Raw genomic sequence first — 288,358 nt, 5'->3', positions numbered from 1 at the left:
TGATATTTTCTTGGGGTTCATGTTCTTTGGAAGAATATCTCAGAAGAAAGGTATGTTTCTCATCTCATCATATCAGGGCACTCATGATGTCAACATGGTGATGTTAACCTTGATCGCTTGGTTAGCAATCTGCTTGGTTAGCATCTGCCAGGTTTCTCCTCCTATTAAAGTTACTCAGGTTCATTTTCCATATTCTGTTTGTTAGATGCAAGTCACTAAGTTCAGCCTACATTCAACAGCCACTTGAGCACCTCTTTATTTTCTAGCCCTAAATGATACTCCAGACTCATATTAAATTTTACCTGCCCCAGCCTTAAAATCAGCCATTTCTCTAAGGATTTCTTCTACATTTTATTGGAAAATGGTGTTTAGAAAACTAGATCTGGGTGCTAGGTGTGTTGCATCTTTTGAAAAGTTTAAATGTCAAAGAACACAACATGGGACTTCTCTGGTGGTGCAGGGGTTAAGAATCCACCTGCCAGTACAGGGGACACGGGTTCGTGCCCTGGACACAGAAGATCCCACAGGCCACAAGCAACAGAGTCCGTGTGCCGCAACTACTGAGCCTGCACTCTAGAGCCCATGAGCCACAACTTCTGAGCCCGCATGCAACAACCACTGAAGCCCACACACCTAGAGCCTGTGCTCTGCAGCAAGAGAAGCCACTGCAATGAGAAGCCCACGCACTGCAACAAAGAGTAGCCCCCACTTGCCACAACTAGAGAAAGCCTGGGCGCAGCAACAAAGGCCAACACAGCCAAAAATAAATTAATTAATTAATTTTTTTTAAAAAAAGACACATTCACAGAGAGAGAGACAAGATGAAAAGGCAGAGGGCTATGTACCAAATGAAGGAACAAGATAAAACCCTAGAAAAACAACCAAATGAAGTGGAGATAGGCAAAGTTCCAGAAAAAGAATGCAGAATAATGATAGTGAAGATGATCCACGACCTCGGAAAAACAATGGAGGCAAACATCAAGAAGATGCAAGAAATGTTTAACAAACACCTAGAAGAATTAAAGAACAAACAAACAGAGATGAACAATACAGTAACTGAAATGAAAACTACTAGAAGGAATCAATAGCAGAATAACTGAGGCAGAAGATCGGATAAGTGACCTGGAAGACAGAATGGTGGAATTCACTGCTGCAGAACAGAATAAAAAAAAAAGAATGAAAAGAAAAGAAGACAGCCTAAGAGACCTCTGGGACAACATTAAAGGCAACAACATTCACATTATAGGGGTCCCAGAAGGAGAAGAGAGAGAGAAAGAACTCGAGAAAATATTTGAAGAGATTATAGTTGAAAACTTCCCTAACATGGGAAAGGAAATAGCCACGCAAGTCCAGGAAGTGCAGCGAGTCCCATACAGGATAAACCCAAGGAGAAACATGCCGAGACACAGAGTAATCAAATTGGCAAAAATTAAAGACAAAGAAAAATGATTGAAAGCAGCAAGGGAAAAATGACAAATAACATACAAGGGAACTCCCATAAGGTTAACAGCTGATTTCTCAGCAGAAACTCTACAAGCCAGAAGGGAGTGTCATGATATACTGAAAGTGAGGAAAGGGAAGAACCTACAACCAAGATTACTCTACCTGGCAAGGATCTCATTCAGATTCGATGGAGAAATCAAAAGCTTTATAGACAAGCAAAAGCTAAGAGAATTCAGCACCACCAAACCAGCTCTACAACAAATGCTAAAGGAACTTCTCTAAGTGGGAAACACAAGAGAAGAAAAGGACCTATGAAAACAAACCCAAAACAATTAAGAAAATGGTCATAGGAACATACATATCGATAATTACCTTAAATGTGAATGGATTAAATGCTGCAACCAAAAGACACAACCTTGCTGAATGGATACAAAAACAAGACCCATATATATGTTGTCTACAGGAGACCCACTTCAGACCTAGGGACACATACAGACTGAAAATGAGGGGATGGAAAAAGATATTCCATGCAAATGGAAATCAAAAGAAAGCTGGAGTAGCAATTCTCATATCAGATAAAATAGACTTTAAAATAAGAATGTTAGGGGCTTCCCTGGTGGGGCAGTGGTTGAGAGTCCGCCTGCTGATGCAGAGGATGGGGGTTTGTGCCCTGGTCCGGGAAGATCCCACATGCTGTGGAGCAGCTGGGCCCGTGAGCCATGGCTGCTGAGCCTGAGCATCCAGACCCTGTGCTCTGCAGTGGGAGAGGCCACAACAGTGAGAGGCCCACGTACCGCAAAAAAAAAAAATAAGAATGTTACAAGAGACAAGGAAGGACACTACATAATGATCAGGGAATCAATCCAAGAAGAAGATATAACAATTATAAATATATATGCACCCAACATAGGAGCACCTCAATACATAAGGCAACTGCTAAAAGCTATAAAAGAGGAAATCGACAGTAACACAATAATAGTGGGGGACTTTAACACTGCACTTACACCAATAGATAGATCATCCAAAATGAAAATAAATAAGGAAGCAGAAGCTTTAAATAACACAATCAACCAGATAGATTTAATTGATATTTATAGGACATTCCATTCCAAAATAGCAGATTACACTTTCTTCTCAAGGGAGCATGGAACATTTTCCAGGATAGATCACATCTTGGGCCACAAATCAAGCCTCAGTAAATTTAAGAAAATTGAAATCATATGAAGCATCTTTTCTGACCACAACGCTATGAGATTAGAAATGAATTACAGGGGAAAAAACACAAGCACATGGAGGCTAAACAATATGTTACTAAATAACCAAGCGATCACTGAGAAAATCAAAAAATACCTAGAGACAAATAACAATGAAAACACGACGATCCAAAACCTATGGGATGCAGCAAAAGCAGTTCTAAGAGGGAAGTTTATAGCTATACAAGCCTACCTCAAGAAACAAGAAAAATCTCAAGTAAACAATCTAACCTTACACATAAAGGAACTAGAGAAAGAAGAATAAAAAAAACCCAAAGTTAGCAGAAAGAAAGAAAAGAATCATAAAGATCAAAGCAGAAATAAATGAAATAGAAACAAAGAAAATAGCAAAGATCAATAAAACTAAAAGCTGGTTCTTTGAGAAAATAAACAAAATTGATAAACCATTAGCCACACTCATCAAGAAAAAGAGGGAGAGGACTTAAATCAATAAAATTAGAAATGAAAAAGGAGAAGTTACAACAGACACCGCAGAAATACAAAGCATCCTCAGAGACTACTACAAGCAACTCTATGCCAATAAAATGGACAACCTGGAAGAAATGGACAAATACTTAGAAAGGTATAACCTTCCAAGACTGAACCAGGAAGAAATAGAAAATATGAACAGACCAATCACAAGGAATGAAATTGAAACTGTGATCAAAGATCTTCCAAGAAGGTGGGAGGGAGGGAGACACAAGAAAGAAGAGATATGGGAACATATGTATATGTATAACTGATGCACTGTTTTATAAAGCAGAAACTAACACACCATTGTAAAGAAATTATACTCCAATAAAGATGTAAAAAACAAAATCTTCCAAGAAACAAAAGTCCAGGAACAGATGGCTTCACAGGTGAATTCTATCAAACACTTAGAGAAGAGCTAACACCCATCCTTCTCAAACTCTTCCAAAAAACTGCAGAGGAAGGAACACTCCCAAACTCATTCTATGATTCCATCATCACTCTGATACCAAAACCAGACAAAGATACTACAAAAAAAATTACAGACCAATATCACTGATGAATATAGATGCAAAAATCCTCAACAAAATACTAGCAAACAGAATCCAACAACACATTAAAAGGATCATACACCATGATGAAGTGGGATTTTTCCCAGGGATGCAAGGATTCTTCAATATATGCAAATCAATCAATGTGATACACCATATTAACCAACTGAAAAATAAAAACCATATGATCATCTCAATAGATGCAGAAAAAGCTTTTGACAAACTTCAACACCCATTTATGATAAAAACTCTCCAGAAAGTCGGCATAGAGGGAACCTACCTCAACATAATAAAGGCCATATATGACAAATCCACAGCAAACATCATTCTCAATGGTGAAAAACTGAAAGCATTTCCTCTAAGATCAGGAGGAAGACAAGGATGTCCACTCTTGCCACTATTATTCAACATAGTTTTGGAAGTCCTAGCCACGGCAATCAGAGAAGAAAAAGAAATAAAAGGATTACAAATTGGAAAAGAAGAAGTAAAACTGTCACTGTTTGCAGATGACATGATACTATACATAGAGAATCCTAAAAATGCCACCAGAAAACTACTAGAGCTAATCAATGAATTTGGTTAAGTTGCAGGATACAAAATTAATGCACAGAAATCTCTTGCATTCTTCTACACTAATGATGAAATATCTGAAAGAGAAATTAAGGAAACACTCCCATTTACCATTGCAACAAAAAGAATAAAACACCTAGGAATAAACCTACCTAGGGAGACAAAAGACCTGTATGCAGAAAACTATAAGACACTGATGAAAGAAATTAAAGATGATACCAACAGATGGAGAGATATACCATGTTCTTGGATTGGAAGAATCAATATTGTGAAAATGACTGTACTACCCAAAGCAATCTACAGATTCAATGCAATCCCTATCAAATTACCAATGACATTTTTTACAGAACTAGAACAAATAATCTTAAAATTTGTATGGAGACACAAAAGACCCCGAATAGCCAAAGCAGTCTTGAGGGAAAAAAAATGGAGCTGGAGGAATCATACTCCCTGACTTCAGGCTATACTGCAAAGCTACAGTAATCAAGACAATATGGTACTGGCACAAAAACAGAAACATAGATCCATGGAACAAGATAGAAAGCCCAGAGATAAGCCCACGCACCTATGGTCAACTAATCTATGACAAAGGAGGCAAGGATATACAATGGAGAAAAGACAGTCTCTTCAATAAGTGGTGCTGGGAAAACTGGACAGCTACATGTAAAAGAATGCAATTAGAACACTCGCTAACACCATATACAAAAACTGAGAATGGATTTGAGACCTAAATGTAAGACTGGACACTATAAAGCTCTTAGAGGAAAACATAGGAAGACACTCTTTGACATAAATCACAGCAAGATCTTTTTTTGATCCACCTCCTAGAGTAATGGAAATAAAAACAAAAATAAACAAATGGAACCTAATGAAACTTAAGAGCTTTTGCACAGCAAAGGACACTACAAACAAGACAAAAAGACAACCCTCAGAATGGGAGAAAATATTTGCAAACAAATCAATGGACAAAGGATTAATCTCCAAAATATATAAACAGCTCATGCAGCTCAATATTAAAGAAACAAACAACCCAATGCAAAAATGGGCAGAAGACCTAAATAGACATTTCTCCAAAGAAGACATACAGATGGCCAAGAAGCACATGAAAAGATGCTCAACATCACTAATTATTAGAGAAATGCAAATCAAAACTACAGTGAGGTATCACCTCAAACCAGTTAGAATGGGCATCATCAGAAAATCTACAAACAACAAATGCTGGAGAGGGTGTGCAGAAAAGGGAACCCTCTTGCACTGTTGATGGGAATGTAAATTGATACAGCCACTATGGAGAACAGTATGGAGGTTCCTTAAAAAACTAAAACTAGAATTACCATCTGACCCAGGCATCCCACTACTGGACATATACCCAGAGAAAACCATAATTCAAAAAGACACATGCACCCCAATGTTCATTGCAGCACTATTTACAATAGCCAGGTCATGGAAGCAACCTAAATGCCCATTGACAGATGAATGGATAAAGAAGATGTGGTACATATATACAATGGAATATTACTCAGCCATAAAAAGGAACGAAATTGAGTCATTTGTTGAGACGTGAATGGATCTAGAGGCTGTCATACAGAGTGAAGTAAGTCAGAAAGAGAAAAACAAATATCGTATATTAATGCATGTATGTGGAACCTAGAAAAATGGTACAGATGAACTGGTTTGCAGGGCAGAAGTTGAGTCACAGATGTAGAGAACAAACATATGGACACCAAGGGGGGAAATCCATGGGGCGGGGGATGGTGGTGTGCTGAATTTGGCGATTGGGATTGACATGTGTACACTGATGTGTATAAAATTGATGACTAATAAGAACCTGCTGTATAAAAAACTAAATAAAATTTAAAAAAAACACAACATCACTTTGTGATTGATTTCCTCATCTATTTACTCCTGATCTTTCCCCTGAACAATATCCTACCCCAAATCTCCCCGACACACCTTCATTTACTCACTCACTCTTTAATTCAACAGCATTTATTGAGCTCCTACCTTTTGTCAAGTACCCTTTTACTTAACACTGGGAATTTGATTGTCATTTAGATAGCCTAGGTGCACATTGTCTGAAGTGATAGCCCTGCTGACATTTAGAAGATGGATAGGAATTAGCCATAAAAGAGTGAAGAATTGAGAAGGTAAAAGAAAGGAAAATAAAGACATGTGCTGTAGCAGAGCACGTGCCCAGAGGGACATTCTCTTATTTAATTAGATAATATCATTTTATACTTGAGAGTAGCCCCAATCCCTGATCAGTTGTACTCACCCTGGAAGAGAAGGTAGGGAATTTATAAAATCTCCAACTACTCCATAATGCTACATGAAAGAAACAAATGGCCAAACAAATAAAACACCAAACCAATGAGAAAAACAATTCAACTATATGTCCTGGAGTAATTGTGTATAATTTAAGTCAGTAAATACAGAGAGAGAATACCCACCAGTAGTGTTTACCATGTTATGTTCTGGGGATAGAGAAGCAAACAAGAAAGACATGAAAGTGTGTGTCATCAAAGTGTGATGAGCATTACAGAAGGGAAGTGCATATAGCTAGTTCTATGCCGTATAGCAGGGGTTTTCACTACCTTGGGAGTAGCAAAGCTTCCTAGAGAATGTGGCACTAATACTGATGCTTAAAAGAAGAACAGAACTAGTAAAGGGAAGAAATCAAGGTCTGGGTGCTAGATGTGCTACATCTGTGATCAACAAGAACTCATCTATTATCATAGTTTTGTGATTAATTCCCTAATCCCCTTCCTACTCCTAATCTTTCCCCTGAACAGGATCCTATCCTGACTCTCTCCAATATCCCTTATTCAATCATTCATTCATTCACTCATTCACTCACTCATTCATTCAGCAGTTAATGAACAGCATTCCAAATTTGAGAACAGCCTGTGGAAAGGCAAGATATGAAAAAAGCCATGGTAGGTGTGCTCAAGGAACTGAAAGAAAAGCATTGTATCAAGAGAGAAGGGAGTAGGAGAAAGAGAGGCAAGAATGAGGCTGGAGACTTGGGGAAACACCAGGTCCCATAGCTTCTTAGACAGTTGAGGGTTTTAGACATTATTCCAAGGGCATGGGAGAGTCATGAAAGGCTGCTAAGCCAATGAGTGACCAGACCAGGTCACCTGGCTGCAGTGGGGAGGATGAGTCAGAAGGGTGTAAGGAATCAATTTCTGTAAGTCTTAGTGAGATTAATTTCCTTCGTGCCTTATAGGACTGGGGTAAGGATTACACAAGGAAACACATACAAATTTCCTGGAATGATATTTGGTGCATGGTGGTCAATCAGGAAATATTGGTGCCTTGTTCAGTCCAATAATTCTGATTCTTTTTCACCTAATCTCATTTTCTCCTTATTCTTCTGACCATATTTTGGAGAAAAAAATTACCATTTAAACTTTCTACTACAATTAAAATTGACTACTGTGCTTGGCACAGTAAACAAATGTGAATAAGACCTGCGCCTTTCCTTAATACATGTACCGTGAGCTGCAACCTGATATGAACTATAGTGATGACATGAGCCAACGGTCAGAGGGCAAGGACAGCATCCTTTACCTCTCTGTCCTTAGCATCAAGCAAAATAAGTGGCACAGTGGACATCAACACAGACGTCCTAACCAAATGAATGCATGCTCTGGGAGTTCAGAGGACAGAGTAGGAAGACGGTATGAACTGAAAGTTTAATCTCTGAGGATTTCATACAAGCTCATTGAGGTTGTGGCTTTCTTTATATTTTGTTGATTAATATTTAGGATTATTACTAATGAGATTTGTTTTTATTTTTCATGATAATTTCTTCAGAGTGATTGTTTAGTCAAGTTTTCAAATTAGAAATTTTCTATCGTGAAACACGGTACAATAACATGAAAATGTCAAATCTATACTGAGAGACATGGTTTGACAATATTAAGTGCCTAATTATCTATGGTATTTCCATCTGACCCACAGAAAATATGATGCTACTTTCATTCCCTATGCTGACTTTTCGCACCACCTACCTTCAACCTGGCCACCTAACACTTAATGGGAATATGACAAGGTTTAAAAAAACAAAACCAAACATGTGGGATGGGAAATATTATCTCAGCCAATACTGGAAAATACAGTCTGCCACAGTCAAAAGACACCTTCTTCAACTATAGATAGATAGTTCATAATAAAATGGTATTGCTGACTTTTAAAACAAGGATATGTTTTGTGGGTTTTCCTTTGATCATATTCTTAAAAATATTTTACTATAATCAGCAGTTTGTATCCTTTCTGGAGATGTAATACTCAATCTACTCCCCATTATGGCTAGAAACTGTGGCAATTGCATGATCACCAATGTTTGTTTGTTTATTTATTTATTTATGTATTTATTTATTTATTTATGGCTGTGTTGGGTCTTCGTTGCTGTGCGCGGGCTTTCTCTAGTTGCCGTGAGCGGGGTCTACTCTTCATTGTGGTGCCTGGGCTTCTCATTGCTGTGGCTTCTCTTGTTGCATGGGCTGTAGGCGCACAGGCTCAGTAGTTCTGGCGCACAGGCTTAGTTGCTCTGAGGCATGTGCGATCTTCTGGGACCAGGGATCGAACCCGTGTGCCCTGCATTGGCAGGCAGATTCCCAACCACTGCGCCACCAGGGAAGTCCTGAAAAATGTTTTGATGTCACTTGCCTCATCAGATTTTTTTTCCTGGCTTTCTTTTTTGGGGGGTGGAATACCTACTAGGTAATGTCTGTTCTTTAGTAGAAGCCAAGATTCTGATACATTCTTTTGCAATTGTCGTATTAGGTTATTGTAATGTCCTTTGAGCTGAATGCGATGAAGTTCCATTTTCATGTTTTCATTCGAATTAAAAAACAGATGGGAATTCCCTGGTGGTGCAGGTGTTAGGACTCTGCGCTCTCACTGCCAAGGGCCTGGGTTCAGGGAACTAAGGTCCCACAAGCCATGGGGTGTGGCCAAAAAAAAAAAAAACAAGAGGGGGAATAAGACTCCTAGAGTATATGCTTATGAGGTACTTGGTATTTTAATATTTGTATTTCCTTTAAATATCAACATGAATTGCCACTGAACAAGACCAGTAGTATTTGGTTGATCTTTTCTTTTTAGTGCAGAAATTACTGCCTCCTAAATCAGCTTTCTTTCTTTCAATGTTTGGTACAACTTTGAAAACTGGATGGATACTACAATGACTTACTGAAAGGATGATTTCTCCAAAGACTGATTTGTTACTATTTGGCATTTTTCAGAACCTCCTAGAAATATCTAGAAAGCTTTTAGCTCATGTCTTCCCCAAACCAATAGTGCGCTAAGCAGGTTTCCCAAAAATCCTATGAATGAGAATTTTCATATTTGCCTTCTTATATTCTTTAAACTTAATAGAAATTCATTCATTGGGACTTCCCTGAAGGTCCAGTGGTTAAGACTCTGCGCTTCCAATGCAAGGGGTGTGAGTTTGTTCCCTGGTTGGGGAACTAAGATCCCACACTCTGTGAAGCGCACCGGGGGAAAAAAATTATTAATTCAAAAGGTTTCTGAGCATATACTATGCTCTAAGCACTAGATACAAGGGTGAACAGGGGGCTTCCCTGGTGGCACAGTGGTTAAGAATCCGCCTGCCAATGCAGGAGACACGGGTTCGAGCCCTAGTCTGGGAAGATCCCAGACATGCCGCAGAGCAACTAAGCCTGGGCACCACAACTACTGAGCCTGCACTCTAGAGCCTGTGAGCCACAACTACTGAGTCCACATGCCACAACTACTGAAGCCCTCACTCCTAGAGCCCATGTTCCGCAAAAAGAGAAGCCACCGCAATGAGAAGCCCATGCACTGCAATGAAGAGTAGCCCCCACTTGCCGCAACTAGAGAAAGCCTGCATGCAGCAACGAGGACCCAATGCAGCCAAAAATTAATTAATTATTTTTAAAAAAGGGTGAACAAGTCAGATATCATTCTGGTTTTAATGGGGCTTACAGTCTGATGTGAAACAGATAATTATATGATAAGGGTTGTAATTATATCAAGCAGAAGTAGGAATACGCTTTCTCAACAACATCCCACTTATTCTACCTCATCACCTGTAGGAACTGGTTCTCTATCTTGCTAGAGAGAGAACAAAACGGTTTTCTTAGTAGTATTTTGGCCAGGGAAAATTCCTGCGCTCCTGAGACAAAGGGAAGAGGTACAAGTCATCACAGGTTGACCACAAGGCAAAGTAAGAAAAGGAGAAACCAACCCTTCTCTAACCCATGTTCTCTCTTCAGCCTTTGGGCTCCTCAGGGAACTTATTCTTCACATTCTCATTTTAACTGGAAGTTTGCTGTGATGGTACTTATTGGTGCTAAAGAGAAGTTAGGCATTGATTGCTTAAGCCTGTTTGACTACTGGTGAAGGTGTGCTAAGGACAACTGGCCCAGGGCTGAGGAGCTTTCAAAGGACCTTTAAGATCCTCTGGGTTTTTTATGCCAAAGGGTGACTTTGATCTGGACATTTGAAAGCTGACTGATCTCACATCAGCTCCAAGAGCCAATTACATATTTGCCAAAAACGAAACACAGTTTCTGCTGATGTCCTCAGAATCCTGTTATCCAGGGACACACTCCTCCCAAGATTGCAGCCTGGATGGCCAAGCCCTTCCCACATCACAGACTTTGTCTTGTCTTCACTATGACTGTGTCCCTTGAAAGAAACTAAAAAACACCCGCTCATCAGGTATCCCTTGACTGCAGACTTCCCTTAAACCAGACAAAGCTGAGAAGAAGAAACCCATAGGCTCTGGATAACTGAAATAGGCGTCACAGCAATTCATTACCGCCATCCTGACCATTACTAAGTTCTCACTCAGTGAATGTAGGCTCTTCATTCACACACAGCTCTCACTTATTTGGCTGTTTTCTGTTTTTCCCCTGAGCACAAGTTCGTTAAAGCTGTTGTTTAAAAAGATCATGAAATTCCTGATCATTACTCATAAATACTCACTTGGTATCTATTTACTCTGTGCTTACCCATAAATTGGACAAGGATTGTTTCTGTTCACTAGTACAGATTAATGCAGTAAATGTCCAAAAAGAGGCTTTTTATAGTTCTTGATAAATATATAAGAAATATATAACAATAAATTTATAAAATATACATTATATAAAATAAATATATATAATTAATTTACAAATACATATTTATATTTACACTCAATAAATATTTTGCACTCATTGTCTGTAGATAGGCTTGTTGGTCCCTTACCATTCTACAAAACCATTAAGCATGGTTTTTGTTGTTTTGTTTTTGTTTTGTTGTTTATTTCACTGCACACCAAATGAAAATGGGAGTGCGTAGACTGTTGCAAAAGACAGTTACAGTGACACCAGCAAGAAGTGATAGTTGACAACCTGATGACAAGAAATGAAATAAAATAACTATAATATTATATTAATTTTAAACCTCAAAAAGGAAGATAATGTGAGATCAACTAGTTCAAGGCTATTGGCCCTACATGTCTTATAGCCCCTGAGAGTGGATAGTATAAGTGTCCAGCACCTTAAGCAATGTTCTTATCATGGTGTTGATGAAATCAAGAAAGGATTAAAATTATATTTGTTATATCCTTTTAAGAATGAAGAGGAATATACAGTGCATTTTATCTAATTTCCCATAGAAGTTGATATAATTTGGAACTTGATGGGGTAGGGGTAAGCTTTTGTTTTAATGACAGTAATAGCCACCACTCTTGAGTGCCTGCTGCATGCCAGACAATATGCCAGGTGTTTAATATAAATTGTCATTAACCTGCTGGGCAGTGATGCTGCAACATGGGAGATGCTGCCTGGGAGAAGAGAGACATTGTGTATCTGGTAAGTCTCAGCTAAGGCAGAATTTTAATCATCTAAGAGGAACCCATCCAGAGTAACTCCTTAACATGACCAGTTGAGTCTTTCCACCTCTCTGAGTGACCAGCCTGGCCCTCCTCAACCACACACAGTTCTTTCCCTGGAAGTTGAAGTCACTCTAAAAATAATATTGTGACCTTGGAAGGAACCTCTCATAGTGTCTACAGAAAGAAGGAGCCTGCGGCTTTGGAAGGAGGGAGCCTGCGGGGTTGGCAAAGCAGCCCCCAGGGCAAATCACCTCCATGCTACAGGAAAATAAGCTAGGCCCTCTAATTTTCCAAGAATAAGAGACCAGGAAAACCCCACAGACACAATATCCCATTCCTTCTTTCTGATGAACCACCTCAGAGAAGACTTTCCTGACCACCATATACAAAAGTACATTCTTCTCAAATTACTCTCTGTCACCTGATTATTCAGCTTAATTTTTTATTCATAGAACTTACCACTATCTAAAATATTATATATTTATTATTTTTTCTTTTATTTTCTATGTCCTTCCACCAGCATGTAACTCTATGAGGGAAGTTACATGTATCCTTGGCTGTATCCCTGGAACACAGAAAATTCCATAGAACATGATAGGCGCTCAATAAACATTTGTTGAGTTAATAAGTAAATTATGAAACTATGTAATGCTCAGATTTCGTTCTCTGAGTTCATCTGTAACCACTGACATGTTTACAAGATGTAAAGATTGCATATTTAAAATAGTCTATAGTTTTTGTTTTGATTTTCACTTTAACTCAAAAGTTATATAGAAGAGTATTTTAAAATTTAGAATAGCTTTTAAGGCTATGCTTCACTTATTCAGTTCCAGGTTTTGCACTGAGGTTTGAGAAAGTAGTATCTACTAATTTTTGAGTTGGGAAATTGATATTTTTCTATGAGGTTTATTATATGATCCTTTCGCATATACGATTAAGAGATGAAAAAGATTAAAAGTAGCCTTCCAGGACTTCCCTGGTGGTGCAGTGGTTGAGAGTCCGCCTGCCGATGCAGGGGACGTGGGTTCGTGCCCCGGTCCGGGAAGATCCCACATGCTGTGGAGCGGCTAGGCCCGTGAGGCATGGCCGCTGAGCCTGCACGTCTGGAGCCTGTGCTCCACAACGGGAGAGGCCACAACAGTTAGAGGCCCGCGTACCGCAAAAAACAAAACAAAAAACAAAACAAAACAAAACAAAAAAGTAGCTTTCCAGAGCAAGTCACCTCTATGCTACAGGAAAATAAGCTAGGACCTCTCATTTTCCAAGAATGAGAGGCCAGGAAAACCCCATGGACACGATATCCCATTCCTTCCTTCTGCCATAAATGCCTTTCTCATTCCTTGCCTAACCTAAAAATCCACTGATGTTGTATTCTTGGTTCTAGGCTCTAATGGCAGTTGGCATTCCCATCGAGGGATCAGGGAATCATACATCAAATCTCCAGGAGCCTGACGCCTAAATAATGATCACATGTCTCTTGGGAGCACGGGCACATTAGAAAGTTTCTCCAAGTTCGAGCAGTGAAGTCCCGGGGCTCACGTGCATCTTCCATGTGCTAACAATTCCCTATTGCCTGCCCAACCTGCATGCATCATTAAATACTGGATACAGGTTATAAAAATAAAGTGAGTTTTTTTCAGGTGGGCTTTAATACAATCCTCACTTAATTAAAAGCCTTGTTGTTTGGTTATTGTCAAAGGGATCTAGTAGAAGTATCTAAGGGATGGGGCTCAAAGTTCAAGCACCAACTTCAGGATTTAACTGCATCCTAACCAATAACCTGTCAAGGCCTGGAGTTATGTGATGCAAAGCAGTCCGTTTCCCACCTCTACTGGAGTTTCACCAAATGTGACAACAGTTCGCTCAATAGCCCCCCTTGCTCTGTAGCACATATGAACAGGAATATTGAAGAATGCAAACTGGAAGTTGCTAGAGGAGGAACATCTGATACTTGAGATTTCAATGCAGCCAGCCATACAGGTTGTAGATTCAGGGAGGCACGATTCTCAAGAAGAGGGACAGAGGATGGCACATGATATAAAGAGTGGTCTCCTCACCCCCTGCCCCACACCCCACTAGATGCACTCTCTTTTCAGGCACTCTGTTACCTCCCCTCTATTTAGCCACTTTCGGGCTCTGGCCCACCTGCTCTGGGCGACTTCCTCAGTGCTCCAGCCCACGGCTGCCTCTTTCTCCAAGCCCCAGCATTCACTGTCCTTGCCAGTCAGCCCAACATTTACTTATTATGGTAGGTACAATAAGGACCTCTGCCCCCAGACATCCACATCCTAATCCTTGGAAATGCAAATTTGCTACTTTACACAGCAAAAGAGACTTTAAAGATGCGATTAAATTGAGGATTTTCAGATGGGAGACTATCCTGGATTATCCAGGTGAGCCCAGTAAAATCAAAAGGCTCCTTCCAAGTAGAAGAGGGAAGCAGAGGTTGGAGTGAGGTAATGTGAGAAGGACTCAAGTCGCCATTACTGGTTCCGAAAAAGGAGGAAGGGGCCACGAGGCGAGGAACACGGGTGGCCACTAGAAACAGGAAATGGATTCTCCTCTAGAACCTCCAGAATGCCTGCCAAGATTTTTGCACAGTGAGACCTGTGATGGACGTCGGACTTCTAGTCACAGAAGTGTAAGTTTATAAACTTGTGTTATGTCACTAAAGTACTGATAATTTGCTACAGCAGCAATAGGGAACAAGTACTAACTCCCTCTCTTTTATTGTTCTTTAATTATTTCATTTGTTGAATCTCACCTCCCTAAGAGACCATAATCATTCTTACGAGACTGGTCTTATTCCTCTTTCTTTTTCAGGCTCAATTTTATATGTGCTTTAGGCTCTAGGTGAACTCACTAAGCAGTCATATTACAAAGCTTCTGCTGACAACTTGCAGAAAGCGTGGCATCCAGGCAAGGACTAGGAGTCAGTTGTAGATCCATTTTTATGACAAAGGAATTTGGTGCTGCCATCCAGGTGGCCAGTTCTCTTTCCCGTCTCAGAGAGCACTATTACCTATTTTAGTGTCAGGGATACAAGGGCAAGGTATCTGTCCCCCTCTTCCTCCTATCTATTTTGAAAATTCTCTGTTCCTCATGTTTAGCAACTTTCTCCAGGCATATATATACCTCATTATATAGATATAGATATAGGATATATATAACTGTATGTTATTGAATACACCATTGCTATTATTATTTTGAACAAATCGTTATCTGTTAGATCAAGTAAGTATAAGAAAAGTAAATTGATCGGATACCTGATGCCTATTCATACTGTTTTGTCGCCTTTTAATACACATTTAGTACACCAGGTCAAGGGAAACGCTAGAAATAGGCCTTTAGTAATGTGGTGGTGAGGTCTGGGGACAGGGAAAGATTTCCATAGCCTTATAATTAGGTCTCAGTCTTTTAGTGAGAGTATTCTACCGGACTGTGAATAGGTGTTTCTCAGTTTTTCACAGGTGTTTCTCAGGTTTTTTTACTCCCCACTTAGGTGACAGAGGGGACTAGTGGGTCCTAGAGTTGGGTGTTTCCCTACTCCCACCTGAAAGCCTAGGAAGGAAGTTAATTGGGAATTTCCCTTCCCCCAGGTCACTTAGTCTCTGATAATATAGCAGTAAAGCTAGGCTCTGGTTAACAAGAGTTAATAAGGGCAGGCCTTATTAAGAAATACAGATTGCCGTGGTGTATTTCAGAATGATTCCTTTTCTCCTTACCCAGCTGAAAGCACAAGGGGGTTTTTCTCCCCTGTTTACTGTGAGAACCTGGTTGAGCTACTGGAGGTAAATCTCAGACACGTGCAGGGCAGGAAGGTGGGTTTTTAAGTTTCAGAAGTTGTCCACACTGATGCTCTAGCAATTCGTCGGTTATAGTTCAGGATTTCTAACTCTGTCCGCTGCTGGTTCCAGGTGAGTTTGCCCTTGTGAGTGCCTGCTCTGGGAAGCCATTACTCTCTGTATTCACCTTTCTGTCTCCCCAGTCTTAGGGGCAGAAATTTGCCCATTCAGTCATCTCTCATAGGGCTCCTAGAAGAGTTGTTGATTTTTTCGGTATGTTCAGCTTTTCATTATTGTGATTTCTAAATTCCTTGTAAGTGGAACCCTGTACAGTCAATTTTCAGTTAAAATTCTCCAGTTAATTTAGCAGCTCCAAATTTCACCCAGACTGAAGAGAATGAATTTGTGTTGTTGTTGCTACTGCTGCTGAGGTTGTTACTGTTGTGGTTTTGTTGTTGTTGTTGACTCTGTATCACACACAAATTATATAGAATTAAAGGAGTAACCTAGAGGAGAACTTTGGCAAAACATTCTTTGGCATAAATCGTAGCAATATTTTCTTAGATCAGTCTCCCAAGGCAAAAGAAATAAAAGCAAGAATAAAGAATTGGGACCTAATCAAACTTAAAAGCTTTTGCACAGCAAAGGAGACCATCAACAAAACGAAAAGGCAGCCTATGGAAGTGGGGAAAATATTTACAACAATGCCACTGACAAGGTCTTAATATCCAAGATATACAAACAGCACATACAGCTCAACATCAAGAAAACAAACGACCCAATCAAAAAATGGGCAGAAGATCTAAATAGACATTTTTCCAAAGAAGACATACAGATGGCTAACAGGCACATGAAAAGATGCTCCGCATCACTAATTATTAGAGAAAAGCAAATCAAAACCACAATGAGGAATCACCTCACACTGGTCAGAATGGCTTATTCAAAAAGTCTACAAATAATCATTGCTGGAAAGAGTGTGGAGAAAAGGGAGCCCTCCTACACTGTTGATGAGAATATAAATTGGTGGGGCCACCATGGAGAACAGTATGGAGGTTCCTTAAAAAACTAAAATAGAGTTACCATATGATCCAATGATCATACTCCTCGATATATATCTGGAGAAAACTATAATTCAAAACGTTACATGCACCCTAGTGTTCATAGCAGCACAATTTACAATAGCCAACATGGAAGAAACCTAAATGTCCCTCAACAGATGAATGGATAAAGAAGATGTGGTACATATATAACATGGAATATTATTCAGCCATTGAAAAGAATGAAATAATGCCATTTGAAGCAACACAATTGGCCCTAGAGATTATCACACTAATAAAGTAAGTCAGAAAGAGAAAGACAAATACCATGTGATATCACTTATATGTGCAATCTAAAATATGACACAAATGAACTTATCTATGAAACAGAAAGAGACTCACAGACATAGAGAACAGATCTGTGGTTGCTAAAGGGGAGGTGGGGTGGGGGAGGGATAGATTGGGAGTTTGGGATTAGTAGATACAAACTATTATATATAGAATGGATAAACAACCAGGTCCTACTGTATAGCACATGGAACTATATTCAATATCCTGTGTAAACCAATAATGGAAAAGAATACGACAAAGAATGTATATATATATATATGTATAACTGAATAACTGTGCTGTACAGTAGAAATTAACACAACATTGTAAATCAACGATACTTAAAATTAAAATAATTTTTTTAAAAAGATGTATATATAGTGGGAAATTACTCACCTATTAAAAAGAATGAAATAATGCCATTTGCAGCAATATGGATGGTCCTATAGATTATTCAATATCCTGAGATAAACCATATTGGAAAATAAAATTTTAAAGAATATATATATGTATAAAACTGAATACTGCTCCACAGAAGGAATGAACACAACATTGTAAATCAACTATACCTCAATTGAAAAAAGTTTTGAAACAAAGCACAGGAATCTAAGCTAAAAGTATGGAAATAAACACTGCAGTTAGAGTTTATCAGAATGTTGTAAAAAATGTTTTCTCCAAACTAGATTGTTTTCCCCTTTTAAACCTTTTAAACTTTTAAACCTGGTTTTCAGGTTTAAAAGTTATGAAATAAGACTGTACAATCAAGTGCCAAATAATCAGGTAACTATTTTTAAATCAGTATTTTCCTTGACTTTCTCAAGATCGAGTTCCATTTAGTGCTTCAGTTAAAAGAAGTCTCAGGTAGGGCTGGATGCAACATAAGCAATGTGCACATGGTAAGGTCTAAACTTTGAGTTCACTTGGTAAATCAGGGATAGGCTCAGAGGAGAATAGTTTTGTGTTTCATACTAGGAGACTCTAGACTTCCGAAAGAACCCTAGGGTTAACCTTCCTTTCCCTGTCTTGTTGCTGGAAACTTCCATGGGGAAACCAACTCTGCACGTCAAATGAAATGAGAGGAGTGTCTCAAATGTTTGCGCTCACAATTTTGAAATCCAATTGAAAAGCTGCACTACCTAGCTAGGTCCGGATTCTCTGCTGGTTGGGATTAGATTAGAGTCCTATAAGAGCGGTGAGACTGGCTGGTAAATCTTCCACAGTAAATTAATTTCCTTTATTTAATAAACATTGGGTGAGTGCCACCTGGTATGCAACACATGCTGCTAAGTGCTAAAGTTTTTTTTTTTTTTCTTGCGGTACGCGGGCCTCTCACTGTTGTGGCCTCTCCCGTTGCGGAGCACAGGCTCCGGACACACAGGTTCAGCGGCCATGGCTCACGGGCCCAGCCGCTCCGTGGCATGTGGGATCTTCCAGACCGGGGCACGACCCGTGTCCCCTGCATCGGCAGGCGGACTCTCAACCTCTGCGCCACCAGGGAAGCCCCAAAGATTTTTTTTTAAAACCTTGCCCCCAGCTCAGCACCAGGACTCATTAGAAATTCAGAGTACTTGATGGATGAGTTCATGACAGTCCTTCCCTATCTTGAGAAACTGACTTTTCAGGAAAAGCTGAAATTGCAGGAGGCTACGTTAGCACCCTCTGGGTACAGACCCTGTGTCCTGCTTCACACTGCTAGCCCTTCGTAGCCACCAAAGATTTCAGAAGGGGAATGAATGTAGGCTTTGAAGGTTGATGGCACACGTGACAGCCAGGGGTGGAGTTCTGAGCTCACAAAGAGACATGGTTACAAATTCGGCTTCTAAAATAGTCGTTTCTTAACCATTTTGTCATCACCATTCCACTGGTGAAAGCCATGGTTCTCTCAATAGGAAGAGGCAGGACTTCCCCAGGAAAAGGCGGGACTTCCCTGGTGATCCAGTGCTTGACTCCGAGCTACCAATGCAGGGGACAGGGGTTCGATCCCTGGTAAGGGAAATAGAGCCCACATACCTCCTGCAGGCCACAACTAAAGATTCCGCAGACCGCAGTGACGGTGCGCTCGCGGCAACGAAGATCTCCCCTGCCGCAGCTAAGACCCGGCGCCGCCAAATGAATAAGTTTTTTTTTTTTTTTAAAAGGAAAAGGCAATCCATGTACACACGTACTTACAAATGATTTCAGAAGATTGATACGTCAGAAACCTCAGGTCTTGGAAGTCCTGTCGGCAGAAGTGTCTTGCACCTGAGTTTTAATGCCTCGCCTACAACAGTCTTAAGTGGCAGAGCCCAATTTACATGCCGCACAGTATCTGCTTTGCCGCGTTCGCCAATTTAGTCTTGCTGCTGAGTTCCCTAACACCGGTCTGGATCTCAGCCCCCGATTTCTGCCTCGAGACTCCAGGATGCACTGAACCCGCGATCCGCCATCCTGAATCCTTCCCTTGCACATCTTGCCTTTCCCGGCTCCGCGCCCAAGCGCACTTGCGCACTTCCAACCGGTTATTCCATTCCCCGGATCCCCCACCGCCCTGCCTGAGGACAGCCAGTTTCAGATATCCAGTTCCCCTGCCCCAAGGTTTTATTCGCTTGCATCAGTGCCACCGCTGAGGTTAAGCAGAAAATTGGAATAAGGGCATCTTGGAAGTTAGGTGTCCTGAGCCCGGAGACCACCAACCTGCAAGGGGAAGAGATGTGCCGCGAGGCAGCTGCCGTGTCGAACAAAACACTGAAGCTTCTTGACACTGAGGTCTGGGGCGTGGACCAGTGGCTCGGGTCACCACGTGGCTCGTTTCGGCTAGTTTCGGTTCCGCCTGAGAAAACCAGCTACCTAGGATCCGTGTTTTATTCCACCGCCCCGCGATGCCGCCGCAGTGCTTGCCGCGCTGGAGGGTCTATACAGGCTGCTTGGATCTTGCGCTATGTGCTCAGACCCAGCGATACTGCGGACAGTGAGAAGCTTCGTTTTCTGCATTCTATCTGCTGAGGACGGCAAGTCAGCACCTCAGACCTTCCTGGAAGGCTTAGAGCAGGAGCTCTGACAGAGAGATCCAGAAACGTGCTGGGCAGGGTGTAGGAGAGTCGAGGTTGCTGGGTAATTGGGCTTTACAGAGCACACTTACTGAGAGTCGGTGCAGGTTTCGAGGATGCAGGTCCTAATCATGCCGCTCTGCGCATACTTAGGGCGGGACTGAGCGCATCACCTGGATGCCGCTGAGCGCCAGTGTCATTTTGTGAGTGCCTGTGGTTTGGGACTGGGCACATGTTTGGAGGAAATACTGAGTTTGTGTGTGTGCAGTGTATGACTGAAGTGAGAGCGAGGATTGCACTCCGCTGGACTCTTCAGCACCATCAAGCTTGGCGGGCTTTCTAGCAGAGGACTGAACTGCGGTAGACATGGGTGCAGGGCTGGAATCACAGGTCACTAGAACATCTTGGCAAACAGCAGCCAGAAGAAAGGGGCAGCTGGGCAAATGGTTCGAGAAGGAGGCTGAACTTTAGGTGATGAATGGTGGGGGAGGAGGTGTGGGGCTAGAGGTCCGCTTGGAAGCTTTTAGCCTTGCACTTGCGTGCTCAGGCCCAGCAGGGCATTCAGCCCCTCCTTAACCCTCATGATGGACCAACCAGCATGACTCCAGGCAGCTGCACAGGGTGCTGATTGGGAAGATGGATTGCGATCCCACAGAATCCCCTATGAACTTCCCTGGTAAGCACTTCTAGATCCCTACCTGGGCAGATAACAGGTACATACTTAGTAATGATAACATTCCTTCAAGATGAGAATATGATCCCCATTTCATAGATAAGTATACTGACGCACTAGAAGTTACTAGCCCACGATGTTTCCACCTGGAAAAGGCACAACTGCAGCAGAGTTCCAGTGTGACAAAGTTCTTGATCCTCTGTGTCTGATACCCACAAGCCCTGCCCTCCTGTGCGTGATCCCAGCTGCCTGAATCAGACCCCCTGCTTGGGCACAGAATCATCAACTCTACTATGCATTAACCCTCGAAGCTGCACTTGCACGGAGGTCTGCGGTCAGACCTAGGGGAGACAGCGTTCCTTGTAATGCTGGACTCTGCCCGACAAGATCGCACAGCTGGGGATGGAGTGGGACACGTGCGTGTTCAAAACCCGCGAAACCGAACAGGTGAAGTTAACCATGACGTTAAACTGTCCTCAAATTCCTACTCACTTTTCCTGTGTTTTTCGTTGGTCCTCACCAACCCCCCAACGTCCCTCTCCCGCCCCCGCCATCAATGACCTCAATGCAAATGCAAGTGGGGTGGTCCTTCTGGATGCTCCAGCTTCTGGACGCCAAGTGATGACACAATCCTTCTGGGGCTCAGATCCTTCCCCTCATTGGTTGCCCAGAGCTCCTGGACCACCCCAGACCCAGAGCAGCGGGAATAAGAGCAGCTGCTGGTGTTGGGAGGCATCAGACGCACTGCCCAGCTCGAGTGTCACTGCCACTTCTGCCACCGTGCCATCGCCTGAAGCCAAAGCTACTGCCACTGCTCCCTCCTCTGCTCCAAGCCACCTGGCTCCTGCTGCCAGGTAAGCCTGGAGATTCCTGCTTAGCTGGGATTCTGTTTTTCTCTCTCTCCCCTCTCTTCCTTCTCTCTCTCCATTACTTTTTCTTAGCTGATCTCTTCCAGTCTCAAAGGCTCTGTCCACTTCTGTCTAGGTCATTTCACACAACCTGCATTACTCTGCAATGCATCTCAGGCGTCTTCCACAGGTAACACTGGATAGTCTCAGTTCACGCACTCCCTGCTTCACTCTCCCCGCGCTGAGGCGGGCTCCAGTTTCCTTTCCCGAAGCACACGTGCTTAGGTCAGTTTGGGATGCTGGAGCTCCCCTGGCACTGCAAGCAGATCTGGACGCAGGAATAGTTTTGTGCAGATGGTGCTCTCACGGATCACGTCTTGTGCCTAGCGGACCGCGGGAAATGCTTCAGAACCTGGGCCAGCGCAAGCGGGAGCCAAATAGGTGCAGTGACTGAGGGGCAGGCAGCCTTTAAACGCAAGCCCCCGTTGTGGGTTCTGGGAACTTTTTTCCCAGTTTAAGTCCTTGGTTCCAATTTGAGACCCTTCCAGCTTGATTCTTACAGGGCACTCTCTACCAAAGTGTGGAGCAGCTGAGCAGTGGAATGTGGTTCTTCAGTTTCTCAGGGATTCCAACGGCAGAAATTTGTCCTCGGTAATCCCCTCCCCCCTCCATGTATGTGCAAAAGCCCGGCACCAGGAGGACAGCTCTGGGTTGCACAGTGGGAAAAGCTGTGGTGACAGGTACTCGGACTCTGTCCTCCAGGAGACCTGGCCAACAGGTTGTATGTGAGAGTGAGTGGAGTGATGGGGCGGGCGCTATAGACTAAGACCTCCTCACCCAGTTGTCCCACTAGGTTTCTTTGCTAAACCAAGCATGCCGCAGCCTTACTGGATTTTCCAGCAGTCCATTTTGCTGAGCAGGAAATGATGGTGAATTGGAGTGACATGACTAGCATGAAACCAGAAGGCAAGGGAGTTAGGGGCAGAGGCAGGAGCAGAGCCTGGGTCTGTGGGCTCATGGAAATTGTTATTCTCCAGGTGCTGATGTTATTCTTCCCTTGCAGAGAGTCGTCATGGTCTTCTGGAAGTTCCCCCCCTTCCTGGTCCTCAGCATCCTGGTCTTGTACCAGGCAGGTGTGCTGCACTCAGCGCCATTCAGGTGAGACAGCCCTGCCAGGAGCACTCCCAACTCCCAGTCTTATAATTCTGTGTTCTAAGTTGTGCTGTGCTGAATCTGGCTCTTATGGGGGGGCGGGTAATGTATGAATGTAAACATGTATATAAGTTTATCATAAATTTTTTGTGATACAAAGATGTGTATCACACAGTTTACAAACACACATAAGATACAGGATACTCCTTGTAAATTTCATATACTGTAACTCATTGAACCTCACAGCATGCTTTTGTTGATTGTTACCAAACATTTCTATCTTTAGCAAACCTATTTACTACTTTTACCATAATTTGATCAATGAATTGCATCCTAATCTGCTAATTACTTTCCCAATAAGTTTGTTATTATATCTATGTGATGTTTTCATCTAATTTCTCACCTTTATTCAGATTACATTAAACTGAAATCATTTTCAGATTCAAATCATTATCATTTAATTTTTAATAATGGCTGTATTTACACTAAGCTCATAAAATTCTTGAAAATCTAACCATCACCTTTCACAAGTCTATATAATCCACTTGGAGCAAACTACTTCTTTTAGGTCACACCAGAACCTAAATCCTGGTGAAGTGGCATTTTTGGATGGATACATGCCTCATGCCCTGTCCATTGAGAACTGGGCTGGGTTGATAGAGATGAAAAGGGGAAGGGTTCTAGGCCAGAGTTTTCCTGTTTAGAAGACACTTTGAGATTAAAGCCTTTGTGTGCAGTTTATTCATTGCTACTATGTGTATAGATAGTGGACAAACTGAAATCCTTATTTGAATCATCTAGTCTTTCTAGATGTGTAAAAGTGCACAACATATGTTGAAAGTAGAGAGTTAAAGTAACACATTTTACATATTTTTTTCTGTTAATTCATAGGAATGGTTATATTTGGGGAGTGGAATTGTTAAACTTGAGTCTTGGAGAGTAGGCTGACTGTTCATTGGGTAGTCGGGGAGGGAAGAGGGGACAGGGAAGGAAGTGCAGAGAAGGGATCTGTGCCCATGAGTCTTTAGACAAGTTCAGATTGTCTAACCCTTGTTCTATTTGTGTGTTTTAGTTAATATTGCTGTGTATTAAAGAATAAGAAAGTCCTAATGCCCAAAGTATATTAAAAATAGAGTAGTAAAATAATCCCTTAATAAATGCCCTTTTGTTGGTTTTTAGGAAGGGCTGTATCTTCTGGGAGTGTCTATGTTAATCCACATCTTGGAGCTAGATGTAGTCTTGTACTTAGTCATTGAAATGCTGGAGAAGGGGTAAGAGGAAGGGTGAAGGGAAAGGGCTCTTGGCTAATATCTCCGTATAGAAAACAATTTTAGGTTATAACCATAGGTCTATATGTGCATTTTTGTGAAGTACCAATGTTTATTATAGACAAGGTTCATTCATTATTTTGCAACATCTAGGCTTTTTTAGATGTCCTGAAGTGACAATATATGGTAAAAAGTAGAGCTAGTGAATTAACCAACTTGTAAATATGTTTGTTATAATTCATGAAAATGCAGCATCTTGGACATGGAATTGTTAAACCGTCTCTGAGAAATGTATGTCAGGACGTGTTCATTAGGTTGGCAGCAGAGGGGCAGAAGGAAGTATAAAGGGAGGGATGTATGTGGACATGTTCACATTTATATTTTGATGATAACCATTGATGTGTGTGCATCTCTTGGCTGTACTATAGGAATATATTGTTAAGTAATTCAATGGAAACATACCTCCTTGCTAACACTTTAATAGTTTAGATTGGATAATGAATCCTCTTAAAAGCATTATACTTTGTGTACTCTGTTGCTTTATGTCTCATTTTTAATTGAACATTAAGGGAATGTAGTATTTTAATCATAACTTTGCCAATATCTTTGTCTAGAGGCCTGTTGCCATTTTTGTCTTTTCTGAAATTTTTGTCACCAAGAAAGGCAGGATTACATTTTTCTCCTTCCAGATTGAGTTGGTGTAGTGTATTCTTGGTTATCAAAATACTCATAGCTTTGGGACTTTGAAATGATGTGTGAACAAGCATGATACATAACTGTATGATCTTAATTACATAAAAATGGATGCTTAATTGTGTAAATACACAAATGAGATCTAGAAGGACACATCAGTATACTGCTTGTGATGATGGATGACTTTGTTTTTTGTTTCTTGTGTTTTTTGGTTTCTTATTATGCACATTTTAACTTTTTCTCACTGTTGTGGCCTCTCCCGTTGCCGAGCACAGGCTCCGGATGCGCAGGCTCAGCGGCCATGGCTCACGGGCCTAGCCGCTCCGCGGCATGTGGGATCTTCCCGGACCAGGGCACGAACCCGTGTCCCCTGCATCGGCAGGCGGACTCTCAACCTCTGCGCCACCAGGGAAGCCCTGCACATGTTAACCTTTAAGAAATAAATGTTATTTTTAAAACCTTAAAAAAAGAAATTAAAAAGAGAGAGAGAATTGGATTGGCCACATCCTCAGTGGAAGCCCCAGAAACCAAGAAAGCTGGCTGCTTATCCTGCGGTGTGCGGGTAGGCAGGGGCTCAGAGCATGAGTTGGGCTTCCTTCCCTTCCCTAGGTCGGCCTTGGAAAGTGGCTTTGTACCTGCTACACTCACTGAGGAGGAATCGCGCCTCCTACTGGCTGCAATGGTGAAGTATTATGTGCAGATGAAGGCCAGTGAGCTGGAGCATGAGGAAGAGAGCTTCAGGTAAATCTCTGCACCCCTCCCAGAACATGGCTTACCCTTCCCCCAGCTTACCAGGAAGGGGTATACTTAAGAATGAGATTGGGTACAGTGCCATAAATCTCTCTCTCATCTCATAAGCCTTGGTTGGTGTTTAATTTACACATGAAAGATTGGCTGTTACAGTTCTGTGTTCCAAGAACATTAACCCGGAGACATCTTTGGTCTTCTGACACCCCTGAAAATGTCTACAGGGAGTGATTGTGGCATTTTCCCTAAAACCCTTTGATTTTCTGCTGTGATGATTGTATTTAGCAGAAACATTTAAGGTTCACTGGTGCCTCTCAGAGTAGTAATTTTCCACTGATGATCCCATAGGGCAGCATCTGCCCTCAACCTCTCACTGACAGGCCTTCTCATTTTCTCCATCCTACAAATCAGCATCACTGCCCAGAAGAGTTCGTGCAACACTGCCACTTGCGTGACCCATAAGATGGCGGGCTGGCTGAGCAGATCTGGGAGCATGATTAAGAGGAACTACATGCCCACCAACGTGGGCTCCAAAGCCTTTGGCCACCACCACAGGGACCTGCAGCCCTGAAGAGTGAAATGACTCCAGGAAGGTGACCGCCCTAGTACTTTGAATGGCATGGCTGGTGGCTGGGTATTATTGCAGGGGTGCGGGTCACACTCTAACCCTCCCTGGGCATGTATCATAAAAAAATCTGTAGTGGCTGGATATAGAACAGAGAGTCTCAATAACTGAAATCCCTCTAACTTGGGTTTATTTTTATTTTTCCAGTGTCTCCTGGTGACACTAAGATCATCTGCCAGGAAATATAGAACCTCTTCACTTAAAACGCTGTTCCCTGAAGTTATAATTGTGATCTTCTAGTTTTTGAGTTTGAAAGGCAAGACTCTACCCTTTGGAAGTATTCCTTACAATGTTATGTACATCTGGATTCAGAGCATAGAGTTGGGTTCAAATATTGTGTTTGTCCTCTGCTAACTATGTCACCATGGGCCAGACCCTCTCTGAGCCTCAGTTTCCCCATATAACTTGAAGGCAACTATAGTAGATACATGTTAGCAGCTGAACTCTACTTCTCTAATTTGCAGTGAAAGCAACTTGCAGAAAAAATAGCATGGAAGACACATATATACACATGCTTCTTGATATTGAAAACACTCTTTTCCTTGAAATAAACTAAAGCTCAATGCAGAATAAAATCATTGTAGTTATCTAGTGTGCATCTTTTTAATATTTGATTCCGTGTTCAATAAATGTAACTCATGTCTCATTGGCTTATCTGGTAGCAAATCAGGACCCTGTCAGCCAACCTTGCCAAGGGGTATTACATCCATCATGGATTCAAACTAACTTAGTTTTCACAGACATGTTTTGTCCTTATAAGTTTTTTGATTGTGAGATCTTTTAGTGATAACATATCTGACAATGCTTTTTAAATAAGCTTTTGTTTATTTATTTATTTTTGTTTATTTATTTATTTATTTATTTTGGCCGCACCTCACGGCATGTGGGATCTTTGTTCCCCAACCAGGGATCGAACCCGTGCCCCCTGCAGTGGAAGCACAGAGTCTTAACCATTGGACCACCAGAGAAGCCCTGACAATGTTTACTAAATGGCAACCAAACTCTTGATTTAAAAAAAAAAAACAAAACTTAGCCAAATCTTCCAAAAATACACCACACATTTCCCCTGCACACTTAAGTTAGAATCTTCTTAAAATAACTTTAATGTTCTTTAATGAGCATGTTCAATTTAACCTGCTGTTTACTTTGCTTCTTCAAAGTTACCCTTTTTAGAAGCACAGTATAAGAATGTTTATCAAAATCGTTTGCAGAGCAAGAGTAAAAAGGCTTCAAATTAGGACTGAAGTGGCTCTCTGAGCGATATTCACAACTTAAAGAATGGATTTGTCACATCCACTTTCCCTTCTCTTCCTACTTGGTGCTCAAAGTCCCATAGAAGTCCAGTTGCTTGAGAAGAACAGTAAACCTTGCAGTCAACATGACTGTGGAGAAGACAAGTCCCTGGGTATAAGCTAGTTCTGTGCTCCAGGCAGCAATTTCTGACCTCCAACACTGATCCCATCTCCTGTGTTATACAGGCTTATAAAACTGTTTCTTTACATCAGAAAACTTAACTATTTTTTTTAATTGAGAGAAAAAACTGTCAACTGTGAATTGCATATCTGGAGATAATATCCTTCAGAAATGAAAGGGGAAATAAAAACATTCTCAAATGAAGGAAAACTAAGAAATCTGTGCCAGTAAATCTACTCTTAAAAATGGCTCAAGGTATATGTATACGTATAGCTGCTTCACTTGGTTGTACAGCAGAAACCAACACAACATTGTAAGGCAACTATACTCCAATAAGAAATAATTTTTTAAAAATGGCTTAAGGACGTTCTCTAATCAGAGAAGGAAACAAAAGAAGAAAGTCTGGAACTTCAGGAAAAAAAACATCAGAATGGGCAAAATTGATGGTTGAAGCAAAAATTATTACACCATCTGACATGGTATGCAACGCATATAGGGGAAACACCAAAAACTATATTTAGGGTTGGCCAAAAAGTTCGTTCAGGCATTTCACATTACAGAAAAACCCGAATGAACTTTTTGGCCAATCCAATATTTAAAGAGAGAGAAGGGCAAAGATGCCCAAATGTAGCATGGTTTCTACATTTCCATCAAAATGGTATAACACTGATACCGGTAGAAAACTTAACTATTTGTAATGATATATCTATTTGTGATTATTTATGTACACATCCCCCAGTAGACTGTAAATCCCAGGAAAGTGGGGACCATGACTGGTTTTGCTCACCATTACATCTCCAGCATCTAGTCTAGTAGGTGTTCAGTAATTCTGTGATGAATGACTGAAGAAACATGTGGCAAGTCCAGAGCCCAGACTTCTGGTTCCACTGGTGCTGCCTTGTGTGACCCTGGACAGAGAATTACATTTCCACTGAGTCTCAGATACCACGTTTGGAAGAGGGTCTTCAACAAGATGGTGACTAAGTGTTCATCCACTTTAGACTTCTAATCTCTTTAAATACAAGAAAAGAAACAAAAGATGTCAAGATTAGGCGATGGACCAGTAGGGTGCTGGAGGAGAGGCAGTGGCAGAGGGTGGTTGGCTGAGCATCCCCAGGAAACGGCAGGAATGACTCCTGGGAGAAGTGTGATCTGTCTGCAGCCTTTGGAAAATTGTGAAGGGAAAGAAGTTTCTCATTGAAAACCTCTATTTTCTTTCTGTACCCCTTTCTTAAGTCCCCACACCTAACACCTTCAACATGACCATGCCAACAACTCCAGCAAATCAGTGTCATCACGCCTCCCATTCTGTCCTGCCTCTAAGAAAATGCTGGAATAAACACATTCACGTGTAAGTGCAGTTTTAGGAACTTTCTATCACTTTGCTGCCATCAGGGTTTACATTTTCCAACTTAGCCTCTTTGGGGGAATGTTTAACTCATATAAATTAAATGATAAAGATTGAACTTCAGGCAAGGTGGGGACTTTTTTGTAGTGGTCAAAGGGAGACTTTCATAAGGCTCCTCAAATCCCATGCAGAGGTGCCACGCTCCACCAGCTTCACCTCAGTACCTGGCTCCTAGGAGCGTCAGGAAAATCCAAGTGCACAAACCCAGTTCCTACATACCACTTTGTCATCAAAATCATCAGTTATGTACCCTACATCTCAAAGCTGGGGCTCCGGTGAGGCATGTGAGGCATTCACCTTGGGAGCAAAATAAGGGGACACCAAAATGCTTAGTAATCAAGATAATATTCTAATGTAACACTTTAAATTCAAAATTAATGCGAAAAAATCCATGATGAACAAGATATCAAATTTTTAATGAGCCAACATCAGTATTGTTGATTTTTTTCTTTTGCCTCGGGCTTCAATATGGCTCGGCTAGGCACTTCCTTGACTCTCATTCCCTTCCATTCTGATGAAATGCAACTGTGAGTGACATAATGAAATGTGCCACGGAGGCACCTTGTGCTGATTGCTGATTGCATCGCTGTGTGCTGGGGTGGGGGGTTGGGAGAGCACCCAGGGCTCAGGCCAGGGGAGCAGCCATCCAGGAACGGCATGCAGCCCTCAGAATGCGTCCTGGAGGGAGGCTCCCAAAGCTCAAGAAAGAGGCTCTCACTGGAGCATAGACTTTCTGTTGAAACCATTACCTGTCTGCACACAGAAATATCAGAGCCATGTACAGGGTTTTCACATTTCTCCAGGCACCCATTCAGCCCTGCATACTGAAGATGGGCTCTCTACCATGAAACAGCAAAATACTTCATTTCCTATTCTACCAAACATCCCTGTCCTGATAAAGTCCACAGACAAACATAATATTGGTTGTTTTCTATCACTCTAGGAGCAAATGCAGGGAGGGGGAACAAAGAGAGCTACTTCTCTTTGCTGAGCGCTGAGAGAACATAAATGATGAAAATGATGACAGGGAAGGATCTGTGTTCTGAGAGACTTTTAGTGAGTCGTGAAGACCTCCTACACACACTGTCCCCAAGGGGCAGTGGAGGTGGAGATGAGGCATCTCATCGGTGCCGTTAGTGAGTCAGGCTGCTGTCAAGGCTACAGCCCTCCTCCGCTAACGTAGGCAGGGGGAGAATGCCAAAGGAGAAATGCTCCTTACCTTAAGTGAATGGGAGGATATTTTTGAAATGGAAATTAATCGTTTTTGAAAATAAATAATGGAAAGGGGCCACTCTTGAACCGAGTACCATACTGCGTAACAGCTGTGGCCAGCCAGACAATGCAAGCTGAATGATGTTGGGGAAGGCAGGCAGGGGTGACCTCAGACACCCAGTAGGTGCTATCACTCCACTCCTAGTGCCTCGGCATCACTGTGCTCCAGCTGCAACGCCAATATCCATCCTAGGCCATCTCCACTGACCTTTGGTTAGACATTGAGGACTAAGTTTAGCAATGATCATCTATAATATTATTTTTCCATTTTACTAGAAGATTCTTGATTAATAAGAGTTTAAAGGAATCCCTAAAGGTAATATATTAGGCATTTGTGATAGGCAGTAGGTAGATATTCCGTGGCTGGAGATCCTGTGAAACGTACAGGACACTGGAGATGTCCATATACCAGATAGTGAGCTCAAAACAGTTAAACAGCAAATCTTAAGGTTAACTCACTGCCTGGCTTCCGATCCAGTGTATTTGCATCAGAGATATAGAAAGTGAGAGACTGGAAACACTCCCAGAGGACAAGGCTTGCTTAGTACATGGAGGCCTTTACTCTCGCTATTCCCTCTTTGGAATATTTTCCCCCATATCTCCCCATGGTCGCCCCTGCCCCCACCTCTCACCTCCAATATGTTCACATCCTAATTCCCAGAAACAGAGTATGTTAGGTTTCACAGCATGGAGCAATAAAATGGAACTAAGGTTGCTAAACAGCTGACTTTGAGGTGGGGAGATAATCCTGGATTATCCAGGTAGGCCCAATGTAATCACAAGTGTCCTTCTAAGTAGAAGGGGCAGGCAGAAGGCAGGCAGAGAGCGGGACAGAAGAGTCAGTGAGATCCAATGTGAAATGTTGCTACTTTTGAAGATGAAGATAAGGGAATATGAGTTAAGGAACGTGGGTAGCCCCTAAAATTCGGAAAAGTCCAGGAAACTGATTCTCCTCTAGAGCCTCTAGAAGGAATGCAGCTATACCAACACCTAGCTTTTAACCCAGTAAGTCCCACTTTGGACTTCTGAGCACAAAATCTATAAGATAACAAATTTGTGGTTTTAAGGCACTGTAGTAATTTGTTACAGCAGCAGTAGAAAACTAATATAACTCCTTATCATTTGATCTAAGCTCAAATGTCATCTTCTTAAAGAGACTTTTCTTGACATCTCTCACCCGCTAAAGGATTTCCCCATGCCCAAGCATTCTCTATAACACACTTTTATTTTCGTCTGCTAATGACTGTCTAAAATTATTTTATGTGTTTATTCCTCCTCCCTCACAAGAATGTAAGTTCTAGGAGGGTAGGGACTTTGTTGCTCTTTTCACATATTATCTCCATTGCTTTGGATAGCACTACATGGTGGACATTTAAAAAACACCTGCAGTGACAAAGTGAGAGAGTGGCATGGACATATATACACTACCAAACGTAAAATAGATAGCTAGTGGGAAGCAGCCGCATAGCACAGGGAGATCAGCTCGGTACACTGTGATCACCTAGAGGGGTGGGATAGGGAGGGTGGGAGGGAGGGAGACGCAAGAGATATGGGAACATATGTATAACTGCTTCACTTTGTTATAAAGTAGAAACTAACACACCATTGTAAAGCAATTATACTCCAATAAAGATGTAAAAAAAAAAAAAAAACACCTGCAGTGTGAATAAGCCTTAAGCTAATGAGGACCATAACACTCTTGCCACTGCTCAATCACAAAAAGCAGCTGTTAAAAAGAGTCCCATGCCCAGTAGGTCCTGTGTTGCAAGGAACTACCCAATACAAAACAGGAATAGAAACAGAAACAGCAAATAGAAATTTCCAAGTAGGCAATCACTATCCCTGGGCAACTGTAGACCAGAGAGTCTTCTGTGAGTGCCAAGAAGTAACCAGTTGGGAACGACCAGAAAGCTGTGAAAAGATATGTAATTAACTCAGGTTGCCTAAATATTGTGCAGTTACAATTCATAAGGGATCACATGTAAAAATACCTCATAACATAGGACAAAAGAATAGATGAGTAAAAAAAGGATAGTGAGATTATTTTCTTTTTATATTGATGGGTCAATTCTTTAACGGAGATTCTTAAGATTACCAGGTTTTGCTAAATACTGCAGTACTGATAATCTCCCCAGTTTTCCAGTCTGAAATAAGCAGACCTGGCTCCTAAAAAGATACCCACAGAAAAGGCTTGGCTGCCTGGGATGCAGGATCCGCCTGACCCAGTGAGGTAGGCGGTGCTGTCACGTCTTCCAGGCCCAAGTGTCAACACCCTGGAAGAGGCCTCCAGGCTTTGTGCCCAACCAGCCGGGGCTTGCCTAGAGCCGCGCCCAGATCCATAGGGCCACCCGCCCTCCGCAGGGCGGACTCTGACCAGAACAAAGGCAAGAGTAACTGGCCCGAGGGCCCTACGCTCAGCCAGCCAATGGCCATGGAAATGGGGCGGGACCACGGGGTACCGGGCCAATACGATGCGGCGGGGTTGGAGCGCTCGCCGGGTCCCGGGGCGGTGGGGTTTTGCAGCCCCAGCCCGGGCCATGTGGGAGCCTCACGGTGCTGAGGCGTTCGCGGCTGCCCTCGGAGGCGCCCTCTTCCTGCTGCTCTTCGCGCTGGGGGTCCGCCAGCTGCTGAAGCAGAGACGGCCGTCGGGCTTCCCCCCGGGACCGTCGGGGCTGCCATTTATCGGCAACATCTACTCGCTGGGCGCCTCGGCCGAGCTCCCCCACGTCTACATGAAAAAGCAGAGCCAGGTGTACGGCGAGGTACAGCCGACGGGCCTCGGGCAGGGAAAGCTCGGGCCTTCCTCCCGGGGTGAGGGGATGACCCACGCTCGTGGGTGCGAGCTGTCTGACCCCTCTCTGTGTGTCGGCAGCGTGGAGGGGAAGCTGGCTTCCCAGGCCCGGGGTCGAGGTACTCAAGCGGCGCCGCTGGGGGAGGGAGAGCCCGGCCAAGCCGCGAGCCCCTCCCACCTGACGCCCGGGGGGTACTGGCCGGATTCTCCCGCCCCCGAGGGCGACGAGGTGCCGCTCCCGCGCCTGCGCAGTGGGGCCTGGGTCCCGCGCCGGAAGCCCGGTCGGGAGTGACGGGCGTTACCCTCAGCGCGACCAGCTTCTAGCGCCCACGGAGCTGCACGAAGTGCGTAGGTTAGATTCCACCCACGGCTTCTCGAGAAAACCAGGCGTCCGAAATCTAGGACCGAGTTAATGGTTAATAGGAGGTCGCTGGATGTTTGCGTTTGAGAACGGCTGGTCTAGGCGTCTGCCGAGAGGCTGAGAGAGCGCAGGTGAAGGCCTCTGGGAAATGACCGTGAAAGAGAGAATGAACTGAGTGAAAATTAGTGCGGAGTCGCAGTGCCGTCCTGTCTGCCCGGAGCCAGGAGCGTCCCCGCAGCAAACACGGAGACTGCGCCGGCTGTGGGCCAGCCTCCCTTGCAGAGCGGGCGCCCGGGGGCAAGTCCTTTGGTCCTCCCCGTTTTACAGAGGAGGAAACTGCGGCATAGACCAGCTGAGTGACTTGCAGGCAGCCACGCCGCTGCGAACTAGCAGGGGAAAGGCCGAAACGCTAGCTTGTGTTTGGAAGGGTGTCCTGACCTCGAGGAGGCAGAAGTTTCCAGAACACTGGCACTAACATGGCTCACTTGTTTCCTTTTGAATCCATTCTTTTATAGGAAACGACCAGCCAGGCTCTGCCAGGTGCTGGGGATAGAGAGATGAAGAAGGCAGTCACAGCCCAATTTTAGGTAGTTACAGTCTAGCCAGAGAAAAAAATTAATCTAACGATCAACCACAAATTGTGTTTTGAAGGAAAAGTACCGCAGGGCTGTCTGGCAATTGCGGTGTTAAAGGTTTGGGCTTACATCCGTATTTAAACCAGCTTTTACAATAATTATTCTAGGTTTCTGCAGTTCCCTGATGGTATATGTCGCTAAAAGGAGGCTGGGCTTAGATAAAGCAAATTGTGTAATTCTTAGATACTGTTTTCCACCCTCCAGTTCTCAGGAATTGAGTGTATTTCCGTGATTTCCATTGAATATATTTGATCTCTGGTGTACAAAGCATCATTAATATTTAGAGAAATCGTAAGATGTGAAAGCGCAAGACGAGAGGTTGAGTCCTGTTTCGTCAGGTAAAACTTGACCTTTACTTGTCTGAATCTTAAGGTTTCGCGATATGCGTAATGGTAATAATAATAACTGAACACAGTTAAGTGCTACTCAAATGTTCTTTGAGTAAATGTTAGTTATTAATTACAGAACAACTTATTAGGCCTACAAAGTAGAAAGTGATTTTAGACCAGTTATGTGAAAAGGTGTCATGCAGAATAGGGAACTGTTTTTCATACGTAGATATTTGAACTGAAAGGAACTCTGTATTTACTATGAACATTCTTTGGGAGAGGGGTAATTTAGTCTTATAATAGACTGCAAATTATAAATGTGCTGGAAGACTGTCATCTTGGCATAGGTAGATCTGGTACATTGGATAAGAATTTGGCATGAGTAACCAGTTTTATTGCTGGTACAACTATATATTTGAGGCAACCTTGGTTCTTTACAAAGAGGTCTTTTTACTGAAGGTGGTAAAATTAAGTAGGGCTAACCTGTGCTGTTAGGTATAAGAGGAGCAGAGGAAAAAGAAAAAGGAGCAGAAATGGAAAGGATGTATGCATTGAAGAGTAGACATGGTTTGAGTAACTCTGTTTTAGACTTAAGTTGAAAACCACCTGATGTATTAACCCTTTAAGCTACTTGCTCTTTGTCTTAGTTGTGAAACACCCCTACAGTTCTCCCATTGTCTCAGAGGTATTTTCCAATTCTGACAAAGTCTCAAAGTTGGTATTGTTGCAGGAAGGGAGACCCCTTCCAGGGCCCCAGAGTGGGCTCTTGTCTAACACTAAGAAATGAATTGTCTGAGGAGACATACGTTCTGACAAAGAGACTTTTGGAAAGGGGTGCCTGGGTGGAGAGCAGGAGGGTGAGGGAACCAGGAGAACTGCTCTGCCATGTGGCTCGCAGTCTCGGGTTTTATGGTGATGGGATTAGTTTCCGGGTTGTCTCTGGCCAATCATTCTGACTCAGGTTCCTTTCTGGTGGGCGCGCAACTGCTCAGCCAAGATGGATTCCAGCGAGGAGGATTCTGGGAGGTTGGTAGGACATGTCGACTGGCATCTCCTCTCTCTGTTTGACCTTTTCTGTATTCTTCCGGTTGGTGGCTTGTTAGTTCTATATTCCTTACCAGGATCTCCTGTCATAAAATAACTCATGCAAATTGTTACTGTCTTTGCCTGGCCAGGGCGGGCAGTTTCAGTCAGTTTTTCCGCTAACAGTATGAGTTGTTAAAATACTATGCCTTTTTTGGAAGTGGAAGGAAATTATTATCTCCTGTACTTCTAGAAGGTTGTGGAAAGTTGTTTATATGTCGTACTTATAAATATAGAATCTTATTTTTCCACTGTCTTACTTGATGATCTGGAGATGTGTGCTCAGAGAAAGCAAGCCCTGGACTTTAAAATTGCTTATAAGAAATGACAGTCCCTTCAAGTGACACCTACTTTTATGAAGTCTGTGAATTCAATTCTCCTTCATAATTCTTGAAAGGAAGACAACCGGTGCTCAAGACTTATACAGTCATTTTAAAGACAATCTTTTACAGAAATGTATCACACTGAGACTTAGCATTTCCTTGGAGATTCACTCTGAATGCGTAAGCTTCTGCAGTGACTAATCTTAACCCAGATTTCGAGAAGCATTCCCTAGCTAGCAAAGCTAGCACAAGGAGTTTTTACAGATTATTTTCAGGTAATGCATGTAAGGATAATAAAATAATTATTTTGAGGCATGTGGAGTTGACAACCTATAATTTATTTATACAGTAAGCGTTTATTGAGATTTAAGCAAGGCATTGAATGAGATTCCGTGGAGCGTTCAAAGATGAAAGAGATGAAATCACTGAATCTAAAGAGTTTATAATTTAGCAGGCAAGCAGAAGACAGGAATATGAATACTTCTGGTTTTAGGTAGTATTAAATAAGTGCCATGGGAGCTTCTAAGCATGTGCTGTGGTGGTTCAAGGGAGAAAGAGAAAGAGAGTGCACCGAGAAAGGCTTCATGGAGGTGGGTCCTTAAAGACTTGGTGGGGTTTGGACGGTATGGCAGTCAAGGTAGGCATTCCAAATGAGAAAACAGCCCAAGCAAATGTTGAAAAGTGTGTGGCAGTTATTTATCAGTTTTCATCAACAGCACTTTTTACATTCCTCTGTTATTAGCACTTAGCCCATAGTGTTGTAATAATATGCTTAAATGTGTGTCTCCCCCACTAGTCTTTAATTCAGCATATATTTATCAGTTGTTATCATACGCTATGTATTAATACTATGCTAGATGTGAAGATTTAGCAATGAACAAAACAGGTGAAAATCCCTGCCCTCGTGTAGCTTACACTCTACCAGTGGAGGGGAGGTGGGGAGCAGGATAGGGACAATATAAACACAATAAGTATATAATATGTTAGAGTACAGAGTAAGAAGTAAACTAAATTAGGGTAAGGAAAATGGAGAATGCTAGGGGGTGAAATTTAAATGGGTTAGAGCAGGCCTCACTGTAAAAAAGGCATCTGAGCAAATATTTGAATGAAGTGAAGGAGCAAGGTATGGGAGTATCTAGGTATGGGAACAAGCACAAAGGCCATGAAGCAGGAGTATGCCATGCTGAGAATCACTTATAAAGAGACAAGAGGCTGTTGAGATAACATAGGGGAGAAATGAAGGATTAGAGTGTTAGTGACGGAAGTGATAAGAAATTGTCATATTCTGTCTGTATTGTTAAAGTTCAGACATCGTGACTGCTAAGCAGTGATGTGGGGCTTGGGTGAAAAATGGAGTCAACATGGGCAGCTCAGGACTTCCCTGGCAGTCTGGTGGTTAAGAATCCGAGCTTCCACTGCAGGGGGTGCAGGTTCAATCCCTGATCAGGGAACTAAAATCCCGCGTGCTGCAGTGTGGCCAAAAAACCCCCCAGAAAACAAAAACCATGGGCAGTTTGGGACCAGAATATAGCTTGAAGGATGGCTGGAATGGTCATTAACTGAGATAGTGAAAAATCGTGGGTAGAGCTAGTTTGGGAATAGGGCAAAAGACTTGAAGATCATAGACTGACTTCTAGAAGCTGTTTCATGTGTACCTGTTTCCATCTTTGCCAGCATCATAACTACCCCATAATAATAATAAAAATTATTGAATAAATTTAAAAATATATAAAACTAATCTTGGACACTTCCATAGATTAAAGCAGCATAAGGATGAATTTTCACAATTTGATTTACAAACTTCTACCAAAAGTCCTTGAAAAGAGCAAGTACCTGAATAGATGCTAGTTCAAGTAACAGTTTCCCCAGTTTTCACCGTGAAATAGAGGACCATCTCATTTTTGAGTAAAGGTGGATTGTATAACAGTTTTCTCAAGTTATGGCTCCTAGTTGGTTTTTGCAATCTCTAGTGTCCACAACCTGACAGCATTACCCTGAAATTAACTCCCCTGTCTGTTCTGCCTTCCTATTAACAGAATTTGTAATCCCATCGTTGTGAAATCGATCACAAAGTTGATTTAATCACAAAGTTGGGGATTTTTTTCCTGCGTCAGGACCACTGCCTATTCACTAATACCCTTCATTATTGTCTCTGCTTGTGATACTGTGATTTTTAATAAATGTGTATTTGGTCTTTGTACCTTTCCTGGCACAAGCTCCCCAAACCCTTGGAACTTCCTAAGTGTTGAGAGTGGTAGATGCATCTTTTGTTATTCATAATAAGCCCCTTTCACCCACCTCAGAGTTTATGTGAATGTTAATGGAAAGCCCTTAAGGATGGGAGCTTGTTGCCTGGAGAAGCAACCAGGATTAGAGGGTTGGAATTTTCAGTTCTACTCATCTTACCTCTGGGGAAGGGAGGGGGGCTGGAGGTTGAGTCAGTCACCAGTGACCAATGATTTGATCAATCATGCCTAGGTAATAAAGCCTCCATAAAAATCCCTGAATTATAGGGCTCTGAGAGCTTCCATGGTGATTTGGTGAACACGTGGAGGTGAGCAGAGGCTAGCATGCCTGGGGAGAGCATGGAAGCTCTACACCCCTTTCCTCATACCTTGCTGTTGGGCTGCACCCCACAGGCCAGCAAGGCCTGTACTTGCCCAGCTCCAAGACTGAAGAAAGAGCCTGGAGTCAGCAACAGAGACATCAATGGATAGGGATCTTACATAACTGAAGCAAGGTCCTGGAGTGATACCCCATCGTGTATGGCAGGTGGAAGGCAGGACCTGGCAGCAGGGGAAGGGGGCGGGGGATTACCAGTTACAGGGGAGTTGATTCAGGTTGCTTCATTGGTTATCAGGTACACTAGCAGAGGGGCACGCCCCTCGCTGCCCCTTTGATAAGAACAGTCAGTAGCTGGAGCCTGGGGCAAGTATGTAGGAAGGTTAGTCATGTGAGTAGGGTATAGGTGAAGCAGGCATTGGTTGAGCAGGGAATATACAGAGAGCAAGAGAACAGCCATCTTGAGTGGCCTGACCATACACTTGCCCTATGCATCTCTTCCATATGGCTGCTCCTGAGTTACATCCTTTTTTAAGAAACCGGTAATCTAGTAAGTAAAATATTTTATTGAGTTCTGTGAGCCACTCTATCAAATTAATCAAACCTGAGGAGGAGGTCATGGGAACCTCTGATTTATAGCCCTTTGATCAGAAGCACAGGTAACAACCTCGACTTGTGATTGGAGTCTGAAGCGGAGGAGCACTCTTGTGTTATTGAGCCCTTAACCTGCGGAATCTGACACTTTCTCCTGGTAGATAATGTCAGAATTGAGTTAAATTGTAGGACACCCAGCTGGTGTCCCAGAATTGCACACATCTGGTGTTATAGGTGTTGTAGTGGAGTACTGAGAGTAGAGGAGACACACAGGACGAGGAATTTTTCCTTTATATCTGCTTAAAATTACGCTTCTGTGAAAAGATTTTAAGACCATCCCATTACTGCTTTGGGAACTGAAAGAGCCCCATCTTTGCTCAGCTGGTAACCACTTCCTTTGTGCTGAAACTCTTACACTGCCACTTTTGACTAATACCTTTACTTGTGGCAGGTAGTCCATGCTGCTTCCCAAAGTTCTGGATGTACCTACTGCTCAGTTGGCAGGGCCCATCCTTGTGCCAAAGACCCTTCTCAGCTGATTGATTCTTTACTACTTGGAGGTCTTCATCACTTTTGCTACTGTAACTATTTCTGCTGAACTTCAATTCTCTGCTAAGTCTCCTGGTACCTCCCACCCCACCCCCCAAAGTAGTGTGAATCATAGCTAAATCTGTTCTACCTGTTTGCCCAGAGATGAGGCTTGACTCAGTGTTTTGGCTCTCAAAAGCTCTCAGCCACCCACTGAGAGGATGGGGATAAGCAATCTTTGCATCCTACTAATACGGCAGCATTGTTCCCTAGGCCTCTATATAGGGCTAGCTAGAATAGACTGCAGGAGGTGTGACGTTATAAGTGAACCTGTGGTGAAGCACATGAGAAGCTTCAGCAAGGAATAGGATGGGTGTTCCATCTTTTAGCTGAGGGGCAGCCACCTGTGCCAATGTGTGGATGCCAGTCCTTCAGGGTCAAATTCCCTTAGGGCCCTCTTTGTTAACTTCGTGGAATTCAGGGGCCGAAATAAATAAGCCTGTGAGTTTCAGTATGTTTTGTTGAGGAGAGGGAAATTTTCCCCTCTGCCCCTCTTGAGTACTTTTGGCTGGACTAATAATAAAATTGACACAAGACAGATTAACAGGAGAAAAAGAAACACATTTGACTCCATGCACATGGAGGTTTCACAGACATGGGATGGAGGAAGTGGCCAAAGCAGGCAGATTTTCTACTTCTTAGACAAAGAACCAATAAATTTGCAAAGAATTGACAGGACAAAGAAACTTTGGTTTTGGGTGCCCAATTGGTGAAGAATCTAAAGAGAGTTTGTGCTTGGGCAGTACATTAAAGAAGTAACAAGATTTGTTTAAAAAAGGATTCTCACCCCCAAATTCCCTATCTTTGGCAATAAGGGTGTCCTACCTCCAGATGCATGGAGTATACCTTTCACATGAGAGATTTACTTCCTGCTTTCAGGGAGACAAAAAAGAGAAAGTGTCCCTCTTTTTTTAAAATTTTGGCTGTGCGGAGCAGCTTGCATGGTCTCAGTTCCCTACTAGGGATCGAACCCGGGGCACAGCGGTGACAGCACCAAATCCTAACCACTAGACCACCAGGGAACTCCCTAGAGCATCCCTCTTGCGTTGGCCATTTCTTCAGTAACTTTAATTCAAAATAATTAATATGCCATTGAGGCATATTTTGGGGTTGCATATCCTGGGCCCCAACATTTTATACCTCAAAAGTTGTCTCTCAGGCCTTTGACAATCCCCTCCCCCACCTAAACCTGGAATAATAAATGATGTGTAAATGGAGCCACTTCCTCATTCATCTTGGAAGTAAACAGATTCTGAGATATCATTGAATGTTTTGAGTTGGAATGAATTTTAAAAGAGCATAAATATCAAGTATTTCTTGATTTTCTGTGGCAACCCTGAAGCCCAAAAAGTTTAAGGGTTCTGCCAGGTGTTCTGTATCTGTTTAATGGCAAAGCTTAAACTAGAACCCAGGCCTCCTGAGTCTGGTACTCTTTTCATTACACCATTTATAAGATTATGTCTTGAGCCACTGAATGAGTAATGAAATTATGGTCTTTGACATGCCTTGTAGAGAGAAGGCACTCTAAACATTGTCAGCTGAGTAATAAATGCCAGCATTTTCAGGGAGTAACAAATACTGGGAGAGCTGGACTTAGTATATGTGGATTTCTATGGTTATATTTCTCCATATATTTTGCCATTTAAATGTTTTTCTTTTCTTCTCAAAGATCTTCAGTTTGGATCTTGGAGGTATATTAGCAGTGGTTCTAAATGGCTATGATGTAGTAAAGGAATGCCTTGTTCATCAAAGTGAAATTTTTGCAGACAGACCATGCCTTCCTTTATTCATGAAGATGACAAAAATGGGAGGTATGTTTATTTTCACCTACCTAATGATTTACTAAACTATTTTAAGTCACATTTCCTTTTTAAAAAAAATTTATTTGTTTATTTTTGGCTGCATTTGGTCTCCATTGCCGTGCACGGGCTTTTTCTAGTTGCGGTGAGTGGGGGTTACTCTTCGTTGTGGTGCGCGGGCTTCTCATTGCAGTGGCTTCTCTTGTTGCAGATCATGGGCTCTAGGCACACGGGCTTCAGCAGTTGTGGCACATGGACTCAGTAGTTGTGGCTCACAGAGTGCAGGCTCAGTAGTTGTGGCACATGGGCTGAGTTGCTCCGCGGCATGTGGGATCTTCTTTGACCAGGGCTTGAACCCATGTCCCCTGCATTTGCAGGCGGATTCTTAACCACTGTGCCACCAGGGAAGTCCCCACATTTCTTATTTTATGTAAATTTAGTACATAGAGATTGGATTCTGTTGTACTGATTAACAAGAAAGTATTAATTAGTTAATTTAGGTTACAGACCCTAATATTTGAGAACCTTTCAGGCTGCATTACATTCATATTTTAGGCCAGTACATACTAATTCTACTGTTGTAATCCAGTTCTAATAAATATTGTAAATAATGTTTTAAAGAATTAACACTTAATAATATGTGCAGGTTTTGTGAAACAGGTTAAGAATACATGCACACATACTTGAATCAAAAGTATCTTTGAAGCTAGTCTTGAGCGCTTGGTGACATTTTACTATTATTTTACTTATAAGCTTATAGACCCTGAAACAGCCTTTCTTTACTAATTAATATGATATGTAAATGAAGAATTGTGGGTTTGTGTAAAGGACTAGTATTCTCTATGGTTTAGTGTTGATCAGTGTCGGATGACTGCATATTCAACAAGGGAGAAAGGCTGAAAGTTAACAGAACGGATGAGACGAAAGCAGCAACAGAAAGCCTAAAATAGAATGTTGACGTCAGATACATCCGTTTTCATACTTAATAGTATAAGAGTTTTTATCTCCAAAATTTTCCAGTTCAATGAGAGCTTCACTCTTCATTTGAAAGAAAAATTCAACAGTATCTTGGTTACATAGACTAAAGAAGACATTGATTGAAAAGGAAAAAAATAAAAATTAACCATATATTAAATTACAAAGCAAATCAATTAATGCAAAGAAAACACCAGTTTTAAAGGCCAAATTCTTAGGCCAGGGCATGATGACACTTGAAAGCGATAATATAAATAAAAAGCAAATCTCCAGCTTCTTAAATACTCTTCCAAGTAATAATTAGGCCAAAGAAGAAATTATACCACAATTATAATAGAAGACCTTTAAAGAAATTATGAAAATGTATGATGTGATCAGAGTAATATTTAGGATAAACTGTATGTTTTTTGAAGCTATAAACTTATAGTTTAGACTGTTTTTATCATAAAGAAAGAAAAAACATGCATTCAACTTAAGACTTTTAAAGAAATAGTAAGATTAAAAATAAGTAGAAAATTAGATGGGTTGGGCTTCCCTGATGGTGCAGTGGTTAAGAATCTGCCTGCCAGTGCAGGGGACACGGGTTTGAGCCCTGGTCCGAGAAGATCCCACATGCCGTGGAGCAACTAAGCCTGTGCACCACAACTACTGAGCGTGCCCTCTGTGAGCCACAACTACTGAGCCCATGAGCCACAACTACTGAAGCCCGCATGCCACAACTACTGAAGCCTGTGCTCCTGGAGCCTGTGCTCCGCAACAAGAGAAGCCACCACAATGAGAAACCTGTGCACCACAACGAAGAGTAGACCCTGCTTGACGCAGCTAGAGAAAGCCCGCGTGCAGCAACAAAGACCCAACGCAGCCATAAATAAATAAATAAATAAATTTATTTTTTTTAAAAAACAGAAAGAAAATTAGATGTGGTTTCTTTCTTTTTTTTTTTGGCTGCACTGCCCAGTTTGCGGGATATTAGTTCCCAACCAGGGACTGACCCTGGGCCCTCAGCAGTGAAAGCGTGGAGTCCTAACCATTGGACCACCAGGGAATTCCCTAGATGTGTTATTTTAAGATGCATATGCACTGAACTTGGAAGTGGGAAATCAGAGCCACCATAAACCCACTGTTTGAATAGGAGAAAGTGGCCCTTTAGGCGGGTTCAGCCCATGCCTGGGCACACAGACTGGCCAGTATAGGGTTATAATCAGGCTCCTGTGTACCTTCTTGTGTGTAACTGTATGCATATATTATGCACATGTATCCCATATGCATACATTTCTCTTGGGCTTGCTTTTATCTCAGTGCCTTTGCACTGGTTCTCTCTACCTGCAGTGATCTTTCCCTGAATATCTGCTTGACTCACTCCCATCTCCTGTGTCTTTACTTATGTCACCTTCTCACTGAGGCTTTTCCTGACCACCCTATGTCTCCTTCCTTGCTCTATAATTTGTTTGTCTCTCCTCACTAGTATGTAAGGTCCATGAGAAATAGCCATCTTTGCCTCTTTTGTTCACTGATATATCTAAGACACTTTAGCTCCAGAAATACATTATGTTGAATGAATAGTCATCTGGGAGTATAGAAAAGAGAATGGAATATGGCATATAAAATTGCTGCACATGGGCTTCCCTGGTGGCGCAGTGGTTGAGAGTCCACCTGCCGATGCAGGGGACACGGGTTCGTGCCCCGGTCCGGGAAGATTCCATATGCCGCGGAGCGGCTGGGCCCGTGAGCCATGGCCGCTGGGCCTGCGCGTCCGGAGCCTGTGCTCCGCAACGGGAGAGGCCACAGCAGTGAGAGGCCCGCGTACCGCAAAAAAAAAAAAAAAAAAAAAAAAAAAAAAAAAAAATTGCTGCACAGCGTTAAAGGCCCCCTTATGTATGGTTAATTTCATCATAAGTTCCAAATTCAAAAACTGTTGCACAAAAGTTGTTGAAATGTAAATTACATAGGTACTTCACGTAGACAAGAGAACATGACATTTTTCATCATAGGTATACCTATGTACCAATTATGAATGAAATTCCAAGTAAACTACACGTTACAGAAATATATATGCTGAAGAAGTTTTTTTCTTGATAATCGATTTAAAGGGAAAATATTCCATAGTAGACATATCAGAACAGCAGAGTATACTGTGGAGACTGAGATTTCAAGGCAAGCAATATCAATATTAGAAGTTTGAGTTTCATGTTTGTCCCCTTAGTTTGGGCTGCTATAACAAAAATATATAGACTAAGTGGCTTCAACAACAGACAATTATTCTATCAGATCTGGAGGCTAGGAAATTCAAAATCAAGGTACTAGCAGAACAGTGTCTGGAAAGAGCCTGCTTCTTGGCTTGCAGACTGCCGTCTTCTCCTTGTATCCTCACATAACCAAGAGCAGTCATCTCTTCCTACATCCCTTCTTATAATGGCACTAAAGCTCATTCATAAGGGCTCATTACATAATTATTTCCCAAATACTTAATTTCCTAATACCATCACATTGGGGATTAGGCTTCAACATTTGAATGTTGTGGTGGCACAAACATTCAGTCCCTAGCACCTGCTTTTGGCTTGAGTATTTCCACTACGTTGACACCTCATTCAGGCCATCCTTGCCACTTCCAGTTATAGTATTAGGTAACATATGCCTTTAATGGGAGGAAATTTGTATTCTAAAATCTAGTCTCTTAAGGCAGGAAATTTCTAATTCGAGAAGGATGATTTCTCAGGTATGTGTTTAGTCCAGGATAAAATTTTGCCCATAGAACACACAGTCATTCGTCTTTTGTAAATTAGGCTTATAATAGAAGTTGGATAATAAGGTCACCCAAGGCCTTGCTCACCCAGGTTGAATTACAGAAGACAGTTCAGTTTCTTGTGGTGGGAGATTATAGGTCTTTTCTGCCTGTGCCCAGATGAGAAGTATGGATAAGCTTTATCTGTTTATAATATTCCATGGCTAATGAGGAGTAAAGAATAGGGCTTAACTACTGGGTCTAGTTTTAGTTTTATAGGAAATTTGGAGAAGAATGAATAACCATCTTTTTTTTTTTTTCTTCCCTGCATAGTATTTTTAGCTGTTAGATACAGGGATGTAGGAATGATAAAATTTTTTAATAGTATCATAGAAAGATAATTTGGAGAAGAATGACTAACCATCCCTTTTTCTTTTTAGGCTTACTCAATTCCAGATATGGCCGAGGATGGGTTGATCACAGAAAATTAGCTGTAAACAGCTTTCGCTGTTTTGGATATGGTCAAAAGTCTTTTGAATCTAAAATCTTAGAAGAAACCAAATTTTTCATTGATGCTATTGAAACATACAATGGTAGCCCTTTTGACTTTAAACAATTAATAACAAATGCCGTTTCAAACATAACCAATCTGATAATTTTTGGAGAACGATTCACTTATGAAGACACTGATTTTCAGCACATGATTGAGTTATTTAGTGAAAATGTGGAACTAGCCACCAACGCCTCAGTCTTCCTCTATAATGCCTTTCCATGGATTGGCATCTTACCTTTTGGAAAACATCAGCAACTGTTTAGAAATGCAGCTGTGGTCTATGACTTTCTCTCCAGGCTTATTGAAAAAGTTTCCATCAACAGAAAGCCTCAGTTACCTCAGCATTTTGTTGATGCTTATTTAGATGAGATGGATCAAGGTAAAAATGACCCATCATCTACTTTCTCCAAAGAAAACCTGATTTTCTCTGTGGGTGAACTCATCATTGCTGGAACTGAAACTACAACCAATGTGCTACGGTGGGCAATTCTTTTCATGGCCCTTTATCCTAACATTCAAGGTAAGGATTCCAGTGATCTCAAGGTCTGTTCTTACATTTAAGGCTCACACATGTTTTAGAGTCTTTGGCCTTGTACAAGGCATTCTATTTCGGAACTCCTGCTGTGCTATCCAAAAAGAGAAGCATTGAATAGCTATAAGGTTTTCAAAACTGTTATCTAAATTTGTATAAAAACCTCAGAGATGTCTTATAATACCTATTTCATAAATGAGGGAAAAGGCTGAGTGACTGATTTGCTCACTCCCTTCTAGTGCTGAGCTGGGACCTGAACCCTGGTGGTGGTGGTGGTTGTTGTTTTTCGGCTGCACCACGCTGCATGCAGGATCTTAGTTCCCCAACCAGGAATCGAACCCGTGCTTGCTGCAGTGGAAGCATGGAGTCTTAACCACTGGCCTGCCGGGGAAGTCCCAACCCTAGTTTTTTTTAATTTAAGTTTTTATGCTTCACTCTTTTCCTTGCTGAGAGTGTTGTTATTCTAATTCTAGATTTGTTTAATTTTTATTTTTATTACTTATAATGTGTTTTTCACAACAAAATTACTTAGAGCGTTGGGTACTGGTTGTATAAGATATGTGGCACATATTTAAATAGAACTCCCAGATAATGAAAAATCTGAATCTGGGTGTACCCATACCTTGTTGGCTTACTACAGGTTATCTTTTGTTTTATCCTAAAGGGAAATTACTTTAGATATAATTCTAAGAAGTGCATAATAACTTGAACACTTTTTCTCTTACAGGACAAGTTCAGAAAGAGATTGATTTAATTATAGGACCCAGTGGGACACCTTCTTGGGATGACAAATGCAAAATGCCTTATACCGAGGCAGTTTTACATGAAGTTTTAAGATTCTGTAATATAGTGCCATTAGGGATTTTCCATGCAACCTCTGAGGATGCAGTTGTACGTGGTTATTCCATTCCTAAAGGCACAACAGTAATTACAAATCTTTATTCTGTACACTTCGATGAAAAGTATTGGAGAGACCCAGAAATATTCTATCCAGACCGATTTCTGGACAGCAATGGATATTTTGCCAAGAAGGAAGCTTTGGTTCCCTTTTCCCTAGGTAAGAGAACTTTCAAAGGGGCATAACGTTAGGAAAAAGTATAATGCTGATTTATCATGTATAATACCTTAATCTGAAGCATTCTCTTGTAGAGTTAATATCCCAACTCTGAAAACAGTATTGAATTTTACAGGAGAGAATGGTTTAATTAGAGCTCATTAACACCTCTTTCTACTCAAAATAAGCCATAATTTAGCAGCTAGAAAGAAATTGATGAGAAGCTCTGGCTTTTTCTGAAACTTTCTTGCTTGTGGATTTTGGCTTGTAATCAAAACTTGTAGAGCTAGAAATCAGTAACAGGCAGCTTGAGAGACTGAGACCCAGGGACAGGAATGGCATCATAACTTGAAGTGAAACTAGAATCTAGCTCTCTTGGCTCTCAATTCTTATACCTCATCTCCAAAAATATTGCGTCTCCTGTGAACAAGTACACAGATCACGAGACCCATGGAAGATCGACTGGAAAAATCCTTTCACTGGGGAAGGGTACACATGCAGTCATTTGAAATGAAATGAACTTCTCCTGGGTCAAGAGAACAAAGTGTCACACCTCACATCTTTCATGGCATATCTCAGGCTCTGTTGCCACATGCAAAGGAAGTGGAGAACAGAACTAAAGAGCTTACAACAGTACATGACCTTACAAAAGAAGATGAAGAAATGGCCTCTGGGAACCAAAGTGCCAATTTCTATTCTTTGCGGCTTAAGAAAATCCTTTAATAAACATAACTTCCAGGCTTCCCTGGTGGCGCAGTGGTTAAGAATCCACCTGCCAGAAGACCTAAATAGACATTTCTCCAAAGAAGATATACAGATTGCCAACAAACACATGAAAGAATGTTCAACATCATTAATTATTAGAGAAATACAAATCAAAACTACAATGAGATATAATCTCACACCAGTCAGAATGGCCATCATATAAAAAGCTAGAAACAGAGGGAAGATGGTGGAACAGTAAGACGCGGAGATCACCTTCCTCCCCACAGACACACCAGAAATGCATCTACACGTGGAACAGCTCCTACAGAACACCTTACTGAACGCTGGCAGAAGACCTCAGACTTCCCAAAAGGCAAGAAAGTCCCTACGTACCTGGGTAGGGCAAAAGAAAAAAGAATAAACAGAGACAAAAGGATAGGGATGGGACCTACACCAGTGGGAGGGAGCTGTGAAGGAGGAAAGCTTTCCAAACACTAGGAAGCCCCTTCACAGGCAGAGACTGCGGGTGGCGGAGGGGGAAAGCTTCGGAGCTGCGGAGGAGAGCACAGCTACAGGGGTGCGGAGGGCAAAGCGGAGAGATTCCTGCACAGATGATTGGTGCCGACCGGCACTCACGAGCCAGAGAGGCTTGTCTGCTCACCCACTGGGGCGGGCGGGGCTGGGAGCTGAGGCTCGGGCTTCAGTCGGAGCGCAGGGAGAGGACTGGGGTTGGTGGCGTGAACACAACCTGCAGGGGGTTAGTGCACCATGGCTAGCCGGGAGGGAGTCCGGGGAAAAGTCTGTACCTGCCGAAGAGGCAAGAGACTTTTTCTTCCCTCTTTGTTTCCTGGTGCGTGAGGAGAGGGGATTAAGAGCGCTGCTTAAAGGAGCTCCAGAGACGGGCGTGAGCCACGACTAAAAGCGCGGACCCCAGAGACGGGCATGAGATGCTAAGGCTGCTGCTGCTGCCACCAAGAAGCCTGTGTGCGAGCACAGGTCACTATCCACACCCCCCTTCCGGGGAGCCTGTGCAGCCTGCCACTGCCAGGGTCCCGGGATCCAGGGGCAGTTTCCCCAGGAGAACGCAGAATGGCGCACCTCAGGCTGGTGCAACGTCATGCCAGCTTCTGCCGCCGCAGGCTCGCCCCACACTCTGTACCCCTCCCTCCGCCCGGCCTGAGTGAGCCAGAGTCCCCGAAGCAGCTGCTCCTTTAACCCCATCCTGTCTGAGTGAAGAACAGATGCCCTCCAGCGACCTACACGCAGAAGCGGGGCCAAATCCAAAGCTGAGCCCCGGGAGCTGTGAGAACAAAGAAGAGAAAGGGAAATCTCTCCCAGAAGCTCAGAAGGAGCAGATTAAAGCTCCACAATCAACTTGATGTACCCTGCATCTGTGGAATAACTGAATAGACAACGAATCATCCCAAATTGAGGAGGTGGACTTTGAGAGCAAGAATTATTTTTTTTCCCCTTTTCCTCTTTTTGTGAGTCTGTATGTGTATGCTTCTGTGTGAGATTTTGTCTTTATAGCTTTGCTTCCACCATTTGTCCTAGGGTTCTATCCGTCCATTTTGTTTGTTTGTTTTTTTCTTAATAATTAATTTTGTTTTAATAACTTTATTTTATCTTACTTTATTTTATCTTCTTTCTTTCTTTCCTTTCTGCCCTCCTTCCTCCCTCCCTCCATCACTCACTCCTTCCTTCCTTCCTTCCTTCCTTTCTTTGTTTGTTTCTCTCTCTCTCTCTCTCTTTCTCTCTTTCTCTCTCTCTTCTTTTTCTCCCTTTTATTCTGAGCCATGTGGATGAAAGGCTCTTCGTTCTGCACCCAGGGGACAGTGCTGTGCCTCTGAGGTAGGAGAGCCAACTTCAGGACACTTGTCCACAAGAGACCTCGCAGCTCCACATAATATCAAACGGCGAAAATCTCCCAGAGATCCCCATCTCAACACCAGCACCCAGCTTCACTCAACGACCAGCAAGCTACAGTGCTGGACACCCTATGCCAAACAACTAGCAAGACAGGAACACAGCCCCACCCATTAGCAGAGAGGCTGCCTAAAATCATAGTAAGTCCACAGACACCCCAAAACACACCACCAGACGTGGACCTGCCCACCAGAAAGACAAGATCCAGCCTCATCCACCAGAACACAGGCACTAGTCCCCTCCACCAGGAAGCCTACACAACCCACTGAACCAATTTTAGCCACTGGGGACAGACACCGAAAACAACGGGAACTACGAACCTGCAGCCTGCAAAAAGGAGACCCCAAACACAGTAAGATAAGCAAAATGAGAAGACAGAAAAACACACAGCAGGTGAAGGAGCAAGATAAAAACCCACCAGAACTAACAAATGAAGAGGAAATAGGCAGTCTACCTTAAAAAGAATTCAGAATAATGATAGTAAAGATGATCCAAATTCTTGGAAATAGAATAGACAAAATACAAGAAACATTAAACAAGGACCTAGAAGAACTAAACATGAAACAAGCAACAATGAACAACACAATAAATGAAATTAAAAATACTCTAGATGGGATCAATAGCAGAATAACTGAGGCAGAAGAACGGATAAGTGACCTGGAAGATAAAATAGTGAAATAACTACTGCAGAGCAGAAAAAAGAAAAAAGAATGAAAAGAACTGAGGACAGTCTCAGAGACCTCTGGGACAACATTAAACGCACCAACATTCGAATTATAGGGGTTCCAGAAGAAGAAGAGAAAAAGAAAGGGACTGAGAAATATTTGAAGAGATTATAGTTGAAAACTTCCCTAATATGGGAAAGGAAATAGTTAATCAAGTCCAGGAAGCACAGAGAGTTCCATACAGGATAAATCCAAGGAGAAATATGCCAAGACACGTATTAATCAAACTGTCAAAAATTAAATACAAGGAAAACATATTAAAAGCAGCAAGGGAAAAACAACAAATAACACACAAGGGAATCCCCATAAGGTTAATAGCTGATCTTTCAGCAGAAACTCTGCAAGCCAGAAGGGACTGGCAGGACATATTTAAAGTGATGAAGGAGAAAAACCTGCAACCAGGATTACTCTACCCAGCAAGGATCTCATTCAGATTTGATGGAGAAATTAAAACCTTTACAGACTAGCAAAAACTGAGAGAGTTCAGCACCACCAAACCATCTTTTACAACAACTGCTAAAGGAACTTCTCTAGGCAAGAAACACAAGACAAGGAAAAGACCTACAATAACGAACCCAAAACAATTAAGAAAATGGGAATAGGAACATACATATCGATAATTACCTGAAATGTAAATGGAATAATGCTCCCATCAAATGACACAGATTGGCTAAATGGATACATAAACAAGACCCATATATAAGCTGTCTACAAGAGACCCACATCAGACCTAGAGACACATACAGACTGAAAGTAAGGGAATGGAAAAAGATATTCCATGCAAATGGAAACCAAAAGAAAGGTGGAGTAGCAGTTCTCATATCAAACAAAATAGACCTTAAAATAAAGACTATTAGAAGAGACAAAGAAGGACACTACATAATGATCAAGGGATCGATCCAAGAAAAAGATATAATAATGGTAAATATTTATGCACCCAACATAGGAGCACCTCAATACATAAGGCAAATACTAACGGCCATAAAAGGGGAAATCGACAGTAACACATTCATAGTAGGGGACTTTAACACCCCACTTTCACCAATGGACAGATCATTCAAAATGAAAATAAATAAGGAAACACAAGCTTTAAATGATACATTAAACAAGATGGACTTAATTGATATTTATAGCACATTCCATCCAAAAACAACAGAATACACATTTTTCTCAAGTGCTTATGGAACATTCTCCAGGATAGATCATATCTTGGGTCACAAATCAAGCCTTGGTAGATTTAAGAAAATTGAAAATGTATCAAGTATCTTTTCCGACCACAACACTAAGAGACTAGATATCAATTACAGGAAAAGATCTGTAAAAAATACAAACACATGGAGGCTAAACAATACACTACTTAATAACGAAGTGATCACTGAAGACATCAAAGAGGAAATCAAAAAATACCTAGAAAGAAATGACAATGGAGACACGACGACCCAAAACCTATGGGATGCAGCAAAAGCAGTTGTAAGAAGGAAGTTTATAGCAATACAATCCTACCTTACGAAATAGGAAACATCTCGAATAAACAACCTAACCTTGCTTAGAGAAAGAAGAAGAAAAATAAACCCCAAAGTTAGCAAAAGGAAAGACATCATAAAAATCAGATCAGAAATAAATGAAAAAGAAATGAAGGAAATGATAGCAAAGATCAATAAAACTAAAAGCTGGTTCTCTGAGAAGATAAACAAAATTGATAAACCAGACTCATCAAGAAAAAAAGGGAGAAGAGTCAAATCAATAGAGTTAGAAATGAAAAAGGAGAAGTAACAACTGACACTGCAGAAGTACAAAACGTCACGAGACATTACTGCAAGCAACTCTATGCCAATAAAATGGACAACCTGGAAGAAATGGACAAATTCTTAGAAATGCACAACCTGCCAAGACTGAATCAGGAAGCAATAGAAAGTATGAACAGACCAGTCACAAGCACTGAAATCAAAACTGTGATTAAAAATCTTCCAACAAACAAAAGCCCACTACCAGATGGCTTCACAGGTGAATTCTCTCAAACATTTAGAGAAGAGCTAACACCTATCCTTCTCAAACTCTTCCAAAATATAGCAGAGGGAGTAACACTCCCAAACTCATTCTATGAGGCCACCATCACCCTGATACCAAAACCAGACAAGGATGTCACAAAGAAAGAAAACTCAGGCCAATATCACTGATGAACATAGATGCAAAAATCCTCAACAAAATACTAGCAAACAAAATCCAGCAGCACATTAAAAGGATCATACACCATGATCAAGTAGGGTTTATTCCAGGAACGCAAGGATTCTTCAATATATGCAAATCAATCAACGTGATACACCATTTTAACAAATAGAAGGAGAAAAACCATATGGTCACCTCAAGAGATGCAGAGAAATCTTTCAACAAAATTCAACACCGATTTATGATAAAAACCGTGCAGAAAGTAGGCATAGAGGGAACTTTCCTCAACATAGTAAAGGCCATATATGACAAACCCACAGCCAACATTGTCCTCAGTGGTGAAAAACTGAAAGCATTTCCACTAAGATCAGGAACAAGACAAGGTTGCCCACTCTCACCACTCTTATTCAACATAGTTTTGGAAGTTTTAGCCACAGCAATCAGAGAAGAAAAGGAAATAAAAGGAATCCAAATCAGAAAAGAAGAAGTAAAGCTGTCACTGTTTGCAGATGACATACTATACATAGAGAATCCTAAAGATGCCACCAGAAAACTACTAGAGCTAATCAATGAATTTGGTAAAGTAGCAGGATACAAAATTAATGCACAGAAATCTCTGGCATTCCTATACACTAATGATGAAAAATCTGAAAGTGAAATCAAGAAAACACTCCCATTTACCATTGCAACAAAAAGAATAAAATATCTAGGAATAAACCTACCTAAGGAGACAAAGGACCTGTATGCAGAAAATTATAAGACACTGATGAAAGAAATTAAAGATGATACAAATAGATGGAGAGATATGCCATGTTCTTGGATTGGAAAAATCAATATTGTGAAAATGACTCTACTACCCAAAGCAATCTACAGATTCAATGCAATCCCTATCAAACTACCACTGGCATTTTTCACAGAACTAGAACAAAAAATGTCACAATTTGTATGGAAACACAAAAGACCCTGAATAGCCACAGCAAGCTTGAGAACAAAAAACGGAGCTGGAGGAATCAGGCTCCCTGACTTCAGACTATACTACAAAGCTACAGTAATCTAGATAATATGGTACTGGCACAAAAACAAATATAGATCAATGGAACAGGATAGAAAGCCCAGAGATAAACCCATGCACAAAGGAGGCAGGACTGTACAGTGGAGAAAGGACAGCCTCTTCAATAAGTGGTGCTGGGAAAACTGGACAGGTACATGTAAAAGTATGATATTAGAACACTTCCTAACACCATACACAAAGATAAGCTCAAAATGGATTAAAGACCTAAATGTAAGGCCAGAAACTATCAAACTCTTAGAGGAAAACATAGGGAGAACACTCTATGACATAAATCACAGCAAGATCCTTTTTGACTCACCTCCTAGAGAAAGGGAAATAAAAACAAAAATAAACAAATGGGACCTAATGAAACTTCAAAGCTTTTGCACAGCAAAGGAAACCATAAACAAGGCCAGAAGACAACCCTCAGAATGGGAGAAAATATTTGCAAATGAGGCAACTGAAAATGGATTAATCTCCAAAATTTATAAGCAGCTCATGCAGCTCAATGACAAAAAACAACCCAATCCAAAAATGGGCAGAAGACCTAAATAGACATTTCTCCAAAGAAGATATACAGATTGCCAACAGACACATGGAAGAATGCTCAACATCATTAATCATTAGAGAAATGCAAATCAAAACTACAATGAGATATCATCTCACACCAGTCAGAATGGCCATCATCAAAAAATCTAGAAGCAATAAATGCTGGAGAGGATGCGGAGAAAAGGGAACACTTGCACTCCTGGTGGGAATGTGAATTGGTACAGCCACTATGGAGAACAGTATGAAGGTTCCTTAAGAAACTACAAATAGAACCACCATATGACCCAGCAATCCCACTACTGGGCATATACCCTGAGTAAACCATAATTCAAAGAGTCATATACCAAAATGTTCATTGCAGCTCTATTTACAATAGCCGGGAGATGGAAACAACCTAAGTGTCCATCATTGGATGAATGGATAAAGAAGGTGTGGCACATATATACAATGAATATTACTCAGCCATAAAAAGAAACGAAATTGAGCTATTTGTAATGAGGTGGATGGACCTAGAGTCTGTCATACAGAGTGAAATATGTCAGAAAGTGAAAGACAAATACCGTATGCTAACATATATATATGGAATTTAAGAAAAAAAATGTCATGAAGAACCTAGTGGTAAGACAGGAATAGACACAGACCTACTATAGAATGGACTTGAAGATATGGGGAGTGGGAAGGGTAAGCTGTGAAAAAGCGAGAGAGTGGCATGGACATATATACAGTACCAAATGTAAAATAGATAGCTAGTGGGAAGCAGCCGCATAGCACAGGGAGATCAGCTCGGTGCTTTTGACCGTCTGGAGGGGTGGGATAGGGAGGGTGGGAGGGAGGGAGACGCAAGAGGGAAGAGATATGGGAACATATGTATATGTATAACTGATTCACTTTGATATAAAGCAGAAACTAACACACCATTGTAAAGCAATTGTACTCCAATAAAGATGTAAAAAAATTTTTTTTAAAAAAAGCTAGAAACAATGAATGCTGGAGAGGTTGTGGAGAAAAGGGAACCTTCTTGCACTGTTGGTGGGAATGTAAATTGATACACCTGCTGTGGAGAATAGTATGGAGGTTCCTTAAAAATCTAAAAATATAACTACCATACAACCCAGCAATCCCACTACTGGGCATATACCCTGAGAAAACCACAATTCAAAAAGAGTCATGTTGGGCTTCCCTGGTGGCGCAGTGCTTGAGAGTCTGCCTGCCGATGCAGGGGACACGGGTTCGTGCCCCGGTCTGGGAAGATCCCACATGCTGCGGAGCAGCTGGGCCCGTGAGCCATGGCGGCTGAGCCTGCGCATCTGGAGCCTGTGCTCCGCAACAGGAGAGGCCACAACAGTGAGAGGCCCGCATATCACAAAAAAAAAAAAAAAAAAAGAGTCATGTACCAAAATGTTCATTGCAGCTCTATTTACAATAGCCAGAACATGGAAGTAACCTAAATTTCCATCAACAGTTGAATGGATAAAGAAGATGTGGCACATATATACAATGGAATATTACTGAGCCATAAAAAGAAACGAAATTGAGTTATTTGTACTGAGGACCTAGAGTCTGTCATACAGAGTGAAGTAAGTCAGAAAGAGAAAAGCAAATACCATATGCTAACACATATATATGGAATCTAAGAAAAGGAAAAAAAAAAAGGTTGTGAATAACCTAGGGGCAAGACGGGAATAAAGACGCAGACCTACTAGAGAATGGACTTGAGGATATGTGGAGGGGAAGTGTAAACTGTGACAAAGTGAGAGAGTGGCATGGACATATATACACTACCAAACGTAAAATCGATAGGTAATGGGAAGCAGCTGCATAGCACAGGGAGATCAACTTGGTGGTTTGTGACCACCTAGAGGGGTGGGATAGGAGGGTGAGAGGTAGGGAGACGCAAGAGGGAAGAGAGATGAGAACATATGCATATGTATAACTGCTTCACTTTGTTATAAAGCAGAAACTAACACACCATTGTAAAGCAATTATACTCCAATAAAGATGTTATAAAAAAGAAAAAAAGAATCCGCCTGCCAATGCAGGGGACATGGGTTTAAGCCCTGGTCTGGGAAGATCCCACATGCCGTGGAACAACTAAGCCCATCTGCCACAACTACTGAGCCTGTGCTCTAGAGCCCATGAGCCACAACTACTGAGTCCACGAGTCACAACTACTGAAGCCTATGGGCTTAGCGCCCATGCTCCGCAACAAGAGAAGCCACTGCAATGAGAAGCTTGCGCATTGCAATGAAGAGGAACCCCCGCTCGCTGTAACTAAAGAAAGCCCATGAGCAGCAATGAAGACCTGACGCAGCCAAAAATAAATAAATAAATAAATTTATTAAAAAGAAATGAATAAAATAAACATAACTTCCTCTAAGTTTCTTTAAATTCCAGGTTTCCTGAATGGTACGTATTAGACATAAATTTTGGTAAATATTGTGGATTCAGAAAAATTATTATGCCTGTTTTTTATGTTGAGGGAGAAGACATTGTCTTGGAGAACAGCTGGCTCGGATGGAAATGTTCCTGTTTTTTACAACATTGCTTCAGCGATTTCACTTGCATTTTCCACATGAACTGGTTCCAAATCTGAAGCCCAGGTTAGGCATGACGTTGCAACCCCAGCCCTACCTCATCTGTACAGAAAGACGCTGAAAGTGCCTGGCTGTTTTGTGGAACAAGGTGTTTGCCTCACCCCTGAACCTTGTTTATACAGTGTGTGTGTTTGTATAAGGATCACAGCATCATAAAAACCAAATGAACACAGATGTGTCTTTAAAGACTGTAATAATAAGCATTAGCTATTACTTTTTCCAACTTTTTATGACTTATAAGGTGGAATTATCTGAGGAAAACAGAGGTACAAATGACAGTTGTTGCTTAAGATACTAAGAAGGGCCATCGATGACCTGACTTTTCAGCCTGTTGTTGAACACCAGGTACCCCTCATCCCTTCTTGACTGCAATTTGCTCCTTTCTGGGCTCTTTGCTTCCAAATGTCAATGCCAGCTCCTTTCTGATCAGGTATTGCCATTAATAGATTGTGTGGTACTAGTCCAGTTTAATAGTGGACTAAAGAAGAAATTAAAACCCAAATAAATGAGTTTGGACTACAGAGGTATTTTAGTCATGGTGGCAGATGATAGACTAGATAGCTATACAGTATATTTAATGTAAAACCTGCCAGTGCTTTAAAATCTTGCTTCCTACTATAGCTTCATAAGAGTTGCGGCGTCATTCTTCCTACAAACGAGGGTCCCTGTGACCCTCATAGCAGCAGTTAAGTAGATAGGAAATTACAATAAGGTATTTTAAAATGACACATATGGGGCTTCCCTGGTGGCACAATGGGTGAGAGTCTGCCTGCCGATGCAGGGGACACGAGTTCCTACCCCAGTCCGGGAAGACCCCACATGCCCCGGAGTGGCTGGGCCCGTGAGCCATGGCCACTAAGCCTGTGCGTCCGGAGCCTGTGCTCCACAACGGGAGAGGCCACAACAGTGAGAGGCCCACATACCGCAAAAAAAAAAAAAAAAAACAAGGCAGAAGATTGAGTGGTCTTCCGTCTCTCTCAGTGAGTAAATAAATATTACCAATACTGTTCAGTTGTTTATTCAGAGTCAATGCGAAGTTTGAAGATTTAGCCTTTGTGAATAGTCTGCCTGTGACAAGTACGGAAGAGGTTATTTTCAAAGACAATGAGAAAACACTGATTCAGCACAACCTAAGATGGAATCTGCTAAGATGTGTTACAATTGATAGTAAAAATATATGTGGAGCATTAAAAGGCATAGTTGTACAAATTGTATTATCAGCAGGTACTTTGCAGAAAGTGCTTGAATCTATCATGTGTTATAAAACCAGTAGTGTCAATAGTGAACTTCATTTATTCTTATGAACTTAACCATCATCAGTTTTGTGAATTTTTGTCAGAAATAGGAGCTGAATATCCTGACCTGCTCTACCACACTTCAATGATTTAGCAGTGATAACACTTTATTGCAAATTTTTTGAGCTCAGGGCCAAGATTGAAATATTTCTGAATGAGGAGAACCACCTTTAACTACTGTTATCAAGTACTGAATGACTCTGGACATTGGCCTTTAGAGCAGGTAAAGTCATTTCAACAACAACCTAACACTTTCTATACTTCTTGTGGTGTCAACAGTTAAAACAAGAAGTTAGGCCTCCATCCCCATGCAGCCTTTCAGCAGATAAATTTTGTGAGCTCAAACTAAAGTTCCAGAAACTCTTTTTTGGACCTCGATGCAAATGCAAAAAAAAATCCTTATTTCAAAATTTATTTAACTGTGTAGTTGAGGAGCTTCCACCTAACCTTCAATTGCAAGTGTTTAGTCTGCAAAGTAATGACATGCTAAAAGGCAAATATCAGAGAATTTAATAGAATTCTATAAATGCCTTCCCAGTGATTAATATACTTAATTAAAATCAGATGCTCATGGATTGATATCAGAATTTGGCAGTACCCATCTGTGTAAAAAGGCACTTTCAAATATGAAACATGTAAATCTCATTACAGATCAGCATTAACAGATGAACATTTGTAATGTTTTGAATGACAGGAAACACACACTTTGAACCCCAATTAAGCAAAATTTTATCTCCTAAAAAAGAATTCCCTTTTTCTCATTAGTGGATCAATATTACTTTTTTAAAAAAAGTACTTAATATAGTATTACTATATTATATTATGAATGTCATCAATAAAAATCTTGTAGAAAATTGTTTCTCTTTTATATAAGTACCTACATAATGTGCTTGGTCTGCAAAGCCTAAAATATTTACTATCAGCCCCTGTACAAAAAAGTTTGCTGATTTTGGAGTTAGAAAAACTAGTAGCTAGGGGCGACAGCATAAATACTCAAAATACAAAATAACAAAAGAGAATAATCCAGAAATAGAATTTTAATAATCATAAGAAATTGATTTATCAATTAAATGCAAAGAAGTTTGAAGACCTGAAATGGATAATCTCTATGAAAATATAATTTACCAAAGATGACCCTAGGAAGACAAAGTCTTAACAGACCAGATTTCATTAAAAAAAAAGTTGCCAAAGATGTGACCCTCAGAAAACTATTTGAGCTGTTCTAGAGCATAGAAACAAAAGGAAAATTTTGAATGCTATTTTAGAATCAAAACAACAGCAAACATGGATATCAATTTAAAAGTTCTAAATAAATTATTAAGAAAAGATCCAGGGCTTCCCTAGTGGCGCAGTGGTTGAGAGTCTGCCTGCTGATGCAGGGAACATGGGTTCGTGCCCTGGTCTGGGAAGATCCCACATGCCGCGGAGCAGCTGGGCCCGTGAGCCATGGCCACTGAGCCTGCGTGTCCGGAGCCTGTGCCCTGCAGCGGGAGAGGCCACAACAGTGTGAGGCCCGCGTACTGCAAAAAAAAAAAAAAAAAAAAAAATCCAACACTACATTTAAAAATTAATACATTATGATCAAGTAGAGTTTATTCCAGGAATATGTGAATGGTTCAGTATTAGAAAACATTAATCATTTACAGAGAAAACTCATATGGACAAGCTCATAGATGTTAAAAAGGCATTTGACAAAATTCAACATTTAATAAAATACAAATTGATAGAATGAATACATGTAATATACATATATACACCTCTAAAACATACAATGTGTACATATGTAAATATGTGTATATATAATGTGTATTATATATACACATTCCAAAACTGATGTGAAAATATTGGAGGTATTCCCTTAAAGTTAAGAACAAGAAAATGAGTCCACTTTCACCATACTGTTTTCTTGTATTAAAGGTATTAGCTAGCACAATGACAACATTAGATTGCAAGACTTGAAAAGAGTAAAACTTTTTATTTGCAGAAAATATGACTATATTCCCGTACAGCCCATGAGAATAAATAGATAATTTAATAAAGTAAAAGGATATAAAATTAAAATACAAAAAATCAATAGTTATTATATGTACAGCAACCATTAGATACATGGAAGAGAAAGTACCTTTTTACAAAATCAATAGAAATAGATGAGTGGGGAAAACATTAAAACATTCTTGAAGGAGCTGTAGAGGAGGAAGAAATTTTCCTCTTCATTTCAGAGTTCCTCTGGCTGATCTAAGAATTTAATTGACAGAGAGTAACAGAAAATCAAACAAAAATTAAATAACATGTAAAGTCTGCCTTTTCTCAGAAAATAACCAGCCTAAAGCAATATGCTGTAGAGACATATTTTAGGGTGGCAAATTCTGCTCCCCTACAGAGCCAAAAGGAGACTTTGACAAATGGATAGATATGTTCTTGGATAAGAAGACAACACAAAGATGTTGGTTCTCCCTTGGCTAAGGTATGAATTTAATGAGATCAGGTATTTTTCCCCATAAGACCAGACAAGCTGTTTCTAAAATTTACATGAAAAGTAAAAGAATAGCCACAAACAAATAGCTGTATGGGGGTTTTAGCCCCATCAGGTATTGAAATATAGTATAGAATTTGAATAATTAAAATATTGTAATAATGGCATGAACAGACCGACAAATAGAATTGAAAAGAAAGTCAGAAATAAATTCAAATACATAGAACATCAAGTCTGTGGAACAAAGATGGAACTTTTAATAAATGGTATTGGGAATTCTTTTCAGTTATTTGAAACCAGTTAAAAATTTGAACCCATATCTCATAGCATATGCCTTGATATACTACTGTCGACTGAAAAAAAATGCACAACTAAAAGTTGAGGATTATGCTTTATTTAGGGACATTATGAGGATTTAAGCCTGGGATACATCCTAAGGGAGGAGTCAGGATATATAGGAGTTTTTGCAAAAAAAAGTTCGAACATCAAAATATCAATATTACTGCTAATTAAGGAAAAACCAGACATCCCAAGTTAATGAATTTAGCACTTTTCTGTGTATGAGAAGATGCAAGAGTCTGGGCTTATTTAAATTCTTCCTTTGACATGTACGTTAACTATCTATGGCCAGTATCCTGTTTTCTCTCCATCCTGAACCCCCTCAGGGTGCGCTGTGCGGGTGAGGGCAAACTGCTGCAGTGGCTGAAGGTTGAATGGCTGCAACGTCCTTTGTTTACATTCTTTTTTTTTTTTAATTTTTGAATTTTATTTTATTTTTTTTATACAGCAGTTGTTATTAGTTATCCATGTTATACATGTTAGTGTATATATGTCAATCCCAATCTCCCAATTCATCCCACCCCCCCCCCCCACCCTCCCCGCCACTTTCCCTCCTTGGTGTCCATACACTTGATCTCTACATCTGTGTCTGTTTCTGCCCTGCAAACCGGTTCATCTGTACCATTTTTCTAGGTTCCACATATATGTGTTAATATACAATATTTGTTTTTCTCTTTCTGACTTACTTCATTCTGTATGACTGTCTCTAGATCCATCCACGTCTCAACAAATGACCCAATTTCGTTCCTTTTTATGGCTGAGTAATACTCCATTGTATATATGTACCACATCTTCTTTATTCATCTGTCGATGGGCATTTAGGTTGCTTCCATGACCTGGCTATTGTAAATAGTGCTGCAATGAACATTGGGGTGCATGTGTCTTTTTGAATTATGGTTTTCTCTGGGTATATGCCCAGTAGTGGGATGGCTGGGTCATGTGGTAATTCTATTTTTAGTTTTTTGAGGAACCTCCATACTGTTCTCCATAGTGGCTGTATCAATTTACATTCCCACCAACAGTGCAAGAGGGTTCCCTTTTCTCCACACCCTCTCCAGCATTTGTTGCTTGTTGATTTTCTGATGATGCCCATTCTAACTGCTGTGAGGTGATACCTCATAGTTTTGATTTGCATTTCTCTAATAATCAGTGATGTTGAGCAGCTTTTCATGTGCATCTTGGCCATCTGTGTGTCTTCTTTGGAGAAATGTCTATTTAGACATTTCTAAATGTCTGTTTAGAAATGTCTGCCCATTTTTGGATTGGGTTGTTTGTTTTTTTAATATTGAGCTGCATGAGCTGTTTATATATTTTGGTGATTAATCCTTTGTCCATTGATTCGTTTGCAAATATTTTCTCCCATTCTGAGGGTTGTCTTTTCGTCTTGTTTGTAGTTTCCTTTGCTGTGCAAAAGCTTTGAAGTTTCATTAGGTCCCATTTGTTTATTGTTTTTATTTCCATTACTGTAGGAGGTGGATCAAAAAAAGATCTTGCTGTGATTTATGTCAAAGAGTGTTCTTCCTATGTTTTCCTCTAAGAGTTTTATGGTGTCCAGTCTTACATTTAGGTCTCAAATCCATTTTGAGTTTATTTTTGTGTATGGTGTTAGAGAGTATTCTAATTTCATTCTTTTACATGTAGCTGTCCAGTTTTCCCAGCACCACTTATTGAAGAGACTGTCTTTTCTTCATTGTATATCCTTGCCTCCTTTATTATAGATTAGTTGACCTTAGGTTCATGGGTTTATCTCTGGGCTTTCTATACTGTTCCATTGATCTATATTTCTGTTTTTGTGCCAATACCATATTGTCTTGATTACTGTAGCTTTGTAGTATAGTCTGAAGTCAGGGAGTCTGATTCCTCCAGCTCCATTTTTTTACCCTAAAAACTGCTTTGGCTATTCGGGGTCTTTTGTGTCTCCATACAAATTTTAAGATTCTTTGTTTACATTCTGTAAACTCTTTTTTTGTTTTGTTTAATATGATTTATCCTGGAGATCTCTCTGTATTGCTACATAGAAAACTTCCTTATTCTTTATATAGCTGTACAATATTCTATTGCAGGATATACTATAGAAACATAAAACACAACATAAAAACAACATAAATCCTCTACAAGGCAAACAACACTATAAGTGGAAACAACCTGGGAAGAAATATGCAAATCTTATTGCAAACAAATGGCTAATCTCCTTAATACAAGAACACAGGAGAAAAAGTCTTAATAATGCATTAGAAAACATTGGTCAAAAGTCCAGTTATGACAGTTCACATAACATACACCACATTGTAAACATCTAAAAAGATAACTAAACCTTAATCAAAAAAAGAAATGCACATGTAAACTTTACTAAGATAACATATCTTATCTATTGTATTGGCAAAAATCCTAGAACTTGACTGTAATCACTATTGAGAAGGTTGTGCTGAAACATGCACTTTCATACATGGGTGATGAAAGTACAAATTTACACACATTTCCTACGGAAGGGAATTTGGCATTATCTATCAAATAATAGGTGTATTCACCTTTTGACTGAACAGTTCTAATTCTTAGGAATTTCTCCTGCAGATACACTTGAACACTTATGAAGAGACATAAGTACCAGGTTATTATTCTCTGATGTGTTATTTCTAATAGCAAAACGAAGTAAAAAAGTCAATGTAACAATACATATCTATCAATAGAGGAATAGTATATTCTGCCATAGAATATTTTACAGCTTTCTAAAGAGTCAGGAATTTTCTAGGTAGTGATATGGAGAGATCTCCAGGATAAATCACGCTAAACAAAACAAAACAAAAACAAGGAAAAGCAACGTACAGCCTGTGATAGCCAGCCTCCAAAAATACCCTTAATTATCCTCACCTGGTACACACAAACTTGTTAATCATAGCTAGTTTGTATAATGAATAGCATGCGATGAAAGTGGTGGTGCGTGAATTCTAAGGCTTGTCTAAAAGCGTTGCAGCTTTTCACCTTGGTCTCCCTGACTGGGGAAACCTGTCACCATGTCATGATGACACTCAAGCAGTCCTGTGGAGAGGCCCACATGGAGAGAAAGTGAGACCTCCCACCAATTGCCCGGATCAACTTGCCAACCACGTGAGTGAGCCACCTTGGAAGTAGATTCTTCTCAAACCTTAAGATGACTGCAGACCCAGCTAGCATCGGATTGTGACCTCATGAGAGAGATCCTGAGCTAGAACTGCTCAGACAAGCCATTTCTAAATTCCTGACTCATAAAAATTCACAATAAATATATTTGGTCTTCATCCACAGTTCCTGGCTCACAGTTCCCAAACCCTTGGGAGTTTCCTAAACTGTAAGACCAATGGAGCATGTTTTGTTACAGTATTTTGTCTCTTGTCCTCAATTCCTGAAAAAATGCTTCAGAGCCATAGAAGTGAAATGGGTGCCTTGTTATTCGTAACAAGCCTTTTTCCACAACAGTTGGGTTTATGTTAATGAGGTGATTTTGGAAAGTAAGTAAGGATGGGGCTGGTTATCAGGGGAACCACCTTGATTAGAGGGTTGGAACTTTCAACCCCACTCCCTGATTACCCAGGAGGAGAAGAAAAGTTCTGGAGGTTGAATTAATCACCAATGCCTAAGGATTTAATCAACCATGCCTGTGTAGTGAAGCCGTCATTAAAATCCAAAAGGAGGGGTTTCAGAGAGCTTCCAGGTTGGTGAAGCAGAATGCCTCTACGTGCCGCCGTGCTGGGCTCCAAACTCCAAGAGGACTGAAGTTTCTTTGTTCTCAGCCTCACCCTGTGAATCTCTTCATCTGGCTGTTGATTCCTGTGCTTTAATATCCTCGGTAATAAACCACTCATCTGGTGAGTAAATTGATTTTCTAAATTCTGTGAGCTGGTTTAGCAAATTAATTGAACCCAAAGAGAGGGTAGCAGGAGCCTCTGATTTATAGCCAGTTGGTCAGAACAACATGGACTTGAGGCTGGTATTTGAGTGGGGGCCGTCTTGTGGGACTGAGCCCTTGTGGAATCTGATGCTATCTCTGGGTAAATAGTGTCAGAATAGAGTTGACTTGTAGGACACCCAGTTGCTGTCGGAGAATTGCTCGTTTGTGATATGGGGGAAACCACATAGGTATTGGTTCCAGAATATTTAGGTTTAATTTAAAAAATAAAAGTTAACATTTAAAAACAATCCAAATTTCTTGTAAAATCCATATTTTCAGCGTTTCTTTTTAAAAAATATGATATTCCATAAATGCTGGGCTGGCCTTTTGACTAGCAAAAAACAATTAGAGCTGAGTTGTGGCTTTTTACGTGATATATACATGTGTACTACACGAAGTCCACATTAATTTGAATGTTCTATCTGGTCTTGTAGGTATTTAAATATGTGGCCCCCACTTCAAACATTGAAAGAAAGCTTTCACTTGGGTTCCCCTGTGAGTCTTTGCTTCTCCAGGCTAAAATATCATAGGTTCTTTTTTTAAATTTATTTATCTTTTTGTTTCCTTAATTTTGGTCTTGAAAGGAATTCCAACAAACGCTTGCAGAATATTCACCCTCAGGTAACCAGTAAATTTGTCTTTGGGGAGCTGCTTGGGAATCAGACCCTGGCTTCAGGTTATCAGAGTCAGGAAACCTGCATTCTAGTCTCAGCCTTGAAGCTGTTCCACTCCTTACCATGCAAAGTCTGGTCCATGGGCCAGCAGCATTACCTGGGAGCTGATTAGTAATGCAGAATCTCGGGCCCACCTAGATTTGTGAATCAGCATCTATGCCTTAAGATCCCCAGGTGATTCATATGCACATAAAAGTTTGAAAAGCGCTGGTCTAGATGATAAGCTCAAGGAAGGCAGGGTTTTTTCTGTCTTCTTCATTATTTTATATCCACAGGACCTATCTAAAGTTTAGCACATGATAGCTGCAAAATCCATGAATCTTTCTCTGACCTTGAGCATGTCCAAACTTCTAGGGACTTTGTAAACTTCCAGGGACTTAATTGTAAAGTAGTGTAGGGAGAGAGGTGGTGAGTGGAGATGGGGTCAACCTTCAATGGTTGAAAAACTGACATGAACATTAGAATCACAGGTGGTAGTGGTGGTTTTTATATGGTTGTCTTTGACCTACTAAGTCAAAAGCTCTGAAGATGGGTCATAGGATTTGTATGTTTTAAAATTTCCCTTTAAGTTCAATGTTTATTACAATAGCATATATTAAAAAATCTTTAAATGTCCCTCAAGAGGAAATGGATAAGTACAATGTAATACAATTCAGAAATTTAAATGAATGAAATAGAGCTACACGTGTAAACATGAATAAGCCTAAAAAATTTTTTGCAAGAAGAAACTTGCAAAGAAGGTGTGAAGTATGGTGCTGTTTATTTAAAGTTTAAAAAGTGCATATGTTTGTAATAGAAACATACTTATGTAGTAAAAGTGTAAAGCCCTAGATGGGAAAAATAAACACCAAGTTCAGGGTAGTTATCATACGTTCTTTTTCTGATTTGGCTCTTATCACTCTTCTCTGGACTTCTAATTTACCAATGTTCCATTTATTTTATCTGGCTATTTCAGAATGGGGTGGATGCAGACAGTATATTCTGACGAATGCAATTTATGACACCCTTTGCCTTTTTTCTTTTTCTTAACCAGAGAAACATAGGTAATTGACAACAGCTTCCAGGGCTATTATCATTAGAGGGCTGATTAAACCAGCCCTTCTCCATTTATCCTTTTCCAAAAGCAGTTATTTGAATTTAAATGCAATGAATCATACTAACTCTTCTAGTGGTGGATATTTTATATCTTTTTGGATCTTCTTTGTCTTCATTTAGGCTGATAGTATTGAAAGGGCTATTAAGGGAAAATAGACTGAGACAAAGTGTTAGCAGCTGGATAGCACTTACACTGTCTGTCTTCCTGATGACGTTTAACTGTGAATATCCTCTTTAAAAACTTTCCTTTAAAAACAAGCAGGGAGCCCCCAGCAGGGAATTTTGACTATGTATGAAGACTCAAGAGAATTAAAGTGTGCCTGGGACCCTGAACTTGGGGATCATTTCTAAGCTAAAATTGGTGACAGCAGAATTTGATGCTGTTCTCTGAAAATGCAGTAGAAATTTGTGTATTGATAGCATATGACAACAGTGCTAAACTTTCTATTTTGAAAAATATAATTCTTTTTCTCAATTCTTTGGGATTTTCCATTAGACAATAATATCGTCTATAAATAACGACCATTTTGTTTCTCCCTTTCCAATTATTATGGCTTTTATTTCTTACCACTCTGGTTAGAACCTCCAGTAGCATGTTGATGAAAAGTGATAATAGTGAGCATTCTTGTCTGTTTAAGGGAATGACTAACATTTCATCGTTAAATATGTCATCGACTGTTATTTCTTTTGTGCATACCCCACAAACCTAAGTTCCCTATATTCTAGGTTTATCTCTTTTTTTCCCTCCCATGCATCCATCCTTCTTTCATTCCTCTTTTGTTTCTTAAATGAGTGACTTTTATTATTTTTTGCATCCATTGAGATAATAATTTTTTTTCTCCTTTAATTGGTTAATGTGTTTAATTACATTAATCAAAAAAAATTTTTTTGGGGTGTGCCATGTGGCTTATGAGACCTGAGTTCTCTGACCAGGGATTGAACCTGGGCCCAGGGCAGTGAAAGTGCTGAGTTCTAACCACTGGACCGTCAGGGAATTTCCCATTATTCAATTTCTAATGTTAATCCTCCCTTGCATAACTGCCCTCTTGGCCTAATTACCAACCAAAGGCCCCACCTCCAAACACTGTCACATTGGGGATTAGGTTTCAACATATGAACTTGGGGGAACACAAAAATTTGATCCATTGTAATGACCTTTTAAGTCCAATATCTCTACTATCTGATAGTGTGGTTCTTAATCTTGGTTTCTTAGTTTACTAGTTCAAATTCTTAGGAGGAATGTGGTGGACTAAGCTTAGTCTATGGGTTGGAACTTGGGTTCGGTGTAAATTCTTGGATCAATCAACTCTGGCCTGAGGGGTGGGTCAGACCCTTGTGGTTCCAACAAGGTCGTCTAAACCACATGGAGATAGAAATTTTCCCAGAAAGGGGAGGTAGGCCATCAAACCTATCTTCTACCTCCCATTCAATCCTTAAATTGTCTTAGTGTTGTCTTCAGAAGGTTAAGGCATTGCAGGTATTACTATCTACCTTTGTCCTGCCAAGCTCAACTGTAGGCGTTGGGGGGACCTTCACAGGCAAGCTCTGTCCCGCCCATTTCTGAATCAATGTACACAGTGTTAGCAGTACGTTGAGGAGTGTCCTATGTCTGCCAGCAGGTGGAGTCTAGAAATTAGCTGTAAGCGAAAAGTGTCTGTCTACCATGCTGGTCTCCCCTCACCACTTACTAAGGGTTTTTTTTCATAGATATAATTGATATATTAATTAGTTTCACGTGTACAACATGATGATTAGATATTTGTATATAGTGCAAAATGATCACCACAATAAGTCTAGTTAACATCAACCAAGGGAATGGCCACAGTCTAATTCTCTTTCCTTCCAGAAGTCTCCTCCTTGCATACTGCAACTGATGTGGTCTCCAGTGACCAAGCAACATGAGCTTGAGCATACTGACAAGGGGATCTTGTCAGTGCCACCTCTGTGGCATCTGAGCTCCAGCTCCAGTGAGTGTCCCGCCATGTGCACATATTTCTCTCTGCTGCTGGGCTGTACACAACTTGTAGAAGAAACATGGGATTCACCTTGTTTGTGTTGAAAATAAATATTTATTGAATGAGGGAATTAATAATGGATAATCAATGCTGAGCAGCATCTCTCTTGATGGAAAAGTTTATGGGCATGGAAAATGTTCCTTGATCAGTGAGTCCTCAGAGTCGTGGTTCCCAGGAAGGCACCAGTGCCAGGTGGTATCAGGCATCTTAATCTTGGCTCCCCCCATACACTAGTGGAGGACACCTGAGCCCAGAGCAAGGGTTTGGAACGGAACTTCTCTCTTAAAGTGAGTAGGAATAAGGCTCCAAGGAATCCTTTCAAACACTAGGGCAGAGCAGGGGTGAGGGTGTGAAGGGGTGGGAAGAAGGGGAGGAGGAAGAAGGATGTAGGAAGTCAACAGGGAAGGGGGGACCCCCACCCCCTAGTCACCTCCCCCGGGGCCCTTTCTAATTGGAAATCCCACCCTGGAGCCTGGAGCCTGGGTTCTGTACGACTCTTGGCTGCATCTCTCACCAGGAGTGGTTAGTTTACAAGAAGGATTTGAAGCCTTCAGTGTCTCTCACTTAATACAGCAGCTGCTGTGACAGCCACTCCATTTGGACAGCTCATTTCTGCTCCTGCATCCCATTAGAGGCAGCCCTTGCTCACCTCCATTTGTCTAAGGAGACTGGGCTCCTTGGTGGGGGAAGGGAGACCATTTACTGTAAATTATTCCATTAGAATCAGGAGTAAGAGCGGTTTCTGCCATTGTCTGACAGGCTAATCTCAGGGCAGCTAGACATGGCTGTGAAGGTTGTTTGTTTTTTTCTGGCTGCACCATGGGGCTTGTGGGATTCCCCACCAGGGATCGAACCCCTGCCCCCTGCAATGGAAAGGCAGCCACTGGACCACTAGGGAATTCCCGGCTGTGAATGTTTAACCTGCAGAATCCATTAGGGCCATCAACAGGGAGGGGACAGCAAATATAGGGGAAAGCAGTTAAGGGGCGTGGCCTGACTGGAGCTTCAGCAGCAGCCCTAAGACAGGGAGGAGGCACCTGAGGAGTAGGTGATGGAGGACGGAGTGGGAGGCAGAGTAAGGCAGTCTGCGTGGCTCTCACTCATGCCTGCCCCTCAGGGACTTCTAATACATTGGTTCTCAACCTTGGATGCTCACTGGAATCTCAAGGGACTTTTGCAAAATGCTGATACCCAACTTCCACCCTCTTTTCCACATTCTGATTAGATTGGTCTGGTTTGTGGCCTGCACATCAGGTTTAGGAAGCTTCCCAGGTGAGGAGGCTGTGAAAGGTCATCATCTCTTTCTTACCACCATACCCAGTTAATCAGGGTAAATTGATTCTATTGTATACCTTAAATCACAAGTCCGTTCACTTTCCTGTTGTCCTACAATCTATCCTAGAGCACTGAGGCCTCCCCATGTCTAATCTTACTCTTCCACTCAACATGATACGTTATTTGAATGATCCTCATAAAATGTGAATCTAATTATGTCACTTTCATATTAAAACTCTTTCAATTTTTCCTCATTTCCTTTTGGAATAAAGTTTAAGTGGCATGTCATGCTTTACAAGTCCCTTCATTAACCACTCTCTCTCTACCATCCCCTCTTTTTGCACTCTAAGTTTCAGCCATCCTAAATCTCTTTCGGCTCCTCCAAGGTGGGATGCTTTTTCTCCTGGCCTCTACACATGCTGTTATTCTCTGGCCACAAGCCATCATCTCCAAGCTAACTCATTAAGTCTTCAGTTCTCAGCATTAAAGTCTCTGGGAAGCTTTCATCCCTGCTCCATATACCAGTCATCCCCACACACCCTCTAGAGCTGCTGACTGGCTTGGCAATTACAGTGAAGAAACCAGAGTTCATTCTATTCGTCTCTATTGTGAAGGTTGTTCCTATGAGATCATGCAATATAGACAGAAACCTAAGCAGTGCCAGAACTCCTAGGATTCTTGTAAAAATAAGTAGAAAAATCCAACAGCACCAGCAGAGTGAGAATAGCAGGAAACAGCCTTCAAATCATGAAATAACTTTAAAAAGTAGACTTTTATGGAGAAAAATGTCAGTAAGCACACAGATATTATAGCACTACAAGATTATTTCTAAGACCAGTGACTTAAAACAACAGCAAATTCATGATGAAAATGATTCTAATTAGAAAATTAATCTGATTCAGTAATAACCAAAATAGGATCTGCAATATGACTTTCCACAATTTCTCAAGTAAGATTCCATCTAATAGTACTGTTTATACTTAACATACACTCACATTCATTTCTTACAATTTATGAATTTAAGTTTCAGCAAGAATACTTTTTAGTGTTTGGGTTATTTTAATATATGCCAATTATTTTGTAAAGGCTAAATAATTTCAGGGTTAAATTACTTAAGTGAAATTTCAGTAATAGCATTTTTAACAGAATAAAAACATGCTTCTTTTGAGAAAATAAAAATAAACACTAAACAACCCAATACAAAATTTTAATAAAATAGAAAGTAAGGAAATTTGAGTCATTATGCACACATGCATGTGTGTGAATTTATATATATATATGTAGTTTGCAATAGCAGAAATATACTTCTGCAGGATGTAAAATGTACTCAAGAGAACGAGAAGCACAGGATATAGACATTATAAGGGCAAACTCAATAAATTAGTTAAAATTTTATCACTCAGTAATGAGAGGCCAGTTTACAGTGATGTGGCAATGGTAGCAAAAGTAGTAGGAAGGAGCTAGCACTCACCGTATCTAATAAATAAAGCTTAGTGATTCATTAAATATTATGATACTGTACAGGATCAAAACTTTCAACACTTATGTAGATCTTTAATTGATATCTTTCAGATATGCTAAATAATCTAGGTAGGTAAGAAATTGCCTGCTGACATCATATTTTAAAGGAATTACCTTGCATAGGGAAGTCTACTCAATACCCTGTAATGAACTATATGGGAACAGAATCTAAAAGAGTGGGTATATGTATACGTATAACTGATTCACTTTGCTGTACAGCAGAAACTATAACACAACATTGTAAATCAACTATACAGTAAAAATTAATTTAAAAAAGAATTACCTTGGAAAACTGAAAAAGCTTCATAAGAGCTGCACAGATCCAAAATATAATACAGCCTCCAAAAATAATGGAAAATATTGTCTACCGTCTTGCTGTCATTCTGGCTGCATTTTATATCTTCAAAAAAATTTTCACAACTAGGGTATATATCTGGACCCTAACAAGTTTATAAACATTGTAAATATGGCCCATTTTCTTTGTAATTATCTTAATGTGCTTTTGTGTAAAATGATTTACTAAAATATTTAGGTTTTTAAAATATAAAAATTAAATAAGTACTCCCACCATTTACTTTATCTCAGAAACTAGACTTGCAGTAGAGCTCTAGAAGTATTGAGTAGTCATAGGTCATTTCATGTAGTCTCAAGGCAGAAGGAAACTAACAGAAAGATGAGCATCAGTTTTACAGTAACACACAACACCCAAGATATGGATCTAAAGATTAAGCACATATTCAATTATTTATTCAATGTATGTGACCTTTAGAGCTCATGCTATTTCATTTGTTCTTTATCTTTGATAGGATTAATTGCATTTGATTTTTGTATTAAGGCGAAAGACAGACATCTCCTTTTCCTTGGCTTTAATTAGTCTCAAATTTAAGAAGAGAGAATAATGCTCATTTCATAAAAGGTTAACATTGATATTAGGACATTTTTTTTTCTTCTGACAAATCTGTGCTGTGTTTATATTAAAATAAATGTTTAAAAATACTAATCCTGAGCAAGAGTTAAAATAAGAACAGTTTTGACTAAAGAATAAAATTCCTTCATTGTTAAACCTAAACAGCTTTAAAATTCAACCATGGGATATAAAGTCAGTAAGACTGGAATTCAGACTTCTGATGTCCACGGCAAACCTGAATGCTCTGAGCAGAAAGAACACACACATAGTAGATTAAAAAAAAAAAACAGTAAAAAGCATCAAAAATTGATGCACCTGGATTTTGTTAAATATAACAAAGGTTACTCAGTCCTTCATGGATAAACCTAGCTGGAGAACAGCACTGAACGGTATACTGCATTGAACAGATCCCTCAGAAAGGCAACGCTGGATTTCTTTTTTATAGATAGGCACAGACATTTCCCCCCCAAACATTCAAAGACATAAAAGACACATTTGGAAGTACAATATGAATCATGTTTTTTGGTGGCGTTTTTTGTTTTTGGGTTTTTTTTCAGCTGTGCTGCTCAGCTTGCAGGATCTTAGTTCCCTGATGAGGAATTGAACTCTACTAGGGATTCATGGCAGTGAAAGTTCCGAGTCCTAACCACTGGACCGCCAGGGAATTCCCATTTTTTGTTGTTGTTTTTTAATCCTGTCTTCAAGAAAGGAAAAGGTTCTGGCCACTTAGCAAACTAAAGTGAGTCACTTGAGTTTTTAGTTATAGCTCCCCCCTCATGAAAAATAAGAGCCTTCTAGCCAGCAAAGCAGTATTATGACAAAGTATTAATATTTATACACCAGTAAAGGCATTAAGTAAGGGCTTGGCAACACAAGTCAACTGAAACCAAGCTCCAAGGATACTTTTAGTCCGTGTGGTGAAAGTGCATGGGAGTGGGAAACTGCCGGCACAGCAGGGATCCTCTCACAGTGTTAGCGCCTGTCCACCTAGGTGCAGTCGGTTCCAAGCCAGCGTGGTGAGCACTAGGCAATGACGTCGGCACTGAGCACGGCCCTCAGGGCTTCTTCAATATGCCTTTTCTTTTATTCCAACTGTCTCTCTTCCTCTTCATCTGCTTCTTCAATGACCTGAATCTCATCTCCTTGAGGTAAGGAAGAATTCTCCACCTGCAGTTTATTCCCATCAGCTTTACATTTCTCTTCTTCCTCTATGATTTCCTTCCATATCTTGTGGTTTTCGGTGAGATGGTGCATTAGCTGACAAAATATTCGCCGTCTGCCTTTCCTTCTTTGTGGTTCTGTGAAATTTAACACATGTGTATTCTAATCATAGCAATATGATTCAATCATTCAATAAGTATCTGAGTGCTTGATACATTCCAGGCATTTATCTAAGCACTGGGGTTATAGTTATAATAAGATTAAAATAATCCTTGCACCATGGGGCTCTCTTTCTAGTGGGAAAACCAAGATAAGCAAAGAAGCAAGACACTTGTGTGTTAGATGGTGTTAAGTGTTACTGGATAAAAATAAAGAAGAGAGGGAATTAGGGAAGATGGGGTGGGGTGGGAGTTTCAAGGAGAAGGGAGGATGGTACTGATGATAAATAACAATGCAAAGTTAAAAACCATCCTTTTTAGGGATTTTTTTTAATGTATTGAATTAAACACAATTATCAGAATTTTGGTGAGTACAAATAATTTTTAGAAGCCAATCAACTTTCCCAAGATGACATCAGATGGTAATGCCAAAATGCCATAAGATTACTCTTCACTATGCTACTCCTGAATACAAGGTAGGGTGGAGGTAGTACTTTGTTATCTTGTTTCAAGCTGTCTTATCTGTTCTGATTTATAGCATGCTTGGGAAACAAACAAAAAAATTAGCTAGATATAATTTAAATCCTACTTTAAAGAGCAAATAACTGATTTCATTTTTAGTTACAAAGATGACAAATGTCTTTTTCATCTTCCATTTATACTCACTGATTTATATAGAAAAACTATGCATTACGGTTTGGTAGTTCAAAGCCATAATGCCACAAAACTTGGTTTTCCTCTTAGAGTCAGCTAATGTGTATTTTCCTCCTCTCCCAACTGTGTTGAATGAACTATTTCCCAAGTCTGTATGAAGGGCATGTTAACAGGGGAGGGTGGTGTGAAGAGGGGATAGGCAAAGGAGGACTAGCCACTAGGACCAGCCAGCTCACGTAAGTTCAGATTTGGCGACAGCCCCATCATGTGTGCACAGGTAGAGACTGCTGAAGTGCACTGGCTGGAGGACAGCACTTCCAGAGATGCTACTTTAACTAAGAATGCTTGTTGTGTGACAGCATTTGCGTGGCACCCAAGCAGTAGTTACTCAAAAGGAGACTATTCAGGCTGAACATTTAGATAGTACTTACTTAAGATATAACTACTGAATCTGTATCTTAAAAACAAATCCAAATTAAATGGACATTTGCAGGTAATTAATAACATTAAAGAAATGACAGTATCCTTATATCTTACTAGGATTTAGGTTGTCTTCTATTTCTTCATCCTCTGTATCTAATTCTTCACCATCTTCTTCATCATAACAACTTTCAGTATCATCATCCTCTTCTGCTTCTATCCACTGACCCGGTAGCAAACCAGCAGCATCATAGGAGTTACACAGGGGACCCACTATGTGAGTGATAAAAGATTCCTGGAGTTTTGCTAGTTGAGGAGAAGAACGATCCATGAAGGGACTGATGGGCAAACCAAGATTTGCTTCTTCATCTCCCTGATCATATTAAAAAGAAAAGTATACATTTAACTGTTGGAAGAACAACCACTGAGCTTTGTTAAAATTATCTTGAGGTTTTTTAATAAGCACAGTCTAACTCAAAATAATTTTTACAAAGAAGTATCAGTGAAATTACTCTGTCATTCCAACTCAAAGAATTTCTCTACTATTTGAGAAATCCTTAACAAGACTTTATTCTCACACCCCCAGTCAACCAGTATGGTTGATATTCAGGTAGCAAGAAAAATATACATCTTTTAAAATAAATTCAGCAGGGCTTCCCTGGTGGCGCAGTGGTTGAGAGTCCTCCTGCCGATGCAGGGGACACGGGTTCGTGCCCTGGTCTGGGAAGATCCCACATGCCGTGGAGCGGCTGGGCCCATGAGCCATGGCCGCTGAGCCTGCGCGTCCGGAGCCTGTGCTCCGCAACGGGAGAGGCCACAACAGTGAGAGGCCCACATACCGCATAAATAAATAAATAAATAAATACAGCAAATTTGCTAACAAACCAAAATTATATTAATAGAATATATAAATTCTATATAAATTACCAAAATTCTATAATATCAAATATAGATCCTCTTTCTCCTATGGGGAGATGATATAATGGAATCATTTTTGTTGTAGTTGTACCTCAGAAGTACAGAGTTGAATTTTGCAAATGCTTTTCAATGCCCTCCCTTTTTTTTCTAACAGCAGAACCCTTTAATGAATCTAAATCAGAAAACTCAATATGTAAAACAGACAAAAGTAGAGCTATTGTGGTTGAGGTGAGGGTTCACCCCAGCTGCCTGCCCTGTGATACCCTCCCACTTGTGGTCCCTAGGGTTCTGGAGAGCACAACTGGAGATCAGACAGATGTGGTTTCAAAACCTGCTTTTGCCACCTACTACCTGTGTGGTGCTGGGCAAGCTCTATGCCCAATTCATGTGTAAGATGTGAATAATAATCTACAGGGTTGCTATAGGATGAAAAGCAATATTATATAAAATGTCGAGCACAGGGCTGAGCGGTCCCCAAATGGTACTATTAACACTTTAGTGCCTACTGTCTGAACTGGTGGAGGGTGAATACTCTCCACAGTGCACAAGTTCTGCAAGCAGGAGTGTCTATCTGTGCTGAGCCAACAGAGCCCTAAGGAGACAACCAGAAACTGTCCCATGATTCACTGTCCCATGATTAAAAATCTTATATGGCTTTATCTTCTGTGAGGATGAAAATTATTAATATTTACAAAAAATATCCAGGTGGGTTTATCCACAGGATTCTACAGTTTCATACATTTGACTTTTAAATAGGAGTTAGGCTTTTCTAAGCCCATGGCACATAATGGCTATAGGAGTATACATAAAGATAGAATAACTAAGGTAATAAAAAGGTAAAAGGTTGGGCCAGGTTAGAAATTTGCATCCATATCTGAAGAAGGTTGAATAGCAGAACAAGACTGAGAAGGAATTCTGATGGTTTTGATGAGGGTTGACTTTCCTATAGGTTAGTACATTTAACCTTCATGACCACTGTGTGGTAGGATTATCAGATGGCATTTTTCTCCTTTGACATAAGAATAATGAATAGAAAGATTAAGTGAAACTGTCTGAAATATTATATTGTTTTTAGTGATCTGGAATTATAAGTTTATTGAGCACTTATGTGTCAGGAACTGTTCTAAGAACTTTACATAAATTAATTCATTTAATCCTCACACAACCTTATAAGGTAGGTACCATCAATATTCCTATTTTCTCAATGAGGAAACTGAGGCACAGAACTTACCTGAGGTCACATTGCTGGGAAGGAAGAGGAGCCAGGATTCAACCTCAGGCATGGCTTCCAAGTTTGTTTAATAAGAATTAATTCTCTATACTTTAAAAATATATCATAAAATGGGTCTAAATGAAATTTTCTAATGTTCTTTCACTGAATTAGTGGGTTTTCTAAAATTGGCATATACGACCACTTTCTTATTACCACTGTTTGTACAGATAATATAAAGACAGCATTTTCCTTAGCATAAAATTCTTTTGTGAACCTGAACTGAAGCCTGAGGCAGTCTTCAATTATCTTTGAGAATGAGGATGGGAATATGCAAACATTACTATACATACTGCAGTCTACAAATTAGGGTAAATATTTATAACCATTTATTACCCCAAATTACATATAATTTAGTTCAAATGTATCAGTGAAAAGTATTCTAAGATTATTGTTAAGATTTTACTAATCTATTTTCATGATTACACAGTATGGTATTTTGTCGACTTGTAAACAGCAGAGTATACACTATTGTACAGGGATGTTCAGCTAAGGTGGGTGAAAGACACTACATTTACTGGTCATTCAATACAATCTGGGTGTGACAAGGTATAATGGATAAGTGTGCAGTTTATAGGCTCACCTTCATCATTCCTACTAGAGTAGCAACTCTTGGTAAAGAAAGCCCTGTCACAGAAGTCTCACTTGGTAAACATCTTGATCTTTCCTGATTAGTAGGTCTAGTAAGGATTCCCAAGGAATGCAGTTCCAGTCAAGAGGATGTATTTGTTATTTTGGAGATAATGAAATATTAGGCTTCTGGGGAAATCAGTATTTTTCTACATTGTAGGGAGCCTCAAGATTGGACAGAAAAGTGGTAAAGACTGCAAAGTGGTAGGATTATTTTAAAGACAAGATTAAAAACATATGAGAAAAGAGCATGTTTATATTTTTGAAACTTGAAAGCCACTAAATATCTACTTTGTCCCCATTTCTAGTGCTAATTTCTTACCCTCTGCCAGCACTTTTACGTAGTTGATGTATCTAAGGCAGTCTTTCTATAGCAGAGTTGAAAATGGGTTGATACTTTAAAAATACAATCTAAGTATACCCTGAATCAATTAAACAACTTCTTCTGGAAATAAATTATCCTAGGCTATAGGTTTTCAGGATTGAAAGGGACCTTGGAATCAATATGTAGTCTTTCCTTAGCTCTAGACTGGAGTACATTCAACCCACTCCAGATTGGCAATAAACTATTTTTGTTTTTAAAATTTAAAGATTAATTTGTTTATTGTTATTTTTAAAATTTTTGGCTGCGTTGGGTCTTTAGTTGTGGCACACGGGATCTTCGTTGAGGCATGCGGGATCTTTCATTGTGGCGTGTGAGCTTCTTTCTGGTTGTAGTGTGTGGGTTTTCTCTCTCTAGTTGAGGTGCACGAGCTCAGTAGTTGTGGCGTGTAGGCTTAGTTGCCCTGTGGCATGTGGGATTTTAGTTCCCTGACTAGGGATCAAACCCACGTCCCCTGCGTTGTAAGGCAGGTTCTTTACTGCTGGACCACCAGGGAACTCCCTGTTTTTAAATTTTAGAAACAAAGGCAAAGGAGCTGAGAAAATATTAAGACCAGAGCAAATGCAACCCATTTTTGGTTAAAGCAACTCATTTCAAGCATTTAATGTAGCTATCCAAACCCAAAGGGTAGTGTCTTCAGATGGCAGAAAAGTCCACCAATCTAAAAGTCCCACCAATCTAACGTTTTAACTTACCTGCTCATAAAATTCATTGACAATGCCTTCTGTCCATTTCAAATGCAAGTCTCGAACTTTTGTTGGGCCATTTATATCTGCCAGTTTGATGCACACCTGGCATACTAACAGGCGATCATTTTCATTACTCCATTCTATACCATTACTGTTTACATCATTGGCCTAGTTTGGAAAAACAGAATTATTTTAGGTGCTGAGGGCACAGGAGTTTTTTGTTGTGGGGGGTTTTTTTTGGCCACACCGCACGGCCTGTGGTATCTTAGTTCCCCAACCAGGGTTTGAAACCACACCCTCGGCAGTGAAAGCGTGGAGTCCTAACCACTGGACTGCCAGGGAATTCCCCAGTTTTTTGTTTTTACCAAATTGTCTTAAAACTGTTTCCTGTCCAAAGGACAGGAAGGAATTTCAATAAATGCTTCTTTTAATTGGTTTGTGCCATAACATGTACCTCTATGGGTTAAATTTCCCTTTGAAGTGTCATTTACGGTTTTGTTTCAATGGAAGTAGAGCACTGTACAAGCAGAACAACAAACCATGGGTTTCAATATTTGTGATTACCAGAGAAAATTGTAATTTGTGTATATTAACACATTCGTATATAATATGATATAATATATATGTATATGCAAAACCAAATCATATAAGAATTATAACTATTTCTGTCTCAAAAAGGAACACTTAAGGATCTAACTGTAAAAGACAACATGCTATATAGCTGAAAGAACACAAGTCTTAGAAGCTAATCTCTATGGTTTTAAATCCTGACTCAGAATGATTTACTAATTCATTGCATAATGCTGGAAAAATTACTTAAGCTCCTTGAGTCCACCCTTCTTCATCTATAAAATAGGAAAAATATCAATCTAGCCATATTGCCATGAGGATTAACAAAGAAAAATTCACAGTTCATAGTAAATGCTAACATTGTTATTTAAATAAATGCTAGTTATCAGGCAAATTAACATGCCTTTCAAGAACTCAAATTTCCTCTTGTAAGAAATAAAGTGAATAGGCCAGATCAGTGGCTTTGGAACTTTATTGTGATGGTAGATTTTTTTTTGGCATCTATCCCCCTTTTTTCTTTTTTTTGGCTGTGCTGCATAGCTTGCAGGATCTTAGTTCCCCCCCACCAGGGACTGAAGCAGGGCCACGGCCGAGAAAGCCCTGAGTCCTAACCACTGGACCACCAGGGAACTCCCTGGCATCCACCCCTTTTGTCTACATAAGGAACTCTTATGTAGACCACCACTACAGAAAACAGTTAAAAGAAAGGCGAGCTCTTTAGATTGAAATTGTGTAGTCTAGGGAATTCCCTGGCTGTCCAGTGGTTAGGAGTCTGCACTTTCACTGCCGTGGCCCGGGTTCAACCTCTGGTCGGGAACTAAGATCCGCAAGCCTCGCCCCATGGCCAAAAAAAAAAAAGAAAGAAAAGAAAGAAATTGTGTAGTCTAGAGCTCCACTTATGTGACATTTTTCTGAGAGACTACAGAATAGAAATCTCTGAGGAACACAGATTCAAAAGTTTTGGGCTAGATAACCTTTCACCTATAAAAACTTCTATTTACTCTGACTTAAGCACTTAAGTGAATTTTTATTAAATAAAAAGTTAATAGAGCTATACAGCGATGAAATAAGTTTAAAGAAATTTCAAATTTCTTGCTGATTTTTATAAACATTTTATCAATATCACAACAGTGACATATATAGGTCTCCTTCCAGGAGGTTGAATCTAGTACTCCTTTGATACCTGTTCCTCTGCCCTGAAGGTACACCTTCCTTTAGGGCACAAATGTTATCAAGAAAACGATTTCCTGCCTGCAGAAGGTGGGGCATCCTTCCCTCAGGAATCTAAAGCAGTGGTTCTCAACATTTTTGCACCCCAACTTCTGAGGGATAGAACGTGCTCCCATTAGTACCATCACACAAGGGCAGTGATTCTCAATTCCACAGTGAATGTGAGCTCAGTGAGGACAGGGACTTAACTTTTCAATTACCAACCCGCTTTTTTGCCCAGTATAACTTCCTGTCCCCTTGTGCCTATAAAAGTCTTTCATTTTATACTGGTCCTTGGAGCTCCTTTCTGTTGGACTGGATGCTGCCTGATTCAAATCAGCTTTTGATCAAATAAACTCTCAAAATTTAAAACAAAACAAAAAAATAACTTTTGTCAGTAACACTGACAATAATTTCTGCTTTTGAAACCAGGAATTAATTTGCGTAACAAACCTTGGCATTGAATTCAGCAAGGAAATCAAAATGCTTTTTAAGATCTGTGGCAAGGATTGCTTCAATGACTAAAAAACGAAAGCGCTTGAATTGCACATTATCAAGATTAAGAAGGAAGTTGTACTCTGGACGAGAAAGATACAGATTCCAGGCTGATGCAGCGTGATGATTTTCCAGAACAGATCTGTCGTTGTACAAAACTGCCTAAAAAGGAATAAGAAAAATGAGGCAGGCATCTCAAAGATACTGAACTTTAATAATAAACAGAGTTAGGATCAGGTTGGAAGAATACAATGAGTACCTACTACATGCCAGGCATGTTAGTACCTGTAAAGAAGGGTTGATAATTTTATAAATGAGTAGACAAGTGCAAAGAGGATAAGGTACACCTTTCCAGCATTCACAGCTAGTAAGCGAAAGGGTAATTTGTCTCCAAAGTTCATCTTTGCAGACACCACGCTGCCTACCAAGAGATGTAAAGTTGATATCTGAGGTCAACTTCATTAAATCAGTGAACCTTCTCAGATAAAGCTTCTGTTAATAAAGTCATTAGGGACAGAGAGAGCAGGTTTAGGGATATATTACTGTTCTTTAGCCAGCATGGAATGAACATGCTGACTAAAGCATGAAGGAGAGGAACCTGGAATACTGTGCATGGTGAGTCAGAGACCCACAAATATGAGAAGGGCACATCCTATATTCCCAACTGACACAGTGCCTGGGAGTCAGAGAAGTATCAAGCAGGTAAAAGCACAAATTCTCTGGTTCAAGTGGTGTAGATTTATTCACTTTTTTTCCACTTCACTCTGGTGGAAGACCCTGAGGTACTACCTCAGTAGTCTAGGATTTGGGAATACAGATTTTAAAAACCACTGGATTATATAGAATTTTTAAAGCTTCTTCCATCTCTAACAAGCAAGCAATTTTTAAAATTATTAAATAAGCATAGTAATTATTAAAAGAATTCTCATAGCCAGTGCTAACGGCTGAGTATAAAATTTAAAACGTTGTCCCTATTTTCATAGAGCTTCCTGTCTAATGGAAAAGGACAGATAAAAATACTGCGCAATCTCAGTTAAGATGCATATTCTGAGCCTAATTAGATTGTTTTACATATTTGTGAAAATTAGCTATAGTCTAGATTTAAGCATAGATACATAACATTTGATTGTTTTTTACATCATTTATTTTTATGTTAGCAATGATATGATTTAAACTTTGCAGTGAGTCATAAAAAGGCTGGAAACAATCTGTGTCCACCAATGGATGAATAAAGAAGCTGTAATATATATAGACACAATGCAATATTTTTTAGCCGTGAAAAAGAAGGAAATCCTGCCATGGGTGGACCTTGAGAACATTATGCTAAGTGAGATAAGTCGGAGAAAGACAAATACTGTATGACATCACTTACAAATAATCTGAGACTGAACTCTAGATACAGCAGAACTAGGTTGTTACCAGAGGGTGGGGGAATTGGGAGATGGTGGTCTAAGGGTACAAATGTGCAGTTTGAAGACAAGTTCTGGGGATCTAGTGTACAGCATTGTGATTATAATTAACAATACTATATTATATAATAAAAAACTGCTAAGAGACTAGATCTTAAATGTCCTTACCACACACACACACAAAGTTAATTATGTGATGTGATGGAGGTGTTAGCTATCGCTATGGTGGTAATCATATTACAATATACGTATCAAATTAAAACATACATGTGAAACTTCAAAGACTTCCTAAGGGGTCAACTTGCATTTAATTGTGATTTAACTAATTCATGCTTAAATCTAATAAAGACTGATAAATTACCAGAATAGCTTTGTTCATGAAGTAATCAAACTCCCAGCTCAATAAATTACAATGTATAATGAGTGTCCTGTAAAGCTAGCTGACTTAAACTCTCAGCTAGTGAGATCAGTAAAAAAAAAAAAATTAGTAATTCAGAATTCCTGCAGCATCCAAATTACCCTTTGACCTTACCAAAGAAATATAAAATGGGGACCAAAAGAAATCTGAGTCAATATTAGACTCTAGATATAATCACTATACTGGAAGCTTTAAAGACATGGTAAAAGTGGGAATGGATTGAGGAAAGGCCATCTAAGTCATTGCATAAGAAGGAAAAACCCACCTGGAGAGTAAGTAGAAGGAGTCCCCTGCTGGACCCCAGTCAACTCTCTACCTCATGGCTGAGTGGAGGCAAGAATCATGGAGCAGTAAGGAGGCAAATTCTGCTTTAGAAGAATACTGGAAGCTTGCACATAGAGCAACAAGCCAAGTTTAAACTCTGTGAGGAAAACATTCCAGGTAAAACAGATAATGAAGCCTCAGCTGGCTTTTACTGAGAGCGCCATGACAACTAGAAAAGGAAGACAGTTTCCCCCCTAATTTAGAGCTGCAGTAACTAACATCCTCTGAATTTTGCTAAAGCAACTTGCTACCTGCTTTCTCTAGTTATGGATCCCATCCTTATCTCCACAAGCAAATACTTCTCTAACATGGCAAAGCAAATTAGTTGATCATAAAGTTTACTTTTACCCTCTCTGAATCAAAAAGATTTGAAAAGGGGTTTAATATAAACTCTGACGTAATTAATCTTAACAAAAACCCATCAGACATAAAGACTTTGATCAAACAGGAAGACTATGACAAATCTGAACAAATGTCTCGTTTTGAAACACAAGAAAAAGGAGGAAACAGAAAAATCTCTAGGTCATAGTCATAAGATTAAAGAAGGTATTTTAATTTTTCTGAATGAAAAATCTTGGATTAAGAAAGGCTGTTTTCATTAAAAAAATAATATTCCTAACTTAAAAAAGAATCCAATAGAGGCAGTAAACAAATTAGGTGCAGTAGAAAACAATGAAGCTACTTTTTTATAAAGAAGTACTTCTCTTTAAAGAAATAGTCTTGATGAACAGGTGTCATCTGGGGATTCCTTTACTCTCAAGTTCTCGGTTCTAAAATTTCTTGTAATCCCATTATCTTCTAAGACAAGACCCTTTGTCTTAGTTATCACCCTTGTTTTGCTAAAACACATTTTTATGTAACTTTCTCAGATAGGATGGATGGAACATGATTTTTAAAAATCTTTGCATACCTGAGACTCTTTATTTTGCTCTTAACACTCAACTGTAGCTTAGCTGGATACAGAACTCTAACATGAAAATAATCCTTTTATGCCAGCACTATCTCTTCCCGTTTTACTTTTTTCTTAGCACTTATGTCATAATCATCTCTCTGTCTTTTACACACACACACTTATTTGTTTTTTCTTGCTTTACTAGAATGTAAGTTCCATGGGGGCAGAATATTTTTTTTGCCTGTTTTGTTCAATAATATTCATAGTATGCATTGAATAGCCTTGTGTATGTTTTATTGCTGAGTCTCTTTAATTGGGAAGGATGAGTAGGAATCCTGTAAACATGGATGGGGCCTGTTTACCTAGCAGGTTTTGCTTTAGAATTACCAGTGTGATTTCAAAAATGAGAAGGATTTACTCTAGAGTATTAAATCTCTCCTGGCCATTTTCTTCAATATCTAAGAGATGTGTTTTCTGCCTGGAAGTAAATGCAGTAAATACAGTAGCTTTGCTTAAAGGTGTGTGGTGTGTGTTATGTGGGAGGCGTGTGTGTGTAGAGCAGACAAAGGCAAATTGCATCAGGAGTCTCTAGGGTTCCACTTAGGCCTCAGCTCCCTTCTAGTATACTTTTTTTTGTGTGTGTGTGGTACGCGGGCCTCTCACTGTTGTGGCCTCTCCCATTGCGGAGCGCAGGCTCTGGATGCGCAGGCACAGCGGCCATGGCTTACGGGCCCAGCCGCTCCGCGGCATGTGGGATCCTCCCGGACCAGGGCACGAACCTGTGTCCCCTGCATCGACAGGCGGACTCTCAACCACTGTGCCACCAGGGAAGCCCCCTTCTAGTATACTTTAATCTCGTAATATTTGCCCACATGTTTTTCATTTTCCAGAAACAATATGAAATTCTTTAACCTACTGGTGATAATATCCTCCCGCCAACTCCTCTCTGTTGTAATGAGCTTCATCCCTTACTAATATTTTGATCAGGAGGAAAAGGAGAAAAATGTACTTGTTTAGTCACCATCTTGATCTATATTTGGGAGGACAAACATTGATGACTGTCTCAGATCTACCATTCTCAAAGTTTTGTTTACTTTTACCCCAAATCAAAATATTCTACAAACTCTAACATCTCAGTCACTAATCTCTGTCTTTCAGCCAACTCTTCATTTGGAAATAGCTCAGAAATCTCTTAGAATTTCAATACTGACATCCCTCCAGGATAAAGCTGACTAAATGTTTCCCCTTCTCTCGTGGCAAGGATTCAAAATCATCCTCCTGAGTCTTCCCACACACTTCTCTTCCCATGAGAATGAAGAACGCTTGATCCAGTTGATGGTGGTATACACTATTGTCCCTTTTTATCATACACGGGAGCAATAATATCTTTCACTATTTATGGCCTGATTAGACCTATTGAGCTTCCTAAGATGAGAGAGACTGCTTTATTACCTAATAAACAGGTTAGGCCTCAGGCTTTCACAAAAGAGTCCTTATCTCACAGGCACTAGCTGAAGAAGGTCTCAAGAATTTCATCACTTTGGGAACAATGGAGTGTATTTCAGACAAGCTTAGTGGTCCTGCAGAGCAAAGAAGTTAGGGATCCTTCAACATTCAACAAATTTTTACTGAATGCCTTCTGTGTGCTAGGCACCATTCTAGGTATTAGGGAATAAAAGAGATAAAAATCCCTGCCCTCTTGGAAATTTATACTCCTCTGAGAGGCATGGAATAAACAAAATACACAAGCAAAATACACAGTATGCTGAATGACCATTGTTATGATCAGGGGAGGAACATAATGAGTGCCAGGGAGGGGCTTTTGAAATTTCAGGTGGAAGGAAGTGACAAAGTGAGCTATATAATGGGTTGGCCAAAAATGTCGTTAGGGTTTTTTGTAAGATGTTATGGAAAAACGCAAATGAACTTGTTGGCTAACCCAATATATGTCTGGGGAAAGTGCACTCTGGGCAGAGAGAACAGAAACTGACCAGGTTCTTAGAAAGGGAGTGTGCCAGCACATGGAAGGAAACAGCAAGGAGGCCAGTGAGGCTAGATCTGAGTGAATTTTAAAAGGAGAATTACTGGGGGCTAAATCGTGTAGGGCCTTCAGAGCCACTGTAATGACTGTCTTTTACTAGGAGTGAGGGCTTGGAACAGAGAGTGATGTAATGCACGTTTAAACAGGGCCACTCTGGCTGCTATGTGTTGAAACCAGACTGAAGGGGAGCAGGAAGCAAGGAGACTAGGTAAAAGGCTACACTTTTTCATAGCTGAACTCTGATCAATTTCCTTTCCAGTCCAGCCCTTTCCATTGCTTCATCTCTTGGCAGTCCTTAACAATGAGAATTTAGAAATAACACATAGTTACTGATTGTGTCCAGACTTCATGTTTGTATTTTGATCAGGACAACAGTTTTGCGTATACAACTTATATAAATTACATTCATGTGTCATTGTTTTCAATTATCTGCATGCAAGACAGGTAACACTAGAATTCACTAACTTGTAATATCCTTGAAGAAGAGGTAATAAACAAGTCTGACTCACCTATACTCAAAGCCAATAAAGAGAGAATGAAAGCAGAGGGTGGAATAGAATAGTAAATAATTTCTGTCTACATGATATCTGATTCAGTAGAAAACTTTCCAAATGTTATCTCTTTTAGTCATATCAGGTACATATTTTGAGGTTCAGAAAGATAAGGGTTACTTGCCTAATGTCACACAGCTAATAGTAGGTAACCAGAAATTAAACTCAGGTCTCTCAATCCGAAGACCAGTACTTTTTCCGCTGTGCCACTACTGCCCAGGTCTGTGACTTGCCATAGGACTAGGATTGTGAAGTGCTAGGCTAGAGAAAATGGGCGTCTGATTCTTGCAGAATGGGACTGCAAATGAGGAAATGTGTTCCTTAGTGGGAAATTTCTCCCAAAGCAATTCTTAGAAAGTGGAAAACTATTAGTATCTAGATTGAAATTCATTTAAAAGTTACCTGTGGAAATCATGAGCTATGAAGAGATGAAGTCTAACTGGAGAAAATGAATTACATAGCACTTTTTTTTTTTTACATAGCACTTTTAATCTTCTCTCTCTCACTGAATTTTGTTCTGGGTAGAGAATCTATCTCCTATATTTTAAGCAGTGGGAGTGTGTCAGAGAAATGAGAAAAGGAACACAGAGAATGGCTATAAAAGATGAAAGAATCAGAACTGAGTTTTGAACACAGAGCAACAAAGTGAGGAAGTAAGATGAATTCAGCAAACAATCATTGACAACTTGCTCTTTGTAAGGCAGGCAGGCAGAAATACAAAGCTGACATTTCAGGAATCACCAGCCTAAACAAAAATTCACAACCACACTAAATTCTGCTTAAAACCAAGTATAGTCATCCCTTAGCATCTGCAGGGAATTGGTTCTAGGACCCCTGCAGATGTTCAAGTCTATTAATAAAATGATGTCGTATTTTCATATAACCTACGCACATCCTCTGTATACTTTAAATCTTCTCTAGATTACTTATAATACCTAATACAATGTAAATAGTTACCAGTGTGCAGCAAATTCCAAGTTTTGCTTTTTTTGGAACTTTCTGGAATTTTTTAAATTTTCAAATATTTTTGATCTGCAGTTGATCGAATCCATGCAGGCAGAAACCCTGGATATGGAGGGCTGACTATCTAGTTCCAAGTCCTAATGTTTAAAGTCATCGCAATTACAATATCCATTTGCTGGGGACTCCTACCTCTCATGCAAATTGTGACCCTAAAGGAATCTTGCACCTTATCAGCTGTACTGAATACAAAAATAATGTACTAGAAGATTTTTTACATATATGAATACATGCAGACCTAAGAGACTGCATATTATGGTATGTCTTAGAGAAAAAAAGAGGACAACAACAAAAATAATAACAGTTCTCAGTCATTATAGCTTTTAGGCATATGAAGGATCTTGCTAGAAGGAAGAGTAAGTCTTACATCTAGTCAAAGTCTTATCAATTTGATCAAAGGCAAAGATATTGACAGCAAAGACTCCAGAATTTCATAAAAGTAGCGAATTACTCTTTCAGGAACATTTTACTTATTTTCCAGCTGAAGATGATTTTTCCCTAATTCTTCAGCACAAGCACATGTCATATCACTGCCGTGTGTTATTATCCAACGGCCAAATGATTCAATTGAAGAATGGTTTACAAAGGGAAATACAGTATGGCTGTAAAATTTCAGAACCACTCCTTAAACTTTCTGAAAAAGTAGTTCCTACCTGAGGGGCATTTGTAGCCACTAGAAATGCATTTGTCCGCCCTGGGTGGTCGTAATCATGCATGGCAGCTGCCACGTACAGAGCCATCAATTCCAATGCAGGAATGTTTGAAGACAGGCAGCCATAGCTCTCATCTGGAATACAGCAACTCCTCGAAGAAATGTAAGCAATTCGCCCAGGGTTAATTCTACCGTTAGAATCTGAGGAACAAGCAAAATAACCCAGCATTACACATAATATCCTCACAAGGAGGCTAAGAAGGAGATTCCCACAGGTAATATCATTATTTATCTTATTTGTTGACTTACCTAAGAAATAGACTCTATTTATAAACATGGACATAAAATAGTATACTATTTCCAACATACATGCTAATAGAGAGGAATACTGTTAAACACGACCCTGAAGTCACTCACTTTACAGGACATGACAGGATTCTCATGATGCTGTTACTCAAGCTAGTGATAATTTTTAAAAACCTCTGATTGATAGATGCACCATGGCTTCAGTAGGGATCGCTACTCTCAAAGGGTCTGAGCCTCGCCAGCCCCTCCCCCAGGAGACCGTTGCAGTGGGCCAGACCCTGCTCTTCGGTAACCATGTGTGACTGAAAGGCTGTGATCAAAAATGCCGATATGTCGGAGGAGATGCAACAGGGCTCGGTGGAGTGTGCTACTCAGGCATTGGAGAAATATAATATAGAGAAGGACATTGCGGCCCATATCAAGAAGCAGTTTGACAAGAAGTATAACCCCACCTGGCACTGCATCGTGGGGAGGAACTTCGGTAGTTATGTGACACATGAAACCAAACACTTCATCTACTTCTACCTGGGCCGAGTGGCCATTCTCCTGTTCAAATCTGGTTAAAAGCATGGACTGTGCCACACACCCAGTGATCCGTCCAAAAACAAGGACTGCAACCTAAATTCCAAATACCAGAGACTGAAATCTTCAGCCTTGCCTAAGGGAACACCTCGATCTTTATTGTGTTGTTTTGTACAGGGCATTCTCTGTACTAGTTTGTTGTGGTCATAAAGCAATTAGCAAAACAGCTTACATTTGTATTTTCTATTCCATACCTCTCTGCCCCATGTTTTTTCTCTTCAAAATCCATTCCTTTAAAGAAATAAATGTGTTGGAGAAGTGTGCGTTTAAAAAAAATACGAAAAAAGCCAAACCTCTGATTTTCTAAACATTTGTTATTTAATGGTTAGATATAATGGCCGGGGTAACAGGAAAAACCAACCTAGAGAATAACATTTCATGAAATAGTATAGAGACTTAGGAATTTAATATATTAACAAAGTAAGCTATTCAACATAGATGCTTTTCAAATCTTATCCAGATAGATTACCTTTCATTTGTAACCCTGACTACAACCCTTCTTCCTCTTCTTTTTCCTTCCATGAAGCCCCTTATAAAATACTGTAAAGAAAAACTATGAAAACTGAAAAGGCATGGAAAACTGAGGAATGACTCAGTCAATATAACTCTTTTTATCTTCTAGTTAGAAACAGTGTTTTCACTATCAGCATTGTGCTTTTGGTGTCCTTAATATCTTACATTTGTTTCTTCCTTTTTTGTAATTGGGTGGCTGTCTCCATTTAGATAGTCACTAGATTGTTTTTGCTAAAGGGATCTTAAAGTATTAAGAAGGAAATAATAAACTATATTGAGAGTAGACAGCAAATAAAACCACAAGGATATTAGAGAGATACTAAATTTCATTGATGTGTTCACCAGTGGAAACTCAGAATAATGCCCTGGCTTGTCAAAGTCCAAAAGGACTTTATCATAATTTAGTTCACTCAATATCTGCAATCACAAGAATGTTTTAACATAATGACTTTAACACACACTACTGATAATTATAAAGATACCTAATTATTTTCATGCTGTTTATATTTTGTATCTAAATAGAGTTTTAGAATTACCCACACTAGAGTTACTTTTAAAAATAATTATAAAAAGTAAAAACAAGACAGTTAAATGTATGGATAAAGATATATTTAATTCTGATAAGATTTTAATTACCAATATCAGAGTCAATAACTTCAATTTTTCCTGCATTATATGCGTTCTGTATTTCCCCTAGAATTTACAATATATACATAAAATATCAAAAATGGCCAAAAAATCCTTTTAAACTCAATAATTACTTAGAATTGACATATTAGGATCTTAATACATTAGTTTGTATATACTTAACATTAGTAGTATAAAAATTAGTAGTATAAAAAAGAAAATAGATGGCAAGGACAACTAAACATAACTACTGTAGATCTCATTTAAAAAGAGGACTCACGGGACTTCCCTGGCGGTCCAGTGGTTAAGACTTCACCTTCCAATGAAGGGGGTGCGGGTTCAATCCCTGATAGGGAAGCTTAAGATCCCACATGCCAAAAAACCAAAACATAAAACAGAAGCAATATTGTAACAAATTCAATACAGACTTTAAAAATGGTCCACATCAAAAAAAAATCTTTAAAAAATTAAATAAATAAAAGCAGGCCTCAGTAAAAGGCATCCAGATTGAAAAGGAGGAGGTAAAACTACCTCTATTTGTAAATGACATGATTGTATACAGAAAAATCCTAAAAAATCCACTGGAAAACTATTAGAACTAATAAATGAGATCATAAAGGTTGCAGGGTACAAGATCAGTATGCAAAAAATCAATTTTATTTCTTCACACTCGGAATGAATAATCAAAAAATGAACCCAAGAAAGCAATTCCATTTACACTAGCATCAACAAGAATAAAACACTTAGGAATAAATTTAACAAAAGAAGTGCAGAACCAGTATTCTGAAAACTAAAAAATATTGTTGAAAGAAATTAAAGAAGACTTAAATAAGTAGAAAAATACCCATGTTCATGGTTCAGGAGACTTAATATTGTTAAGATAGCAATACTCCCCAAAATGATCTATGGTTCAACACAATCCCTACCAAAATCCCAGCTGGCTTTTTTGGTACAAGAGATATATAAGCTGGCCCTAAAATTCATATGGAAATGCAAGAGATCCATATTAGCCAAAACAATCTTGAGAAAGAAGAATAATTTCGAAGTTTACTACAAAGCTTTAGTAACAAAGATTGCGTGGTACTGGCATAGGATAGACACATAGATCAATGGAATAGAATTGAGAGTCCAGAAATAAATCCTCATATATATGGTCAATTGCTCTTGGACAAGCGTGCCAAGACCTCGTTGAGAGCCAACTATGCCCTGCGTGATGCAAGGCACTTTCATACATGTTGTTTCATTTAATGCTCACATCTTAAAAGGTAGAAACTGACTTCATAACATTTAAGAGCCAACCATGTACAGAATATATAAAGAAAATTTTTCAACAAATGGTGCTGGGACAACTAGATATCCATGTGCTAAAGAATGAATGTTGGACCTCTTCCTTATTTCATCCCCCGAAATTAGCTCCAATGGATCCTAGACCTAAACTTAAGAGCTAGCTATAACTATGAAACTCTTGGAAGAAAACATAGTAAATCTTCATGACCTTGAGTTACACAAACCCCTCTTAGATATGACACCAAAAGCATGAGTAATGAAAGAAAAAATAAGATAAACTTCATCAAAATTAAAAGCTTCTGTGCTTCAACAGACACCATCAAAAAACTGCAAAGACGACACAATGTGAGGAAATAGCAAATCATAAATCTAATAAGATACTTGTATCCAGAATATATAAAGAACTTCTACAACTCAGTAATGAAAAGACAAATGACCAAATTTTTAAATGGAAAAAGAAGATATACAAATGGCCCATAACAACATGAAAAGATGCTCAATGTCATTCGCTATTAAGGAAATGTGAATCAAAAAACCCACAATGAGATACCACTTCACACCTACTAGAATGGCTATCAAAAAGATAGATAGATAATAACAAGAAATTGGAACCTTCATAAGTTGTGTGTGGGAATGTAAAATAGTGCAGCCACTTTGGAAAATAGTTTGGCAGTTCCTCCAAATGTTAACCACAGAGTCACCTTATGACCCAGTAATTCCATAAAACTAGGTATATGGCCAAGAGAAATGAAAACATATACCCACACAAAAGCTGGTAGAATATTCATAGCAGCATTATTCATAACACCCCAAAAGTGGAAAGAACCCAAATTTCCATCAACTGCATACTGACTGGTAGAAGAGTGAGAAAGAGGCAGAAAAAAAAATGCTTAATATATAAAATAAATATCAATATATATCAAAGCAATGAGGAAAATACATGGCTATTATAGACTTCATTTCTGTGACTGGTCACATAGCTGTGTTTGGGATTCAATCATTTTCTTATTTCACTACCCATCCCTCATTCCCTTTTTGCTCAGCCAGCATCTCTACTGATTATGGTTCTTTGCCCAGTGGGATGACCCATACTTTCAGGGGTCTGTACTATTAGTGACCCTTATGGCACTGGATTACTGCAGTTTTTCATTATCTTTTGTCACTGGACATAGGAGTACCAAAAAGGTCAGAGAATCCCCTGGGTTCCTAACATACATCCTCCCATGTGTAGTAGGAACCCTATTTTTTCTTGATAATGAAGATCAGACCGGATCAATCACCTGACCTTGTACAGAATCCTCCTCCTGTCTACTGGTTCAAAGGCACGGAGAACACAAAGTGGCCAGATGGCAGTCTCAGTTTACAGTTTCCCTTTTATGTGTCCTCTATTGAAAGCATTTTTCCTTGGGAACTAAGGTGTGTAAGCCAAGTTTTTGTTTGTTTTGGTGGGGGTTGGGGGAGAAGCAAAAATTTTCTAAGTGGATCGTTTGAGGTAACAGAAAAAACCCTCCTAATCCCACTCTTTGATTCACAGATTTGTGTATTCTTGAAATAGGAGAAATGGTACCATATACTGGTCACTGGTTCAGAAAATAAACCACATTTTGTGGGACAGCACCTTAGCCCCACAAAATGTTTTCACCTAACAGGTGCCCCAACTGAGTCTTCAATATGTCATTCTCTCAGGCCAGCTGTGGGATGATAAAGTTCATGAAAAGATCAGTAAATTCTGTGAGCATGAGCCCAGTGCAACAATCTTTTGAGGCAAAAATGAGTTCCTTGATATGCAATACTGTATATAATAAGCCAATGGTGAATAAGGCATTCACTAAGTTCATAGATGGTGACGGTGAAGCACTATAGACAGTAAAGGTAAATCCATACACAGAGTAAGTGAGAACAAAAGTTGTCTCTTCTATAAGGCAAGGGATCCAATATAATCAACCTACTACTACCAGATAGATGACTGGATATTCCCCCAGGGAATGGTGCTATATCAAGGGCTCACCATTGGTTTCTCCTATTGCCAAGCTGGGCACTCAACAGAAGCCAGGGTCCGGTCAGCCTCAGTGAGAGGAAGTCCGTGTTGCTAAACCCATGCATAATCTCCATTCTTGCCATCTTGGCTATTGTGTTTATAAGCCCACCAAATGAAAACGGGAGTAGCTAAGGAAAGAGTCTGATTGATAATCAAGAGAAGGGGTCATTTTGACTACCTGATTATTGAGAGCCTCTTTTGCAGGGAATGCTCTTTGGGAAGTGTATTAGTTAGGGTTGTACAGAGAAGTGGAACCAACAGTGTGTGTGTTTGTGTGTGAGAGTGTGTGTGTGTGTGTGTGTGTGTGTGTGTGAGAGAGAGAGAGAGAGAGAGAGATTTTAAGGAATTGGCTCATGCGAATATGGAGGCTGGCAAGTCCAAAATCTGCAGTATGGGCTAGCAGACTGAAGAACCAGGTAAGAGTCAATGCTGCAGTTCAAGTATGAAGGCTGTCTGCAGGCAGAATTCCTCCTTTCTGGGGGGAAGTCAGTCTTTGTTCTATTAAAGCCTTCAACTGATTGGATGAGGCCCACCCACATTATGGAGAGCAATCTGCTTTACTCAAAATCCACTGATGAGTTAATCTCATCTAAAATACAGCCTCACAGAAACATCCAGAAAAATATTTGACCAAATGTCTGAGCACCATGGTTCAACCAAGTTGACACATAAAATTAACCATTACAGTAAGCATTCACATGGGAAACAGATATCCTCCACTCGGAGAAGTCTAGCCACAAATCTCTTTCCCAGAACTCCTTATCACCAATTTTCCAATCTTCTTCCTTCTAAAACTCTAAGTATCCAAGCAAGCTATTACCCACGGGCCATGTATCTGTGTAGACCCTTTCTCCTGGTCATCTCTCTCTCTAGGCCAAATAAACAAGCAGATTTACTGCTTGATGTTCTGCCTACTGATTGGATTTACCTTCCCCTTTTTATCCTTCAAAGGATAGCTTTGAGAGTCTATAAAGCTGTAGTCATCCACTTTCAGGAGGTACTGACTGGTATATGGGACAGAACAATCTAGAAACCAGGTCTTTTCTCCTTCAGTCACCCGGTCATGGGTAATTCCCCATGAGGCCATATGGATTAAGGAAGAGTGCCAACGTATTAGCAATAGCTGCCATAGGAATCTGAGTTCATATTTGGAGTCTCCTGTTCCTTCAGGGGCAGCTCAAAACTAACCTTGTATTTAATATTTCCTCTTGATGATTGAGTGCTACTGTACATGCCAACTTTAGGAGAGTCAGAGGGCCCAAGTTTAGGACAGGCAGGTCATGTGGTAACTTAGTGCACATGGTCAAATATTCAAACTCTATCAGAGCCCAGTAACAATCTAGCAGCTGTTTTACAAAAAGAACAGTTATCCGAGGAAGAAGGATGGGCACTGCCTCAAAATCCTAAGGGCTTATACTATGATTCCCTTGTAGTGATCTTCTATAACTCCACAGAGGATCCCTACCTGCCAAAGACACTCTGAAAACTGCTGATGTGTTGAGGGTCATATTGCCAAGTGTCCAAGCAGCTTACACTACCCTGAAACTGCTTCACATGATTCTCCTGCTCTGAGTTGCACATAAAATTCGTAGCCTTACAGTTCATGGGTTGGAGCAGCAGTACTGAGATATTGTAAATTTGCCTTTCGAATCCAAAGAGCACTCTAGGTAGAGAATTCAAAATAATTGTCCCTAACCTTGGAGAGGATACCTCAACATATCCTAGACCACCAGATTCCTAATAACTTCACTGAGGTAGCAAATCTCTGAATTTTTGTGCAAGTTCTCTCATTTCTCTTCCTCTGGCACTCTTATCAAGGTATCTAGGATATTTGTTACATCTTGCACAGTAGAGCTATTCAGCATTATCTGGTCATTATACTGGACCACTTTGATACCTTATGGGACTAGGCTAGATTATAACAGAATGGGAGACTTGATATAGCCCAGAACTAGGATGATGAAAGTGTACTGCTATGCCTGCCAGATGAGAAAGTAAATGTCTTCTTGTGGATTTTGCTAACAGGTATAAAAAAAGACACATTTCTCCAGATTAACAGCTGTGTACCAAATAGGATGAGTGGGGTTGACTTATTCAAAAATTCTTATCTGGAACAGCTGTGACAACTGGAGTCACCACCTGATGAAGTTTAGAATAACCCACCATCATTTTTCAAGATCCATTCATCTTGTGTAAAAGCTAAAGTACCACAGGTCAAATAGCATGTGATGGAAGTCACCACTCCTGCATTTATTAAGCATTCGATGGTGGCACTAATTTTGCAGTCCATCCAGAAACAAGGTACTGCTTTGGTTCACTATTTTGCTAGAATGAGGCAGTTTCAGGAGATTTCACTTGACCCCTCCCACCATGATGGTCCTCTCTGCAGAGATCAAGGAATTAATGGAGAGATTCTGCCAGTTGCTAAATATGTTTATTCCAACTGTGCATTCCCAAAATGGGTGGGTTCAGGGAACTACCACTATGAGATGGACCCAGGCCAAAAGTCCTTTTATCATCTAAATTCCGTAAGCCCCTACTATGATTGGTGGGCCAGTGTGGTAGTTTACCCTCCAGGAGTTAGCGTTGCAATGTATTTCTCAACACTGATGAAGGGGGACACTTCTGAGGGACATGGTTAGGTATGGGTGGGAAGACTACATGACCAATCCATTTCAATATCCTATCAGTGTAAGCCTTTGAATTCCTTCCTCCACAGTATATCAGGAAGTTGTGACACCTCAATTTCTCTTCATGCCTAGATTTCAGACAATGAATGGAGCAAACTGTTAGGGCCACTGCCGAACACTCAAGCTAATGCCCTGAATCCAGAATCTCTAATAGGTACACCTATATCAATAAATTCAGAATGATCAACCATTACCTTCCTTTCCCTTGCTGTAACACTTTAAATCCATTCCCACATATATTCCTCAGGTTTCTGCCAATATAAATTTAGGAAATTATTCTGGTGTTCAGACTTAGATCCTGGCAGATATGAGTTTAATTATGGATCACAAAGAAATGAGAGGTGGTGGGACTGGATTTAGAGGTGAAATAACATTCCCCTACAAGTCAAGAATCTCAGGTGAGGTTGTTACAAGGTCTTCAGGCAACCAACACAAGGAGAAATGATTGTTTCTCAGCAGGGAGGTACAGCAAGATTTGAGGGGTTCAGGGTAATCAGATTTACTGAAATCTACTCAAATATTCCCCTTCCAGTTAGTTATCAGGGTCCTTTCTTTCCCAATTGATACCGTAGTTCTAACATAAGAGGCTTAGTGAGGCCGTGAACTCAACTTGAATTGTATTTCAGGTAACTTCAGGATCAGACTTTGGATTATGTTTTCAGTAGTTATGATCCTACTACTATAAAAATTAAGGAATCTTTTAGCTATCTGGTTCTCTAACCATTCATTTAAACTCTAAACGTGTCATTTCATTTCTTTTTTTTTATTGAAATATAATTGACACAAAGCACTGTGTAAATTTAAGGTATACAAGGTGTTGATTTGATACATTTGTATACTGCAATACGATTACCACCTGGAGCATTAGCTAACACCTCACTACACCACATAACTATCATTGCTTTTTTGTGGTGAGAACAATTAAGATCTAGTCTCTCAGCAACTTTGAGCTTTATAATATAGTACTGTTGACTATAATCATTATGCTGTGCGTTAGCTCTCCAGAACTTGTTTATCTACTAGTTCCAAGTTTGTACCCTTAAACAACATATCACCAATTCCCTCACTCATGGCCTGTTTTTACAAGTTCAACATTTTTAGATTCCATACATAAGTGATATCGTAAAGTATTTGTCTGACATTTCATTTAGCATAATAATGCCCTCAAGCCCATCTGTGTTGTTGAAAATGGCAGGATTTCCTTCTTTCTCATGGCTGAATAATATTCCATTGTGTGTGTATACACACACACACACACACACACACACACACACACATTCTTTATCCATTCATCCATTGACAGACAAGTTATTTCCATGTCTTGGCTATTGTGAATAATGATGCAATAAACATGGGAGTGTGTATATCTCTTTAAACTTCTGTTTTCATTTCCTTTGGATATATACCCAGAAATTGCTACTTCATATGATAGTTCTATTTTTATTTTTTTGAGGAATCAAAATCTCCATACTGTGTTCACAGTGGCTGAACCAATTTACCTTCCCTTCAACAGTGCACAAGTGTTCCCTTATATCCACATCCTGCCCAAGACTTACCTCTTGCCTTCTTGATGACAGCCATTCTAACAAGTGTGAGGTGATATCCCATTGTGGTTTTTTTTTTTTTGGCAGTACGCGGGCCTCTCACTGTTGTGGCCTCTCCCGTTGCAGAGCACAGGCTCTGGACGCGCAGGCTCAGCGGCCATGGCTCACGGGCCAAGCCGCTCTGCAGCACGTGGGATCTTTCTGGACCGGGGCACGAACCCGCGTCCCCTGCATCGGCAAGTGGACTCAACCACTGCGCCACCAGGGAAGCCTCCCATTGTGGTTTTGATTTACATTTCCCTGATGATTAGTGAGGCTGAGTACCTTTTCATGTACCTGTTGGCCATTTGGATGTCTATTTTGTTTCTCTGCCCATTTTTAAAAATTGGATTGTTTTTTGGTTATTGAGTTGTACAAGTTCTTTATGTATTTTGGATATTAACCCCTTACCCAGTATATGGTTTGCAAATATTTTCTCCCATTCTGAGGGTTGCATTTTCATTTTTTAAATTGTTTCCTTTGCTGTGTAGAAGCTTTTTAGTTCGATGTAGTCACACTTGTTTATTTTTGCTTTTGTTGCTTATACTTTTGGTGTCATCATTTTTTTTTCTATTAATTCTCCATTGCAATCAGAATAAGGCAGCACATCCCATAGTCCTTATAGTCTTTGTTTCTACCACAATTTTACATTTCAACAGCTACTTGGTCTCCCAAAGGAAGCTTCGTCTTCTACACATACTTGATTCCATAATATTGTGTATAAGGACTTATAGCATTGCTAGTAAGAACTCAGGAGGAAGTAAGGTGCATGGAAGAGAAAACAGGCATTGCCTTAGGGAATACTTAAATCATCTTGAACAGGCTGGTGGTAGAAAACTGCTGTCAAGGGCAGTGCCAGTGAGGGCTCAGAGGAACCCATAATTGGAAACTAGAGGAAAGAGGATCATTGTCAATATAGCAGCAGAAAGCTTAGTCGAATTGTGTGCTGCGTATGTGGAATAAAAAACTTGTAAACAATGACCTTAGATATTTAGCTGAGGAGATTTCCAAGGAAAGTATTAAAGATATATAGCCAGGTTTCTTACTGTTTGAAATAAAATGCAAGAGAAAAATGAGGGAGAACTGTTAAGCAAAACGGGTCCAGGACTTGATAATTTGGGAAATTCTCAACCTGTTCAGACTGCAAAAAATATTAAAAGTAGGAGGTGCACTGTCAGGAATGTGTACTCTGGACAGAAAACCAACATTGTAGCTGTACCACTTTTTGCTAATTCTTTTGAAGGATGAAAAGGTCAGGGTCTGAGACAGACTTGAAGATACAACGCTGATGTCTTTGAAGAAGGGGCCATGAGCCATGGAATGCAGGTGGCTTGCAGAAGTTGGAGGGGGCAAGGAAACATTCCACACCATGTGGCATGTAGGAACTCATGCCCCCTGCACTGGGAGTGCAGAGTCCTAAACACTGGACTGCCATGGAATTCCCCAAATTTGTATTGTTTTAAGCCACTAAGTCTGTGGTAATTTGTTACAGCAGCAATAGAAAACTAATACAGATTTTGGCACTCGGAAGTAGGGTGTTGCTGTAACAAATACCTAAAAAATGTGAAAACAGCTTTGGAATTGGGCAGTGGGAGAAGGCTGGAAGAATTTTGAAGAGTGTGATAGAAAACAAAAGATATTAATCAATATATTCAAGAAGTTCAGTGAACCCCAAATAGGATGAATACAAAGAATATCATCTGAGTGCATCATAGTCAAAATGTTAAAAACCAATAGCAAAGAGAAAAGGGACATAATACTTTCAAGGAGAAAAAAGACTTATGGCTGATTTGTCAACAGAAACTATAGAAGTCAGAAGATGAACCCAGAGGTATCTACAAATGTGCTGAAATAAGAAAACATTATTCTAAGACAAAATAAATACATCTATAGGGACTTGCCTGGTGGCACAGTGGTTAAGAATCCACCTGCCAATGCAGGGCACACGGGTTTGAGCCCTGGTCTGGGAAGATCCCACATGCTGTGGAGCAACTAAGCCCATGCGCCACAACTACCGAGCCTGCGCTCTAGAGCCCGCGAGCCGCAACTACTGAGCCCACGTACCACAACTGCTGAAGCCCGCACGGCTAGAGCCTGTGCTCCGCAACAAGAGAAGCCACTGCAATGAGAAGCCCGTGCACCACAACAAAGAGTAGCCCCTGCTTGCCCCAACAAGAGGAAGCCAGCATGCAGCAATGAAGACCCAATGAAGCCAAAATAAATAAATAAATAAAAATTTAAAAAAATACATCTGCAAACAAAAAGGCTGAAGAAAATGATCTCTGATGGAAGCACGGAACTACTGGAAGGAAGGAAGAGCTCTACAAAAGAGTATGGATGGCAGACAAAAATGAAGCAGTGACATAAGGCAAATCCATCAAACAATGGCAGTACTTTAAACCACCAAAGAATGTAAAGCAGCGGCTAAGATTATATCACATTTACACTGATTAGTATGGTAATATTTCTCAGGCATTTGTAACTACGTAAATTCTGTCCTGATTTGTGTGTGTGTGTGTGTGTGTGTGCATGTGTGTATTTTATTGGAGCATTTCTCCTCTTTTTTTTTAATTTTTAAAAATTTTGGCCACACAGCTTCTGGGATCTCAGTTCCCTCACCAGGGATTGAACCCAGGCCACAGCAGTGAAAGTGCCGGATCCTAACCACTAGACCACCAGGTAATTCCCGTCTCCCCTCTTTTATAAACTAGAATGAGAGAGCCATGAATGTTATAATTCATTATATTTGTATAAATAGTTACATTTATGAGGAAACAAAATTTGAATGTTAACAAGTTCTTTAATATTATTATTTAAATACTTATATGAAGATTTTAAACATGTCCACTTTTGTTAGGAATGTCATATATTTTAAATTTACATGATACACCTAAAACAAAAAAACTAAGAATTGAAAGAAAAGCAAATAAATGATTATCGTAATATTCAGGATACTGGCTACCTCAGTGAAGAAGGCAGCACTGTGGGACACAGAAAAGAAACATGGTAGGTTGAGTAGTACTGAATCTTAACCTCACTTTTAAGACGGGTAGTGGGTTTCCTAATTTGCATGTCATTATTCTTCAAAATTTACATAGTCCTTTATATATACCAAAGTTTACTTAATAAAACTTTTAAGAGAACAGAGATAATGAAATGAGATAGTATGATTTATTATTCCTAATCAAATAATTAAAGGAAAGATTTATAGAAGGAAGTACCTGTTTCATTTCCCGCTCCATGATCATTGTGGATCTGCTGTAAACCAGGAATTGGCCGTGTTGTCAGATACCAAACAGCATGTAGGACATCTGTGGCATGTATACGATTGTGATCTAAAGTCACCAAAATGTTTTATAAAAATGATCATTCTGTTATTTTTAACATAGGACATTTTAAAAAGTACTTTCTAGTCATACTGTATCCTCATAAATAAAATATACGGCTTAGAATAATTTCCAACAATTATGTTTTTGTTTCATCTTATTTTGTAAAAGTTTATTGATGTGTTAAAAAGCTTTCTTTTAAAAACTTTCACATATACTATGAAAACATATTAGAGGGGTCAAAGAAAAGGCAGCATTACCAGGGCTAATTTACTTAAGGTTGCTTTTTTTTTTTTCTGGCCAGTCTGCGAGGCTTGTGGGATCTTAGTTCCCAAACTAGGGTGGGTCCCTGCAGTGAAAGTGCCAGGGAAATCCCTACAGTTGCTTTTTGTGACTTTTAAAATTCCTTAAAAAAACTACAAATAGAACTACCATAAGACCCAGCAATCCCACTACTGGGCATATACCCTGAGAAAACCATAATTCAAAAAGAGTCATGTACCAAAATGTTCATTGCAGCTCTATTTACAATAGCCAGGAGATGGAAACAACCTAAGTGTCCATCATCGGATGAATGGATAAAGAAGATGTGGCACATATATACAATGGAATATTACTCAGCCATACAAAGAAATGAAATTGAGCTATTTGTAATGAGGTGGATAGACCTAGAGTCTGTCATACAGAGTGAAGTAAGTCAGAAAGAGAAAAACAAATACCGTATGCTAACACATATATATGGAATTTAAGAAAAAAAAAATGTCATGAAGAACCTAGGGGTAAAACAGGAATAAAGACACAGACCTACTAGAGAATGGACTTGAGGATATGGGGAGGGGGAAGGGTAAGCTGTGACAAAGTGAGAGAGTGGCATGGACATATATACACTACCAAACGTAAAATAGATAGCTAGTGGGAAGCAGCCGCATAGCACAGGGAGATCAGTTCGGTGTTTTGTGACCACCTAGAGGGGTGGGATAGGGAGGGTGGGATAGGGAGGGTGGGAGGGAGGGAGACGCAAGAGGGAAGAGATATGGGAACATACGTATATGTATAACTGATTCACTTTGTTATAAAGCAGAAACTAACACACCATTGTAAAGTAATTATACTCCAATAAAGATGTAAAAAAAAAATTTAACTTAAAAATATGCAAATAGTGTCTCGGTTATGGAGACCCATGTTTGCAAACAAAACAATTTCTGCACAAAGGCACATAGAACAGTTAAAAATTCTGGATACTTGGACAGCCACCTCGCCAGATAAGAAATAACTCTCTCAGGCCTGCTATAAGGATTACATGTTAAAAGGTATATACCTTTATATAAACATCCAGAATAGTGTCTGACGTGTAGTATATGATCAGTAAAACACTGGTTTACTGAAATACCACTATGTGAAAAGGCAAGACCTACAAGTGAAACCCAGTTTTGCTATTTCCAGATTTATGATCTTGGAAAAGATCCTTCTGAATTTTTACTTCTCACCTGTAAAAGGTAGATAATACAACCTTTCCAACAAAGATTAAATGAGATAACCTTTGTGAATCTAATGATTATAGTCACAGCTGATGTTTCAACAAATATTTAATGTGTACCTTCCATGTAGCATTAGCAAATGATACAATACTGAATGTTTAGACTATAGATATGATGTCAACCCACTAGGAGCTTATTATTAATACAATCATGACCTTTTATTGACCATTTACTATGTGCCATGAATTTTGATATGTGCTTTACATTATTATCACTACCTATGGGGTAGGTACTATTGTTATTCCCATTTATAAATTTGGAACCTAAAATTTAGAAAAGTTAGGTCCCAGTGACTTTGTTTTTTTTGGCTGCTCAGCACGGCACGTGGGTGCGTGGGATCTTAGTTCCCTGACCAGGGATCAAACCTGTGCCCCCTGCAGTGGAAACACAGAGTCCTAACCAATGGACTGCCGGGGAATTCCCCAGAGACTCTTGTCTTAACCAATATATCCTAATTGGAGGTGACCGTGAAAACTCCCCACCATGGCTTTCTTTTTTCAATCCCCCTGCCCTTGAAGTCCACCTTAAAATATCACTTTATTCCATTTATAAAATTCAGCCACTTTTCAAAATGCCTACTTTGTAAGTGGTAATTATAGTACATATAACACACATTAAATTATTAAGCATCACCATTATTTATGAGGCCAATTTAAGAATAATTTGCTCTCTCTATATTTCCCAAAAGTGTGTCCACCTGGAGGTAAACTGTAGAATGATCAACACATAAAATTGTACCTTTTCCTAATATAAAATTAAAATTCTATTGTATCATAAAATCAAGTAGCCATTAAAAATTATTCCACAGGGAATTCCCTGGCGGTCCAGTGGTTAGAACTCCTTGCTCTCACTGCCGAGGACCAAGGTCAATCCCTGGTCGGGGAACTAAGATCCCACAAGCCATGTGGCCAAAAAACAAACAAAATTATTCCACAAATCAGGACACAGTTAAAAAACGAATTCTATGGATAAATTTTAAACATTTTAAAGTAAAGAAATTTATGAAACTCATGACTTAAAATTACCAAACATTTGAAAAGGTACTCATATGAATAATTGTTAACATAGAAAGATGTATACTATATTTCATGAAAAAGCAGATTATAAATAGGTATTACGATTCACTTCATAAAAAATAAGTACGTATAAGAAAAGGTCTTGAAGGATATATACCAAAGTGGGTTTTTTTGGGTTTTGTTTTTAATTTTTTGGCTGCACCGCATGGCCTGTGGGATCTTAGTTCCCTGACGGGGCATTGAAACCACACCCGGTGCATTGGGAGCATGGAGTATTAACCACCAATCCTCCAAGGAAGTCCCTTACCAAAATGTTAACAGTAGTCAGTTAACTCTGGGTAGGAGGATGTAGATTTTCTTTTTAAATTACTATCTTCCAACTTTTCCAAACATGCAATTTTAAAAGTGTTTAAGGGACTATCTGAAGGGAATTTATAAAGAATTTCAAACCAGTATTATTTCAACTTAAATCATATATTTTAATACTTACAAGGAATGTCTCGATAACCATTTTCTAATGCATGAAAGTAGTTCATGAATTGTAGAGTAGGAATTTTAAATATCTCCAATAAGCCAGTGTCTTGAAATAGGGTATACATAACCTACATGTTAATGAAAAGAAAGTTTGCTTTAAAAATCGGAATTTCTATTTCTAGTTGAATATGTTTTTGTGATTTGCATTTGGGAAAGTTAACCATGTATATGCCTTTAACTTAAGTAATTTATTAAAAACTTCCCTATAGTGAATTCTTTCCGAAATATGAAAAAGGAAGATACTGCCCTAAAGCCCTTGAAAACCAAAGAATGATTATAATATCATGTCCCAGTTTTGAAATTTTTCCACTCTTCCCTTTAGCTTTTCATTCACAATTTATTGAAAGGCATATGAATTGTATTCTATTCTAGTCCTAGGTGTTAAAAGAAGTCAGAACAATATATTTATCACATTTCTGTCCCTAAAGAATTCAATGTGATAAATTGTGTGTCCTCCACATAATTTATCTTTATGTTCTCACATTTCATAAATAAGATGCTTTGGAGTTAATGAGAGTAGTATTTCAGGACGGTTAATCTGATGCTGCTGTGTGGACCCACCAGGAAGAACTTTGAGTCTGGGAGGTAAAATGGAAATATTTTTCCATGGTTCTAGCATGAAATGGACCATTTGGCCTTGGGTAAAGCACAGGGAGGACCGGTAAAAACGACGAAGCATAAGTTTCAGTCCAAAGAACTAGATCACCTTTCATGTCCTTTTCAACCTCAAGATTTAATAAAAAGTAAATCTTTATTACTTCTTTAGTGTAAATTAAATCCCATTATTATGGGCAAATAAACTACTTTTCATATAAATATATATATAATTATGAAATACTTTATATACATAATAATATATTTGTTTATATATATATGGGTTTATATATCCAGGTTTCTCTTTTCAAATTTTCTACTGAAAATTTCATTTGTGAAAAAAAATAATTCAATGAACAATGTTGAACTTGTACCTAAACCAATATTATACATCTTTAGATTTTGCTTTTTATAAAGATTCAAGAAAAAAGTAACTTATAATAAAGCAGTAGGGGTTTGAAACAAACCTGACTGAGGATCCTTCCTGATTTCTCTCCCATGTTTTCTACAAGTTCAAAAATTTGAAAATTCCAGTTACTCATATTTTCTATTAATGAGTCATAATCTTCTATTAAAATCAGGTCCCGTGATGCTTCTTGTTCAATCTGTACATGTAGGGGAAAAAAAAAAAACCAAACCAACTTAACCTTACTTTTTATAAATATTGTTAAATCCATAGCTAAATGAGAACACTTATAAATGAACACTATAAAAATGGTCAATATTATTTTCTATAATGGTTATTCTCAAATATAAACTGTACTTCCTATTAATTCTCTTTGTAGAATGTTATCTTCAGACAAATATAAACATGTCTTCTAGGTATCAAAAGACTTATTGGTCTTTACACTACTTTTATAAATAAAACTATTATATTTCCAAAACACTACACAAATCTAAAATCCATTATTTTCATTTTGGAAGTTACAGGTATCAAAGGATAATAGACAGAAACTTAAACTGACATTTATTACTAGGATAACTTCCCAAAAGAAATGGATGGTTTTTTTTTCCTAAAAAGCTTAGATTTTGAACTTTAAGAACAAAAACAATATTAAGAACAAAAAAACCCCTACAATTATAAGTAGGTTATTTTCATTGTTTTTAATGACTATGCACATACTTTATTTTTTCATATTTTAACACATACAATGAAAAAAAATCAGCATAGAAAGTAATATATTGACTATACAACCAAATAAATGTGTCCATTTTAAAATGAACGCACTTAGTTATTCTAGGATGATGAGTTTAAAAGTAATTATTTTTAACCGAAGGTTTTCTTTCTTTTTTTTGTTTTTAATTGGGGTATAGTTGATTTACACTGTTGTGTTAGTTTCAGGTGTACAGCAAAGTGATTCAGTTATACATATACATATATCTATTCTTTTTCAGATTCTTTTCCCATATAGGTTATTACAGGATATTGAGTAGCATTTCCTGTGCTATATTGTAGGTCCTGGTTGTTTATTTTATATATAGTAGTATGTATATGTTAATCCCAAACTCCTCATTTATTTAAAGAAACTCTATTTTCAGGTGTTAATAGTGACTTTTCAGTAAAAAAATTTTTTAAATCATTATATTAAAAACCTTGTTCTGGGCAAAAATAATAAGCTTAGTACTAACTAATAATATATTTCACCTTTACATAATCATATTGAAAATTTATCTTTTACATTTGGTTGCTCTTCATTCTGTGCCTCTTCTTTTAGGTGATTATCACCTTCCCAAAGTAATTTTCTGCAGTCTCTGTTCTCTGTTTCCACTTCTTGTTGAGCTTCCGTAAGGTTGAATGATGCTTTTGAGAAAACGGTATTGTCTTCATCACCTTTCAAAAAGTATTTAAAGTAATAAACAAGAATAAAACATGTCCTATATGAACAGTTTTATAAGAAAAATTTGTAAAAAGTATTCAGATAAATCGAACCATACTGGCCTTCAATCTAAATTAATGACACAGTTAAGTTGTATCTTGCTGGACCAGTTGGCCCAGGTACCTTGTGCTCAGGCAATATTTCACCTGATATAGCTACTCATGGATGAAAGAGAGAGTGGAAATTCATTATAAAAGTGAGAAAATGTCAGTCCCTCTCAGTAGGAAATTTTTTTAAAACCAATTTCATGTAAACTACTTCTAATACCTGAAATTGAGTTTTGGATATGAAAATTCTAAACTCATAATTATGGATGAGATTAAGGCACATCTAAAAATTAGAACAATGTTATGAATTGTGAGTTATTTCTCTACCAATGTGATTAATAATACTCTTTTTCCCAAATTACATGGAAAAGGGAAGCAACATTGGTAGCTACATTTCATTCACTCATATGCAAAAGAATATTCATACTCATTCTATTTGTAATATGCTAACCAGGAAACTTTCCCCAAACACATCAACAGTAGAATAAACAAACTGTAGTGTATTCACACAATTGAACACTACAGAGCAAACAGAAGAAACTACAATCACATGCACCAATATGGATGATTTTTAAAAATACAATGTCAAGTGAAGGAAGCCAGACACAAAGGTATATACTCTGCAATTCTCTTTATGAAAAGTTCAAAAACATATCAAAATTGACACACATGAGTATTGAAAGACAGGATAAACATTATCTTTGGGGGAGGTTCCTGGAAGTGGGGCATGAGAGGAGGTGCTGGTAATATTTTGTTTGTTGATCTGGGTGCTGACTACATATGTATATTAGATGTATGAAAATTCATCAAGCCACAGACCTAGGATTTATTTATTTTTCAATATGTAGGGATTTTTTAAAGTAAAAGTGTTTTTAAGAGTACTCATTCGAGTTGACTTTCAGAAGAACTAGGCTGGTTGGTTGGTTGATTGATTTATTTATTTCTATTGAAGTCTATCTGATTTACAGTGCTGTGCCAATCTCTGCTGTACAGCAAAGTGACTCAGTTATACACATATAGATGTTCTTTCAGAAGAACTAGGTTTAAATCCTGATTTTTGTACTTAATAATGGCAAGCTTTTCCCCCTGTAGAATGTGGATAATAACACCTATTTTACTAGATGGTACACATAATAGTTGATCAATAACTGTCAGTCAAATCTGAACCTAACACACTGAATATACTAAAAAATCATTAACTGATCATGATCAGGAAGTATTACCCTTTGGAAAATATTACTTTTCAAATGTTTCCAAATGAACACACTTTAAGAAAATTAAAAAATTCAGATTATTCAACTGTTCTTGGTAAGTTAAGGCACTAACTACAATTATGTTCTAAAATAGCTGTCAATCCAAAACTTGTTGACATTTGAAGTACATGATTTACTTTTTAACGATCTAAATTCCTAATAACTATATCTTACAGATAATAAGAAAAACAGATGAAATAAATATAGCAATTTCTTCTCCAAAGATGTCCACAGTACTATCTCTTATCCCACATGCATTCTTTTGAAATGTATTCTTATTGCTCCATCAAGAGAGCATTTATTTCCCAACCCCCTGGAATCTGGACAGGCCACATGACTGCTCTGATTAACAGAATATGACAGAAATGACAACTTTGTCTGGTCTGGGTTGAGCCATTAACTGGAGTGGCAGCTTTCATAGCCTCCTCTTTTGGCCTCCAGCCAAAATGTTGGAAGAAGACCAGAGAGAGGTCATATTTAAATGGACTGGTCAATAGCCAGCAGACACATGAGACATCTTGGAAACTCAGTCCAATCAATCCTTTGGATGACTGTCACCCTTGCCAATATCTGACTGCAATTACATGACAGCCCTCAAGTGAGAATCTCCCAGCTGAGACCAGTCAATGCAAAGAACTGTGAGAATTAATAATCCGTTGTGGTTTTTAAAAGGCTTTATTGAGTATAATTACATGCCATAAAACCCACTCAGAGTAAGTGTATAATTCCATAATTTTAGAAAATTTAGACTTCTGCAATATTCATGACAATCTAGTTTTTTTGTTTGTTTGTTTGTTTGGCCCAGAATTCTTATTATCATCATTATCTTCAAAACACCTGATTGCTTTGGTCTTTAGATTCAAAAAAGTCTTTTTTTTATTAAAGTATAGTTGATGTACAATGTTGTGTTAATTTCTGCTGTACAGCAAAGTGATTCAGTTATACATATATATACATTATATTTTTATTTATTTTTATTTTTTGGCCACGCTGTGCGGCATGCAGAACCTTAGTTCCCTGACCAGGGATCGAACCCGAGCCCCCTGCAGTGGAAGTGTGGAGTCTTAAGCACAGGACTGCCAGGGAAGTCCTACATTCTTTTTTAATATTCTTTTCCATCATGGTTTATCATAGGATATTGAATATAGTTCTCTGTGCTGCACAGTAGGACCTTGTTGTTTATCCATTCTATATATAATACTTTACTAACCCAAACCTCCCACCGCATGTCTCCCCCAAACCCCTCCTCTTGGAACCACAAGTCTGCTCTCTATGCATGACAGTCTAGTTTTAGAACATTCTCATCACCTCAAAAAGTACCCTTATGCCTATTTACAGTTCATCCTTATTTTCACCCCAGGCAACTGCTATTCTGATTATTGTCTCTATAAATTTGCCTTTTCTAGAATTTCATATGAATAGAATCAAACAATATGTAATCTTTTTAGCTTAGTTTTTTTCACTTAGAATAATGTTTGGAAGTTTATCCACGTAGTAGCATGTGTCAGCAGTTTGTTCTTCTTTTGTTAAACAGAATCCCATTGTATGGATATACCACATGATATTTATTCATTTACAAGTTGATGGACATTTTGATCTTTTCCAGTTTAGCACTATCATGAATAATGATGTCATAAGCATTCATAATCCTGTCTTTGAGTGCTCATATGTTTTCTCTTGAGTAAATTCTTATCCATGTTACTGCTGGGTAATACGGTAAATTTATGTCTAACTTTTTTGTTTGTTTGTGTTTTGTTTTTTTTTTTTTGGCCGCACCACACTGCGTGTGGGATCTTAGTTCCCCAACCAGGGATCAAACCCACACCCCCCACAGTGGAAGCACAGAGTCTTAACCACCGGACCACCAGGGAAGTCTCCATGTCTACCTTTTAAAGAAACTGTCAAAATGTTTTCCCAAGTGGGTTTACCATTTTACAATCCCATCAGCAATGCACAAGTTCCAATTTCTCTTCATCCCTGCCAACACTTGGTATTGTCTGTCTTTTTGATTATAGCTATTCTGGTTTGAGTTTACTGGTATTTCACTGTAGTATTAATCTGCATTTCCCTAATGACTAATGATGTTAATAATTTTTTCATGTGTTTACTACCCATTCATTTATATCCTTCATATCCTCCACCAAAAGTCTTTCACCAAAATATCTAAAATCTTTTGCCTGTGTTTTAATTGAGTTGGTTGACTTACTATTGAGTTAAAGAGTTATATGTCATGGTTATAAGACCTTTATCAGATGTGTAATTTGCAAATATTTTCTCCCAGTCTGTGGTTTGTCTTTGATTTTCTTATTGGTGTCTTTTGAAGTGGAAATAAGTTTTGAAATCAGGTAGTATCAGTCCTCCAAATTTGTTATTTTTCCAAATCGTTTTGGCTATTTTAGGCCATTTGTATTTCCATGTAAATTTTAACACCAATTTGTCAATTTCTACCAAAATAAGCCTACTGGAATTTGATCAGAATTGCAATGAATTTACAGATCAATTTGGAAGAATAGCCTGTTGACAGTACTGAGTTTCCCAATCTGTTTGCTATGCCTCTCAATTTATTTAGTTTCTTTAATTTTTCTTTAATTTTCTTTCTTTAGTTTTCTCAACGTTTTATAGATTTCCGTTTATAAATCTCCTAATTCTTTTGTTAAATTTATTTTAACTTTATTCTTTTTGATACTATTATGAATGGAAACATTTTCTAAATTTCAATTTTTGATGGTTCATTTCTGGTATAGAGAAATACAATTGATTTTGTACTTTGATCTTGTGACTTTGCTAAACTTGTTTATTGGTTCTAATAATTGTGTGTGTGTGTGTTTGTGTGTGTGTTTGAAATTTTCTACAAATGATCTGTGAATAAGGACAGTTTTATTTCTTTATTTCCACTCAGATATCTTTATTTTTTTATCTTTCTAGAAATTTTCCTGGCTAGAACCGCCAGTAAAATATTGAATACAAGTGCTGAAAGCAAAAATCCTTCTCTTATTCTTTTTTCTTTTTAACATCTTTATTGGAGTATAATTGCTTTACATTGTTGTGTTAGTTGCTGCTGTATAACAAAGTGAATCAGCTATACATATACATATATCCCCATATCCCCTCCCTCTTGCTTCTCCCTCCTACCCTCCCTATCCCACCCCTCTAGGTGGTCACAAAGCACAGAGCTGATCTCCCTGTGCTATGCGGCTGCTTCCCACTAGCTATCTATTTTACATTTGGTAGTGTATATATGTCAATGCCACTCTCTCACTTTGTCTCAGCTTCCCCTTCCCCATGTCCTCAAGTCCATTCTCTACTCTGAGTCTTTATTCCTGTCCTGCCCCTAGGTTCTTCAGAACCTTTTTTTTTTTTTTTAGATTCCATATATATGTGTTAGCATACAGTATTTGTTTTTCTCTTTCTGACTTACTTCACTCTGTATGACAGACTCTATGTCCATCCACCTCACTACAAATAACTCAATTTCATTTCTTTTTATGGCTGAGTAATATTCCATTGTATATATGTGCCACATATTCTTTATCCATTCATCTGTTGATGGACACTTAGGTTGCTTCCATGTCCTGGCTATTGTAAAAAAATTCAAAAAGAGTCATGTCCCTTCTCTTATTCTTTTTTTTTTTTTTGCGGTACGCGGGCCCCTCACTGCTGTGGAGCACAGACTCCGGACACATAGCCTCAGCGGCCATGGCTCACAGGCCCAGCCACTCCGCTGCATGTGGGATCTTCACGGATCGGGGCACAAACCCATGTCCCCTGCATCAGCAGGCGGACTCTCAACCACTATGCCACCAGGGAAGCCCCCTTCTCTTATTCTTGATCTTAGGGGGAAAGCATCAATCTTCCTCTAGTAAGGATGATGTTAGCTCTGTGTTTGTTTCAAAGATGCCCTTTATCAGATTGAAGGACTTCTCTGATATTACTGGTTTGAGTGTTTTCATCATGAAAGAGTGTTGGATTTTGTCAAATGCTTTTTCTGCATCTAGATAGATTATCATGTGATTTTCCCCCCTCTTTAATGGGGTGTATTACATTGATTAATTTTCAAATGCTAAACCACCCTTGCATTCCTGGCATAAATACCAATCGGTCATGGTATGACATTTTATCTGTTGCTAGATTCAGTGTGCTAGTATTTTGTTAAGGATATTGGAAATGTTGGTCTATAGTTTTATTTTCTTGTGATGCCTTTGTCTGCTTATGGTATCAGAGTAATACTGGTCTCATTTATAGAATGAGTTGGGAAGTTTGCCCTCCTATTTTTTGGAAGTTTGTGAAGGCTTGGTCTTCTTTCTTGTTGTTGTTGTTTTGTTTTTTTTTGCGGTACGTGGGCCTCTCACTGTTGTGGTCTCTCCCGTTGCGGAGCACAGGCTCCGGACATGCAGGCTCAGCGGCCATGGCTCACGGGCCCAGCCGCTCCGCGGCATGTGGGATCTTCATGGACCGGGGCATGAACCCGTGTCCCCTGCATCGGCAGGTGGACTCTCAAACACTGCGCCACCAGGGAAGCCCCTCTTATTGTTTTTTAGTCCTTTAAAATGTAAAACCCCAAAACTATTAAATTGTACACTATAATAGGGTGAATTTTAAAGTATGTGAAGGGATTGATAGGCACCTGTAACCCCTGAAAGGGCCTATTTCTGGTTTACCTTTATTCTTAGGATGCAGTACTGCTGAGTTTACCAAGTTACTCCTACCACGGCAAACCTTCAATTCCAATCTTTGTCTCCCTAGTCCCATGAAGCTACCAAAGGGACTGCTCATTCTGTCAGTCACTGGCCCCTCTGGAAGCAGCGAACACCCTTTTGGTAGCCCCAAACTTGAGACTCACTTTCTTGGATTTCTGTCCTCCTCCAGGTCTTATACTGGAAATTCTGAGGAGCTTGTTAGTTCTTCAGTGGCTTCAAGCAGATTTTTTTATTGTTAATAACTTGTAACTTTTCTAGCTACCTTCAGGGGATATGATGGTCTGAGTTACCTAGTTAACTATTAGTGGACACTTGAGTCATCAATGTTTTAAAGTTATAAAACAACTATAACTTTGTCACTAACAATATTTCTTGTTTGAGGGTATGTTTCAGAATAATATAATTAACTAAATTTTAAAACAACTCCTTTGTGTAATTATTTAAAAATGTATGCAGACGCTTTTGAGCTAAGATTATGCAATTTAAATTTCGAGGTTAATATAGTTAATCTCACTATTTATGAACCCTAGCCGTAACATAAGACTATATTCATTCGTACAGCACATTTTTACTCTTCAAAATACTTTCACCGTCTATTATTTATAATTTGCTAATAACTCCTCTGTGAAGTAAGAGATTATAATCTTCATTTTAAAGATGGATAGACTAAAAAACTCATTCATTTATTCATTTTAAAAAACAATGTAAGAAATTGTTCTTAAATTTAAACACACATGACTTTTGCAGTCTCACCTGACTTTTCCCTGTGGCAGTCTGTACCAGCCTCTGGTTCAGATGCTGAAGCATATTTCAATATTTGATGTCCACAGCTTATAAAATAAAACAGATAAATATATGTATATGATAAGTGAGGCAAAATTTTTTTACCTAAATACAATCAGAAAATCTGGTTATTTTTTAACTGCAAGATCCCAACTGCAAAATATCCTAATATTCCAATCTCTCTATAAACTTAACAGGCTTTATCCTAGAAAGCACCTGTGTCCCTATGAAGGAAATAACATATTTTGGAAGTAACACTGAGATCTGAGGTAAACACTTATTACCATCAAAGCAGAAATAAGAACAAACACCATATGAACTGGGTACTGTAAATAGGTACTAAATTAGTACATACTAAAATAATTCTCATACATTTACTGATATCTTATGATGGATAAAATACCACTATATTTCACTTCAGATGGAGATCATTTAGCTGGGAAATGAATAATGGCACTGAAATGAAAAAAAATTGTTTAGAATAAAAACTGCTAGATGAAGAAGAGGATGTAGTATTCATTAATCATCTAGTTATAATACAGAACAAGAAAACTGGTAATACTTTATTAAAATAACCTATATTTTGAAACAAATAGTAAACACTTGGGAAACTTACCTGTTACATAAATTGCTATCAGAATTTCTAAGTTGCTGATAAAAATCTGGTGAATTGGGTGCATTGCTCAGAGATCTGTGTAAAATAACACTTGGCTTAGTAAGAAAATCAGCAGTGTCAGGAAATTCTATAGGCGATCGGTTAGTTGGAGAGCCAGCAGACATTGGTCCATGACTGGGAGAATTCAGGCCGGGTAAAGTACCTAGAAAATTGAAAGAGAAGAAAGAGATATGTATGTATGTATGTACTGATATGTATGTGTTTATTGTCCGTGTTTGGGTGTTTATAAAGAGCATTTTCCTTCTTTAAAGAAAGCAAAGTATTTACAGTTAAATGATTAACTAGATTTCTACACGGAGCTATCTTCAACACCTTCTACGAATTCAGGCAGAATATAGACCATATTTGTCATCATCGATGACTGTGGAATAAACACCCTGTGGCAGGATGGCACATAGTAGGTAAATACTAAAAGTATAACTAAAATGTACATAATGTGTGGCACAAATTTTCCTAATTCATATTGGTCTTTATCTTTAACATTTTGTGTCCCTACCAGCTTGATTATCCACATGAACAAAAGCATCTTTACCAAATTTTATTGAATATTTTTCAGTACAATACAATTCATTTTTATTGAAGAACCAAAGTTCTTGATAGCATTAAGCAAATTAAGCATATGATAAAATTATATTAACACAACAGCAGATCCCTTAAAAAATCCACATCTTTCCAGCTCATTCATTCATTCAACAAGTATTTGAGAGCCTATTATATGCTGGAAAACATGCAGCGTTTCACAATGGAGAAAAAGATGCCATCCCTACAACTCAATGAACCTAAAGTCTAGTGGAAAATACAAACAAGTGCTAAGTGTTAAAATAAGGGGAAAAAAAGAGTGCTTCAGAAATACATCCCTAATCCTATTGATTTACTCAAGAGCCTTTGCTGGGTGCCTTGAACTAAGGGTATATCTGGACAGGTGAAGGTGGATTTAAAACTTTATTTTGAAATAAAGATCCAAGTAAAGTGTGCATCAGAGAGGAAAGCAAATAACAGTTGTTAAGGTATTATGGTATTTTCAGACATAGTTACAGATGTGTGTGATGGTTAATTTTATGTGTCAACTTGGCTAGGTTATCATGCCCAGTTGTTTGGTCAAATTCCAGTCTAGATATTGCTGTGAAAGTATTTTTCAGATGTGATTAACATTGAAATCTGTAGACTGAATAAAGCATATTGCCCTTTATAATGTGGACTGGCCTCATCCAATTTGTTGAAGGCCTTAAGAGAAAAGACTGAAGTCCTCCAAAGAGGAAGGAATTTTCCCTCCAGACTGCCTTCAGAGTCAAAACTGCAACATCGACTCCTGCTAGAATTTCCAGCCTGGCAGCCTGCCCTAAAAATTCTGGACCTGACAGCCCTCTCTATCTGGCGAGCCAATCCCCATCAGTCAATCAATCAATCAATCACTCCCCACCCCATGTATATGTATGTAAGTATATATGTATGTATGTAGGTATATACACATGCACGAACATCCTATTAGTTCTATTTGTCTGGAAAACCCTGACTAATACAATGTGTTACTCTATTTAATCTTCATAATAGCCCTGTGAGTTAAGTAGCATTTTCATTTTACATGTGCAGGGCTGCCAACTGCTGTTCTATCAAACTGATTTGTTTAGAGGCTCCTATAATTTCATATAATGTTGGGGCTGAAAAAGATTTTATAAATAATCGGTCAAACACTTTAAAGTTTCAGAAGAGGAAACCGAGGACTAGAAAGGAGAAGTATCTTTCTTGTCAAAATAATAACAGTTAGTTACTAACTGGAGACTGAAGTCCCAATTTTCAGCATTCTTTTTTCTATTATAATACTGAGTGTCCGAAACCCTGACAAACAGGCTGAGAAGAATAAAGGATAGCCTAATTTTAGGGTAGAAATTTCATATAACATAGAAAAGCTTCGCGGAGAAGACAACATGGTAAAGAAAATCCCAGCAACCCTTATAAAATACTTTCTACAATACAGATTCATCGTTTTTGTTATAAACCTTTTAAATTGTGAAATATAACACACATATAGAAAAGTTGTAACAGGAATGCTCACCACTCAAGCTAAAACATAAAACATGGCCAGAGGTCAGAAACCCATGTCCAATATCTAATTCCCCTCCCTCTCATTAAAGGAAAGCATTACTTCGACTTTTATGGTAGTGTTTTTCTTGCCTCTCTTTATACCACATATGTTATCTCTTTACAGTTTAGTTTTGCCCTTTCTTTGAACTTTGTAAATTGAATCAGATAGTATAAATGCTTTTATGCCTTGCTCAACATTTTAAAAAGATGTTTCACATGTTCATTCATTTTGAATGACATATAAAATTGTATGTATGAATATAGCACAATTTTATTTCCCTGTTCAATTACTGAACTGCCAAATTGTTTTCCAAAGTAGCTGTAGCATTTTACTTTCCAATCAGTGATGTATGAGTGTTCCTACCTCTGAACATTTTTCCAACACTTATACTGTCTTTAGAATTATAGACATCATAGTGGGTGTGAGGTCATGATTCCTTGTGGTTTTGATTTGCATTTCCCTAATGACTAATGATGCTGAGTATCTTTTCACGTGGTTAGGGCCATTTGTATACCTTCTTTGGAGAAACACCTATTCAAATCTTTTGCCAATTTTTTAGTGAGGTCAGTTCTGTGTTTATCATTGAGTTTTAAGACATCTTTGTCTATTCTGAATACAAGTCCATTGTCAAATCGTAATTTGCAAATATTTTCTCCCATCCTGTGGACTGTCTTTTCACTTTCTTTAGGTGTCTGTTGAAGTAAATACAAATGATTTCATTTTAATGAATTCCTATTATCAATTTTTAAAAAATATTTATTTGGTTGCTCTGGGTCTTAGTTGCGGCAGGCGAGCTCCTTAGTTGCGGCTCACAGGCTCCTTAGTTGCAGCATGCGAACTCTTAGTTGCGGCTTGCATGTGGGATCTAGTTCCCTGACCAAGGATCGAACCCGGGTCCCCTGCATTGGGAGCATATAGTCTTATCCACTGTGCCACCAGGGAAGTCCCCCTCTATTATCAATTTGTTTCATTTATGGACTGTACTTTGGGTGTCTAAGAATATCCAAACTCAGAGATTTTCTCCTATGTTTTCTTCTACAAGTTTTATGGTTTCACTCTTATATTTGAGTGTACAAGCATTTAGAGTTAATTTTTGAGTATGATGACAGGTATGGTTCCAAATTCATTCTTTTTCATTTGTATATCTATCCAGTTGTCCCAACATCATTTGTTAAAAACACTATTTCTTCCCCTTTGAATTACCTTGGCACACTGGCTGAAAATCAATTGACCATGTAAGGGTTTATTTCTGGACTCAGTTCTATACCACTGAGTTGGAATATCCTTATGCCAGTGTCACTGTCTTGATTGCCATAGCTTGGTAGTAAGTTTTAAAATTTACAAGTGTGAGTCCCCCAGTTTTCTTCTTCTTTTTTTTATTAAAGATTATTTTAGCTACTCTGGGTCCCTTGAATTTCTATATGAATTTTCAGATCAGCTTCTCAAATTTCTACAAAGAAGCCAGCTCAGATTTTGATAAGGATTTGTACTAAATTTAGAACAATTTAAGGAGTATTGCCATCTTAACAATATTAAGTCTTCTGGTCCACGAACATGGGATATTTTCCATATGGGTCTTCCTGCGACTTCCCTGGTTGGTCCAGTGGTTAAGACTCTGCGTGCCAATGCAGGGGGCATGGGTTTGATCCCTGGTCGGGGAACTAAGATCTCACATGCCACGCAGCGTAGTCAAAAATTAAAAAAAAAAAAAAATCTGGGTCTTCTTTAATTTCAACATTTTATAGTTTTCAGTGTACAAGTCTTGCACTATTTTGTTAAATTTATTCCCAAGTATTTTTTAATAAATGTATTTATTTTATTTTTGGCTGCGTTGGGTCTTCGTTGCTGTGTGTGGGTTTTCTCTAGCTGCGGCGAGTGGGGGGCTACTCTTCATTGGCGCGGACGGGCTTCTCACTGCGGTGGCTTCTGTTGCAGAGCACGGGCTCTAGGCTCGTGGACTTCAGTAGTTGTGGCTCACAGGCTCTAGAGCACAGGCTCAGTAGTTGTGGCACACGGGCTCAGTTGCTCTGCGACATGTGGGATCTTCCTGGACCAGGGATTGAACCCGTGTCCCCTGCAATTGCAGGCAGATTCTTAACCACTGTGCCACCAGGGAAGTCCTGAAATTATTTTCTTAATTTCAGTTTTGCATTGTTCATTGCTAGTATATAGAAATACAATTGATTATCGATTATAGATCTTATATTCTGCCACACTGATGAACTTGTTTATTGGTTGTAATAGGTTTAATGAATTTCTTAGGATTTATAAATGTATGATTATGTTGTCTGAAAATAGTTTTACATCTTCCTTTTATTCATTTTTACCTAAACTTCCCTGAGTAGAACCTCCAACCCAGTATTGAGTAGAAGTGGTAATTATTTTATAATTATTTAAATTATTTTATAATTTTTATAATTTCTAATTCTTTATATTCTTTCTGTGGTGAGACACTGTTGTCATACTGTCCTTATTTTAGATATGGTTTCCTCAAGTTCTTTAAACATATTTATGGTAGCAGATTTAAAGTCATTACTAAATCCCAAATCCAAGCCTCCTCAGGGAAATTTTGTTGGCTGGTTTTTTTTTGTTTGTTTGTTTTTGTTTTTTTTTTTTTTTGCGGTTCGCGGGCCTCTCACTGTTGTGGCCTCTCCCGTTGCGGAGCACAGGCTCCGGACGCGCAGGCTCAGCGGCCATGGCTCACGGGCCCAGCCGCTCCGCGGCATGTGGGATCTTCCTGGACCGGGGCACGAACCCGTGTCCCCTGCATCGGCAGGCGGACTCTCAACCACTGCGCCACCAGGGAAGCCCTGTTGGCTGTTTTTCATTGTCTACATGGCGAAAAATTTCTTGTTTCTTTGCATGCTTCATGGTTTTTTTGTTGAAAACTGGACATTTTAGATAATATGTTGTAACAATTCTAATATCAGATCTCTCCCACCCTCAAGGTTTACGCTGCTGGTTTTTTGTTTGTTCGTTTTTTGTTTCTGATTATTCATTGAGTGATTTCCTGGACTCATTATGTAGATTTTGTTTTCTCTGAGGTGTGTAGCCACTGAGTTCTCTGCTGCCTTTTTTCCCTTTTCTCCTTGATTTACGCTTGCTTTCTTAGAAGCCATTCTTGGGTCAGTGTAATTTAGATGAGACAGAAGATTACTTTAAATGTCTTGCCTCTATGTCATCTGTAGATGAGAGTCTGTTTGAAAAGATACAACTTCAAACTTCCAGGCAGTTTACAAGACAGCCTTAGCTTTTACTTCCTGCTTGTGCAGGACCCCAAGGTCAGCTACAGATGGAGTGACCAGGGCCTTCACCTTTCCCAGATCTTTCCTGGGCATGTGCACAGCCCTAATAAACATGTGCTCAGCCTAGTAGATGTGGTGGGATAAGTGTCCAAATTCTTTTCTTGGATATCCAGTTGTTCTGGCCCCTTTTGTTAAAAAACAAAAAACTATCCTCTTCTGTTGCCAGAGCTTTCCACTTCCCCAGGGTCATCTAGTGTCCAGGATTTCCTTTTAAATTCCCAATCAGCTCTTGTTCGCCCCAGTTGAAATCACAGCCTTAGGCACTCACAATGTTGCCTGGCATAGGGTATAGGGGTTTTTTGTTTGTGTTTTTGGAGAGCTGAGCTCTGAGTTAAATGAAATATCCACAGCACCCTGGGAGTAGAAGTGTTTGCCAGGGGGCTTGAACAAAACGTTTACTGTACTATCAGCTTGTTGCTTTTAATGCAGTTTCTAAAGAGGTAAGACTCTAATGGCTGCAAAGCTAGTGGCTTTTAGCTGTAGTATCACTGAGCTGGGCAGACAGAGGGTTTGGGAAGTGCCCCCAATTAAGCTGTTGCAGAACCCCACTGTCTCACCAAGGTTCAGTAGGTAGTTTCTCTTGTATAGATGACTTCTAGTTCTCTGGCTTTCGTTAACTTCCAGAATTCTGAAATGATTGAGTTTAGTTTTTTGCCCCTATTTTTGTTGTTTTAGCAGAAGAACAAGTTTACTGAGATCCTCTCTCTGCCATTCCGGAAGCTGATCGCTATATATGATTTTAATCCTTTGAAACTTGTTGAGACTTGTTTTATAGCTCAGCAAATGGTCTATTTTGATCAATCTTGTGTGTGTCCTTGGAAAAAATATGTATCTTGTAATGTCTGAGTGTGGTGTTTTATAGTCGATTAGGTCAAGTCAGTTAAATCATGTTGTCCTAATCTTCCATTTATCTATGACTAATATTTTGGTTTGCTTATTCTACTAGATAATGAGAGTGATGAGTTAAAATCTCCAAAATGAAGACAGATGTGTCTTTCTCTCCCTTTAGTTCTGTCAATTTTTGGTTTGTGTATTTTATTTTAATTAATTTTTGGTTTGTGTATTTTATTTTAATTAATTAATTTTTGGTTTTGTGTTTCATACCCACGAGATCAGACCTGTGTCCTTATATTTAGTGTGCCTTTTGTAAACAGCATGTACTTGAGTTTTGTGTTAATTGTCTGACAGTCTGTATCTATTAACTGGAGTGTATTTTCAACTTTTTTGTGGAAAACTGCACATTTCAGATAATATACTCCAGCAACTCTGGTCAGATCCCTGGCACCCCCAGCTCCCCACCAGCCACCCACGCTAGGTGTATATTTAATATAGTTTGCTTAATCCTCCATCTTGCTATTTCTTTTTTAGTTATTCTTTATGTTTCTGTTTCTTATTTCCTCTTTTCTTGTATTATTTTAGATTATTCAAGGTTTTTTTTTTTTAAATCATGCCATTTTACCTCCTATATTAGCTTCTTACTTATACTTTTTCTTTTATTCTTTTAATTATCACCCTGGATATTACAATGTGCATCTTTGAAGTATTAGTTTCTTTTAAATTAGAACTTTTTTAGTACTTTTCAATCACTGCCAGTACACTGTAAGTTTAAGTCCAATTTACCCCTTTCCCCTTTGTGCCACTGTTACCATATACTTGACTTCTTTATACACTATGCAGGCCACAAGGGAGTCACTGTTTTTAATGATCAGTATTCTCTTACGTACCCACATATTTAGGCTTACCAGTGCTTTTCATTCATTCCTGCAGATCCATGCTTCAATCTGGATCATTTTCCTCCTACCTAAGGAACTTCCTTTGCTGAATCTTAGCAGTGCAAGTTTACTAGCAATAAATTCTACCAGCTTTTGTTTGTATGAAAATAATGTTATTTCACCTTAAGTTTTAAAGGATATTTTCACTGGATAAAGAATTCCAGGTTGGCAAGTTTTGTTTTGCAATACTTTAAATATGCCAATCTATTGTCTTTGGTGACTGTAGTTAATAATACTGTATTGCATAATAATACTGTATTTCATATTTGAAAGTTGCTAAGAGAATAGATCTTAAAAGTTCTCATCACAAGAAAAAAAAATTTGTAACTATGTGTGGTGACAGACGTTGACTTATGGTGATCATTTCACAACATATACAAATATCAAATCATTTTGCTATATACCTAAAACTAATATAATGTTATGTCAATTCACCCCCCCATAGATAGATAATTGGATAAAAATTCTATTAGAATGACTTATTATAGGATATAGGATATAGTCAGGGTTTTTTCCTACTCTCATATTAAGATTTTTTTTTTCTCCCTCCACAATTATCATGCTACAAAAGAATGCTCTTTCTGGGGTTTTCCCTTGTTCTCTGTCTACAACTACCCAGGTTAAATAGTTCTATATTTTATCCCTGAATTACTAGTGCCTAACGAAGTGCCTGATACATAGTACTTGTTCAAAAATTAATAAATGAATGAGCAAACTCTTAATAGCCAACCCAAACTGCTTAGTTATGTTAACTTATAACACATGAAATGGTATTCAAAATTAGCTATAAATAGGTAATGACAAGGTTTGCACTACCATATACTTTGAGGCCTCCCATATTTAAGTCACAAAAATGGTTTCTTACCAGCTCTTCTTAGACCTATATGGTGGGTTAACGATACAGAAGATGACCTTTGCTTCGGGATTGTCAGTGGATTTGAACTAAAAGGTCCATTTAGATAGCATCCTTGACTAAAAGGGAAAGATAATAGGTTAAGATTTTTAAAAACATGAGAAAAAAATTCCTTTTTTCCTTATGGTCTTCAATTCAATTAGCAAATATCTGCTTATACATTTAGTTTAGACATCTATCTAGTGCCTAAGGAGTAAAGCAGGAGCCAGCAAACTTTTACTGTAAAGAACCACGTAGTAAACACTTTGAGCTTTGCAGGCCATAAGGTCTCTGCAATTACTCAACTCTGCCAACTGCAGTATAAAAACAGCCATAAACAATAATAAACAAATGAGTACTGTTTCAATATAATTTTATTGACAAAAACAGGTATGGGCCACATTAGGTCCACAGGCTATAATTTGCTGAACCCTGGCTTCAAGCAGGTTATGAATATCACCTGGAGGGCTTCTTACTACACAGATTTCTAGTCCCATCCCCAAGATTTCTGATTCAAAAGGTCTGTGAAGGTCTCCCCTTCTTCACAGATATTGATTACCCACTGACGCAATCATATCCTGGAACTGAAATGTTTATTACAGGTTTTAGGGTTCTTATGAAGAAATTACATATAGGTGAGCAGTCACAGTATACCAACTGATACATAAAAGGCATTTTAAGATTATATATTTTAAAGCTTTTGGCCCAATGCCATACATATAGCACTTCCTTTCTTAGTCACTAGCCTGTTTTCTTCTGTTAGTCAATTCCTGATTGGGCACTTTGCTACAGGATCAAGGACAAATCTAGATTCTCTATTTTCCACTCAATATTTTGTTAGTATAGGCTGAGTTCTCAAGATTTTCCCTAACTCCTTCATCTTTTTTGTACTTCCACACCCCCTTACTCAAGGAAAATCTGTTTTTCAGCATCAGATATATCTGATGCTATCTTTGTATGTGTTTTTCCACCTGTAAAATTAGAGATTTAGAATAAAGGACTTCTAAGATAACATCTAGCCTTTAGATTCTATAACATTTTTTGCTCAATAGTAATAATAGTTTGTTGGCAATGTTACAAAAAGAGGCAATATGTAAATAATACCACTCAATAAACTCATCTCCCTACCAATGCTCAAACATTCTTTGTATTTGAATATTCATTGCCTACATACAGAGTGGGAGAGATGGGGAAAGAAGAGTGACAATACCACCCAGGGCAATATTCAAATAGAACAATCTGTGTACTCTACCAACATCTACTTCCTGATTAATATTCAAAACAAAGACAGGGTTTTCTCCTTCAGAGAAGAGACCCGAAGCACTGCTCCATAGTCTTCTACCTTAATCCAGGGGGCCTAATCATTGAAACAGCTGTTTAGAATTGAGAGGTCAAATGACAGGTTTTCAGCTCAGTTCCAGAATCATTAATTCCCTGCCTATAACCAGATAAATATATACCGCAATGAGATTACATAAAAAATACTGAAGAGTGTATAACTGATTCACTTTGCTATAAAGCAGAAACTAACACACCATTGTAAAGCAATTATACTCCAATAAAGATGTTAAAAAAAAATACTGAAGAAAGCAGAGGGCAAGATAGGCTAGGAGTCCCAGTGATTATTAATAGTTGGTAGGAAGGTGATTAAAGTCAGACTTCGGAATCGGTCTTCAAATCCAAGTGCACAAGCATTACAAGAGATGTCAAATGTTATGGTCACAGAGTTAAGTCATATGTTAAGAGTTGATTTCTAAGACAATCAATGCAAATTACCTTGACAAGTTTTGTATCACCTCATTTATTATTTTTTTTTAGGTAGCTGTAAAACTTTCTGGCTCCAACATCCAGATTTGCAGAGCCATTATCTTAAAAACTGAGTGGGATGACACCATTAGCCCTCTTGAATCTCTGCAGTTCAAATAGGTTCCAGGCATTGGTATAAATCTCTAATAAATTATGAGACACATAATTGAGAAGCTGGTTCCCAAGTACATTATTTAGAAGACATACTATTGCCAGGCAACAAGTTAGATTTAATTACAGAGCACTTACGGCTATGAACGATGAATCTGAATAGGTTAAAGGCAAGCCTCTTTAGTGTAGGGGTACCTATAGTTGATGGCCCTCAGAGTTTTGGTATGCAATTTGCCTACATTTCCCAGGGAAAGTCTTTTCAAAGGAAATAAGCTGTGAGTTCTGAATACATTGTTTGTCCACAGGGAGGGTCTGGGTCCCAGCAGGCATTCCATGCATAGCAGTTTAGCCATTCTTTTAACCCTAGGTACTAACACTGTACTTGGGTAATTCAATTGTCAGCTAACCCAGAAAAGCATTCTTCAACTCTTCCTGGAATTTCCTGACCAGTAAAACTTCATCCTAGGTCTGAAACTTAAGCAGAAGGCAGTATCAACTGTCATATGGACACCATACCCCTGCAGGATACTTGTTAAGCAGCTGTTTATCTTCAAAGACCCATTTTAATGTAATCCCAAACTCTTTACAGTAGTCAAGCAGGTCTCAGAAGGGTTGTAATGACTAATGCAAGGTAGAAAATGAAAATTGCCATAAAAGAGCAAAGAAAAGGTGTTAAAGAGATTCAGAGGCGAAACAGATTACTTTTCCTTGGAGAACAAGGGAGGGGGATGTCAGCGTGTTATTCTTAAACTGTGACATCTGAGCTCAATCTTTAAAGACATACAGAAATAGGGGTCAGAGGGTCTCTTCTAGGTAGAGGGAATAACTAAAAAGGGGCACAACTGTGCACAAACAGAGGGAATATCAAACAGTTAAGCTTGACTGGATTTTCAGATAAATAAAGGTGATACCGGAGAGGTATTTTGGTGTTATAAAGTAATGGCCTTCTTAATTAAAATCTCAAGTCCTCTAAGAGATGAACAGTGGTAAACTCTTTTTTTTTTAATTAATTAATTAATTTATGGCTGCATTGGGTCTTTGTTGCTGCATGCAGGCTCTCTCTAGGGGCCACTCTTCATTGCGGTGCATGGGCTTCTCATTGCAGTGGCTTCTCTTGTTGCAAAGCACGGGCTCTAGGCGCGTGGGCTTCAGTAGTTGTGGCATGCGGGCTCAGTAGTTGTGGCATGCAGGCCTTAGAGTGCAGGCTCAGTAGTTGTGGTGCACGGGCTTAGTTGCTCCACTGCATGTGGGATGTTCCCAGACCAGGGCTCAAACCCGTGTCCCCTGCATCGGCAGGCGGATTCTCAACCACTGCGCCACCAGGGAAGCCTCAGCAGTGGTAAACTCTTAAGAGTAGGTAATACAGTGGCTATTCAAGTAGGACTAATTCTTCTTCCTTGTGGTTTTCCTCCTTTGGAGTCCTCTCATCATACCTAACATAAGGTTTATAATACTTCACTTTTTTTCTCCAGGCAAATCATAAAGAAAACCAAACTTAAGTCCTATATTACGCTTTACACAAATGAGGCAGCTGAAAAATATAATTCAGCTTAATTTTCAAAGAGACTGAAACTAAAAACAAAATTATGAGAAAACTTCAAGGAAGAGTCTAACACAAGTTACATGCCTGTTACTTTCACGTAGAGAGCTTTCCAAATCATTTTTCTACTCTTATTCTTTGCAAGACTGCTCATCTCTGTTTGCTTAATTTTTCCAAGTAAGGGTGCAACTTTGTCATGAGGGAGTAACAGAATTTTAAATCTCAGGCTAGGAATTTGGGCAGTATTCTATGGGTGTTGATAAATGTCCAAAAACTTAATGATTAGTAAAAACTGTATAATCAAAGTTTTGTTTACGGAAGATTTCTGGTGGAAGGGTAGAAGATGGATTGGGTAGTGAAGGATATTAGAAATGGAAGGATAATTCAATAGCCCACGTAAGGAATAATGAAAACATGAAATAGTGTAGGCAAAGTGATAAAGGAAAAAAAGGAATAGAGAGGAAAAGAGGTTTAGAGATAGACTTGACAACTGTTATCTATAGAGTAAGGTAACAGGATGTATAGATAACACCAAGTTTTCTAGGTAAATCAATTTTGTAAGCAACCACAAAACTAGAGGACTGCAGCACTGTGCCAGGAAATGAGGACAGAATGATAGTAACAGAGGGAAAAGCAGCTGGAGGGATAAGAAATTTGGTTTCAGACATAGTTTCAGGGAGCAGGAGGTTCAATATTTAAATCATGCTGAAATCATAGGGTGATTTAAAATCATAGTCAGAGAAGCTATGATCAGAATCCAGAGCTACATTCGTATCAAAACTAGGACATGTGATCTCCATTCTGGAGTACTCTAATAAATTCAAAATGAATGCCTCATGATTACAGAGTTACAAGCCTATTTGTTTTGTGCTACTAAAGCGTAAATGTTCCCAAACAAAATGTCACCATACATTAATGATCTATAGCTACGATGTCTAATATGCCTGCCATTTATGTCTATATGATAGTTGCATATGGCTCTTTGTATTTTAATTAATTAAAATCAAATCAAATTTAAATTAAGTTCCTTAGTCATACTAGACACATTTCAAGCTCTCAGTAGCCACATGTAGCTGGGGACTACCAAATTGCATGTACAGCTATAAAAAATTCCAGTCATCACAGAAATTTCTATTGGACGGCACTGATCTAGAGACTTGAATTTCAAAAGGAAGAGTGGTTGTAAATGCTTCATATATTCCCCTTTACCCTACGTTCAAAGTATACTTAGAAATTTATTACTGAGAAGCTCCAGCTTCTGCACACTAGAAAGATTACTTCTAGCCTCATCTCTTTAAAGTAGATGTTTCCTAATATGGCCAATTACTGTATTCTTCAAAGTTCTAAATCTTTTATGAGGCATATGATTTTGTTTTAATGAGTGTTAAGTAAATATATGGAATCTGCCTATACTTACCTTTAACTCTGAGATATGTTCGTATAAAGATTAGTTTTCCTTGGACCATGTTTCTATTTTATTATCAATCGTGTGAGGCAGGAGTATAAAAATAACCTTAACTCAGTGCATCAAACGTTTCTTTTATCTTAAATGCATTGCTGTTACATCAATGTGATGGAAAGATGAAAAAACAGAATCATTTTCATCATTCTTTCTTAAACTCAAAAGTATTCTCAAGATATTTCCCAGGGTTAAGAAATACCTGTCATATTTTCAGTTCCTAACGTCATTTACTTCGTCATATCCTGCTTCCGTTAACAAAACAACAACAACGACAGCAACAAAAACCATTATCCTGTTTAGGCTCTGGGCTAGCTTTGGACCAAAGCTCATTTTCCTGTGATGTTCTCTTCATACTTGAATCCATTCCTATTTTATAAATCATTTCACTCAATTTTTCTTTCATAAAAATGGAGTTCATCTACTTGAATGTACTGTATAAGATTCAAATTAATAAACCACACAAGCATCTGGAAAATTACAATGATCTGATCATATTTCATATATAAAATGTTCATAATAAAGTTTAACAGATAAATCGCTCTGGTCCAACACTGCCACCTACTGTTTCAAATGTGTAACTACACAGGTCAAGTTAAAGTATCAACACAACACATGCTCAGTCCTAACAAAGTGGTTTAACAGGAAATTTACACTGGTTCCAATTTTATTAACATGGTTAGATAATTGACTAAATAGAAGCTTATAACTCACACAAGATATCAATATCTTTCCTGGCCTTTAAAAGGCAAAGTATTGAATCCTTTGTTATCAGAGTAAGTGGATATATATACATTCAGAAGATCTCAGCTCCTGCAATCTCCCAGCCTCACTCACTTGGTTGCAGTTACTGACACCTCTCCTTTGTAGGGTTAGCACTGTTTAGTTCCAAGTAAATACTCAAGAGAATATACAATATATTAGTAGTTTTAGTTCCCCAGCAGGAACAGGGCTTAAAAGTGTCCTGTTACCTTACATCTCACGTCTGAGGTAACATCTGCGGTGAACCTTGGGGATGCTCCTCCTTTCACAAGTCAGAAACTGTTGACCAATCTCTGAATACTACGCAGGGGCCTGGTGACTGCCCCTAATATGGCCACCTCTACCGTGGCTTTCCCAGTACTGCATCCTAAATTGATCCTTGTTTCCTTAAACTGCCTCCCTGATTCATGTTCTTAAGGCTCCGGCATGCTTTGTACCCAACTTACCTATTTGGGGGGAAAGGAGATTACCTTCTTTTTAAGAATCAGTTTCTCTATCAGGCCACGTTACAAACAAAGCCATCCTATACTAAAATACTTCCAGTGTTCCTTTATGCTTTTAGAACTATTTCAAACTTCATTCACAGAAAAGAAGTTGATGTATTAGATTCAGGTTTCTTGAAAAGGCTCTGGGGATTTTACCTTAAGATGCCAAATTCTTGGTGAGCCCTTTTGCCATTATTGCGTTCCCACCTTGGAGAAGTCTGGTCGATAGGTGGCAGACCTGAGGTTCCCGAGCTCCTTCTCAGCTGTGGGGTTGATAAACTATTCCTACTGTTTAGCCCCTGTTGGATAATTTAACAATGATTAAAATCGTTATCCTTCAATATGCCGTAAAAGATGGTCCATGGAAATATCAATACAAAGTACAGCTGACCCTTGAACAACTCGGGGGTTAGGGGCACTGATCCTCTGTGTAGTCGAATAATCTGGGTGTCATAAATAACATACAAGTGGGCCTTCCCTATGCAGGCTTCCTCCATATCCGGATTCCGCATCCGCGGATCCAACCAACTGCAGATGGTGTAGAACTGTAGTATTTACTATTGAAAAAGATACGGGTCTGAGTGGACCCACACAGTTCAAACCCATGTCATTTAAGGATCAACCATACATTTTTAGCATGTATAGGAGAAACAAAATATTTTATTCTGAAAATCTGTCAATTTTACTCCAAACATAACATTCTATATTGTTCTTCTATTTATCTTCCTCCAACTAAAAAATGATTTCTGAACTCCCTATAGTTTAACCAAATTTTTTTTCTTTTGTACATTTTATTCCTAGTTTTATGAGAAATATGCAACTGACAATTTTAAAAGTAGATATGAAAGATTTACCCTGAAAAAAGACTTCAGAGGGCAAGCTTAGGATCAGGAGTGATCCCTATTTCCTAATATATTTTCAGTACAATGCTAATGTACATAGATAGAGGTTAAACTGCAGAATTCTGAGCTACCTTTTGAATTAATGACAATTAAATTCAGAACACCTTTCACATTAAGAATATTTTACCCTAATTTTTGAAAATATTCTCCGTTAATCCAAATGTTAACCAGAATATTCCATTTTTGACCATTGTGAATAGGTGTTTTAGTGAAATTGACATTAAACAGTTTCTGCTTCTTATAAATTTCCCCTATCAGCAGACACAAAACCATCTCAAAGAGATAAATACCATTTATATTTAAGTTTTCCCAAGGATGTTGATTTTTTAAAGGTTCAATGTTAGTTATATTTACATTGAAAAAGTTGTTTATGTAACATCCTTTCTGACTATAATTTAGGTCCATACAATCTTTCTTAGTTCTTAATACACGTATAAGACATTTACATTAAATTATCTGTTCTAACTCCCTTTTCCTTACTAATTATTTTTTCATAAATGCTCTTGCTCTTTTCTGAAGTAACATCAGGCTTTTTATATTCTTTTCCAAAGCAGAGATAAATTAGATAAGAAATTCAAATAAGAAATTTTAAAGAACACAAAGAAAAGAAATAAGGGTTACTTCCTGGTTCTTATATGACTTATTCCTATCAGTAAATTCTAGTACTCAAAATAAGCCTTATTACCTAGAATGTTCAGGAAATGAGGAATTAGGCATCCTATTTAATTAATATTATTGTTTAAATGTTTCTAAAATGTACAGTACACTTTTCTACATAGTAAACGTAATAACAAACATAATACTGATATCAATGTGATTTTTTTTTTTTTTTTGGCCTCGTCATGCGGCTTGTGGGATCTCAGTTCCCCGACCAGGGATTGAACCCACAGCAGTAAAAGCCCAAAATCCTAACCACAAGGCCACCAGGGAATTCCCTCAGCGTGATTTTTATCACTAAGATTTTTAAGAATTATTATTTTTTAAAATTACTATTCTAAACATCAGATATCAATGGAAAATACAAAGGAAGAACAACATAGCAAATGAAAACTAACTCAAGAATATATTAGTTATTTTATTGATGAATTTATTGCTATCCCTTTTTGTTGCTTGTGATTAACCTTTCTCATAGGTAGAGTGCTAAAAAAAAAAATGCCATATAACTTAATTCCCATTGGGTTTTGTGTAATGCAGGTGCTACTCGATACACTTTAAAAATAAAAGCATCACATAACTACCTATGATCCAGATTTGTGAACAATAATTATCAAAAATTTGCCCTAATCGGGCTTGCTTAATTTTTCAACACTTCTATACAATAATGCTGAGAATTAACAGAATTAACTGATGATCAAAGTCTCTCCAAAAACTATATTTAACTTTTTCTAAGCTCTAGATCACTATTACAATGAACAAAATTAACTGGCTTGAATTTCATCTTCTCTCAGTTTCTTTAGCTAGTAGAATAAAGTAGTTAAAATAATCTCTAAAATATTTCTATTTTTAAAGTTTTATGATCTCTGCTACTGGTAAAGGTATTGATAGTCAAATAAAAGAATTAAAAGCAACCTGAACAGACATAATGTATACCTATTTAGAACAGTATTTATTATTTTCTAAAGGAAATCCTATTTTGAATCAGTGATATTTAAAGAAAAATTAATCCCATATCTACTGATGGAAAAGTCAATGCCTATTGGGCTATAGTAATCTCCAGTGGGTAGGCGGGAGGTAAGGAGACACAGTTCCAAAAAATGTGAAAATCAGTTTAAAATAATGCTGTGTAATTTCATAAAATGAATATTATAATGATCATTTTTCTTCGTTTAAAAACAATTTCTGGTTTCTAAAGAATAAAATAGAATAATGACACAATTTGAATACTAGTTTGCTGTACAGCCTGAAATTAAATTTGCCTGTTGTTCTCTACTTCTTAAAAACAATAACAATAATAAAAAATAGTTGCTACCAATGAAGTTATAACTGCTAATTACAGCAATATTATTTAGAATAAAAACTGAATACTTGCTTAGAATTATTTGAGATTATGACTACCTCTGAAGTCCCAAGCAACTCAATGTACTGGAAAAGAAGCTGGCCCTTTAAAAAGAAATTCTATTTTATGCAAAATTTAAAGGAGCAGTTTTAATTCAAAAACATTATTAAACGTGATAAACAGGGCTGGCTGATTACTGTATTTTGACCTTGTGAAGTTTTCTATCTCCTTTGTCGGCTGGGTCCTCTATTTCAGAGCAGTGATAAAATCCAGGAAATGGTGTGAGAGGATTAATCTTTGGCCTACAGGAGCCAGAGAAAGCACCCATCAAGCTACTGATACTCCGGAGGGAAGAAATGACTTGCGGGGGAAGGGTTGGGTCAACCAGAAGATCTGACACCATATTACGAGCCTCATTTAGCACCGAAAGATCAACTCCACTTCCACCTCCAGAATTCTAGAAAAGAAAAAAAAAAAAAAAACCCATAAAATTATATGTGTTACACAGAAAATTTAACATTTAAGAAAAACTTAACTCTAACAATGACTAAGTACTTGAATCCTATTAAATATTAATTTTCATTTATTTGGACTTGGCATAAATGATATATCAAGTGGTACGATTCTAACTTTAAAATTTTTGATGTTGATATAACAGATATTGTGAACTTTAATTTTTTTTCTACATTTTTCATTAGTGTATCTCATATTTAACGGTATTCGTTAATGACTTCCTTATAACTAGTATGGAACCAGATTTGTGTTTCTTTCAGAATCTATAGTTTGGGCATTTTATTAATTTATTAATGATTCTCTTTCCTCTATGTCAAAATTTCTTTCAAACATATACAGCATTTCTTTTATTTACTCCTCACTTAAGAGGCAGTCTAGCATAGTGACAAGGCTTTGTTGCAAAGACATCTGAGTTGGAAATCTAGACTTTAGCCCTAACTGCATGACTTGGAGCAAGTTATTCAACATCTGAACTTTTCAGTTTCTTCACTGTAAAATGGGGATAACAACTACCTCATTAAGGGCTGATATGAGAATTAAATCTGATAAGCTATGTAAAGCACATAAAGCAATGCATGGTACATATATTTAAAATGCAATAAATAAAACTATTATTATCCATATTATAGAAAATGATGAGATAAAAAGGAGAAAAAATGGTGTCAGAGTTCAAAGGAGATAGTGATAACACTGAACTGAATAGTTAATATGGAAGGAATAACAGGACGCTGGACCCTTAAAAATGGATAGGAAATACATTTTTTAAAATTTAAAATTAATATTTCGTTGATGAATATATATGATATGATTTTTACTTTTTGAAAATATATATTATGTTCAACTCAATTACCCACAGAAATAAGTACACTGATAATCAGAACAGTGAATTAAATGTTACTTTTGTTTGTTTTCTTGTGCCTTGAATTTACATTTGGGTGTGTTCGTAAGTATTCAAAGTATTTATTGAGTTCACTGTTTATTAATTACCCTCAACACATTTTGAAATTGAGAAATGTTATGAAAGTTAGACCAACAATTAGCTTAGTAATGTCTTTGCTCTTTGTGGAATTCTTTTCTTTTCCCTTGTGAAGTATTATTTTGTATTAGCTTTTATCTTAAAACGTTCTCCGTTATTGGGCCATAGCCCAGCTATTTCTAGTCTTTATAAGCAAACACCTCTCTCTATATGTCACTGTAGATATTAAGCATACTTCTGACAGATAGCTTCCCCTAACTTGAACTACTGAACCAAACCAAAATCACTATAAAACTACCCTTGCATATGTTGGTCAAACCTATACCTCCACAAATTGTGTATAACAGTATCTGTTTTCCCTCACCCAAATAAGAAATCTGTTGTCATTTGAGTTGGTGTTCCCTTATATGCAGTGTGTCATTTCTCTCTGGCTGCTTTCAAAATATTTTCTTTGCTTTTAGTTTTCAAATGTTTAATTGACATACCTCAGAGTAGATTTGGGGCAGGGGGCACTGATCCTATTTGGGATTCACTCAGCTTCTTGAATTTGCAGAATGACATCTTTTGCAAAATTTGGGAAGTTTTCAGCCATTATTTCTTCAAATACTTTTTCAAACCTACTCTCTCTCCTTCTCAGACACTGATGATATGAACGTTGGATCTTTTGTTATTGTCCACCAGGTCCTGAAGGTTCCTTTTGTTTCCATTTATTTTCTCAATGTTGTTCAAATTGAGTAAATTCTACTGATCTATCCTCAAGCTCAACAGATTCTATGCTCTGTCAATCATCACCACTGTACTGAGACCATTTTACAAGTTTTTTATTTCCTTTATTGCATTTTTCAGTTCTATAACTTCCCTTTTTTTTTTTTTTTGGTAACTTCTGTTTTTTTGCTAAGATTTTCTATTTTGTTTATTTGTTTCAAGAAAATTTGTAATTGCTTGTTAGGATGTTTTTATGATGGTCGCTTTAAAATTCTTTGTCAGACAATTCCAAATCCGATCATCTTGGTGTTAATCATCGACTGTGTTTTCTCATTTAAGTTGTGATTCTCCTGGTTCTTGGTATGACAGGTGATTTTCAAAATTTTATCAACATTTTGGTAACTGTGCTAGAAGACTCTGGGTCCTATTTAAACCTTTTATAGTAGGAGGTGGTCTTCCTCTTTAGATTTAGCACCAAGTCCTAGTCTACTTTTTCAGGCTGTAGTTCTAATGAAAATTTAATTCTCAGGGCATTCACAGTGGTATTTTCCGTCTGCTTGATTTTCTCCTGGTGCCACTAGGGTTTCCACTGGTCCCTGCTGGTGCTGCGGGTGAGAGTTGGTGAGGAGCTTCCTCAGGTTGGGCTATCTGATGCCTCTAGGTCGGGGAAGGGAGTCTCCAAGCCACAAGGACCGAGAGCACTTTCTGGGCTAGGCACCTGTGTTGTGGAGACCTGGCCACCCTCTGTCTCATTGGGGAAGGGGAGTCTCATGCCTAGTAGGGAATAACCATACTTCCCTGGCCACTTAACGTCAATGGAGTTCCTGATCAATTCCCCCTTGGTGTTGTTGGCAAGACTCTCATTCAATTTTAAGGAAAGGAAGAGCCTACCTGCATCATGTTCTGTTGTTAGGCTGGGAGTCTGCATTACCCCAACATCTGCTGTTGGGTGACAGTTATAAAGACACCCTGTCACACTATGTTGTTCCTCTGTTACTGGGGTCCCTAATTTCTCCTCTTTGCATTTTTCAGAGTTCTCCTTTGTTCGCCTCTTGCGTTATTTCCAGAGTTTATACTGGTACTTAGCAGAGAGTATCAGGGAGAATTAAATCTGATGATACATGCAGAACACATAAAGCAATGTATAGAATATATAGGTAAAGGGCAATAAATATTATTATTATGGAAAGTGGTGAGATAAAATGGTACCAGAGTTCAAAGAATATATAGATAACTTTAATCTGAGTGATTAACAGACACATCATGGTAAGGGTGGCATTTGAGCTGAGCTGTTCATTTGGTAGGATTTTACTCAGAAAGATTAGGAGAAAAGAATTTTTGACAATAAAAACAAACAAAATTTATTTGGGGGAACTCATTCTTCAAGAAGGAGAGAGCATAAATAAAGGTACAAAAGTGGTGAAATAGTGATGTACAGGGAACGTAAAGTTTTTTAAGTATAGGCTATATGTATATACTTTTTTTTTTTTTTTTAAAGAGCAGTGGAAGATAAGGTTGGAGAGGCATGTTGGAACCAATATTTGATAACATCAGATTCCAGGCTAAGGAATATGGACAATGGAGAGTCATGGATTTTGAGGTGGTCAAAGAGAAATAAAGCAAGAAAAGGAAAAAAGAAGTGATGGAAGGTATTAAAAAGAAGGCAGTACTTATGATGTTAAGACCTGACAAAAGTGTGAGAAAAGAGCATTCCAGGCACACAGACTAGCGCCTGCAAAGATGCAGAGGCAGAAGCCTGCCTGGCTTGTTTGAGGAATAACAAGGCCAGTGTAGCAGCAGCTGAGTAAATGAAAGAGAAAGCAGAAGATGAGGTCAGAGAAGTAAAAGGGAGTAAAGGAAGGGACCATATTGTGCAGGGTCTTTGAAGTCCATGATTAGGACTTCAGCTTTTATTTTTGGTGAGATAGGAGCATAGTGAGCAAGAGACTGACATCATCTGACTTACGTCAGATCGAATGGAATATTCAAATTATTTGCTATAACTTTAAAAGTTTAACTTAAATTCTTATTTCCCATTTGGCTTATATTTGGCAAACTCTTGTTTTTGTACACAGAGCCAAGAATACTACATTTTAACAGTTACTGTGGGAGTGGAGGAGGGGGAGGAGAAGGTGGCTGTGTGTCCCTCAGATGCTAAAACATTTGTTATACGGCCCTTTATAGGAAAAAATGTGCTAACTCGTATCTTATACTATAATTTCAGAGATGCTTAGTATTTATTATTATTGAAATTAATATAATATCAGCTTATATTTTTCTGTGCTACTATGTACCAGGCACATATTATTATTTTAATCAGCCCTCTGAGGAAACTGGTATTACTCCCAATTTATAGATGAAGAAATAGGTTCAAAGTGTCTTAAAAGGCTTGCCTAATTTTTTAGCTGGGAGGGACTAGTTTGTATCAGACCAACTCTTCTGCCTAGAACAATAGGTCTAGAAAAGCCAAAATAAAATAGAAATAGCATCCATTTCAGGGCATCAGAACACAGTCGAGCAGCCAGGGCTTGAAAACACAAGAACCTAGAGTTAAGAGAAAAGATTAAAATGAACCCAATATTCTGTGCTACTTTTTCCTTTCACAGAATTTGCTACTGATTCATAGCTGACATGGGGCAGAGAAGATGAGAAGCAGAGCAGTTAAGAGGCTAGGAAACAGCTCTATGCTGGGAGACCAAAACTGGAATTTAGGGTTATAAAGACAGGGAGAGCTTTAAATGCCAAGCAAGATCCCAGAGAGAAGGGAAGAACAAAGATGCAAGCTTGAATTCAGAGCTGCTTTTCCCCTGAAGATATTTGCCAATCTGTAAACAGTGGCCAAGAGATGGAGAAACAAAGCAGAAATCCTCAAAAAGATTTCTATTTTGAAAGTAAAATATCGTTTTCAGCAGTCTCAATGCTGGAGAAAACCAAACAAAAGGAGTTCCAAGAAAAACACCACTAACCAAACTGTTATAAGAAGAGACAGAAAACCTGAGTAGTCCTAAAACTATTAAAGAAACTTAATAATGTAAAACTTGCCCATAAGAAAAGCTCCAAACTGAGATAGCATCACCAGAGTATTCTTCCAAAGGAAGAAATGAAACCCATCTTACCAGACTCCTCTAGATAATAGAAAAAAAGGTAATTTCCCACCTTATTTTATGAGGCCAGTATAACCTTTATACCAAAAACATGCCAAAAACATGATGAAAAACAAGAATAATAGGCCAATTCTCTCACGTAGACATAGATTCAAAATATTAATAAATAAAATCCAGTGATGTGTGTGTGTGTGTGTGTGTGTGTGTGTGTGTGTATATACTTTTTTTTTGGCTGAGTTGGGTCTTCGTTGCTGTGCACAGGCTTTCTTTAGTTGTGGCGAGCACGGGCTTCTCATTGTGGTGGCTTCTCTTGTTGCGGAGCACGGGCCCTAGAGCACGCAGGCTCCAGTAGTTGCGGCATGTGGGCTCTAGAGTGCAGGCTCAGTAGGTGTGGTGCTCGGGCTTAGTTGCTCCACGGCATGTGGGATCTTCCCGGACCAGGGATCGAACCCGTGTCCCCTGCATTGGCAGGCGGATTCTTAACTACTGCACCATCAGGGAAGTCCCTGATACATATTTTTAAAAAGAAAATACTTCTTGATCAAATTTGCTTTATTCTGGGATTCCAGGGATGGTTCAACACAGGCACAAAAATAAAACAATATAATTTACCACATCAATAGAATAAATGGGGGAAAATCCAGGGATCATCTCAATAGGTGCAGAAAAAGCATCTGATAAAACTCTACACCCATTTATGACTTAAAAGAAAAAAGTTTTTAGTAAAATGGGATTAGAATAGAACTTTCTTAATCCGATAAAGGGTATCTACAGAAAACATTAGTGGTGAACACACTGAATATTTTCTCCCTGAGTTCATGAACAGGACAAGGCTGCCTACTAGTAACAATTCTATTCAACACTGCATTAAAGATCCTAAACCATACAGTTATGCAAGAAAAATGGCAAAGGATTGGAAATAAATTAATAAACCTGTCCTTATTCACTGATGACGTTATTATATCCCTAAAGACTCTAAAAGAATCCTCAGGGCTTCCCTGGTGGTGCAGTGGTTGAGAGTCCGCCTGCCGATGCAGGGGACACGGGTTCATACCCCGGTCCGGGAAAATCTCACATGCCGCAGAGCGGCTGGGCCCGTGAGCCATGGCCGCTGCGCCTGCGCGTCCGGAGCCTGTGGTCTGCAACAGGAGAGGCCACAACAGTGAGAGGCCCGCGTACCGCAAAAAAAAAAAAAAAAAAAAAGAATCCTCAGACAAGATATTAGAATTAATAAGTAAATTTAGCAAGGACACTGGATACAAGAGTCAATATATAAAAATCAACTGAACTTCTATGAGGCAGCACAAACTATTAAAAACATGGAACTTCTAAAAATTGATACCTTTTACAATATGTTTTGCAATTTAAAAAATCAAATATCTAAGAATAAATCTAACAAAATATGCATGACCCCTACACTAAAAACATTATTAAGATAAAGATGATACAGATCAGTGAAGGAATATACCATTTTCATGGATTGAAAGCCTCAGTATTATGAGATGTAAATTATCCTCATACTGATTTATAGAGTCAATATAGTCTCAATCAAAATCCTAGCAGTATTTTTTGTGTGTGTGGAAATTTTCAAGTTTATTAAAGAATAGTCAAGATAACTTTGAAGAAGAACAATGCTGGAGAACTTACTATCAGATGTCAAGACTTATTATAAAGTTACAGTAATTAAAGTAATGAGTGTGGTATCAGTGTTTCAGGAGAGACAAATTGACAAACAGACCAGAAGAGAAAGTCCTGAAACAAATCTACATATGGTCACTTGCTATATGACAAAGGTTATAATACAGTGCAAAGAAGAAAGAATGTGTATTTTGTTCAACAACTGGAACTGGGTCAATTGGATAACCATATGGGAAAAAAATGTCTTGATCTATAAATCACACCATACAGAAAAATCAATTCTAGATGCATTACAGATCTAAAGATGAGAAGTAAAACAATAAAACTGCTAGGAGGTAACAGAAGAGGGTAGACACAACCCAGAGGATAGACACAACCCAGGAGGTAGACAAAGTGTTCTTAAATAGGACACACACAAAAAAATCACTAGACAAAAAGGAAATGATTGATAAGTTGGCATAAAAGGAAGTGATTGATGGAGTACTTTTAATAAGACACCATGATAAACCACAGACAGGGAGAAGGTTTTTTTTTATGAATATATATATTCATGTCCAAAATACATAAAGAACTCCTATTGATCACTAAGTAAAAAGTAGATAATCAGTGGAAAACATGGGGAAAAGATCTTTACCAGAGGATATCTGAGTAGCAAATGAACATAAAAAGATTCTCAGCTTGATGAGCCATCAATGAAATACAAATACTAAAACCACAATGGATATCCTTCAACAGCTACCAGAATGATTTAAAACAGACACTACCAAGTGTTGGCAAGGATGTAGAGCAACTGAAACATCCATATACTGCTGATGGTTGGGTAAAAGTGATACAGCCTCTTTGGAAAATTATCTGGTGCCTCCTACTAAAACTGAACATACACATGTATACCCTATGACCCAGCAATGCACTCTAATGTATATATCCAACAAAAGACATCAAGAATGTTTCAGCATCATAACTTGCAATAGACAAAAAACTGAAAAATAAAACAAATGTCAATCTGCTATAGAATGGATGAATTAACTGTATATTCATTCAATGAAACACTAAATAGAATGAGAATGGATGAATTACTACTATGTATAATAACATGAATTAATCTCATAAATTTTGAAAGAAGCAAGACAGAAAATACATATGAGTGATTCCATTTATATACAATTCAGAAAAAGACAAGAAAAACTAAGTTGTGATGACAGAAATCAGGTTTGAAAGGATGCTTGGGAGAAGTTGATGACTAGGTGGGGAGCACAGGGGGCTTTTGGTGTACTGAATTCTTCATCTGAAAAATGGTCACATGTATATATTCACTCTGAGAAAATTCATCAAGTTATACAGTTAGGACCTGTGCACCTTTATATATGAGCATTACACTTCAATTTTTTTTTTTTTTTTTTTTTTTTTTTTGGCCATTCAGTGCAGCTTGCGGGATCTTAGTTCCCTGGCCAGGGATCAAACCCAGGCCCATCGCAGTGAAAGTGCCGAGTCCTAACCACTGGACCACCAGGGAATTCCCTATACTTTGATTTTTAAAAAAGGATTATTAGGGAGAGAAAGAGGGGTAGGAGAAGAGAGAAATAAAAGTCTGTGTGTCCACAAGCCCATGCTCTCAACCATTACTGCTTACTTATCTTTAGATTTTACCAGTAATTTAGGTAGATACTCTTTTAATTGGAAACTGAGGATCTTGGTGAATATGACTGATGAAAAAGGCCACTATTTAGGTCAAGAAACCCCAGCCCCTTTTAGGTCAGATGTGGCCTTCCTCACATCATCTGACTGTAACAGTTACACCAGAGAATAGTTTTTTCTTAATGGGCTGTTGTGGCTATTCCATTTAAAGTTTAAAAATAAGAATCAACCATTCAAAGGGGTGTTCATTTTGCAAAATTTTATGTTGGGACAATAGAAGTAATATGTCTGTAAATACAAATGACAAAGATTTGATTTTTATTAATGTTTATCTATTAGTGTGAAAAACATCAGGTTTCAAAAGCATATGAAACATAATATTACAATCTTTGTAGACTAGAATTATATAAACCATACGTTTCAATACAATGGAAAACTAGGAAAAGATCTATAAAGATATATATCAAAAGTTAACAAAGTTAACAGTTATTCCTTGATGTTTGAATGATTTTCCTTTTTTCTCCTATACTTCTATTTTTAATTCTACTGATAACAACATAAAGTTATCAAAAAATCTTTAAAAAGTACATTTTGTATTATTCCATATATATAAAGTTCATAAATAAAGAAAACTAATTGCTAGAAGTCTGGATAGGGATTTTCTTTGGAAACATAGGTAATGACTAGAATGGCACACAAGTGAGGCTTGTGGGATGCTGGTAATGTTCTATTTCTTGTTATGGGTACTAGTTATATGGAATGTTTAATTTTTGAAAATTCCTTGAGCTGTGCAATTTTCTGTACATTTATCAGTAACTCTAGGTGGAGTGAACTGGGGGAAAAGAGCCTCATATTTAATATAGATGAGCCCAGATTATATTAGTAACATTTTAAAAATAACTATTTATATGTTTGGTTTCTTACTTTCTTTTCCCTTACAATTAAAATACATTTTAAAAAAACTACCTAAATGAAGTTCTGGTTATTTTAGTTCAGCTAAAGAAAAATCTTACGGCATATAAATTAAAGTTACATTCAGAAGATTTCTATGTCAAAAATTTGATTACAGATATTAATTATTAGTGATATCACTTATATTTACCTGATAGTGAGGTTTATACCACTGCTTTAAGTCCCAATCCCAAAGAATCATCTGGGGGGAAAAAAAAAAAAGAGTTCACTTAGTTACAAATCATAAATAAATAAATATATGTAAAGACAAAATGGAGCATCTTCAATTACAGATACCTAAAATACCTTAAAGTTTGGGAGAGGAATTGGGAAGATTAGAATAAAAAATATCTCTAGATGGAATATTTTATTAATTACACAATCTGTGATTGAGAAATCAAAAGAGTCAGGATAAAGTCACTAAACTAATCTATATTCAAAATATAGATTCAAAATATCTATTACCACATAACTGAAAATATCAATCCAGAAGCACATCCATTCACTAAAAATACAAGAAAAATGACAAATCACCGTTCTTCCCCCTCCCTACTCTCTCCAAAGGCTCATAATTTGTCATTTTAAACCAGTGACAGTAGGTGGTGCTATTTCCTTACCAATAAGGCACTTCTGTCAAAAGCACTAAAAAGCTTGCCCTTGGTTTAGATTAAGCATAAAGGAATGGATTTATAAAAAGCTACACACAACCCTTTTGATTCACAGATAATTAGTTTTCCTGTTTTTCTCCTTTATAGATTCTCAATGGTAACTTCTTAGTACCAGACTAGTTTTTTCCTGCCCTTCTCTTCCTAGCAGGCCGTGTGGTTACTTCTCCATCTCATAGTCACTGCTCTAGAAGATAAAATTAGCTTAAATTTGGCAAGCTGTAACTGCTACCTACCATTAATCCTAAATTTCTTTTAAGTTTTACTTAAGTAATAAATAGGTCTCCTCCTTTTGCCTAAATAATTGATTATAATTGTGATTTTCTACATGGCTTTGAACCCTAGTATCGAACATAAGCCTAGTTAATTTGTAACACAATCACAATTTCTATGTACTGAAATATTTGTGTTGTTTCTTGTCCTTGGTCGTAAGGATTCTGATTGCAAAAGATCATAAAATGTTATCTACTCTTTCATTGGTCGGATATTTAAATAAGGAGTTGGCAGATTTTTTTTCTGTAAAGGTACAAATAGTAAATATTTTAGGCTCTGCAAGCCACATAAGGTCTTCCATGGCATATTCTTTGGTTTTTGTTTTTGTTTTACAACCCTTTAACATGCAAAACAAAACAAAACAAAAAAACATTCTTAGCTCAGTGGCCATACAAAAACATGTTCCTGGCAGGATTTGGTCAGTGGGCTATAGCTTGCTGACCCCTTTTAAAAATTGTCAATTGTCATTATCACCATCCTTGCAGAAGGTCATCTCTTGCCGGTAAAGAGAAACCTATCTCTTCCCAAAGAAAATCCAGACCACTTACAAAATTCATGGACCAGTACCTGCAAAATGGCTATGGTACAGCTACATGCAAAGTACATAATATATATTAGTAGACTCATCAAATTTACGCAGTATTTTATATGGCCCTAAGTGTGGTCCTCATATAATTTTTTCAGGTTTTGATTTAACCAGCATAAACTCTAGATTCTAGAGACATTAATCAATGCAGTTTAAGACATTAATAACTTCCTAAGAACATTCACATTAAGATTAAAATAACCTAAAATCCCTAAATTTCTTTTATACTTGATATACACGCTCCATTTTCTGCATGCTATTCTTACACAACTGGCTTTTTAGTCCCAACTGCAGTACTTTACTTCAGTCCTGATTTCAGCCTGTCCAAGTTTCTTTGGAGAGTGGAATGTCGACTAGCCTATTCACCATTCTTCCCATCATCATGACATCTGTAAATCTGATGTTTTCTTAAGTTCACTTTAAAAAGTACAGAATAAACAGGAGTGAAAACAGAACCTCAGGATGGATCACTAAAGATTACCTATGAGATTTGCCTCTGAGTCTGCATACTTGCCTAACATACTATCATCCAATCCATACCTCCACATTTCTTCTACAAATGATACCATCAAACGGTGACACACCTACACCTCATTTCTCCTAATCATTAGTCTGAGTAGAATTTGATTTCTTGCTAACTCCAGCGTACTTTCATTAGGAGGGTTTCTTAACACTGAGTCTTCCTTGCCTCCCACTTGCTATTCTGGCTTTGAATAAACTCTTAAGCAGTAGATCAACCTTATTTATAGTCACTTTCTCTGCGATCAAAAATACATTTGCCAAAAGGCAGCAGGTCTTAGTCTGAAATCCCCTGCATATTAGGAACTGAAAAGAGATACAGTGAAAGCCACAAATCGCTGGTAGACTGCCTTCTGTATAAATTGGACAACTAGAATATTAGCGATTTTGAGAAAACAAAATTTTCTGCATAAGTAATAGAAGATGTATAATCCAGGAATCATACAGCTGCAGCTAGGTACATCTTACAGCAGTGTTATTCAAGGTGTGGTCCACAATAAGAAAGTACAGAAATGAAGAGTAAATGTTTAGAAATTTTTATATCAATTTGATATTGTTGAGTTGATTTTAGTATATTTTACAAAAGCAGATTGGGGCAAAAACCCCAAAGCTTGATCCTTTTCTATATAGTTTGATGCCAGGAGACAAGAACATGGATGCATAGAGCTGCACTGTTTGGGGCAGCAAGAAAACTAAAAACGACCCAAATGTCCATCAATAATAGAATGGGGAAATTTTGGTACATTCATGCAGTGGAATACAATAGTGAAAATGAATGAAGGATAGCTACAACCTATATGAATGAATCTTAAAAACATAATGTTGAATGAGAAAAGTCACAAGAGGATACATACAGTATAATTACATGCAATATAAAATAAAATATTCATTGAAATATACTTTTTAGAAATATAAACATACAGGAAACTATGAAGAAATTCTGGATGGTTATCTCTAGGGGAGAAGAAAACTGGATCTGGGAGTGCCATACAGGGAACTTCAAAGTTACTGGTAATGTTCAAAGATAATGGTGGGTCGATAGTGTTTTTTGTCCTTAGTGTCTAAACTGGTAAAGAAGTAGAGGCAGTGACTAGAGTAAACTCTTGAGGAATTGTGCTATACATGGCAAGAATGAAATGGAGCAATAGCCAGAAAAGAATGTGGGAATAATACTTTTGTTGTTAAAATGGTAGGTTCTAGAGCTTGTTTCTACTTGATAGGAATGATCCCGGACAGTAGAACTGATGATAAAGGGTAGATAGAGTGCACGATTTCCGAAGGAGCAAAATCCTTAATGAAAATATTGCTCAATACCTCTATAATATTAGCACATAGATAAAATTTTAAACTAAGAAACAGTAATAGAGTATTAGCCATTATTAATCAAATCTGTGAATCACTAGTTCCTCAGCAGTCTGGAATATTTGGGGCGGGGGGGAGAACCAATTTAGTTTACATATATTTCAACATTGTGAACTGCAAGATTAATTCTGATTTCCACAGAAATATCATCTTAACAATTATATTTTGTTTTTATCTTTTATTTTTTAAAAAACTTTTGGCCAAGCGGCTTGTTGCATCTTAGTTCCCTGACCAGAGATCGAACCCATGCTCCCTGCACTGGAAGCGCAGAGTCCTAACCACCGGACCACCAGGGAATTCCCAACCATACATATTGAAAACCGAGGCAGGTGCCCTAAGGCCTGCATTATTCTGCATGACTACAAATCATCCTAGGTAAAGTATTTTCGTGTCATTTGAATATTATTGTTTATATCTATTGAATTTGCATTTTTTGCATTGTTACATTATGTCTCCAGTCCAAAAAATAAATAGCTCAAAATTGGTTTCCTAAGGCTTAAGGTACTAATAAAAATAGTAACAAAACTCAGAATGAATGCTAAGCCTGAATCAAGAGCAAGACTCTAATGCAATCTGACTACAAATCTGTGGGTGTGATGATACCACACAAACCCATAAAAAAAAATTACTAAGTCATACAACAGTGACCATCTAAAAACTGGACTTTTTTTTAGACTCGCAATTCATTCACCTTATATTCTTCTGAATGTTGTCCACTTTGAAACTTTTATGACACTCAAACAAAATGTGAAGACTTTTTAGTAAACCAGTAGAACTTTTCTAGAACAATCACATTATGCTTTCTTATATGAAACTGAAGATTTTTGTTCCTAAAACAGAAGTGACATAAACTAGAGGCACCATTCAGATTCTGTGCTCCTCATAGGAAAAGCGTATTAAAAAAGATAAACTGTTGCTGAGAGACTTGTAAAACTAGCCACACAGATGATAAACATTACGCTGGAAGAGAGAACGGACCAAAAAATTTCCAAAATGTATTTACTATGTGACACCTTGGGACATCACAGAACTGAAAAGGCATATAAGGTAAAAGAGTAATTACTGTCATATTTGTACACAGCAAATACTTTACTTTACTGGTAGGTAAATGCACTCATGTGATGAATCCAAATCAGCTCTTGGTTTATGTGCGATACACACAGCAAAAGATGGCAGCCAACTTTTTTATGTGTTTATCATTGAAAAACCCATACTACGAAATATGATTTTTTTTCCTATTTAATGATTATTTTGTAAACTATGATAGAGACTTGAAAACATGTGCTGGAATCAGTTCTGAGAGAATCTGTACAGCAAGGAAGAGCCTCGCTAAACAATTAGAATATCCCTTAACTGCAGATCTACCACTGCTTTATTCACAGAAAACAGCTGGTAGTTGAAACACACATGCTGGGCACAGTTCAGTGTTAAAGGAATAGCATTAAGTGTAAATGCACTCCATTTTTGGCCACAGAAAGTACATCTTTTCAGTGTGCTGTGGGAAAATGGAGTGCAAAGAAAAACTATAAATAGCAAATAGAAGTAGTCAATAAAATGCAAAGAACTTCTATTTCTCAAGTTTTAAAGCGTGACAATGACCATTAACTTAGCAACTGACACAGCCTCAAAAGTAATCTTCAGTGAGAAATCTCTTTATGATTTGAGGGTCCATGTTGAATTTGAGTATTCAGAAACAACAACCAAAACAACTACTTGCTACTTTCCACTGTAAATTATAATTTTGCTTGAATTTTTCTAATTTAAGAGAAATAGAGAAAAGAAAAGAATCTGGTTGGATATATGTGCTGAATCTACAACACACAACCTATTTACTCATCAGTGAGCTGAAACAGAAATACCTTTAATATTGCAAACAATGTTCACTGATAATGTACTTATTTTAGTTTTTAAAAATTATGAATCATTTTTATACATTTATCTAATATTGGTAGGCGCCTGCCACACATACTGAATACATAGTGGATGGTGCATGGATATTAAAAGTTTAAGAAACATTGGTAGAAGCATTCCTTCCTCCTATATAATATGTAGCTCTCTTAAAATTTTACTTCCAAGTAGACAGTATATGCTCTGTACATAAACTCTTCCCAAGTCAGCAAAACCTTAGGCATCTAAACTTCAATCTCAATAGCAAGGTAGATCCTATAAATAATTTAAATATAAAAATAAATAATTCAAATACTGCTAAATTTTCAGTAAAAAAAGGAAGTTTCAGTGGCTATGGTATGTTCTCAAAACATGCTTCTATTATACTATAAGATATCATTTAATGAAAGTATGAAATTTTAATTGCTGGGTTTTTTGTTTGTTTGTTTGCAGTACGCAGGCCTCTCACTGTTGTGGCCTCTCCCGTTGCGGAGCACAGGCTCCGGACGCGCAGGCTCAGAGGCCATGGCTCACGGGCCCAGCCGCTCCGCGGCATGTGGGTTCTTCCCAGACCAGGGCTCGAACCCATGTCCCCTGCATTGGCAGGCGGACTCTCAACCACTGCGCCACCAGGGAAGCCCTAATTGTTGTTTTTAGGAGCTTCCAATATTACATTTGTCTGTTTCCATCTAAACTCAAATACAATATCATAAATTAGTACATATTTCACACACTGTAGTTATCTGTTCAAAAATAATTTTTAAAACAGCATTTTCTCATAAGTAACATATGAGGTGCATACTATTTAAAAAATTCTTTTAGTTGATTTGATAAAGTAAACCCAAGACTGTGCCTTTATACAAATTCAGCTTTTCTTTGTGGTTATAAAGTTGAATCCTGATAAAAGTTTCTCTTTGAATATGTTTATAAGTCCAACATGCTTTACAGAGCTCTACAAAACCACCAATACCACAGAGAAACATCAGCAGCACAACCAGGAGATGTTATCAGGTTCAATTACGTCAATGAGGTTTTATTTCATTGTTCCCTATGTAGACAAAAAGAAAAATATATATGTGTCCTCAAGTCAAGCTCACAGAACTGTGATATTTATGTGAAATTTGAAAGATTGTCTATTATGGTACAGCTGTGAATTAACGTTACAGCATCCTTTATTCTCATGTTTCTTGTTGACATTTTGCTTGAGCTTCATGTATAAATCTAGGCTAATGAAATTGACTGAATTTCAGTATTTCCAACTTTTTCTATTTCTATGCCTTCCAACTTAGGCCCATTTAACTCTGTGTTTATTGAACATAAACCAAAAACATAAAATAAATGGACTGCCAAAAAGCTAAACTAAAACTGTACTTTCTAAGATAGTAACCTTGACAAATAAGGGCCCCAGTCAGAAAAACTGACAAGCAGGGGAAAAAAGGTGTGTGTGAGGGGCGGGGTGGGGTGGAAACTAGTATTACTTGGAAACTAATCTCATTTACTATTCTTACTAATCAATCAAAATATATGATTACAGCCGTGGTGACGTAGACTGTAAGCTATGCCCCAGCACTATGTTAGATGCCTAATACCTAATGTCTTCTTTAATCTTTACTAGAATTCTTCGTGGTAAGCCTTATTTCCTCATTTTACAATTGACACAACAGAGACTAAAAAGGTGAAGTAACCTGCCCAGAGTCACATGATTAGTAAGTGGCAGAGACAGAAATTAAATTCAGATCTGCCTCATTCCAAAACTTTAAGGATTCTTAATCATTATTCTACACCACCTTATAATTATTACCATTTACTACTGTTACTATCAACACTACTATGTGCTAGCAATATGGCAGGTGCTTGGCAGCCATGTAAAATCACAACAATTTTGCAAGTAACCTCATTTATATATGGGCAAGTTGAGGCTTAGCGATTATACTAATTATTCTGTATTTGCCTCCCAGATCCCTTCTTTGCCCTCCTTGCCACCCTGGGGAGGCTGGGCCCTACACTGCATCTCCTGAGCTCCCATGCAGCTGGCTTCCACTTAGGCTGGGAGATGACAGCAGGAAACCGGAGTTTGGGAGGAGAGAGAGGTGATTATTTCTTCTCTGCTGCCTCCATGACTACAGGTCTTAACCAGATGGTCTTCCCTTCACAACTTCAGCTGTGACTCTGAACACACCATTTCCACCCTTGTTCCATCAGCCTCAGGTGAGGTAACAGCTTTCCATAGTTACTAGTCTCTTGTTGCCTAACCACCCCTTGTCCATCATCTTAACCCCGCTCATTCTCTCAAAGTAGATTCTTCATTAAAATCTTTTTATTTGAACCACCTTGGAGTGAATTCTATTTCTTTTTTGCACTCCTAAATAATACAGGGACATTGTTAACCAAGTTCTGTCAGGTGTCAGCTAGGAAACTGCAGAGCTAGAATTTGAACTCAGATTTATCTCCCTACAATTTTATTCCCTTTCTACTACTATGCTTGAAGGATAATTATTTAAGCTTTTAATGAGACCTTTCTTTCCAAAAATGATAAATAAAAAAGGATCATCAAATCATCAAATTACCCTCCAATCCCGTATTTCCTGCATTTCATTCTGTTACTACAGATGAACTTCCTGAACTCTAGTCAATGGCTTACTTTTCCATAAATGCACTAGGTCCAATCTGCTGGTACCTACCTGAGGATATTTCACAAACAGTTCTCTCCCTGTCTGCTACATCATCATTTTCTCTCTCTACTAAGTCATTCCCCTTAGACTATAAACATGCCACAATTCCTCACTTCTCACACACACATACTTTCTCATGATCTTCCTTATACTCAGTCTCTATCCCAGTTCTTTGCTCCCCATTTACAGCAAAATTCCTCATGAATGATGTTTACTTTTTGTTTCCAATTCTTCTCCTACAATTCTCTCTTAGCTTTACTAGTTTATCTGCTGGTCCTTGAACATGCCAGGCAATTCCAACAAAGATTTTTCTAAAGCCGTACTGATAATTCAGATTTTATAAAGTAGCACTTGAAATGTACATATAAGTTTGGGTTTTTTTCTCTCAAGAGTACAAAACCAGAAACAACAATATTTAAAGGGACAGAGGACAGACATAGGTTGAGTGAGAAAAAATATGAAAAGTCATAGATTGTTTGAAAAAGATAGAGATTTAACCTCTAAAAGTACCAACTACTTAAACCTCTATATCCTATTGATCTTATGAGACTTTTGTTTTTATCATTTGATGTTCTGAAATTGAGTAAAACACCTTTTTTTTTTTTAACCTTTCAGAATCCTTTTAAAACAGTTCCATACACCGTGGTCTAATTAGTTGTGCTAAGGGAATTCAAGCACAGAGAGCCATTTTCTAAATATACTATGAAATCACCTCTATTTCACCAGTATTCTTAATCTCTTATTCACTCCAGATGTTTTCAAGTTTTTACCTACCTGCTTCTCTTCTAGACCTCCTGTGTCCTTCCACATATATGAGTTGGCACATGCCTCAACTGGCCTATGGTTAAGCAGAATTTTATCTCCATCCCAGACATGGACTCTACAATCCCACCAAGAGATACATATTCTGGGGAGAATGTGCCAAAAATAACTGAAAAAAAATGGGATTGTAAGCCTATAACTTGTTTTCCTCCTACTGTGAATAATGTTTTCCTTTTAAGTTAAAATATAATTTTCAGTATAATTTAAGCAAAAGATTAAATTAATAATAGCTAATATTTAAAAGATAAAAATGATAAAAAAGATTAAAAAAAGATAAAAATAAAAAAGATTAAAAAAAGATAAAAATATTTAAAAGCTAAAATATGTGAACAATTCAGGATTGCATGAGGACCTTCCTAATAAATGTTCTAGAATTCTAGGCACAATTTATGAACAAGACCAAAAGAGAAAAAAAAGGTTCCTCACCTCAAGCACAGGAATATGCTACAAACTTGACTCCAATCTGGGAAGAAAACTGGATCACAATGGCCTTCTCTCAGGGGAGACCTGAGATCAACCTCAAATGGTGGTTTTATGACCATATCTAAAGCCATCTCCTTCTATACATACAGTAACTCAGGCAGACTGATGCCAGAGTCCAGGTTCTCAAACACTATACTATACTGTTTCTCACCTACTTAAGGCTCAAACAGAGGAAGCTGGGTTGCTTCCCCACGCCCCCGCCCCAATCAATTCTATACGGTTCACACAACTAAAAGCTCCATAAATTGCACAGACATTCAAGTAAAACAAAGGGACTAGCTGGTCCTAGGCAGGCATACCCTCTGCCTAACAAAGCAAATACAGCATATATGTTTTCTCTGATTGCCCTTTATAATTTATCTGAGAACAGACAGATTATAGTTTAGACTTAAGAATGGTGAACCAACCAAAGACACCAGTCTTACTGGTAAAATAATTACATATATGTATGGAGGGGAAATAAAATAACATGCAAATTCTCTGCTGGAAGTCCCTTTGTTTAGGAATCCTCCTCCTTGGCTCTTCTGATATTTATGACTCTCTAATGCATTTACATAGACACGAGCCTTGTATTCCCAAATAACACAATGGAGAGTCCTAATGGTATTTCACCATGGGCAGAGAGTATATTTCATCAACAATTTGTGATCTCTGCCCCAAGAGGAGTACTTGAAGTGGGTTAGAATACTGCTGTAGGAGAAAATCTAGAAATTCCTTCCAAGGGCTCAGCTCCAGGCTTTGATACCCCTCGGCGGTCTGCCTACTCTACCCTTCCTTTGATCACTAGAACTATCAGAGCCAGCTATGGGCCCAGGACCATTCCGACTGGAAGTTTCCCATCTTCAAACATGTCCAACCCATTTGGACAGAGGGTGGAAATCACTGTGGGTAATAACTAAATATTGCTTGGGTCATTTGAAAGAGAACACATGGTGACCTTTAATCAGTCTCAGTCTTTTAGTGTCCTCAAATTCCTACCTCACTGCAACTAAAACAAAATAAAACCTAGTTAAAAGGGGGAGGCAACTTCAAGTCTAGCAAACCACAGGCAACAAAAGTGTGTTTACTACATTAGGTACTCTTTTGGGAGCTTATATATATCATTACATTCAACCTGTGAGATCAGTTTTTATAAATAATTTGTTGAATGAATAAATGACTCATTTTTAAATCCCTCTTCTTCCCCGTATCAATCTATTTTGATCTAGATATTTCTGATTTTCTATCACCATATTTTCACATTTTTATCATATCAAGCCTTGATCACTTTCAACAGCCTCCAATCAATTTTATCTACTTTATACATCTTCAAAGCCATGTTATCATGATACTCTCCTGTTAGAAATATTCAGAGTATATTTGAGCTTAGGGGAATTTAGAAGTTAATTCCAATCTTCTCATTTTACAGATACTAAAGAAAACAAGGTCCAGAGTAATTGATTTTTTCTTTGTCTTTTTTACCTCTGTCTTTTTTACCTTTGTCTTTTTTACCTCTAACCTCACTCAACTAAAAAAAAAAATCTACCTGTAGGCAAACAGTCAAGTAAAACAAAGGAACTACTTGGTTTTAAGTGAGCAAGCCTCCCCCAAAGAAAATAAAAACATCTTTTTCTGATTACCTTTTATTTTATAATTCTACCAACCAAGCTCACATCTGATTATCTACCCAAACCCATGGGGGGGAATTTAACAACAAAAATCTGCTTACCACTTTCTACATCTGACTTAAACCTTCCTATTTTCCTTGGTTCCTATTCTCTACTTCCTATCTCTTAATCTCAGTTAAAAGTAGCTGACCTCTTAAAACAGAAGAAATACTTGAAGGCTACAATGGAGGTATTCTTTAAACAATAAAGCTTGTTGAAGGTAGCAACTGCACGTTCATTTAGAAAGTAACAACCAGAGCTTAGATTATTCTATATGAACTAGCTCACTGCCAATATGGTAAAGATTCAGGACCACAAAGAACTCTTATTCTGTCAGATGGCTACATCTCTGAAACATAAAGGGCATTTCATACAAAAAGGACTATATAGGAAAGTAGCACAGGTATATTTAAGAATATTTTCTTACCACTTATTTATATAACTTTTCATGGGTAAAATTTTAAATACCTAACAGAGATACATTAACTAGGACCTTACCTGATTTTATTTTAGAACTGAATATTAAATTTAGCAGATAGAGGTATTAAAGGAAATTATCATAAAAGCATCAAAGTAGATTTTAATTAACCAAGAAAGAAACTTAAGATCAATGTATACTAACAAAACTATTTTTTTACACTTAAAATTAAATTCACCATTTTTCATTTGGGAATTTTATTAGGTAGAAATTATTCAAGTTGCCGGCAGTATCTGTTTGACACTTATTTGAGTAAACAAGTTTTGTCATAGTAACAGATTAAAATTAAGCAAAGATACTAGCCCCATACTGACTTGATCTGGAAATGAAAAATGGAACCTCTGATCTATTAAAAAAAAATCAGATTTCCCCAAGGATCATCACAGTATCCTAAACTAATGAAACAAAATGTACTAAAACCTGGGCTTCCCTGGTGGCGCAGTGGTTGGGAGTCCGCCTGCTGATGCAGGTGACACGGGTTCGTGCCCCAGTCTGGGAGGATACCGCATGCAGCGGAGCGCCCGTCTGGACCCTGTGCTCCGCGGTGGGAGGGGCCACAGCAGTGAGAGGCTCGCATACCGCCAAAAAAAAAAAAAAGTACTAAAAGTTTTATGCTTTGCATAAGCAAAATGACTTTTTAATAAATTTAAAATATAGAGATAAATTTAACACTACATTTTAATAAAAATTTTACCATGTAAGAGACCACTAAACACTAATTTTCCATGTATAAAATAGAATAAAATAATAAAAATCTGGGAATTATTTAATTTGAATTATTATTATAATGTAACATGGATCATAAAGAAACTGACAGTTCAAAAGCAAGTTTCAAATAATTTCTAGAGACCCTTTCTAAAAACTGAGAGCAACTACTAACTCTTCAGTGTGCTATCAATTTATTTTCCCAAACATTAAACCTTCTGACAGTGCTGTACAAGTAATAGTCACCAGTAGTTACTCCAACTGGCAAAGAAAAGGAAACCAGATATTAAGGTCTGTCAATGATCAATGTATTAGTAAAATTTTAAAAATAGTTCTATTCTTAACTCAGTAGTCTTCCCCCCCCCCACCCCAAATTAATGGCTGCTCCCTCATTAGGGGACAAATGCACACCAACCTAGCATTTCGCTGAGATTAGTGAGTCTAGCACAGTGGAAAACTGTGCTAATTTTTGACCACGAAACTATTACAAAATAAACTAACCTACTCTTTTTTGGTATGCTGATGGTTAATGAAGACAGCTCAATAAACTCTCAGGCTGGCAGTATGTATGTCAGTATAGGCAGTTTACTAATTCACCAATTATTAATATAAATCAGATGTAAATTATGCACCTTTAGCCTCCAGGAGAACAAGAGCATCCCAGCATCTAGCAAAGTGCGTACCTAGCACTTAGTTGCTTAATAAATACTTGTAGAATGAATTCACCTAAAAATATCACTTGTCACATTATATAAGTTTGAAGTTTTGGTTATGTAGCCTATTAATACTACTAATAAGAGCTAATATTTATCGAGAGCTTACTATATGACCTGTTGTCCTTATTTTTACATTTAATCATGGCTGAGAGAGACTATCTAACTCGACCAAGTTTACATGGCAGGTGAGTGGTAGAGCAAGAACTCAAACTGGTTTTTCTACCTACAAAATCCAGAATTTTAATGACAGTATTATACTGGAATATTCAGAATTCATTATTATGCTAAGAATCTCTACTATGTAACTCTCATCTCCCAGCAAAGGTCAGTTTACAAAAATGTGAAAGTAATGAATTTTCAAATGATAAATAATTACAATACATTATTTGCCTTCCTGGCTTTTAGTATTTGGTCTCCTGCTGAAGTTGAGCTCTTAACCACTTAAAAAAACATCTGCTTCTATTAGAGAACAGAACAACTTTATGCAATGGAAGAAGTGGGCTACCAAATTAGAAAACCAAGGGCTGAACTACTTTTGTTCCAGATGTCAGGATATAAAAGGCACTATCTTAAACTTGTTGTGAAGATAAAATTAAGAATGTACTTTATAAAAAACAAAGTACTACAAAAATGCTCATAAAATATTTCATGTGTTTATATGCTATTGTCTAAAATACATGTTGTCTAGATTGCTCACACTTAGAATATGTTACCATGCATTACTGTGTGAACAATCTTGCCCCCTATTCTGGATATTCTCCATTTGTCCCTTCAGATCCACTCTCTTAAATGGCAGTGTTTGCTTAGGAAGCAGACCATTTTGGACTGCATCAAAAGGTTGTTTGTCATCTGGCTTTTGATGGGGGACTACAGGAGGCACCAGCAGGAAAGGAGAGGGCAAGAGGAAAATGAGGCTGAGGTATTTATAGGTGGGGATATCATCAGCTCCTTCCTCAACAGCACAGGCTGGCAGTGGCTGAATTCTTCCACTAAAAGCTACAGCTCCTGTTGGGGACCCTCGTCTACAGATCCTACAGTTATATCCCTTGTCTCTTCAGGCCTTGGGTGGTAATAAGGGTTATTTCCTCTAACTCCCTTCACACTTTTATAAATAGTCCTTTACTAAATGATCCTCAGTTACTCCATTTTAGTGTGCCATTTGTTTCTTGCTGGGGCCCTGGCTGATACACTACCTAACTAGATTATAACGTCCCTTGATGATTTAGGCACTGTTTTTCATATTTATTCTTTAATATCCTTAGCACCCAGCAAAAACACTTGCATGTAAATAAAGTACACTAGACAGAAAATCAGAATATCTTAGTTATTTTCAATTCTACCAATGACTAGCTTCCACTAAACCTTGGAATCTTAACTGCAAAATAAAGAAGTTGGATTAAAGGGTAATCTAAAATCTGTTCCAGAAATCATATACAAGTATTATTTTCTCTACTGATAGTTGAAAGCTCACCAATAGAGATTTATTTCTTTGTGTTTGGATAATCATGGGATCACTTAAAAACAAACGAATAATTGTTTAACTCAGTGTCGGTACTTTTTATTTAAAGGGCCAGACAGTAAATATTTTAGACTTTGTAAGCCAAAAAGCAAAATCAAATCTACTATGTAGGTACTTCTATAATGAGACAAACATATTTTTCTATAGTTTTTTATTGAAAAAATTCAAAATATAATAATAGTGAGTATAAGTTTTTGTAATGCAGATCTGCACATGAGAAGAATAAAATTAGTTTGGAAGGAGAGCATTTCATTTAATTGGGACTCAAAAATTGGTATTCCCTATCCTCAACATCAGTGTTTACCTGTAATGCTCATCTGTAATGAGATTTTATATATTTCACCTCTGAAAATGTCTTTTCATACAGATAGGGACTGGCAAATATTGGTACCAGCCCACAAGTATATGATTTTAATTGTGCATATTCACCACTTGAAAGGTATTTATAGAATTATATTAGATTCTTCTCCTGATATTTACATTTTAGCATGTCATTACATTGCAGATAATGCATTCCAGTGGAAGGTTACTTGGAAGTTCCCTGACTGTGCAGTTAAATGGATTTTGAAATATGGAAAATCCTTTACTTACATTGAGTTCTGAATACCACTGCTAAAACCGTACTTTGATCTAGGAAATATAGCTGCTGCAAATTTGTATGGAAATGGAGATCCCACTTCCTTTTTTAACTTTTGACAACATGTAAAGCAGATTGACATTACTTGTGATCCAAACAACACTCACTGTCATCAAAATCACTTTTACCACAGTATAAATTTTGCATTTAAGCATTGTTATTCCTCGTAATTTTAGGTTGAATTCGTTAAGAAATATTACCAACTCCGTAGCATAAGCAAATTTCCAAAGTCATTCGGTTTTTAATAATAATGGTTGAAGGTGGTTCTCTCATTCAGAAAAATTTCAATCTCAGCCTTGAGCTCAAAATACACAATAGATAATAGTAGAATATTACAGGGATTGTCTTTCCAAGACTGCAGTGTCCTGGTTTGGGAGCCAGTAAAGGAGGGGAGAGGGTGCATAGTGAAAGCTATATAGAACTTTGTTATACAGCAGAAACTAACACACCATTGTAAAGCAATTATACTCCAATAAAGACATGAAAAAAAAGGTATATAGAGAGTTCAAGTCTAAGCAGACATAATTAAGGATGAGGAGGTCTAGAAATAGCAAGTTTAACAGGAATACTATCAGAAACAAAAATCCATATGTATAAAGAAGATACATCAAGGGTATGGCTGCTCACATTCTGAACATTGTTCAGTTTTCCAAAGGACTAACTGCAGAGTTCTTTTAAATAATGCCATCTATAAAACAGTAACAATAACTCAGAGGTTATATAAAGTGAGATAATACTCATGAAGAGCTTATGTACTACTATACAAACTGTCTCAATAAATGTTAACATTATTTATTAGTATTATTGATGTTAATAATAATGAGTTCTCGTGACTTAAGTGCTTGTTTACAAAAAGTTAAGGAATAGTGAACATTGAAACTAAAGTGTTAAGGAAACTATCCAGTAAAATTAGATTATCAAATTAAATGATCAAATTACCAAGGAAAAAATAAAACTGAATTTCCATAAATATCCATGCAACTCAAAAAGGAACAAATAATCCAAGGAAAGTGAACTATCCCTCTAATGCTAAAAATGCATTTTGAAGTTTTTGCCTGTCTAACTGAGTCAAGTCCTATCTCACAACTCGTATTACTTTGTCCATGTCTTTGTTTGTATGTTATTTAACACAATCTAAACAGGAAGTTCCTAAAACACAAGTTTCCACAATTACTCTATCTTGTTCAAAAATAAAAATAAATAAGCCAATCAGACTTTATTGGTGTGGAATAAACTATTTTCATAACAATTCTTCTTTTTTGACCTCTAAAGCAAAACACCATTTAGTCATCTAAAATTAAGTGGAGCTTTTAAAATCTCCAGGGCCTGCTTGAGTTTTCCAAGAAAAGTAATGATTTTAAGGCTTTATGTGCATTTTACTTACTAAAATATTTGAACACGAGTTGATTGAACATTGCAGAAAATGTTATTTATTATCTTCCTATGGAAAACAGTAATGAATATGCAGAAAAATTTAAGTCAATTTTACAGACCATTTTCATATTTATCAACTTATTTATTTTATTATGCTAAAAAAAAAGTTTAAAAGCAATATGGTCGCTGTGATCAGATGGGTGGCTCTTGCTCCCCTCTGATCCCCTAAAAGGGATACTTAAACTTACACCATTCTGTTTTCAATTAAATTACCTCTATCACTTAAACACAGAGGCATAAAAATAACAATACTTCTCTCTGGAAGAAAATGGGGATGGATGGTTAGCTTAACATTTACCTAAGGAAATCAAAGCTATTGGATTCTTAAACAATTTTCAGCTTTATTAAAGAAATCAGAATTGGCATCTGAGAATAATATGTTGACTTTAACCAAACAATGACTCAGTTTATGAATCCAAGGATTCAATAATATCAAATACTATTATTACTGAAGAGATTTCATTAAAAAAAAACCCATTGAGAGCATTCAATTTTATTTTGACTTTAAAATTCAGGTATTTGTTTACATTTCCATGTCTTCTCCTAGACTTTTTGATGGCAAGGTTCCTTCCTTATTTATCCCCAGTGACTAACAAAGTACATGGTTCATGGAAGGCACTCAAATAAATAAATATTGAATGGATAAGTGAGTAAATAAAAGCCAACTATCAAGGTGAGCCTAAGAAAACTGTGACCTGCTGAAATGTTTACAAAAACATCATCTTCTTGACATGAAATTTGTGCAGACTTTGGAAAAGTCTCCTTCAAATACCCTCACACAAATTACTAAACATTCAGAGAAAGTGCTGGTTTGGCATTTATTTCACTACTTGATTTTTAAAATAAAGCTGTTAGAATACTCAGAAGGTCATCCAACACATATTGTAACTGCATGCATATGAACAAAAGGCAAGTGAACAACAAATAAGTTACTGTGATAGCTTTTCTAAGAATGCAAGTTTCACTGGTGTGCTGGTGTTAGGAACCATTCACATTTTAGGCATATACCATGATCACTACATCTACACAATAATCGTTACATGGTTACTACCTTACCATAATTAACAACCATTTTCTGAACACCATTATGTGAGATCTCCTATATCAGGAAACACACACACACACAGGTTAACAAATGCAGAACTCACTTTATCATACTTAATGTAATCCCACAATGCCACTCCCTGATTTTCCCTAATCTTCTCTTTTCCTTAAATATTTTCCTCTGTGCCACTCTCAGTGCTTTCCTTTCTCTTTCCTTCCTTTTAACTTACCTTTCTTTAACTAGCCATGAAATTAAATTTTAAAATATGTACTGAAGAAAACGCCATGTACGTGTTCTTCATGTTAAAACCACCCAAGTCTAAACTTTTATATTTCTCTCTCCAAAGAACTAAATTACTTTTGCCTTGTATTAATAGTCAGTTGATCTTTCCTGTGATCCAATGTCTCAAAGATAAGGAAGAAAAGGTGGGGAAGACGGGGATCCTAGGTTCCTGACAAAAGACAAATGTGTTATATAACCACTCCCAAACTACCATTCCTAATATCTGAGCTCCAAATAGTTTATCAGATTAGCTGTAATCACTGAATAAGAGTCCCAAAACAATGGAATAAATGAGAGCAAAAGGGATAGTTCAGGATGTGAATGCTAATAGACCGTATTAGAATATTAGACAGCTTTTAGAGGAAGAAGAGGAATAAGAGAAAGAATGGGGTGGGAGAGCAAAAAAATGACAGAAGCCTTTGTATTGCACAAAGACAGTCAATAAGGGTCCAGTGCTAACCAACCATGGGGCAAATGTAAACAGTGTTTGTGATGCCATAAAGAGAAAGTCTAGACATAGTCATATGTGTCTCCTTAAATTTAAGAAAACATTTCAAAGTTTTCACAGAAACTAAAGCCATGATTCCACAGCAGAAAACTCAAGGGAGGGATGAACTTTAACAGAGCTAGGAAAAGAAATCTGAATTGACCAGTAGATTCAAAAAGGCCAAACCTCAAAATTATCTATGACTTGCAAAATACAAGAGAGAGCAAAAGGGACTTTTCTGTTGTTAGAACTTACAAAGTATTTTAATCCCAATAGAGAAAGCAAAACTCTAACTCCTAGTTTGTCCCACTTTTCTGTGTCAGGGAACGAAAAGATTTGAACAAACATAATGCTGGAACTAAAGCCCAGTATAGGTAAGTCCAATTTCTCTGTCAAGATGAATTACAGTCAAAGGATACAGAGAGAACTAGCACATGAGGTTATTTCTAACAACTGAAGAATTCTAGAAACAAACAAATGTAATTGATTTTTGAAAGGAAAAAAATAGATTCCATAAAATATAAAAGATGAGTGTAGCTAGTACCACTGGTACCCCATGTCACAGCTCCTCAGGCCACTTTTGGTCATAGCTGTGATGTGGACTGTCCTGGGAAGACACCTCATATTAACAGAATGCCACTTTATTTTTTTATATTTTTGGCTGTGCCCCACAGCATGTGAGATCTTTTTTTTTTAATAAATTTATTCATTATTTATTTATTTATTTTTGCCTGCGTTGGGTCTTTGTTGCTGTGCACGGGCTTTCTCTAGTTGCAGACAGCGGGGGCTACTCTTCGTTGTGGCGCACGGGTTTCTTATTGCGGTGGCTTCTCTTGTTGCAGAGCACAGGCTCTAGGCATGTGGGCTCAGTAGTTGTGGCTCACGGGCTCTAGAGAGCAGGCTCATTAGTTGTGGTGCACAGGCTTAGTTGCTCCATGGCATGTGGGATATTCCCGGACCAGGGCTCGAACCTGTATCCCCTGCATTGGCAGGTGGACTCTTAACCACTGTGCTACCAGGGAAGTCTGGCATGTGAGATCTTAGTTCCCCCAGCAGGGATTGAACCCACGCCCCCTGCAGTGGAAGCGCAGAGTCTTAACCACTGGACTGCCAGGGAAGTCCCTAGAATGCCACTTTATTTTATTTTATTTATTTTTGGTTGTGCCGGGTCTTAGTTGCAGCATGCATGTGGGATCTAGTTCCCTGACCAGGGATCGAAGCCGCATCCCCTGCATTGGGAGGTGAATTCTTAACCACTGAGCCACCAGGGAAGTCCCTAGAATGTCACTTTAAACATACATTAGCTCATCTTTCCATTTTCCCATTCAGGGCCTTCAATGGCACTACAATGGGCCACTCAGCCTGTGAGCAAGCACAGCCTGGAAAAATGGGCAGGTTAACTCCCCCAGGTTGAGGAGGGAGGGCAACCCTCAACTAATGAAAAACAAGACTGGGAATTCCCTGGCCGTCCAGGGGTTAGTTAGGACTCCACACTTCCATTGAAGGGGGCCTGGGTTTGATCCCTGGTCGGGGAACTATGATCCCACAAGCTGTGCGTCGCAGCCAAAAAAACAAAAACAAAAGAAACCAACAACAACAACAACAAAAACCTGATTGGCATTCTGAAGACTTTTCAGGAAATCCCAACATAATCTAGCCCCAGTAATGCATTCTTACACGGGCTTTTCCTCCTTCCTGGTCTTACTCTTCCCTACTTCCTTACTCCCGCTTCCGTTCCCACTCCCAAATAAACTACCCACTCCATATCCTTGTCTCAGTCTTGATTTCTAAAGGAACCCAAACCAAATAGTGAGGCTGATATCAATGGCTCAAAAACAAGATTTAAGGAATGAGTTACAAGAAGTCAGGTGAAAAAGCAGGGATCAGAAGTTTATATCAAGTCACTAGAAAAATGAAAGATAGTTTCCTTTTTTGAGAAGATTATTGTGAGATGGCAGATCAGAGATGTGAGGTAGGTAAACTGTTCATTTCTCAAAACAAGCTTGATCAAAATGGAGAAGTATGAATTATAACATAGCACTATAATATAAATCAATAATTGTTTGAAACTAACAGTACTGCAGGTCAACTTGGAGAGACATAGCTACTGCGACGCTACAGAATTCTAACTTCTATAATATTTTAATAAATGTTATAAATAGTATATATGATATAAAATAATGGTATTCCCACATGTGAACCCACACACAAGTGCCAGGAGTGCTGAATAATCACTAGGTGCACAGTCAGTATTTATAAGTGTGAGGTAGGACCTCAGAGTCTATTTTCTACAGTTCCTCAGTTGATTCTGATGGGCAGGCAGGGTGTGGCAATCTGTGATACAGAGAGTTTGCTTAACATATTTGTGGATGACAGAAACACAGAGCAGAGAATGCAATAATAGCAATTCAGAAATTATAAAGACCAGGATAGGCTGAATCAAAAGAGGGATTAATTCTAACTAGCGTGATCTGAATGCTCCTCAAAATAAATGGGATCTTGTTTAATGTTATGTAGAAGCAGGGAGGTGACAATCCTCTACTTGCCATTAGTGGGCCACATACATGAAACGTATTCATTTTTAAAATTACACTTTTAAAGAAGTATAGACTAAAGGTTTTTAACCATTAATTGAAAAATGGACCTTTTTTTAATCTGATAAAGCCTATGGACCCTTCTTAGAATAATATTCTTTTTTTTTTTTTTTTTACTTCTTTATTGGAGTATAATTGCTTTACAGTGGTATGTTAGCTTCTGCTTTACAACAAAGTGAATCAGTTTTACATATACATATGTTCCCATATCTCTTCCCTCTTGTGTCTCCCTCCCTCACACCCTCCCTATCCCACCCCTCTCGGTGGTCACAAAGCACCGAGCTTATCTCCCTGTGCTACGCGGCTGCTTCCCACTAGCTATATATTTTACGTTTGGTAGTGTATATATGTCCATGCCACTCTCTCACTTTGTCACAGCTTACCCTTCCCCCTCCCCATATCCTCAAATCCATTCTCTAGTAGGTCTGTGTCTTTTTTTTTTTTTTTTTTGAGGTACGCAGCCCTCTCACCGCCGCGGTCCCTCCCGCCGTGGAACACAGGCTCCAGACGCGCAGGCCCATCGGCCATGGCCTACGGGTCCAGCCACTCCGCAGCATGCGGGATTATCCCGGACCAGGGCATGAACTCGCGTCACCCGCATCGGCAGGCGGACCCTCAACCACTGCGCCACCAGGGTAGCCCAGGTCTGTGTCTTTATTCCTGTCTTACCCCTAGGTTCTTCATGACATTTTTTTTTCTTAGATTCCATATATATGTGTTAGCATATGGTATTTGTCTTTCTCTTTCTGATTTACTTTACTCTGTATGACAGACTCTAGGTCCATCCACCTCACTACAAATAACTCAATTTCGTTTCTTTTTATGGCTGAGTAATATTCCATTGTATATATGTGCCACATCTTCTTTATCCATTCGTCCGATGATGGACACTTAGGTTGTTTCCATCTCCTGCCTATTGTAAATAGAGCTGCAATGAACATTTTGGTACATGACTCTTTTTGAATTATGGTTTTTTCAGGGTATATGCCCAGTAGTGGGATTGCTGGGTCATATGGTAGTTCTATTTGTAGTTTTTTAAGGAACCTCCATACTGTTCTCCATAGTGGCTGTACCAATTCATATTCCCACCAGGAGTGCAAGAGTGTTCCCTTTTCTCCACACCCACTCCAGCATTTATTGTTTCTAGATTTTTTTGATGATGGCCATTCTTACTGGTGTGAGATGATATCTCATTGTAGTTTTGATTTGCATTTCTCTAATAAGGATGTTGAGCATTCTTTCATGTGTCTGTTGGCAATCTGTATATCTTCTTTGGAGAAATGTCTATTCAGGTCTTCTGCCCATTTTTGGATTGGATTGCTTGCTTTTTTGTTATTGAGCTGCATGAGCTGCTTGTAAATTTTGGAGATTAATCCTTTGTCAGTTGCTTCATTTGCAAATATTTTCTCCCATTCTGAGGGTTGTCTTTTCGTCTTGTTTATGGTTTCCTTTGCTGTGCAAAAGCTTTGAAGTTTCATTAGGTCCCATTTGTTTATTTTTGTTTTTATTTCCATTTCTCTAGGAGGTGGGTCAAAAAGGATTTTCTGTGATTTATGTCATAGAGTGTTCTGCCTATGTTTTCCTCTAAGAGTTTGATAGTTTCTGGCCTTACATTTAGGTCTTTAATCCACTTTGAGCTTATATTTGTGTACGGTGTTAGGGAGTGATATAATATCATACTTTTACATGTACCTGTCCAGTTTTCCCAGCACCACTTATTGAAGAGGCTGTCCTTTCTCCACTGTACATTCCTGCCTCCTTTGTGCGTGGGTTTATCTCTGGGCTTTCTATCCTGTTCCATTTATCTAGATTTTTGTTTTTTTGCCAGTACCATATTGTCTTGATTACTGTAGCTTTGTAGTATAGTCTGAAGTCAGGGAGCCTGATCCCTCCAGCTCCGTTTTTCGTTCTCAAGATTGCTTTGGCTATTCAGGGTCTTTTGTGTTTCCATACAAATTGTGACATTTTTTGTTCTAGTTCTGTGAAAAATGGCAGTGGTAGTTTGATAGGGATTGCATTGAATCTGTAGATTGCTTTGGGTAGTAGAGTCATTTTCACAATGTTGATTCTTCCAATCCAAGAACATGGTATATCTCTCCATCTATTTATATCATCTTTAATTTCTTTCATCAGTGTCTTATAATTTTCTGTATACAGGTCTTTTGTCTCCTTAGGTAGGTTTATTCCTAGATATTTTATTCTTTTTGTTGCAATGGTAAATGGGAGTGTTTTCTTGATTTCACTTTCAGATTTTTCATCCTCAGTGTATAGGAATGCCAGAGATTTCTGTGCATTAATTTTGTATCCTGCTACTTTACCAAATTCATTGATTAGCTCTAGTAGTTTTCTGGTGGCATCTTTAGGATTCTCTATGTATAGTATCATGTCATCTGCAAACAGTGACAGCTTTACTTCTTCTTTTCCAATTTGGATTCCTTTTATTTCCTTTTCTTCTCTGATTGCTGTGGCTAAAACTTCCAAAATTATGTTGAATAAGAGTGGTGAGAGTGAGCAACCTTGTCTTGTTCCTGATCTTAGTGGAAATGCTTTCCATTTTTCACCATTGAGGACGATGTTGGCTGTGGGTCTGTCATATATGGCCTTTATTATGTTGAGGAAAGTTCCCTCTATGCCTACTTTCTGCAGGGTTTTTATCATAAATGGGTGTTGAATTTTGTCAAAAGTTTTCTCTGCATCTATTGAGATGACCATATGGTTTTTCTCTTTCAATTTGTTAACATGGTGTATCACATTGATTGATTTGCACATATTGAAGAATCCTTGCATTCCTGGAATAAACCCCACTTGATCATGGTGTATGATCCTTTTAATGTGCTATTGGATTCTGTTTGCTAGTATTTTGTTGAGGATTTTTGCATCTATGTTCATCAGTGATATTGGCCTATAGTTTTCTTTCTTTGTGACATCCTTGCCTGGTTTCGGTATCAGAGTGATGGTGGCCTCGTAGAATGAGTTTGGGAGTGTTCCTCCCTCTGCTATATTTTGGAAGAGTTTGAGAAGGATAGGTGTTAGCTCTTCTCTAAATGTTTGATAGAATTCGCCTGTGAAGCCATCTGGTCCTGGGCTTTTGTTTGTTGGAAGATTTTTAATCACAGTTTCAATTTCAGTGCTTGTGATTGGTCTGTTCATATTTTCTATTGCTTCCTGATTCACTCTTGGCAGGCTGTGCATTTCTAAGAATTTGTCCATTTCTTCCAGGTTGTCCATTTTATTGGCATATAGTTGCTTGTAGTAATCTCTCATGATCTTTTGTATTTCTGCAGTGTCAGTTGTCATTTCTCCTTTTTCATTTCTAACTCTATTGATTTGAGTCTTCTCCCTTTTTTTCTTGATGAGTCTGGCTAATGGTTTATCAATTTTGTTTATCTTCTCAAAGAATCAGCTTTTAGTTTTATTGATCTTTGCTATCGTTTCCTTCATTTCTTTTTCATTTATTTCTGATCTGATTTTTATGATTTCTTTCCTTCTGCTAACTTTGGGGTTTTTTTGTTCTTCTTTCACTAATTGCTTCAGGTGCAAGGTTAGGTTGTTTATTCGAGATGTTTCCTGTTTCGTAAGGTAGGAATGTATTGCTATAAACTTCCCTCTTAGGACTGCTTTTGCTGCATCCCATAGGTTTTGGGTCGTTGTGTCTCCATTGTCATTTGTTTCTAGGTATTTTTTGATTTCCTCTTTGATTTCTTCAGTGATCACTTCGTTATTAAGTAGTGTATTGTTTAGCCTCCATGTGTTTGTATTTTTTACAGATCTTTTCCTGTAACTGATATCTAGTCTCACAGCTCTGTGGTCGGAAAAGATACTTGATACAATTTCAATTTTCTTAAATTTACCAAGGATTGATTTGTGACCCGAGATATGATCAGTCCTGGAGAATGTTCCATGAACACTTGAGAAAAATGTGTATTCTGTTGTTTTTGGATGGAATGTCCTATAAATATCAATTAAGTCCATCTTGTTTAATGTATCATGTAAAGCTTGTGTTTCCTTATTTATTTTCATTTTGGATGATCTGTCAATTGGTGAAAGTGGGGTGTTAAAGTCCCCTACTATGAATGTGTTACTGTCGACTTCTCCTTTTACGGCTGTTAGTATTTGCCTTATGTATTGAGGTGCTCCTATGTTGGGTGCATAAATATTTACCATTGTTATATCTTCTTCTTTGATCGATCCCTTGATCATTATGTTGTGTCCTTCTTTGTCTCTTCTAATAGTCTTTATTTTAAGGTCCATTTTGTCTGATATGAGAATTGCTACTCCAGCTTTCTTTTGGTTTCCATTTGCATGGAATATCTTTTTCCATCCCCTCACTTACAGTCTGTATGTGTCTCTAGGTGTGAAGTGGGTCTCTTGCAGACAGCATATATATGGGTCTTGTTTTTGTATCCATTCAGTCAGCCTGTGTCTTTTGGTGGGAGCCTTTAATCCATTTACCTTTAAGGTAATTATCGATATGTATGTTCCTATTCCCATTTTCTTAATTGTTTTGGGTTTGTTATTATAGGTCATTTCCTTCTCTTGTGTTTCTTACCTAGAGAAGTTCTTTTAGCATTTGTTGTAAAGCTGGTTTGGTGGTGCTGAACTCTCTCAGCTTTTGCTTGTCTGTAAAGGTTTTAATTTCTCCATCAAATCTGAATGAGATCCTTGCTGGGTAGAGTAATCTTGGTTGTAGGTTTTTCTCCTTCATCACTTTCAATGTGTCCTGCCAGTCCCTTCTGGCTTGCAGAGTTTCTGCTGAAAGATCAGCTGTTAACCTTATGGGGATTCCCTTGTGTGTTATTTGTTGTTTTTCCCTTGCTGCTTTTAATATGTTTTCTTTGTATTTAATTTTTGACAGTTTGATTAATATGTGTCTTGGCGTATTTCTCCTTGGATTTATCCTGTATGGGACTCCCTGTGCTTCCTGGACTTGATTAACTATTTCCTTTCCCATATTAGGGAAGTTTTCAACTATAATCTCTTCAAGTATTTTCTCAGTCCCTTTCTTTTTCTCTTCTTCTGGAACCCCTATAATTCGAATGTTGGTGCGTTTAATGTTGTCCCAGAGGTCTCTGAGACTGTCCTCAGTTCTTTTCATTCTTTTTTCTTTATTCTGCTCTGCAGTAGTTATTTCCGCTATTTTATCTTCCAGGTCACTTATCCGTTCTTCTGCCTCAGTTATTCTGCTATTGATCCCTTCTAGAGTATTTTTAATTTCATTTATTGTGTTGCTCATCATTGCTTGTTTCATCTTTAGTTCTTCTAGGTCCTTGTTAAATGTTTCTTGCATTTTCTCTATTCTATTTCCATGATTTTGGATCATCTTTACTCTCATTATTCTGAATTCTTTTTCAGGTAGACTGCCTATTTCCTCTTCATTTGTTAGGTCTAGTGGGTTTTTATCTTGCTCCTTCATCTGCTGTGTGTTTTTCTGTCTTCTCATTTTGTTTATCTTACTGTGTTTGGGGTTTCCTTTTTGCAGGCTGCAGGTTTGTTGTTCCCGTTGTTTTTGGTGTCTGTCTCCAGTGGCTAAAGTTGGTTCAGTGGGTTGTGTAGGCTTCCTGGTGGAGGGGACTAGAGCCTGTGTTCTGGTGGATGAGGCTGGATCTTGTCTGTTTGGTGGGCAGGTCCACGTCTGGTGGTGTGTTTGGGGGTGTCTGTGAACTTATTATGATTTTAGGCAGCCTCTCTGCTAATGGGTGGGGTTGTGTTCCTGTCTTGCTAGTTGTTTGGCATAGGGTGTCCAGCACTGTAGCTTGCTGGTCGTTGAGTGAAGCTGGCTGTTGGTGTTGAGATGGAGATCTCTGGGAGATTTTTGCCATTTGATATTACGTGGAGCTGGGAGGTCTCTTGTGGACCAGTGTCCTGAAGTTGGCTCTCCCAGCCTTTCATCCACATGGCTCAGAATAAAAGGGAGAAAAAGTAGAAAGAAGGAAAGAAAGAGGATAAAAGAAAATAAAATAAAGTAAGATAAAATAAAATAAAGTTATTAAAATAAAAAATAATTATTAAGAAAAAAATGTTTTTAAAAAGTAAATAAAGAAAAAACGGACGGATAGAACCCTAGGACAAATGGTGAAAGCAAAGCTATACAGACAAAATCTCTCACAGAAGCATACACATACACACAAAAAGAGGAAAAGGGGCAAAAATAATAAATCTTGCTCTCAACGTCCACCTCCTCAATTTGGGATGATTCGTCGTCTATTCAGGTATTCCACTGATTCAGGGTACATCAAGTTAATTGTGGAGATTTAATCTGCTGCTCCTGAGGCTGCTGGGAGAGACTTCCCTTTCTCCTCTTTGTTCTCACAGCTCCTGGGGCCCAGCTTTGGATTTGGCCCCGCCTCTGCGTGTAGGTCACTGGAGGGCGTCTGTTCTTCGCTCAGACAGGACGGGGTTAAAGGAGCCGCTGATTCGGGGGCTCCAGCTCACTCAGGCCGAGGGGAGGGAGGGGCACGATGCGGGCGAGCCTGTGGCGGCAGAGGCCGGCATGACGTTGCACCAGCCTGAGGCGCGCCGTGCGTTCGCCCAGGGAAGTTGTCCCTGGATCCCGGGACCCTGGCAGTGGCGGGCTGCACAGGCTCCCTGGAAGGTAGGTGTGGATAGTGACCTGTGCTTGCACACAGGCTTCTTGGTGGCAGCAGCAGCAGCTCTAGCGTCTCATGCCCATCTCTGGGGTCCGCGCTGTTAGCTGTGGCTTGCGTCCGTCTCTGGAGCTCCTTTAAGCAGCGCTGTTAATCCTCTCTCCTCGCACACCAGGAAACAAAGAGGGAAGAAAAAGTCTCTTGCCTCTTCGGCAGGTCCAGACTTTTCCCCTGACCCCTTCCTGGCTAGTCATGGTGCACTAACCCCTTCAGGCTGTGTTCACGCCGCCAGTCCTCTCCCTGCACTCCAACCGAAGCCCGAGCCTCAGCTTCCAGCCCCCACCCGTCCGGGTGGGTGAGCAGACAAGCCTCTCGGGCTGGTTAGTGCTGGCACCGATCCTATGTGCGGGAATCTCTCCGCTTTGCCCTCCGCACCCGTGTGGCTGCGCTCTCCTCCATGGCTCCGAAGCTCCCCCACTCTGCCACCTGCAGTCTCCGCCCGCGAAGGGGCTTCTAGTGTGTGGAAACCTTTCCTCCTTCACAGCTCCCTCCCACTGGTGCAGGTCCTGTCCCTATTCTTTTGTCTCTGTTTATTCTTTTTTCTTTTGCCCTACCCAGGTACGTGGGGGAGTTTCTTGCCTTTTGGGAGGTCTGAGGTCTTCTGCCAGCGTTCAGTAGGTGTTCTGTAGGAGTTGTTCCACGTGTAAACGTATTTCTGATGTATCTGTGGGGAGGAAGGTGATCTCCGCGTCTTACTCTTCCACCATCTTCAGAATATTCTTATAAGCGTAAAATAAAATACTGAGTAATGCAAATTACCCTCCCTAATGTGAGTGGACCTTAATCAGTTGCAGACCTGAATAGAACAAAAAGGCCAAGTAAAAGGAAATTTTCTGCCTAACTGCTGAGCTGGTCTCTTTCGGTATTCAGACCCAGACTGAAATACTGGCTCTTCTTAGGTCTCAATCTTGCCAAGCTTTCAGACTAGAATTTATACCATCACCTCTCCTGGTTCTCAGACCTTCAGACTGGAGCAGAACTCCTCAGTCTCCAGTTTGCCAACTTCTCAGTTTCCATTACTGGCTAAGCCAATTCCTTATTTTCTTTCTTCTCTCTCTCTCTCATATACATAGATAGATAGATATATCTATATACTTATCTATCTATCTGTCTATATATCCTATTGGTTCTGTTTCTCTGGAGAAACTTGACTAATACAATATCCAAATCCATGGATTCCCTGAATTCTATTCATGGTCAGTATCCCTGGTAGAGGCCATCTGAAAGACATTCTCAATGATAGAGAAGGACTTCATGACACATGAAGAATGCCTGAAGGAATCAGACATTTTTAATCTAGGAGAGAAACTGTGGGAATGAAGAGAGAAATAGAGGGGTACCAAAAGCTGTCCTCAAGTATTTCAAAACTGTCACACAGAAGACAGTTTACGTTATTCTTTATAGCCCCTAAGAAATCTAGGGCCAGTGGGTAAGAAACAAAAAGAAACACAAGAAGACAGACTTTGCTTCACTACAAGTATTTGCTTTTAATTAGTTAATGCTGTTCAAAAATGAGATGTATCATCTTCAGACGGATTGAGTTAGTCATCATTGGATTGGTCCTTGCAGAAGCTAGGTACTATTTAGTTATGTGTTCAAGGTAATTCAAACACTGAAAAGTCAGACTAGATGATCTTTTACTTCCCCCTAACTTGAACATTCTATTACTTTTCATTTATATATATACTAACCTAGGTAGAAAACAAGTCTTATATAAAAATAGAAAGCTCCTTATGACATAAGTAAGTCTTTAAACATTTATGAAGTTAGCTTTTCTTTGAGTAGTATCATTTTAGTATGGGTATTTCAAACAATGAAAACAAAGACCATTTCCTTTTCACCTTAACTATAATGTAGTTTAATAAATGCAGCTGCCTGGAGACTGTCCGAAGCCACAATGAATGATAAAAAAAAGAGAGAGAGAGAGAGAAGTGAAAAACTTAGATGGTGAGAATTCCATTGTTAATTATTTTTCCCATTTTAAAATGATTAAAGAATAAATGTAATAACCATTCGTCTATCTGGGTCAGAATTTTAAATAATTATTTGTAAGAAGTTCTATTGGAAAATATAATTTGGGTCTTTTTAGCTCATTTCTATATTAAAATAAGTTAGCAGTTATTTTATGTAACTTAATACTGTTATATAAAACTCAGGTTAATATAAATTGATTATGTGAAAAATGAAAGAATATTCGAGCTTTGAAATCACCTCTGTACTAAAAAGCCTTCAGATTTCTGAGAAAGATTTTAAAATACAAAGAAAAAGTGTTAGTGTTTTAATTTATGGATGCTGCTTCTTCAGGCCACCTGCTTCAAATCAAAACAGCTGCCAATGGTAAACTGAGACTGTGACCAATCTGTGACCAGTATGAAATATAAACAGCTACATACCCAGGAGAACAATAAGTCACAGAACAGCTACCCATTATAAAACCAATTCCGAGGTTTGAGGTCCAGCATGAATAATATGGCTCCAGAATAATATTGTCTGAAGTAATCCTTTGTATTTTAAAACTTAGTTCTTAACTATGTGATCTCTTCTTATTAATATTTCAGGTCTATGCAAACTGATAATAATAATTTATAATATGACATTGTTAAAGGAACTGTTATGTTATACGTGGTAAACAAAGTATGAACTGTATACCCATAAATTAAAATAACCGAGATGATATATGGCCAAATTCCTATAAAAACTACCAAAACTGACTCTAGAAAACATTCTTTAGAAAATTTGAACACATCTACAACAAGTAAAGAGGTTGAATCAGTAACCAAAAACCTCCTAACAAAGTAAAACCCAGGACAAGATGGCCTCACTGATGAATTCTACCTAACTTTAAAAAATTTAACACCAATCCTTCTCAAACTTTTCTGAGAAAGTGGAAGAAGACGCAACAGTTTTAACTCATTTTATGAGGCTAGCATTATCCTGATACCAAAGCCAGACAAAAAGATCATAAAACTATAAACCAATATCCCTTATGAATTATATGTCATGACAAAGTGGGACTGCGAGAATGCAAGAGTGGTTTTAATATATGAAAACCGATCAATGTACTATACCACAGTGATAGAATAAGTGAAAATAACTACATGATCATCTCAATTGATGGAGAAAGGCATTTGACAAAAAAAAACACTCAACAGACTAGGAATCAAAGGGATCTTCCTCAACATAATGTAGGAGCATTTATGAAACACCCACAGCTAATTCAATCGTGAAAGACTGAAGTCTTTCCATCAGTATCAGAAAAAAGACAAGTATGCCAGCTTTTACTATTTCTATTTCAACATTGTACTGGGCATCCTAACCAGAGCAATTAAGCAAGGAAAAGAACTAAAAGTCATCCAAACTGGAAAAGAAGAAGTAAAATTATGTTTATTTGTAAATTATATGATCTTACATACAGAAAATCCTAAACAATCCAAAAAAATACTATTAGAGCTGATGAATTCTGAAAAGTTGTAGCATACAAAATCAACACACAAAAGTCAGTTATATTTCTATATACCAGTAATGAACAATCCAAAAAGGAAATGAAGAAGACAATCTCATTTACAATAGTATCAACACACAGTGGGACTTGCATAATGGTAGACATGTAGATCAATGAAACAGAACTGAAAATTGAGAAACAAACTCATAATTTATTGTCACTTGATTTTCAATAAGGACACCACAACCATTAAATGGGGGGAAAATAGTCTCTTCAACAAATGGTGCTGGGACAACTGGATATCCACAGGCAAAAGGATGAAGCTGGACCCCTACCTCATACCATATATAAAAATTACCTAAAAATGGGGCTTCCCTGGTGGTGCAGTGGTTGAGGGTCTGCCTGCCGATGCAGGGGACACAGGTTCGTGCCCCGGTCGGGGAAGATCCCACATGCCACGGAGCGGCTAGGCCCGTGAGCCATGGCCACTGGGCCTGCGCGTCCGGAGCCTGTGCTCCGCAACAGGAGAGGCCACAACAGTGAGAGGCCAGCATACCGCAAAAAAAAAATTACCTAAAAATGGATCAAAGGCCATTAAGAGCTAAAACAATAAAATTCTTAGAAGAAAACATAGGGATTAATCTTCTTAAACTTTGACTTGTCAGTGGATTCTTCACTATGAAACCACAAGCAACAAAAGAAAAAAAATAGATAAACTGGACTTCATAAAAATTAAAACCTTTTTGGACAGCCTCTTCAATAAGTGGTGCTGGAAAAACTGGACAGGTACATGTAAAAGTATGAGATTAGATCACTCCCTAACACCGTACACAAATATAAGCTCAAAATGGATTAAAGACCTAAATGTAAGGCCAGAAACTATCAAACTCTTAGAGGAAAACATAGGGAGAACACTCTATGACATAAATCACAGCAAGATCCTTTTTGACCCACCTCCTAGACAAATGGAAATAAAAACAAAAATAAACAAATGGGACCTAATGAAACTTCAGAGCTTTTGCACAGCAAAGGAAACCATAAACAAGACGAAAAGACAACCCTCACAATGGGAGAAAATATTTGCAAATGAAGCAACTGACAAAGGATTAATCTCCAAAATTTACAAGCAGCTCATGCAGCTCAATAACAGTAAAACAACCCAATCCAAAAATGGGCAGAAGACCTAAATAGACATTTCTCCAAAGAAGATATACAGACTGCCAACAAACACATGAAAGAATGCTCAACATCATTAATCATTAGAGAAATGCAAATCAAAACTACAATGAGATATCATCTCACACCAGTCAGAATGGCCTCATCAAAAAATCTAGAAACAATAAATGCTGGAGAGGGTGTGGAGAAAAGGGAACCCTCTTGCACTGTTGGTGGGAATGTAAATTGATACAGCCACTGTGGAGAACAGTATGGAGGTTGCTTAAAAAACTAAAAATAGAACTACCATATGACCCAGCAATCCCACTACTGGGCATATACCCTGAGAAAACCATAATTCAGAAAGAGTCACGTACCAAAATGTTCATTGCAGCTCTATTTACAATAGCCCAGAGATGGAAGCAACCTAAGTGTCCATCATCGGATGAATGGATAAAGAAGATGTGGCACATATATACAATGGAATATTACTCAACCATAAAAAGAAACGAAACTGAGCTATTTGTAATGAGGTGGATAGACCTAGAGTCTGTCATACAGAGTGAAGTAAGTCAGAAAGAGAGAGACAAATACCATATGCTAACACATATATATGGAATTTAAGAAAAAATAATGTCATGAAGAACCTAGGGGTAAGACAGGAATAAAGACACAGACCTACTGGAGAATGGACTTGAGAATATGGGGAAGGGGAAGGGGAAGCTGTGACAAAGCGAGAGAGAGTCATGGACATATATACAGTACCAAACATAAGGTAGATAGCTAGTGGGAAGCAGCCGCATAGCATAGGGAGATGAGCTCGGTGCTTTGTGACCGCCTGGAGGGGTGGGATAGGGAGGGTGGGAGGGAGGGAGACGCAAGAGGGAAGAGATATGGGAACATATGTATATATATAACTGATTCACTTTGTTATAAAGCAGAAACTAACACACCATTGTAAATCAATTATACTCCAATAAAGATATTAAAAAAAATTAAAACCTTTTTGTTCAAGAAAGGACAGTATTAAGAAAGTAAAAAGATAATCTATGGAATAGGAGAAAATATTTGTGAATTATTTGTCTGATAAGGCTCTAGGCCCGAGAATACATAATGAAGCCTCATAATTCAACAACAGAAAAACAACCCAATTTTTACTTATTTATATATATTTTTTTATATTTGGCCACATGGCACAGCCAAAAAAAAAGGGGGGGGGGCGTGTGGAGAAACTAGAACCCTTAGAATACCTGATGCATTTTTTGCCGGGAATGTAAAATGGTGCAGCTGCTATGGAAAACAATATGGTGGTTCTTCAAAAAATTTTAAATATAATTACCATATGATCTAGCAATTTCACTTCTGGGAATATACCCAAAAGAACTGAAAGCAAGGACTTGAAGAGATAGTTGTATACCCATGTCCACAGCTGCATTATTTACAACAGTCAAAAAGTTGAAGCAACCCAAGTATCCATTGGCAGATGAATGGAAAAATAAAATGTGGTAATCCATATAATGGAATACTATTCAATCATAAGAAAGAATAAAGTTCTTATACATGCTACAATGTGGATGAACATCAAAACCATTATGCTAAGTGAAAGAAGCCAGACTCAGAAGGTCATGTAAGTGAAATCATATAGCACATGTATGATTTCACTTACATGAAATATCTAGAATAAGTAAACCCATAGAGACAAAAAGTAGATGAGTGTTTGCCAGGGGGTCGGGTGAGGAGGAAATAGAGAGTGACAGCGTAATGGGCATGGGGTTTCTCTTTTGGGATGATGAAAATGTTGGAGAGCTTGATAGAGGTGATGGCTGCACAACACTGTGCCACAGAACTGTATACTTTAAAATGGTGATGTGAATTTTATCTGAATTTCAGAAGACTTGCTGAAATCCAGACGTATTATCTATTTAATTTCTCAGAGCTGACAGTTTGATAAAAGACAATGTACCCTTATCTAGCAAACACTAACAATGTACTTAACATGTATATACCAAGTCTTGTTCTAAATGCTTTACAAGTATTAATTCATTTAATTTTCATTACAACCCTATGCAATAAATAGTATTATTTTTAATTTTAAAAATGAGAAATGAGACAGAGCAGGGGTCCCCAACCCCTGGGCCACAGACCAGTACTGGTCTGTGGCCTGTTAGGAACCCGGGCTGCACAGCAGGAGGTGAGTGGCAGGAGAGTGAGTAAGGCTTCATCAGTATTTACAGCCCCTCCCCATTGCTCGCATTACTGCCTGAGCTCCGCCTCCTGTCAGCATTATGGTGAGTTGTGTAATTATTTCATTATATATTACAATGTAATAATAATAGAAATAAAGTGCACAATAAATGTAATGCACTTGAATCATCCTGAAACCATCCACACACCACCACCCCCCAACCCCCATACCCCTCAGTCCATGGAAAAACTGTCTTCCATGAAACCAGTCCCTGGTGCCAAACAGCTTGGGGACCACTGAGATAGAGAGATGAAGCAAACTGCCCAAGGCTGCACAGCTAGGACCTGGATCTGAGGAGCCAGTCTGTCACAACTATGCATGTGAGCCCATACTGACTCCACTACTACCTCTCTTGGGTACTCAAAATCCATTCTTTTAATCTTTTCTGAGACTAATGTCAAACAAATGCATTTATTGTTTGTGGAGCCCACTTGTCCTCCCTCTGAAAATCAGAGTATCATGTACCTATCTCAAATATTCCAGAAGCTTTCCCATTCTCTACAATGCCTGCTAGAAAAATAAAGGCTCTTTGCTCTTTTGTAAATTCTCTCCATACCCTGGGACAAAATTCATCTATATTAGGATGTTTCAATGTTTATAAACAACTACATACTCTCCTATAATCTTCATTGATCTGGGACTTTAGTTCCCTTAGGGCAACTTTAGTTCCACCCTTTTCAGTTAGAAAATAAATCACTCTCCTTGCCCCAAAATACTGAAGAGATCTCATTTTCTTTATGATCCAAAAGCATTACAAAATCTGCCCCAAGCGGCAAGCCTGTTTCCTCTTTAAAATTCTTGCTTCACACAGAAACTCCCAAAGACTTCTATACTTCAACAAGCTTTTACCATCCCTGGAGCTTTTGCTTCCTTCTGTACTTCAGGCTATCCTCTTATGTGCTCTTGTCTGGGCATCTTTTGCTCATTTAGTTTATCAAACTGTGTTCTGTGCCTTGCTTCCAAGGCTGTCCTCACTGTGGGCTCTTATACTCCACAGCCATAATCATGGGCATGTCCTAACAACACCCAGTCTCAGGGCATCCAGCCTAGATCAAAGGCTTAGCCCTTACCTTGAAAGGGAGAAGAACAGAGATAAAACTAGATTATTTGTCTTCTGCTGTCTCCCTTCAGTGTTCCACTATCTCAATCCACAAAAAAAAGTGACAGACACACACCCCTACCTATTATTCCCAACATGTTTTTTTTCTGAGGACTATAAAGATGTTTCCACATTCTCTTCTTCACTGTCATCCCTACGTGATTCATCTGAACCGGGTAACTATCAAGGATTTTGATAAATTTTAGAAGGCTCTCTGCCAAATCCTGAACATATGCCCTAAAAGCCAGCATACCTCTATGGTCTACTGCAGTGCTGTCCAATAAAACTTTTTTCCATCAGGGAACAGTTCTGTCTAAAATGACTGGCGTTAGCCACGTATGGCTATTGAACACTTGAAATGTGGCTAGTGTGACTGAGGGACTGAATTTTTAATTTTAATTACTTTAATCGAAATTTCAACAACTATTTGTGGCTAGCCTGACAACTACAATCCATCTCTTCTACACAGTGCAAGCAAAGTGCTTTCTCTCACCTTTTAGTTCTAGACAATATCCCCTTATTTTTCCACACTTTTCACCAGAAGATCTAACATTCTCTCTATTTAGGGTAAATCTTGTAATATTTTTTAAACTCTCATAATACAATTTCTTCATCTATTCCTCTTCTTTTTTCATAGTCCTGCTTCACAATCTCAAAACAGAGAATCTTAACATTTATCATATAGGTCCAAGGTTCAAAGCTTTTCCTTCCTTCTTTGTATCACATTCCTCTACTCTCTATTTCTCTAACATAGGCTCTGTACCCCCTGGACGTCTTTATACATTATTTCCTTTTTCTATCTAGGAACTTTTCACCTTCCTTTAAGTTGCAGTGCAGAAGTATGAGTCTCAATGCCCATCACCTTCTTTTCAAGCATTGCAATCAATTCACGTTTATCATACACATATTTGAATGTTTTTCCTTTGGCAAAAAAAAAAAAAAATATGACATCTCTGAAAATTAGTACAATAGTCCAACAGCCTTCCATACATCTTGAATACGGTTGGAATTTCAATAAGCACTCTCTAACTAGTGTCTTCTGGATTACTATCTGTACTAATCTCAGGGGCAAAGTATGCAATCACTTCTGACCTTTCAGGGTTTAGTAGTATGTCAAGCTCAGTGTAGTAACTCCGTAAGTTTTGCTAAATAAAAACTGCATCAATGATAGTGAATCAGGAAAATGGACTTTGGAGTCAGGGCTGAGTTCAAGTCCTAGATCTGCCACTTACTAAATATATGATTACAGGCAAGTTATTTAAAACAGTCTCAGTTTTTTTCCTTAATCTATAAGACAGAGATAATAATAGTATATCCTCTTTATCGAAAAGAGCTAGTGTACTTCTTCTGTGTACTGTACCTTGAAAAAAAATCTCTCACAGGGCAGTTATCTCCAAGAATTACTGTAAAGGATTAAATGAAGTAATGTCTGCAAAGCACTTAACACAGTGCTTGGCACATATTAAGAGTTTGATAAATGCTAGATATTTTCATTGTTAGCCTCCTTCTAACTATTGTGTTTTCTCTTTCTGGCCAGACATATGGTTTGGTTCTTATCAACAAACTAATACCAATTAGTACAATCAATATAGTCTCCCAGACAGTTACCGGACTGTAAAGTGCCCAACTACAAGAAAACCTATCATTTAACTATTATTTGATGGTTTTTTCCACCTTCTAGAGTCTCTTATAAAGTACATTCAATTTATGGACCATCTGCTGAAGGAGTATTTTAAAGCTCTGCAGTCAATGTTGAGGAGATTTAGCAAACACACTCTGACAAATTACTGCCAAACAACAAAAACGTGAGGTAGAAAAGTTGACTGATACTAAAAAACAGCCTAAAGGAGCACAGTATGTAAATACCACTGAAATACAAAATGATTTTCATAACAGAGAAAAAATACGGACAATTATTATTGTTATTATTACCTTTTGTTCAGTATTGTAATACTTAGCAAGTACCTATAAGTGTCTCAGGCAAAAGATGTATAAGAAGTTATAGGTAAGCAGTAGACAGAGAGGACAAGCACTGGGCTAAGACTCAAGAGAACACCTTTGAGTCCAAGGTTTACCACTTACACTATCTTCACCGTTCTGGCTTTTAGGTTTTTTGTCCATAAAACAAAGAAATGGACTATCAGAGGTTCCCAAACATCATGAGAATCATGTAAGAAACCTTTTAAAATGTACAGATCCCTAGACTCTACACTGAGCCTACTGAATCAGAAATCTCTGGGAGCAGGTACAGGGAAATAGCATTTTTAAATGCTACTCAGTTAATTCTGAGGTGTAGCCAGGTATGGGGACCAGTGCACTAAAAAGCTAAGGTTCCCTTCTACTTCTTACTTCTATGGTTTGTATACTTGTGCTTTCTTCATTCTGATTTTATGATAGTGACACCTATCAGGAATTTACTCAAAACAGCTAGTCTAGCAACATTACTAGGATTAGAAGAAGCTAATCTCCTATCTCATGCCTTCTGTATGCATAGAAGTCATAGTATGATGGATAAAGGCACTTCACAGGAGACTTGGCTCTATTTACTAACCATGGAACCTTGGGCAAGTCAAATAACCTCTATACATTATCTTCCTCATCTGTAGGGTGTTATTGGGCTAAAATGAGAATCCTGTACTAGGAAGTCTCTTGTACATATTATAATAGTTTAGTATTTAGTATATTAATATTCAAAGCCCTTTGTTACCATGAAAAATTAAATATCACGGTGGTTATTAAACTAAAGTATATATGTAATAGACTTTAAAGGTTTTTCAATGGAAATGTTAAAACAAATCTGCAATGCTTAATTATTCTATATGTTTCTAAAAATTCAATAAACTACAATTTATGAGCCATATGACACAGACTGAAGTAATTATTTAATTTTAAGATTAAAATCAATTCATTGTTGCAAGTTTAAGAGTCTATAAATTATAAATGTAAGAATCTGGTTAGGTAATAATGGATTCTGAAATCCAATCAAAGGCAATCTGCACTATAACAAATGAAGAATAGAAATCCTGATTCCAGCAAGAAACACTAACTAGGAATACTACTGAGTCTGAAGTATAAATGCTAACATCCAAATTGCTTATAGATGGACAAAACTATAATTTTAGGAAAAATAACAATGGTCTTATAATGACAAAATCCAGTGTATGTGTTCTACCCTAAAATTTTCTAATGGAAAATATGATCAACGAAAAAAAAAAAGATAGTTTCAAAAGCCAATATTTTTTATCCTGGTAAAAACGGTACAGTTTCAAAAGCCACTATTTTTTATCCTAGGCACAATATAGTTTCATTTGATTGCTGTTAGTTTCTTTCCTGGATGAATGCCTACAGACTTTCTAAAAGACAGGGTAATGACAAAAACGTGCTTCGAGAAAACAGAAACGCCACGAACTGAGGAACGTCAGATATATTATGTCAGAAATGAACTTTCTTCCACAATGGCACATTTCAAGCGTGAACACCACATTTCAGAAAACAGTAGATTTCAGGCATCTTTGTCACTTGTTTTCGTTTAAAGGAGGAGGCTAGAACAAAAACTGACTTGGTTTCCATGTCTCTCAAAATTTTTTAACCAAGAAGAAACAGCAAAAGAGATAGTTTCCTGTGATTCACTACCACTGCCAAACCTTTTCTTACTCCTATTTCTTCCATTCTGTGCTTCTTTCTTGGCTTTTCTTATTATATTCCCTTGGTTTGTGGTACCATAGCCTATTCCACAGACCTGCCAGTGACACCCTTGGGCATTTGTTTATTTAACCAGTACACTTAAAACTAAACACATTTTAAATTTCTCCTCTGCAGTAAAAATTCTTCCTAATTACCCTGTAAATTATTCCTGCCATAAGTACCATGAGTTTAACTTTAATTATAATGAAAGGAAAAGACAAAGGAGAAGGAGAAATTGGATTATTACTCAGACAACTTATCCAGGCCCTACAATGAAGACAAAGGAAATGGCAAAGAAAAACTGTAGTGTTCACTCTAACTGATGTGTCATTATATCACAATTACAAAACCAACAGGTTAATAAAAATTAGGTGGGATAAAATTTGGGGGCAAAGGTCAAAAGATATTCTGAACTTAATATGTACTTTCCTTCTATCTTCCTCATTCTCCTGAAACTACATTAGTATAATTTTTTTAAACAATCATATTTAATGTGTTAAGGGGTCAGAAAATTTTTCCTGTAAAGGGCAAGAGAGTAATATTTTAGGCTTTGTGCCATGCATATTCTTCTTTGCTGTTATTTATTTTGTTTCTTTGTTTTTTTTTAAACAATCCTTTAAAAATGTAATAACCATTCTCAGTTCACAGGCAGTACAAAAAAAGGCCAAATGCTGGATCAGGTCCAAGAGTTGTAGCTTGCTAATCCCTATGTTACTGTATACCTGTTACAATTCTAAGCATCTATAAATATTAAATCATTCTAGCGATCCTATGAAGTTGGTGCTATTATTACCATCATTTCCATTTTAAAGCTGGGGAAACTGAGGTACAGAACTTGCCCAAGGTCACAGAACCAAGTAAATGATGGAGCTGAGATTCAAATCTGGGCAGTTTGGCTCCAAAAACTGTGTTCTCAACCACTGCTCTATGCTCTTTCTCTATTACAAAGGACTTAAGAGTATATAAAATGTAAAGGAATTGATGCCAATTCAGAAAACTTCTGGTCAACAAAGAAAGGAATTGTCGTACTGACCATGCCCTCTACTTGCAGAGAAAAAAAATGTCACCTACCAAGAATCAGACTGGAATTCAACTGCCAGCAATATTGAGTGAGAGAAAACAACAGAACCTTCCTATTTCTGAAGAAAAGCAATGTTAACTTAGAAACTATACATATATTATGTAATCAAGTCTGGGGATGAATAAAGTCATGTTCAAGCATGCAAGAATTCAGAAAGCATACCTTCCACATAGTCTTTCTTCAAAGGTGCTTTGAGAATGTACTTTAGCACAATGAAGGAGTACACTGAGCAAGAGAAAAACAGTTAAATTATTATGGAAGTTCAAAGGAAGAAGAAATTGTTTTTAAGGGAGCCAGAGGAAAAAGGTAGGTGGGATTTGATTACTCAAAAATAGAAAAGAGGTGGGGGAAAGGGAAGAAACAACAGGAATGGGGTGTAGGGGGAGCAGAATGGAAGGACAGCTCATTTCAGAAAAAGAATAGAATAACAGAGGCCATCTCTTAGTTATCCCTGTGTATTGCGCTTTGGTTAAAAAGGACCAAAATTAGCATCTGAGTAAAGCCCTTCTCAAATTGCAGTTCCAAGACAATACAGATTTTGTTAAGATCTTCTAGGTGGTTTCTTAAGTTTTCATGCTTTCTTATATGTATATATTATTTTGTATATCAAGCTAATCGAATTTTGTTAACAGCTGTCACTTTAGTAGAATCATGAAAGGTAACACATTCTTTGCATTTATTCTAGATAACAGTCAAAGAATCATCAGGTGGGCCAAGTAGTCAAAGAAGTCCTTTATTACTTAGCCTTTTTGTACCTTAGTTTCCTCATCTGTAGAATAGAGTTGAACAGGTAGTAGCGGCAGTGGCAATGCAATAAAGAGTATGACTTTCCCAGAGTTGAGTTCAAATCCAGGCTCTGCTACTTAATAGCTGTGTGACCCTGGAAAAGTTTTAACTTTGCCTAGTATCTGTAAAAATGGAGCTAATTATGGTACCAACTTCAAAGGATTGTTGTTAGAATTAAGACGATAACAAGTATAAATCACTTAACACAGTGCTTGTGCTTCAGCACAAAGTAAGTGTAAGCGCTTAGTAGATATTATTGATCTATCCTGCCAACGTAGTTTAAATACACTGCCCCCCATCCCAGTGCCCCTACACCAAAGCTTAACAATCTGTATCTAATAACAACAACGACAAAAAAGTTAGAAAAACTGAACATACTGAAGAAATTAATTTGATTTAGTACTGCCTAAATAGCCAGCAGAGATTATAGAAAAATTAAATGGATTAAATTCAATACCTCTACTCTAATACTCAGGCATTTAAATTTTCTGGCTTTTTGTCTGTGGCAGTCAACCACAAATAACAAACAAACAACAAGACTATTGTGCCTTGAAATCCAAAGCAAACATTAGTTGGAAAGAATTAAGGAATTTATTCTAGTATCCACACTGCACAGACGTTACCTCTAAGTTTAGAGTGATTCCTAACTAAAAGAATCACAAATATAGGGGTGTCTTCTTGGTATCATGGACATATCTGATCCGCAAGTGTTTGAGTATGGCTGAAGGAGAATTTAACTGCCAATGGGTCTTACAACGTAACAGATGGTGTGTAAGCAAATTTTAAAAAATAAAAATTAAAACAGTAGATAAAATTCTGTGAAAACTGAACTAAAGGAGATTCTAAAACAAAGCTCTACAGTGAAATCTACTTCATCAGACAGTATATCACAAGAATATCCTTAATCTAAAGTAGGTCTGCAAGTTAACCTGTATGTTTAGAACCCCACAGCCTGACAGTTAAGAAAAAGTGTTTTTTAATGTTTTACTTCTCATCTAGAAACATTGTTTGTCTGCAGTTTTAAAGAAAAACACCTATCACCTGAATTGCACAAGTTGAAAATTCTCTTTAACATTTTAAAATTAGAGTCATCTTGATAATGGTTGAAATAGAGTGAGTTTCGAAACCAGACTCAGTTAAAACACATCTTGGCCACTATCTCTTGTGTTATTTTGAATAATCAACATAATCTCTCTCCACTTTTCACTTTTCTCATCTATATAATCCTACATATTTATAAAATAATGTATAAAGTTGCATGTATAATATTTATCTCTCATATTAGTAAAAACCTCTATGAAAATAAGGACAGTGTCTATCAAGGCAACTGGCCTGGATTCTTCCAAAAGTCACTTCATTGGGGAGGGTGTGATTCTATATTAAATAAGATGAAAGAGACATAACCACACGCAATGTATAAAACCTTGCCTCATTTGGAAAAAATGAGAGCTATAAAAGATATTCTTGGGACATCTGGGAAAACTTAAAGAGTGGATATTAGATAATATAGAATTATTATTAATTTTCTTAGGTATATAAGGGTTTTGTAGTTATGTTGGAGTCCTTATTCTTAGAATGCATGCTGAGGTATATAGCGTGAAATATCATGATTTCTAATGGTTTAGGAAAAAAACCAGTAAATACAGCAAAACATTAACAACTATTAAATTCAGGCAGAGGATGCACAGATTTTTGATGAACTGTTTCAACTTTTCTGTGTGGTTAAAAATTTTCACAACAATGCTGGAGAGGGTGTGGAGAAAAGGGAACACTCTTGCACTGCTGGTGGGAATGTGAATTGGTTCAGGCACTATGGAAAACAGTATGAAGGTTCCTTAAAAAACTACAAATAGAACTACCATATGACCCAGCAATCCCACTACTGAGCATATACCCTGAGAAAACCAAAATTCAAAAAGAGTCATGTACCAAAATGTTCATTGCAGCTCTATTTACAATAGCCAGGAGATGGAAACAACCTAAGTGCCCATCATCGGATGAATGGATAAAGAAGATGTGGCACATATATACAATGGAATATTACTCAGCCATAAAAAGAAACGAAATTGAGCTATTTGTAATGAGGTGGATAGACCTAGAGTCTGTCATACAGAGTGAAGTAAGTCAGAAAGAGAGAGACAAATACCATATGCTAACACATATATATGGAATTTAAGAAAAAATAATGTCATGAAGAACCTGGGGTAAGACAGGAATAAAGACACAGACCTACTGGAGAACGGACTTGAGGATATGGGGAGGGGGAAGGGTGAGCTGTGACAGGGCGAGAGAGAGGCATGGACATATATACACTAACAAACGTAAGGTAGATAGCTAGTGGGAAGCAGCCGCATGGCACAGGGATATCGGCTCGGTGCTTTGTGACCACCTGGAGGGGTGGGATAGGGAGGGTGGGAGGGAGGGATACGCAAGAGGGAAGAGATATGGGAACATATGTATATGTATAACTGATTCACTTTGTTATAAAGCAGAAACTAACACACCATTGCAAAGCAATTATACCCCAATAAAGATGTTAAAAAAATTTTTTTCACAACAAAAACTAATGAAAAATGAACAGAATCATATGTTCCAGAAATGCAAGTATAATTCAGTATTGAGCAACCTGTTAATATACTTCCCCTTATTAATAAGTGAAAGAAAAAAGTATGTAACTGTTCAACAGATGCTGAAAAAATACTGTCTTGGAAGTGCTCACTCTTTGCAATTAGAGAGAAAAGCAAAATCTGAGATTGGAAAGAAAGAAAAATTATCACTTACAGATGACATAATTGTTTACTCGGAAGCTTCAAGAAAAACAACCTAAAATTTATAAGAAACAGTAAGTTCAGCAAGATTGTTATTAATATACAAATTTAATTTCAATGTCAGAAGAAATGATATATTTGAGTCAAAACTATAATTGAAATTTTGAGTCAGGTGACTCCTATGCATAGCCTAACACTGAATGTTCAGTTTTCAGTAATTTTCAATTTTCAGTGAAGTGTTCTCTTTCTCAAGTATTTAATACAGCAAAATCACTTTCTGAAACAGTCAGAATCCCTTTTTTTTCCCCCCTCATGTAGTGTAATGCTGGCCCTGTTAATGGCTCCAAGCTCCTGCAAAAAAATGACATCCTACTCTTCGAGGTCTTTTAAACTTATGTTTTCTAGCTTTAGTTTTAGCTTTTGTCAGATCTTTCTTAGCCTTTTTATTTTTCATTTTTCTTTCTACTTTTATCAATACCAATTGTTTCCTTTTTAGGACCATTTCCTTCAAAATGATCCTGCACAAAAGTCTGTGTCACTTCATGGAAGTTATTGTAAACAGGAAAAATAGCGGCAAATGCTAAAGTAGGACAATCATCTAGGCTCACCTACTAGCTGACCCCACACCCTAGCCTGAAGAGTATGTAATTAAAAGTAATGCCTTAACAAAAATTATTATACTTCTATTTGAAAATATATACTACTAAGGTTCTATCTGAAAATTCACAAAGATCTCAGAACTCATGCCTCATAATATACCAGATGTATTGGTCAATTTCCAACTTTGACGGATTAAGAGAAATAAACAGGAGTAATGGGAAATAACACAGAGAAAACAGAGGACAAGAGACAGACACAGGTAAAATAAGAAACTGAAAAAATACACAACTGCAGTTTTATTGTCTCTTTTTTTAGACTATCCTAAAAGATAATTTTATAAGATAAAACATTCACTCCTAATCTTTCAACATTCTATAGAATCCTCACAAAGTCCTTGTTATAACTTTTTGTTGACAAATATTAGTGAAACCTAATGAGTAAAAATTAAGGTGTTCAAGCATGTTGGAAGAATTTGAATGCCACTTTCTCATATTGTCATTTTGTAAAGCAATATTTTGATACATACTACTCTCTCCAAATAAGTATATCAATATGCCAAAATGAGTTTTCCATAATGTGCATTTTTAAAATATCAAGAATATGTGTGTCTAAACAATGGGAATTAAAATAACAATTTCAGGGCTTCCTTGGTGGCTCAGTGGTTGAGAGCCCACCTGCCGATGCAGGGGACATGGGTTCGTGCCCCGGTCTGGGAAGATCCCACGTGCCACGGAGCGGCTAGGCCCGTGAGCCATGGCTGCTGAGCCTGCGCATCCAGAGCCTGTGCTCCGCAACGGGAGAGGCCACAACAGTGAGAGGCCCATGTACCGCAAAACAAAACAAAACAAAACAAAAAACAACTTCATTAGGTCTTTATGAAACTGCACAAAACAGAAATCATGTTATCAATCAGTATTTTATGCAAGGCAAAACAAAACACCTAGAATGCTAACATGATATATTTTAAATTGTTCTCTTAGATTTGGCAAACACAGATGATCCCTCCTAGTAAGTTTTCTTGAACAGCTGTATTTTTTAAGATCATTATTTTCCTCTCAAAGTTATCTAACCATGAAAAAATGATACTAAAAAAGGCCTCAAATTATATATAGTTCCTCAGAGGATATTTAATATGACCTATTCTTCTTATCAGATGACATAATCTTCTTATGACCTTATCTTCTTATCTGGAGCCATGGTTCTCAACCTAGTTTCCCCAATAAAACAGTTGCTAAAACCCCATCCTCTGACATGCTGATCGAGCATTAACAATTCTTTCTAACAGCTGAAACGTTCAGGACAGTTTCATACCAGTATGTAATCTAGACATAAGAAAAAAAAATCACTCTTAATTTTGTAAGTTTTTTTATTATTTTTATCTCATCATCTTCTACTTGCCCCTCTGCTTGCCCAGCTTCCGACATCACTGTCTCCTTTGCCTCAACTTGAACATGTCAGACACACTACTGTCTCAGGACTAATGCCCTTGCTCTTCTCTCTGCCTGGAAAGGTTCTTCTCCAAGGTATTTGCATGTCTCCCTCCCATACCTCCTTTAGGTCTTTCTTTGCTCAGATGTCAACTTCCTAGGAAGGTCTTCCTCAAAAACCCAGTTTAAAATTACAACTTCCTCTCCCATCCCCAGAACTGCCTTTTACCCTTCCTTGCTTAATTTTGGCCACAGCACTTACTTATCACAGCTGACCATTAGTTTTTCCATTTATTTTCTGTCTCCTTCTACTAGTATATGAGGCCAATGAGGGCAGTTTCTCTATGGGAACTAAACTACAGCTGGATAGCTAAATAGCACCAAACAGTAATGCATTTCTACAGAGAAAAAAAAGTCATAATATTTTTAAAATAGTACATTATCCAGAAAATAATTACAACAACATGCTCTGACTTAGTTATATACCAAAAGTCCTTAAATAAAGTATATAATCACTATTTAGAAGACTGATGTGAAAGAAGTCACTTTTCCTCTATATTTCAGTTTCCACATCTATAAAATAGACATTTTACAAGGGTGTCGTAAGGATAAAATCAAAGTAAAAGGCTTTAAAACTTAAAAAAATTAAACATGTGAAGTGATAGTGGTGGGGTATAATCAAGAGTTGTTATTTAGAATGTGAACAAAATTCTAAACATAAAACACAGGGAACTGAGACAAGCTGATATAACATGATTACCTGTTACTACATATAAATTAAAAATTAGACATCCACAATTAGAATATGGACACCACTGCATACTTGAGATACAAAAATATCTATTCTACATTGAGGAAAAAAAGACAAAGTTACTTAATTTTTCTGGCTTTTTCATGTTTAATCATTCATGTTTAATAAAAAATTCTTGAGCTACTTAACCTCTCTATGGTTCAGTTTTCTCATGACTAAAATGGAAATAACAGAAAATGTTAGATGTTAAATGATAATGATAGAGTGACAGAGGTCACATCTGATCCCAAATCTGGCTCTAAAGTTTTTGCTCCTTCCATTACACTTTTAGGGCATATTACCCAAACCAGGTAAAAAGTTGAAGGTGTGCCTAGGGAAATCATATCTTTCAGAAGAAGCAGAAGGCTATGTTCAAGTGATAATGCTCAAAGAACAGTATCAGTATGTATGTTATCAATATTACCATGACTTCACAGAACCTGCTAAAACAATAACTAAAAATAAGATTGAAAAATAACCTGAAACATCAAAGAACATCTAGAGTAATACTGTCTCCAACCACGTCTCTCAATCTAAAATATTAAAACCATTTATGCCCTTTATCTCTTATACAATTGTAGGTTTAAAAAATTCATAAAAGAATGAAAAAGTAGATGCAGTAACAAAGAGAATGTAGTGGATAACTGCCCATTCTTGGCCACCCAACGTCTGAACTCCTTTTCTACATTTGAGAAATTCTCTACCTGATGAATGTTGATGGTCTGCAGAGCTCACTTCCCACTACACCTCCTGAAAACGCCAGACATTCATTTCCCAATCATTCCTGGAGTTATGGCACTAGCATATATCCTTAGATCAACTACTCAGAAACACCCATCAGGGCTTTAAATTGAAGGATAATGATGCAATAGAGGGAGAATCCATTCTGGAGACAGGTGGAAACTGATGACAGCAACATCAAGGTTCTGAGGTAGCAGTGTCAGAGGTAACAGGTGGCATTTGTGGGCTAGCATAATCAAGGTGCAAGTAAGTATTCATTGTTGGTGGCAGCCATGCATATATTCACCAGATGAATGTTGTGCTGTGATTTTTGGATGTGGTTTTATCTGCTGCCTTAACTTCTCTTATTTTTGTCCTTTTTTTGAGACTAGTTTTCCAGCTTTCCCAGTGATTCTTTGAGATTCTCAATATTCTTTAAAAAAATTTTTTCAGTTCTTAAAACAGCCAAAGTTGATTTCTATTATTTGTAACTAAGAACTCTAATTTATATACCCTTAATTCACAATTTATTCATTCTAGTCATGCATTATGTTTTTGTTACAGTGTTTGAATACTCCATTAAATGCAAAACAAAATTTAGGATTATGATTTTTATACTCAAATTTGTTTCATAGTACTTGTATAATAGAGATTAATTATATTTTGTATAATGAGTATAGTCCTGAAAGTTAGATAATCAATCTCTGAATATCCATCATACTTATCGCACAGTAGTTAGGTCTTACGTATGTTTCAGTAAAATTTTTTGCTTGCAAATTAAAATATAAAAAATTATAAAATCTTGGTATTTTATTATGTAGTAGTTAATTTCTGCAACCAAGATGGAATAAAATAGATAAGTAGGCAGAGGTGGCAGTGAGAAATATGATTTATTTTTACTAAAGCAAATCCATCATTATATAAATTTGAGAAACTACGACTAGCCAAGTTCCACCCAGACTAGAACTTTATTGCTTTTGGTCAGAGGTCACTGGGGAAATAAGCACAATGTGATCTTTGAAATGTTATAAACTACAAAAAAGTAATAAACATAAAAGTCAGTATATTCAAATTAATTTCAAAGAGAGTCATCAAATTAACACATGACTATCATTTTATTTAAAATTCCTAAAACAACTGAGCTATAACTCTGATCAATAAAAGGACTGAGATGCTTTCTTATTTATCCACAACAGTCAATAATGCATTTGCTGTTGGCATTCTAAGGTAAATGCTAAAGAAAATGTCTCCAAGAAACATCTGATCATGCCCTTATCTGAAACTATGTTGGAAGTAATAGGGAAGGTTGTCTAACTCAGGGGCTCCTACAGAAGATAAATGAACTGGGTGGAGATAAAGATGAGATTGTTCAGGAGTATCTTCAATGTGGCAGTGAGCATGGTCTGGAACTACACTGCTATAAAAGTGTCTGGGCTTTGGAAAAATATCAGTGACAATGTATATTTGAGAGACCTACTTTAATTACTTTTAATTATTCTATAGCACTCTGATAGATGAGGCAGTTATGCAACTCAGTATTTATAAATGAAAAGATCTGCAGGCATATATAGAAGTAGTGTATTATTTTGATGTTTATGATAGCTACATGAATAAAAATTTAAGTATCATAGAAATTCTGCTATTACATAAAGTAATTTTCTGCTTAACAAGGTCAAATAACAACTCCATGAAGCAAGAGTACAGACTGGGTTTGAGTGTCAAATAGCTCTAGATTTTAATTCTGGTTCTATCTGTTTGATGAAGATCAAGATAACCTGTGCAACATCAGTTTCCTCATCTGTAAAAGGGAAATGATTAATACTTATGTTGCAAGAGTTCCGTGAGAATTAAATGAGATAATATAAGTAAAAGCCCTATCACTGAGTTACCAAGAATATAATAGGTATTCAAAAAAATGTTACTTCCTCTTTCTTTCCTCTGATCCTCCCAGCTCGTCTCCATTGCCTCTGGCATTCTTTATAATGTTAACATGAAAAGAATTGACTAAATCTAGGTTCTTACAGTTGTTATTCACAATTGTAGCAGTAAAAATATTTTCATTAAGTTTTTTTTTTAATATTTATTTTCTTTATTTTTTTGGCTGCGTCGGGTCTTTGTTGCAGCGCGTGAGCTTCTCTCCAGTTGCTCGGTGCGCAGGATTCTCTCTAGTTGTGGCAAGCGGGTTTTCTCTCTGTAGTTTGTGGCACGCGGACACTCTCACTGAGGCTTGCGAGCTCAGAAATTGTCACGTGCGGGCTTAGTTGCCTCGCAGCATGGGATCTTAGTTCCCCGACCATGGATCGAACCCGCATCCTCTGCACCGGAAGGCAGATTCTTTACCACTGGACCACGAGGAAAGTCCTCCTTATTAAGTTTTAAATGTGACTTTCATAAAAGCATAAAAACATATTTAAATTATAAGAAACAACTTCATAACTTTTATCAGCCACATTTGGTTTGGCCAATAATGTGAAATGAACAAACTTACTTAAATTCATAATTAAAAAAATTTAAATTCAAATCCTAAAATAACTTCAAAACTTAAATTCCTAAAAACTCTTTTGTCACTTAAGCATATGACTAATTACCTTATAAAACCTACTCATATATTATAAACTATAGTCAGCATGTTGATAAGACCTTTCTGTGTTAGATAGATGAAAGGAACTTGAAGAACTATCACATAAACAGTTCGAACATTCCTTTTCAATGATGCCTATGGGTATGCTCTTTATCACTGTCAAAATGGAATGTCATGAATCCAAAAGGGTATATTTAAGAAGTGTGCACTTGATAATGGCTACTCTGACATTCTGGAAATTGTAAGCCTTGTACGGTTAATTAAATTACTCATGGAATAAATAGTACATATTGATATAAGCACAAATAAATTTAAAGTTCATAGCTAATAGCTAATGAAAAATATTTTCATCAAGTTTTTTTTTAATATTTATTTTCTTTTGACCTAAGAGAGGTACATCAAAAAAGATACTGGGAAAAAAATGCGATTTAGGAAACAGGTCTATCTGATTAGTAAATTTTATCCCAGACATTAGTTAATTAAATGTCTCATTTAACTCTGAAAACTGATTATTGTAAGAATAATGGAATTACCAACAACCCAGTCCAAAATATATATTCATATGATAGATATAAAAGGAGAGGAGAATTCTTGACTTTACCAAAACGTTTAACCAAAGGCATATTTGTTTAACACAACTTGAAGATGAGACACTTGCTTTGTTAATGTAGAGACAGATTAGTGTAGTGCCTAAGAGCAGAAGCTCTCCAACAATACTGATGGCCACTTACTAACTGCATAATCTTGAGGAAGTTAGTTCAAACTCTCTGTACCTCATATCCCTGGATCCTCTGTCAAGAATAAAAATAGCACCTGTTTCCCAGGGTTGTTTTGAAATATTAACTCAATAAATACACGTAAATCTCTTCAAAAGGTCCCATGTACATAGTAAATGTCAATATACATTAGCATCATATTACAATTACTACTACTATTGTTGACACTTGAAAGTATCTATGATGGTTATACAATGCAATAAAATCATCAAGCAAAGCAAACAACTGAAAAAGCTTAATTTACTAGCGAGTTATCACTTAAACAGAAAGCATTTACCAAGGACTCTAATGGAATGGAGGAAGAAAAAGCACCTTGGTAAACAGAAGGTTTGGGGAGGAAGCTAGGATTTACCACCTTGAAAAAAGGCATTATAAACAAATCCTCCAGTTAACTGATGACAGCTCAACCTCAATATAAGATAAGAGGAGATAACCAAGATGGATGGACCCCAAATTCAGGAAATTCTGGGGACTGCTTAAGCCCTCCCTTGGTTTCATTTCCTTCCTTCAGTAATCTCCCAATCCTCTGTTCCCCTTACCAGCAAAACTTCTCAAAAGAGTTCTACTTGGCTCTTTCTACTTCTCAACCTTCATTCCTTCTTCTATTAAAATCTGATTTCTGTCCCAACCGTCCCACTGAAATAACTCCTGAAGGCCATAAAACAACCTTCAACTTGCCAAATCCAATGGTTAATTCACAAACCTCATCTTGGTCAACCTCTCAGGGACATTCAACACAGCTGTATCCGTAGAACATTTCCTGTCTTTGTTTCAGTGATGTATCTCTTCTGGTATTCCTCCTAATTTCCTGGGTCCTTCTATCCTGCTTTATAAATGGAAAAGGCTTAAATCTGGGTCCCCTTTTCTGCTATGGCTACACATTGTCTCTTGATAATCTCCTATGGTTTTAAAAACCATCTATATGCTACTGACTCCTAAATTTACATTTCAGACTGAACTTTCCCCTGAGCTCTAGACTTATATATTCATTCATTCAACAAATCATTAATGAATACACACATTATGCACCAGGCATTATTCTAGGTTACTGGGATACAGAGATAAATAAGACAAAGTCTTTGAATTTTAGATAGGGAGAAAGATAATAAACAAATGTTGAGGGGGGTAAGTGGAATGAAGAAAAAGAAAATGTGTTACGGAAATACAGAATGATAGGCAGGCATGGAGAGATGGTAAGAAAAAAACCTCTCTTACACAGTCACACCTGAACAGAAGTTGATATGAAGTGAGAGAATAAGCTCTGTGGAAATATGTAGGAAGAGCAAGTTCAACAGAAGAAACAGCAAATGTAAATACCCTCAACTCAGGAATGATGTTGACACCCTGAAGGAACAGCAAAGAGTCCTGGACAGTGTAGCTGAAACAGAGTGAAACGCATTTGAATATGAAGTCAGAAAAGTAGAAAGAGATCAGATCTAATTGAGCATTATAGCCATGGTAAAGTTTTTAGACTTTATAGGAAAAAAGCTGGAGCATTTAATCAAGGAAGCAACATTGTAAGATATTCATTTTTAAAAGATCACTCTGGATGCAGTGTGAAAGACGGATTACATGGGACACGATTAGAAGGTGGGAGGCCAGAGAAGAGGTTACTGTAAGAGTCTACGTAAGTAGAAATGGTGACTTGCACCAAAGAGATCGTACCAGTAATCAAAGTAATCAGATTGGGCATATGTTTTAAAGACAGCTGTCAGCAGTTACTCTAAGGGACTGAATATGGGATATAAGACAAAAAGAAGGAATAAAGAACGACTGCCAAACTGGGTGAATGGCAGTGCTGTTTACTAGCATGCAGCAGGCACTGTTACCCACTTGGCTATCAGACACCTCAAAAGTAGCATGGTTAAAACAAAGTTACTTATTTTCATCAAAAACCTTGTTCCTCTTTTAGTCTTCCCCATCTCAGATGCTACCACATAATCCTTTTCTATTTCCTTCTAGCACTTGTCCCTATCTGAATAACTTAGTTTATTTACATATTGTCCACTATAGTGCAGGCTCTATAAGAGTAAAGACTTTGACTGTCTTGTCCACTGCTATATCCCTGGATCCTGTAACATTGCCTGATATACAGTAGGCACTCAAATATCTGTTGAATAGATGAGTAAATGAGTGAAAAAACCCTCCTATTGTCTCCTTTGTCACTTATTCTCTTCGGCTTGGCCAGTTAATATTGGTGCTCCCCAATTTCTAGACTCTCTTCTCACTAGCTCTCACAAGGCATTCTTACCCACCACTTCAATTTCCATCTACTTGCCCATGTTTTGAACATTTTTATCTCCAGTCCAGAGTTCTTTGAGACCTAACCTAATATATGCTTCTCAAGATTTCAACATGAATGACTCAAGGTATTTCAAATTCATCAAGAGCTAACTAGTGAGCTTTACCACCAAACCGGTCCCACTTCTGATGTTCCGTATCCTGATAAACAGCATCAACATGCATCCAGATAGGCAAGCCAGAAATATTTCAGTCGTCCATGATACCTTCTTCTCCCCCAACCCCTGGTAATCAATCTATTGCCAAGTCCTGTTGATTTTATCTTGTAACCATTTTTCAAATCTACTTCCCTTTCTGAAAAGACTTTTGCCATCAGGCTAGTCCATCTTATTTAGCTTGGTTATTGCAACAGCTTCCTAATAATCTCTCCATAGCTACTCTGGTACCTCTATATTCTATTTGTCCATATTTGATCTTTTCAAAAAGAAAGCCCTGACATCTATTACATGAAACTTTTCAATAGCTTCTCATACCTCTTAGGGAGAATGAAAGGCCACCCTCCCAGGCCTGGCCAGTCCAGCCCGTGCATATATTTCTGGCCTAATCTCACATCACTCTTCTTTTTGGTTTCTGTGCTACAACGATATCAGCCTTCTTTTGGCTCCTTAAGCGTGCCATTACTCACCTTCAACAGGACAGGCTCTTCTTAAAGGACCTCACAGAACCCACCGTCACAGCACTTCCGTCAACTTGTAAATATGTGCTTATTATATCGATGTCTATTCCCTTCACAAGATTATAAATGCTGTGACAGCAGAGATTGTGTCTCACTTTCTTCATCACTACATCTCCAGCATCCATCAAAATTTAAGAATTCCTCAGGGGTTTCCCTGGTGGTGCAGTGGTTAAGAATCCGCCTGTCAATGCAGGGAACATGGGTTCGAGCCCTCGTCCGGGAAGATCCCACATGCCACGGAGCAACTAAGCCCATGCGCCACAACTACTGAGCCTGCGCTCTAGAGCCTGCGAGCCACAACCACTGAAGCCCGTGCGCCCTACAGCCTGTGTGCCTCAACTACTGAGCCCACACGCTGGAACTACTTCAAGGCTACGTGCTCTAGGGCCCATGTGCCATGACTACTGAGTCACATGCTGCAACTACTGAAGCCCATGCCTCTAGAGCCCGTGCTCCGCAACAAGAGAAGCCGCTGCATGGGGCTTCCCTGGTAGCACAGTGGTTGAGAGTCCACCTGCTGATGCAGGGGACACGGGTTCGTGCCCTGGTCTGGGAAGATCCCACATGCCGCGGAGCGGCTGGGCCCATGAGCCATGGCCGCTGAGCCTGCGCGTCTGGAGCCTGTGCTCCGCAGTGGGAGAGGCCACAACAGTGAGAGGCCCGCATACCGCAAAAAAAAAAAAAAAAAAAAGAGAGAAGCCGCTGCAACGAGAAGCCCACGCACAGCAACGAAGAGTAGCCCCGGCTCACCGCAACCAGAGAAAGCCCACGCAGCAACGAAAACCCAATGCAGCCAAATAAATAAATAAATAAATGAAATGGAAACAAAGGAAAAAAAGAATTCCTCAGATGCTTGGTAAATGCATTTCTGCATCTGAGAAGTTCTCTGATGGCAGTATAGTACACTGGCTAAACTGGAGTCAAAGAGATTTGGTGTTAAGTCCCGAATGCATCTGCTATATAACTTTAGGAAAGTTACTTAACCTCTTAAAGCCTGAAATACCTCGTTGGATTTTGTGAGAATCAAATGAGATAATGCACATAGTATGCTTAGCACAGTTTCTGACACAGAGAAGAAGTTCAATATATGTTAGCTATTATTAGCTATTTTTCATTCATTCAAATAGCCATTTAGGTTGGCTAGTTTAAGTACCTTATTTTTACCCTTTTTCTAACTATACCTTCAACTCAAGTAAATATAAATATATTTTCATAAATAATTTTTAACATTTAATATCCAATACCTGCATCCTAAAAAAAAGCATAGCATAATAAACATATAGTAAATACATAATATTAGTTATCTCCTCTGTGTAAAAAAGTTACACCCAAAATGAGCATCTTAAAACAAACACTTTTTATCTCAGAGCTGTGGGTAAATAATCTGAAAGTGGCCCAGCTGAGTGCGTCTGGCTCCAGTTCTCATGAGGCTCGAGTCAAGCTGTCAGCCGGGGCCGCAGCCATCTCAAGCCTCAACAGGGCTGAAGGATCTGCTCCTAAGCTCACTCACACAGTCGTTGGCAGACTTTAGGTCTTCAAAAATTTTTACTGAGGTCTGACGTTATAAACAGTAGATGAAAATGTCTCCCATCATTTATAAAATTGCTATGAAATGATGCCATCCATTACGCTATTCAACACCCTCTATAAAATTCAATAAATTTCTCTCTGTGTTTCATCTTACAGAAAAGTTTCTCTCTTGACCAAAAGGCATATGTCTTTTTACTATACGAAGGTGTTATTTTTTTATTGGATTTCTCTTTTTACTCTGACAGTTGGTACAGATAGATTTTTTGCCAGACTAATCTCCACCTAGACTTTTCTAGATTTTTCTCCCCCTCCTGCCCTTATTCTGCCGCCTTTTTTTTTTAAGGAATTTTATTTCTTTATTTAATTTGGTTGCACCAGGTCTTAGTTGCAGCTCTCTGGTTCCTTAGTTGTGGCATGCAAACTGTTAGTTGTGGCATGCATGTAGGATTTAGTTCCCTGACCAGGGATCAAACCCAGGCCCATTGCATTGGGAGCGTGGAGTCTTAACCACCACGCCACCAGGGAAGTCCCCTGCCTTCTTTTATTACATGGCTCTTTCCCTTCATCATTATTTTAATAATCCTATTATTAATATTGATATATCACTTCTGAACATTCACATACAGTATTTGGTATTAGGAAGAGTATAAATAATCGATCAACTATTAACTAATTAGTAAGTTGACAATATCAAAATTTGTGTAACCACCAAAAACATATTTAAATAAATGTAAAATAATATTCTATTTTAAATTTGTGTTTACTTTACCATATGTGAGTGAAAATACTATCTGGTCATCCCTTCTCAACACCATAGAGCTAAAAAGAAGTCAAAACTGCTGAAACTCTGTAAGTGTGCTGTCCCATACAATAGCCACTAGCCATATGTAACAATTTAATCAAAATTAAATAAAACTTAAAGTTCCATTTCTCAACCACACTAGGCATATTTCAAGGGCTCAATAATAAACATGAATTTCAAAGCTATATAAATCTTTGCCTTTATATCCACAAATATAACTTAGATCCACAAATAGAGAAGCAAGCTTAAAATAGGGCCAAAGGAAGAATGTTATCATGTTCACTTTGCAACCTGCCAAGACCAATACAAATAGCAACACACACACACACACACACACACACACACACACACACACACACACTCACACACACACACACACTCTCTCTTAGACATTTATAGTCTCTCTGAATCTAACCATCCCCTCCCCTGGACTAGAACATGTCAAAGTAATGAAAAATGATCACAGGTTAGATTAACTAGGATGCTGAGAAAGTAGGCTTCCCCTTTAATCAAAACAAAACAACCTGCTACAGTCATTTAAAACAAGTTGCATACATACAACCACTACCACCATCCAGTACTAGCCAGGTTGTGGTAAAACTGGTGTTCTCCCACAACTCTTGAAATGCAAAACAGCAGTGGAAACACCCTGAAATCCAACTAAATTATAGTACTTGAGATTGTTCCCATCACATATGCTATTTCCTCTGCCTGTAGTGTTTTTCTTTACCATCTTTACCTAATAAAATCCTGCTATACAAGAGTTCAGAACTTAAAACACTTACAGTCCGCACAAGATATCTGATATACAATGCTTTGAGTAACAGATATTTGTATAAATATTTTAACTCTCTCTGAGAATGTAATTGGCCTAAAGCAAAGACTATTTCTTGTATTTTTTGTATTTATCATGGTGTCCTACATATAACTGGTAATCAAATTTTTTAAAATAAATACTAAATGAAATAAGTCTATGTGCCTGACAGTAAAGGATCTCAATATCATTCTTTCGTGCAACTTTATGACACATATTAAAGGAATCATGGGATAATCTCTAGTATAATCAAGCAGTTCACTAAGACATTATATTATATTAAGGCATTATTTAAATATGACATTAGTAGGAGGACTTGTATTTAATACTCCTATGCAACCACTTGCAAAGAAAATTACTTAAGTCAATCCACAGGATTATGATCTACTTTTAAACACATCTCTTGCACACCCACATAAACCACTTTTCCTATCTTGGGTAAAATTTAAATACTAACACACACAAAGAAAAGAAAACAGAAGTACAAATGGTAGGAGTTTACACACTATTCTCTGGATACAGCTATCCTTAGACTTGGAAGAATGACTAAATTTTTTCTTGGCTTCTCAGCTTAAATCATTTCTACCACTCTGAGTATTCAGTGTGCAGCATGATTTTAAAGGAAATTCTTTCCTTCCCTAACATGTTCTCAAGTCTAATCAAATTGCAAACTTGCATGTAGCCATATTATGATCCTTGGCCCCTATTCAGAGTAACTATCCCTAATGAGAACACAAAGAGCATTTTTACCAGCTGTGAATGCTGTCACTGATTCATTACCCTTCTGGTCCTCTCACTTGCATTCTGGATCACCCTTTAAGCTTCAGACCAGTTAGGTCCTGCTCATTCTATCTGAGATCCTTAAGAAGCAAAAGCAGTGAAGATCCAACCCACGAAAAACTGCAAATGTAACTTCATCCATTTTGCCCATTATATCTTTAATCAGAGCTTCTAAATGTGACTGACAGTTTCTAATTAAAATTACACTGCAATTTTTCTTTGCACATCTGAATAGAAGTTTACTTTCAATACAGTATTCTCTGTACCATCACTGGAAAGAATCATATGACATGGAAAATAGCTTAAACTCAGGGATATTCCTTTAAAAATTCATCATTTGGGGCTTCCCTGGTGGCGCAGTGGTTGAGAGTCCGCCTGCCGATGCAGGGGACACGGGTTCGTGCTCCGGTCCGGGAAGATCCCACATGCCGTGGAGCGGCTGGGCCTGTGAGCCATGGCCGCTGAGCTTGTGCGTCCGGAGCCTGTGCTCCGCAACGGGAGAGGCCACAACAGTGAGAGGCCCACGTACCACAAAAAAAAAAAAAAAATCATCATTTTTCTTTCTTTACCCAGACATTTATCCTCCATTTAATGGCCTGTTGAACACTAGTTTTTGAATATTCAGCATGGAAGCAATAAAGGCAGTTCTTTGAACAAGAAATATTCTTGGGGAAAATAATATCATTATCATACCCATCGGAAATCTGCATTGCAAGTGACAGCCAACTCAACCCACATTAAGCCAAAAGGGGCATTCATTGGTTTATAAAGCTGGGCAGGAAATTGGCATAGTTCTGAAAGAAAAACTGTAGAAAGAAGGGCCTCAAAAAAATGGAAGTAGGTCTCCTTCAGCTGGTTAGGGTGTGTGTGTATGTGTATGTCACTCCCTAACCACCCTCCCCCCACACCCAACTCTTATCCCTGGTAGTTTCCCCTTGGCTTTATTATTTAAGCAGAACTTCTCCACATGGAATTGGAAGATGGCTGCCTAAAGCTTCATAGTCTAAATCTCACACTCGTAATAGTGTGTAAAGAGAGGTTCTGTTCCTCCAACACATGCATATCGATCTCTGGCTGGACAAGACTCTGATGGATTTTGGTCACATGCCCACTCAGACTTAGACCTACTATTGTATCAACGGGATTAACCTAGATCACCAGGATGAGTAATGTGCCCATCCCTTTGGTGGTTGGGTGGAAGAGTAGGGGGAGAATGGGTGGACAAGACAGATTTCTAAAAGAAGAGGGATTGAGTAGAAGGGAATATTCTGAGAAACCAAAAACAACAGCTATTACAGTCAACCCAAAAAAATCAATCAACTATTCAGCACCACATCTGTGCCAGATGCCACACTAGACCTTTACATATACTACCTCGTGGAAGGCTCACAATAACATCATCAGAGTGGTATTATCATATCCATTCTCTAGATGAGGAAGCTAAGGTTCAGAAAGGTTAAGTAACATGCTAAAAGTAAGTTGCAGAGGATTCAAAAGCAGGACTAACTCCAAGGCATATGTATACTCATTCACCTATTCTACAATGTTGCCCCAAATGTCTTCCAAACCAAAAACTGATGGTGACTACTTTGCAACCTCTCACCAAGATAAATGGCTTAAGGGAGCTTGAACTATAAATGTAGAGTGTTATTTTACTTTTAGAGGGATTCCTCTGGGTCAGGCAAGATTAAAGATATTGTGAAACCATGAATAGGAATAATATAATTAAGGACATATATCCAAATAGTAAGGATATGAAAGTTAGCCAGGAAGGGAAAAAAAGGTATTTTACCACCATTATTTTTATGTACATCTAAGAACAAAAAATGCCCAATATGGGGAGTCTAATAGGAAACCCTATAATAAAGCTATGACAAAAGAATATAGAAAAAAAAAGAAAGTATATAGGAGAAAAAGAGAAACCTATTATACGAAAAGCAACAGCACAGAAACTTGTCTTCCTAACTTTGGCACTAGTGGCGGGGGGGGTGGGGGGAGGCGGGGAACTCCCCTTCAAATCTGAACCGCCATCCAGAACTAACACAGAGTTGTAATCTGAATTCATGCTACTAGTGTGGTCCAAATTCTCAAGCACTAAATTTAATTTAAAATGGTCTCAGGTTGCTAGGGCCCCCATGCTATGGCAGAAGCAAACACAAATCTTTTATGGAAGAACTGACTTCAATCCACTCTGACACTGATTGTCAGGTGCCACTGATCGTAAGGCACACCCAGACTTCAGAGGTTTTAAAATGTCGGCGGCGGGGTGGGGGGGAGTAGTGAATATTAAAATTAATGAGACAAGTATCCTCAGGAAGGAAAAGATTGGAAACCACTGCTCTACAGTGGTAGCATTTACATGGAAATTTACTCCCAAATTCACTTTCTCCAAGTTTGAATTCTCCTCTAGCCATTTCCTTCCAATTCTTCTATCTCACCTCACCACCACTACTAACACACAAACTTTTGCACTTTCTTCAGAGTCCTAACATGTAGCCCACACTAATCTTTCCCAATTCAAGATTCTAAAAACATTTAGTTTGTAACCCAATATTTAACACCTGCTAATCATAGTAGCCACACTGTTCTGTATGAGAAACTCTCCAACAAAGAATTAGCATTTCTGGCAATGAGGTATAGCTAGATTTTGGAATTATTTCTCCCTACTTAATACATAATAAAATACCACTGATCGAAAATCTTTAGTTTTATAAACAGCTCTTAAAAGTCACTATTATTGGGCTTCCCTGGTGGCGCAGTGGTTGATAGTCTGCCTGCCGATGCAGGGGACACGGGTTTGTGTCCCGGTCCGGGAAGATCCCACATGCCGCGGAGCGGCTGGGCCCGTGAGCCATGGCCGCTGAGCCTGCGAATCCGGAGCCTGTGCTCCACAACGGGAGAGGCCACAACAGTGAGAGGCCCGCGTACCGCAAAAAAAAAAAAAAGTCACTGTTATTTAAAAAAATCTTTAATCCATTTTTTAAACATTTTATTTGAGCATAATTGCAAACTTACAGAAGAGTTGCAAAACAAGATTAGTGCATAGAAGTCCTGTCTGTCCTTTACCTGGACTAATCTACTGTTAATATTTTGTCCTGGGGACTTCCCTGGTGGTCCAGTGGTAAAGAATCCACCTTCCAATGCAGGGCATGTGGGTTCAATCCCTGGTCAGGGAACTAAGATCCCACACACCGCGGGGCAACTAAGCCCGTGCGCCACAACTACTAAGCTCACGCCTCAACAAGAGAACACGTGTGCTGCAAACTGCAGAAGCCCACACACTCTGGAGCCTGCACACCACAACTAGAGAGAAGCCTGCGCGCTGCAAGGAAGAGCCCATGTCCAGCAATGAAAGATCTCGCGTGCCTCAACGAAGATCCCACGTGCTGCAACTAAGACCCAACGCAGCCAAAAAATAATAAAAGAAAATTTAAAAATAAAAATAAATATTTAAAATATATTTTGTCCTACTTACCTTATCATATATATGCACCCTTACAAGCATACTCTATTTTTTCCTCTTGAACTTTTTGAGAGAAAATTGCTTATATCATACCCTCTTATCCCTAAATTCTTCAGTGTAAATTTATAAGAATAGGGATATTCTCATACATAACCATACTACAGTAAACTTCAGAAAAATTAATGTTGCTAAATACTCGTATCAAATGTACTGTCCTGTTCCAATTTTGTCAATCGACCCAGTAATGTCCTGTAAGTTTTTATAGGATCCAATCTATAATCGGTATTACATTTAGTTACATCTCTTTACTCTCCTTTAATCTGGAACCTATCTAAAGCCTCTCTTTGCCTTTTATGACACTGACTTTTTATAGAATATAAACCTTTGTGGGGTTTTTTTGTTTTTTGGGGTTTTTTTGCGGTACGCGGGCCTCTCACTGTTGTGGCCTCTCCTGTTGCGGAGCACAGGCTCCAGACGCGCAGGCTCAGCGGCCATGGCTCACGGGCCCAGCCGCTCCGCGGCATGTGGGATCTTCCCGGACCGGGGCACAAACCCGTGTCCCCTGCATCGGCAGGCGGACTCTCAACCACTGCGCCACCAGGGAAGCCCTAAACCTTTGTTTTTAATAGTATGCTCCTCATTTTGGGGGTTTGTCTGATCTTTTCTCATAACTAGATTTAGGTTATTCATTCTTGGTTGAAATACTAACACTGCTTGGAGAATCACATCTGGAAACACACGATATCCATCTACCCCTTACTATTAATTTTGATCATCGATCAAGGTGTTGTCTGATTTATCCTCTGTATAGTTATTGTTTTTTTCCCTTGCAACTAATAAGCAATCTGCAAGGATACTCTTTAAAATCACTGAAATATCCTGTTCCTCATTAAAAGTTTCCCATGGATTTAGCATCCATTGATGATTCTTGCCTGATCCAATCTGCAAAATTTAAATCCATTTTAGTCATTCATTTGAAAACTATATTAACTATATTTAATGACAGAAAAAGTCCATGCTGAGAAGTCTAAAAATGTACTTATCGTTATTTGAATTACATGAACTTTAGCTTGCATATAATAACTAAATATTAAAATAAATATCATTTATTTTAACCACTTTAGATCATTCATGTCCTATATAAGTTTTCTAACAAGCATGCTGAGCTCTGTACTACCATCTTTGAGATTAAATGTAAAATTCAACTTCTGCCATGTATTTATAAAGATGTCACAAGATACCAAAAAAAAAAAAGAAAAAAAGAAAATAAATGGTACTTTTACCATAACCAAAAATATTTCTGTTTATCAATAAAATTTACCTATCTACAGTCAACTGTTTTTGTGCATTAGCTAGAATATAAAAGGGAAATACTGGAACACAGTGAGGGGCATATAAATTGTTGCTACTATTTTGAAAGACAACTTGGCAACTGCTCTAAAACTTTTAAAGGCAATGCCTATGGATAAACTTATACACGATGCAAGTATACAAATTACAAGGAAACTGTTTATCAATAGAAGCCAGGTCAATAAATTACACTGTATTCAAACAATGGACTACCATGCAGCTGTTACAAAGAACAAGATGGGGGATTTACCAGGTGGTCCAGTGGTTAAGAATCCGCCTTCCAATGCAGGGGATGCAGGTTAGATCCCTCGTCAGGGAACTAAGATCCCACATGCTGCGGGGCATCTAAGCCCTTGCACCGCAACTACTGAGCCTGTGCCACAACTAGAGAGCCCATGAGCCACAACTACTGAGCCCACATGCTCTGGAGCCCGCATGCCACAACGAAATATTGCACATGCCTCAATGAAGATCCTGCATGCCGCAACTAAGACCCGAAGCAACCAAAAAAAAAAAAAAAAAAGATGGGTCTATAGATATCAATAATATGTACTAAGTGATGGTACACTTAGTTGCAGAACAGTATTGTAGATCCTATACATGTAAAAAGAGAAAGGAAAGGAAGATACACTATATATGTAAATTTATACACGCAAACATACCCTTACATATGCTTGCATAAACATCTAAAATTCTAGAAGGAAACACAAGAACCTGTTAGTAAAGTTTATCTCTGGGGAATAAGACTGCAGGGGTCAGGAACTTTTACTTTCCATTTTTCTTATTCTAATATTTAAATTGCTAACCATAAGCATGAATTGTTTGTAATTTTTTAAAATTTGTTACAATTTTCTCAATACCAGAGGTGAACTAGCGATCACAACTGAAAGTGAAATAAAAAGAATTATCACCTGCTAGAAAGAGCATAAAACTATATTTTTTCATATTCTAATTCTAATCTCCAACCCAGAAGGAGAAATCATCAATTGTGCACATATACATAGTAGGCACTTAGCTAATGTTTTTCCATTATTATCTTTCTAGTAATTATCAGTGTCATAAAATTTCCAGATGGTTGACTAGAGCAAAGGATACTTGTGGCCTGTGGCCCTGAAACAGAAAGAGAAAAATCACCTATCAACAATGACAGAAGTTAAACTTACAAGGAAAAACTTAAATCAGTCTATCCCTTCATAAAATCCATGATATTCAAGTAAATTATCAAAGTAAGTAAAGCAAAGAGTGACTAATTCACTATTCCAGTGACTGAAAGATTAATTCTCAAAGTGCATTAATCCAAAATAGAAAACTACTAGCAAACTGCATAGTTGGTAATTCTATATAAATATGAGAGGTTCATATCTTGTAATAGCATTCACAAAACATGAACCAAAATTATTAGTATTCATATATGTGTCTATATCAATCCCTATGTATATGCATATCCATATATATGAATATATTTATGTAGTTATACAATAAATACATATATAATAGGAGGAAAGGGTGCTATGTACAAGTTTTCTCCTCCACTGCTTTCAAAACAAATTTTTATACCTTGATATTTCACTAAAAAGAAGCCAGGAATCAGTCAGGCCTGATTTATCTCCAGAGCCTATGAAATTAATGATTATTTCTTTTATTATACTTCCAAATCTGCAATGAAAACCTCTGTGGATATTTTTTTGGTTTCCTAAAAGCCACATTGTTAACACCAACTGCATGTTTTCCATACTTCTCTTTGCTAGTGGCATCAAGGTTCACAGAGTCAGTAAGAAATGATTCCCAGGGCTAAATGTGAAATATAGATCCCTGCCTATCTTTACACACCATCTCCTTTATCACTCTTCCACTCAATCGTTACCCTTTAGCAATACTCACCTTTTAAAGTATTCAAATATGCCAAGCTTATCAGGTCTAAGAAGCAGTTGCACTCCTATTCCCACTAACCAGAAATTCCATCCCCAGGTCTTCATGAGACTGTCTCCTCATCATTCAAGTCTCAGCTCAAATGTCATCTTCTTACAAAGGACTTCTATAACAATGCAATCTAAATTAGTCCTTCCAGGCACACTGTATCCCACCAGCCTGTTTTATTTTTTTCTCAGGACTTATCACACTTTCTGAAGCTATCTTGTTCTTTTATGTGTTGTTTTATCCAATCACTCTTCCCTAGTACCTTCCCCAACAATGATTTCTAAGTTTCATGACAGTAGTTTCATGACAGCAAGAATCTTGACTGTCTTGTTCATTGTGATATCCCCAGCATCTGGTACACAGTAGGTACACGATATGTATTTGCTAGACGATTGAATAAGGAAGAAATCAATATTGTCACTACATGCTGTCAGATGCTGAAGATATAATCTACTACAGCCTGCACCAAAATGCTAAAATATGTGTGTAGGAAAACTGTAATTATGTCTTTACAGCTATTTAAAAATCTATGAAACTGGCCAAAAACTCTAAAAATGAATGAATATTGCTCCTATCTAAATGATCATTACAAAACCTAATACATTGGCAATAAACACAATTTAAAAATTCAACCACATATATGATCTAAAATTTACAATACACTTCTTTTTGTTTATTTGTGTCATTACCAGCATTTTTCTTTTAAATACATTATATTGCTTAGTAACATGTATATTAAAATAGCCATAGTGAGGTATAGAAGTTGTTTTACTTTGGATACGATCATGATGATGATATGCAAACATTTGTTGAGAAGTTACTATGTGCCAGCACCTCAAATACATTAGCTCATCTAATCTTTACATCACCACTAGGAGTTGTGGTACTATTACCATTGCCATTTTACAAATGAGAAAATTGAGAAACAGAGGGCTTAATTTATCCAAGGTCACTTAGTAAATTACAAATTTCAATCTACGTTCTTAACTCAATAACAGATGCTAAGAAAATGTAATACTTTAAAAGATGTCAGTTTATTTAGCCTTTCAGTTTCAGGCACTGTACAATATAGTCTAATTAAAACTACAGTTTAGTTTTCCTTCATTGAACTCAATTTAAAAAAATCATTTACATTAAGTGTGAGCCTAGATCAATATACAAATTCAACTTGCACTGCCATCATCAAAAAACAGGAAAGGAAGAGGAGGGAGGGAGTGGGGGAGGAGAGAGAAAGAGGGAGGGAAGGAGGGAGGGAGATTATTGCTAGCAAGTATAATGCACCCTGTTTCCAGGGCAACTGTCAAAGTCCTAGAGTGCCTGATTCAGCACTTCTTCATCTGTTTACAATCACTCCAACACTCTGAAAACACGGTCATTGCATTCTATTTTGTGCAGCAGCGAATTCAGCATATACAAAACAGTATTTAACCTTTTTTTTTGCTTTAATAGGCTCACATGAAAGATCTGAAATAGCTATTATCCATATATTTTTTAAACAGTATACAGTTTTTCACCTTATTACTATATAAATAATAAAAACATTCCCCGTATTATACAACAGAATGTAATTGTAACATACATCCATAACATCCATGCTATAGCAACATTCAATTAAAGGTTAAAATATTTTATTAGTAAATGAGCCAAGACCATACATATACTTTCTCCACAATAAATACTCCACATTCAACCATAAACACTGTAATTTAACCACTAACATGGATTTGAAGTCACAAAATAAAAACTAGAAGCTACAATTTCATTCCCAAAATTGTCTTTGCCTATTTTATTCTGCACTATGTAAAATAAAGCTACAATTCCCAGTTTGTTTATTTTTGTTTTATTTTGTTTTGGAAGAGGATGCCTATAGTAAAGACTCCACACATACGCACGCGCGCGCACACACACACACACACACGGTTAAAAAGAGCAGTTACAAACCTTCTTGAAATGTAATTTTGATTTTAGAATTTTATTTTATTATAATACAAACTAAACTGTCAGTGTATACATATAATAGTAAAGTAATAAATAAAAACTTATGAAAAGGACACATAATTATATACTATGGTAATTGGACAAGAATATGAGATTGTCCAATCCAGTGTTACTTTTCTTAAAATCAAATTTATTGAAGTCAAATTTACTTACAGCCATTTAAAATGTTCAGTTTAATGATTTTTGACAAATATTGTACAACTGTGTATATATCCCCACAATTAAGATATAAATATTTCCATCACCAACAAAAGTTCCCTCAAACTCCTCTGTATTCAATTCCCCCTACCACTGGCCCTAGGTGGCAGGTCACTGATCTGCTTTGTATAAATTATTTTTCATTTTCTAGAATTGTATATAAACTGAATTATACAGTATTTACTCCTTTGTATATGGCTTCTTCGATTTAGTATAAGGTTTTGCTAATGTTCTGAGATTCACACATGTTGTGTGTATTCATAGTTCATTCCCTTTTATTAATGAGTAGTATTCCATTGTAGGGATATACCACAATTTGTTTACCCACTCACCTGTGATGAACATTTGGGTTGTTTCTAATTTACAACTTTTATGAACAAAAGTGCTACAAACATACGTGAACAAATTTTTCTGTGGATATATGTTTTTATTTCTCTTCATTAAATACTTAGGAGAGAACTCCAAGATCATAGGCTAAATTGCCAAAACATTTTCCAAAGGAATGTACAATTTTACATTCCTAGCAGGAGTGTTCACATTTTTTGCCTAATTTTAATTTGATCATTTGTTTTCTTTTTATTGAGTTGTAAGAGATCTTTAAATATTCTAGATAGAAGTCATTTGTCAGATATATTTATTATAAATAGTTTTCCCATGCTAGTACTTACCTTTGCATTTTCTTACTGATAGCTTTCAAAGAAAAGTTTTTAATTGTAATGAAGTCCAGTTAATTTTTTTTCTTTTATGTTTTTTTTTCAGAATTTTCTTCTAGATGTTTTAAAGTTTTTTTTATTTTTAAATTTTGGTCTATAACCATTGTGTTGTGTATGGTGTGAGTAAGAGTCAGTGTTCATTTTTTCCCCCACAGAGTAGCCAGTTGTTCTAGGACATTTGTTGAAAAGACTGTAACTTTCTCCTTTGATGTGCCTTGGCACCTTTGCTAAAAATCAATGGATCTTATGTGTGTGGGTCTATTTCTGGACACTCGATTCTATTCTATTGATCCATAATGTCTATCTTATTACTACTACATACTGTAATTAAATAAATCTTGAATCAGGTAGTCTGAACTATGTTCTTTTTTTTAATTGCTCTGACTATTTGTCTTTCCATGTAAAAAAAAAATTTTTTTTGGCCGCCACACAGCATGATGGATCTTAGTTCCCCCACCAGGGATCGAACCGTGCCCCCTGCAGTGGAAGCATGGAGTCTTAACCATTGGACCACCAAGGAAGTCCTGTAAATTAGATTCAATCTAATTTTGAATTAGATTGTCAGTAACTTTAAAAAAAAGAAAAAGACTGCTGAAATTTGTATTAGAATTTCACTGAAGTACAGATCAATTTGTAACTCAGTGTTTCTTAATCTCTATCTATACATTAGAATTACCTGGACACATCAAAAGATAACCCAAGCCTACCTAGACCCCCATCCCAAACCAATCAAATCAGTAGGTTCTAATATAGAGCCATGATTCAGAAATTCTTGTTTAATCTTTTGGAGGAAATGTTTCCATTAAAATTAAAGGTATCTGAGACTATAAGGAACTTTTTGTCATAAATATTGCTGGTGTCTAATTAAAAACTGGGATATCCATTTAAAAAATTAATTTCCATTTGTTAGACCTTCAGACCTAATATTTAGATAAGACCCAAGCCTCCTGGTCATGCCAAACTTAAAAAAGAAGAAATTTGGAAAATTTTCTAAAGATATTTGAGGAAGAAAAACCCAGGAGAAAAAAACCTGACAATCTAGAATTCTACATCTTGGTAAACTATCATTCAAAAGTGAGAGTTAAACAAAGAAACTTTCAGACACACAAAAAGAGCTTACACTAACTGAACCTAACTGAAAGATATTTCTGTGTTATAAAGAAAAATATTAAAACAGAAGGAAGGAGTGTGACACACACAAAAAATACAGCTAGCCCCAAATGGAGTAGTTCAAACAAGCATTTAAGGAACAACTAATCCTAATCTTGTAAAAACTGTTTCAGATAACAGAAAAAGATGTAACACTCACCAACTTTTTCATAAGTCTAGTGCTACCCTGATATCAAAACCAGATGAGAACAGATGTTACAAGAAAAGAACATTAAATGCCAAAATGTCTTATGCAAATAGACACAAAATTCTCAATAAAATATTACCAAACTAAACATAGCAAAGTAGAGGAGAAAAACCAATACAAATCTTAGCTGCCTTGATATCAATGAGTGTTGGCAAGTCTCCTAAAATTTAAGCAAATAAAAGATCTTGGCATTGAAGGAAAAGAAAGAAGAAAAGGAAGGAAGGGAGGGAGGGAAAAGAAAAGACAAGACAAAACAATACATCACGGCCTAGCTGGGTTTACCACAGCACTACAAGAATTGCACGTATATTTTTCTTTATACTTTTCCGTATGTTTGAAACACTATATATCATAATTTTTCTTAAGCTCCAAAGGGGTGGTAATTTGCAGATCAAAAAAGATTGAAACCTAAATGCCTACAGTAAGGAAAAAGAATAGGAAGTCAATTTACTCACAGACCCCTCCAAAGATCTAGCACTTGAAGATAGCAATTGCCATAGAATGTTGGGGTAAGATTTCCCACTAAAATCTGGGGAGTTTGATTGAAAACCTACATATTTATACTGATAAGACGCTGCCTCCACTGTGTTCAGTCAAGCAACTACTTCCCTTCAGACTGGCAGACCAGAATTTTGGTCTCTGGAGAAATTCTAGAGACCAGAGATCTAGAGAAATTCTGCATTTGGTATAGCAGGCACCTAGTAGAAAACAGAGGTGAGATAGCAGACTGACAGAGGCCAGAAGTAACAGGGAGTTAAGAACACCAGGAGAGGTCGTGCACGTGAGCTCCATAGGGCCAGGGAGGCACCAGCTGCCACGCAGGAAGGAGGTCAGGCTGCAGCTTGAAGGAGGCCCCGGCCCGCTGCGCCTGTGTCTGGCAGAGCTGGTGTGAGACAAAAGACAATCCTTCCCAGCCACCGGGATAATCAAGAGTTTTGGTCTGACCTTTGAGCACACACCGAAATAGTACGGAGCCAAACGAAAAGCACAGACTATGGCACTGAAACGGATTAATAAAGAACTTGGTGATTTGGCCCGTGACCCTGCAGCACAATGTTTTGCAGGTCCAGGTGGGGATGATATGTTTCATTGGCAAGCTGCAATTATGGGACCTAATGACAGCCCATATCAAGGCGGTGTATTCTTTTTGACAGTTCATTTCCTACAGACTACCCCTTCAAACCACCTAAGGTTGCATTTACAACAAAATTTATCATCCAAATATCAACAGTAATGGCAGCATTTGTCTCGACATTCTAAGATCACAGTGGTCTCCTACTTTAACTACTTCTAAATTTCTTTTATCCATTTGTTCACTGCTATGTGATCCAAACCCAGATGACCCCCTAGTGCCAGAGATTGCACGGATCTATAAAACAGAGATAAGTACAACAGAATAACTCAGGAATGGACTCAGAAGTATGCCATGTGATGCTAGCTGAAAGTCAGAATAACCTGCATTATAGCTGGAATAAACTTTAAATTACTATTCCTTTTTTGATTTTCTTATCCAGCTGCTCCCCTATCAGACCTCGTCTTTTTTATCTTTTGTTTACCTCCCTCCATTCATTCACATGCTCATCTGAGAAGACTTAAGTTCTTCCAGCTTTGGACAATAACTGCTTTTAGAAACTGTAAAGTAGTTACAGGAGAACAGTTGCCCAAGATTCAGAATTTTTAAAAAAAATGGAGCATGTGTATTATGTGACCAATGTCTTCACTCTAACTTGGGTATGGGATTAAAACCATTCCTCACTGCTCTAACACGCTGAAGAATCATCTGAGGGGGAGGGGGATGGATGCTGAGTTATCACATCAAAGGAAGCAGCATTATTCTAGCAGCATCCATTCTTGGGTAAGCCTTCCACTGTTAGAGATTTGAGGTTACATGATATACTTTATGCTCATAACTGATGTGGCTGGAGAACTGGTATTGAATTTATAGCATCAGCAGAACAGAAAATGTGATGTATTTTATGCATGTCCATAAAGGAATGACCTGTTCTTGTTCTACACAGAATGGAAATTGGAAGTCAAACACCCTTTGTATTCCCAAATAGGGTCTCAAACATTTTGTAATTTTCATTTAAATCGTTAGGAGGCTTGGAGCTATTAGTTAATCTATCTTCCAATACATTATTTAATATAGCACTGAATAAACGATGCAAGTTGTCAATGGATAACTGATCAACTAATAGTTCTGCTAGTAATTGATTTATTTTTCTTCAAAAAAGTTGCATAAACCAATGAGTTAGCTGCCTGGATTAATCAGTATGGGAAACAATCTTTTGTAAATGCAAAGCTGTTTTTTGTATATACTGTTGGGATTTGCTTCATTGTTTGACATCAAATGATGATGTAAAGTTCTAGAGAGTGAATATTTTGCCATGTTCGGTTAAAAGTTTGCAGTCTGTTACAGGTTGACACGTTGATTGACCTGATATGCAGAATTAATAAGCTATTCAGATAGTGTAGCTTTGTAGGCTGCACATGATACTGGCAGCCCAGGAGTTCATAGAGGGACTTGGGACCCAGCAGTTCTGAAACGTGTATATGGAGTTGAAGAAATTTATTTTCCAGGTACAACCCCCACCTAACTAAATTTTTTCTTTACCTTGTACACTTGACAGCTGGAAAAAACCATAACATGGGAGTAATAATGGGTCAAAATTTACAAAATAAAGTACTGTTTTGGTGTGAAAAAAAAAAAAAGTGCCAGGAGCAACCTTTAACCAACAAGGGACAGATGTTGGTAGATAAAGTGCCCAGCTTCCCTGCACCTCAGTGAGACAATTCTGTGGTATCATGGTCTAAACCAGCATGGAAATGTTCGATATTTGCACTGTCCTATATGGCAGCCACTAGCTGCAAGTAGCTATTGAGCACTTGAGTTGTGGTTAGTGTGAGCAAAAACTGAATTTTAAATTTTATTTAATTTAAGTAATTTAAATTTAAATAACAGTACATGGCTAGTGGTTAGTACTGGACAGCATAGAGTCTCTCTGAGAGTCTCCAGTAATATTGAATCCCAGCTGCCCACAGTAGTAATCCACTCAGTCAATATACTCTTTACTAGTTTTCCTCTTGTACTGTCTCACTTCCCCATTCTCTGATTATAATTCCTAGAATCATCTCCCTATCTTAGAGTCTGCTTTTGAGAGAACGAAGACTCTTAAGGATCTGATGAAAGCTTGCAATTGAAAGGCAAAGACTAAAATGAGCCACAAGAAATTAGGAAATGGCAGGAAAAAGAAACAGAAGAAAACACGGATAAAATGTTATTAATAATCTCAAAGAGATAAGAGTAGATATTGCATCCATGAAACAAAAACATAATATTGAAATGGGAACCAGAGAACAAGAAAGCTCTTGGAGAAATTAAAACTACGATAACAAAAATTTTGTAAGTCAGTAGAAGGATGAGAAGATGAAGTGAAGGACAACAAGGAAAATAAAACAAAAATCCTAAGAGATGGACTTGGGGAGAAAAAAAAATTTTTTTTAATTAAGCAATTAATCCAAGAGATACACTGTCAAAATAGGAGATACAATGGCCAGTTAATAGTAAGTCCAGAAAGAAAGAATTGAAAAGAGGAAAAAAAGAGAAATTATTAAAAACCACAGGAAATTTTCCCCAAACTAAAAGACATGAATCTCCTAAATTAAAAAAAAAAATCAAATATCAGCACATGATTGAAAAAAAGACATATACCAAGGCACAACATCACAAAATTTGTGAACACCAGGATAAAGAAAATCCTAAAAACTTCCAGAGAGAAATCAGATTAGCTTCAGACATTTTAATAGTGACACTGGATGCTTTTTTTTTAAAGTAGACTTAGTTCAACAGTAAACAATATTTTTATAATCAAAAAATGTAAATACCAAAAATAGATTTTAAAATTGTGACATAGCTACAGTAAGAGAATGGAAGAAGAGTGAAAGGGAAGGACTCTAAGAGACCTAAATTCTCAATAACATACAAGAATCACTTAAGCCAAGAAACTGGCAGAAGAGGCATATTATTTTAAATTACGTAAATACCACAAGAAACAATGAAAAGAATTCGGAGTGATTATATCTGAGGACCAGGACTGGAGAGTGGGGAAGAACTAGAAAGGAGACTGCAATTTTTCATTTTAATCTTTTAGTGCTGTTTGATTTTTTATGTGTATGTATTACTTTGAAGGAAATAAAAATGTATTACAAAAGCGGAACAGAAATTTTATGTTAAAATTGTTCAAACTCTTGAAACTATTTTTGAATATCAGTTGTAAAGAGATGGTGTAAGTAATTGGAATCCAAAGATAATTGCAACACAGATAATATCTACTATTCATTTTAGACATCTCATTCAATGAAACTTCAGAAAGTGCTAACAGGAAATATAGTTAAACCTATTTATTTGTGCCGATGGCAGAGAGCTAGAATATGAATAAATCCATTTATTTTTGCCATTAAAATACACACATATAATTTGTCGGGAAGATTAAGCCCTGTATGTGGGGAAGACTAAGCTCTATATGTTTTAGAAAGTTAATATTAAAATTGGATACTACCACTTGAGCACAAATCAATGAGCTAGATAGTCACAGAAATGTTATGCACATAATAGGCACTTAGATTTGTTAACTAAATGACCAAAGGAGATACTCCAAACAGGGCTCCTAAAAACACAAGGAAAAGCCAGTACAAATATAAAATTTACCATAGATAATATGCAAGTAGTAACTGATAACTTAGTATATATTGAATCACTTTTAGTTTCAGTTTCATCTCTTTTCTCTTCCAGCTAACCTTTTGCCTGTCACTGTGTCAGGTTCCCATAAAATGACTGAGCCATGATAAAAGACAGAGAAGGAAATAATGACATCAGAACATTTATGATAGGAGAATAAATTCACTAGTCAGGAGAACTTGCCAGCAACAATATCACTTGAACATTACAAGTGAGAACACAGTAAGGTTAAAAGAGAAAACTTCATTTGGAAAGAAAACTTCATCTGGAATATTAGTAATTTTTCTTTTTATTAAACAAATATTTTAAGAAATAATACCCTAAAAATTTTTCCTAAAAATGGGAAAAACTGACAAGCCTTTGCTATGAAAGTTTTTAAAGCACTGTACTATGATATTAATCTTAGGCAAAAGATTACAGTTGTCAGTTCATAAGTAATTCAACATTAAAACATTCCTTTCTAAATACTTATTTTTGACAGTTTACCTTGATAATTTAAAATATATTTCCTGTTTCACAAAATTATTACAATAAAATCAATCAACTTCCTATTTTTCTATCAAATTTTTAATACAACTTCTAAGAGCAAGTGTTCCCAATAATATATAGAACCTCCAAACTTAAACTTTTATTATTCAGCATAAATAATTAACTATGAAGTCTATTTATGCCTAGCTTTATATAAAAACCAAAATGAAATCCTTAATTTCTCACTAATAATTAACCTTACTAAATATTAGAGTCCACATATTAACCAATTAGACCTATAGCATGGCAAGAGAATAAGATCTACTATCACCAGCAGAACTAAAAAGGGCCAATACTTTAACTCCAATTTTTAAGGTGACCAAGGCTAAAAATAATATATATTCCTTTTTTTTTTTCCAATGATTGTGACCACTGAGAGCAATGGTTGTGTTGCTTTCATTTGTGTACGTAGGAGCACCTGGCATAATACGCAATGCCCTCCATCAAATTTTATTGCATGAAAGACTGAATAAATTGTTTTTCTCAATAGTATCTACTCCTTTAAATTAAATTTGTGTCTCCATTGTTGGAGGCACCCATAATTAACAAAGGATTTTAGAAAGCAATAAATACTATATATGTCAGCAAAATAATCCCATTAAGATATCAATATCACAAGTACTAAAAGGATTAAATGATCTCTTAGAAAAGTTTTCAGCTCTAAAATCCCGAGGTTTTACTAACACAGAACATTTTTCTCCTAAAAAGAATTACCTTCTCTCATATTATTCTTTTATAAGCTTCACTAAATAACGCTTTATGCTTTAAAAATGAGAAGCTGTTTCAAACGAAGCCAGACTTTCTAATTAAGTTAACTGGAAACAAGAAAAACTTATTGAGGCTTTCATACGAAGGGAATAAAATAATGTCATGGGCACAGTATAAATTTTAGTGACTAAACAACTTTATATAACTTGCTGAAAAATTATAAAGGAATCAAACATTTCCAGTACAATTCTAAAAATAAAAAATAAATAGCTACAGCATGAGATGTCATTAGTAAATAATTGTTTGAAAACCTGAAGTTTTTAATGATCAACAAACAAGTACCCCTTTTCATGTACTTTGTACCCCGTAGAAAGAAAAGACGCTTCTACGTGAAATAAAAGTTAACTTTATTTTTATAAGAAAGCCTCTCTGACGAGAATGCTTGAACTAAGGGGGAAATAAAGTACTAGATAAGTCTTAAAAATCACCTTATATTTCCCTTGTATGAAGTTTTTTCCCCTATCCTTGGTCCTGTCAGTATAGGATGAGCTGACTCTCTGAACCTATCATATGCTAGGAAATATCTTAACTTCTACAAAGCCAAAGAATTTTTGCCAGGATTATGTGGATTTGGAAAAAGAGGAATTCCAGTAAATTCCAAGTAACCAGTTGTTACCACAGAGAAATAAAACTGATTTGTTCAGTTTTGGAAGGGACAGGCTTTTCGTTGGACAGAGCCAGCTGAGAATTATAAAGCTTAGCTGCTTTAAGCCACAACCCTCACAAACAGCTAAGAAGCAGTCATCAGGAGTGTGATTCTTAGACTAGCAGAAAGTAAGTTTCCAAAAGAAGTTCTCTCAGCTTTCAAAAGAATAACTTCTAGTATTTCTTAAGACCTCCATATGACCACTTGGTCAGTCACTTTCCTCCATGTACATTATGCATCACAGGTTTTGAAGTAAGACAGAACTGGTTTTTAATACCAGATCAGTAACTACCAGCTGACTAGTCCTGCTTAACTTCTCTGAGCTTCAGGTTCCTCAACTGTAGAAGAAGATAACCATACCCTATATTTTGAAGACTACTTCATAAATTTTATAAGAGAAAAAAAGAGATGATCCCACAGATTAAAAGTAGCAGAAACCAATCTTACACAACTTTTTTCAGCAAATAGTGAAAAAGGAAATACTAAGTCATTGTATGAAGCCAGCACAACCCTAAAACCAACACCTGACGTGGACATTATGAGAAAAGAAAATTACAGACCAACATCTCTCATGAACATTAATGAAAATTCTAAAAATAATAATAATAATTTAGCAAGGCAAATCTAGCAACATACAAAAAGGATAATACATATGACTAAGTGGGATTTATTCCAAGAAAACAAGGTTGTTGGTTCAACATTTGGAAATAAACCAAAGTACCTCACCACATTAACAAAATAAAAAAGAGAAATCCTAGGATCATCTCAATAGATACAGAAAAAGTATCTGATCAAATTTAACTCATTCATAATTTTACAAACCTCTTAGCAATCTGGAAATAGAAGAAGGAAAATTCTTTAAACTGACAAAAGGTATCTTCTACCAAAAATAATACACACACATCCCTCAACTACAGCTAACATCAATATTAATGTCAATATACTGAATATATTCCCCAGAAGTTGGGGAGAAAACAAGATTGTCCACTGTCCTCACTTCTATTCAATTTTATATTGGAGGTTATAGCCATTGAAATAAGGCAATAAAAAGGCAGAAAAGTATAAAGATCAGAAAAAGTAAAATTGTCTTTGCTCACAGATAACATGATTGTATATGTAGAAAATGCAAAGGAATCTACAAACAAGGGACTACAATGAATAAGTGAATCTAGTAAGGTTTTTTGATACAAGTTCAAGACTTTTCTATTGTATTTCTATATAGTAATAACAATCAAATGGAAAATCAAATTTATGAAACAGCATTTATTATATAATAACAAAAAATCAAATAATGAATAAATCTTTCATAAGACAGGTAAGACAGCTACACTGAAAACTAAAAAATGGTAATGAGAAAAAATTTTAAAGAAGTAAATAAACAGTGAAATACACACAGTTCATGGTTTGTAAGACTCGATATCATTATGACAACCAATTCCCCCCAATTAATCTATAGCTCCAATGCAATCCTAATCAAAATTCCAGCAAGACGTTTTGTGGAAACTGAAAATCCAATCCAAAAATTTATATGGAACTGCAAAGACCCTAGAATAGCCAACTTCAATCTTTAAGAAGAACAAAGCTGAAGGACTTACACAACAAGATTTCAACATTTACTATAAAGTTTTATTGTGACAATGGTCAAAGGATGGACAAATATACTAAAGAAACAGAGTCCAAAAACAAATCCACACATATATGGTCACTTGCTTTATGAAAAAGATGCCACTGAAAATCTGTGTGGGGAAAAGAGAGCCTTTTCAATCAATGGTGCTAGAGTTTTGGAAACTAGTATGAAAAAACAATGAACCTTGACCTCAATTTCACACCATTAACAAAAATTAATTCAAGATAGATCACAAACCTAAAAGTAAAAGGTAAAACTATAAAGCTTCTAGAAGAAAATATAAGAAAATATCTGCATGATCTTCATATAAGCAAAGATTTTAAAAAATATTCAAAAGGCCACTAAACTGCTAACTAAAAACTAAAGTTACTAGCCTATTAATAGAAAAAAAAATCGTATACTTCATTAAAATTAAGAACTTCTGTTCACCAAAAGATATCATTAAGAGAGCAAATGGTTAAGCCACAGACCAGCAGAAGATATTCCCAGTACGTAAATCCAGCAAAGGTTTTGTATCTGGAATTCATAAAGAACGTATCTAGAATTCATAAAGAATGTAAAATTCAAAAGAATTTTGTATCTAGAATTCATAAAGAACGTAAAATCTACTATAAATCAATAATAAAAAAAATCCAATTTTTTAAATGGGCAAAAGATCTAAACAGGAATTTCAAAAAAGAAAATACCCAAACGGCCCATCAACATATAGAAAAGTACTCAAGCATCATTAGCATCAAAGAAATGTAAATTAAAGTGACAATGACACAACACTACACAACTCACAGAATGGCTAAACACTCATCTGAAGTGTTGATTAGAATGTGGAGCAACTGGAACTCTCATCGACTACTACCGGGTGTATAAATTGGTACAACTTTGGAAAATTGCTTGGCAGTTTCTATTGAGGGTCAAACATATACCTACACTATGATTCAATAAACCCACTCCTAGGTAAATAGTCAACAAAAATTAATATATGTCTACCAAAAGATGTATAAGAATGTTCACAACAGCTTTAATCATAAATGTTCCCCCAAAATGGAAATAACTCAAATGACCATAAACTGGAGAATGAATAAATAATGATACATTTGTACTATGGAATACTACACAGAACTGTAAAAGAATAAACTAGTGATAATTTAACAGCATGTATGAATCTTGTAGGCATTATTTTCAGCAAAGGAAACCAGATACAAAAGATAACATACCATGTAACTCAATTTATATGAAATTCAAAAACAGGCCAAAAAAATTGATGGAGATAGGAGTTAGGATAGTCGTTAACATACGGAGGGAGTAATGCCTCTAAGCATGAACAAAGATTTCTTCTGGTGTGCTGGGAATGTTTTATATTTGGGTCTGGGTGGTAACCACATATGTATATACCTATGAAAACATTCATTAAGCACTATATTTTAAGATTACTGTACTTGGTAGTATGTATGTTATGCCTCAATTTTAAAAAGTTGTATTCTCTAAATTTGAAGAAAAAAGCTTCAATCTGGAATTTGGAGATATGTGCAGGAAAAGAAAGTACTTAACAGAGGACTTGGTCAACTCATAACCTATTTGGTTCATATAAATGCATATAAAATAAATAACAGGAAATAAAGTCATGCTAAAAAGGAGATTCAACATTTATTGAGAGTTGATAATAACTCAAGCATTGTGCCAAGGCTATATTTGCACATACATACACACACACACACACAATCTTATTTAAACTCTTCAACAAACCTATGGGGTAGGTACTAATTTTAGAGATGAGAAAACTATGGTGAATAGATGTTGCTCCTATTAAGTTTTAAATGGTTTGATCTTTGTAAACACCGTTTGGCTTGCATAAAATAATTTTCTAAATATACTGAGAAAAAGTGATTTGTAAATATCCTACCTGGCTTTCCTATCACATTACCTAAATATCATCCTCCACCACACTGTCATCTTACTCTCCTTTATTTTTCTTCACAACACACATTGCTATCTGATACTATATTACATGTATATGTGCTTATTTCTTATTTTCTCTCTCTCCCACTAGAATGCAAGTTCCATGAAGGCAGAGACCTTGTCCATGTAGTTCATTGCTCTCCCCCAGCACCCAGACCCATGTCTGCCATGTAGTAGACACCTAATAAATAATGGTGGATGGAATGAAAAAAGTAATAATAAATGTCCTATCTGATACTCAATTTGTACCCTTTTCCATAAGATCTATAAAGCTAAAAGAAAATAAATGTATTCCAAGTCTCTGGTAATAATCAGTTTGTATAACTTTACCAGCAAAAGACTTGATATTTATCTCTAATTTGGGGCAACCACTACATATAGTCAAAGAAGAATTTGGGAAGACTGATTTTAACATGTTAAACTAATACAGATAATTATCTTCCATTTATGTCACAAAAGACATAACCATCCAAATGTTAATCTTTTAAAACTGTATTGTTTTGGAGCCAACTAAGCACAGAGTATGTCATGGTTTTAGGAAGAAATGCTTGGGGCCAGCATTATAAAAACCAATTACAATACTCAACATCAACACAGAGCTAAAACAGTGATGACTAAACAATTGCTGAAATGCAGCATTATTTACAAATAGCCAAGATAGGGAAATAACCTAAGTGTCCATTGATGGATGAATGAATTGAAAGAAAATGCGGTATATGTGTGTTGTGTGCGTGCACACACACACGAATATCATTCAGCCATAAAAAAGAATGAAATCTTCCCATTTGTGACAAAATGCATGGATCTTGAGGGTATTATATACTAAGTGAAATAAGTCAGAGAAAGAAAAATGCTGTATGATTTCACTCATTTGTAGAATCTAAAAAACAAAAACAAAAAAAACAAGCTATAGATACAGAGAACAGATTGGTGGTTTGCCAGAGGTGGGGGGTAGGGGTGTGCAAAATGACTGTAGTCAGTAATACTATAGTGCACATTTGAAAGCTGCTAAGGCAGTAGATCTTAAAAGTCCTCATCACAAGAAAAAACAATTTTTTGATAACTATGTAAGGTGATGGATGTTAACTAGACTTATTATGATGATTATTTTGCAATAAATACAAAATATTGAATCATTATTTGTACCTGAAACAAACATGATGTTATATATCAATTAAATGTCAATTTTTTTAAAAAACATTACTTAAGTGTACAGGGATAGATGTTTGCCCCTTCACTGAATTCTACTGTTCAGTTTACTCCTGCGTCTTGATCTCATTTCCTTACCTCTCTGTTCTAGCTACTGTGAGCTTTAACCTCACTTGCTATTATCTTTAATTTTTCCTTCTGTGCTATATATGTGTGTATATACATATATATATACACACACACATATATATGTATATATATACACACATATATATATTTTATATATATATATGTGTGTGTGTGTGTGTATATATATATATATATATATATATATATCTTTCTAACATATTTAGATGTGCATCTATCTTTGAAGCATACACACACATACACATAAAACTTGCCTGGACCTTGTTTTCCCTTCCAAAATACTGTTGTTTGATGTCACAGCCACTTTCTTAAAAAAATATACAGCCTCCACGCCCTACTCCCAAATTCATATGATCATCAATAATGACCTTTATCACCAAGTCAAACTGCCTTCCATATGACCTCAATGCATCATTTAAAACAGAACACATCCTCCATCTTTAAACTGTATCCTCTTGACGTGCATGATTCTGTGCCTCCCAGGTTTTGCTGGGCCTGAACTTTAAACAATTTAGGGGAACCTCTTTAAGAAAAAAAAGCAAAATTAGAAATACAAACTTAGGTGTAATGGTGAATACTTATCTAGAATGAGGGGGGAAAGAATCACAACACAAGTATCACTAAAATCTAGAAAAATAACATCATAATTCTATCAATAATAAACTCCCTGACACACTTCTAGGATACTTTTTCTACATTTTAATTGCATATCTTTCATGATCACTTCTTCATGTGACAATGACATGTAACATTTTCTATAAGTAGATAGAAATATGTAAGATTTTCTATAAAGAAATAGATTTTTTTAAAACTTTCTGAAGACTAAATCATTACTCACATTTTAGAAAATATTCTTTTAGGTTCACAAACTGTTACTGGCTACGTAATATAAAATTTTAGTACTGTTGTCAAATTTGGGGAAACTTACATCTGTTTCTTTCCTTTATAAGCTATCAGATTCAAAAGAGTTTTCCCCAGACTAGCTTCTGGCTCCGTGTATTTCAAACTGTGTTTCTCTTACCCTACTCACGTACTTCTAGTGTCAGATTCTGTAGGACATGTCCATATCATCTGTAATCTCTGGCCTTGCATCTTTTTTCATAACACTGAGTCAGCACAGTAAGTAATAAGAGTACAGTTGACCCTTGAACAACCGGGGGGGCTAAGAGTGCCAACCCTCCGAGCAGTCGAAAATCTGTATATAATTTATAGTCAGCCCTCCGTATAGGCAGCTCCTCCATATCCGAGGTTCCACATCCATGGATTCAACCAACCTCAGACAGCGTAGTACTATAGTTATTTATTATTGGAAAAATTCTGTATGTAAGTAAACCCACACAGTTCAAACCTGTGTTGTTCAAGGGTCAACCGTATTCCAAATGTCATCCCTATACCAGAACAGCTAGCAAAAACCTAACTACACTCTGAAGTGACAATGAACCGTATAAACATATGCCACCCAAACTAAATGTAACCCCAATTCAACTTTCCCTTAGCTGGATGCCAAAAATGCCTACAGGCACTCCAATGCTACATGACGTGAGGGTAAATCAAGAATGGAAAGAGACAGCACTCTTAACTTAAAATACCTTACTTTTGGAAATCCTACAGAAACATGTGGCCATGTGAACACCTTTCTCCCCAAGGCTTAGAAGAAATTTGCACAAGTGGTAAATCCCCCACAACCTACAACCCTGACTCTGTTTTCTTTGCTGACTCCTTTCTGACATGCCAACCACTAAATATAGGTACTTCCCACAATTCTTGCCTTTCTCCTGAAAACCTACACAACACAGGTACTTCCCAAAGTCAGGCTGTCCTTAATTTTTTTAAAAATTCTATCTGCACTCCTTTCTCCCCCCCAGTCTCATCTATTCTCAAGCTTCATCTATGATCTTCTTTAGCAAATAATCCTCCCTCTAGAATATAGTGACTAGACTACCAACTCTCTGGGAAAGGGAGATGCCAGCCTTGTGGTCTGCATGAACTCCAAGGCCTGAATTCCCTGAGGCATACAGAGGAATGAATGAAACATACTGAATAGCTTCAAAACTTTATCTCTAGCCTCATTCTCTTTTCAAACCTATGATCTTTGATTCAACTGCCTATTGGCCTTTTTCATGAAGATAACATCTGCCCCGCCTCAGAAAACACACACAAAATCCCACGGCCCCTGGAGCACTCTGAACTTCATTTTAATGATAACTTTTAAACTCTTAGTAAATAATTTTCAGAGTGACCTTTAGGAAAATTAAGGCATGATAAAATTATAGGCCTTGTTCAAGAAGAATACAGATTATTCCACCTCGAATAGCTTAAACTTCCCTCTTAAAAACAAGTCATGTGGCTCATAAACCATACAGATCTAATTATAATAACTTATCTGGAATCACACTCAGTGCCCTATACAAGGACACCATAATTAGAAATGCAAAGCCTACTGCTAGTTATTAAACATGAACAGATAAAATACTTTTGAGAAAGAAAATAAATACAATAAGTAAGACTAAATACCAATAACAAATAACTGAATAACAGTAAATATGCCTGTATACATAGGTCTTAAAGTTTGTATACAGAATGTACTCAAACAACACGGAGTACATATTCAGTCATGTAGTCCTGCTCCAGTGAAAGACCTCACTGTAAACACACTACTAAAACAAAAGAGTTCCCAAGCAAATAGGACAAACCGCTGACATAAGTGTGGTACTGACGTAGCTGTCTATTTGCCTTTAGTTGCTAGGATTCAGTGTGTCCATTTTTCTCTAAGCTCTAAAACATGCAACTCTTTGATGTTACGAAGAGTCCACAGTTAAACAAAAAATTGGCAGAATGTTTAACATAAAAAATATTTCAAATTCAAATCTCTAATTTCTTGAAAACACATTTTCCCTATGGTTAAAAAACAAATGTTAGTGAAATTTTAAATTTCTTTACCAAAAACAACAATAAAAATCAATTTCAATAAATGAAATGAAAAGAGAAACTGCATACTTTCAAGTTACTATCGTAGAAATAAAATTCTGAATGTAGCTTTAAAGGAAAACTATCTCCTATCTGGTCAGGAAGTTTTTGAACCTGTGTGATAAGAGAAGTGCATATTTTGCGTTGTTCAAAAAAAGGAAATTATGTGGTGATTTGAGTAAACTCCTAAATTACTCAATTAAGATCCATTTCACTTTTAGAATTATAATCTTAAGATTATATGCTAATCAATCAGACACTAATAAATAAAGTGAATTGTATGTCATCCATAAGATCTGTGAAAGAAGAGGCAACGAGAAATCTGTTTGTTAGGCAAATAAAACAGAAACAGTGGCAACTTTAGTACTATTTTCTGTAGCTCCAAAACTATCATCCGATCTCAAATTACGGGTCACCGAGAAAGTTCCCCCAGGAACTTCCATCTGCTCTTGGTGCAGCACAGGTATGGTGCATAAAATGGGCTTGAAATACCTTTAGTGGGCAGCAAAACCAAATTTCCAGGAAAACCTTCAGAATTGATTAATATTAAATGAACACAGTTCCATTGTTTCTCTAACAGCATTTAACAATATTGCTTCACATTCCCCACTGGCTTTCGAACTATTTAAATATTTTTCAACTTTCATATTCTTTGGGATACAACTTCCATTTCTATTTCAAGATTCAAATATTTCAAATCAATTCAATATAACTTATAAATTTACTATAAATTTTTTATTTAAATAAAGATTTGAGAAGTCACAAATTAGTAATTTTTCAACCTACACAAAGTTTTATGTCGTCACTTCACTTGAAAAACAATTTGGCATTATTCGGCAAAATTGAAGCACAGACGTACCCTACCACCTAGCAAGTCCATCCAGGGTAAATACAGCAGAGAAAAGATCATGCACATGCACCAAATATATTTACAGAACTGAAATCATATAAAGTAAGCTTTCTGACCATAATAAAATTAGAAATTAGACTAGAAATCAATAACAAAAGGATAAAAGAAATACTCCAAACACTTAGAAATTAAACAACTTCTAAATAAGCTGTAATTCAAAGAGGAAGTTTAAAGGGAAATTGGAAAATAGTATGAACCAAATAAAAATTAAAATACAACATATCAAAATTTATGACATACAGATAGAATAGTGCTTAGAGGGAAAGCTAAAACACTAAATGCTTATATTAGAAAAGAAATCTAAAATCAATAATCTAAGCTTCCACCTTAAACTATAATGAGAACAAAATAACCCTATAAGCAAGCAGAAAAAAGGTAACAATGATAAGATCAGACATCAATGAAAAAACCAGAAAAGCAATAGAGAAAATTAATGAATTGAATACATAGTTCAAAACTTTCCAAAGAGAATTTCTAGTCCCCAATGATATCATTCGGAAATTCTACCAAACATTTAAAGAATAAATAAAACTAATTCTATATACTCTCTTCTGAAAACAGAAAAGGGAATACTTCCCAACTCATAGTGGGAGCATCATTACCCTGATACCAAAACTAGACAAAAACAGTACCAAAAAAACTACAGACTTACATCCCTCATGAACATAGATACAAAAATCCTCAACAACATATTAACAAATCAAATCCAGCAATACACAAGAATAATAATACACCACAGCCAAGTGGTACTTACCCCTGCGATGCAAAAGCTGGTTCAATATTCAAAAAACAAGCAATGTAATCCATCATATTAATAGTATAAAGAAAAAAAGACATACTATACGACCATATCATTTGATGCAAAAATTTGATGACATTCAACTTTCAGCAAACTAAGAATAGAAAGGAACTTCTTTAACCTAATAAACAGTATATATGAATTCACTTAATAGACGTTTATTAAGTGCTATGTTAATAACAGTGCTATCTGCAGCACTAAGGATAAGGAATGCAGAAGAGGGATAAGACATTGCCCCTATGCTTAAGGAACTCAGCTTCTCAATAGGAAGGCAATCACATAGGTAACTAAAGGTACTTTAACAGTAGTGTATGTAAAACATTATAAATATTAAAAAGGACATTCTATCCAGGTGATCAAAGTGGGGCGGGGAGGGGGTGGTGGCGAAGAAAGTTCGCTGAGATAGTCCAAGCCAGTCCCCTCTCATTCAGACAACTGCAACAGCCACCTATCTTTCTGCTTCCACTCTAGATACTCCCCACCAATGGCCCATAAAAAAGCCAGAATAATATTTTTGAAGCATTAAATGATGTCATGAAATTGTCTCACTGCTTCCCATTAGAATGCGGTTAGAAAGAAGTGCAAGTGTCAACATGGTCTACAAGGCCCTATGTGATCCACACGCTTCTTACCTCACCTACCACTCTCCGCCCACCCGTATTTCTTTCTAACCCCCAAGAATGCCAGGGTCTTTCCCACCACAGGGACCTTGCCTTTGCTAGTCCTTCTGTCTGGAATGTTCTTCTCCCAGAGCCTGCATGACCAGCTCCTTCTCAACATTCATGTGTCAGTTAAAACGTCTCTTCAGAGAGGCTTTTCCTGACCATCTTACCTAAAGCTCCACCTCCACCACCCTGACCCATTATTCTGTTTTACTTTCTTCATGCATCACAGTACTTAGAACTACATGAAGTTATTTTACCGTGTTTTTATTTTCTATTTACCTGTGCTAGAATTTTGTTAAGGCTCCATTAGAGCAAAACCCTTATGTGTCTTGTTCACAGTACTAATCACGGTATCTAGAACAAAACCTGGCACACGTGTATATGCTCAATAAATATAGTTAAATAAAGATGACATTTAAGCTGGATTAAGGTGGTGAGGGCCGGGGGAGGGGGGGCAGGAGGGATTGACCTTCTCAAGAGGAATAAATAGAGAAGGAGAAAAGGAAATCAACGTGGTTTATCCAGCGCTTCAATTTTCACAGACTCTGGAGAATAAAGTTACAGTTGGGAGGTATCCTGAAGATATTATTTAGTTTTGTTGTGTTTTCATGATGCATGAATACACTTTCAAACATCCCCAGTCTTTTCTTGAACACTTCCCCTGGCACGCAAATCATTATGTCACGAGCTAATCAATTCTGACCCAAACAACTTTAAATGACCAAAAGATTTTCTCATATTAGTCAAAAAGCTGCCTATTTGTTATTTATACATATTAATCTCAGTTCTGTCCCCAGAAGTTCTCATGAAAACAGGAAGTTTAATCCCTATTTCATAAGGCAGGCTTTCAAATATTTGAAGACAACTACATCCTCCTAAATATAATTTAAAAATTAGGTAACATTTCTTGACAGTGCCTGCTGGGCTCTGGGCTAAGTACTTCATAGGAACCACTCGTTTAATCCTCACAACAACTCTATGGTAAAGTTATTATGACTATGCCTATTTTACTAATGAGAAAACTGAGGCCTGGATTAGGTAATTTGCCTAGGTCATCAAGCTGGAAAGTGAATTCTGAGGCCAGAATACAAACACAGACAGTCCAACTCCAGAGCCTACAGTCTTAACTGTAAGCCTCGCTCTCTAAATGACTCCTGTTCTTTCTACTATTTGTACTCTGTTACCATGTGCAAAACACTCAGACAGCAACGCTAAAACTCAAAACGTGACCCAATATCTTCAAACTAATGATGAAGGCAACACTGATTCTCATGCACTTATAAGAGCCATGATATAATGCAAGATTTAATAATAAACAAGAGGAAAAGCAGTGTAAAATTAACATATCTCTGCAAATACTATCCATTTACTATTCCTCTTTGTCCAGCACACACTCCAAACTGAAATACTTTCCATTTTCTGAGCACACTTTTTATTTCACTACTCCTCCACCTCTGTTTACATGATTTTCTCTTTCTAAGGAGCTATCCTTCCACTTCTGCAGAGAACGGACCTACTGTGTTTTTAATTTTTATTTATTTACTTATGGCCATGTCGCGCATGTGGGATCTTAGTTCCCTGACCAGGGATCGAACCCGCACCCCCAGCAGTAGAAGCTCAGAGTTAACCACTGGACCACCAGGGAAGTCCTCTACTGTGTTTTTAGAAAGCCAGTTGTGCTGGGTATATTTCATTTGCCCCTCCAGAGCCATTCTCCACTTTTCTCCACTCTGCTCTGTGTTCCCAGAAGGCTATCCTGAATAGACTGTAATAACAGTCTCCTTTGCCGTCTTTTGGGTGAATTCAGCCAATGGAGACAGGAAGAGAGTGAGCCTAGAGTAATGTCACCTCTAGTTAGTAATCTCACTCTACCAGAAGCCAAAGCTTCTGTTCAAATGGACCTCTATACAGCTGCCCTCTGAGTTTTGACAATAACCTCCTAACTCTTCCCTTACTTGTCTGAGGGCTGTGATGGCTACCTATTGTTGCTCACCAGATACTTCACTATTCCGTGTCAGTTTCCCTTAACTCTACCCACACTTTTATAATTCACCCCCTACATTAAGTTCTTGCAAGTTTACCCATTTGACTGTATCATCTATTTTCTGCCAAGGACCTCACTGACACACCACTTCCCTTTCCCTATGCCTTCTCTGTATTTTGTTTATACCTCCTTTATGACACTTTATTTTTTTTCTTGTACTAGACTCCAAGTTTCTTGATGACAAGGTATGTTTTATTCATCTTTGAATCTCCCAACTCATTAATTTCTTGCCCATAGTAGGCACTGAAAGAATGTTTCAAGAATGGGAAAAAATAACATTAAAAAATCAAAAGAACGATACTTCATGACATAAGAAAATGATCTAAAACTCAAATTTCAGTTTCTATAAAGATTCAAAAACATACAAAACTAATCTATTAGGATAAAGGTCAGAATTGTGGACATTTCTGGATGTAGCTATTAACTGGGAGAGAACATGAGGAAGGTAACTAGGGTGCTGAAAATGTTCCTTATTTTGATGAGTGGTAATTATATGGGTATATACACATGTAAAATTTTGTTCAGCTGTATACCTAACGTTTGTTCACTTTATGGCATGTACAGTATATCTCACTAGAAATGAAAAGGAAAAACAAATCTATATTTGGCTGCTCGTGTTGAATCAATATGGCTAACACCTCATTTATCCAGAGATTCTTTATCAAAACAAGCAAAAGAGGTCTCTGCATAGTCAAAATAGATGTTACAAAGTCCATACACTTTATCCATGAGAAAGACTTTCTTTCCATCATTACTTTTTTTTTTTTTTGCAGTATGCGGGCCTCTCACCATTGTGGTCTCTCCCGTTGCGGAGCACAGGCTCCGGACGCGCAGGCTCAGCGGCCATGGCTCACGGACCCAGCCGCTCCGCGGCATGTGGGATCTTCCCGGACCGGGGCACGAACCCGTGTCCCCTGCATCGGCGGGCGGACTCTCAACCACTGCGCCCCCAGGGAAGCCCCTCCATCCTTACTTTTAAGGCCAATTCCAATTAGCTTGGTTAACTAGTTTCCTGACCTACTGTTGATAATCAGTAACAAACTGGGAAGGTGGGGAAGATGTCTGTTAAAGACTGATAACTAAGAAATAACAGCTAACAATGAGAAGCAAGCAAAATAACTATTAATGAGCAGGTAAAAATTCAAGATACAAAATGTCTGAGATCACTTAGTATACGGCAAGGCTTTATAAGGCACTTAGGGCATCATTGTATCACGGCACAGTAAGAGAAACAGTGTTTAAAATGACAACCCTTACTTATCAGGGAAATAATGAACTATTTTCATCAAGATCTGTCAGGAAGCAGAAACAGAGTTAAACATATGAGAAACAGTCATGGCAAAAATGCATTTAAACTAAACTACTTGTAACAAGATAAACCTTGGTTACCGGACATAAATGTACTTAGTTTAAAATAATCACATTTCTGGAGTTTGCTAAACAATTATGACTAATAATTTACTACCATCTTCCTCCTTGGTAAACTATAAAAATTAGCAGATTTGTATTAAGAAGGTGAAGTTCTCCCTAGAAAATTTTTTAAAGTGCTTCTAAACACTGAAAGTGTTCACTCTATCAACACTGGTTAACTGAGAACCATTCAAACACCTAGGAATTTTTAACCAAATCTTAAGCATTTTTTTGTAAGGCATATCTGAAAAAGTAACATCAAAGTTGTTTTCAGCACTACTGAACCACTACAATGTCACCTCAAATAATCACTGTATGCCACCTCTTTTTGCAAAAGAGGGAATTCCAACCCATAGGGTCCTACATTAGTCTCCATTCTCCCAGCTTTGAATAGTCTTCTAAAACTTCACCTACAAACTGTCATTCACTTAAAGCAATCTTCTCCTGTTAGAGGAGATTGCTTCTGGGTTCTGTGATTCCAAGAACGTATTCTTTAGGTATCCCACTCACGTTATTTTTAATGATGGAATTATGAGTAGTATGTAGCAACTAGAAAAAAATGCCATGTTAAGTGGTAAAAAGCACAGTACTTAATGCAATAATTCAATTCAATAAACTATTTGCTATATGTCAAGCACGGGGGATACATAAACGAATGGGAAACTATCCCTGCATTTAAAGAACACAAAATAAACACAAATATATTGAATGTTAAGAGTAGATGCACACAGAAGGCAGTGACTCAATTTTGTCGAGAGGGAAAAAATGAAAAAAGGTAGAACCTAGACTCAGTTTTAAAATTAAGTACGTTCTATGCAACTATGCAAAAATCTACAGTAGCAAAAACCAGGCCACACAAAATTTAAAATACCTGTTGCATTAAAGTTGTTAGGATTACAAATAGCTTTTCCTATTTTCATGTTAAAAGGCAATGCCTTTTCCTCAATCCTACAGTTTCCACGAGTTGGAATTCTCCCTAAATTTCTGGACTCTCTCTATCCCCTCACTATTCTCTTAGAAGGGGAATAGTAACTTAACATGATTGGTAAGTTTAGCCTAAAGAATTACATAAGCATAACTCTACCTGTTGCTTTTTGCTCTAGGGAGCCTACCTACTAGCTAGAAGTTCTCCAGTGCTCCTCCATGGATGGGCCCTCCTAGCAAGTAAGGAGGATGTTCCTGGCCCTGTCCTTTCTATGACCACGTATGTCTATTTAACTCTGGGCTTCATGATTAGAAAGCAAAACTGTCTGCATATATAAGCCATGTCCTGCAACATGAGTTTTATCAGGAATAAAGGTGGTATTCTGATCTCTCATCTGTCACTCTTTTCTCAGTTTGTTCAGAATTTGGGGAAGGAATGTGGGTTTTATTGAGCCCCTCAGACACTACAAAATTACAATAATGCTTTCTCATTTAAAATAAAATCTTCACTTTTATCTTATACTAAACACCTAGGTATAATATCCATACATGATTCTTCTTCATAGCCCTCACAATTCCTAGCAGAACGTTAGCCTTAGCAAAGTTTGCTGAAGGAATGAATTTTCAGATAGTAAAGTTAATTCTACACAGTACTTAATTTACAACAAAAGCAAACTATAAAATAATAAATATTGGTGTTTACTAATGTATACGTAGGTATTTTCCCCCTAAGGAAAAATATGTCCCCATATATTTGTAAAAATTCACACCCATAATTATTTTTGTCTGCTTTAAACCATTACCTTTTACGTAGTGAAAGATCTTCAGGGCACTTTATCTAAAAGGTGGAACGAAGCGTTAAATTGAAGAAGCAGTAAAGCTCGGTGCCTCATAATGGCTGGAGGGTTGGAGGAGTCACTTTTTTAGACACCGTTTCTCTTCCTTCTGTTCCCTCATCCCTTGTTTCCCTCTTATCAGCCCTGGGGTGGGGCTGCATAACTGTCAACATGCTTAGCAGACAGTGAACTATGAAGCAAGAATTATGAGTGAGAGCATTTGTTTGAAGTTCCAGTGTACCTCCAACCCCAAAGTGACAAACTGGAACAAAAGTTTAAGGGACAGAAAGTTATGGTTGCAGTAGTTGACAAATTCTTCGTCTGCTGGACCAAAGGTTCTTAACCTTTAACTCTGAAACTTCAAAAGATAAGAAGCCCCAATTACCCCTTTTAATCACGTTTGAAGTTGCTTTTTTTAATCATTTCTGTTGCTTTTCCTTTATTCTTTTTTTTAACTTTAATTTTATTTACTTTTTTATACAACAGGTTTTTTTTTTGATGTGGACCATTTTTAAAGTCTTTATTGAATTTGTTACAATATTGTTTCTGTTTTTTATGTTTGGGGTTTTTTTTTTTTTTTTGGCCACGAGGCATGTGGGATCTTAGCTCCCCGACCAGGAATCGAACCAGCACCCCTGCATTGGAAGGCAAAGTCTTAACCACTGGACCACCAGGGAAGTCCCCTTAATCTCTTTTAAACTTATCACTTGCATCTTTTCTTTGTTGTCCTAATACTGAACAATCCGCTGGAAGAATTTTCCCCATATTATCCCTTATGCACAGGCTTTTTACTCAATACAGGTTGCAAAAGGAGTTTCAGGACAATAAAAAGGGATTGCTTGAAAGATCTAAATTTCAATTAACCTTACCATTGATTTTTTTTTTAAAGGGTTGTTGTGGGGTTTTTTGATAAATTTGTTTATTTAATTTTGGCTGCGTTGGGTCTTCACTGCTGCTTGCGGTCTTTCTCTAGTTGCAGCGAGTGGGGGCTACTTACTCTTAGTTGCAGTGCGCGGGCTTCTCTTTGTTTTGGTGCACGGGCTCTAGGCGCGCGGGCTTCAGTAGTTGTGGCTCATGGGCTCTAGAGCACAGGCTCAGTAGTTGTGGCACATGGGCTTAGTTGCTCCGCAGCATGTAGGATCTTCCTGGACCAGGGCTCAAACCCATGTCCCCTGCATTGGCAGCAGGATTCTTAACCACTGTGCCACCAGGGAAGCCCACCATTAATTTTAGAGTAATTTGGCATGAAGTACCAAGCAATTCAAGAATGAAAATTTTAACTATAATAACAGCATCAATATTGCATGGCAACCTTACCAGGTGCCAGACACTGTTTCAAGAACTTTACAGGTTATTCACTCATTTAATCCTCACATCAGTGAGACAGATGCTATTTTACCCCCAGTTTACACCTGGGGAAGCTGAGGTACAGAGAAGTTAAACAACTTGCCTAATATCCTGTAAGTGGCGGAGATGCCATTGAAACTCTGAAGCAGTCTGGCTTCATCATTGTGCAACACAGCTTACTGTTAACGAGAATACCAAAGACAGTAGGGAATTGAGACCCATCTCCACCTAGAGTTCTTTCCTTTTCTCAAGGTCAGCATGGAACTATCAAGAGTAAATACAATATTAGATAACCATTGTCAACTCCAAAATATACTATGAGAAATACAAAATAGAAATGTTTGATCATTGTTGCCAGGGAGGTTACATCCCATTTAGAGATAGCAAGTATACACATGAGAAAACATGCATTAATCAATAAAACCAAGCTCTTTGTCATTTCTCCCAAACCAGGTCCTTTCCCCATACTGCCTATGTTGGCTAACAATACCACTAACCTTTCAGACACCCAGACCTGAAATATCTTCAAACCTCTCTTCATATGAAAATATTTATACCTCTCTGTCTCTCCACTCCTAGTATTCTCACTATAGACAGAAGATTCTCACATCATCTCACTATTCTAATTTTTCCTTCCAAGGTAAACGCTATTTTTTTCTAGTTTTAGTTCTAGCTTGTTCTCCCCTCACAAATTAGGCACTGCTAGTAATGTTTCAGAACATGTAGGCTACTTAATTTTACCTATATATTTACTATCATTCCTTCTTGATTTAAGTTCTTCCTTCTGCCTAAAGTATGCATACTTTTGCTGGTAAAAAAACTCTCCGTTTTTGCTGGTCTGAAATGGTCTTAATATGTTCTCTTTCTAGAAAGTTTTGCTGGACATTGGTTTCTACTTTGACAGTTATTTTCCCTCAGCACATGACAAATGACAGTCAACTGTTTTCTGGCTTCCATTCTTCCTAAGTCACCTTTCAGTGTAACTGCCGTTCATTTTTTTGGTAGGTAACTTCTTTTTTCTCTCTGGCTTCTTTTAGAACTTCTCGTGTGTGTGTGTCTGTGTGTGTGTGTGTGTGTGTGTGTGTGTGTGTGTGTTCTGAATTTTGCAATGATGGAATCTAAGGGTGGATTTCTTTTTCTTTAATCTGCTTGGGATTCAGTGGGCTTTCTGGATATCAGTTGGTATTTTTCATCAGTTCTGTAAAGTTCTATTTTACAACCATTATCTCCTCAAATATTGCCTGTTTTCCCTTTTATTATTTCCTTTTGGAACTTCAGTTAAATTCATGTTAAACTTTTTTCTTTATTCTCCAACTTTTTCGATCCCTCTTTCTTAACTTCCATCTTTTTCTCTCTGCAAAACATTACGGACAGTTTCTTTGGATCTACATTCTGGTTCACAGATTCTGTCTCTCAACTGCTATTTAATATGTGCATCAGGTTTTAAATCTGTGGCTATTTTTTCATCTTTAGAAGTTCTATTTTTCAAATCTGCATGATTATTCTTTTAATTCTCTATTCCCCAACCATTTTCCCAAGCTTCTATTTTGTTTTTTTAAGCATATTAAACATTTTTTTATATCTGATAAATAATAGCTCTAAGCTCTGAAGTCTTTGTGGGGTTTTTTTGCTGTGTACGTTTTTCTGCAGCTTCTCATTCATAGTGCCTTGTTTCTGCGCAAGTTCTGTGGATTTTTGACTATGCACTGCTCAATATCCTTGGAATTTTATCTGTGGGAATCATTTGATGCCTTAGAGAATCTGAATTTACCTCTATCAGTCACCTGGGACCACTTTACATTTTCACTTGAGGTTTCTAAGTCCACATATGTAGCATTAATCTAGATAAAAAACTAAATGAGTACTCTATGATTCCAATTATATGACATTCTGGAAAAGGCAAAAGTATGGAGAAAGTAAAAAGATCAGTGGTTGCCAAGGGTGGGGATGAGGTAAGGGATGAATATGCAGAGCACAAAGGATTTTTAGGGCAGTGAATACTTTGTATTTATTTTCCATAATGATGGATACACGTCATTATACATTTATCTAAACCCATAAAATGCGCAAGATCAAGAGTGAAACATAACGTAAACTATGGACTTTGGGTGATTATGACGTAGGTTCATCAGTCTTAACAAATGTAACAGTCGGGGGCGGGGGGCGGGTGATGCTGATAATGGAAGAGGCTATGGCCATGTTGGGGGCAAAGTGTATATGGAGAATCTGTACCTTCCTTTCGATTTTGCTATGAACTTTAAACTGCTCTAAAAAATTAAGTTTTATTTTTAAAAAAATGAGGACCTAAAGATTCCACACGAAAAAAATATTAGAATAGACAAATTCAGGTAAGCTGCAGGATACAAAAACAACACATATAAATCAGTTGCATTTTCAAACACTAACAATGAAATATTAAAAAACAAAACTAAGAAACAATCCCATTTACAGTAGCATCAAAAAGAATACTTAGGAATAAACTTAACCAAAGAGGTGAAAGACGTGTACACTGAAAACTACAAAACACTGTTGAAAGAAATTAAAACACAAATAAATAGAAAGACCTGCCATGTTAATGAATTGTAAGACTTACTATTGCTAAGATGTAAATACCACTCAAGGCAATCTATGGATTCAATGTAATTCCTATTAGAATTCCAAAGATGATTCTGCTAAGTGAAACAAGTCAGTCACAAAAGATAAATACAAATGATTCCACTTGTATGAAGTATCTAAAGTAGTCAAATTCATAGAAACAGAATGTAGAATGGCAGTTACCAGGTGCTGGGAGGAGGGGGAATGGAGAGAGTTACTGTTTAATGGGTATGGAGTTTTAGTTTGGGAAGATAAAAAAAAAGTTCTAGAGTTAGATGGTGGTGATGGTTGCACAACAATATGAATGTACTTAATGCCACTAAACTGTACAGTTAAAAATGGCCAAAATGGTCAATTTTATATTATTTATATTTTACTACAATTTAAAACAAACAAACAAACAAACAAACAAAAACCCTATGAGGGCCCTCTTGTGGTTATACAAGACCCGCATCCCATCTCCTTGGTCATATTTATTTCTCACTTACCCTTACACTGGAAGAGTAGCACTTTGGGGTCTCTGCTTTATGTAGTTTTTCTGTTAGATTTCTGACTCTGGACAGACCCTAGGTTTTATCTCTTGAGTCTAGCCATATCTAACAGAAGCAAATGTTCATGGTCTCTAAGGATGGTCAGAAACCTTCAAATGAAAGCTGGTTTTAATGTCTGCTTACCTCTTGGGATTCCTACTGAAAGGGAGCAGAATGTGCTACCCCAAAATATGTCACTTGACATATAGCTTATTTTGAATTAAAGTTTACTTGAGAAACAGTGGTGAAGAACACTCTGACCCTCCTTTGTTCCCCCCCTCCCCAAAAGCAGGAGATAAATCTCCCATGTGAAAGGTACCCATCCCAGTACCAGGAGGGTGGAAGCCATCCTTATCACCAGAGATAGGGAATTTAGGGCCAAGAATACTTGGCTCTAACAAACCTTGTTACTTCTTCGCCAATTCACTACCCCAAGCCCAGACTCCTTTGTCTCGTCAACTCTTCACAAATTTATTATTTCTTTGTCTTAAAGTTATAAAAGATTCCTGCTTTGGTTACTTCTTGGAGTCTCACTTTTTTATGGGGCTCCCATATACAAAATTAAATTTGTTTTTCCCCTGTTAATTTGTCTTAAATCAATTTAATTAATAGCCCAAACAAAGACCCTAGAAGGGAAGAAGGGAACATTTTTTTTCTCCCCCACACTGCTTTCACTTCTTTTTTTGGGGATCTGAAATTTTTCTTACTCAGTGATTCCTTTCAAAAGATACATTCTAAAATGCTTAAACCTGTAGTTTAGTTGTTTCAATTGGGAGAGTTCTTAGGGGCTTGTTATACACTGAAAATGGCATTTAGCATATTATGGTATTTTCTGTGTGCTAGCTGAGTGATGTGGGGCTAGTCAATTCACCTTTCTACCTTAGTTTCCAGCTGCACAACAGGATTTCAATACTTATTTCACAGAGTTGTTGAGACTAGCACATAGTGAGCACTTGGTACATATATCTTATAATAATCCCTTTTTTCTAATCCTGGGTTACATTTCTTTATTGCTTATATTATTTTTACCACTGATACTGACATTTCTGATAGAAAATTTAAGCATCATTTTTGGTTGTTAGTATTGACTGGGGACTGAAGGTAAACAGTTTGCCTGATTGGACTCAGTATATTTTCTGTGACTTTATAGTCTCTCAGTTGATAAGAAGTATTCTTATTCCAAACATATTTACAGTAAGGTGGAGATTATGTTGGAATAACTTTGAAAAATTCTTTCTAAGGTCACAGAAGTAAAATTTTTAAATTCATTTTTTATACATTTTATATCAATAAGAAACTTTTTTTGAAGATTAAAGCTCAATTGTTATATACTTTCTGAAGGCTTTCTGACTCTACTCCTGGAGAGAGTTAGCTGTTCCTTCTCTAAAGCTCCCATGTACCTTATATATACCTCTGCTATATCACTTACCACACTGAATTGTAATTATTTATTTACATTTTTTTAATCTCAATTAGAGTGTGATCTCCTTGCAATACAGATCCTGTGACTGTCGTCTTAGTATCTCTCTAGGGGCAGGCACATATAAAAGGCAATTTGTAAATATATATTAATGTTGATCAAATTTTCATTACTTTCTTACACTGACTCTTTAAACATATGACATGTGCTCTCTCTCATGCATTCTTTTTCTGTCCCTCTGATAAGTAATTCCATCCAATTTGTAAAGTTCTATTCTCCATACACTTATCCACAAACTGTGGGTGGGGGGGGGGTGAAGAAAACACCAGGAAAGTGAGATTTTTTAATACTCTGTCCAGTTACTGACGGGTCAATAAGATAAAAAGTCAACAAGGACGCAGAAGGTATGAAAAGGACATTTTACACCTTTTATCTACCAGACAGCTAACAAACTGATGTGTTTCTTCAAGCAAACAGAACACTTATGAAAACTGATCATATGTTAGGCCACATTCTTTGCCCAAAGGCACTTAAGTCAGAAATCAACAACAATAACTGGAAAACCTGCATATGATTAGAATTTTTTTTTCTAAACAACTGTCAATCAAAAGGGAAATCAAAATGAAAATTAGAAAATTCTTCAGACTGCACAATAACCATACTATACATCCAAACTTGTGACATTCAACTAAAGCAACATTCAGAGAGAAATGTATAATCTTAAACGCATATGCTGGAAAAGCTCAAAGTTAATGGGCTTAGCATCTCAATTACAAAGTTAAGAAAAGGAACAAGAGGGAACTCCCTGACTGTCCAGTAGTTAGGACTCTGGGCTCTCATTGCCGAGGGCCAGGGTTCAATCCTTGGTCAGGGAACTAAGAACTAAGATTCCCACAAGCCGTGCAACATGGCCAAAAAGAGAGAAAAAAAGGGAACAAGAAAATAAAAGAAAAAAAGAAATAATAAAAGAGCTGATATAAATAAAATAGGAAACAAGTACCAAGTTATGGTTACCAAGGGGGAAGCGCAGATAAATTGGAAAATTGGGATTGGTATATACACACTACTATATATAAAATAGATAACTGATAAGAACCTACTGTATAGCACAGGGAACTCTACTCAACACTCTGCAATGACCTATATAGGAAGAGAATCTAAAAAAGAGTGGACATATGTATATGTATAACTGATTCACTTTGCTGTACAGCAGAAACTAACACAACATTGTAATTCAACTATACTCCAATAAAAATTAACATATAAAAAAAAGAAAACAAGTACCAATCCAAAAAGCTGGTTTTTTGAAGAGATTAAAAAACAAATAAACTGGGACTTCCCTGGTGGTCCAGTGGTTAAGACTCCACGTTTCCAATGCAGGGGGCGCTGGTTCCATCCCTGATCAGGGAACTAAGATCCCGAATGCCACATGGCGTGACCAGAAAAACCCAAAAAACAAAAAAACAAACTTCTAGCCAGGTTGATTAAGAAACAAAGAAAAATGATACAAATGATGGTAGGAATGAAAAAGAAGACAAAAATGCAGATGCTGAACAAATTAAATAAATAGATAATAAAAAAGATATTACAGATAATAAAAAGATATTACAAAGAAAATAAATTTGAAAAGTTATACTAAATAAATTTGTAGAAAAATGCAACTTAAAATTTTCAATCAAAATCAAATTCTCCTCTAAATGTTCAAAAGATTTAATGCAATGGCAATCAAAATCCCAATATGAATTTCTGTAGAACTTGACAAACTTATTCTAAAATTTATATTGAAGAGCAAAAGTCCAAAAATAACTGACAAACTCTTGAAGAAAAACTGTAAGATGACGAGACTTACTATATATTGTCTCATTATAAAGCTATTATAATTACAATGGTGTAGCATTAATACAGGGCACATAAACTTATCAGTGAACCATGACAGAGAAGCCAGATACAGACTCACACACACCCTGAAATTTCACATTTGACAGAGGCAGCATTGCTGATAAACGGAGAATAAACTTTTCAGTGAATTGTGCTGACATAACCGGATATACATACGGGTAAAAAATGAGATTCGATCTCTGTATCACATTATACATGGAAATCAATTCTAGGTGGATAAAAACCATTTGAAAGGCAAAACTTTAAAACTCTGAAAAGATAATATAAGAGTTTATTTTATGACTTCCAATAGAGAAGAGTTTTATAAACAAGACACGGGAAGTCTCACACCATTAAAGGAAAAGATTGGTAAATTTGATAATATTAAAATTAAGAATCTCAGTTATCAAAAGACACCACTAAAACTGGAAGAAGATATTTGCAACCCAAATAACCAATAAAGGATTAATGTCCAAAATATATAAAGAACTCATGAATCAAGAAAAAACAAACCACTGAATTTTTAATTTTTTTTTTGATGTGGACCATTTTTAAAGTCTTTACTGAATTTGTTACAATATTGCTTCTGTTTTATGTCTTTGGTTTTTTGGCCATGAGTTACGTGGGATCTTAGTTCCCCGACCAGGGATGGAGCCTGCACCCCCTGCATTGGAAGTATTAACCACTGGACCGCCAGGGAAGTCCCCAAACTACTGAATTTTTAAAAGGGCAAAAGACATGAACAGGTAATCCCTGAATAAGAAATGCAATCCATAAACAATATTCAGCCTTATTAGTAATTAGAAAAATGCAAATTAAAATCACAAAGAAATACATTTCACACTCACTGGACTAACAAAAATTAAAGTTATTAAATAGGAATCATTGGTTCAAGGGCATTCTTATTCACTGCTAGCAGAATATACATTGTGCAACCATTCTGGAAAACAACTCAACTTCCCAGAGTGTCTCAGTCTTCTACTGCTACTTGTATGGGTTAAAGTGTGTCCCTCAAAAAAAGATATATTGAAGTCCTAACCCTCAACACCTTAGAATGTGACTTCATTTGGAAATTAGGTCTTTACAGAGGTAATTAGATTAAAATGAGGTGATTAGGGTGGGCACTAGTCCAATATGACTGGGGTATTTATAAAAAGGGTAAATTGAGACATAGAGACAGGCACAGAGAGAAGACTATATGAAGAGACATGGAGAGAGTGCCATGTGAAGATGAAGGCAGAGATGGGGTGACACATCTAAAAGCCAAAAAATGCCAAAGGTTGCCAGTGAACCACCAGAAGCTAGGAGACAGGCATGAACAGATTCCCCCTCAGAGTCCTCAGAAGGAACCAACCCTGGGGACAGTCTGATCCGGACTTGCAGACTCCAGAACTGTGAGACAATAAATTTCTGCTGTTTAAGCCACCCAATTTGTAGTACTTTGTCACAGCAACCCATGTCAACTGTTATAGCAGTTAATGCAAACTAATACATTCCTGTAACAAATTACTACAAACTCAGTCACATAAAACAACACACATTTAACAACTTACAGTTCTGTGGGTCCAAAGTCTGACAAAGGTCTCACTGAGCTAAAATCAAGGTATTGGAAGGGCTTTGTTACTTTCGAGGACTATAAGGAAAAATGCATTTCCTTGTCTTTTCCAGCTTCTAGAGGCTGCCTGCTTTCATTGGCTCCTGGCCTTCTCCCACTGTGAAAGCCAAAGGTGGACTGAGTGAGTCTTTCTCACATTATATTACTCTAATCCTACTTCTATTGTCACTTCTCCTTCTCTGATCTCTTCTGTCTCCCTCTTCCACTTTTTAAAGACCCTGTGACACTGGGTCTACTTAGATAATCCTAGATACCTGGATAATCTCCCCATCTCAAGGTCCTTAACTTAATCCCACCTGCAAAGTCTCTTTTGCCAGGCAGAGTAACATACCCACAAATTCCAGGAATTAGAACATGGACATCTTTACGGTACCATTATTCTGCCTATCATACATAGTAAAGTTGAATATGAGCATACCTTGCAGCTCAGCAATTCTACTTCTAGATGTGTGCATGCCCCTAGGAGACATTTACAAAAAATTTCATAGCAGCATTGTGCTTAATAGCAAACAACTGAAAACCACCCACAGGTCCATGAACAGTGGAATGGATAAATTTTATTATGTTCATACAATGAAACACTATACAGCATTGAAAAAAGTGAACCACATCTATCCACATCAACATGAATGAATCTCAAATGTCAAGAAAAAAGAAAAGTTACAGAAGAATTCATACAGCATGGTTCTATTTACTTAAAGTTCAAAAGCAGACAATACTGACAACATATTATTTAGATTACTTAGTAATATGTTCAGGGGAGTTATAACGATAAGCAAGGGAATGAACAGCAAAAAAAAAAAATCAAGATACATGTGTTGTCTCTGGGGCAGAGAGAAGGGGATGCAAAAGAGGTTATACAAAGGAAATGAGTGGTAAGTACTTGACATTTTTCTTTTTTTGTTTTATTTTCTTCCTTAAACCATATAAAAATATACATATGTACAGTCTTATGTATGGCATTTCTCATTAACAAATTTAAATGCCAACTAAATAAATTTAAAATATACTGAAAGCAAGTTGTACGAAATGTAAGGAAGCAGTCAAACAATGTACTCTATCTGATGGAGGAGGGAATAATCTATAAAGATAAGATAACCTTCCAGGTCAATCAATACTGGAGAAAAAGTTCTAGGTTGTAAAAGAAAAAGTGGGAAACACCCTCCTCTTCCCCAAGTTCTAAGAACAGGTTTCTAACAATCTCTTAAATAAACCTGAATCAGTTTGTAAATAATAAGGTGAACAATTATAAACTATTATAATTATAATAAACTTAATAATAAAATATAATAAAAATATTATGTATTTAAATATATAATTAAACAATATAATTATTATAAACTATAATTGTTTATACACAATTATATACAGTTATAAACTGTCAGGAACTACCCACGGACAGAACCCAGCTCTTCTAAAGTTTTGCTTGGCTAACACGGTTGTTCAGTTTGTTTTATTTAAACTGAAAGCCCTTAGGCAAAGTAGGCAACAGTTCACTTCCATTCTTCCTTACCCCCCCTCCTTCCCCAATGTATAACATAAATAGGCTATGTGGCTGGCCTCTTAAGGCACCTGAGTTTCAGACCAGCTGCATCCTGACAAGTCACCCTGAAATAATGATATCAGGTACCAAGTTTATCTTCAAGGTCATCATGAACTATGTGATTTCAAGAGTACCTCCTACCTCTCACTCCCCTCTCTTCCACCACCACCCTCAACCGCTTTTACTCAGGGGCATTGTTTATCACATAATTAGAGATATCTGGCAAATTAAGAACAGCCTTGGAAAACTATGACTGCAGGTGCATATGCTCTTAATGGAAAGTACAGCTGAACTAGGAGTCAAGACCTAGGTTCTAGTCCCTGTATCCCAAAACCTCGTGGCATAACCTAGAGACAATATTCTTCTCTCTCTGGAGTTGAATTTTTTTCCTTTCTATAAAACGAGCAGATTTCAATTGGATAAACTCCAAATCTCTTCTATTTCTTCTATATCTATACAAACATATTTATGTTGAAATAAACTTTTTCAGCAAGTATAGATTCTTCCTGCTTTGGGTGGGGTATAAGAAGGCAGGAGAATGCACTAGGGAAACAGGCTGACTTGGTAACTGAAAGGGAAGAAGGAAAGAATCAGAGAAGCGCCTGCCACTGAGGAGGATTAAAAAATCAGAGGACAATGAAAACAAACATCACTAAACTATACTAAAGTCAAAGTTTTACTTATGGTTGGCCCTATTTACCTTCCACTCACTGTGGGAAAACAAACTATGGAGATGTTACTATTTCATGTGGTATAATGAAAATATTCTACCACACATCACCACATCACTGCTTGACACGATTTGTCAACTTTTATTTTTAAACCCGGCCAACTCTACTAGGATGGAGTTTTGTTCTCAGCTTATACATTAGTCTGAGCATCACTGTAGTGTCTAAACACTTCTTAATCTTATATGTTTCTTAAAGAAGATTTCAAACAGTGTGAATGGTAAAATCAAAAGAAAAAAGTCTACACGTCAGTAACAATAAGCAGTCCTCAAATAGCTAGAGCGGTGGATGGATGTGGGGAGGTGTTCCATAACTGCTAACGGGCTTTCAAAAACAACAAAACAAGGCCAAGAGCAGGTTAAGACTTTGCAAGCAAGGGTCAAGGGCATGAACTTTATTTTGTGGACAATGAAAAGCCGTAAGAGATTTTTAAAACAGAGCGAGTGATTTGATCAAATCTGTGTTTTTGGAAGATAACTCTGATGGCAAGGGTACATACAATATTTACAAAATAAAGCATAAAAATATTACGTAGGCTGATGTTTCACTACAAAATATTAACATGAAATTAGAATAAAACACTCACTCATTAAATTTCACAAATTCCACAGTATTCTTTAAAAAATTCATGGTGGGTTATGACTTGCAGATTCCTTAGGGGAATAAATAATCACTTAAACTTTAAAATCTTTTTAAAAAGGCTTCATACTACATGCGTATCCTTTATTAAACAAAATTAACACTTTAAATAATATTTATGGGCTTTAAGGCCACAGAATTTTTAAATATTTACCTAACCATTTAGAAAGCACTCAGCATTTTAGGTATAGAAAAATATCTCACACACAGACTTATGCCTTTCAAAACCTTATATTTACCTAGCCTATCACACATGAAATGATCTGGTTGACAGCCGAAATTTGCATTGTAGAATGTATAATTAAAATGACATAGAAATGTAGCTTGTTAAATTCAGGCCAAGGCATCTCATGTAGATGTAAAAAATTTTTTTTTACTTCCTATTAGTCTCAGCTGATTCTTCACAAATATACTACAAACTTAGTGCTTCTTTCCATTAACCCACCAAGGTAGAACACAGTCAGCAGTAACTAAACTTTAAACCTAACTATGAAAAACCATACGTTTTACAAACATATGCCACTATTTTTCAATACAGTATCTAACATAACATCCCAAATGTTAAAAATTACTTTGAATCTACTCACACACAATTAAAAACATTTATATTAATGTGAGTTTTCAATTGGTTTTCAAAGATGTTAATAAAAACGTTTAAATTCTTAAGGAAATGAAAGCGTAATAATTTTATCAATCCACAAATGAAAGTCCAAATATACGTGTTAAAAGTTCTTTCTCTTCAAATAATACAGAATATTTGTTCATACTTTCCAATTATCACACCTTGGAAAATATAGGCTAGCAATATCAACATTAAACATTTAAGTAAAACTTCAAGATCTATTAACTTTTGAAGTTTTAGTCATACATTTATTTATACCTTACAAAAAGTGTAAACTAACTAAAAGAAATGAATTCTAGAATTGGAAGGTGGTATAGAATTCACCTACTGGATCCCCTGATTTGACAGGATACTCAGACTCGGAAAGGCTCACCAACTTTTCCAATATGACGGCAGGGCTAAGACTTTACCCTTGAACCTCTATGAATCCAGGAGACTTTCCCCTATATCAGCTTCTGCCCAAAACCGTTTGTCTCCCTTCACTTTCTGAAACAAGAGAGTGACTTTACAATTATCACATACAAAGTTTAGCACTTTGCAAATTAGAAAATCTCTTGATCTTTTACTTCCATAAAAGTATTGGTTTCCACTTAATTTCTTTCACATAACATACCTCCAAACTAAACCACAGATCCACTGTTAAACTTCAGGAAAAAGCATAAGTAAAAATTTTTATTACAGCCTCTGCCAAGCTAAAAATATCTAGTAGTTTCTAGTATTGCCGAAAGAGTATTATGTTATGACACTGAACATTAACCATGTATAAACCCTTGAACTATCAGCATATATTTAAGACCCCCTCCACCAAGAAAATGTTCCTATTCATAGTGGAATGTGAATAAGGGTTTTCTGCACTAATAAAATATGCCCTTTTTAAAAGCACAAATTTTAAAAGCACAATATTTTCCTCTAATACAACTAATAAAGTCTAGCATAACAATGCCGCACCTAGTTAACGGCTGAAAAAAGGTTGCTGTGATGGAAAGAGAACCAGATCAGGATCAAGTAGATCAGGAGTTTTCAGTTTATAAGATAACACCCATAATTCACTAGGCCAACATATTGCAATTAAGTTACGTTAAACTGTAACGCTGCTAAGCTCAGGAAAATTGTTTACAAATGTGATGAAACTGTGCTAAAACACTTTCCTGGTGTTAAAAAATACAATATATTTGCAAATAGTCAAATGTCAAACGCTGTTCCAGTCTATGAAAATAGCTGATATGACTCTGCTCTACAGTGAATCTTCTCCTGACAATTTTTCTCTTGATACACATTATTCTGAGCATTGTCTATTATCACTGGCAGTAAACTGAGAAAACAAAAGCCATGATATTTTTTGAACAATTTTTTTCAAGCATTTGGCCAAATAACTACAGACCACATAGCAGCCTCTGAAAACACTTTTCAGAGAGCAAGGTGTTGTCTCTTTGAGCACTACGGATAGTGTAATAGCTTGTAGATTATATTGAAGAGCAAAGAGCATCAGATGTAGTAATAAGAAACTTCTGTTTCAAATATATTGGGTCGCTGGTGTAAAGCATATCACTAATCGAAAAGATTGAAAACCAATAGTATAGACTCTTACTCTCCTACTTAAGGAAAACCTCTACACTCATCCTTTTAGTTGCTTAGAAGACATCATTGAAAACTGAAAAATCTAGGTTCAGATCCCAGCACTGCCACTTACTAAATGTGTGAAGTTGGATAATCTCTATAAGCCTCAATTTGCTCATCTCTAACTTGAGGTTAATGTCACCTACCATACAGAGTCCTTGTGAGGGTTTAAGACAATATAAGGATTTTGCACTTAGTAAATGCTCTGTGAACAGCAGCTATACTTGGTGAGTTTCTTAGTGATGTAGAACATGTAAGATTTCCCTAGGCTATACAAAAATAGACACTCTTTCCCTAATGATGATTTCCATTTTTTTAAAATGCAAAAGCACATAAACCTACAGGAAAAGAAATTGTACAAATGCTTTTGGCATAGTTCCAAACATTACTAAGTTTAAAGGTTAAACTGTTACAACATTCTCCTAATTATGCAACAAACACACAGGACCATGAGTTAGTCTGTAAAAGATTATATTAGCCTACACTGCTGAAATTTGGGGTGGAGGGTGGGGGAGAAATCTCTTATAATTATCTCCAACAGTCTTTTTATCTAAATTAACAAGTCTCTTCCAAAACTCACCACTGTTTTCTCTTTTTATTATGAGATCTCAGATTTGTCCTCTCAATTATCAAGAATAATGAAACCACACTGATTAGAATGCATATATTTTTTTTTTTCTCCACTCATTCTAATGGCTGTACGCTATCTTTGGGGAGACATCACCATTATAACAGCAACAGATAAATGTCACCAAAAAGCTACACATCAGACTATGCCAAAGTGGGAGTAGTCAATCTATTATACTTCAAATAATTCACTTCATTCTTCTGAGAACGCATCTACTACATTAACAAACTCTTTAAAAAGTGAGACATGCTTAGTCTGCTATTTCATTTCTATTCAAAGATAAATGGTACTTATGCATTTTTTTTTAAAGCTTCCTGTATTTTAGGAATTCTTTTCAGAATAAAAATTGTCTTTTTTTCACCATGAAAGTAAACATGCTTTCAAACACGCTAATTCAACTCGGGAACTGAAGCGATAAAACCTCCCTCCCTTCCTTACCAAACTTTGCTTTCTGGTAACATACCTGTTCTCTCGAAATGCAAGGCAATGAAGGTCTCCTGAACATTCTGCAACTGCCATAGGAACTGGCTGAAGTTTCTCCGAACGACACGCAGCTGGACCTCCTCCGGGGTCTGATCACAGGCACTTTTTCCTCCGCGGTACTGGACAACCGAGGATGATGGGGAGCTTCCCTGATTTGGAAGAAGTGATCCAGCCCCAGGGCCAGCAGGCAGCCGACGCCCCCCACCAGGCAGGAAAGCAGCGGCCGGAGGGCTGGAGGCAGTGCCCCGAGGCTGGTGAAGGACACCCACCAGACGAAGCCGGAGAAGAGCAGCACCAGGATGCTGTGCCGGAGCCTCCCCGGCTGCGCGAGCGTCAGCAATCCCACGCAGCTCAGCACCAAGAACAGCCTGCCGGCCACCGCCGGGGTCGTGTGCGGGGCCCGGGCCCCGGCGTCTCCGTCCCCCCGAGACCAAGACCCCCACTGCCCCACCAAGAAGTCCCCCAGGTAACAGCAGGCGGGCAGCGCCAGCAGCCACCAGGAGCCGCCACCGCTCCGGCCCGGCCCGGGGTCCCGCTTGGTCCGGGTCAGGAAGCAGGTGAGGAAGAAGAAGGCACAGGCGATGCTGAAGAGGGGGCTGAGGCTGTGCGAGCAGACGCTCAGCAGGGTCCGCAGCCGGGCGGCCCCGACAGCCCAGCTCTCGGGCCCCGAGCCGAGCAGCAGGGCGAGGACAAAGGCGGCCAGGGCGCCCAGCGAGAGGCGCGCCCGGGAGAAGGGAGAGCCGCGCCGCGGCTGCTGGGGGGAGGCCGGCGGCGGCGGCAGCAACAGCTCCACGTTGCAGAAGCGGCAGAGGTGGAAGAAGAAGCCGCGCGGGGGGTCCTGCCGCAGGGGGCTCACGCAGCCCTTCACGTAGCCGTTCCTCAGACTCTCGAGGGGCGAGCCGGCCCCGTCCGGCGGCTGCGGGTACCGCATGGCTTTGGCGTCTCGCTCGTCCCTCCTCATGGCCGGGACGCGGGGTGGCCGCAGGGGCTCGGCACGCCCCGCTCGGACCGCAGCTGCAGCTCGCGCTCCTTCCCGCCTGGCCCCCGCGCTCGAGGAGCCCCCCGGCTCGGCAGCGCGTCAGGGCTGCGCCCACCGCCGTGGCCCAGGGTCCCCGCCGCGCGGGCGGAGGAGCGGCGGGGTCCGCGACATGCTGGCTGAGGAGAGGGGCGGAAGGGGCTTCTGCCTGGGACCGCTGCGGCAGGACCCCCTCCTTTTCCCTCGGGCACTTCTCGGGACTGGAGCCTCGGTGTTGCCTCTCAGCTCCCGCGGGCTGCAACAGTTACCTCACGGCTTTAGCCTAGTCCGTTGGGCGCGCGATCGGCTGGCGGGCGCTCCTCCCCCGCTGCTGTCCGGGCCGGGCGCGCGCCCCGCCCGCCGCCAGCCGCCCGCGCGCGCCCGCGCCCCGGCCAGTCCCGCCGCCACCCGCTCCGCAGTTCGCACTGCCGGCCGCCCGCCCTCCGGGAAGTGAGCTGGGGACCCCAGCCGACTAAGTGTCCCCAGACTGGGGAGAGCGCGGCCGCGGCCGCCCGAAGACCCGCCCGGGCTGGGAGAGACGGGAGGAGTCCTTTTCGGGTGGAAGAGGGCAAGCCCGCCATCCTGGGACCCCAGGCGCGCAGGTTCCCTTTGGGGGTAAGTCACGGACCCCAGGCAGGCTCACCACCGGGGCGTAGGGAAAGAGGATGTTTACGGTTCCCAAGGGGAGTGCCTAGTAGAGAAACCGAGTTGAGGTGGGGGAGGCGGCGGGTCGTGCCTCTACCCTCATCCCAGTTTAGGGTGGACCCTTGGACTGTCCGAGCCGAGCTGTGACCTGGTAAAGGGCCAGCCACCACCAAGGTCATGGGGAAGAAACCTTGATTACTGTGGCTAGGTCTGACCTCAACAGCAACGTGGATTCTTGGGCCACGCAGCAGGCCCTTGCAGTGGCTTTTAGGGAGGAGCATGCACGTGGAGCGCTCTCTGGGAGCATCCTAGTAGATACTACCGAGATTGTCTTCCTCAAGAACCATCTTCATAGGGAAGGAACTACCGTTCCATCCTCCCTGCGTCCTTGTCAAACATACGCACTGGTTGACATCTGCATCCATCTCAAGGAGCATAGAAAATCTGCTGTCGAAAAGTTCTTTCCCCATGGAAGGCTTTTTCACTGTAACTACATGTTCTAGAGATGGGGAATGGGCGGATTAGGAGTTCTCTCCAAGACCATTGCCCAGTTTGGATCCGTTGGCCATGAAAGAAGCCAAGTAAGATGCTATCTGTGAATTACTGGTGAAACTAGCTACGTGTGGGAAACGCTGACTTGAAAGCGGGAAGAACTTTGCTGTACCGAAAGGACTGCTCTGGAATCTAACCAATCATAACGCCTTAAAGAGTGAACTGTGTTTCCCTCCACCAAAACTCTCCCTTCAACCTCATGACAGAACTTCATTTCTCAAAGAGCTAATTCCACATTTTTCCAGGGAGATCTGAAACCTTACTGTGTGGTAAATCCCAAAAACAGGCCCATTTTTCACCAATTAATCTTTGCCCACAGCCATGACCTAAAACAGATTATTTTCATATATGGTCATAGTTCACAATGCATAGCAGAAATCACAGAGAAATCAGCACAAGAATTTGACCAAGATGAAAAAAGACCAGAATTCCCTTTCCTTGTCTGCCTCTTGGGTAAAGGAAAAAATATTTAATAAAGTTTTCAAGTTGATTAGTCAAATGCTTGCCCTAAAAGATAAAAATCCAAGGGATCTTTTTTCCACCATGACAATTGAATATTAAAAACAAAAAAAAAAATCTCATTTCAACAGAACTCAGCAAATACATTTTAAAATGTATTTAAAAATAAACAGAGCTCATCATTACCAATCAAAGATTAAAATAGGAAACTTGATGGATACATTTTGAGCTCGTACAGAAGGGCATGACAAACTAGTATCAGCATCACTGAAATGCCCATTATAAATTGTCATAGGAAATAATAAATTGCTTTGAAAATCAGAACAAATTCAGATTAAAGTTGTTGTTAATAAATAAATAAAGTTGTTGTTGTTTTAAAAGCTTAGGTTGTCAGCTGAGATAGCATAGGCATGGTAATGTAAATAGTAGTGGACTAGAAATCCATTTCATCATTTCTAGTCCTGGCCCAACCATTCATGTCCAGCATTAAGCAAGTCATATAACTTTTACAGGCCTCAGTGTTTTCAATTGTAAAATGAAGCAATTTAATTTTGATGATCTTAAAATCCCTTCCAGTCTTAAAAAGCTCTGATTTCTATATGCCAAAAACATATAGGTATTTTTAGGATCCAAGGATTGCTAACAGCAACCTTTGAATTATTTGTACCACCAAACTAAAGCAAACTCTCAGTGCTGACAAATAAAAATAAAAGGATTTGTATCCAAGGACTATTATCTGGAAAATAAAATGCAAAGCCCTCTTCATACTTCCCAGTTCTCCTTCTCTGAACTGTCTTCCCAGGTCTTTATGAGGCTAAAAGCCCAACTTCTTCAATAACCTTTAGTTGGAGTGCATCCCTCTAGACACCAACTCCAGCACCTGCGAGGACTGCAAAATAAAATGTAAGGACGTGACCAAAGACCATCAGTTTACTTAACTAAAAATATGCACCAAAAGAATCAGCTAGCTGTGTTTATAGCAACTCCCTTCTCTGTTTACAGTTTTTGTCAGAGATTAGTAGTAGGCCACATGTCTTAGAGTTCAAATTATTTAGTTATTCTTTTGCCAGATTTAAACAACCAATAGAATTACTCAGCTCTGGTCTTTAGGTTCAAGAATGTATGACCGTTATCTGTTGTGAAAAAAAACCCTAAAGTGACAGCATACCTTTGACTTTTCTCAACATTCTCTACCCCAGCCTCATTTTACGTGACTTTGCCTTCCCTCATGTCTTGACCCATGATCTCTCCACTAGAATCATTCTCCCAGTTTGATGATCCCTGACGTGGGATCGTAGTACTTACTTCCCAGCTCCCAAGTCCTTCTGGTGCAGTGCAACCCCCTGTCTACTTCTCTATTCTGATAATGAGGTCCTTGCCCTCAAGCTCCAAAGACCCAGTTTTCCCATGTGCCCCAGTTTATAGGATGAGAATTTTGTTTTGTTCTCCATTTTAGGAACCCACACCAATAAGCTGCCAAAGCTCCAATTAATTACAGAAGAACTAAAATCCTGCCTAGGTCTTTCCAGTCTCAGGGCCAAACGCTCTGCCCCTAAACATTAGTCTACCAGCTAAGGACCCCATTGGTGGACCTTCTAGATGCCACTGCCTGCCCACCTGTCTAACCTTACAAGCATCAATTGAGATGTCCCATTACTGGGCTCAGCCCAACTGTTAGAACACCCACTTTTTCACCTGGGACCTCTGGTTCTCACCATTGCTTGATTGGAAGTTACCCTCTCTGTGAATTCTCTTGTTCTCTCTTTAAACCTTCATCCTCAAAGAAGCTGAAATAACAAATGGGCCTCATATTAGGTCTCAGCAACTCCTCCCCACCTGTCCTGTCCTCTGATAAGTCTAACTTCCCATCCTTATACCTTGTGCTTTCAGTCTCTTTTTGAAAAAGAAGATGGGATTCTTTCCTAAACTCTAAAGTCCAGATGTAAAGAAAATCCATTTCTAGAGCAGTATTCCCAGAAATTCCCTTACAAAATTAAATATTTTAAATGGATCTGAGTCCCTATGCCCATTGGTGACCCTATTAGCATGGAATATAAATAGGAAAGGGTGGTAAAGGTGGATGGATGAGGGATAAGACTCTATCCAGTCCTTATCACTGTCCCATGTTCACGTGACTCCCCAGCTCAATTCATGGAGCAGCCTCTAAAGAGCAGATGAAAAGCAGGGAATAAATGTTACCAGTTCTTTAAGAGCTTTTTATTACTGTTCTCATTCTATATTGTCACCTCTCAACCATGGTTTTCGAATTTTTTCAAAAGAAATGTCATGCAAATAAAAGCAGACTGCTGTTATTGAGGTGGAGATGTCCCAGCCCAGAGCCTGACTACTGGCAGGTCTCTGACACCTCCTACTCTGACCTGAAGCCCCCTCTTTGGAACCCTTGGGCCAAAAGAAAGGAAGGAAGGAGAGAAGGAGGGAAAGGAAGAAGGCAGGGAGGGAGGAAGGGAAAGAAAAGAAAAAATGTTAGAAAGGAAGGAAAGGGCTTCCCTGGTGGCGCAGTGGTTGAGAGTCCGCCTGCCGAGGCAGGGGACACGGGTTCGTGCCCCGGTCTGGGAAGATCCCACATGCCGCGAAGCAGCTGGGCCCGTGAGCCATGGCCGCTGAGCCTGCGCGTCCGGAGCCTGTGCTCCGCAATGGGAGAGGCCATAACAGTGAGAGGCCCGCGTACCACAAAAAAAAAAAAAAAAAGGAAGGGAGGGAGGGAGGGAGGGAGAGAGAGAGAGAAAGAAAGAAAGAAAAAGGAAGGAAGAAAAAGGGAAGAAGGGGAAGGAAGGGAGGGAGGGAGGATTTAAAGCCTCTGAAATAGACTATAACAAATGGATTTGAATTGGATTTTGTAAAGTGCTTAGAACTGAGTTCTCTTTCTAAAATGTAACTTTTCAGAATTCCGTAATAAAGCAACCCTAATTTCTCAGGGATAAAGATACAAAGCAGTCTGAAAATTTTTTAATATCAAAGAAATTTTCATGAATACCCAGTAAATTAAGCAGTATCACTGAGATTCCAAATTCCAAAACTAGAGCCATTCTTTAAGATACGTGAAAACTTTAAAAGGTCTTGAAAGAATGAAAGAATTAACATTTTCAAACTTACATTTGAAAATAAAAAGAAAGACTGGTTTTTCTCTGGTATAGAAAGGATCATTCTGTTTTCAATGTGCAGTGGCAACTCTGTTGCCTAAGTGTGTCAATACTACCTATTTTCCTTCCAACTAATACTCATCTCTGAATCTGAACCTCACTTTGACGCACTCTTTAGATCATCTCAACAAGTATTTATTGAGTGTCCTCTATATGCACAGCACTGTGCTAGATGCTATGTAGAACATTAAAAAACTATAAACTTCTTTAGAAGCTTCCTAAAGCTGCAGCTTTATACGAGAGGTAGGACCTATGTACGTAGACCATTAAAGAGCACAAGAGAATACGTGATAAAAACTGTCGGGAACAGTGCTTGAGAACTGTTAAAGAAGGAGAGAGTCATTCTTCTCTGGAGTCTCCTTACTGTGTTGTTGTCTCAGCTTGTTTTCAAGATTTGTTTCTCCTCCACCAGTTCCAGTTCTCTCCCCAGTGTCTGGATGGCTGTCTTCCTCTCTCTCTCTTCCCCTCTGTCCACTTTCTCTCTCTCATCTCTATATTTAATCCCTCACTTCTTTTACTTCCTCAACTCTCCTATGCAACCACTCCCTTCTGCCTTCTCTCCCTTAATGAATGCATTCATTCATTCAGTGTTTATCAAGTGCCTGGCATTGTGCTGGGGACTGTGCTCGCTGACAAGGATACATTGATGAAAGGTGTTGTTCCTGCCCTTAAGGGTTCATGGTGAAAGCTAGAAAAGTAAAAAGACTACTAGAGCCCAGTGTAACAGGAGCTGTGATTTAAATGTAAGCAAGCTCAGTGTACTCTGTGAGCTCAGAGGAGGGACACCTAACCCAGACCAAGGGTGGAGTACCAGGCAAGGAGTAATGCTCTTGAGGAATCAGAGAAAGAGATTTCTAAGCTCAGTGTTGAAAGATGAGACGTTACCTAAATAAAGTAGGAGAAAAGATAATCTGGGCAAAAGAAGCAAACAAGTTTAAAAATCTGGAGGAACAGTGCATTTGGATAATTACAAGTATTTTATGACTAGAGTGTAAGGTATGAAGGGGCAAAGTACAAAAATGTAAGAAATAAAGAGGCTAGAGGAATGGTATGGCCGTAATGTGCAACTGGAGTTTATTGTTACTATTTGTTATACAAAGGTTCATGTTTGTTTACATGGTAAAGTCTTCAATATACTCCTCAAACCCAAGAATCCTGTTTTAGTCTCCATGCCATGCATAAGTACTCAGTTAATGCTCAAAAATCTTTGAAGTATGTTTTTATTTCTCAGAACAATTTAAATCAGATTTTTTGGTTGTATGTCCTTAGGTTTTTGCTGTTGTGTTTTATTAGTCAATGAATTTTAACTGAAACTTTTAAAACATGATTTAATACAAAAAAGATTCCATTTTGTTACTGAAAAATACTTTTCTTAACATCCATTTGCACAAAATCAGTAAAAGAACATTTCTCTTAGACTTATAGAAAACGTTATTTATATTTATGTTTGATTTAATTTCCAATGTAATGTTTAAGAGACATGTGGGTCAATTTTTTTTTTTTATTCAAGTGATGGTACCCAGATTTCTTTTGCTTTGAAAGAATATATTCTACCACTGTAGGAATTTTTCTTTTTCTATTTCTAGTTTTCAGAGCAACAATTGTATCTATGACACAAATTCACTATATTTTTACCAAAAGTAACTGGTAAAAGTATTAAATCTATAACTGTTAATCTGAAATTTCCTGGATTTTTTTGTATTAAACCTAAAACCTGAATCTTGAACAATAAACAGCAATGCAAACTCTTTCCAAGTTTCCTGTTCCCTCCTTAGACAAGCGGTAGTTTCTTCAGCTCTGGCTATCCCAGCAGATCTGAAGGATCACAGCCACGACGGTGGCAGCCTACCGTTGACACTGAACTTGTGGTTAATTGTGGAGTTCTGCCACAAAACCACCTCACTACCACAAGCTGGATTCTTGCCCAGGAGAGTGACAAACTGCCAGGCTAAGCAATGTACAGGAGGCAGCAAGAGCAAACTGCCTTTTATTCCAGACAGCAGTCGTTTCTGGATTCCAAAGGGAGCAGCAGTGGGGCACACCAAAGAAAAATTTAGAAGTATGCTTTCTCCACTAAGCCTACTTAAAATGCATTCATGTTGTTTTGTAAGAGAAGCTCAAAAAGATTCTTCCAATTCATTATCTAACATCATCAATAAATGCATGACTATTCATTACTAAATTTTTAAAACTGAGCATTGGGATTGGAAATAAAATTATTACCGTTAACTAGTAAGTGAGCCACCTACATATGATCACTGCAAATAGGAGCAAATAATGTGTCTTTGTATGTGTTACTAAGCTGCACACAGCAGCACGGGCAGCTCTGGGAACTTTGAAAGTCAGGGCAGCACGCAGCGAGGGAAGGAAACTTTAGCGTCAGTCAGATCTAGTTACGACTTTGCAGCTGCAGGACCTTGGAGGGTACCTAATGCCTCAGGTTACCTACCTCATCTACAAAATCGGGATAACAATGTCCACCTCATAGGGTCATTGTTATGGATTAAATTAATTTAATATGTAAAATGACTACCAGTGACTAGATGCTTGGTAAATGTAAATTTAATTTATTTTTCTTATATCCTATCCTCTTAACATTCTCCATCCTTTCAGGACTTCCCAGGATCTATCAATTCTGGGTTTTTCAAAGAAGATCCCCAGATTATATCATCAGTTCAGCTTCTTTTCAAGGCTTGCTTTCAATGCTATTTCATTCAACTAGGACTCTGTCTTCCTAACTACACAAATAGATAAATTAGCAGTTCTCTTTCATCACAAGGCAAACGCTACAGGGATTTTATGCTCTTTTCTAATCATGTACTATAAATGCAAAAAAAAAATTAATACATTAATTTTAAAAGGAATGACTACACATTATTATCATAATTTTATGGGCCTACATATCTTAGATCTCATTCTGCTGAAAAGATGTTGATTTAGGGCCTGTCAGTGATAACATGGAGAAACAGAAGAAAAAAAAAAGTCAAACCTTAACAACCAATTTCATCCATAATAACATAAAACACAGTGAAGACAAGAAAACATTTATGTTTGCAAAAATTTATTCATCATTCAGCATGTGCCAAGCATTGCCCTAGATACCAAAAGTACAAATATGAATAAGATATAGCCCTCAGTTTGGTAGAGGAGAAAATATGTAAACAGGTGCAGCACAGTATGAAATGCTCTAACATACCTCTTATCAAGTATAGTGGTGGGATGAAGAGGAGTTCACAGATGAAGAGATGCTAGCCTGGGTACCAAAGAACAAATAGAGGTTCCCCAGGTAGACAAGGAGAAGGTAGAGCATCCACACAGAGCAATATGTGCAAAGACATGGAAGCATGAAACAGCATGGACACTTCTGGATCTGTAACCAGGTAGGTATGATTTGGGTTAGAGGGAAGATGGGCATGGAGAAATGAAGCTGGATAGGTAGGTAGAAGTCAAATCATGGGAAGGTCTAGAGGCCATCCTGTGGAGCCTGGAATTTATAAGTGAGTGAGTTATAAGGAACTGTTAAAGGTTTTTAAGCAGGGCATGATTGATTTTTTGATTTTTTTTTTTTTGGCATGATGAATTTTAGTTATATGTTTCAAATCTCAATGCTGGTACTGCATGAAGAATAGTTTGGTAGACTGTGAGACCAAAGCCAAGAAAATCATTTAAGAAACCTTTATAATAGGCCAAATGAAAGATAAAGTTATGTAAGGCAATGGCAGTAAATTTGTAAAGGAAGGATTGAATTAGTAGAGAGCAGCTATAGAAGTTTCAGACCAGTTCCATAGAGGGAAAGGGAGGATGCAAAGAGGGTTTCCTAGGTCTAGTCTAGGTGACTGGACTATCTTGAAACCATTAACTAGGATAAGAAGTACTAGAGAAATCATTGAGAATAGAGGTTATGGATTTCATTTTGAACAGGTTGAATCCAAGTGGAGATTTTTTTTCTTGTATCCCTTTGAATTCAGTAAGAAATCCTTTTTTGAAAAGAATTAGATGGTAAGATCATTTAAATCATCTCATTTAACATTCTTTATTGAAAATCACAATACTTTCACCAGTTCTGGAAATGGTAAACATGTCACTAGATCCAGTGAAAAGGAAGATGTAAATTTGTATATTTAGAGCATTTAAAAAATATATCTGGTCAGATAATTCAGACAAAAGCAAGTGTATTTAATGTTCTTTTCCTGCTAAATAACCAAGATTCACTGCAATGCTCCAGTTAACCTAACTTCAGTCTTCAGTAGAATTATGCTTGGCCTGTTCCCAGTGACAACTCGCTAGCATGGTTTGGTGCTTTGGTAACTATATTAAATGTAAGTGCAAACTGTGAGAAATAACCAGAACCTTATATAACTTCAAGATTTTAATACTGTCTTTTGGGGATGTGTAATCATGTTTGGAAGGATGATTAACATCTACTCAAATATGGACAAGACTTTAAAGAAATCAAAACTATGGTTTTTTTAACCAGGAAACCTCATGGGTATGGCAGATTTTATTCCTCAGCGACCCCTCCTCTTCACAGGTGAAAAGCTTTATATGAGATTTCCTCTTGTTATAACCTCTCAAATGCTGTCAGGACCAGCAGCCCACTCTCTTTAAACAAATACCAGCCAACCAGGAAACCATGAGGTATTATTGTGCTATAAAATAGACCAGACATATCCAAACCTTCATAGGAATGAACCTGACTAAACCTTTACTAAAAACAGTTTCAAAATAAACTGTAGGCTCCAAGTTTCTCTAACAATCAAAATTCCTCCATCCTTCATCAACCTCATTCTCAAGCTCTTTACTCTTCCAGAGCTACATTGCAAGCAGTTTCTCTGGCCACGTATTCATAATAAGAACTAAAGGGTCCATTTCTATTTGATCACAGGCATATGAGAATCCAGAAAACGTTAGCTTCATTCCCTACAAATATTTACATTTGTCAAAATTCTGTTTCCAATTTTCCTGTACACTACCAGCCCCTAAATTATGAGCTACTTCTTGCAGTATATCATGGGCATAAAGAGAGTGAATTTTGCAAATAATTAAGCCAAATCTTCAGCTTGAAAAAATAGATCCCCTTCAATTTCATTCAGCAAATAGTTATTCATTTAAGCCCTGTTCTAGGTACCCTCAAGGAATGTGTGTTGCGTATGTGTGTGTGTGTTTGAGGATGGGATCATTTGTCAAAGGCCAGTGGGGAACAAGGCATATATAAATATCTATAATGCAAAAGGGAATACACTAAGAGTTAACCAGATTGCAATGGGGATTAGGAAGGTGACATGAGGTAGGTGGGATTTAAAGTCCATCTTAAAAGATGGGTAGGATTTAGAGATGAGAGAGGAGGCCATTGTAAGAAAGAAAAAAAGAGCATAAACGTGAAGAAAGTGTTCATGGAACTATTATTTTATCAGAACATAAAATGAAGAATTATAAAAATTAAAAAATTATGAAGCACATATAGCACATTAAGTCCTCTAATTCTCTAATTCTCACAGCAATCTGAAGGTAGTAATAATACCCATTTTACATATGGGAAAATCAAGACACAGAGAAATTAAGTCATTTGGCAAAGATTACTCAGCTAGTAATTGTTGAAGCCAGGATTTGAACACAGGCAGTGTGACTCCAAACTCTCTAAGTGCTTTCCATTGTATTGGTAATTATTAAACTTTGGTACACGAAAATCATCTGGATAAATTTTATCCAGACGGTAAAACACAGATTGCTGAACCCCAACCCCAAAGATTCTGAGTTAGTAGACCCAAGATGAGACTGTGGAATATGCATTTCCCCCAAGCACCTCGAGTGATCCTGATGCAGGAGGTCCAGGAACCACATTATCCTGAGATAGACCAGGACAGTATTAAGTAGGATCTAGAAAGGCCTTGAATATACTTAATGATCAGTGTTATGAACTTAATTATATCCCCCCCCCAATTACATTATGAAGGCCTAACTCCCAATGTGACTGTATTTGGAGACAGGACCTTTAAAGAGGTAGTTAGGTTAAATAAGATCATAAGGGTGGGACCCTCATCCAATATGACTGGTATCCTCATAAGAAGAGGAAGAGACACCTGGAGTGTGTCTGCACAGAGAAAAGGCTAAGTGAAAACATGGCAAGAAGATGGCTGTCTGCAAGCCAAAGGGGGAAGCCTCAGGAGAAACGAACTTGGCCCACACCTTGTTTTGGACTTCTAGTCTCAAGAACTGTGAGAGAATAAATTTCTGTTGTTTAAGCCACCCAGTCTGTGGTATTGATATTTTGTTATGGTAGCCCTAGTAGACTAGGAGCTAAATCAACTTCCTGCTTCTCTTAAGCTACATACATCTGTCATATATCAGAAGCTGTGCCACAGAAGATTCCTAATTATCATCACCATCATAAAAGCTCAGATCTATATGGCATTTTATAGTTTACAAAGCCTTTTCACATGCTCTATTTCACTTGAACTTTGCAACAACCTCTGAGGTGAGCAAGACTCAATAAGGCAATAGGACTTACACAGGTTTCTTACAAGTTGTAGTGCTGAGTTCAGGTCTTCCAACCCTAAATCTTAAGTTTATTTTTCCTATATCACACACACACATACACACACACACACACACACACACACACACACACACACACACACACACACACACACACACACACACACACACACACACACACACACCATCAAGTATGGTTATTGTATAAAAGACCCATCTGGGCAAATGTCTTTCTTTAGCTTAGAGAGCAAATAATTTACCTCTATTTTCTAGTAAAGTAAGATATGGTTTCAGGAATTCAAGAGGTGTATTCAAACATTAATAGCAAAGATGAGATCAGAATACTGTGCAAGATTCCTAAGTCTGGTTCTCTTCTCAAAAGAGAGTAACAATATTCACCCATTTATATGAATTAAGATTATGCTTTTAGGCCTTCAGGGCACACACTTTTTAGTGGTTTTCTAGTAATAGGAATATGTTTGCTCAGATACCAAGTGATATAAATGTGCACAATACCAGACTGTACAATGGACTACAGCTTAAGTAATAACAGAAACCGTAAACAGAAAAAAAAAGTGAAAGAGCTGTTAAAGATAGAGGAAGTGATTCCTCTACTTTCATTTTCTTTTGCTATCACTTCCTCCTTTTTTAGGGTAGCAAAAACAATAAATTGTGGATTGGTATTTTCAGACAACAATGTAAACATTATATCAACAGTTTCTAAAGATCTAGTACAGGATGGTAGGTTCTCAGTCTTCATACTCTACCATTTTCTTGTCAGATAAGGTCTCATTTCCCCAGTGTCATTATGTTAGTTTGTGTCCTCTGAGTAGCAGATGCCGAGATAGAATTAGACATGCAAGAGATTTACTGGGGGAAATGCTGGTGAAGGATAAAAAAGAAAGCGAGAGAAGTAGGGAGAGCCTTCAGACTGTGATGCAAGTCTGACACCAGTGAAAGAGAGAGGGAGGAAAGATTTAGGTAGAAAGAGGCTTACACTACAGCACAGTTCTAAGAAAATTTCAGCCAGGTCAGTGGGGAGTCCTCAAGCCAAAGCCACCTGCTAAGAGTACCTGTATCACAGAAATGGGCTTAGGTTAGTACACTTTCTGTGCCATCACTGGCTAGAAGAAGCCCAAGGGATGTATTGGCCTGGTGCAAAAACAGGGGTGGATCTAGCGGGTAAGGGTTGGGTCCAACACTCAATCTGCCACAGCAGATTTGAGTGGCACATTTTCATGGTTTCCACAGTCCACCCTATGCTCTGGACAAGTCTGCTTCTCTATGCAGATCTAGGAAACAGATCCTCCATGCTTCCTGTGGGCCTTTCCTCCTGAGAGAAAACTTAGAAGAAGGAGGTTAATGAGATGAACCCGAGCCCCCATTGCTGCAACTGGTCTTGGGGCTGCAACTGGTACTCATCCTCTCCCACCTCTGTTGTCCATTTTAAATTCCCATTATTATTATTATTATTCCCAGCGACCACCTTGACGAGTCTTGTTAGCTTACCTCAGGGTGTGACCTCGACCTTCATTCCTGATGGGTATTAGTCATTGGCAATCATACCTTTTTCAAGTCAGGGCTGCTGCCCATGTCCATCCATAGTTACAGTGGACCAAGGGAGTACCAGGAGGCTTCCAAGTAGATCACCTGAGTTCTACACACTTTCCTATCCTTGTTGTGTAAAAGCAGCACCACCTTCTCCTGATGATGGTGATTAATTACCCCTCCCAAAATGGCGACTCCTCTTTTCACGTGCTGGTCTCTGGACACAAGGAGTCCAAAGTGCCCTGGCAGGATCCGCAACTTATATATTTCATTGAGATACTTGCTCTGTCCCCTGGTAAGAGTGCACCCCTTCTGGGGACCAGAACTGTCAGCCCAGCAGAGCCCAGAACTGCAAGTACAGGAGGCACAAAATCTCCCAGTGGATTACTGGAAGTAATGTAAGGCCATTCCTGATTCCACAGTTTGGTGTTCATTGTGTTCCTCCTACTTGGGACAAGGCACCTATGGTCTCTGGTTTAGTCCAGATCCCCATGTCATCCACCACAGTTGCAACAGCACCCCTCCCCCCTGCTGATACCTATGGCCATATGGGGTTAGAGCGGGAGAGGGTTCTCACAGGACCAGCTGAAGGAGGAGGAAAAGGTCTGAGCTTTTCTCTACAAGGATGGCACTGCATCCTTTCAGAGTGTTGCTTCAGAGCTGTGCCTTTAGAAGGCTATTCCAGTGTTCTGTGAATTTGGATCTTCTAAATGGTGCAGTATATGATATGGCTAATGCATCCCCACGGTCATGGGTCCAAGCCTGTACCTCCTTCACAGTGAAATGTGTCACCTGTTCAGATGTTTATTGTGTGGGATTCATACTGTGGATCAGACATTCTTGAAGCCCCCAGACTGTGGTGCTGGTGAAGGCAATGAAATCAGGAAAGACAAGACTGGGGCGTCCCTGGTGGTCCAGTGTTTAAGACTCTGCGTTCCCAGTGTAGGGGGCCTGGGTTTGATCCCTGTAAGAGCCTGCATGCCACAACTAAGACCTGGTGCAGCCAAATAAATAAATAAATATTTTTTAAAAAGCGAAAGACAAGACTGTACCCAGAATAGGTATCTATCTCTGTGAGGACAAGCCACTAAACTGTTGTAGTTGACTTACTACTAAGCTCTCAGTTGGTCTCATCAAGACATAATGATATATCAGCATTGATCTTCGTTGTTGACAAGTTGGACATTCAGAAGCAGCAGAAGCTAGATCGCTTCAGTAATGAAAAGTTCATTTTATTGGACCAATGCATAGTCTGTCTCTGCTACCATGGTTACTTTTTTCATGTGCCAATTATGGCAGTCCCAGGGTAGCCAATGACAAAGACTGGCTTATGTCTAATGGTCTAGTTATTATACATACTTGGTTATTTAGTTCCCCTTCTATGGTGGATGCTTTCTGTTGAGCTGTAATGTGTAATACAAAACTTTTAATGTTCATCTACATGCTTCCATCTTCTTGTCTCCAATTTTCCAATTCTTTTCTTTCCAGCCCACTTCCCGTACCTGCATATACTGGACCACTTCTCATTCCACAAAAAAGTAGATGACTAGGTGTACTCTTCACAGCTCTACCCATAGGGAAGATTTTCCCTCCCCTCTGTCTTTCAAGGTTATCCTTGAATATGGCTATAATGCAGCCATGGTCCATTTTCAGCCTATACCCCCATCCATAAATCAAGCTGGGGCTTTTCCTTCTCCTTTGGTTGCTTGCACAGGGCCCCTCATATGGGCCGTAGGAGCAAGCTGAGGAAAGGTGCTGTTTGCAACTGTGGTGACTGACATACAGTTTACTGTGTCCTCAGTCCTGCTGGGGTTCAATCCCAGATGTATCATTTCCATATTACAATGGACTGCTGTTGGACCCATCTGACTTTAGGATTTGACATATCCAACAGAACCCTGCTTATGATGGGCAGCTCTGGACCCATAGTCTCTTGGCTCCCCATGAAGCGTTCTACCTCTACCAGTCCTAATATCTCACCAATAGCTGTTCCTCAAAAGGCATATCATTCTATGCTACAAATGGCATGGTTTTGCTCCAGAACCCCAGAGGCTTGCATTGTTATTCTTCCAGTGGTGCTTGCCATAAGACACTGCATCTTTCTTACCACCAACACCTCCAACACCATAAGATATGTTGGATTGTATGGCCCAAATGGGGCTATTTGCCCTGTAACATGGACCTTTCCTACTCAAAGCTGGCTGCTGTCTGTGTCACTCAGTACATGGAGCAGTATTTGTATAATAGATTTGGAATGTGTTGCCTCCAGAAGCCAAAGAGACCTACCAGGCACTGTGTTTCCTTCTTTGTGGTAACAAATGCAAGATGCAGAAATTTTGTTTTACTTTGGAGGGGAATACCTTGTCATGCTTCTGACCCTTGGACCCCTAAAAACTTCACTGAAGGGTCAGATTCCTGAATCTTCATAGAATTTTCATCTCCAACCCTCTGGAACACTGTGGCTTACCAAGGCCTTTAGCACACTAGCCACTTCTTACTCATCCTGAACAATCAGCATGATGCCATCAGTGTAATGCTCCAGTGAGATGTTCTGTGGGATTTCCAGGCAGTCTGGATGTCTTCAGAGTATATTATAACAGAGATCAGGAGAGTTAATACAGCCCTGAGGCAAAAGCTTAAATGAATATTGTTGTCTGTCCCACAGGAATGTGAACTATTTCTGATCCTCTCTTCTAACTAGAATAGAAAAGGATGCATTCACCATATAGATAGCCATATACCACAGGCCTGAAGCCTTATTAATATGCTGTACCAATTATACAATGTCCAGCAAATCTGCAGCAACTGGGGCCACTAATTGCTTGACCCTGAACTCCTAAAAGAATGAGTATCCAGCCTTATATATATTTTGTATCTAGAACACCTAGGACAGTACCTAGCACTTTGCATACATTCTACAAGTATTTTATAAATGAATTAATAAATTGGGAATTAAATTCAAGAAGATGCCTACATGGGTTGATTTAGATGAGCTGACCCTAATTCATAGGGTTAGTATGAGGACTAAATGAGTTACTAAATGTAAATTCTTTACAGCAGTGCCTGGTACATAAAAAACACTTAGTATATCTCATTAATTTTATTTTCCAGGTCATAGAGAACTATCATATAGGATAGAGAGATGTGATATTAGGTTAACTCCTTGACCAAAGTTTTAAATGAACTGTGAAATATGTGAGTTGCCCTTTAGAGTGAAAGTGCCTGAAATATTTTTCCTGAGGTATGAGGTTTCCAAGGAAAATGCAAAAGAAAAATGATTGTAAAGCTATTATAGAAACAGACATTTAACCCAATGGAAAAAAAAGGTGGTTGCTGTGTGCCAATGCATTACCAGTATTGCTCTATTTGAGATAATTTCATGAAATATTGAAGTTGAAATTCTTGACAAAAGCTTCTCACTAATTATAAAGTGAAACATAATCTTAAAATGAATAAATGCACTTGTGCCCACTAGCCATCTCACAAAAATGACCTTTTCCATTACCTAAATGTCTGTTTATATGTATATAAAAAACACATATATTCACATTTTTCATCTCTGCCTGAAATAGGTCAATGTAAGAGCCAGTATAGGAAAATGAAAAAGGATTATACCAGAATACACACACACACACACACACACACACAATATAAAATATAAAAATATATATATATATATTTTTCTGCATAATACTGTGATTGAGAGGATGCAAAGCTATTATCCTCTGGCATTAGCTTAGTTAGTGGTCAAATTTTACATGATGTTGATGACTCTCAGGGAAACTGCCAGGTCTCATTAAACTTTCCTAACAATTGTCACAGCTGTGAAATAATTCCAGGGCTTCTAAGAAGGGATCCACACTTGCTACTTTTACGAGAGCTAGGAGGGCTTCCCCGGTTGCACATTGGTTAAGAATCTGCCTGCCAATGCAGGGGACATGGGTTCAAGCCCTGGTCCGAGAAGATCCCACATGCCATGGAGCAACTAAGCCCGGGCGCCGCAGCTGCTGAGCCAGTGCTCTAGAGCCCATGAGCCACAGCTACTTAGTCCATGCACTGCAACTACTGAAGCCTGTGCACCACAACTACTGAGCCTGTGCGCTAGAGCCCGTGAGCCACAACTACTGAGCCTACGTTCCACAACTACTGAAGCCCACACGCCTAGAGCCCATGCTCCACAACAAGAGAAACCACCGCAATGAGAAGCCCAAGCACTGCAACGAAGAGTAGCCCCCGCTCGCCATAACTAGAGAAAGTCCGTGCGCAGCAACAAAGACCCAACGCAGCCAAAAATAAATTAATTAATTAATTTTAAAAAAGATGTTGGAGAACTTGTAAAAAAAAATGAGAGAGAGCTAGGAAAAGGATGTTGGACAAAATCTAAACAGGGCTTCTTTCATATACAAAAAGAAGCTGAGCTACTATGACATCTCCAATACCCTCTCTCAGTTGTCAATATGCCATCTCACAAGAGAGAAGCTCAGACAACTCCAAAACTTAGGAAGTTACTTTGTTGTTTTATTGCCAGTATCTCTGTCATTAGAGTCTTCCAGAACAGAATCACCAGACTGAATTTATTCCACCAGTGAGTCAGTTGCTTATTAGCACTTTTGACATTCAGATGGTTCGAGACAAAGGCTAAACAGGGGGTAAGTCTCAAGTGTAATCAGTGGAAACTCTCTTTTGCTGAGGGACTCTAGTCTCTTGGGCAGTGGGCCGGGGCATGGGTTTCTTTCACAAACTCCCAGCACTGCTGTGTCTTTTCTATTACCCTTGAAAATCATGTCACCTGAGAGGCCAAGAGTTAAACTGGCTGTGCAGTCTGAACTGTGAAGTTTGGAAGTAAATCCGAATGGACCAATAGCCTGGATCTGTTTCATAAGTAAACAGAGGAGTTCAGGCTTGCAACCCTATAAAGTTAAGTCAATATTGGTTATAGAGGAAATCCCGTTTGTTCTTTCTTCTTTTATAGTTGCTTTTAAAAAAGAACTCAAGTAGAAGTTTTGGTATGTTCTAATGCTAAAAACACCATTTCTCATACACGCGCCCTCACACACACGTGCACACACACACACACAAAACCAAGAATGTTTGTAACCAAACAGAAAGGAAATCACTGCTGTCTTTACAGTGAGAATTAAGGATGTTTTTCCAATATCCTTCAAGTATAAAACTTAAATGTCCCTATTTATGAAATGGGAAATACTCATCTAGGTTCTGATGCCATGTAGTCACCTTATCATAATTATTAAGATAAAGATAAGTAAGTGGGATTTCCCTGGTGGTGCAGTGGTTAAGAATCTGCCTGTCAATGCAAGGGACATGGGTTCAATCCCTGGTCCAGGAAGATCCCACATGCCACGGAGCAACTAAGTCCATGCGCCACAACTACTGAGCCTGTACTCTAGAGCCAGCGAGGCACAACTACTGAAGCCCGCACGCCTAGAGCCCGTGCTCCGCAACAAGAGAAGCCGCCGCAATGAGAAGACTGCGCACCACAACGAAGACCCAACACAGCCAAAAATAAATAAATTAAATAAATAAATTTTTTAAAAAAGATAAGTAAGTGATTGCTATTAAAAACCCTTTAGTTCTGCTTATTGGTCACAAATTTCTCTCTGTACTCATTGTCTAGAAATTGTATGTAACAAGGTCCAAGCAAGCATTTAAACTTCTAGGATACCAGGACAATGATTTCTAACCTCTTTGAAGTTGTGACACCCCATATTGATTGTTAGATTTCACAACTATCTCTCCTGTCATATAGTTCCCCCACAGCCCCAAGAAAAAAGTATGAATCTATAATATGAAATTTAACAAAATTTTTAAATGAAATTAAATTAATCTTACTTTGCTTCAGGATTTTGTTTTGCTGTTAGGTTTTTTTTTTTTCTTTTTAAATAATTTCCACTTCTCTGACGCTGAAGCCACCCTAAAGCTTAGGGCTGAATTAGCCTCTCTTCCTGCTGTATTCTTTTAGCTCTTTATATAAATATATTATAGTATCTTAACATTGTATCTTTGTTGATTAATTTTATTTATTTTATTATTTTATTATTTATTTTTTGGTTGCATTGGGTCTTCGTTGCTGTGCGTGGGCTTTCTCTAGTTGTGGCGAGCGGGGGCTACTCTTCATTGAGGGGCTTGAGCTTCTCATTGCGGTGGCTTCTCTTGTGGAGCATGGGCTCTAGGCCGCGGGCTCCAGTAGTTGTGGCACACGGGCTCAGTAGTGGTGGCACATGGGCCCTAGAGTGCATAGGCTTCAGTAGTTGCAGTACACAGTCTCTAGGGCATGCAGGCTTCAATGGTTGTGGCTCACGGGCTCTAGAGCACAGGCTCAGTAGCTGTGGCGCACGGGCTTAGTTGCTCCATGGCATGTGGGATCTTCCCGGACCAGGGCTTGAACCTGTGTCCCCTGCATTGGCAGGTGGATTCTTAACCACTGCACCACCAGGGAAGTCCCTTGTTGGTTATAAATTTTTCTCCCTGGTTTAAATGAAGGAACCATGTCATGTTCATCTTTATTTCCCCCAGAATTTCTAGTGCACTGCTTAAAACAGGAGGAGATTCAATAAATGTTAGTTAAATGCATTAATAAATAAGCAGTGGCCTTGGAGGCAGAAACACAGCCAGGGTGTCGAAAATATAGAACAGAGAATCATCATTCTACTAGTGTAAAGATGGTTCCATGTAAGGTCCTCTGTTCTAGAACTCAAATCTGGTGAGAGAATGGGTGCAAAACATCTTACAAACCTAGGTAAATGTGGGCCAATGTCACTGGTCCTTATTATTTAGTAGCCTTCGGGGAATAGTTTCTGAATCTGTGAATCAGCAGTCTGTGAAGACAAGAATGAACTTGGCTTATTGCAATAGGAGGATCATGAAAGGATTAATAAATTGAAGCAAGTTGACAAGAAGTTGTCCCATAATACAGTAGGAGTCTAGTTTTGAAAAACTGGGTCTTGCTGAGGTCCTTCCCAGTTACTCATTTCTGTGCCCTGGTTTATAAATGACCATTTCTTTAGATGCTTAAGTTTTGGATAATTTCATATAGCATTACCAGAAATATGTGTTCCCAGGTACAAGATACACAGGATTCATTGGTCAAGGAAACGTGTTATATTTGGATAACTCTACTGAGAGGCAAAAATAACTGATGCATTTTGAAGTGACCATTGGTAATAAGCTTCAGCGGTTCTGGAAGATGCGGTAAAAATATCAGGGCAATGTGACAAGCTACTGTGATTCAAATAGATGTTAGTGGTAACCAAAGTTCACAACTATGTCAATGAAGCTGGATTCCATTAAGTCAATCAGTAACTAAGGAAATAGTTAATTGAGATACAATCACAAACTAGAAAAACAGGGTAAAGTCAGAGGAATAATCACATTTCTCGATAGTCACATGCTATCAAACAGCAGAATCTGATGTCTGGAAGATAAAGCAGGCTGATTTCAAAAATGGAAAAGGAGGCTATGAGCTAGGGCATGAGTAATTCCATCAAAGCAGTCAAATGCGAGGCTTTCTAAAAAGCAGATGACGTCCTCACAGAAGGGAGCTGCCTAAAACCTACTAGAACATAGCTCTAGGCTACAAGCCTAATCTGCCCAAGGTCACACAGCTAGTAAATTGCAAAGTGGGTTTTCAACACTAGGTTGAACGACACCAAAGTCCAAGTCCTCTTTTTTCTAGACAAGGGATAACCAAGCTATGTGCCAAGCTGCTGGGGTATGCTGTCCCTCACCACTTTGTCTGATTCCAGTTGCAGAAAAGCCATGGGTAGCCGCAGTAAGTAGGAAACTTTCAGCTTCTCCAGCTCACCTCTTATGCCCTTATATTAAAAAAAACCCAGGAATTAAAGAGGTTCAGGATGACCTCAAGCCAGGAAGCTGAAGTTCTGAAATGGCTAATCGATTCCTGAGCTAACAACAAATCCTAGTATGCTGTTAAATTCCTACTTCTGTATTTTCTAGGAATTAGAGAAAAATACCTATTTGTTCATTCTTTCATTTAACAAGCAATTATTGAGTGTGTACCATGGGCCAGTCACCAGAGATCCAGAGGTTAATAGAAAAAGATTTCTGCTGTTAAGAAGCAACGTAGGGCTTCCCTGGTGGTACAGTGGTTAAGAATCTGCCTGCCAATGCAAGGGACATGGGTTCGAGCCCTGGTCCAGGAAGATCCCACATACTGCAAAGCAGCTAAGCCTGTGCGCCACAACTACGGAGCCTGCGTTCTAGAGCCCACGAGCCACAACTACGGAAGCTTGCACGCCTAGAGCCCATTCTCCGCAACAAGAGAAGCCAAGACAATGAGAAATCTGTGCACCGCAATGAAGAGTAGCCCCCGCTCGCCTCAACTAGAGAAAGCCCACACCCAGCAAGGAAGACCCAACACAGCCAAAACTAAAAAAACAGAAAAAAAAAAAAAGCAACGTAAGTGAGGCAGGAAGGAGGAGGGAGAGACAGACAAGCAAATAATTTCAGCACAATATAGCACTGATATTGAGAATTTTAAAAGTAATAAATATAGGGACATCACATTGAGGGAGAAACATACCTCTTCCCAATTCCTGATGTTTCCTTCCAGATGGAGGGGGCTCCACTAATGTAATATCCCTAATTTCCTCCACTCCTCAACTCTTCCCCAGGAGAGGAGAATTTACTTAATCTGATTGATGACAATGAAAAGAGAAAGTGGCATGCTTACGCAAGCTCCCTGTTTATCCCCTCTGTCTGTCTGCCTCTCTGTTTTGTCTCGCTCTCACTCTCTCTCCCGCCCCCTCTCTTTTTTTTTTTTTTTTTTTTTTTTCTTGGCCACAAGGCATGAGGGATCTTAATTCCCCACCAGGGATCAAACCCATGCCCCCTGCATTGGAAGCATGGAGTCTTAACCACTCGACCACCAGAGAAGTCTCTCTCCTTGCAGCCAGCCTGCCTGTAAGGAAGATAATTTCTCTGCTTTTCCACTCCCCAAGTTTTCCAGAAACAAGCCCCATGTAAGGAAGCCTGCAGAAGTTCAGCACTGTCCATGACCAGGGGTTCAGCATTAGGAATCCTTCCTGTTCATAGATACAAACCACATTCTCCAACATCAGGTTTATCCATAATAAATGTGTTCTATTTCAAAAGGCAATGTGTAATGGTTAGATGCATAGACTCTGGAGCCAAACTGGTTAATACCCCAGTATCTGCCACTTAATAACAGCCATGTGACTTTGGGCAAGTTACTTAACTTCCCTGTGCTTCAATTTCTCCACCTACAAAAATGGGACTAAGAGTATCTACTCACAGAATTATTGTGAAGATTGAGTTCATATATACAAAGCACTTAGAACAGTGCCTTTTACAAAGTAAGTGTTCCACAAGTTTGAGCTATCATTGCTATTATCATTGTTATTTTTGACCCCATCTGTCTTAATCTTTTATTTCTCAATTTGTTGAAAAGTTGGGCAGGAAGGAGAAGTGCTATTGATTGGGATCCTCCAACTCTCACCTCCAACAATTATGGAAGTTTAAGAAGTCTTATACGGTTTTTAGAATCATTGCCCTTTTGTTTATAGTTCTTGGTCCCCTTATTAGGTGAAATCTGAAAGCCTCTATCATTGGATTCCAAATGTCAGGCCAAGATTTTCAGACTTTAGCCCAAGTGAGATTGAGATTGACAAAGCCAATTAGTTGTGTCAGATTTTTCAGTCCCCACTTTCTGATTTTTCTTTTCAGCCAGGTTGACCCCTCTAATCAAGGCAGGCAGGCAGTTGCTTACCTGATTCTCAAAGATTCCTCCCAGGTCCTTCAGGTTTTCTGCAGGTTCCAGAGATCCCTCCTTGCTCTGGCATCTGCACTTCCTACCCTGGTCTTTGCAAAACCTTCCTAGGAGAAGAAGGCTTTTCTCTACCTAGTCACAGGATTCTTTCCCTGGATTCAGACCTGCCCTAAGGAGTTTAATGGGGGAAATGAACAGGTAGGCAAAAATAATTGGAATACAATGTGTTAAGTACAGCCAAGGAGATATCTAAATGGCACTAAAGGAGTACAGCAGTCAGGACCGGTAACAGATGGCATACTCAAAGAGAGTGATTAAAGAGAGTTTAAAATAATTTATTTAGAAAGGTGTAAGCAGAGTTAGGAATAATGAAGCACCAACACTGAGAAACTGCTCCCACCCTTAGTCCTAAAGAGGCAAAGGAAAGGAGCTATTATCAAAATCCAGAGAGACAGCTCTAGCTATAAAAGGAGGTTTCCTAACGGGAACTTTTTTGGTAGATTAATGCAGCCCTTGCCAATCCAAGGCCTGGGAGGGAGGGAGTTAAGGAAATATTACTACAATCTTATTCTCTTCTGTCCTCTGAGCTTCCTCCAGGGCCTCCCATTGTTCAAATCCACCAGAAAGTCAGAGAAAACCCGGTTAATATTGTCCAAAGAGGTCAGCTTCCCAGGGCTCGAGATAGATGGAAAATGGTAGAGAGGGGGTCAAAAAGGTCAAGCAAAGAATAGCCCAGCACAGAGAGTACAGGTACTAACACTTCCAGAGGACTTCAAAGGAGATAATATTTGAGATACATCTTGAAAGACAAGTAGGGGTTTACCCAGTGCAGATTCTACACAAAGAGAGAGCATATTCAGTAGCTCATGGTTATAAAAGGGGCATGCATGGTATATGTAGGCAAGCAGTCCCATTTGGCAGAAAGACATAATACTTGTGGAGAGATGGGCCTGAAAAGAACATTTAGGGCCAGATTATAAATATTCTTAAAGGCCATGCTACATGACTGGACTTAATCCTGTAGTTAGTCAGGGTCTGTTCAAAGACTTTCAGAGAGGGTGACATGAGAATATTTCAGTTAGGAAAAGATAACTTTAATGTCAATATAGTGGATGGCCTAGAGTATTGAGAAACCAGAAGCAGGAAGTTCATTTTGGAGGTCTTCGCAGTAGTCCAGGCAATATATAAGGGTGAGTGGCACTAAAGCAGTGGTGATGATGAAGTAAAGAATCTATTCTGAAGATAAAATTAACAGAATTTGATGACCTAGTAACTATGGGAATGCCAGCAAAGGCAGGTTCTAAATGAGCATCGAATTTCTAGTTTGAGAAACTAGGTAGATGGTGGTACTGTTAATTATGAGAGAATTCAAGAAGACTAGGCTTGTGGACAACTACACAGAGTTCGGCTTCATACACACGAAGTTTGTGTGCCTGGGGAGCACTAGTGGGGAAATGTCTAGTTAGCAATGGATAAAAGACAGCCAGGACTCTGGAGGGAGACTTGGGAGCCATATACACAGTTTGGGGAACAACAATTTATTTTTTGTAGCCGATGTAAAGTATAGCCACCAGATTTTTCTCAACAAAGGAAAAAATGTGACTCCTCGTGTAATGAAATAAACCACAATGAGAGTCAAATAATCCACTGCTGATTCTCCTTGCCACGGGAAGCGTTTTTCATTTGATCGTTAGCAGTAGAAACTCATAACTGAGACTTGCCTGGTAGTTTAGGAGTGTTCTGTAACAAACAAACAAACAACCCTCAGTTTTGAAAACTGAGTGCTATTTGCTCCTTAAATTTAAACTCATCTATTTTATAAACAAACTCCAAGTTTCTCATAGAAGCTTCATGTTATTATATGAAATCATATCTCACGACATGTAATTGTTCTTCAACTGAGGCATTTGGTAATACAGTGTTCAGAAAAGTACTTTCCTTCATAGTAGATACATGATAAATATTTTCTGGATAAATGGGTGGCACACAGATGGATAAATGAAAGCAATAGGTTATGTTAATGTTGATTTTGTTAGAAGTTTTTTGTGTGTGTGTAAAAATCATAATCAAGGGAGAATTAGAAACTGTCTGGTTTTGCTTCATCAGTAGAAAAAAGCCAGAATTAGATGATACTCAGTTTCTCCTTTGTGTCCAGCTACCTCAACCCCCTTACCTAAGAAGAACTGACATAATTCTCTCCCAGTTCCTTGTTATGTTAAATGATCATAGTTATAGGGTCTCACAATTTTACTTTGTCTGTATAATTCCCAGCATAACTATCTTGAAATCTTAGAAATACAGTTCTAATTATCTGAAGCCAATGGAAGTCTACCATTAATAGTACACAATGAGGCACAAGTAAAACCAGTTGATTTCTGGCTTCTAACTTTACATGATCACTATGTGACTTAATATACTGGTTAAAAAATTATTAAATTATTGACTAAACTCTATTTTGTTAAAATCCTTTTCAAAATTTTATTTAAAATTACTTTAGAAAAAACTTTCTGCCTGGTGGTTGTCTTTCTTGTAAAATTTGGAATGAGTCATTAATACACTACATAACCATGTCCCTTTCCTACCTTGATCTTAATGTAGTTTCTTTATCTTCAGCGGACACTATCAACACGGAACCTTTTGTCACTCATCCACCCAGCCCTCCCAGCCCATGTTACAAGCGGAAAGATTTCTTTCCAACTGCTGCCTCTCTAAAGAATGAAGTGCAGATACACGCAGGCTAAAGAGAGCTGGACCTCAAGTTAAACCATGATACAGCCCAGGCACCCACAGATCATCTGATTTCTAGGTAAACAGACTGTATCTCTAAATGACTGACTTAAAGGTAACAGGCAGATACTGGAATACTGAAGATGCTTGGCAAATGTAACCTTTCACTGAATATTCAAAATACGTGTACTTAGTTATGTCTCTCTCCTATAGGTTACAGTCTACGTCCTAGTCATCTATGTATTTTTCTCAGCACCTAGCACGATATCAGTTGCCAGTAGAATAAATAGATAAATTGTCCCATACATAATTTTTCTTTCTTTCTAATTTTTTGCATTATCCAATTTTTCTTTAATAAATAAAATTGTTTACATAATACAAATAATGAGAAGTCCCAATATTTTGTTTGTGTTTTTAATGTGTATATTTTTATATGGATCTATGGTATTGTACCTAGTATATATATGTATACATATGATCATACTTATAATAAAGGAAAGTAAGGCAATAGTTTAAAACTGACTTATGAATCAGTACATAATACATTTTCAACATCTTATGATAATTTGCTAGTTACAATACAGAATATTTAAATACTGAATATGTATTTGTGTTAGTCTAAAAGATGGTTAGCAGAAACTGAAATGAATGTTTTGGTTGTTTTCTTATGACACAACTGGGTGAAAAGCAGAACTACACAGAAGTTTCATAATAAAACTCCAAACCACATTAGACTTGTCCATTGTCAGGTTTTGTTACATTCCTCCTAACTCAACCCAGACTCCCTGAGGTTGGCAAAAAGGGCAAAGTTTGAGTCAAAACCATACCCTTCCTTTGAGCTTTTGGGATGCACTTAGAATTCTGCGAGAAACCAAAAGGAATGGCAGTTTTTCCTTCCAGATGTGGCAAGTCTGTCACTTTCAGTGTTTATTAAAATTTCAAACTCAGCCCAATAACTAAAGACAGTTGTCTGGAAGGGGAATGAGGGGAGGGCAGGAGAATTCTAAAGTTCTGTTCCACTCTGAATAAGGTGTTGATATTGTAAGATTCCTTAGGAGAGGGAGTAATTAGGAAGGGGGCAGGGCAAGGAGGGAAGGAAGGAGGGAGGGAGAAACCAACAAGGAGAGTGTCATAACCAAAGATTAGGATTAATCCAGTTCTGTGGTCCTGAGATCCAAGAAAAAACTTCACACTTGACCTAATTGTGTTCATTTGTCTGGAGGCTGTTTCCATGTTTGAAGCAGGTTGTTTTCATAGGTGAGCATTAAAAGGACAATTTAAGGCATAGGGGTTTACTCTTAAAAAAAAAAAAAAACTCTGAAAATCCAATATTGTAGGATTTGCTTGGTTGTCCTACTGCTATCGTGTATACTTTTTCCCTTTAGCTTTTCCTATAAATAACAAACTGGAAAATAATTTTCATCTCAATATTTCTTTTTCAATTTATTTATTTCTTTATTTAAACAATTTTTGTCCATTTATTTGAAACATTTTTGTCACTTCATGCGTTTCCTATAAATTGCTTATAGGTAGTGTTTTTTCTTATTCCGGCGGCACCATGCGGCTTGCGGGATCTTAGTTCCCCAACCAGGGATCGAACCCATGCCCCCTGCAGCGGAAACATGGAGTCCTAACCACTGGACCGCCAGGGAAGTCCCTTTTTCTATTTATAATAGTCAACATTTACTGAGTTCTAATCTCTTTTCAGGCACTATGCTAGGTATTTTACATACTTTTATAGGGGAACACTGACTTCACTCCTGATACTGCCTCGCATATGGGAGAACAACCATTAGAGTAATCGTCCTTGCCTGAATACACTTATTACTTCCCAGGAGAGAAGGAACTTTGATGAGTTTGGGATGAGGCTCAGGGCCATGACAAAGATCAAATATAACTGATGTTCCTTTCCCCCTCCCCATTCTCTTTCACGTATTCCAGCTTGCAAAAATATTGTGTTCTGGTCTGCTCTCGGTGAGGCCAGTAGCAGAGTAGTACAGGTCCTACCCCTGCAAGCCAGGGAGAAGACAATGACAAGTCAAGTCCAGGCCCTGGATTTCATATTAATCTATTAGGAGACTATCTCCAGGGAATATTATACAACTCAGAAAGGTGAAGGTAAGAGTTTCTTTGCTTTAGGCAAACACAGAATGTGTAGACTTCATGTCTCACTATGGGAGACCCCACAAACGAAACTTAAAAATGCACGTCTGGGCCAGAAAACAAAAAGAGAGAGAAAATTAAAAGTGTGTAAGAAAACAGAAGAAAGAAGATCACAAATTCAGCAAACAATCCTAGCTTTACTCTAAGCAGAGAAAGAAAGGGAGCAACCTAAAATCGGGTTGAACTGTTATAAATTCAGATGAGTCTTTCTAAAAAATAGCAGTAGAGCAGAGGAAGGAAATATAACACCAGACATCTAATCTCTTGCTGCAGAAAAAGATGTAGCTGAAAGATTCTACTCAAGGACTGTAACATTCAAAGTGAAAGATAAGGTCTTGAGTAAGACTTAAGATAGGTAATAGAAACTCACTAGGCCCATAGGGGTACAGGTTCCAAAAGCAGCTTTAGTTCAGGTCTCTGCTGAGGGTGATTATCCTGTTGAAACAATTTTAGGAAGCGGGAGGAAGTCATCCAGTGGAGGCAGGTGTCTTAGCCATGGCAAGGGGTAAAGAAAGGCAACAAGCCCTGTGGATTAGGAGTAAAGTGCTATTCATAGGATAGCATGGAAGCTATGTGACTAGACAAAGCCCCACTGTTTTCAGCATGGGATACCAGAACCATGGGACTCAATAGGAAAAGGGAAAGTAAAGGGTTTTGAATATGTTAGACAGGAAGGAATGGTACTTCAAGTAAAGCCTACTGACTGGGACTGCCATCATGTGAAAATTTAAAAATGTTTTTAGAAGCCAGAAGTGTCACAAATGCCACTCCCTGAGAGAGAAAATAGTATGCAGAGCTGGCTCTTCCTTCCACATCAGAAGTGAGAGATTAACTTCTTGATGGGTGATTTCTCCCAATTGAGTTTAAGCTCACATTTTCTCAACTCCAAAAACTTGGAAATGACAGCCCTCAAACTATATACAGAAACCCAACTACATGTCACTCCTCACGGCTACTACCTTGTTCCAAGCCACAATCTTCTCTTCCCTAGGTTATCCCGATTGCTTCCTAAATCATCCGCCTGCTTCGGTACTTGGCCCCTTAGAGTATCTTCTCAACCCAGCATCCAGGTGATCTTGTTAGTTCAAGTCAGTACTCTGCTCTGAACCCTCCACTGGCTTCCAGCTCATCAGAGTGAACGCTCACACGGCTCCACATGATCTGTCCTTCTGTGTCCCTCTAATCTCATCCCTTTATCACTTTCCACCTTGCTGCCTGTACTCCAGCCACACAGGCCTCCTTGCTGGTAAACATGCCAGGAACACTCCTGTCTCCCACCTTTGCATTTCCTCTGCCCTTAGATGATCTCTCCCTAGATAACCTCAGGGATTGCTCTTTAACATCCTCTAGGGTTTTATTCAAAATTGCCTTCCCTAGGGTAAGCTGGGACAAAGTGAGAGAGAGGCATGGACATATATACACTACCAAATGTAAATATCTAGCTAGTGGGAAGCAGCCGCACAGCACAGGGAGATCAGCTTGGTGCTTTGTGTCCACCTAGAGGGGTGGGATAGGGAGGGTGGGAGGGAGATGCAAGAGGGAGGAGATGTGGGGATATATGTATATGTATAGCTGATTCACTTTGTTATAAAGCAGAAACTAACACACCGTTGTAAAGCAATTATAATCCAATAAAGATGTTAAAAAAAAATTGCCTTCCCTATCCTAGCTAAAATTCTAATCCCCTCCCAACATGTCATAATAGCCTCTTTATTTTTTCCTCCTTATCATGTCACTAACATGTTACATATTTACTTATTTATCCCATTTAAAGAATGTCTTCCCCAATAGAATGCAATTTTGCTCCATGAAAGCAAGGAGTTTTGTCTATTTCATTCATTGCTAGAATAGCTCCTGAAATTTAGTAGGCATTCAATAATTATTTGTGATGTGAATGAATGAATCTTGGTGAGATGAAAACCCAGATTATTTCCATCTGTTCACCTTAATTTGGGTACCTTTGATACAGTTTTTGGCCTCACTAAGAGATGTGATTTGGGAGCATAATTTTCCTGTGGTAACTCTACTATGATCTAGGGATTAGTTTGCTTTTTAAATTGTATAGTTACTGAGCTAGAACTTTTATAATCTTGTATGTTCTAGGAATTCTTCGGACTTTTTATAAAGTGGGGATCATGAAGACAAATTCTAACTCTGGGTTCTTGAAGGAAACACATCCATTCCAGGTGCTGTGGTGCTGAGGGAACCCACCTCCATATCTGCCTTCTCTTGACTAAGACTGAAAGGATAAGAAAATGGGAGGAAATAAATTTTGGATTTTAATTTTTTTAACTTTAACTCATAAAGTCAAGAGAATTTGATCTAGGGTTTTAATCCTTTTGGAATTTAACTTATTTGGACTTGCAAGCAGAGCAGGGGTTGGGGGGAATCAAAATTTTTTTTTTACTGTAATTTCTCCATAGAATTTGATCATGGGACATGAAGTATCTTATTGTTAGGATGTTATTATTGGAGTGTTTTATGTTGTCACTTGATACCATTGTGGAATCACTGATGAGCTATAGGCATGTTGTAGCTATGAAAATGCACTGCTCAAATCTCCATCTGCAGGAAGCTCAATGGACTGACAGCCTCTGGATCCACCACTGTGTTCTCACTGAGGCCACCCTTCCCACCAGCTGCTCCTAGCCAATGACTGAGGACGGTTAGAGTATTAAAGCAGGTCCGTTCTAGTGAGACAAAGAACTCCTCCAGCAAGTGTCTTTGGCTCACTGAGTGCCTATCACCCAGGTTTAACCTTTCAAGGAGCAGCACAGCACTCTCAAAAGTCTCCCTACCGTTTCCTCCTCTCTTCCTTAGTGCACAGGTGTCAGACCTGCACCATGGTTTGAAGCCTCCCCTCGCCTTCTCCTGTTTCTTCTCTTGATACATCTCTTACATGTCTGATCCCTTCTTGGCATCTACTTCTCAGTGGACCTGAACTAACATAATATGTAATTGGACAACTTGGCTAGACAAAATTTGGGTTGGGAAATAAAGTAGGGAATTGATTTTCAATGTTGGCTTCAAGTTAATTTATGTAATACACAGATCTGGCCTATTTCAGAGCATTCTGCGGCAGAAGCAACACTACGGACCTCGGGTATATCAGGAGGACCCCCAGAGGAGCATGATTGGCTCCTCTGGGGGAACATCCCTGTGAAAGTGAGAACCAGACTGTCCTGATAATCTGCTGATCTTTTCCCCACAAGGGAACAGCCAGAGCCTGGTTGAATATAGGATAAATGGTCAAGGCCAATGGATTAAGAGAACAAAAGTCTGGGAAGTGTTTAGGGGTACTACTTTCTTCACCCCATTCTGATGTTTTCATTGTGGAAGGAGCTTCACTGTCCACTCTCTGCCAACTCCTCTTTCCCCTCCCCAGGGAAAGAGAAGAGACTTTTCTTCTTGATGAGTTAGAGAGAAGAATTTTTAAATGCTTATCTCAGCCCCTTCCTGTTTCATTTTAACTTGGGATTCAGAGACATCATGCACTCATTCCTACTCCTTCATGCCATATAATTGCAGTGGCAGGCTCCTGCATGGGGAGACCAGCAGGTTCCACTTCCTAACATATGACGGGGGTTCCATGTTAGGAAGCCTATAATTGCAATACATCTAAGCCACATCTTCAATTCTAGCCTTTAGAAGTTTAGCAGGTGATATTTTCATCACCATCTACCTTCTTCTTTTCTGTCTCATAATTTGTTCTGAGCTCTGGCGGGGAGATGGTAGTATTTTCCCCTTTTTATCCAGGAGGAAATTGAGATACAGTGAGCCGAGCAACATTCTCCAGATCATACAGCTAACAAGTGGCAGAATAACAGTTCAAGCAAAAGTTGAGTTCTTAGCTTCTGTGCTTTCTCACTTTGTCATTTCTTATTATAGTTCTATTTTCGTGATGAAAGCTTTTGATACACACAAAATTAGAAACCTTCAACTAGTGAATAAATTAATAGTGTTGATAAGATTTGTTCCTGTAGTCTTGCATTTATTTATCTTGGATTGTTTTGAAACTTTAAATTGTCACATTTGAAATCTCTCACTAAATGTCTTGACAAATATTTCCAGAGAGGTTATTTGAAGGAGAACATAACTTCTAATTATCTTGTTCTCACATGTGACCTCTAGCACAAGACAAGGAGTGGATCAAACATATGTTTGCCTCCAATATTTTCATCTTTGTGTTGGGAACCTGGAAAGGCTTGAATATTTCAAATAGCCTGAACATAATAGTCAAGGAAGTAGAATTGTAATGATAAAGTACTCATCTTAAAATTCAAGCAAAATTCATCAAACTTACAAATCTACTCCACACTTCTCAGGAATTCATTGTCAGTCATTGGTTCTCTTTGGTCTGGATTGTTCTACTATCTGTAAAGCATTGTTGATTTATGCAATGATTTGAATGCTTTATCTAAGCCTATTTTATAAAAATGAGCGGAAAGCAGAAAAATAAAATGCTAATACTTATGACTATTCAAGTAAGACAAAGATCGAAATTATTAGGCGTGCTAAAAGCAGCAAATATTTGGCCTCAATTAAATTCTTATTGGACTTACGCTGGTCAACTGTTTAATTACAAGTGCAAGAAACGAATTTTAAGTATTTGTTCAAAATGCAGAGATGTAGTAACAGATATAGATCCATAAAATCATAAATTGGAAATCAGTATCAAGAGATAGTCCAGAAATCCAAATGCAAAGAGAAGTTTTAGTTCTATAACTCTGTTAACAGGGATAGAGCCAGTGGCTTGATTCCTCTATGAGGGGAAAAAGAAGATGGATATTTAACTTTCTCTTGAGTAAGTCAGTGCATGAGCTTGTGTTTGATTCCCCACAAGTCCCCTGAAAAATCACCCTTAGCAAGCCCTACCCAACATTAAAATACATTTCTTCTGACTACTTTCCTTTCCAGTAAGCTGAGAGAGCTAGAATTTGAAGTAAGACGTTACTTTAGGAAACTCATTCTGAGGTACATTTGGCGTTTAAACTATATATAGAACGTCTGGTGTGGTGTTAGAACCCTTGACAAAGTGCTTGCAATGAGAAAGCTTCAGTTTCCTCTTGATTTCCCTACTTGGTGCCTATGCTCCTCCTTCCCCACTTGCCATCAGGCTGCCTCCCCATCCTCCAAGGTTAGAAGAGGGAGGTCAGGGGCTTCCCTGGTGGCGCAGTGGTTGAGAGTCCGCCTGCCGATGCAGGGGACACGGGTTCATGCCCCGGTCTGGGAAGATCCCACATGCCACGGAGCGGCTGGGCCTGTGAGCCATGGCCGCTGAGCCTGCGCGTCCGGAGCCTGTGCTCCGCAGCGGGAGAGACCACAACAGTGAGAGGCCCGCGTACCGCAAAAAAAAAAAAAAAAAAAAAAAAGAGGGAGGTGAATAAGAACTAAGGGGCAGGAACTGTCTTACCTGATGGGCACCAAGGGACCCTGGCACTGGTTTTCTTTAGCTGTCAAAAGTTTAAAAGCTCTCTCTTTCTGGATGATAACGTTCAAAGCTGACTCCTTCTCATGGGTGGTTTCCTGGGTACTTTGGAGGCTCCCACATTGAACTGCCTGTGCTGCAGGCAAAGCATTTACCTCCATCTGGTCACTTATGCTTCTTCCCACAGCAGTGGGAAAGAGGCAAACCAAGCCTCTGTTTGGATCACTTCACCTTTCTGAGCAGAACTCTTGAGTGAAATTTGAAATGGTTCCAGGTCAGCTCTCTTCGGCTGAGCCTATACTGAATCCATGAAAAACACCCACAATCTTTGTCCCTGCTTTCACTGTATATGCAACTAGCACTCAACGCAGGCTGCATTCTGTCTTTCTCTTTCTCTGCACTTTAGACCAACAGCTACAGCTTCTTGTCTTGCCGATCCAAGTTTGTTTGTTTAAACTTTATCACCACCTCATCCATTGCATCACCAACGGTCATTTTTAGTACCTGTCTAAATATGGCTACTCCAAGTTTGTAAGCATGATTTCCCATTCCCCCCTCCAAAAAAAAAAAGTGTCACATTGCAAGCATTTTGTAGATTATAAACTTACAAGATAATAACAGTTATATATATAAAATAACAAAATATAAAATCTTTATATTAATATTATAGTTACAGTATATAAATATATTTATAGCATATACTTATATATAAAATTATAAAATATAAAATGATATGCATAAACAAGTTTCTATAACTATCATTCTTTCATGCCTTGGAAGGGAGCAGGAAAATCTGGCATGGAGCTCTCTACTTAATGAATATACCAGGTCAAGGATGAAAGTATGAAACAAGGTTCACTCTTTTTTCTCAAACAAATGTCCCGGAGGTGGTGATAAATAAGACAACTTTCCTTGCTACTCACAAATAGCTTGATGACAGCTGAGCCTTTTCATTGCCTAAGACAGCTTTGCCCAAGTGCCCATTTCTGGGAAATCATTCCCATCATAGTAACTGAGATTCCCTGTCCAATAAACTGTTAGCAGTTCATGGGTTCCTCCGTCCTGCTGGATCCTCTGCGTCTGCTAGGACGTATCTAAATGACAGATGTGCCCACATAGATGGTCTCCTTGAGCCTGAGATAGTCTCACACTTACCTAATTGTGCTATGCTGGGTGTGAAGCATGAAACTATGCATCTCTAGTGAGCAATCTGTGCTCTATACTGAGAGCGAGATGCTTTACTAAAATTTGGGTAGAAGTGAAAGGTGGGGAATGGTGGTGGGTGGGGAGGGCATCAGTTTCATTATCTTTTTCTGACGCAAGCCCTACATAGGATATTCTCATGCATGAAGTTACTTGGTACAAACATTGACAGGTCTTGTTTAGCATAATGGTTATATGCACAGATGTTGGGAGGTAGATAACTTGGATTTTAATCCTCACTCCTCTACTTACTAAATGTGAGGCCTTGGACAAGTTACCTGAGCAAGTTCATGGAATAAGGGTAGGAGTACTCACTTCTGCTCCTTAAAGAAATCTAAAAATCCATTAAAATCAGACTCTGAAGCCCATGGGTGTCTGATAGCTTTACAGGGAGCATGAAGACAGGATTATCTGGCCAAAGAGACATCCCCCCCCTTTCTATTTTTATTGAGTCTCCATTCCCCAAGAGTAACCAACAACTCAGGAGATGAGTCTGACAGGATGTACATCTTCTCCAGGCTGTTTCTGGAGGTCTTAGGCAAGAACACAGGCAGCAAGTCTCATGTTTTGAGGTGGAGGGACAGCAAGACCCACCGACAGCCATGTAGCTGGGGACATCCAGAGATGAGAACCAAGTGTAGGAACACGAAGGATCCCTAAAATCCTCGGCTACAGTGGTTTGGGGATATTTACTCCAGTCTTACACCATGGATCTGACAGCTACTCTCCTCATATCTTTTCCAACAAAGTCCCACTTTTACCAGTTTAGCAGCAATCCTTGAGCTGGCACTGGCCCTCCTCTGTTGCAACACCCTGTGCAAACCACATGCGTAACTGAGGCCCAGCCTCTCGTTCCTGAAACAGTCAACTGACAGTCACCTGAAAAAGCTGAAACTCTAAAACGGAATAATGCATGGCATAATGCTATTCCGTGGAAATGAGTGACTTATTTCCTTATCTAAAATGTAATCCCTTTAATATGCCCCCAGGTTAGCTGGGTTTTTTTTTTTTTTTAAAAAAAAGCAGCACATAAGAGAACTAAAGAGGGAATATTCCATTTTTCTGCTCTACCATTCTCATTATTAACGTTAACTTTGTCTAGTCCCAGGCATCACATGCAGAACCAACAATACCTCTCCCCATGTGTCTCTTTTCCATAAACAGGCAAACCTTTCCCAGAAGCCCCCAAGTGGATTTGCCTTTATGTCTCACTGACCAGAATTGCACAAGGTGACCTATTCATTTCTACACCGTTCATGGGTGAGGAAAGCGATTGGCTTAAGGAAGCACAAGGCTGAGTGAAAGAGGGTAGATTACAAGGGGAAACATGGGGTTCTGTTAGAAAGAGGAAGAAAGAGAACAGATGTTGAGTAAACAATACCAATGTCTACTCATCCTCCATAGAGGATCTGCAGGTTCCTCTGTGTTACAGAACAAACTTAACTTTCTGCAGCCTTACTTACTCAGGCCAACATACCGAACATTCACAGATTTTGCTGAAAGAAAAGTGATCTTGTGCCTTTCTCTTACTAGGACTTTTTTTCTTTTTTTTGATCTCTCTCACTTAGATCTCTCCCTCTTCTATTGCTCTTTTGACAGTAACCCTGGGCTGCCTTTGTTTTGCCATTGAGAAGACTTTTATTCCTTCATCCCACCACATCTCTTAGGCTTATTAGGCCATAAGGGATTACAGCAGAGTTATGTTATTGACCTGTAAATAAAGCTCTACCAACTTCCCAGTCAAATGGGCTAGAAACTTTATGGCAACTTTTCCAAAATACACCCATGAAACTCTAGGAATATGCCACAAAAAAAGAGGATTCTGCCATCAAATAGTTTGGGCAATGTCGCATATGGTTTCCTTTTCTTGAAGATTGCAGATTGAGAGGCTCTGAAAAGTGCTACTGTTAAATAAACTGACTCAGAATGAGTTCTGGAATTAAACCGCCTGTGCTCAGTTCTGGCTTCTATCATTTTCTAGCTGTGTAAGCTCTTTAAGCCCCTGTTTGGCATTTGAGAAAAAGAGGGTCGAATAGGGTAATATTTAATGGGGGTTGCTGTGAGAAGGAGGTGAAATAATCCATGTGAAGCCTTTAGCACAGATCTTTTCATTCATTTAACAAATATTTATTGAATACCTGCTGTGTGTCAAGGTCCCAGGTCTTATGGAGCCTACGTTCTAATGGGGGAGGGAGGGGACAGACAATAAACAAGTAAATAAATAGAAAGATTTCAGATGATGGTGAGTACTATCAGTAAAATAAAACATGATGACGTTATAAAGCGTAACTAGGATGAGAAAGGCAGGGGTTTTTTTCCCATTTTTTTAAAAGTCTTTATTGAATTTGTTATAATATTGCTTCTGTTTTATGTTTTGGTTTTTTGGCCCTGAAGCATGTGGGATTTAGCTACCCAACCAGGGATCAAACCTGAACCCCTTGCATTGGAAGGCGAAGCCTCAAACACTGGACTGCCAGGGAAGTCCCTGAAAGGCAGTTTTAGATGGGAGGGTGAGATAAGGCCTTTCTGAGGAAGGCATTTTATTTCAGACCTGAGATATGAGAAGGAGACTGGAGTCCTTTACTATTCATTCAGCCATTCATTCAACAAATATTTATTGAGCACCAACTATGTGTCAGGAATGTTTTAGGCACAGAAGATAGAGCAATAAACAAAATTAGATAAGAATATCTGCCCTAACAGATTCACGTTCAGAGCTCACATTCTGGTACAGGAAAAGAAAAAGAAAAAGAAAAGAAATATATATAGTGTGCTAAATGGTAGCTAAGTGCTATGGGGAAAAGCAGGAAAAAAAGGGAAAAGAATATTTAATTTTCTTTTTTTTTCACGTTTTTTTTCTTTTGGGCCTGCTCGGCTTGCGGGATCTTAGTTCCCCAACCAGGGATCAAACTCGTGTCCCCTGCAGTAGAAGCGTGGAGTCCTAAGCACTGGACCGCCAGGGAATTCCCAAGAATATTTAATCTTAGCTTTAAAGTTTCAGGGATCCCTCTCTGAAAAGGTAACACATAAACAAAGGAAGACCTGAAAGAGATGAGGATGTGAGCCATTCAGAAATCTGGGAGAAGATAAGTCTAGCCAGAAAGAAACAGCAAGTGCAAAGGTCCTGGGGCAAGAGCGTGTGTGATATATTCCAGAAGGAGCAAAGGGGTTAGAATGCCTAAAGGAGAGTAAGTAAAAGAGGCAGTGGTTAAAAAAAATAATAATAACATGTGCCAGATTATGTAAGGATAAGCAAAAGTCTGGAGTGTTCCTTCCAGGCAGAAGGAACAGCAACTGTGAAAGTCCTGAGTCAGGACCAAGTTTGGCCTATTCAAGCAACAAAAATGTGACTGATAGAGCTGAAGCATACTGAGAAAGGGGAAGAGTCAAGCAAGGTCCAAGAAGTCATCCAGGTCAGATCGAGGTAGGAGATATATGGGCCCCTAGGCTGGACGGCTGGTGTTTGTCAAGTGGAGTAACATTGAAGCTTTGTTCTCACCCAGACACTCCAAGGAAAAAGCTAGTGGCAGAAGCTGAGCTCTGCTGAAATAAAGAGATAAGATGACCACTCCTGAGGTCAAGGAAAACTTCCCTGTCTGCACATGCGCAGGAAGGCTCCTTGGGGGTCAAAAAGGGAGGAGTTGCCACCTCATAATAAGTGCGGACATACCCCCCACAGGCATCTGCAATGGGTCCATCTTAGCAAAAAGTTGCACATGCATGTTGGGGAGAGTCCTAGGACCAGTCAGGTGTGAAAAAAGAAACAAGATAATTGGCTAAATGTAAACAAAGACCTGGAAGAACTATCCTATATAAGGGATTTAAATCACCTCTTTACTGCACTCCTCCTCATTAGAGAGGTCACCCATACCCTTTCTCTCTGGGTGTGTATTTCTGCCTTGCTTCTGTCTTAAATAAACAAACTGCTTCACTGTGTGCTCTCCCACATGTTATGCTGTGTCTCTAATAATAAACTTTGTACCTGTTCTTACAGTTTTTGCCTCCTTGAAACATTCTTGCTTTAAATGGGGGTAAGAGCCAGGGGAAATTTGCTGCTAGCCTCTAGCTCCTGGTTGTATAGTGGCTAGGATTCCAGGTTTTCATCCAGGCTACCCAGGTCCAATTCTTGGGCAGGGAACTAAGATCTCATTTCAGGACTGCTCACTGCTGTCCCTCTGAGATCAAGATCATGTAGAACCTTATGTTACAAGTATAGGCCAGTGTAAAGAATGTACATATATTTTTTCTAAGTACACTGAAAAAAATTAGCTAAAACTGTTGTTGTTATTCATGAGATACTATTCTGTTGCATAGATTGAGAAATGCTGCCTTAGAGCCAATTTTAACTCACTGTCTTGCTCCTCCCCCATATCAAGCAATCCCCAAGTGTCATGAATTATACTACAGTAGGACTATAGCAGGAAATTGCTAAAAGTCCTCCAAACTCTCTTGTACTATTTCTTAAGTTACGGTTGGATCAAATCACTCCTCTCCTCAAAATTTTCTGTTGATATTTTTACTCTTAGAATCAAATTCATGTACAGCAGCTGGCAAGGATTTCAAGGTCTTCCTCGAGGTGTCCCTCCACAAATTCCTGTTAAAGGTGCTAAATGTACAAATTGTACTGAGTGTACACACTTGATCAGAGCTCTACCATTAAGCTCATTCCATTCCCTCAACCTGAGCTCCCCTTCCCTGCGTTCTTTGCTTGTTGGACGTCTTCTCTTCCTTCAGAGCCAGCAGAGTTCCCACTCCTCTGAAGTTGTGCCTGATATCCCTTAGCAGAGTCAGTACCTCACTCCTTCAGCCACGTACCATCAGTATCACTCACGCCTCTGTTTGGTGTGTTCGTCAGATTGCTTTTCTGTAGACTTAGTCGTTGTCCCCTCTCTTGCTCCCATTAGACTGTAGGCACGTTGAAAGCCAGGGCTTTATTTTCATCATGTTTTCTAGAACTGGTGCCTAGCACACTTGCTAGTATATAGCAGGTGCTCAATAAGCTGCTGATGAAATGAAATTTAAAAGGCAGGAATGTGCCAAGCGCTTTATGTAAGCACTAGGACTCAAAGAGAATAATAACATGGCCATACTGTCAAGGAGTTCATAAATCAATAATAGCAGATACCATTGACTGAATCCTAACTATGGTACAGGCGTGCCGTTTAACACTCATGGCAACACAGTGAAGTAGGTGTTCTGACTCCCAGTTTACAGAACGAGGTTAAATGGCTTGTTCAAGTTCATAGAATAAACAACAGAATTCAAGCTTAGATCCCTCCACCTTCCAAGCCTGTGCTCTTTTCACTATACTTGTATCAGCTGGGATCTAGCCAGGAAAATAAACAGGTCTTTCAGAGGAAGGGACATTTTTTTTTTACAGAGGATCAGTTACACAGATGAATGGAAGAGTGAAGAAACCAAATAGAGAATGGTGAAGCAGCTCAGAGATTTAGCAAAACTGGGAGGTTGCTCCCCTTGTTGCATGAGTGATACTGGGAGAAGATGATGTTACCAGAGCCCAGAAGCCTAGGCTGTCAGGCAGAGGAAGCTAGAACCATGGGGGGAACTGCCCAAGGGAGAGCTGGGGCCAGGAAGGGAGGGGCTGTCCACAGGGACCCTGCCAGATTCCACAGGAAGCAGGGAAAGAAAGAGTGAGAACTACCCTGGCTTCTCCCTTCCTCTGCTTCCAATCTTTGACAGTGCTTCGTATTGCTTTAACCTATCAAGAACCAAAGAACAAGAGAGACTGTGAGAGCAGAGCATGAGAAGCATGGGAGTGGGTCTGAAACCAGGGCAAGCATGCTATCTCTCCACCTGAAATGAAAAGGACGATGAAATGAAATAGTATGTAATTGGGGGCTAGGAAGAATGGTAACGATATTAAGCAAATTC

General features: G+C 38.2%; 3 protein-coding genes and 2 pseudogenes across 6 annotated transcripts; 4 read left to right on the top strand and 1 right to left on the bottom strand.

The window, feature by feature from the left end:
- Positions 1 to 22,932: 22,932 nt before the first annotated feature.
- Positions 22,933 to 26,291, top strand: LOC309826119 (calcitonin receptor-stimulating peptide 2-like; the record flags this gene model as incomplete). Its single annotated transcript, XM_082660098.1, has 3 exons — positions 22,933 to 23,018; positions 25,583 to 25,714; positions 26,132 to 26,291. 3 exons carry the CDS (start codon positions 22,933 to 22,935, stop codon positions 26,289 to 26,291), a joined length of 378 nt encoding a protein of 125 aa, XP_082516224.1.
- A 6,666-nt stretch (positions 26,292 to 32,957) lies between these two features.
- Positions 32,958 to 59,177, top strand: CYP2R1 (cytochrome P450 family 2 subfamily R member 1). Its single transcript, XM_082660948.1, has 5 exons — positions 32,958 to 33,200; positions 41,374 to 41,515; positions 45,641 to 46,273; positions 47,013 to 47,342; positions 56,941 to 59,177. The coding sequence occupies exons 1-5, from the start codon at positions 32,976 to 32,978 to the stop codon at positions 57,114 to 57,116; spliced, it is 1,506 nt and encodes a 501-aa protein (XP_082517074.1). The 5' UTR covers positions 32,958 to 32,975; the 3' UTR covers positions 57,117 to 59,177.
- An 11,767-nt stretch (positions 59,178 to 70,944) lies between these two features.
- Positions 70,945 to 248,265, bottom strand: PDE3B (phosphodiesterase 3B; the record flags this gene model as incomplete). Of its 2 annotated transcripts, none has more annotated exons than XM_082660946.1 (16): positions 70,945 to 73,872; positions 75,085 to 75,340; positions 78,863 to 79,024; positions 81,089 to 81,292; positions 88,439 to 88,638; positions 101,285 to 101,398; positions 104,434 to 104,545; positions 105,539 to 105,676; positions 106,751 to 106,902; positions 113,699 to 113,775; positions 114,345 to 114,546; positions 122,430 to 122,536; positions 128,776 to 128,918; positions 131,726 to 131,974; positions 141,191 to 141,241; positions 247,285 to 248,265. In XM_082660946.1, 16 exons carry the CDS (start codon positions 248,263 to 248,265, stop codon positions 73,658 to 73,660), a joined length of 3,363 nt encoding a protein of 1,120 aa, XP_082517072.1. In that variant the 3' UTR covers positions 70,945 to 73,657. The 2 variants fall into 2 exon arrangements, with proteins under 2 accessions (XP_082517072.1, XP_082517073.1); XM_082660947.1 differs by having other exon boundaries at positions 131,879 to 131,974.
- LOC309826614 (dynein light chain 1, cytoplasmic-like) lies at positions 89,038 to 89,408 on the top strand (annotated as a pseudogene). Its single transcript has one exon. The product of its transcript is annotated as a dynein light chain 1, cytoplasmic-like (transcript).
- On the top strand, positions 210,543 to 210,980 carry LOC309826820 (ubiquitin-conjugating enzyme E2 D3-like; annotated as a pseudogene). Its single transcript has one exon. The product of its transcript is annotated as a ubiquitin-conjugating enzyme E2 D3-like (transcript).
- Positions 248,266 to 288,358: the final 40,093 nt, after the last annotated feature.

Source organism: Grampus griseus (genome assembly GCF_964374135.1).
Source record: "Grampus griseus genome assembly, chromosome: 8".
NCBI classification, from domain to species: domain Eukaryota; kingdom Metazoa; phylum Chordata; class Mammalia; order Artiodactyla; family Delphinidae; genus Grampus; species Grampus griseus.
Note: the sequence above shows the minus strand (reverse complement) of the source record. Positions and strands in the feature narration are given on the sequence as shown.

Excerpts from the sequence above, each read along its gene's own strand:
- CYP2R1 (XM_082660948.1), top strand. The coding sequence starts at position 32,976 with ATGTGGGAGCCTCACGGTGCTGAGGCGTTCGCGGCTGCCCTCGGAGGC. Across the intron at positions 46,274-47,012 it reads CCTTTATCCTAACATTCAAG|GACAAGTTCAGAAAGAGATT; the intron begins GTAAGGATTCCA and ends TTTCTCTTACAG. Across the intron at positions 47,343-56,940 it reads TTTGGTTCCCTTTTCCCTAG|GGAGAAGACATTGTCTTGGA; the intron begins GTAAGAGAACTT and ends TTTTATGTTGAG.